Genomic DNA, 288,358 nt, shown 5'->3' with positions numbered 1-288,358 from the left:
CGTGATCACTCCGGCAGCTGCCCTGACAGTACATGCGATGCTCAGCAGCGTGCCTGGCACGTTGCAGTCGCTCAGGAAGTGAGAGGTGTGCTGTTATTGTTAAAGCGATTGTTAGGATGCTGACTTCTCCTGATGCAAAAGGAAGTCAAATCTAAAAACAATTTTTAAAAAATGAGTGCATCATGTTGAACCTAAAGTAAAGATACTCGTAAAAACTCTTAAAAAATCTTTGAAGCAGAAATTTCTATTCACCTTGTATATTTATGTTACTCTCCTAACACACACCCCCTTAGAATGGCCTAACCCGTTTTGAAAACTCTATTACTCAGTAAGCAAGAAAATGCCAGGAATCCAAAATCTATCTAGATTAAATAAATGAATTCAATGCCCTCTCAGAAATCTGTACTCTCACAAAAAGGGATGAGAAAAGACAGCAAAACTCTATCTCAAATGTATTATTCTCATTAGTCTGTCCTGATTTTTTTTCTTTACTTTTTTATTTTTGGCATAAGGACAAAGGTTTTAGTCTCTCCAGTCAAATTCGAGAACTTTAACGGTAACAAATGTGCTGACTGCAGTTACTGTGTGCCTAGCATTGTGCACAGCACTTGGGATGGTCTCTGCTTTCATGAAGCTTAAAGTCAAATGTGGTCCTTAGAAATGGGATCTAAGGCTATATTGTCAATTGTCAGTATTGTCTATGTTCATCTCTTAACATTGTATATTAAATTAAAATTGGTATTTTAATTAATTTAATTTAGTCTCTTTGCATTTGTTTTCATTTTTTTAATCGATCAAATGCCTATATTGCTAGAAAATGTGAAATTTTAGTCCAGATAGTAATTATGTTTTTCAGAGATATTTCTTTTATATAACATTAGAAAGCAGAATACTCCCATCCTTATAGCTCTTACTGAACAGTTCTGATAAGTGGTTTTTTTGGTTTTGCTGGAATCTAAATGCATTACTTTCAAATTGGGAGCCAGTGGAACATAAAAAAAGTCCTACCAAACAATTTATACTTCAGATTCATCAAGGTAAAACATTTCCACGTAGAGTTTTTTCAAGAAGAAAGCATATTTCACAATATGCGTCACTGTGTTTCTTTACTTAACTGGAATAAACTAGATATTGACCAGTTCATCTCTAAGAAATCAATTACAAATACAATTAATAAAAGTCCCCTATTTCTAATACATCTTTCATCATATTACATGTAACCCATGACAGACAAACATGTCATTAATAATCACAACTATGTAATGTTACAATCATCTAGGTGGGTACCCACTTCATTAAATTAACAAATATTTATGTAATCCTCATAATGGTCTGGTAGGATAAGCTGCATCTTCCTTCATTCTATACAATGGCAAAAAGGAGGTATTTTAAACATGGTGTGTGATATAATAATAGATAATATTTATTGATTGCTTACTTAATAAAGTCTCGCTGATTATCTCCATTGTAAAGTGGAGGAAACTGAGGCATGGAGGATTAAGTAACATACCCACAATGACACAGACACACTAGGAAGAGTCAGAGTAGGGGCTTAACTCCATCGCCTGGTTCAAGGTCCTGTTCTTGGCCCTCACACCATATTCTCATATAGCAGTCTCCTTCCCAAAACAATTTGCTGCTGTCTCTATTTGCTAAAACATAAAAGTTTTTCTTCCATTTTTTTAATCCTAAGAAAAATGTTCAAAAGTATGACCTGCTTCTGTGTCTCCTATCAAGTAATAATGGTTCTGGTGTTCTGGACATTGATTTAGGTGTTTCTTTTTATCTCTAGGTTCTTTGAAAGCACCTATCATTATAATGCCTATGCACTCAGCCAAATATATGAGACATGCTCTAAAGAAGAGAGAGAAATTTCCCCCAGTCTCTGTTACATTTTAACAGTGCGAAGAATAATGCAGTGGACAGATAATGGAGTAAGGCAAGGAATTGTGGGAGGAGGCTTCTTTAATGTTTTTTGGCTGAATCACCAGATAAAAACTTGGACCTTGGCTACCCTGGCATAGATTTCTAAATCTTGGACCAAAAAGACAGAAAAATAATATTAACACTGTGGGGCAATAGTATATTCATCTATAGTATATTGAATAGTTGTGTATCTATACATCTATATCTATATAGTTATATACTGTACACCTATAATATAGTGCATATATCGCATTATTGTAATAGTGTATATATACATCTAATCCATGAGATTTATAATGGAGGATTAGGCTAAATGTTAAAGTTTAGCTAATGTTAATTAGGTTTTTTGTACTTCCAATAATAACTATTTTTGGATAAGATGCACAGTGATTCTTCCTTATAATGACTTCCGTAGTATAGAACAATCAGAACACTGCTAGAAAAAGAATCTGTTGTTTACACATCAGTTACAACTGTGTAAATGATCAGGGAAACAAAATGCAGTGTATAAAGATACTAGAAACACATCAGGATGAAACCTAACTCTATGTTCTTATGTTTTCACTTTCTTCTAAGCATGATTAGCTTCCTTCCCTAGTTTATTTGCTTGTAAATAATTTAGTTAATTTGACAAATGTAGTTTCACTGGGTTCTGTTTCCCCTAAGTTGGGGGTGAATGGGGGCCTGTTCAGCCCCATGTTCAGGCTCTGCCATGATGGGAAATCTCTGGGATAGGAGTCATGGCCGTTTGTCACTCTCACTTATCATAGTTTGTCAGGCTTCAAGTCAGCAGCAGAGAGGTGAGAACTTGTCTCACAAGGCCCTGTCTTACAAACTCCTTCTGAAAATTTTCATGCTAGTGGCAGTATACCAAGAAGCAGCTGGTACCCTGGGGAGAGGCAAGGAGCTTGCTCCCCCAGGAGCCATTCTTCCTGCACTGCCATGAAGGGCATGGACAGAAACCAAGGAAATTGTTTAAATTCAGTCTTGGTTCCAAATGTCAGTTTTGGTGACATATTTTGAAAGAAGAAAATTAATTGTGATTTAAGTTCAGTTACCTAGAAGATAAGAAATTACAAAAGAAGTGCGATAATTTGGGGCGCCTGGGTGGCTCAGTTATTAAGTGTTTGCCTTCGGCTCAGGTCATGATCCCAGGGTCCTGGGATTGAGCTCTGCATTGGGCTCCCTGCTTGGTGGAGAGCCTGCTTCTCCCTCTCCCACTCCTCCTGCTTATGCTCTCTCTCTCACTGTGTCTCTTTCTGTCAAATAAATAAAATCTTAAAAAAAAAAAGTGCGACAATTTATATTTCTGAAATACCTTTAACATTCAGAACTTAAAGTACTTTTCCAGGGCACCCGGGTGGCTCAGTGGGTTAAAGCCTCTGCCTTCAGCTCAGGTCATGATCTCAGGGTCTTGGGATGGAGCCCCACTTCGGGCTCTCTGCTCAGCGGGGAGTCTGCTTCCTCCTCTCTCTGCCTGCCTCTCTGCCTGCCTCTCTGCCTACTTGTGATCTCTGTCTGTCAAATAAATAAATAAAATCTTTAAAAAAAAATACTTTCCCTTCCTGAAATGAATATAGTTCCTATTGCCCAGAGAGATTTGTAGCTTAGTGGTTCTGGACTTTTTAATCCTATTTATGCTAAGTAAAATCCACTGTGCCTGATACTTATTAAAAATATAAAGCATAACAACATTTATTTGTGAATATGATAATATTAACACAGAAATTTCTCACCTTATATTGCTCCAAAATATATGTAAGAAAAAGTTAACTTGAATTAACAGTGTACTTATGAAGAGACTTCCTGAAAGGTGGACCTTTCACTTCTAAATCCACTTTCACCATTCTTACAAGGTACCTTGATTATAATTGGAATATTCTATTGTTATTTAATCTTTATTTTCTTACAGCATTTGTGTTCAGCCTTTTTGAATAACATTATGTGATAATAGCACTTCATATTAATCTTCAAAGTGACTGCAAACAATCAGTAGTGATGGAGATTAGTTGGTTTTATGCTGATTTCTTTTTGTTACTGATGTTTGACTAAAAGCAAAATACAATAAAAGAAGGCTAGTAAGATACTGTTCCTGAATAATGATTTACCTTAGACATGGTTTTGTTGGACATTTGTGTCTTCTCTCTCATTTCTATATATCGAAATGTCAGTCCTCACAGTACTGACTTCACAAAAAGTCATTATTTACAACTTCTGTACAGTTACACTGTATCCAAAATTATATCATACTGTTCAGTATTATAACTACTATACTCTGATATGTTTCTATCTTCCTTAGTCTTATTTTTACCTAAGCTTTTTAGTTACTAAAAATTTAAAACTAGTATCTTTATTTCTAAAATCAAATCTGCAATCAATAATTATCCAATTTATATAGTTATTTTTGAAATCTGTAGCCATATTCATCACTAAAAAATAGTATTTTATTTTTATTTTTTAATTTTTAAAGATGTATTTATTTATTTTAGAAGAGAGAGAGGGATGAAGGTCAGAAGGAGAGGGAAAGGAGAGAATTTCAAGCAGACTGTCCACCAAGCATGAAGCTCAGGCTTGATCTCGAGATCCTGAGATCATGATCTGAGTGGAAGTCAAGAGTAGGACACTCAACCAACTGAGCCACCCAGGTGTCCCTAAAAAATAGTATTTTAAAAGATACACAGTTCACTGCTGTGTCTCAGCGTCTGATCTGATAGCCTTTGGTGTTCTTCCATAGTTTATGTGAAAACCTAGAAAGCAAGGGATGCTGCTATAAATAAAATTGAGAATCCTAAGTCAGAGAACTTGAGCTCTTATCCTAAGTTTGTCACTTAATAGCATTGTGACATTTAGAGAAATCCATTTTTCTATTTATAGAACTAGAATAATACATCCTATCTCCTTGAGTTGTTTTGAGGGCTTATGAGCTATGATTCATTAAGTGGCCAACACCATGAATGACCTCAAATAGATGGCCAATGCATGTTCCTTTTCCTTCCCTTATTTGAGTCCCAGTTTCCTCATCTGTAAATCAGCAATAGTAACACCATGATAGTTCGGTGGAGTACTAGAGCTGGCTTATACCAGCTCATGAGAGCTACTTGCTAAACTTTTAGGAACTTTGCAAGCCAGTTTTTAAACACAGCCAATAATTAAGATCAATGATATAAATTTACAATTAAGTAAACTATATTAAAACACAAAGGTAGTATATAATCAAAGTGGGTCACTTTGATTATATACTACCTTTAGATATTATAGATATTTTGCTATTGTCTATGTTCTTGAGGTTATTTAGGTATAGAGTATGTATCTATGTGGTGAAAATATTATATAAAGGACACCACGTTCAGTGAAGTCATCATGTTGGAAGCTTGGAAACCAGCTGCAATGGGAGTATTTACAAAGCAGAAATTATCAAACTCTTTAAATCTGAGATTTTTTTTTTTTCCTAAGAGAGCTGATTGCTAACATTTATCAGCACTATAGATATCTAACTGGGTTTGAAATGGAAAAGCCCTTCCTACATACAGATAATTGTAGGGGTTCCTTCTAAGTTTAAAGCCTAATATTCCCATAATGTTGAAAACATTGCATAACAAGACAAACATGCTGTTGGTGATCATGGAAATAACAGTTAATAGTAGGTTGACTGTAAAGCTTGGAAGGAAGTAGCCCTGAAGATTGGGTATGAAGATGATTGTATCCTTCGATTTAAAGAGATTTAAACATACGACCATAATCATTTGGTAGGCATGTATTTCAGGAAGTAAACTCTGCAAATAGCCCTAAATATCATTTAGTCTCTCGTTCTAATTATAATCTGTAATTTAGTAGCTCCACTTTTAGAAGAGACATAACAATACCTGCATGTTCATTCTTTACAGTGTTATGATGTACATTTATAAGATGCCTTTTTGATTTAAAAAAAAAAAAGCCAGTGAACTTTGTAAATGACTTTTTTTCCGAAATCAAAGGTGTTTGCTCCTAAAAATTTACTTTAATTATTTGAGACCATAGTATTCACCAAAAAGGGGTGGGGTAGGTCTTATTCAAAACTTCCCAGAAAAAAAAAAAAAATGAAACTTTTAAATACATGCTAGCAGTGAGGTATTTCTATATATGTATTTCATTTGTTATTTGAAGTATTTTTCTTGTTAGTGCAGTTAAAACTCTAAAATCCTATAAAACTTGGGGTGCCTGGGTGGCTCAGTGGGTTAAAGCCTCTGCCTTCAGCTCAGGTCATGATGCCAGGGTCCTGGGATCAAGCCCCATGTCGGGCTCTCTGCTCGGCGGGGAGCCTGTTTCCTCCTCTTTCTCTGCCTGCCTCTCTGCCTACTTGTGATCTCTGTCTGTCAAATAAATAAATAAAATCTTTTAAAAAAAATCCCATAAAACTCTACTTTGAAGCAGCTATTTGCACCTGAACTTTTTTTCATTTTCAGGTAACAAGTTGAGTCTGCTGAAAAAGCAATCTCAGCATGCCAACTTTGAGAGAATAAAAAATGATAAATTGTAATGTTTGGGAAAATACTATAAATTAGCCACTTGGAAAATACAATCTGGAAAATATAAAGAATTAAGAAAAAGTTAATATTTGAATAATATTTCCAGCAATGGTTTTGTTTTATTTCGCTTACGTTAAAACTCATTTTACTTATCCAGGAGACTGGCTTCTATTACAAATTACTTTATCATAAAGAAAGTTATTCTAATCTAATTATGTAATTTTATCCTGATTATGTAAAATAGTATTTTATTGATAAAATTTTCTCCTAAAATTTATATTCACTTTTAAATTATTAAATTATTTTCCTATCTACATTTTTTCTAGATTAATGCATAATGTTCTTTTTTTATTGAAGTATAGTTGACATACAACATTATATTAGTTTTGAGTACACAACCTAGTGATTCAACATTTATACATATTATGAAGTGATCACCTAAATAAATCTAGCTACTATTTGTCACCATACAAAATTGTTATGTACTATTAACTATATTACTTATGCTGTACATTGTATCCCCCATGTCATTTTTTTAATAACTAGAAGTTTGTACCTCTTAATTCCCTTCACCTATTTCACACATTTCCCTACCTTCATCCTCTCTGGCAACCATCAGATTGTTCTCTGTATCTATGAGTCTGTTTCTCTCTTGTTTTTTTTTTTTAGATTCCACATATAAGTGAAATTATACCAAATTTGCCTTTCTCTGTCTGACTTATTTAACTTAGCATAATATCCTCTAGGTCTATCCATGTTATCCCAAATGGCAAGATTTAATTCTTTTTTATAGCTGATTGGAATTCCATTGTATACAAGTACTACATCTTTTTTATCCATTCATCTATCAAAAACATAGACAGTAAACTCTTAGACATTAGTCTGAGCAATAGTTTTTGGATATATCTCCTCTGACAAGGACAACAATAGCAAAAATAAGCAAATGAAACTATATCAAACCAAAAAGCTTATGTACAGTGAAAGAAAATACTAATAAAATGAAAAGACAACTTACTGAATGAGAGAAGATATTTTGCAAATGATATCACCGATAATGGGTTAAGATCCAAAATATATTTTTAAAAACCCACACAACTCAACATCAGAAAAATAAACAATCCAATTAAAAAATGAGCAAAAGGTCCGACATTTCTCCAAAGAGGACGTAGAGATGGCCAAACAGGCATATGAAAAGATGCTCAACATCACTAATCATCAGGCAAATGCAAACCAAAACCACAAGACATGTCACACTTGTCACAATGACTATTATCAAAAGACAAGAAATAATAAGTGTTGTTAAGAATGTGTAGAAAAGGGAACCCTTGGTGGGAAAGCAAAATGGTGCAGTGACTGTGGAAAACAGGAGGGAGGGTCCTCAAAAATTAAAAATAGAACTACCATATAATCCAGCAACTCTACTTTGGGGTATTTTCTGCAAAGAAAATGAAAACACTGATTTGAAAAGATATATACATGCCTATGTTCATTGCAGCATTATTTACAATAGCCAAGATATGGGAGCAACATAGTGTTCTTCGTGACATTGTAATTATGAGATTAGGTTTGGTCTCTATTGCTTACTGATCATGAATAAATTAATATAATTCTTCTGACTAGTTTCTTGTAGTCAGAAAAACTAGGAAAACAGTACCTAAGGAGCAGTTCTAAAAACGTTTTTATCAAGCAAAAGTTGATTTATACAAATGTTCCTACTGAAGATGATCTAGGATTTCTTCTCACACTCAAGTGTATTTAGAAAATTACTATACCAATATCATACAAGAGTTCAAAATTCCATCAAGAGAGCAATCCTCACTAAGATCATTTTAAGCTTTGACTAAAACACAGACCTTAAAAATAAATGAACGTCCACAACTGAAATTGGTTGTATTACATACATGAGACTGTGTAAAGAATCTATCCAAATTGTAAGGGATGTTGAAGCTAGATTAAGGAAAATTTAGACAGACTTCAACTCTTACATTAAATGAAAAACATTTAGAAAAAGGTACAAGGTGTTTAAAATGCCTCAAATCTACCCCATTTGCCACCGACTGCAGTGTTCACCCATCAGAAAGCAAGACAAACATTATACATGTTCCTTCCACTTCAACATGTGCATACATCATATTCCAGTGAGGATAGGAGTTGATGGAGAGATGCCCTACCCTTTGTTCTTGGAAGACAATTCTGTGGTGCATTTTACACATTTCTCCAAAGGTCCTCAATGCAAGAACGCTCCAGTTGTCCACAGTTGTAATGAACTCAAAAACAACCTTTAAGACTTTCTCTTCTTTCCCTGTCTTATGTTCTTTCACTCTAGCTTCCTGGATCATGCTGCAAATTAACAACCTGTACCTGAGTCCTTAGCACAGGCTTTGTGGCTTTGTTTTCAGGGAAACCCAAACTAAGACTACTACTTCCCATTCTTTGGCTTCTTTATACTTTTATTCACCCTTTAAGACTTAGCTCAAATATTACCTTCTCAGAAAAGACGTACCTGACTGCTCCTGACTTACTCTGATTTAGATATCTCTTTTATTATAATATTATAATTTCTTTCTTCCACCATCAGATTGCAGCCCAGCCCCCAACCCGGGTATAAATTAGGACACTTTCCTTATTGCATTTGCACTCCAGTGCCTGGTACATGGTAAGCTCTCAATGTATGTGTGTTAAATGGGTTACTGAATGAATTTTAAAGAGAATAAAAGGAGAAGAAAGAGGAAGAAGAAGAAATAAAGATAGACTTCTCTTGCTAACATAAAATAGATTAAAATTTTGTGCCGGATTATCCCAAAATGCGGCTCCCCATAACTAAATTATATCTCTTATTTTTGGTTTACAAACCCAGCACATAAAATAGACCTGAAAAAAAGCTTCCATATCTTATTCCTGAAAGAAAGGTAAAGGACTTGGTAAAGTGAAGGTGTCTGAGATTTTTTTCAGCACCATCAGGAAAATAGACCTATCTTCTTAGCTAACTCCTACTAGAAATTATTGGTAATTCTCCTTGATAGATAATTCTCAGGAACAAGAAAAAAAAAGGCACAAGGTTACACTTGGAAAGTTATTTATACCTACAACAGGAGTGGTAGCAAACCCTGGAAAGGTGGAGCAAAACTGAAACCAGCAGTGAATGAATCCTATGCTGTGACAGGTGGGACGTACAAAGACAAACTAGAGTTCTGCAGTAATAGCTAAAGAAGGGGCTCACCATTGTGATGCAGAGCTGTGGCTGCCATGGTTAATAACTGATGGTGTGGTGAGACAGATGGAAACCGCTGGCACTTACAAATGACACTATCAAGAACACTAGAAAAGTTTTATCCCTTTATTTAAGGACAAAGGAAGAAAAGGAGGGAATTCAGTCTTTCCTGAAATAATCAAGTTAACTAGGTATTTAAGTGTGACAGCTGACTTTTTTTCTGATATGGAAACTTTTAAGTTAGGAAAAGAGAAGATATGCAGTATAAATGTAATCCTTCTACATCAATGTATTAGTTTTTGACCAATTAATGAGATACAGAATCAGCTTATGAATATTAACCAGTATCTTGAAAAAATAAGTTAAAATGGAATAGATTCAAGTAGAAAACATCAGAGGAGTTACATACATGATGATGTAATTGAGTTTTCATCTATCTTCCTTTAAAGAATACTGATTTTAACAATTACCCACAGACAAGATTATCATAGATGGCCATTGTGGAGGTCCAAAAGTCCAGCAGAGAAGTTCCAGCACACTGTTGAAGAAAAAAAAAAAAAAATCCAAGATTGGATGTACTGAAGAGGGTAAGAGGAGCAGGTTCACTTTACCCCTAACATTCTACAAATCTGACCCCACATACCCTGCTGCTTGGCTGGCTGCCTGAACATGCTTCAAAGGTGGTAAGTGTGAGCCTCTGCAGATGGCAAGCTTTGCAGGTGAGCACATTGCAGAAAACTAGCCTGATACTGTAGGAGAACGTGCTTGACAATTCAGCACCATCCTAGTGAAAGCATTGGAGTTTTTCTTTTTTTTTTAATTTTTTAATTTTTTTATAAACATATAATGTATTATTGTTTTACAATATTCACAAACCGGGGTACAGGTTTGTGAATCACCAGGTTTACATACTTTACAGCACTCACCATAGTACATACCCTTCCCAATGTCCATAACCCTACCACCCTCTCCCTACCCCTCTCCCCTGGACCCATCAGTTTGTTTTGTGACATTAAGAGTCTCTTATGGTTTGTCTCCCTCCTGATCCCATCTTGTTCCATTTATTCTTTTCCTACCCCTCAAAACCCACATGTTGCAACACCACTTCCTCATATCAGGGAGATCATATGATAGATGTCTTTCTCCAACTGACTTACTTTGCTAAGCATAATACCCTCTAGTTCCATCCACATTGTTGCAAATGGCAAGATTTCATTTCCTTTGATGGTTGCATAGTATTCCATTGTATATATATACCACTTCTTCTTTATCCATTCATCTGTTCATGGACATCTAGGTTCGTTTCATAGTTTGGCTATTGTGGACATTGCTGCTATACACATTCGGGTAAACGTGCCCCTTCGGCTCACTATGTTTGTATCTTTAGGGTAAATACCCAGTAGTGCAATTTCTGGGTCATAAGGTAGTCTATTTTCAACTTTTTGAGGAACCTCCATGCTGTTTTCCAGAGTGGTTGCACCAGCTTGCATTCCCACCAACAGTGTAGGAGGGTTCCCCTTTCTCCGCATCCTCGCCAGCATCTGTCATTTCCTGACTTGTTAATTTTAGCCATTCTGACAAGTGTGAGGTGGTATCTCATTGTGGTTCTGATTTGTATTTCCCTGATGCCGAGTAATGTGGAGCACTTTTTCATGTGTCTGTTGGCCATCTGGATGTCTTCTTTGCAGAAATGTCTGTTCATGTCCTCTGCCCATTTCTTGATTGGATTATTTGTTCTTTGGGTGTTGAGTTTGCTAAGCTCTTAAAAGATTTTGGATACTAGCCCTTTATCTGATACGTCATTTGCAAATATCTTCTCCCATTCTGTCAGTTGTCTTTTGGTTTTGTTAACTGTTTCGTTTGCTGTGCAAAAGCTGTTGATCTTGATGAAGTCCCAATAGTTCATTTTTGCCCTTGCTTCCCTTGCCTTTGGTGATGTTCCTAGGAAGAAGTTGCTGTGGCTGAGGTCGAAGATGTTGCTGCCTGTGTTCACCTCAAGGATTTTGATGGATTCCTTTCTCACATTGAGGTCCTTCATCCATTTTGAGTCTATTTTCATGTGTGGTGTAAGAAAATGATCCAATTTCATTTTTCTGCATGCGGCTGTCCCATTTTCCCAACACCATTTGTTGAAGAGGCTGTCTTTTTTCCATTGGACATTCTTTCCTGCTTTGTCGAGGATTAGTTGACCATAGAGTTGAGGGTCTATTTCTGGGTTCTCTATTCTGTTCCAGTGACCTATGTGTCTGTGTTTTATGCCAGTGTCATACTGTCTTGATGATGACAGCTTTGTAATAGAGCTTGAAGTCCGGAATTGTGATGCCACCAACTTTGGCTTTCTTTTTCAATATTCCTTTGGCTATTCGAGGTCTTTTCTGGTTCCATATAAATTTTAGGATTATTTGTTCCATTTCTTTGAGAAAAATGGATGGTACTTTGATAGGAATTGCATTAAATGTGTAGATTGCTTTAGGTAGCAAAGACATTTTCACAATATTTATTCTTCCAATCCAGGAGCATGGAACATTTTTCCATTTCTTTGTGTCTTCCTCAATTTCTTTCATGAGTACTTTATAGTTTTCTGAGTACAGATTCTTTGCCTCTTTGTATAGGTTTATTCCTAGCTATCTTATAGTTTTGGGTGCAATTATAAATGGGATTGACTCCTTAATTTCTCTTTCTTCTGTCTTGTTGTTGGTGTAAAGAAATGCCACTGATTTCTGTGCATTGATTTTATATCCTGACACTTGACCAAATTCCTATACAAGTTCTAGCAGATTTGGAGGGGAGTCTTTTGGGTTTTCCACATATAGTATCATATCATATCATCTGCAAAGAGTGATAGTTTGACTTCTTCTTTGCCGATTTGGATGCCTTTAATTTCTTTTTGTTGTCTGATTGCTGAGGCTAGGACTTCTAGTACTATGTTGAATAGCAGTGGTGATAATGGACATCCCTGCCGTGTTCTTGACCTTAGCGGAAAAGCTTTCAGTTTTTCTCCATTGAGAATGATATTTGCGGTGGGTTTTTCATAGATGGCTTTGATAATATTGAGGTACATGCCCTCTATCCCTACACTTTGAAGAGTTTTGATCAGGAAGGGATGCTGTACTTTGTCAAATGCTTTTTCAGCATCTATGGAGAGTATCATATGGTTCTTGTTCTTTCTTTTATTAATATGTTGTATCAGATTGATTGATTTGCAGATGTTGAACCAACCTTGCAGCCCTAAATAAATCCCACTTGGTCGTGGTGAATAATCCTTTTAATGTACTGTTGAATCCTATTGGTTAGTATTTTGGTGAGAATTTTCGCATTGTGTTCGTCAAGGATATTGGCCTGTAATTCTCTTTTTTGATGGGATCCTTGTCTGCTTTTGGGATCAAGGTGATGCTGGCCTCACAAAATGAGTTTGGAAGTTTTCCTCCCATTTCTATTCTTTTGGAACAGTTTCAGGAGAATAGGAATTAATTCTTCTTTAAATGTTTGGTAGAATTCTCCTGGGAAGCCGTCTGGCCCTGGGCTTTTGTTTGTTTGGAAATTTTTGATGACTGTTTCAATCTCCTTACTGGTTATGGGCCTGTTCATGTTTTCAATTTCTTCCTGGTTCAGTTTTGGCAGTTTGTATGTCTCTAGGAATGCATCCATTTCTTCCAGATTGTCAAATTTGTTGGCGTAGAGTTGCTTATAATATTTTCTTATAATTGTTTGTATTTCCTTGGTGTTGGTTGTGATCTCTCCTCTTTCATTCATGATTTTATTTATTTGGGTCCTTTCTCTTTTCTTTTTGATAAGTCTGGCCAGGGGTTTATCAATCTTATTAATTCTTTCAAAGAACCAGCTCCTAGTTTCGTTGATTTGTTCTGTTGTTTTTTTTGGTTTCTATTTCATTGATTTCTGCTCTGATCTTTATGATTTCTCTTCTCCTGCTGGGTTTAGGCTTTCTTTGTTGTTCTTTCTCCAGCTCCCTTAGGTGTAGGGTTAGATTGTGTACTTGAGACCTTTCTTGTTTCTTGATAAAGGCTTGTATCGCTATATATTTTCCTCTCAGAACTGCCTTTGCTGTGTCCCACAGATTTTGAACCGTTGTGTTTTCATTATCATTTGTTTCCATGAATTTTTTCGATTCTTCTTTAATTTCCTGGTTGACCCATTCATTCTTTAGAAGGATGCTGTTTAGTGTCCATGTATTTGGGTTCTTTCCAAATTTCCTCTTGTGATTGAGTTCTAGCTTCAGAGCATTGTGGTATGAAAATATGCAGGGAATGATCCCAATCTTTTGATACCGGTTGAGACCTGATTTATGACCCAGGATGTGATCTATTCTGGAGAATGTTCCATGTGCACTAGAGAAGAATGTGTATTCTGTTGCTTTGGGATGAAATGTTCTGAATATATCTGTGATGTCCATCTGGTCCAGTGTGTCATTTAAGGCCTTTCTTTCCTTGTTGATCTTTTGCTTGGATGTTCTGTCCATTTCAGTGAGGGGAATGTTAAAGTCCCCTACTATTATTGTATTATTGTCAATGTGTTTCTTTGATTTTGTTATTAATTGGTTTATATAGTTGGCTGCTCCCATGTTAGGAGTATAGATATTTAAAATTGTTAGATCTTCTTGTTGGACAGACCCTTTGAGTATGATATAGTGTCCTTCCTCATCTCTTATTATAGTCTTTGGCCTAAAATCTAATTGATCTGATATAAGGATTGCTACCCCAGCTTTCTTCTGATGTCCATTAGCATGGTAAATTGTTTTCCACCCCCTCACTTTAAATTTAGAGGTGTCTTTGGGTCTAAAATGAGTTTTTTTGTAGGCAGTATATTGATGGGTTTTGTTTTTTTATCCATTCTGATAGCCTGTGTCTTTTGATTGGGGCATTTAGCCCATTTTCATTCAGGGTAACAATTGAGAGATATGAATTTAGTGCCATTGTATTGCTTATAAAGTGACTGTTACTGTATATTGTCTCTGTTCCTTTCTGATCTACTACTTTTAGCGTGTCTCTTTGCTTAGAGGACCCCTTTCAATATTTCCTGTACAGCTGCTTTTGTGTTTGCAAATTCTTTCAGTTTTTGTTTGTCCTGGAAGCTTTTTATCTCTCCTTCTATTTTCAGTGATAGCCTAGCTGGATACAGTATTCTTCTTGGCTGCATGTTTTTCTCATTTAGTGCTCTAAATATATCATGCCAGTTTTTTCTGGCCTGCCATTCTCTGTGGATAAGTCTGCTGCCAATCTAATATTTTTATCATTGTATATTGCAGACTTCTTGTCCCGGGTTGCTTTCAGGATTTTCTCTTTGTAGCTAAGATTTGTAAATTTTACTATTAGATGACAGGGTGTGGACCTATTCTTACTGATTTTGAGGGGAGGTTCTTTGCACCTCCTGGATTTTGATGCTTGTTCCCTTTGCCATATTAGGGAAATTCTCTACAGTAATTCTCTCTAATATACCTTCTGCTCCCCTCTCTCTTTCTTCTCCTTCTGGAATCCCAATTATTCTAATGTTGTTTCATCTTATGGTATCATTTATCTCTTGAATTCTCCCCTCAGGGTCCAGTAGTTGTTTGTCTCTCTTTTGCTCAGCTTCTTTATTCTCTGTCATTTGGTCTTCTAGATCACTAATTCTTTCTTCTGCCTCATTGATCCTAGCAGTAAGAGCCTCCACTTTTTATTTTACCTCATTAATAGCTTTTTTGATTTCAACTTGGTTAGATTTTAGGTCTTGTATTTCTCCAGAAAGGGCTTTTATTTCTCTGGACAGGGTTTCTCTAATATCTTCCATAACTTTTTCGAGCCCAGCTAGAACCTTGAGAATCGTCATTCTGAACTCTAGATATGACATATTACCAATGTCCATATTGATTAGGTCCCTAGCTTTCAGTACTGCCTCTTGTTTTTTTTTTTTTGGTTTTTTTGTTTGTTTGTTTTTGTTTTTTTTTGTCGTGAGTGAAAGCATTTGGAGTTTTCCAACAACCAACCTGACTTTGCAGGATTGAGAGAAGGAATATAATCTTAAGAATTTAAGAAGGAAATACAAGTGAAGAGCAGGCATATCCATATAAAATGTCTAAGAAAGTCTCAGAATCTCTAGCAAGAATGACAGAAAGTGTTTCTCTTCTGAAGCCCATTAGTAACACTGGAGGATATGATTGCTTTTTCAAGTGTGAAGGCAACAATTCAAGAATTCAAGAAAGTTGAAACATTAAGGAAGCATGATAGTATCAAAGGAACACAATGATTTTCTAGTAACTGAACACAAAGAAATGAAGATGTGCATTTTGCCTAATAATTCAAAATTCAGAACTTTCAAAATTCAAAACAGTTGTTATAAGGAAGCTTAGCAAACTAAAAGAAAACACAGACAGACAATTCAGTGGAAACAGAAAAACAATACATTATTTTAAAAGTTTAACAGAGATATCAAAATCATAAAACAGAATTAAGCAGAACCTGGAGCTGAAGAATACAATGAATGAAGCAACAAAAAAATGCAATGGTGAGCATCATCTGTAGACTTGATCAAGCAGAAGAAAAATCTCTGGGGGCACCTGGGTGGCTAAATGGCTTAAGGCCTCTGCCTTTGGCTCAGGTCATGATCTCAGGGTCCTGGGATCGAACCCCGAATCTGACTCTCTGCTCAGCAGGGAGCCTGCTTCCCCCTCTTATTCTCTCTCTCTGCCTGCCTCTCTGCCTACTTGTGATCTCTGTCAAATAAATAAATAAAATCTTTTAAAAAATAAAATTAAAAAATAAGCTGTCTAAATAAATAAATAAATAAATATTTTTAAAAATCCTGAGACAATTTTAAAAGCAACAAGAAAAAAATATTACATATAAAAGAAACCCCATCAGGCTGTTCATAGGTCTCTCAGCAGAAATTCTGCAGGCCAGTAGAGAGTGGGTTAATATGCTCAAAATCCTGAAAGGAAGAAAATGCCAAGCAAGAATACTTTACTCAGCAAAACTGTCCTTTATAAATGGAGAGATAAAGACTTTCCTAGGCAAACTAAAGCTGCCTTACAAGATGCTAAAAGGAGTTCTTTTAGCTGAAATGAAAGGATGTTAATAGTAACATGAAAATATATTAAAATATAAAACACACTGATAAAGGTGTGATTGAGTCAAATTCTGAATACTCTAATACCATAATGTGTTATATAAAACACTTAACTCTAGTATGAAGTTTAAAAAACAAAAATATTAAAAGTAACTAGAATTAGAATAAATTTTAGTGGACATACAATAGAAAGAGATATAAATCATGACATCAAAAATATTAAATGTGGGAGAGGAGTAAAAGTGCAGAGGCTTTTTATGCAAGCAAAGTTAAGTTGTTATCAGCTTAACAGAGACTCGTTCTATATTTTATGTAAATTTCATGGTAATCACAAAGCAAACATCTCTAGTAGACACACTAAAAATACAGAGAAGGGAATCGAAGTATACCATTAAGGAAAATCCTCAATTCACAAAGGAAGACAGTAAGAGAGGAAAAAAAGAACTACAAAACAGATGGAAAACAATAAGATGGCAATAGTAAGGCCTTACCTATCAATAATTGGTTTAAATGTAAATGGATTAAATTCTCTAACCAAAAGATATAGAGGGGCTGGCTGAACGGATAAAAGAAAAAGAGAAAAAGAAGGCCCAGCTATATGCTGCCTACAGGAGGCTCACTTCAGCTTCAAGGACACACAGGTTGAAAGTGAAGGGATGGAAAAAAGGTATCCCATGCAAATGGAAACCAAAAGACAGCAGGGATAGCAACACTTATATTCAACAAAATAGATTTTTAAGTAAAAAGCTGTAACCAGAGACATTATCTAATAATAAAAGAATCAATTCAGCAAGAAGATATAATAATTGTAAATATATATATATATATATATATATATACACACATATATATATATATACATATATACACACCCAAAATCAGAACACATAAGATATTAAACAAATACTAACAAATCTGAAGGGAGAAATAGATAATAATACAACAATGGTAGGAGGCTTCTATACACCACTTTCAATAATGCATAGATCATCCAGACAGAAAACCAATATAGAAATAGTAGACTTGTACTACATTTAGAACAAATGGACCTAACAGACATATATAGAACATATCTAATGGCAGCTGAATATACATACGTTTCAAGCACACACTGAACATTCTTCAGGATATATCATATCTTAGGTCATAAAATAAGTCTTAACAAATTTAAGAAGTTTGAAATAATATGAGGTATCTTTGCAAACAACCAGTGGTATCGATTTTGAAATTGGTAATGGGAGGAAACCTGTAAAAGTTTATGAAAATGTAGAATTGAGCAACATAGTTCTGAATAACAAATGGATTAGAGGAGAAATCAAAAGGGAAAATGAAAAATACCTTGAAACAAATGAAAATAGAAATACAACATACCAAAACATGGGATGCAGCAAAAATAGTTCTGAGGAGAGTTTATAGTGATAAACACCAACATTAAGAAAAAATGTGATCTCAAATGAGCAATGTAACTTTAAACTTCAAGGAACTACAGAAAGAAGAATAAACTAAGACTAAATTTAACAGAAATAAAGAAATAACAGAGACCAAAGCAGAAATAAATGAAATACAGACCAGAAAACAATTAGAAAGGTAAATGAAGCTAAGAGTTGTTTTTGAAAACATGAAGAAAATTGACAGACCTTTAGCTAGACTAAAAAAAAAAATACAATTCGAATACATAATATGTATACAAATATATGTACACAAATCAAACACATAATATGTTTTTATCAAATACATAAAATTCTAAATGAAAGAGGAGACCTTAAAATTGATACCACTATTTGAAATAGAAAGGATCATAAGATACAACAAGAACAAGTTGGATAACCTAGAAGAAAAAGTTAAATTCCTAGAGATATACAACCTACCAAGATGAAATCATGAAAAAAATCTGAATAGATCAATAATGAGTAGGGGATTAAATCTGTATTCAGAAATCTCCTAACCAAAAAACCCTAGGGCTTGATGACTTCACTGGTGAAGTCTACCAAACATTTCAAAAATTAACACCAACTCTTCTCAAACTTTTCTTAAAAATTGAATAGAAGAGAACACTTCTAAGTCATTTTACAAGGTCAGCATTACTTTGATACTAAAGCCAGACACAGGCACTACAAGGAGAGAAAATTACAGGCCGATATTCCTCATGAATCCTCAACAAAATACCAGCTAATAGAACATAACAGCACATTAAAAGGATTGTACACTGTGATCAAGTGGGATTTATCCCTGGGATGCAAGGATGATTCAACATATGCAAGTCAATACATAAGCTATACTACATTAACGGAATGAAGAATAAAGTCTCAATAGATGCAGAAGAAGCATTTGATAAAGGTCCGTGCCTTTCACAATGAAAACTCTCAGTGAATTAGGCATAGAAGGAACTACCTCAACAAAATAAAGACCATATATAACAAACTCACAACTAACATCACACTCAATGGTGAAAACAAGAAGATCCTGCCAAGCCAGACCACTTCTATTCAACATATTACTGGAAATCCTAGCCAGAGCAGTTAAAGAAGAAACTCATGAAGTAAAAACAAACAGCTAGGACTACATCAAACTAAAGGCTTCTGCACAGCAAAAGAAACAAAAATGCAAAGGCAACCTGTGGAGTAGGAAAAATATTTGCAAAGCATATATCTGATAGGGGTTAATATAAAAAAAACACATAAGTAACTCTTAGAACTCAATAACAAAAAGACAGTTTGATTAAAAAATGGGAAATGGATCTGAATGGATATTTTTGCAAAAAAAAATATAAATGTCCAGCAGGTACATAAAAAAGATGCTCAACTTCACTAATCATCAAGGATATTTAAATCAAAACCACAATGAAATATCATCTCATATCTAGTAGGTTGTTTTCTATTAAAAAGACCAGAGATAACAAATGTTGGCAAAGATGTGGAGAAAAAGGGAACCTTGTACACTGTCGGTAGGAATGTAAACTGGTGTAACCATTATGGAAAACTATATGGAGGTTCCTTAAAAAATTAAATATATACTGTATTATACTCTAGCAATCTCATTGCTGAATATATGCCCAAAGGAAACAAAATCAGTTTCTCAAAGAGGTATCTGCACTGTCATGTTCATTGCAGTATTATTCAAAATAGCCAAGATATGGAAATATGGAAACACCTAAATGTCCATTGATGGATGGGTGGATGAAGGTATATAATGAATACACATACACACACACACACAATGAAATATTGTTCTGCCACAAGAAAAAAGGAAGTCCTACATTTACAACAACATAAATGAACCTAAAGGACATTATATTATGCTAACTGAAATAAGCCAGATAGAGAAAGACAACTATTGTATATCACTAATATCTGATTTTTTTTTTTAAGTCAAATTCCTGGAAACACAGTAGAATGGTGGTTGCCAGGGGCTGGGGTTGGGGAAATGGGAAAATCCCAAAGGGTGTAAGTGTTTTATTATAAGATGAATAAGTTCTGGGGCACTAATGTACAGTATGGTGACTATTAATAATACTGCATTGTATACTTCAAATTTGCTAAGAGAGATCTCAAGTGTTGTTGCCACAAAAAAAGGGTAACTGTGAAGTGAAGAATGCGTTCATTCATCTGATTGTCGTTATTATTTCACAATATATATATATGTATATATATATACATATATATATATTGAATCATAATGTTATACATTTTAAATATATACAACTTTATTTGTCAGTTATACCTCAGTAAGTCTTAGGAGAAAAAGAAACATTTAAAAAAATGTCAAGCAATATTTTGCCTACTGGAAATGTAGGTTTACTCCTATTTTTCAATTTTACTCCAACTGTTCTTACATGATTTATGAAATACAGTTGCTTTTGGTTATTCTTTATAAAATTACAAACTATTGATGGCATTTTGCTAAATAGTCTTGCACAAAATGGCTTTTGAACATGTGTTGAATAAAAGTACATAATAAGAAAATCAGAATGTTCACATTTTTGTGAACACATGTATGTGAGTGCTGGGTCACAATATAAATGTAGGCAAAGATGCAGAGAAAAAATAACCCTTTTACACTGTTGGTGGGAATGTAAATACTGGTGTAACCATTGTGGAAAACTATATGAAGGTTCCTCATAAAATTAAAAATAAATTACCATATAATCTGTTTGAAAGTCTTTGCTCTGGAACAGGGATTTCCCAAATGTGGTCCAGATCCCCCAAATCATGATGGTCCAGATAAAAACATGGCTTCTTGGCCTTACCCCAGAGATTCTGATTGAATGGGTCTGGAGTGGGGCTCAGAAATCTGCATTTTAAAGAAACTACACATGATCCTGACCAAAGCACTAAAGTTACAGACACAGATGATATCACCTCTAGGGCTGCAATGAATAGAGGTAAAGAATAGCTAGTCATTTTCATTTATAGCATTACAGAGGGCTTCCGCATGATTAGAACTGTGGGGAAGACCTTTATTTTTTATTTTTATTTTTTTTTCAGAAGTAGTTAAGTTACAGTGTAGTATTAGTTTTAGGTGTACAATATAATGATTCAATAATTCTATACAGTACTCAGTGCTCATCACAATAAGTGTAGTACTCTTAATATCTTTTATCCATGTCACACATCTTCTTCCCTTCCACCTCCCCTCTGGTAACCACCAGTTTGTTCTCTGTATTTAAGAGTCTGTTTCGGTTTGTTTTTTTTTTTTAATTTCTTTTCAGTGTTCCAGAGTTCATTGTTTATGCACCACACCCAGTGCTCTATGCAATACATGCCCTCATAATACCCACCACGAGGAAGAGTCTGCTTATTTGTATATGTCTCCTGTTTGTTTAGTTTGTTTCTTAGTTTCCAAAGATGAGTAAAATCATATGAGTATTTGCCTTTCTCTGTCTGACTTATTTCACTTAGCATTATACTCTCTAGGTCCATCCATGTTATTGCAAAGGGCAATATCTCATTCTTTTTTATGGCTGTGTAATATATATAATATAATATGTAATATTATATATTCATATTTTAATATATTAATATATTATTATATATAAATATATTTTATAAATATAAATATATATAATAATATATATTATATATAAGTATTTATTTTATATAAAATATATTAAGTATATATGTAAGTATATATACTTATTATATACTTACATATATACTTAATATGTATAAGTATATATTATATATAAAATATATTAAGTATATATTAAAGTATATATTAAGTATATATTTAAAATATATTAAGTATATATTATATATAAAATATATATTATATGTCATAAATAATATATTATATGCACACATACACCATACTTTATCATTTATTTATCAGTGGACACTTGGATTGTTTCCATATCTTGGCTATTGTGAATAATGCTGCAATAAACATATAGCTTTTCAGATAAGTGTCTTCACTTTCTTTGGGTAAATACCTAGCATTGGAATTATGCATCATATTTTAATTCTATTTTTAATTTGTTGAGGAACCTCCATACAGTTTTCCATAATGGTTTCACCAATATCCATTCCCACCAATAGTGCATGAGGGTTCCTTTTTCACAACATCCTTGCCAAAACTTGTTATTTCCTGTCTTTTTGATTTTAGGCATTCCGACAGGGGTGAGGTGATATCTCATTGTGGTTTTGATTTGCATTTCCTTGATGATTAGTGATGTTGAGCATCTTTTCATATGTCTGTTGGCTATTTGTATGTCTTCTTTAGAAAAATGTCTATACAAGTCTTCGGCCCATTTTTAGGGAGATTATTTGTTTTGATTTGGTTTGGATTTTTGTTGTTGTTTGTTTGTTTTTTGCTGTTAAGTTGTGTAAATTCTTTATATATTTTGGATATTAGCCCTTTATAAAATATATCACTTGCAAGTATCTTCTCCCATTCAGTAGTTTGCCTTGTTTTATTGATGGTTTCCTTCACTGTGCAAAAACTTTTTATTTTGATGTAGTCTGAATAATTTATTTTTGTTTTTGTTTCCTTTGCTGAGGAGACATATCTAGAAAAGTGTTTCTACAGCTGATATCAAAGAAATTACTGCCTATGTTTTTTTCTAGGAGTTTTATGATTTCAGGTTTCACATTTAGGAGAAAGACCTTAATTCTTGAAAAGAAGCAGTGTTGCATAGTGGTTAAGAGGATTTTTGTGAAATGAGATGGACTTGAGTTCTAATCCATTTGCCATTTGCTAGCTGTGAGATGTCAGGAATCAGATTTATTTTGTTTTTATAAGTGGTGCTAATAACTACCTACTGTGTAGTGTTAAAAGGATTAAATAGGATAAAGCAACTGGAGCATGGTAATATAAGAAATATTAGCTATTATCATCTTTAGGAATTCACCAACACTTTGAGAAAAATTCTATACAACTTAATTTTGCAGACATTAGTTGAGAGTGCAAAGAACTAGGCTAAGTATTTTTGGAAATGCAAAGATAAGAAACAGACTCTGATTTCATGCATCTTACAATCTGATATGGTCAAAGAATTTTACAGCAGAAAGCCAAATTGGCCAACCTACTTCTTATTTAACAGATGAGGAAACTGAGACTCTAGAACTTAAACAAGGGCCCAACATTGTATATCTAGTTATAGGAGGAGTCATACGTAGAACTTAGATATCTGAAGCCAGGCCAGTGTCCTTCCACCAGAGTGGACCTCAATTCCTGGCTGAAAGCTCAGTCCTAACAGTGGTGTGCTGGTAAATGTTCTTTGGATAGAAAAATATGTGTATATATTTATAAGTCATTTAATTCTACATTTACTCACATAAAGAATATGCTGGGGCACCTGGGTGGCTCAGTCAGTTTGGCATCCAACTCTTGATTTCTGCTTAGATCATGATCTCAGTGTCATGGGATCCAGCAGGGTGTCGGGGTCCACAGTGGGTGTGGAGCCTGCTTAGGATTCTCCCTCTACCTCTGTCCATCTTGCCAACTGCCCCCAGCTTGTGTGCACATTCTCTCTTTCTCTCTCTTGCAAAAAAAAAAAAAAAGAAAGAAAAGTAAGACAGTTTAAAAATGACGATAAAATATGCAATACTCGTTATTATAAATTCCATATGAGCAGCTGATTTTCACCAAATACTTTTAGCTAATTTTTTCTGAATTACATCCATAGTCAAACTATGGTTGCAATTTAGCCAGGATTTGAATAATGGGATTGTATTTCAATCCACTAACTCTTTTTTTTAAATTGTGGTAAAACACATAAAATTACCATCTTTATCATTTTTAAGTGTATAGTTCAAGAGTATTAAGCATATTCAGATTGCTGTGCAACCAATCTTAGATTTTTTTCATCTTGCACAGCTAAAACTCTACACACATTAAAAGGTAACTCTCCATTCCTCCTTCTCCCAGACTCCTGGCAACTACCATTCAACGTTCTGTTTCTATGAGTCTATCCAGATATTTCATAAAAGTGGAATCATACAGTATTTGTCTTTTGTGATTGGCTTATTTCACTTAGCATAATGTCCTCAAGATTCATCTATGCTATAGTATGTGAAAAGACTTCCTTCCTTTTTAAGGCTAAATAATATTCCATTGTAAATATATAACAATTCTATTAATCCATTCATTTGCTTATGTATTTGGGTTGCTTCTACCTCATGGCTATTGTGAATAGTGCTGCTATGAACATGGGTGTACAAATCATCTCTTTACAATCCTGCTTGTAATTCTTTTGTATATATACCCATAAATGGAGTGGCTAGATCATATGGTAGTTTGAATTTTTTTGAAGAACTGCCATACTGCTTTGTATAGTGGCTATACCATTTTACATTCCCACCACAGTGCAAGAGAGTTTCAACTTCTCCCCATCCTTGCCAAACCTATTTCCTGGTTTTTTGATAATAACCATTCTAATAGGTAAGAAGTTATCCACTGACTCTTTACCTATGAAAATTGCTGTCATTAAGTCTACTGTATGAACTATTATTAAACTACTTTTCACACCCATTCAGGTTATAGGAATTAAAATCTCTTTTAGGTTCAGCATACTTATGTTGAAATTCACTCACTTATAAACATGAGTGATTACTTTGCTGAATCAGATAATAGTTTTCCAATACTGGAAGAATATTTCTTTAGTTTTCTGAGCTGGTTACAATGGAACAGCTACCAACAGTATGCACAGTGGAGGCGCCAAGGTGTGCTCCATGGCATTTGGAGATGGTGTTCATACTGATAACAAGCAGGCAATTGATCTAGAGAAGGAGGTCATGATGGCTGTGCAGAGGGTCTAGATCCATACAATATGCTCACTCCAAAGGCAGCTTCAGGCACCAGGGAAGACCCTAATAAATTAGGGTCCCTTCTGTCACCAACAAATGAATAGTGGGCTGTATCTGTGAAGAGAACAATAGTGGTGTCATCTGTTTCTGGCTGTGAGGCCCTAGCTGTGGAACCCATTACAAGATGGTGCTCCACTAGCTGACCCACTGAGCCTTTGTACTAACTTACTCAAAATGTGCTGTGAAGTTTCTTCCTTCCAGTAAAGACTAGCCATTGCATTGGCTCCTTCTCCCATTAAAAAAAAAAAAAAAAAAAAAAAAAAAAAGTTTTTAAATTTAGCTTGCATTCAAATTTGCCTCATTACTTTCTTAAATCTAGATTTAAGAAAGGATAGACCAACTTTTTCTATAATAGGCCAGATGGTAAATATTTTTGGCTTTGTGGACCATACTGTCTCTTTCAAAACTATTCAACTCTCCCATTGCAGTTTGAAAATAGACATCAGTAATACATAAGTGAATGGGCATGGCTGTCTTCCAATAAAACTTTATTCATAAAGGTGGGATGATGGGAGAGCCCTAGTTTTCTGAACCCTGGTCTAGACAATCAACACAACAATAAATGATTAGCTCTGCTGCTTGACAATTTCCCTTATGGCAGTACTCTCACCATTGTCTACTTCAGGTTACCAACAGGAAGTTACTGAAAGTGAAGTTAGAAAGAGATGCATAGAAACATGCCATTTATATCCTTCTCACCACACAGATACAATAGACATAAATAATAAAATGTAGTAAAATAATTAGGAAGTGATAAATATTAAATATAATCACCTATGTTTTTAATATAATTTTTTATTTTTAAGTTTATATAATTTAATTTTTATTAACAGCTGTAATTAAAAACTGGCTTATGAAATTCCTAAAAATTTAACAGTTGTTCTCACAAACCAGTGTGGACCAGCTCCAGCAACCCAGTGGTTTAATTCCAGTTTCCTGCCAGTCTTCTCAGACAACTGAGAACCAATCCAACCCTGTTCTTGTTCCCTTTCAAAATTTACAAAAATGTTCTCTTCCAAAAGAGGTCAGAAACCTGATTTCTGGGTGTGTATGCTACTTGCCCATAAGATAATTTTTATTTAAAAAAAATGAACCTCACATTCCAGTAATTATTTATGCAGTCTAGCTTTAAGGTAATTAAATTTCTGACCAAACTTGGAGTATACTGGAACTTACAGACCTGAACTATCACTCAGGTGTTTGTATTCTGAGTCACCTTTGGTTTAAGAGAATGCATGTACTCTTTAGAAATTTCTGAAATTACAGCATTACCCAGTCTGGGAATTAATAATTTTTGGTGGAAAGTAAGATGGATATAAGATAATGTATGTGAGCAGAATCAAGGTGATCTGTATTTTAACTCAGCCCCAGCATACACAATATGATCTTGGACAACCATTTCACTTTTTGTTTCAACTTTCCCCTTTATACAAACTAAGAGTGTTAACAGTCCTTATACTCTTTAAGTTTGTGAGGGCTAATATTGCTAAAGTGATTTGAAAACATTGGCTAATGGGGTTTTGGAAATATAGGTCAACATTTATCATCTTGACATGAATGTGAGACATTAAAGATTATAATTCCATGAACCTGACATAAACACTTTAAGCTTTGAAAAATGTGCCTAGATTCTTAGGGCCAATTGAAACTACCAGTTGAAATTAGCTTTTTAATTTTTATCTCTGTTTTCTTTAATGTTTTTCCCTTTCTCCCTATGCCATAAGTGATTGAGAGGGGTGGGCTGAATTTATTCAGACATGGGTTTTTGTGTGTTGCCTTGGATCTGGAATAGACAGTCTGTGGTACCAATACCACTATTTCCACTTTTTCTTTCTCTGTCCTTCCTTTCTTACTCTATACTTTCCATCCTCTTTCTTTCTATCACTCTTCCTTTTTTCTTACCTGCCAAAATACAATGTATACCCAAATATTTTAGCCTGGTGTGACCTTTGAATCAGTCTGAGGCATAAAGTTACATAACAATATATAGGGTTCTCTTTTAAATAGGAAGCAACCTAGATTCTAATGATCATTGAGTCCCTATTTATCAGGCCATTGTATTACCTCATCCTTCTGTTTCTAGGTTGTTTCTAGGCGCTACCACCCACTTTGCTTATAGATACTTATACCAAAAGACAGCCCTCCTAACACTAATATATCTCTTTAATAAAAAGACATGAGGAAGGACATGGGCTGTGGGTACTGGAGTTCACTCTGATAAAGCATAGCCTCAGCATGATAACTCTTGTTCTATGTATTCTGTAAATCTCAATTCAGTTTATACTCTAGTCTCATGAGAATGTCAAACTGGCCCCTGGGTCCTTCCAGAGCCTGACCTGTTTCCCTAGTATGAAGAGTCTCTGTGACATCTGTATGCTTACGATCCCAATCTAATTATTCTTTACTAGTATTGTACATAAAGGTATGTGCTCAAAATCACATCAAGCTGGAAAATAATTTCTCATTTTTAGTGGAATACCATATTCATACTGAAAAGCTCCTGTTAATGAGTACTTTGTTGAGAAGGGTGGTTGTAAAAGGGTCATCCAACCTTGGGTTTTACTGGCCTTTTGTATGTGTATGGATTTGAAAGAGAAAACACTTGCTTTTGTATCTGCTAAGATTAACTACAAGTAATTGTGGTTAGCTTTGTTGAAATTCCTCATCCTAATGATGCAAACAAAAGTCACAAAGCACAGAGCTTTAGGTTTCAGAGGTGACTCACAAAGACTAGCAATCCGTCTTGGAAGTCTTAGCCTGCCTATTTTTGGGCTGTTCTCCACACATGGCAAGGCTGGAGAATCGCAGGTGTTCTTGCTGAGAGCAAAGTGAGAGCATGAAGATTGCCCTGAGAAGCAAGAACATACTCATTAAAGTAGGTTTCTGGTGGGAGGTGAATCTGACTGGTAGTTCTGTGTTTCTCCTTGTGGTGACCTCTTTCCTTGTTAGAGAGGGGGGTCTGAGGTCCAAATGTATCCAGGTTTAATGAGTTGCAGTTCACTAGGGACCCAGAGAGGGCAAAAGAGTACCTGCTTGGTGAAAAAAGAATAGTATATTGCTTGTTTCGTGGATTCTATACCATTTAAACAATGTAAAAGTTTTTCTTTTGTGAGATTTTTCTATCCCTTGGAAGTCTGAAATAGCATATGTAAATATAGGAAACTGAGAGCTGTGGCATAAATGGACTAATCCAGTTGGCTATATTAATGATTCCCTTATGATAAAATCACTAAACTCTTCAAAAATGATTTTGCAAGACCAGCAGACATTCATCTCTCTATTGCAAATGAAGATGAAATAAAACTAGAGAAACTCTTGTCATAGGTCTGCAGATCTAGGATGGCTAATCAGGTAAACAATCTTTGAATAATAATAAACTAGGGAATTAGGCCACAATTTTTGGATTGTTTTATTCAATCAGATACTTATTAATGTCAGGAATACTTGTCTTGCAGGGCATATTTCAATGAAATAGCAAGTAAATATGTTTTGGTTTGTTTTCTTTGATTTGTGAAATCAAAAGTGAGAAATTGTGTATAATGAAATTGTGAATAGCAAAGTAGCAATATACATATGGTCAAGGAATATAATTTTATATGAAATATAAAGGGTGTAATTGTCTGTATAAGAAAATGCATGGCAACTATAGCAGTGTCAAAGCTTTAAGAAGCACCAAATGTGTATCAGAAGCTAAGCATTAACTTGGCAGTAAGTATCATGAGAAAAGATTTTTTCCTCTGCAATGATATTTTGAAAGAATTTTCTGTCACTCAAAAAAGTAATTTTTTTTTTCCTGCCAGTACTCTAGAAGTAAATTCAAATGCAATTAAGGTCATGAAAAACTTTTCTACTATTATTAGTATAAAAATTAACTACAAAAGAAAACCAAGTTTTCCAAATCATTGTATTAAATGTCCTTTCTATAAAAAAAATTACATACAACCGCTTTATGATATAAATTTGCTTTCTCATATTTAAATGAAAGATCTAAATCTTTGGAATTTTACTATAAATACTTAACTTCCTACTATGCTATGGAGGCTATAACTCTGGTCATTTCATTTAATTTTTCTTTGTTTTGTTTTCCCAACTAGAAAATGAGGATCATGATATAGTTCTACTCCTTATCACACTAGATAGGAGTAAGTTAAACTGAGCATGAGTATACCATTTTTATATGATATGATGAATATATTACATAAAGGTATTAATGCTCTTTTAAAACTTTAAATTATTACAACTGAGAAAAATTGCACAATTTTCCAAATAGGTGAAATGTAAGTATACGATCTAAACCATAACTGAGCTTATCAGGTCAGCAGAGGAAGAAATTCATATAACAACATATATTTATTGACCACTTTATATAGTCAAGCATTTTACATGAACTATTTCACTTGACTGTCATGACACTTTGAGGGAAGTACTACTATAAAATCTACTTTATAAATGGGAAAATTGGGAGTAGCAGAAATTATGCACCTTACCTAAGTTCATCCAAATGGATAGTTAGAAAGACCAAGATTTGAACCCTCCTGTTTGATTACACAGCCCAACTTCTTAATTGCACTACTCTGTGACTGCCTCTCCAACTTCAGGTTCCCTGTTCATATAATCCAAGACTTTACAATACTGCATAATGTGTTATCTCAAAATATAAATGGAATGCTGCAGTAGTTGAAGTCAACATGCAATTTCTGAGATCTTACCCATTCCAAATTTCACACTGAAATGCATGCTCTTTTGTCATCCATTATTGTAGGAGAATCTGTTCATATGAGCTAGTAGGTGGGAGATGTGGAAATATTATGTCTCCTGCTCTGTTAATTGTCTGGGTTTTGTAAAGAAAAACTCATTTTCTTTGGAGATGATCAAATATTTCCCATTCAATTCATGAAAGCCTCACATAAAACATTTGGGCATATATCCATTTTCCCCTTCAAGGATAAAATGTACATGCATTACTTGGAAGCTTCTTTCATGTTTGGAATTATAATAGATTTTTTTTTTTACATCTTTTCCACACAGGAATATATTATGATGGTTCAGGCAAAATGACATATTAGATGCATAATTATTATGAATGATCACTGTGGATTAAGTAAAATAGATAAGCCACTCACTGATCTGATTTACTACCTGTACATCTTTCATCAAACTAAATATTTTAATTGTGGCAACTTCCATAAGTTATTTAATAAATATATAAGATTAATTTTTAGAAAAAGGGAAACACATATTCTCTAAATATAGAGAAGAATATGTTTTTTTAATATTGATTTCTTAAAAGAATGTATATTTGTGTTTATTGAGCATAGAAAAGACAATTTTTAAGTTATAAGTGATATAAATTGCTGTGGCTTTCCGCCAAATATTTCCTCCCCCCCAATATTTTACATTAAATGTTTGAGCATCCTAGAACAGGCCAGCTCAGTTTTTTTCTGGAATATGTCTATTTTTCTTAATGATAAATATTATAAGCAAGTGTCACAGTGAGCTCAACTCACTTTTAAAAGTCTTAGGAGATTACAAGATGGAGAGCTACTTAAACACCAGGGAAGAAACCTCAATTATTCAGAAACAGCCACCTTTTGTAACAGCTTCATCTAAATGAGGATTTTTGTGTAATGTAAATGAACTCCTTTTACTAAAAGTAGACATTTGCCATTGTTATTAACACTTTATCTCCAGGAGGTACAATTTTCCCCCATGCTAAGTAGTAACACAAAAATGCACAGTGATTGTTCTTCCTAGAAAAAACAAACAAACAAAAAACCTAATGTATTCAATTTGTATTTATTGTATTATTTTGCAAAAACACTAGAACAAAATAAAAAATATGCCATATAAAGTTTCACTCCACATAAAACTAGGCTTCAGAAAGAACTGTTTTCCAGGCTGCCAGATGTTTTCCCCCTTTATTATAAGTTAACTGCAGTGATATATCAAGGATAGAGAGGAATTCACAAATGTATTAAGTCTCCTGCTGCCACTTTAGTATGTGTGTATATTTTTGTTTTTGTTTTTGTTTTGTGGCAAATGAATAAAATGTGTATTTGGTATCTTCTAACTGAAAAGGTGTTCTTAAAGATACAGACATTTTTTTTTTCCATTAGGCTAATTTGTGTTATTCCATTTGTGTCAACCTGTAACTGACAGCCAAGGAAAATAAAAGGATTTGCTCTTGTTTGCTTTCATGAAAAAATACTACTTAAAATTAATTTGTTAGGGTTGAATTAGTCCTATAATATTCCAGTTCTTTTGAAGTGAATCCTAAAAAGTTATCCAAGATTAAAAAAAAAAAAAAGTCATCCAAGAGAAAGAGAAATGTTGGTAAAGTCTAGAAGCACAAGAGGGAACTATCTAGGCAAGAAATTTCACCATCCCAGTGCTGCATGGTGGTTTGGCACTGGAGAGTTAGAGATGGAAACACACACACATATGCTCACACACACATGCACGGGGCCCTTGCCTGTACATACAAACACAGTGTACATCAAGAATATCCCATCGAGCAGATTCCCCTACTGTTATTTGGAATTTCTTTAACAAATATTATGTCACACCAAAATGTGGCTAAATCACATGTGTTAGAAAAGAAGTAAAAAGAAAGGCCAGCCTCTTTCCTGGAAGGAGTCCAGTGTCTGAAGCCCGTTGCTGTTCTAGTTTCAGATCAGTGAAAGTTCTCCTGTCCTCTCTTGCCACTCTTGCCCACTATTCTTTCTCAAAATGAGGCTTATAATAACCCCTACCCTTCACTTTGGTTTAATACATCATCTATTGGGTTTCACCTGTAAATGCTTCAGAAACGCATGGAATATGGGTTGTTATTAAGTGGCATCGAAAACTCAGAAAATCACTGGACAGAGAACAGATCAGTATCATATTCAATGCAGTCTTGATATATTGATCAACATCATAAATATTGGAAGGTAAGTTGATATTAAACTAAAGTTCGGGCAAAACCTCCTATCTTCTTAACTAAAGAAGTGAAAACTTATGACAAAACATACTCACAATTTCACCATCCCTAATTTCCTTTTTTTTACTCTGGCTTACTCTAGGAGTAAGATGCTATCTTAATGATCCCTGCTGTTTTACACATTTTAATTAATGCTGTAAGTTTTGCATTTCTATCCTGAGGCAGTTTTATAAAGGAAACTATTTTCAAAAAATAAAACACATTACCCTAGGCGTTCTTCATCTTGGCCTGCTGCATGGGTGGAATTGAGCACGCATCCCTTACCCTCTGGCATGCCGAGAATCCTTGTGATGAATGAAGTGTAGCCTGGGCCAACATGCTAATGGATGTAGCTGAGGAAGGGCTCCAGCTGAGACCATCCTTTCATGTCCCTGTGGCACTGGTCACCCCAGGCCTGTCCTGGATTCCCTTGACACAAAGCCACAGAATAGAAAGGGGAAGGTGAGAGGAGGGCTATATTCTAGAGCTGAGGCCAAGACAAAAATTTCAGTGAGGTGCTTTTTGGATATACCTGGCACAGAGTGGACACTCATTAAATGTTCAACTGAAATTAAATTGGTTTGATATGGTGCAAAGGGAGGAAAAAAGGGGACAAAGCGCTGGGGTTAAAATTGCTGGGTACTCAAGTTGTATTAAATGTGCTGTTACTAATGAGTGGCCACTCATTAGTTTTTTTTCATTGTGTTTCTGATAGCAAATTATCTTAGACCACAATATCTGTGAGTTATATGGCTTAACTTCTCTCTGTTCTTTCTTTTTTGGAAAGGTCTTTTTTGAAAGTTCCTTTCTTCTTTGTTTTTTAAGATTGATTTTGAGAGAGCACGAGCACATGGGGGATGGGGCAGAGAGAGAGAGAAAGTGAGAATTTTGAGTAGACCCCTGGGGACTGCAGAGGGGGCTAGATCCCACAACTGGGAGTCATGATCCAAGCAGAAATCAAGGGTCCAGCGCACAATAAACTAACTCATCCAGGCACCCCTGTAAATTTATTTCTAATTATATTTATTTTGTAATTAGGAAATTTGTTCTACCCTAGAAACTGAGATCTGCATGCTAATGAGGGAACGGTGAAAATCTGAGAATTTCAAGTGAAACAAAAATCTCTTTAGGCTAGGAAGCAACTTCTCAGAAGTCTGGCATTCTTGTAACTTTATAATAAAAGTATTACTTCCAGTGAAGATTTGTGGTGCTTGTCCCTGACCTCAGACTTGATCTTTAAAGAACATCAAATAGGACAAATTAACTTTGACAGCAATATATTTAATGACTAGTTTGCTGACATGCACTGGTAAGACAAAGAAAATTGCCAGTTCTTCAAAACAAAACAAAACAAAACAAAACAAAAAAACTACCCCTATTTTGCATCTGGCTCTCCCTCCTGAGCAGTTGCCTGCACATTAGGGGAAGGAGTCCTTCAGGATGAGCCCTGCACCCACGCCTGGGGACCCTGGGCTATCTATCTGGAGCCAACACAATGGGGCAGAAGAGTCAGCTCCTAACTTGTTAAAATGCTCTGTTTGTATCTAGTGAGATAAATATTTACTTCCCGTAACCTTTACTTGTATATGCTGATTTTACTCGAGGGTTGGAAAAAAAAATCTGTTTTGCAGAAATAGAAGTTTTCTGTTAAATGCCCAGAGTTCAATGTTAAAAACAAATAACAACAAACCCCTCCTGCCCCACAAACTCTATGTAATGAATATCTCCTCTGTTATTACAGAAGTAGTTTGGCTTAAATTTCTCTCTTTCCTGCTTCAGGACTGTTTGTGAAAGGCCAGTAACTAGCCTGAATGTCTATAAAATGGTATCAAACATAAACCAGGATTTAAAAGACATGAGCTCGTTTGAAACACCCAACAAAGCACTCATTACTTGTTAAGAGCAATTAATGAAAATGACTCAATTTAAATATGTTCAAAGACTTGGAAAGGACTCATTCCAAGTTTCTTCCCAAACACAAACCCAAAATATGAACTTGTATTTGATGTTTTATGTCTACAGCTTAGACTCTAGTTTAAACTTGTTACGTAAGAAAGGCAGGGCTACACAGTTACTAAGCTCACATGTGAAAAATATTTTAGAAAATGTAATGAGTTAAAGTCTCCTACATTTTTATAGTTGTGAATAGTTTACTATTGGATGATTGCCTTTCTTGATCACAGCATTTCATGACCAGTTTACACGTGATTAAATTGATCTATCAGACAGTTTTCAGAATATATTTTTTGGTTTGATAACACAAGCAATTCTTTTTTTTGTCCCTCTAAAACCTTGTTATTCAAAATGTAATCAGTGGACCAGTATGGCATCTGCATTGAGACAGTTAAAAATGTAGAATCTCAGGCTCTAGCCCAGAGCTTCTGAATCAGAAATCGTTTTTTAAAAAGCACTCTATGCTATTTAGTATGTAAACCTGGCGATTCATAGACCTGTACCCCTGGGGTTAAAAATGCATTATATGTTAATAAAAAAATAAAAATTTTTTAAAAATAAAAATTAAAAAAAATAATAAAAAGCACTCTAGATAAATTATGTACATACTGCATTTTGGGAAGCACTGATCTAAAACACAGCTACACGTATTTCTTACAAAGGAAAGATGGGTTTTTTAATTCTCAGAACTAAACCAAAACTATTTTTTAAAATTCCAAATTTTAAACTTTTAATTTTTAGATCAGTCCAATATAATGGCTATAATAGACTTTTAATGCTACTCTTATTTTTTTTCCTAGAAATCCCTCCATACAGTTGGAAGTTCATCCTAATAGTCCCAAACAACATATAATAAACAAATCACAAGTTATGGAATAAAAGAAAATTTCTTCATGACAGATATAACAGCAACAGCTAGTTTTGTCTGATACAATATTTTTTAAATGGGTAAGGTTTATTATTTTGCTCTCATTTAGCAAACACTTTGTGCCTTGTATGCAGTATTTTCAGAATTCACGATAACAGAATTATGCTGTAAATCCTCCGGCAAAACTGCAAAAAGCTTTGCTCAGAACAAGAGTAACCTCTACTGGATTACAATTGTCTTTATGGTAGTCCACAACAAAATTCAGGGTTTGCTCATTTTTACAGAGAAAGAAAAACTGTTCTGTTTATTCTGACATAATCCGCCTTTAGTTTATTCTAAAATAAACTAAAACTCCTAATGAATAATATGCTTGTATCCTGAAGAACACATTATTTAAGTGGTAATTGAGAGTTGTAATATAGCGTTTTACTATCAAATTACTATCAAATTATTTGGTTATTTGGTTCACTTATATGTGCCAGTTACACATTTTTAACCTAAATTTAAATATATAATGCATCATCTTGAAGCCCTTAAAAATAAGTTTCAGGGAAAAAAAAAACTTTTTTTTTAAAGATTTTATTTATTTATTTGATAGAGAGATCACAAGTAGGCAGAGAGGCAGGCAGAGAGATAGAGGAGGAAGCAGGCTCCCTGCTGAGCAGAGAGCCCGATGTGGGGCTCCATCCCAGGACCCTGAGACCATGACCCGAGCCGAAGGCAGAGGCTTAAACCATTGAGCCACCCAGGTGCCCCTCAGGGAAAAAAACCTTAAAGAACATTAGTGGTCTGAAGATTTATTGATTTATTTCTTGTTCCCAATTTTTTGAATTTCCTGAATATTTAATGATAAAGAATTTATTATTTTGTAATTTTTTAAAAAAACTTTATTTTAAAAAGAACAGAAAATTTCCTTATCTCTGGGTAAAACTGCAAAATAATTGCATATTAGAATAGAATGTGCATTTCTGAATAGGGTTCTTCTCATCTGCAAACTGTCCATAATATCAAATCTTTTAAGTCTAGAGATGCTTAAATGAGAGTCATTTAATCAAAGGGAAACTGCCTTATGTACTTAAACCTGTGAAGCAGTTATATAAAGTTTAACCAGCAATGGTATAAAATGTGTAATAGTCTGTCCCCTCTTTCTGACTTTGTAAATTATATATTCTATTTTTTAAAAAAGATTTTATTTATTTATTTGACAGAGAGAGATCACAAGTAGGCAGAGAGGCAGGCAAAGAGAGAGGGGGAAGCACGCTCCCCGCTGAGCAGAGAGCCTGATCCGGGGCTCGATCCCAGGATGTAAATTATATATTCTTGATGACAGGATGGAGAAAATTCAAAAGAAGAGAAGTGTAACCACAAGAAAGAATGTATTTATATACTTTCAAATATATATAAGAAAGTATACATATTCTTCAAAGAAGAAAGCATAGTTTTTGTTTTGTTTTGTTTTTTAAAAGATTTTACTTATTTGCTTGTACAAGAGAGAGTGAGCAAACACGAGTCAGGGGCAGAGGAAGAGGGAGAAGTAGACTCCCCGCTGAGCAGGGAGCCCAATGTAGTGTTCGATTCCAGGACCCTGAGATCAAGACCTGAGCCAAAGGCAGACTCTTAACTGACTGAGCCACCCAAGTGCCCTGAAAGAGTCGTTTTGATTATAGTTCCCCCTGCTCAAAAAACTTCAACTGTCAATATTTCTTATTGAATAAATTCTAAACTCAAGTTCAGCTACCAAGTCTTCCATGATCTTGTCCCAAACAATCTTACCAGGTACCTCCCACCATTTGCCATTGTCTTTTCTCTTGGCTCCAAACAAACAAAACCATTTGCTAGTTCCCTATATAATCTGAGTTTTTCATTCCATACTTATATTCACAGTTTCTCTTGATTGGCATATTCTCTCTCCAACACTACTTCACCCCCAAACCCCCACTCTAACCCCAACCTACAAGGAAAATCCTATTCTGTCAGTTAGGAGACTTATAGCTTCCTGTAACAGAATACCCAACTAACTGTGCCTTAAACAATACAGACATTTATTATCTTACATAGCAACAAGTTCTGAGATAGAGCCATATACTTTTGTATCATTCTACTTCACTATCTTCATGTTGGCTGTTGTCTTCAGGCTTATTTCCTTATTGTCACAAGATAGCTGCCACTGCTCCAGGCATCACATCCTCACATATCTATGCCAAAAGGAATAGGAAGGGGAGTTCCTCTCATCTATCTTTTTTCAAGGGAAAGGAAAATCCTTTCCAGCATGCCCTTTCCAGTATGCCCATTCTCTAGTTTCAAGAAGGTGGGAAATGTTAGCATCTAGCATTTCCAAGCTCCAACGTGGGAAGAGGACGTACCATCCAGAGAGAGGAACGAGGGACAGGATGGCTATTACATAAGCAACCAGCAGTTGCTTCTAGGTCTCCAAACCCCAATGACAGTGACTCCGTTAAGCCTTCTCCAAGTCATCCAGTAAAAGTAATCTCTCCTTTGGTTTTGCAAAATACTGTATCTTTCATATTCACATTTTTCTCTGTATCATAATGATCTGTGTGCTTGTCTAATTTTAACTATGAGAACACATAGACTCTATCTTCCTCATCTTTTATTCTTCATATCCTCTAGCAGAGTCTTTGACCTTTAGGAAGTCTTATCCTGAACTGAAAACCCCAGGAATTTGAACCACAGATGATTCACTTTAGCTAATGAGGGAGAAAGAAAGAACCCCAAATTAAACTTAGGGCTATCACCATATTGGCAATTAATATAAACTCTGATTTTTGATAAGCAAACCACATGGGCAAGAGTCAGAAACAAAGTTAAAAATATAGAGGGGTTGATATTATCCTCTCTATTTACAAAAAAAAAAAAAAAAAAAAAAAGAAAACGTTCCCAGAAAATGTTCTGTTTTCTAAAAAAGACTAGTCTGCTTGCTACTGGGTGAAGTTAGGCTCCCAAGAGCTCATCCTAATGGGGTCCCAGACTCAAGCCAACTCAGACCAAATGGTTTAGGGCTGCCTACTAGGGATGGAGGACTAATGAACTAGAAGCATCCTGAGTTGCTAAGGATTTCATAGAGAAAGGCTGACATAGCACTTCTGAACTTTAAATATTTAAACTTTTAAGAGGAATAAATTTACCTCTACTGAGTTTTCTGCCACTCACAGCTGAACCTAATCCCAATTAATGCATTCATTCTCTCCTGGAGGCTCTCTTATTTGCCAGAATCTTTGGAGCTGGCTAGGGAGTTGAGAAGCCATTGCCAGTAGGAAAGTCCTCTTGAGTCCAGCCTCAGTCCATCTTGGAACTCAACTCAGCTTGAAGATTGGCCAAAACTAGTTCCATGTAGTCAAGTACCATACACTGCACTCACTTCTGTTGATGAAGAGCTGGCGGAGTGTCTAGTTACTCAAGCAAAACAAAGGATAGTAACAAATTGTCAAAGATCCTAAACATCAACATTGCTGACTGTGTTTAGTAAAATGCCATTTTTTTGTACCTCAGAACTGAAAGAATTAAGTCGGGCCTTCCCAATGCCAAAGCAACTAACCTCCAACCAAGGGGTAGATGAGATACATGGAAAAATCTAACTTAACGGTTCTTTGGTTTTATTTATATTGCTTCATCTTTTACCAGAGATCCTCAGACTAACATGGCAACCTGCACAAACAAAACAGTCAAGTGTAGGGTAAGAAAAGTCAAATCAATCTAAAAATGTATTTTGTATTTTATCCTAAGAGTCAAGTTCATTGAAAAAGTTGTTTCTTTGGACTGAGCGGTGATTTTGCTGATATGACCAGTAAAGTCAGTTAAAAAAATACGCCTGTTCTGTACATAAAGATACAAGTTATTTGAAAAATATCCTATTGCAGTCCACATCAAGGACAGTTTACAAAGGTAATAGAGGAGTCCCTAAAGTCAGGCGTCACTAAAGACACTAGGATTAACATCCTGGCAGACACACAGAAGTGCAGGAATCCTCGTTCTCAGCTTCTCCACCCAGAGGGCAATTGTCCAGCCAAGATTAAGTTGAAAAGACATGACAAAGTATTCTAAACTCTAAAAGGGAGAATTTCACAACCATCTGATTCAAATGGAGATGCAGGCCTCAGATCAGATAACTAAGGTCAAAACATTAAAAAAATTATCTGCATTGGTTTTGTTATACCAGTGTTCAAAATTGTCCAAAACTAAAGTTCACTTTGTGGAAAGCATTGCCCAAAAGTAGATGCAACCAATATTATAAAACTGTTCATTTAGTCATGAAGGAAATCTGTAAACCCATTTAGATACGGAAAGTAAAATAGGGACACTACTCTTTTTTCCAAAAGTTCTTCTTTTGTAAACTACTGTGATTATTATTTTTTATTTTAGATTTGCAAATGGAATTATCATGGTGCTCTTTTTTTTTTTTTCTTTTTATTTGACAGAGCGGGAGATCACAAGTAGGCAGAGGCAGGCAGAGAGAGAGGGGGAAGAAGGCTCCCCACTGAGTGGAGAGCCCGATATGGGGCTTGATCCCAGGACCCTGAGACCATGACCTGAGCTGAAGGCAGAGGCTTAACCCACTGAGCCACCCAGGTGCCCCCATACACAGTATCTTATTTGGGGTCTTTTATTATATTATTACCATTTCTTCACATATATTGAAATGTAATGATTTTTGTTTATAGTTTAATATCAAAAAATATAAAATTAGGGGCAACTGGGCGGCTCAGCTGGTTAAGTGTCTGCCTTTGGCTCAGGTCATGATCCCAGGGTCCTGGGATCAAGCCCCACTGTCTGTTGGGCTCCCTGCCCAGCAGGGAGTCTGTTTCTCCCTCCCTCTCTGCCTGGCCACTCCCCCTGCTTGTGCTCTCTCCATCTTGCTATCTCTCTCTGTCAACTAAATAAATAAAACCTTAAAAAATAAATAAATAAAAAACTAAAGACTTTGAAATTGAAGTTAAATTTTTTGGATCACTTACCCCATAACCCCATATACTACTTATTAAGGAGAGATATCTGTTATATTCTTAATTTCTCTCAGAATATAGAGTATTGTGATTATTGTGTACTTGTGAAAAACAATATAGCACAGTGGTTAAGATGTGGGCTCTGAGCCAGATTTTAAGATATAGGGTTCAAATCCTAGCTGTATCATTTACTAGCTGTGTGAAATTAGCAGATTTTTTTAACACCTAGTGTTGACTCACTATCTTCATCTATACCACATTGTCCCATTATGTCCTATTAAAAGGACAAGATGATTTAATATTAATATCATACTTAGAAGGGTGCCTGGGGCATATTAATTTGAAATAACAAATTATGAAATATATTACTTGTTAAATAAGAATCATTTCTCTAAGTAATACAAAATGTCTCTGTGGTATGTAGTATAAAACTAATTTAAAACTACACTACCTATATGTGACCAATTTACTCTAAAGACCATCAGAACATACAGGATGCCTGGGTGGCTCAGTCAGTTAAGCATCTGTCTTTGGCTTGGGTCCTGGGATCCAGCCTCATTTTCCGCTTTCTGCTCAGCCACGAGTCTGTTCTCCCTCTCCCTCTGCCCCTCCCCTCACCACTCGGACAAGCTCTCTCTCTCAAAAAAAAAAAAAAAAAAGTATAGCACCACCCAAAGTTTAATTTGATTAGCCACCATTAAATTATTAAGTTTGCAGATTTGTTCTAGCAATCTCTCCGGTGAATTCATTCTCATTAGAACATCTATCAAAGGGTGGAAGAGAAAAAGAAAGGTTGGAGTATGAAATACTCTGAGTGTTACTATAGCCACTCTACATTCATTCCTTCAGAGGTCAGAACAACTGGCCCTGAGAACTGACCTGTTAAATAGTGGCAGCATCTTTAGACTTGACCAGGGAAACTTTTAATATTTTTAAAATTTGAGTGAAAAAACAATATAAAGGACCCTCTTACATAACTACTGAAATTGTCACTTCTCTCCTGTCTCTCCCCTCATCACTATCAGAGATAATTCTTCCTAGAGCAAAAAGGTAGAGGGTAGTAAACAGTCTGACTCCATTTTTTAAATATTTGACCTCCGATACTTTCAAGCCTCACATCTCACTCTTCCTTTTTTGCCCCATATCTGGGTAAACCAATAGGAAGGCCCCAGCACTCCTTCCCTTGAGGAGGGAGGGAGTTCAAACCAAACAAACTTCTTTCGGGAACCTTCACCCTGGCCCCACTCCCTAACTACAATAAAAATCAGAGATAACCTCTGACTAAGCCATTCTAGATCAGTTTAGATATCTGCTCTCTCCAGAAAGCCCCATTATCTAAGTAATAAACCTTTTCATACTCCCTTGGGTGTGTATGCAGGTGTCATCAATAAAATCCAAACCAATTGAGGGTGGGGAGGTTGATCCCAGCCTCCACGGGGCAACCAAAAACAATTGGAGCAGCAAGCAGTGTTGCATAGTTGATGACCACATGACCACCTCTGAAGGGAGTCTCCCTTCTCTTGCTCTTGGCTTGCTCACTGTCTCTGAGCCAAGCAGGGGAGCACTGGGAACCACACTGTTGCCTGTTGTCAAGTTTGTGCTTTGAGTGGAGCTTTGCTGGGTCCTGGAGTTTCTGTTCACAGATTTAACCTAAATTGTATTTTCAATGATTAGAGTTTAGGTACAGGATTATGAGATTGGGGAGGGAGGTGGTGTCACAGGTCTCCTTAAAGCGGTCCTAGGTCATGTGTCTTGGCCTAGACCTATCAGTTTGTCTCCCAGCATAAGCTATGACCTACAGTAGGCTTAGAGGGACACCTTTTACCCTGTGACCATTGGTTATATAGACCCCACTCTAGAGTGTTCAGGGGAAAGACTGATACTCTGTGCAGTATATAAGCCCATCACGTGGCCACTTGTGTGAGGAAGAGTCTTTACTGTGAGGCATGCCAGACTCCATGTTCCTAAAAGCAGATGGTTCACTAGGGCCCTTTGCCCAAAATGTCTCTGGTTCTACTGCCACCCGTGATTCTGTCACCAAAAAAGATCCTGATCATTAGGGCTATAAAGAAAAATATATATGGCACTCCCATATAGCACAGAACATTATGAAAAGCAGCCTCCTAAAGGAACAGAGGATGATATTACCTTATTGGATAACTGGAAAATGGACTGACAATTGTTCTAGGTTCTATTGAGTGCAGAGATTTATCAGTATGCCAAAGAGTTTTTTTCAAAACTGACTTAAGCCCAGACTCCCTAAATGCTAGAAAGCAACAATCACCATGGGAGAGGTTCCTGATCCTGATTATACTGAGTGGGGACTCTCTAGAAAAAGAAACTTATAAATATGAGCAGAGTAAAAAGAACCCCCCCCCCCCAAAGTACATCCAGTAATCACCAAGGGGAGGTAGAGCAGACAGATACAGGGAGAGGAATCAGAAACTGAAATAGTGTTTGGCAATTTGACCCAATTATAAATCCAAACTATACTAAAATAATTTACATAACAGTACATAGACTGACTTTTGTGCCTCTACAACATAGATTCTAAGTTAATTTTAACATCAGCTAAGATGCATCAATTAGCCTTCATGACCTTGGTCAATACCGGTGGCCAACTTTCAATTACAGCTGGATCCCAATAAATTTAAACAAGGTATTCCCTGTACTCTAAGAGGAGTTACCAAGGGATGCCTCGCCTTCACCACAGAACTACTCTCTTTCCTAAATTTCCCATAGGCCTAAAACATCCCATGGTGGGCATGGATGCTTTAACCTAACAAGTAATAAACTAAGATAAATTTAAGTCCTAGGCACTTAGAATTTGTCTAACAGAATGGGATTACTGTTAGAAAAACCTTCCCCTAGAGCTAAAATAGTTAATACAGCCCAATACAGATTAAAACAAGGCCTACGGAAATTATGACCCACCAAAAAAGACCTATAAAAGGAAAGAGCCATTTTTCTTTCGCTTTCCTCTTAGTTGCCCAATTTGAACGAAGCTCAAACCTGATAAAAAATGAATGGTATCTAACAGTGGTTTATTACAACCTTGATGACATGGTACTAGCAATTAAGACCCTCGTACTTAATATTATGGAAATTTCTGATGCTGTCCAATCAACAACTGGAAAATACTTTGTTATTTTTATATTTGGCAAATATGTTTTATTAAGTTTCTATTTCAACAGCCTCTCTGCCACAATATGCTTTCACAATACACTTTGGGACATAATACACTTTAACTTGGATGTCCAGGGGGTATCTCAACAGCCTTGCTCTCCCACACAGTCCCCGCAGGCAAGATCTTCATCACATCCACCTTCCTCCAGGAATACAGGTATATTACACTGATGACATCCTCTTCTGAGATTCATTTGACACATTCATTCAAGACATACAAATACTAACAAAGGAGCTCACTGAAAGGGATGCAACATGGCACTACAAAAAGTGCCTCAGTTAAATTCCTAGGAATTAGTTGTCAGTCAAGTCTGCTTCATCCCTGATACTCAGAAAATAATCAATGACCCTCTCATTATCCATAATGTTTAAACAAACCCAACACCTTTTAGACTTTTTGGGTTCTAGAGGCAACATATTCCTCATTTACAAATTTTACTTCAGTTCATTTATGCTGTTACTTGCAAATTGGCCTGTATTGATTAGGGTCCCCTCCAACAAAAGGCTCTAGAATCTGTCCAAAGTACACTGTAATAGGCACTCCCATTAATGCTTTCCGGAGACTCCATCACTTATAGGCTTTAGCAGCCTCCTCTCATGCCTCCTAGAGTCTCTGGCCTACCTATGATGACAGTAAGTTGCCCATGAGCCTCTCCTATAAGAAGCTGCCCTCCTTATCTCCTGGCTACATGCCATTTGAATATCAACTGGTGGCTGCATGTTGGGCTTTTCTGGAAAAAAAGACCTTCAGTCCACGACTCTCCACAGTTAGCTGCCCCTTATACCTTGGATCACTGAGGCAGCACCCAGAAGACGGCACAGTCACAGAGGTCTCCTTATTAAAATGGAAATGGTACTTACAAGATAGAGCCAAACCTTAGACTTCTGTAGGAGAAATTGGCTTCTCCAGACCTTAGTCTTTTGCCAGATGTAATGGTGCTACAGAAAGCTACTCCTCTCCCAGACCCACTGGCCACCTGCAGAAAGTATGTGTGTTTGCCTGAAAGTCAGGATGAACTGTGTAGTCAAAAAAGGGAGTTAACTTTAAAAAAAAAAAAAAAAGGGAGTTCATTTACTTACCTATGGTAAGATCACCATAACATGTGATGGAGCCCTCTAGCTAGCTAATGCTATCTCCAAGCAGGACAACCTTGATTAAGGACAAAATTCACAGGTCAAAACAACTGGCCCAACTTTATGCAGTCATCTTAGCCATTGAAGATGCTTGGCCAAAAATGGTCCAATGTGCCTGTTTTTGCAGATTCTTGGGACATTACCAATTATCTGGCCACTAAGTCAGACCAATGGCAACAACTCCTTATCCAAGGTTACCTCTTTCGGGCTAAAAAAACTGTGGGAATTTTTCTTGCCTCAGATACCCATAAAAATCAAGGTCACACATGCCTGTCCATACTGAAGCCAAAATAAAAGGCATCATCTTATCCCTTCTGGAGTGCCGGACATTATTGATGTTCTTCCACCAAGGCATGTACTTCTCAAAGTACACACCAAAGACTCCTGACTGAGATATCCAATGAAACTTCAATAAACCTTAATGGCCACATGCTTTAAGCCTCATAGGGAGCATAATGGCTTACTTAAATGAGTTCAAAATCAATTAAATAAGACATAGGGCATTTCAGCCATCCATCAAACATCAGTGGTAAATTATAATGAATCAGACTCCATTTGTGAAGTCTGAATACTGACAGCTTTCAAGCCCCATACCTCCCTTCTCACTCTTTGCCCCACATCTGGGCAAGCCCATAAAAATACTCATGAGTTTCATCCCTTAGCATCTGCAGGGCAGTTAAAACCACAGAGACCCAAAACCCTCACTCTGGCTCCACCCTCTAATCACTATGAAAAGAAAGCCAAGCCTTGCTCTCCCAGAAAACCCCATTGTGGGAGTAATAACTCTCTTGATGCATGTGTGATCATCGGTCTTGATATTTAAACTAATTTGAGGAGGATGTGTTTTTTTACCATCTGGAGGAAAACCACAGTTGTGTGTATCACCCTCCTGCTCATAGACCTCCAACAGCTCCCCCACTGTCCACTGAATTAAATAGAAATTATTTATCATAGCTACAAATTGAACTTTCCAGTTTCACTTTCCGCCATACTCCTTATAAACATAATGCTTCAAATGTTATTATGGCCAGAACACAACTAGGTCGTTTATTGCCTCCATTCTCTTTGCCTATCCTGTTCCCTCTGTCTTGAGTTTTCTTTTCCACTCACCATCTTTATTTGTCCCTTCTTCAAGATCGTCTTAAAAGTGAACTCTTCCATAAACCCTTTTCTGAGTCTTCCAACCAAACTCTCTTCCTGCTTTGAATCCTGTACCACACCATTTGACTCTCTGGTAGTGCTTTATCATGTTCTACCCTATAATATAGTCATTCGCATCATATTGCTCCTAAAGCTCAAAGGTTGACACCATGGGCCCTGGAAACAGACATGAATGAGTGAATGAATGAATGAATGAATGAGTATCTCACATCTGAGTCTTGCTGCCTGGTTGTCAGTGGGCAGGTTACCTCTCCTCGCTAAGCCTCAAGTCCTTCCAAAATGAGAAGAAATAAAATCTCACATGTGAAGGGTTTTGCCTACTGTCTGATTCATACTCAACACCCAATAAAATGCTAGTTATTATCATACTTATCCTCTATTGGATCAGAAACAATTTTATGTCAGAAACTTCATTTTTCAGTCCAGTGCAACAATGGTGCCTGGTATATAGAAAGTATTTAATAAATATCTATTGAATGAACTGAATAAATGGTTCATAGGAGTTCACTGAAATTTTAAAGCAAATTAACAGTAAGATTAGAACAATTAAATCACATACATGGAATCTAAATTAATTCTAAGTATGAACACACATCATCTAAAAAGAGGAGAATTCAGGCAAAGACATACATTTGTCTTGAAAACTGCTTGCTAACTTGTAACTAGCTAAAATTAATTTCTGAGATATTTCTCCACACCCCACACCACATCTCCCAACCCTGTAACCTACACATGTGTGCACACACACACACATGCACATACTTCTAACTGGATTATGGGTTTACCTATGCCCTAATTTTGTTATTTTAACAAAAAGTAGACATTGGTGGTTTAAAAACAGTGACAAGTTAATTGGCAACTTAAGGTTTCTTTCTGTTCAAAATCCTGTTCACAGACTATTCAGCACTGCAAAAAGTTTGATGTGAGATTTAAAATATATAGTGAACTATGCTGGTCTATGTTTAATATTCCTAATTTAGACAGACATCAAAAATATTTTTAGGGGTTAGAAAAAAGATATTATACATTCTGATGCAGTAATTCTCCTTCAAGGATCTACTTGAAGGGGAAAATAAAAGATGTAGAAACACAGGGAGGTACAACAGTGCTCATTAGAACCTTAGCTGAAATTGCAAAAACGTCCTATATTTGTAAAATATGTGACTGCCGTTGTGCTTTAAAACCCAGACATAAAATTGTTTTTAATGATACTAGGGAAATGTTGACAACATTGTAAGTGAAAAGGCAAGATACAATGTGATATAAACAAATGGCAGTTTATCTCAATAGTGAAGCATTTTTTTCTATAGTGATAGGATAGCTCATGGTGTTTCCCTCCTGTGTTTTTCAAATAATCTACAAGAAACATGCATGATTTCATTTTAAAATGTCTCTTAAGTGTTTAATACCCATGTGTTTGCCATGATCTGTAAGAATAACCGTAGAAAGATAAAGTCCTCTTTGCAAACGGTTCACTAACTGTATTGTAAAGCTTAGAGAAGTTGTCTTATACGAAGAAACGTATATTTGCAAATTGACCCACCTAATGTTTCAGTCAGTCCAATTCTCCTGTGCGCAAATAGTCACCTTGAAATGTGTATCATGGTTCTCCTTGGGAGAAGACACAGATGTAGGAACAGGACTGCGGGGGTAGAGAACTGAAGTAGGGAAATTTATAAAATTCCACTTTTAAAAAAATCCTATCTTGATAACATCCTCAGGTTCTTTAAAACATATTATTAAATATTTACCCTTCACAGAAAGTATTATAGTGAGTACTATCTTAAGGTTCTACTTCCTTAGAATCCTTACATTAACCACATTAAACTGTGAACCACAAATAAATCCTATTACCATGAAATGTCTGCTAAACAGAAACTGCATTTGTTTTTTATAAACATTTACATACAAGTCTGTGATAGAGTAATCGCGATCCCGAACCTTAAGCCATATTTTCATTTTAAATAGCAAAGCAAACCTAACTAATTTCCCATGTGGTACATTAAAAGGAACTCATGATAGATAGATTTTTCTTAAAATTCACATAAATGAGAAGCTTTCTGTGGTCTGTGGCATACATACTACAGTGAGGACAATAGGGACTGTTAGTCGTTCGGCCCTGCGTAGGTAAAGACAGTAAGCTAACACATCACCAGCACGGCTGCCAGGATTTGGCCCATCAGCCCACTGGTTTTCCCGCGTGATAGGGATTTGCACTGATGTAGATTCTCCGTTTGGTCTAGGCCCTCAAAGCGTGGATGGTAGCATGCACCTGGAGCAGGCCTAGGCCGGGGGTTAGACCTGAGCATGCAAAACTGACAGTCTCCATGGCCATGAACTTGGTCTCATTTGTTTAATGTTCTCGCCAGCTGAGCTAACTCATTTTTTAAGATAGAATTACACAAGCTAGCACAGCTTCCCAGAGTTTTATTTTTCTTTTAAAAAGAAATACCACGATTAAATTTTCAAAATAGACTCAGAGGAGCTTCATGGTAATATGATTGCTATGAAAAAAAATATCTCAAACATATTGAGGGGCATATTGAGGGGTCTGAAACATAGTAATTTTTAACACAATGGAAGTGAAATTTAGATCAAACCAAAACATATTGAATGAGTGCAAAGCAAGAACAATAAAACGGATATATTCACAGCAATTGCCTTTTATATTAGAAATGGGAATTCCAAAGATCTGAAGGTAGGTAATTAGTAATGTCATCATGTGGCAAAAAGAGCATGAGAAGGGGAGTTGGGAACCCTGAAATCTAGTCCTGGTTGTCACTATATAACATAATGATATGTCACAATTACCAGTTTCTTCATCCGTAGCTTAGAAAATTGGGCTTGACACATCTAAGAGTTTTGAAATACTAAGTTTTGAAATACTAAGAGTTCTTACTCCTGTCAAAAGTATATAAATCACGTACTAAATATTTTTTTAAATCTAGATTTTTTTTTAACCATGAGTTAGAGCTGCTAAAACGTTTTACGATAAAACACAAATGAAGCCAGTTTGCATTTTTGAATAATTTATAAGGATAAGAACAGAAAAATAATTGTACAAAACATCCTCAAAGGGCTGTTTTTCTCCATCTCAAAGAAGACAGGATCACCTGAACAATACAGGTTATCTTTTAATTATTTCTAATGCATCATTGCATTATTACTGAAAGATTTTAAAAAGGACATTGTCAAGGTATGTATGTATGTATGTATGTATGTATGTATTTTCTAGAAACACGATTTCCTCCCTTCCCTCTCTTTTACCATGAAAAATCCTTGCACAAGATAAAAGTGAAACCTGAATCCATCTAATAAATGTCAGTCTTCACTTTATGGTGCTGCTCTCTGAAGGCTGGATGACTGAATGGATTTTGGAGCAGGAAGAAAGCACAGGCCAAATTGTTTTTAACCTTGCAAGTCCTCATGGTTGTCTCTTGTAGTGTAGTATTTGGAGAAAAAATTTAAATGGAAAGCAGAAATGATATGAAAGACTCCCAACCTAGAGCTGCAAAGCGTGTAATGTCCTCAAGACATTACAGGGTAAGCCCTGTAATAGAACATTAGGCCAAAGGGAGAGAGTAAAACAGAATCCCTGAGGAAATAATCACAATTTATTGGGATCTTCTTTTTTATTTTTTATTTTTTTTACATCTACTTTAAAGACAGAAAACAAAGATATGTTATTTCTAATTAAATACTGAGCATAATCCACCTTTGCTGCCAATCAAGATACTGTAAAAGAATTTACCAGTTATGATTTACTTATTTCAACCAAGCCTTTCTCCACTTCTAAAAAAAAAATCTTATTTATTACTTATAGTATATCAATCTATGTAGCTCCTTTTCCCTTAAAAAATTTTATTACTGTGCTTCAAACTCTCCCTATTTGTCAGAAAAATCCATCAGCCATAAGGTACAAATGTGCCTTACAGGTCACCACTGAATCACAGGAGGCAACAAAATTGATGAGATTATTAATGTATCAAACTGAATGGTTACATGGAAAGGGGATGGTTACAATTCAGGGTCAAATAGTGTATTATCCTAAAATCTTGCACTTTAAATAGAAATTTATTGGACATTTTAATAGCTTTTTAAATTGAGGGATTTATCAAGTGTTTAAATTTTTAAGTATTTTTTTCTTTCTTCAAATAAAACTTGTAAAGGATAAATGAAGAGTGTTTCTGCTGAAACAGCTTTGTTTCAAACAGAGGAAACGTGTTTTCCTCAAAACTTTTTTCCTCAAAAACTTATTTTGGTAGGTAATATACTTTAATTTCCTAAATAAATTTTCAAATTTATAAATTTTTAAAAATGGATCAGGATTAGTAATGCAAAATGGTACTAAAGATCAGTGTTTAAAACACTTAAAGTTATGATACTTTTATTTCATTTTTCTTATATTCCCTTATACTAATTGGATTTATATAGCACCTGTCTTCTAAGGAACTCAGACTGCCTTAGGAGTTTACAGACTTAAGAGTAGTATGACTGCACAATAGCAATTGTTTCCAAACAGTTATATTTTTTTGTCCAAGGAATGTTCTATTGCCAGAGACTAGCAAGGAGTGCTATGAGAGGAAAGAGACCAAGAGCAAATTGGGAAGTTTATATAAAGGAAGGAGCAAGGGGATGAAAAAGCAAGAAGTCATAACTTCAAAAAAGCCATTCACCTAACAGGCAAAAACACCTTCACTTTATCCCGGATCCTGCTTCAGTGAGTGAATGAGAAAAACTAGACTAAGGAAATCTACTGCTTTCCTGGATCTTAGCTAGAGCTTGGTTTTTAACTGCTAAGATTATCATAGGAAGAAGAAGAAAAAATTCTTCTAAATAGACTGTAAGCATTACAATTTGTTTTCCACAGAATCAGCAGACTTACCAAAGTCTATCAGTTTATTTCTGAGATGCTATGTGTGCCCTTATTAGATGTTTTACTATTTTTAGCAGGTTAATATCTTCATCATTCCTAAGAAATAATGACAGCCAACCAGTTTATGAATTCCTGGTGAACATGTAAAATGTTTAATGGAATATTAAGTGCCATATATTTAACTTTTCCTTGGGTAATTAATTATAGGATCTGAAATATCTCCTGTACATAATAAATACTATAATATTTCATAAAATGAGTCTTATGAAACTTAATCTAGTTAGAACTTCATATTCCAACTACAGAGTCTAAAGAAGGAACAGATTCATAGATTTTTAGCCCTATTTTCAAAACTTCTCAATTTAACTCAAAAAAGGAATAGGCAAAGATCTCTAGAACCTACCTAAAGGACTGCAATCCTATTTCATTTATAAATATATGGAAATGTAAATTTTATTTCAAATATAAAGCACTGTAGAACATAATCAATTTAAAGAGAAAAAAGGCCTTAAGACTTATTGATGCGAGTTTACCTACACTGTATGTTAGGCAATAATGGCTAATGTCACTTTATATAATAGCTTGGAGAGTAATGGAATTTACTTTTAGGCTTCCTTGGCATAAAATAAACTGAAAAAAAAAAAAAATCTTGTCCATTACTGATAGTATCAATTGATTAAGCAATTGCTGTTATTTACACCTACAGTGATTTATTCTTCACATAGGTGTATATACTAATATAAAGTAGAGGTGGGGAATATTTTGATTCCCCAATTCTTAAATATGAACTGAACACAACCTATGATTCATTGAGACACTTGTTTATGGATGTAGGCCTTTGTCTCTGGTTAGTTCCTCAAATTCATATCCTGTCATGACGGTTTTTTAAACATACAAGCAGCATCTCTGATAAACTATTGACCATGTATATTCTATTTTAAATGGTTGTGGGTTTTTGTTTTTTTTTTTAATATTCTCAAGAAAATCTAAGTTCCAATTTACATGCTCAGGAAATTTTTTAAAATTTACATTTTTAATCTTTTGTTTTAGAGTATTGTCTTTAAGATACTTCATTTTAAAACATTTGCATTATATTTCATACTCTGCTCTGAAAACCCATAGAACAATTTCATACAGAAAGTTTTATGAAGTAAATAATTTTGTTCCATTCTAACAACTTAGCCTAGAAAAAGCTCTGAATTGTGAGCTGTTTATCATACAGAACTCTCCCCTCTTACCAACTTTATAATGCTCTTACAAAATTGTTTCATGAATAGCATTAACTTTCGGACTACAATAAGTCTATTACATGTATATTCACATTCTCTATTTAAATCCTGAAAGGTTCCACCATCTCAAAACTATTTCCAAATTCTATTACTTAAGACACTACTCCACTTTCGTTTTCAGCTACAATACCTCAATTACCATCAAAACCAAGACCATTCTGACATTGCCCCAATCCTTTTTTTTTTCAAATAGCAAACCTGAACACAGCTGTAATTCTTTTAAGAATCTTTATTGAAGTTTTTCTTAACAATTTAGTCTGTTGGATCTCAATGCAGTTTATAAAAAAACTTCAGTATAGTTTCATATAAACTGCAACCAGAAAAGTAGTTTACTTTGTTAAAGAAGTTATCTGAAGTTGCAAGTTATTTTTTGTAATATGTAGAACAGTAAAATATAAGCATGCTCTCGGATGCAGGTGCTCCTGTGGGCTATGGAGTTACTCTGAAGAGCTTGCTAAAATCTGCAGGCAGTTTATGGAATGCATTTATTTTCTCCACAATTTTGGTACATGAGAATAAAACCGATATTTGTGAATAAAGTATTTTTTTCTCAAAAAGGTTGAGGCAGCTTTTGTTGAATGCTATCTGTGTGGCTACACTGGCTACACCTTGAACTCTGTACTAAGAGAAAGAGCCAGGAGTCCACGTTCATGCTAAAACTCGAAAAATCCCTCCACACGAGTCGAGTTCCAAGAAAAGGAAAAGGATAAAACACTATGCACAGTTTTTCATCGTCTTACATTAACAAGACACACCAAAAACTTCACATAACAAGGGAGCAAATTCCCTTCACTGCTTTCAGTCAAGGTCAGCAGTGTCCACAGTGGAAGGTGGAAGTGGAGCAAGCCTAGGACAGAATAAAGCTTAAGTCTACATCTCATGCATAGTTGTCCTTGTTCTGTCCTCGAATGTTTCTCAGACATCCGAATTAGAACTGAGGTTTGTTAACCTGGGGTCCGCGTTGATTTCGTATCTGTAGTGATACCCTTCCATGTGATCCCTGCAGGCATCTCTGATATTATGCATCCACTTTTTTATCCCCTTGCGGTTCAAATACAAAACCAGTAGGAAAATGGCGCCTATCAGGGCTAAAACAATACCTAGGAAGACATAAGAAGTCTGCAGGGATGGAGGGAGGATAGGGTCACAGTCCAGGTGGGAGCTGTTGAGTTCCAAGAGAGCCCGATTCCTCATTTTTTCCGGGAATGCACAGGTGAGCCTGGCTTTGCCCTGCACTACCTCTGTCTCCTTGAGCCAGGCCACCATGTCTGCCATGTGACAGTCGCAGACCCAGGGATTATTGTCCAGGAAGACCTTGACATGGGGCAGGCTTTGCAACTCGGCCAGGGTGCCATTGTGAAGGACTTTGAGGGCGTTGTCCTCCAGGTGGAGGCTTTCTAGGTGCGTCAGGTTGCGGAAGGACACGTAGGTTAAGCTCACCAGAGAGTTGTTGTGCAAATCCAGGTGCCTGAGGCCGGGTAGTTGGGCTAGAACATCCCGAGGCAAATAGAGGAAGTGGTTGCTGGCCAGTTCCAGGCGCCAGAGCCCGCGAAGCGCTTGGCCGGCTCGTAGGGCCGCTGCCACCATACCCTCGAAGCTCCGGTTCTGCCGCCTGTCGTCAGGGGGCACGATGTGGTTCAGCATCAGTTCCACCAGAGGGCTGGGGGCCGAGAAGCTGGCGTTGCTACCCGAGAAGGCGAAGGGGCTGAGGCTGACCAGCGGGTTGTGGCTGAGGTCGAGCTGGCGCAAGCTGGGCAGATGCTCGAAGGCGCCAGCGCACACCTCCTCCAGGCTGCTGCCGCTGAGGTTGAGCGCGGCCAGCTCAGCCAGCGGCGGCCGGCGGGCGAAGGCGCCGGCGGGGAGCACCGCCAGCTGATTGCCGGTAAGGAAGAGGTTGCGCACGTAGGGGGGAAGGTCCGCGGGCACCTCCGTCAGGTTGCGGTTAACGCACTTGACAGTGCGCGCAGCCTCGGAGCACTCGCAGGGCTGGGGGCATGGGCCTGGCAGCCCGGGCTGGGCGGACACCGCCGAGGCCAGGAACGACGCGGACGAGGTGGAGGGCGCGGAGGAGGTGAGAGAAGAAGAGGAGACCCAGCCCAGGAGGAACAGCGCCAGCCGCGCTAGCCAGAGCCGCCCGTACCCTGAGGCGGGGCCCCGGGAACACCCCCCAGGCATCGCGGCGCGGCTTTCCCCGGAGCTGGGCTGGGACGGCGCCCGCTCCGAAGGCTCGGGGACTGGGTCCGGAGGGTGCGGGCCGGCCGGAAGCGTCTAGAGAAAACTTTCCTCTCGTGGGAGCGGAGGAGGGACGCCGCGGCCGGAACTTGGCTAAACCCCTCGCCACCAGGCGTTCCCCGCCCGGGGTCGATTCCCCCCGCCCCTTCCCTCCAGAAAGTACGCACGGCGGGTCGGGACTCTCAGCTCCGCGCTCCTCCTCCCGCTCCTCTTCCTGACGCCGCCCCCGGGTGGCACCTCCTTGCCTCTTTTGTTGGCGCCTCACGCTTGATCCGCTCCGGGACCTGGGACAGGCGGGAGAGAAGCGTGAGGAGCGGCGGCGGCCGCAGCTCCCGGAGTGCGGGAACCCGACTCTCCAAGCCCAGTCGTCCCTACTTGGTCCCCAAGACTCCCTCGGAAAGCCCGTCCAGGTTTCGCCTCCCCAGTCCCACGCACATCCTTACCCGCGAGAGGGGCGCGTGTCCCGAGACACCCAGCATAAAGTCTTCCTTCTGCCCAGGCCCACACTATTTATACCCTTCCAGCCTCCAGCCCTCCTCCTTTCCCGATCAGATTCGTCCCCCGCCTCTAACTTCTCGCTTAATCCCCTGCGCCTCCCGGACCGAACTTCTCACTCTCCCAGCTCCTTCCCCCACCGCCTCCGCGGCGACCAGCCTTCCGGGGTCTCCGCGCCTGCCCGGACCTTTCCCGGGCCAGGTTTGGATGGGAGGGAAGTTTCAGGTTACAGGAGTCTTTTGATCTCTTTTGGTACCTTCCCGGATTAGCAGGAAGTGGAGGACCTTACAGCTGTCGCCCCTCACCCCTCGGCCCCTGGCCCGCGCCCCAGCGATCCCCTCGGATCCCAGAGGGGGTCAAGTCATCTCCAAAGAGGAGGGGAGAGGCCGCGAACAAAGCGGCTGTAGGAACCTGGAACCTACGCTACTCTCCCTCCAGAGGATGGGAAGGGGCCCGGCGCCGCCTCCGGGTTTTCGCCTTTGCCGCTTGCTCCCCACAGCTCACCTCCGCGCCCGTCACCTCCGGAGACAACTCAGTCCCACCAGAGTCTCCACGACTTCTCGGCTCCGCGCTGCGGGCGCCGACTCTCCTTGCACCCCAGCCCCTGGCCCAACCTCCGCAGCTGGGAAAAACCAACCCACCCGGGGGGCGGGGGGAGAGCCAGGCCTGCTGGAGGGATCTTTCCCTCCGCGCCGCCAACCTTGGCAGCCCTCTGTAGGGGGATTTAAGAAAGGAGACTGGGGGGATCTGGGCCGCGCGCCTCCTTCTGGTGGAAATTAACAAGGAATGTGCCCGAAAAGGTGAGGGAATCCCTTTCTCTCCCCCCTTCCCCTGTATCCTTTGGTGGTTCCTCATTTTGCCTGGTGTATTTACCTTGGACAGAAAGAAAACCGCTGGTGAGTCTCGTGGAATTCACCCTGATTTAGGCACCTAGGGCCGTAACAAAATAGATTTCGGCGTGACAGAGCAACGAGAAGCCGCAGCATCAAGAAATGAGCAGAAAATGTACAGCGGCAATAGCAAAAACGCTCAGCAAGCTGCAGGGGAGCTTCAGAAAAGTCTTCCTACCAAAGTGATACCTTAAATGCCAACTTGAGGTTTAGGTGTAATTCTGCGTCCCCACCTGTTCCTCCCCCGCACTTCTTGGGTAGTTACGGAACTTGAGAACAGAGGGAGCCAACTTTGGGGGGGGGGGGGAGGGAGCGGTTAAAAGGGATTACTGGAGAGGAGATTCATTCTTGATTCATTAGCTTTTCTCCTCCCCAAATTAAAAGCAGAGGGAAAGCACAGCAGCCAAAGCATCCTAGAAAGAAAAGGCAAATAGCAATGACTTGAGTCACCCAGAAAAGCGGATGTGGCAACGCTGTGTCTGTGCAAATTGCCTAAACAGAGCCCACGAGGTGGAGTGGGGGTTGGGAGGTGGCCGCTCTTGGAGCACAGAAGTTTGGTCCAGAAGTCTATTCTCCCAGCGGGTGCGGGGCAGGCTGGGGAGATGGAGAAGATGCCGATGGGGAAGGGATAGCTTAATTTTTTTGCCTGGAGGAGCTGTTATATTGGAGAGGTTTAGGGTCCTGAAGTTTCCACCGTTGCTCTCTCAGTAACTCTGTATCCCCAATAATTTTCCTGAAAGGGTGAGAAGGTGCTGGTGTTCCAGGCCTTCACTTGACAATTCTCTTCATTTGTGAGAGAAAATGGCAAGTAGAGGAAATAGTTGGGAAAATTAAGTTCTGGAAGGTCATATAAAAAAGGAACAAATAAGGAATGCTGAAGTCTGTGCCTGTGACTTGGGCCTTTAGCTTGAAGAAATGTCCTAACTCTCAAGCCCATGACTGATGACTTTTGTGGAAAGACAATCTGCAGAGCCCACAGCAAAAATGGCCCAGACAAGACCTAGAGGGGTGGGAGGCTGCAGAGATTTGTACAAAAAGCCAGTTTTGTTAATTTGTAGTTCATGGTTAGCTAAGTTTTTTTTTTTTTAAAAGAGTTTTGCAACAAGAATATGAAACACTTTGAAAAAAATCTCAAAAACTATAGTCGTGTTCTGTATCCGTACTGGGCTAGAGGTTACATAAATCTATATGGGCTAAAATTCACAAAATTTTATACACCAAAGAGTGGATTTTACTGGGTGATAATTTTTAAAACAAAATGAATTACTCGGGAAAAATTGTAGTACTGCTTTGGCGTGGTATTAATTCAGTTTTGTCTAAAGGGCAAGTACTCAAGGAAAATGAGAAGCACTTTAGAATTTAGAAAGATAATATACCTCTCATCTGATCCTCAAATCAGCTTGGCAATATGGATATCACTGTCTTGTTATTGATGTTACTCTGTTTTACAAATGAAAAAACTGGGGTTCTGGGCCAATAATAACTAGCTTTGACTGAGTATTCTTTCACTGGCTAAACCTTGTGCTTATCACTTTATAGAAATTATCTGCTGTACTTATCGTGGCAGTGGTCAGGTAGGCAGTGGTCAGGTGGCAGTAAACCAGACAAGAAAATTGAAGTCAAAATAAATTATGTAACTTGTTTGAATGAGTGGTGGAGTGGTGGATACAGGGACCAGGCCCAGATTTATCTGTCTCTCCTACATACACCATATTCCACCTCTGGCAAGGTTGAGTTTGTGTAGTCCTGCTGAGCTACACTTAGGCGGAACCAAAGCCTCACCCTTGGTTCTCTTTCCCCGTTTCTCCCTTTTCCTCCTGGCAGCTGGCAGTTGGTTATGGCTATTAAATCAGGACCCAGAAACTTGGGGTCATTTCTAGCTTCCTCACTAACTGTGTGACTTTTGTATACCTCTGTTTCTTATTCTGTAAAATAGGGCCAGTAATAAAACTTCAAGGCATTTCCATTAGGATTGAGATATATACATAATAGACTTCGCAAAACAGCCTGTTATTGTGCTCTCCTCAATTCCTCTCCCTCTCAGGATTTATTATGCAACCACTATATATCTTTAAGTATGCTAATGATAAGAGTACAAGGATGAAGAGTTTATGGTCCTTAAAATAGAATTGCCAGAATTAGCAAATAAAAAAAATACAGGGCATCCAGTTAAATTTGAATTTCAGATAAGGAATAGTTTTTTAGTATAATTATGTCCTGTGTGATATTTGGGATGTACTTAAAACTAAAATCATCATCATCATCATCATCATCCATTGTTTACTTGAAATTCTAATTTAATTGGGCATCCCCTTATTTGATCTGGCAGCCAAGGAACTCATAACCTGGTGGAAGAAATAGACTCAGAAACTAAAGTTTTCAGTGTACAGCATTGACTGCAATTTGATGTGTGTCTTTCTAATCTCTTCCCTCTTGTATATATTTTACTTCTGTTTCTGCTATTTTTATATGAATGGGATCATAGTATATGTATTATTCGTAATTTTTCTTATTTTAGGACAACCATATATCATTCTATGTCCATACATATAGATTTGCTTTCTTCTTTTTTAAAGATTGCAAAATATTCCATGCTTTGAATTGTTATACCACATTTTTTTTAATTGCTTATTGAAAGACATTTAGATCAGTAGCTACTTTTTGAAGAATTTTCCTCCAAGTGAGAAAAGCTTACTAGGATCCATTCTATTTTGATTGTCTTAAGCATTTAATGATCTTAAATTATCATACTTGCCTTACTCCTGACAGCTTGAAAAATTTTTGTGTGAGATGCTATTTCCATGCTCTAGAGCAGGACAGAGGATTTCAGAGCATATTTGTTTCAGAGTACATTTATTCTTTCATTCCAAAATGAAATAAAAGGAGAATCTGAATGTCCTAATGGAGAAGAACCAATTTAATGTATTTCAATAGGTACTTTGTAGCCTCTAGGAAAATGTCTCTGTACTATCATTTATTTAGATTATTTCTACAGGATCCGCTTTTATTCTAATGACCCAAAAGAAGGTCATTAGTAACTCGTTGAAATATTGCTGTTAAGTCCTAGGAAGGCAAGGAATAATGTGTATTTAAAAAAAAAAAAAAAAAGGATGATTGATTATGGCCACCCTCATGAGGCAGAGGGAAGCCAAGTAGTACAGCATGCACAACCATCAACATTTTTTAAAACTACTTCATTTTAGTCTCTGCCTTAAATTAGCAAAATAATTGATAAAGGTAAATACTCTCAAATCTGAAAAAATCTAAAACAAAATCAAGTATTGGTGACTAACATTAAGCACATATGTCACAAAACCATGAACCAACACTTAAAACCAAACAATCAACATGAGGTTATATATATCCACTCAAGGAAAAAAAATATTTTTTAAATTGTTAATGAAAAGGTGCCTCGTTAGCACAGTAGGTAGCACATTAGTCTCATAAATTGTTAATGAAAGAAAACAAAACTCTTTTCATGAGCTGATTCCAAATCACTTTAGGAAAAAAGAAACGGGCTTCTTGTCTAAGGTACATAAAGAGGGTAAATTAAGTAAAAAACTAAATAAAGCTAAATTAAATAAATTAGGTAAAGGTAAATAAATTAAGTAAAATATCAACTAGGGTTGGGCCAAAAAAGGACTTTTTTTTCATGAGTCAGTACAGTGGGGTTTGAGCTAGTAAAAGGAAAATATAGCAAGATATTTCCAAATATATTGGATTTTAAATACTAAAGAAAGAACAAGATAAAATGCTGTAATGGAGAGTTAAACTGGATGGAAATACGTGATTCTTCAAGGAAAAATATTGAAAGGTAAATAAATTACATGGTGATCTGCAGAACATAAATAGCTAACATGACAAGAACATTCAATTTTAAAAGTGTTTAACTTTTTTTTTTTTTCTTAAAGATTTTATTTATTTATTTATTTATTTGACAGAGAGAGACACAGGGGGAGCAGGAACACAAGCAGGGGGAGTGGGAGACAGAAAAGCAGGCTTCCCACCGAGCAGGGAGCCCAATGGGGGGCTCAGTGTGGGGCTCGATCCCAGGACCCTGGTATCCCAGACCCTTCATCTGAGCTGAAGGCAGACGCTTAACGACTTAGCCACCCAGGCACCCCAAAAATGTTTAAATTTTTGAGAGCTTACCATATGGCCTCCACCTAGTTGATGTTCTTGGGGTACAAAGTGGATAACAAAAATCCCTACTGTCAGATTAAACTCACTATGTGGTGGCAGAGGCAGACTATCTAAGAGTTATAAAACATGGTATGCACCAGAGTCAGGGGCACAGTGGGGAGATTGTCTGAAGAAGGCTTCACTGGAGAAGCAATGCATAAATAACACTTTGAATTATTAATAAGAGCTCATCAGACCAATGATGGGCAAGTTGGTGGAAGGACTCAGAGAACTTGTTCAGTTAAAGAGAGTGCAAGGAGAAGAGCACAGCACACATTGGAGGGAGTAGTACAGGTCAGATTTGAAATACAGTGGACTCAGATTTCTTCTCTCCATTCTAAAAAGTCCGAGTTCATCCTTTAGTGCCTGGGAGCCTCTGACCATATTCAAGGTGGGAAATGACAGATTTTAGGTGAATTTTTAGATGCACTCCTAAAATGTGTCCTAAAATGCTATCTGCTTGAAGGATGAAATATGAGCAGAAAAGACTGAGGACAGGGTGCCTGGGTGGCTCAGTGGGTTAAAGCCTCTGCCTTTGGCTCAGGTCATGATCCCAGGGTCCTGGGATGGAGCCCCACATCAGGCTCTCTGCTCAGCAGGGAGCCTGCTTACCTTCCTCTCTCTCTGTCTGCCTCTCTGCCTACTTGTGATCTCTGTCAAATAAATAAATAAAATCTTTAAAAAAAGAAAAAAGAAAAGGCTGAGGACAGGGAGAGAATTTGGGAGGTCCAAGTGCTAGTTGTTGCAAAACCCAACTAAAGTAGTGGTAGAAGATTGGCAAGGCAGGAACAGATGACATAGACCAGTAGTTCTCAGCAGAGTGACACTGCCTCTGGTGGACATTTTGGATATTTGCAGAGGCATTTTCTGGCTGTCCTGATTGACATTTAGTGTGTAGAAGCCAGAGATATTAGACATCCTGTAATTAGAGGGGTAGTAATATGCAATGAAAAGTTCTGCTTCCCACATGACATTCAAATATCCATCTAGACATTCTTATAGATGAAAAGCCAGATTTTAATCATCTCAACCTAGAAACAACTCCATTTTACATAGAAACTGTAAATACTTATAGTATGATTTTTAATACACACTGAATTTTACAGGAATGCAGCTGCCCTGTTCATTGAAGAAAGAACATATATTGCTTTGTTTGGAATGTTACAAAATTTTATTTCTGATAGCTCGGCCACTCATGCTATTTGAATCACCAATACAACCCAACTGTATCAGTTTGCATTTGTAGTTATTGCATCCACGGTGAATCTTACTTCAAAATCTCTAATATAAGGAAAAATTATTGTCACTGTTTATTTGAATATTGGTCTACTTTCTCAAATATTAGCCTATTTATAAAGAGATGGAAGTATATTACCCCCACATTAGGTGTTCTAATATAGTTATGCCCAAACATTTATAGGTTATTAATATTATTTAAATTTAAGTATTCTCCTTTTATTTCTCCTTTATATTATAGTTAATATAGTATATACTTAAAATTTATGTCTGAACATAAATTTTTTGTAAGGGGGGGTTTCATAAAATACTTGTTTTAAAAAGGAAACATTAGTTTTAAAAGGGTTGAAAACAACCTATACAGATATTTAAGAGCTAGGCTCTATAAGATGTGGTGACTTATTCAGTATGGAGGTGGGAATACAAACATTTATCATTCTAAAAATTATAACATTGTAATTTCTGTATTTTCAGTGATGTCCAGGAGAAATTCTAGTATTTCTAAAATGAAGAGTCAAATTTGGCTGTAAGAAGTTGAAAAATACCTAGAGTAAAGGATAAAATAGTGAATTCTGTTTAAAGAAAAATCTACCTTATTTTGTTGAAATTATTTTTTTCAAAGGAAATTACGATTAGATATTTAAATCAGTGATATTACCTAATACTCTTTTTTCTAATACAAGGTAATTCAACTTTGAAGGTGACATTGAAGTTTTTCCATTTCTATAGTCCTTGCCCAAACTGGGTTCTAAACCAAAACTGGAATACAGTCAAGAAATGGGAGCAGTTGCAACTGTAGCCATCATCCAAATTCAATTAATTTCAATTAAATTTAATACAGTTCAATAAATGTTTATTAATGTGACTTTTTTTTGTGGTACTTACTTTGTCTTCCAAATAGAGCCACCTCCAAAGCCAGAAATTCTCCTTTAAAAAATTTCAAATCCTGGCAAATTGACAGACAATCTATTGCATGTCCATGGCAGAGGTTCAGCAGACAGACTTGGGCCAAATCTTGGATATAAGACCAAGCTTCTCTAATGTATTTTATAAGTCTCATTCAGTGAGCTAAAGTACATAGGTTAATAAGTTGCCTACTAGAACTGCTTGAAGTATTTGAAGCCAGTAAGTGAATGTTTTTCAGATTTACTTTAGATCCCCATATAAAAGCCCAAGAAGAGAGGGCTAAATATATTGTGTATTTTGGAATAGAGATTTATCACATCACCTTGTCAGTGGGAAAAAAAAAAAAAATGGAAGTTGAGTTCAACTAGGGAGACAAAATCGAACCAGTGTCAAATCATATGGCCTGAGTGGTATGGATGATGGTAGAATAAAGGAGTTAGGTGCAGATGTCATGCCAAATGATGCCTGTACTGAACTTGAACTAAAATCTTCTGGAGGGTTGTGTAGCACCAAGAAGTACTTGAATTCAAGAATATTGATGTGATGACATTTGTGAAGGGATGATATTCAAAATAGTTTACAATCAGTATGGTGAATGCAAACATGGACTAATAAGTGTTCAATAATCAGACAGGGTGCCACATGTAAGCGACCAAGAGAACTTCATTGGTACAAGTTGCCTGAATGCAAACATATATAGGATGGATGGATGGATAGGTAGATAGAGTTTTCTTATAATCTTAGCAACTACACACCACAGTATGGGCAATCACTTTAAAATTTCCATAATTTCAAAGCTTTATCATAAAGAACTGGAAGCTTCTTTAAAATAAGAAAAGAACCAGTAGTTATGAATAAGCTGATTTAATCATGTTTTATTAGATGAATAATTTTGAAGTGTATGATGAGTACTTCTAAGCACTGTACTGAGAACTGAGAATGCAATGGTGAATAAAAGAGGCAAGGGCCCCGTTTTCCTGAAAACTTGTTTCCACTAGTTTATTCAATCAATTTGCAGAAGATGGGAAATCTAGTTTTTTTAATTGAATGTAAATAGTCATTTCCATGTAAATTCAATGTAAATATTTTGTTATTAAATATAGAAAACACATAGTATAACAAAAGCCTGCTCAGTTTTACAAATCTGAACATTTGGTTTCTTTTTCAATTTTCTTTTGCATATAATTAAAGTGTAACTTGGTAAGTGTTGACTTATGTATATAAACTTGAGTAAGGAAAATTAACATATTTATCACCCTCAAAAGTTTCCTCATGACCTTTAATAATCCCTCCATCTCATGTTACCTCCACCCAAACCCATCCCCATGTAACCATACAGTATGAGCTCTCTTTTATCTGGCTTCTTTCACTTGCATACTTAATTTAGATTTACCTATGTTGTTATGAGTATCAATAATTCATTCCCTTCTTTTTTTTTAACTGAGTAGTATTTCCTGGTATGGGAATAGGATATTTTGTTTATTCCTTTACCTGTTGATGAATATTCAGTCTATTTCCAGTTTGGGGCTATCATATATAAAGCTCTGATAAAAACTCATGTTCAAGTCTTTGTGTGGACATATGCTTTCCTTTCTCTTGGGTAAATAACAAGAGATGGAATGGTTAAGTCATATGGTAGATTCATTTTTAAGTTTTTCAGGAACTGCCAAACTGGTTTCCAAAGTCGTTATACTATTTTACATTACCATGAGCAGTGAAAATTTCCAGTTGGCCCACATATTTCTAATACTTGACATGATTAGACTTTTTAATTCTAGATATTCTGAAAGATGTGTAATAGTATCTCATTTTGCTTTTCATTGGTCAGTGATATTAAGTACCTTTTAATGTTCTTATTTGCCACCTTTGTATCTTCTTTCATGAAGCGTCTGATCAGTTCATTTGCCCATTTTCTAAATTGGGCCATTTGTTTTCATGAGATTGAGGTTTTGTTTTGTTTTTTTTAAGATTTATTTATTTGAGAAAGAGATTGAGAGAGAGATTGTGTGCAGAGAGGAACAGAGAGACAGGGAGAGAGTAGACTTCACACTCAGTGTAGAGCTGGATACAAGGCTCCATCCCATGACCCTGAGATCATAACCTGAGCTGAAATCAAGATTCCAACGCTTAACTGACTGAGCAACCCAGGCACCCTATGTGATTGAGTTTTAATTAAGAGTTCCTTACATATACCAGCTAGCAAGAAATAATAATACACTAGAGCTGTGCAGCTAGACAGATACTGCTGAAACTCCCGATTTTAGGGAACAGTAAAAAAAAAAATAATCCCGCAATCACTTACGTTAAAAAAAAAAAAATGACATTTTTAAAGGAAGAAAAATCTAATGATGTCAGAATTTTTTTCTGCTCTATTAGTTGCTAGAAGAATTTGGAGCACCAGGAATAGCCTGAGTTTTTAAAAATACTTTAATTTATTTTTTAACACTCATAATTCCTTTAAACAGTTGAAAATTAAAAAGTAACAAAAGGTATACAAGGAAAAGTCTTTTCACTCCTCCTGTCCCTCAGCTATCTGGATAACCTTTCCACAGGCAACAAAGTTTTATCAGCTTTTCTTGTGTATCCCTCTAGTCATAGGTTATGCACATGTATGCAAATTTATTTTTACAAATGATTTTGAATACTTCACATTGTTCTGGACTTAATTTAACTGAATCGTAAATGTCAGAGACTATTCCTATTACTATAATAAAGAACTCTTTTATGGGTAGATAGTATCCATTGCACAGTGTATTAGCTATCTATTGCTGTGTAATAAACCATCTCAAAACTCCGCGGCTTGAAACAATTCTTTGTATGTACAGTGTATGCACCTGCAGGATTGGATAATCTGAGTTGGACTTGGTTGGTAAACTCTGCTAATCTGGGCTTGCTTGTGCTTATAGAAGTTGACTGGTATGCTCTACTCTAGGCTGGGCCTGACTGAGACAGCTTATTTGAAGACAGTTCATCTCCAAGTGGCTATTACCTTCCTCCCAAGATGAGTGGAACAGCCTAGGCATGTTCTTCTCTTGACAAGTATAGAAGAACAAGAGAAGGCAAGCCCAATCCAGGTAAGTCCTTTTCAAAATACTGTTGGCATTACATCTGTCAGTATGCTATCAGCCAAAGCAAATCATGTGCTAAGGCCAAAGAGGTGGGGATTATATCCCATCCATGGTGGGAGAGCACTACAAAATGACGCAGTGAAGGACTCACATAGAGAAAAATCTGACGAAATGGGGCTACTGTGCAATCTACCACAAACTGATGTGACATAATTTATTTAAACAACTCCATATTAGAAGGTTTTCTGCTCTTTGTTATTACAAACAGTGCAGCAGTGACTAATGAGTGTATATGTCATCTTCACATTTGCCAGTATATCTCCAGGGTAAGTCCTTAGAAGTGGTTTAAGGATATGGGCTTTTGTGATTTTGATAGGTATTGTCAAAGCACTACTCAGAGATTATTGTAACAATTTATATTCTCACCAACAGTGTTGGGACTGTGTTATCATTTTTTCATCCTTGCCAATCTTGCACATGAAAATATAATCTTTGTATAGCTCTAATTTGTATTTTTGTCTCATTAATAGTGAGATTGATAATTTCCTTATATGTTTAAAAACCACAAATATTTCCTTTTAACTCCATATGTTCATATCTTTTGCCCATTTTGTTCCAATGGATTTTTTTTCTTTTTCTAATTGATTTGTATATATTGAAGAAATTAGCACTTCATCTTTTAAATTAAGGGCACTCAAAAACAATAGCTCCTCTTAATTAAGAATAACAAACAGAATCATAGGCCAGCTAGTTCACTATAGAGAGTCAGAGAGCTAAGAACCCCCTAAGGTCAAAACACATTTCAGAGACTGACCTCAAAAACTACCCCTGCAGCCAGGGCTCTAGACTCATTAAAGGGATATCATTAATGCCTTTTTCTATTAACTGACTTGCTAACTCCATCAGGAAGCCTACCCCCAAGCCGCTGGGAACATCTTCCCTATAGACCCCCACAACTGACCCATAGATAACCCTATCTCACCCACACCCTCTTACCATCCCAACCCCCAGGGCCAGCTATGAACACATGATTCCTCAGACAGTAAAAAAGAGCCTTTGCAAACAACTAAATGCAGAAAGCCAGCCTGACTCTGTGAGATTGGAAAAATGCTCACAAATCTGAGCATTTCCAGGTGCTACTCTAGGAAAAACATAAATAGGAGACTCTCAGCACCCAATACAGTTTTGCAGGATCAAGAGAGAACAGAGAATCTTAAAACTTCCCCCAAGAGAGAATAATATGTTAGGAGTAGACACATTCATAGAAGACATCTGAGAAAAAACCTTCAGACTTCCAAACTGGACTGTGACCAATATAGGTTATTTATGTCCTGAAGCCAGTCAGTAAAGACTAGAAGAGGTGACTCCTTCTTTAAATGAGAAGACCGCAATGCAAGACTTCAAGAATCACACAAAAAAGCAAGGAAACATTACACTACCAAAAGAACATAATTATTTTCCTGTAAATGACCACAAATAAATGGAAATCTATGAATTCTCTGGCCAAAAAAATAATTTTCAAAATAATTGTTTTAAGGAAACTCACCAAGCTATAACAGAAAACAGACTACTTACTGAAATCAGGAAAACAATACATGAACAAAATAGGAAAGCCAGCAGAAAGAAATCATAAAAAAAGAACAAAGCAAAAAGAACAAATTCTGGAGATGAAGAATATAATGAACAAAATGAAAATGCAACGGTAAGCATCAACAGGAGACTTGATTAAGCAGGAGAAAGAATCTGTGAACTCAAAGACCAGGTATTTAAAATTATGCAGTCTGCTGAGAGTAAAGAAGAAGAATGAAAAAAAGTGGTGAACACCTAAATGAATTATGGGACACCATCAGAAAAAAACAATATTCATAATACAGGAGTCCCAGAAGCAGAAGAGAGAGAAAAGGAGGCAAAAAGCTCATTTAAAGAAATAAAACTTCCCAAATCTGGGCAGAGATAAGACATCCAGGTACCTGAAGTTCATAGGTCCCCATACAGATAAAACCCAAAGAGGAATTCACTGAGACCCATGATAATAAAACTGTCAAAAAGACAAAGAGAATTTTGAAAGCTGCAAAAGTAAGGAAACTCCTCTCATACAAGGGAACACCCAGCAGACTATGATAGGATTTCTCAGCAGAAACCTTGCATGGGCACCTGGGTGGCTCAGTTGGTTAAGCTTTTAAAAAAAGAGAGAAACCTTGAAGGCCAGGGGAGAGTAGGATGATATATGCAAAGTGCCAACATGAATATTTGAATACTTTGCAAAATTGTCCTTCAGAAATGAATTTTTTTGAAGATTTTATTTATTTGAGCAAGAGAGAGAGAGCAAAAGGAGGGGGAGGGGGAGAAGCAGACTTCCCGCTGAGCAGGGAGCCCAACATGGGGCTCGATCCCAGGACCCTGGAATCATGACCTGAGCCAAAGGCAGACACTGAACTGACTGAGCCACCCAGGCACCCTTAGAAATGAAGAATTAAAGACTTTGTCAGACAAGCTAAAGCTGAGAGAGTTTATCACCACGAGCTCTGTCTTATAAGAAATGCCAAAGGGATTTCTTAAGCTGAAATAAAAGGACACTAATTAGTAACATAAAAACATGAAAATGTACAACTCATTAGTAAAAGTAAATATATAGTCAAGTTGAGAATGCTCTAATACTATATTGGTGGTATGTAAATTGCTTAACTCCAGTACAAAAGAAAACAAAGGTATTAAAAATAACTGTAAGTACAATAATTTTTAGTGGACATACAATATAAAAAGATACAAATTGTGGCATCAAAAATATAAAATGGTAGCAGTAGAAGGGTAGAGTTTTTGTATGTGATCAAAGTTGTGTTGTTAGCTGCTTAAAGTAGACTATTATAAGTTTAAGACGTTTTATGTAAGCCTCATAGTAGCCACAAAGCGAAAGCCTATAATGGATTCAGAAAAGAGAAAGGAATCAAAGTATACCAGTGCAGAGAATCATCAAATCACAAGAAAGATAGCAAAAGAGGAAGAAAAGAGCAAAGGAACCACAAAACACCCCCCACCCAAAACATTAACAAGATGGCAATAGAAAGTCCCTAGCTGTCAATAATTAACTATAAATGAATTAAATTTCCCAAAGGACAGTGTCACTGAATGGATAGAATAAAAATGAGGTCCAACTATGTGATGTCTACAAGAGACTTATTTCAGCTTTATAAACACACATAGGCTGAGGCTGGAAGGTGAAAAAAGACTTTCCATACAAATGAAAATGAAAAAATAAGATAAACTTCTATAAAAAAAAATTAGACTTTAAGTAAAAAAAACTCTAACAAGAGACAAAGAAGGTCATTATATAATAATAAAGAGGTCAGTTCATCAGTAGTATATAACATATATGCACCCTCAATGGAGCACCTTGCTAGATTAAGCAAATTTTAACAGATTTGAAGACAGAAATGGACAGTGCAATAACAGCTGAGGACTTCAATGCCCCACTTTCAACAATATATAGACCATCCAGACAGAAAATGTAATAAGGAAATATTGGACTTGGACTACACTTTTGATCCAGTGAGCCTAACAGACATATACAAAATATCCCATCCAGCAGCAACAGAATACATTTTCTTTTCAAACACACATGGAACATTCTCTGAAGCAGCTTGTATATTAGGCCACATAACTAGTCTTAACAAATTTAAGACTGAAATCATACCAGGTATATTTTCCAAACACAATGATATGAAATGAGAAATCAGTAACAGGAAGGAAGATGGAAATTTTACAAATACATGTGGAAATTAATGCACTTCTGAACAACAAATGGATCAAAGAAGAAATCAAAAGAAAAATCAAAAAATATATTCAAACAAATGAAAATGGAAACACAACATACCAAACTGCAACATAAGCAATTCTTTTTTTGGATGATACCCGGATGTTTTTACAAAATTGCCTCTGCAGGAAAACATGATTAGCAGCTACCGTCCTCTGGCTCACTGTGCTAAGCAAGCAGTTCCAGCACCAACTTCTCAGAGACCCTTATAGCTGAGGAGTATAGCAGAGGTCTTTCCTTGGTAAAGACTTGTTTAGGGAAAATTTCTTTGGTTACCTCTTCAGGGATAGTTGGAAGGACCATCACACTGTCTTCATTTCTCCAGTTAACCAGGGTGTCAACTCTCTTTTCCAATGTGAGCTTGAAAGAAATAACTACTGTGAGAATCTCATCAAAGCTCCTGGCAGCAGTAGCTAGATAGAGGATGACAGTTTCAATTTCTAATCAGGACCAAAATTAAGCATCACACAAGTTGCCACAGGCATGCCCTGTTCATTCTTCTCTGCTGGGTCCAGCATGCCCAACAGGATAGTAAACTCCTGATTCTTATCATCAGTGATCAGAAAAGGTAACATTTCTGTGGACTTCTCACCATTGTAAGCATTGATACTCTTGCTCCAGGCAAGGTGATCTTCAACATCATCTATTAAAAGAGCTATCAGCTTTAGCATTACTCTTGGTAAATTTTGATGCCAGATTTGCTGATCTGCCAAGCTTTGTAGTACACAGTGGGGTAAAGTCTCAAGCATAGGACAAAAGAATGCCCTATGTGACCTCTCAGGGAGGCATGGAAATGGATGTAGCCACAGATAATATTGGCCTCAAAGCTGGGAGACTTATCCCCAATAAGGAGTCATCCAGCCATAGCAGGAGCAGTGATGTGGGAGGATGAGGCAGTACAACAGCAGGAGCTCTTTTGATGGAAGTCAAAGCAGTTCTAAGAGGGCAATTCTAAGCAGGCAATAAATGCCTATTTAAGAAAAAAGAAATATTTCAAATTGACAACCTAAATTTATATCTCAAGGAACTAAAAAAGAACTAAGCCCAAAGCTAGCGAAAAGAAGGAAATAACAAAGATCAGAGCAAAAATAGGTAAACTAGGAACTAGCAAGCCAATAGAAAAGATCAATGAAATGAAGAGTTGTTTTTTTTTCCAAAACATAAACAAAATGGACAAGCCTTTAGCTAGACTAAGAAAACAAACAAACAAACAAACAACAACAAAAGCCATCAGAAATGAAAGAGGAGACATCCAGCAAGAGGAGATAAAAATTGTAAGTATCTATGTACCTAACATTGGAGCACCTAAATACATAAAGCAAATATTAGTAAACATAGAGAAATTGATGGAAATACAATAATAGTAAGGGAGTTTTACCCCACTTACATAAGTGAATAGATAACCCAGTTATCTATAAGAAAATCAATAAGGAAATAATGTCTTTGAATGACACATTAGACCAGCTGAACCTAACAGATATGTACAATTCCATTCAAAAAGAGCAGAATAAACACTTTTCAACTGCACATGGAACATTCTCTGGAATAGATCACATGTTAGGCCACAAAACAAGCCTCAGTAAATTTAACAAGACTGAAATTATGCCATACATCTTTTCTGACCACAACAGTATAAAATTAGAAATCAATCACAAGGGAAAAAAAAAAAAACTGGAAAAAACACAAACAAATGGAAGCTAAACAACATGGTACTAAACAACAATGGGTCAATGAAACAATCAAAGAAGATATTAAAAAATATATGGAAATAAATGATAATGAAAACACAAGAGACCAAAATTCTTTGAGATACACAAAATCAGTCTAAGAGGGAAGTACATAGTGATATAGCCTACCTCAAGAAACAAAAAAAAGCTCAGATGAAAAAACTAAACTTAAAGGAGCTACAAAAAGAACAAATAAAATTCAATGTGAATAGATACAAGGAAATAGTAAAGACCAGAGCAGAATTAAGTGACTAAAAGAAAAAAACTAAAAAAAGAAAAACAAAAGAAAAAGAAAAAAAAATCATTGAAACCAAGAGCTGGTTCTTTGAAAAGATAAACCAAATTGATAAATGTTTAGCCAGACTCATCAAGAAAAAATAACCCAAATAAATAAAGTTAGAAACAAAAGAGAAATGACAACTGACATCACAGAAATATAAAGGATTGCAAGAAAATGCCCCTAAAATATTATATATGCCAACAAATTGGACCACCTAGAAGTGGACAAATTCCTACAAACATACAATCTAACAAGTCTGAATCATGAAGAAATACAAAGTCTCATTAGATCTATAGTAAGGAGATTGAATCAATAGTCAAAAATCTCCCCAAAAAGGAACAGATGGTTTTACTGGTGAATTCTACAAAACATTTTTTTAAAGATTTTATTATTATTATTGTTTTTTTTGACAGAGACAGAGATCACAAGTAGGCAGAGAGGCAGGCAGAGAGAGAGGAGGAAGCAGGCTCCCTGCTGAGCAGAGAGCCTGATGCAGGGCTCAATCCCAGGACCCTGGGATCATGACCTGAGCCAAAGGCAGAGGCTTTAACCTGCTGAGCCACCCAGGCACCCCGTCTACAAAACATTTAAAAAATAATAGTAATACTAATCCTCCTTAAAACTCTTTAAAAACTGAAGAGGCAGTTTTTATGAGGCAGCATAGCACTGATACCAAAGCCAGAGAAAAACACTACAAAGAAAGAGAATTCCATGTTAGTATCAGTGAGGAACATAGATGAAAAAATACTAACAAACTGAATTTAACAGGACATTAAAAAATCATACATCATGATCAAGTTAGATTTATCCCTGGGATGCAAGGATGGTTCAATATACACAAATCAGTAGATTAACAAAGTGAAGGATGAAAATTGTGTGATCCTCTCAGTAGATGCAGAAAAAGCATTTGATAAAATTCAGTATCCTTTCATGATAAAAACTCTCAAAATATTAGGTAGAGAAAGGGCATACCTCAACATAATAAAAACCAGATATGACAATTCCACAGCTAACATACTCAACAGTGAAAAATCCAAAGTCTTTCCTCTAAGATCTATAACAAGACAGGGATGCTCTTCTTTATTAATCATATTCTGTTCACTGTATTACCAGAAATCCTGGCCAGAGCAACTAGGCAAGAAAAGAAAGGCATCCAAATCAGGAAGGAAGAAATAAAAATGTCCCTATGTAGATGACATGATCTTAAATGTAGAAAACCTTAAGACTCCAACAAAAAATTGTTAGAGCTACTAAATTTAGTATAGTTGCAGGATACAAAATCAACATATGAAAATCAGTTGTGTTTCTGCATACTAACAAGGAGCTGTCCAAAAAAGATGTTAAGAAAACAATCCCATTTACAGTAACATCAAAGGAAAAAAAAAAATAAAAATCTTAACCAAGTATTAACAAATTGAACCAAGTATTAACAAATGTAACCAAGGAGGTAAAAAACCTGGACAATGAAAACTATAAACATTGAAGAAAAAAATTGAGGAAGTCATAAATAAATGGATTGGAAGACTAATACTGTTAAAATGTCCATACTACCTAAAGTGATTTACTGCTTCAGTGCAATCTCTGTCAAAATTCCATTGGCATTTTTCAGAAAAATAGAATAAACAATCCTAAGATTCAAAAGAAATCATCCAAAGATCCTTTGGGAGCTATAACTGTGTTGGATGTGCCCTAATAAAATTTGAAAAATAGGCAATAAAATAGATGAATTTTTTTTAGTTCTTTCAATGTATCAAGCATTTTTAACAAGTTTTCTTTTATTATTAATTCTTCATAATCCTATCCTGAGGGATAAGGAGGCGCTATCATTATTGTTGTATTATAGGTAAGGAAAATAGGTTGCAGGAAGGTAAATTGTCTAACATCACACAGTAAACGGTGGAGTACTTATAGTCCTCCAGACTGATACAAGAAGCCATGCATTTTAATTGCTATGTAAAGAGTCATCTAATCATGGTAGACTTGAATTCATTAAAAAATAAATGGAAGACCAGAAATCTTCAAATATATGGCCATAGAACCTTTGACAAGGATATCAAGAAAACTCAATAAAGGAAAAGGTAGTCTCTTCAACAAATGATGCTGAGAAAAATGGATATCCACATGGAAATGATCCTAGATCCCTAGTTTACAACACTCACAAGAAATACTTGAAAGAGATTAAATACTTAACTGTAAGATCTAAAACTATAAAATAAATACTTAAATATAAGACCTAAAGCTATAAAATTATTAGAAGAAAAAGAGAAAAAGCTCCTTGACATTAGTCTTGGCAATGATTTTTTTTTTTTTTTTGCATATGATACCAAATGTGTAGGCAACAAAAACAAAAATAGACAAATGGGAAAAAAATCAAACTAAAAGCTTTTGCACAACAAAAGAAACCATCAACAAAATGGAAAGGCAACCTATGGAATGGGAGAAAATGTTGGCAAACTATATATGAGAAATGGGGTTAACATCCAAAATATATAAGGAACTCATACAATTCAATAGCCAAAGGAAGTGATTAAACAATTGACAAGGGATCTGAATAGACATTTCTGTAAAGAAGACATAGAAGAAGGAGAAGAAGGAGGAGGAGGAGGAGGAGTGGGAGGAGGAGGATGAGGAGTGGGAAGAGAAGAGGAGGAGGCAGAGGAGGAGGAGAAAGAGATGAGAAGGAATAATACAAATGACCAACAGATACGTGGAAGGGTTCTAAACATCACTAATCATCAGGGGCATGCAAATCAGCACCACAATGAGGTATCACCTCACACCAGTTAGAATAGCTTTTATTAAAAAAAAAAACAAGAAGTAACAAGTACTGGCAAGGATCTGTAGAAAAAGGAACCCTTGTGTACTATTGGTAGGAATGTAAATTGATGTATCCGCTATGGAAAATAATTTGGAAGTTCCTAAAAAAATTAAAAATGGAACTGCCCTCTGATCCTTCAATCCTACTTCTGGTTATATATTCAAAGGAAACACTCCCATGTTGATTTCAACATTATACATAGTAGTCAACATATGGATATAGCCTAACTGTCCATTGGTGGATAGATGGATAAAGAAAATGTGTTACATATATATATTATTCAGCCATAGAAAAGAAGGAAATCTTGCCATTTATGACAACATGGATGAACTTGGAAGGTATTATGTTAAGTGAAATAAGCCAAACAGAGGAAGACGGATAATGTATGTATCACTTATATGTGGAATAAAAAAAAAAAAGTTAAACTCTTTGACACAGAGTAAAGTCGTGGTTTTGCAGGGCAGAGGGTGGGGGAAATGGGGAGCTGTTAGTTACAGAGTACAAACTTTCTATTAGAAGATGAATAAATTATGAGGATCTAATGTACAGTATGGTGACTATAGTTCATAATATTGTATTGTCTACTTAAAATTTGCTAGGTGAGTAGATCTTACACATTCTCACCACAAAAGTAAAAAATAGTAACCAAGTGAGGCAATGGATTCATCATATCACACGTTTCCAATATATATACTTTTATTTTGCGATTACACCTCAAAAAACGGGGAACACTTATAAAATTTTGCTGAAAGATGTTAAGAAGACTTAAATACATGCATAACTATCTCTTGTTTGTGTATTACAAGACTTAATATTAAGATGGCAATATTCACAAATTGGTCTCTAGAGCCAATATAAGCCATATTAAATTCTCAGTTGAGATTTTTACAGAAATTGATAAACTGATCCTATAATTTATGAAGAAATGCCCAGGACCCAGAGTAGCCAAGATGATCTTGAAAAAGAAGAAAAAAGTTGGAGGATTCACACTTGATTACTTCAAAACATATTCCATAGCTACAGTAATCAAGAGAATGTTGTGCTGGCATAAGGATAGTCTAATAGATCAGTGGAATAAAACTGAAAGTTTGGATATAAACTCTCACCTTTGCTTTCACTCAGTTTTTGAGAAAAGTGCCAAGACCATTTAATAAAGAAAGATTACCTTCAACAAATGGTGCTCAGACAATAGGATAGCCACATGCAAAAAAATGAACTTGGGTTCCTTCCTTCTAAAAAAAACTGAACTCTAAATGGATCATAGACCTAAATGTAAGAGCTAAAACTATGAAACTTATTTTAAAAAATGAATAAATCTTCATGACTTTGGGTTAAGGAAAGGTTTTTTTTAAGATATAACTAGAACACAAACAATAACAACAGATATATTAATTAGATTTCATCAAAGCTAAAAACTTTTTTTAAAAGATTTTATTTACTTATTTGACAGAGAGAGATCACAAGTTGGCAGAGAGGCAGGCAGAGAGAGAGAGAGGAGGAGGAAGCACAAAGCTAAAAACTTTTATGCTTCAAAGGATACCATCAAGAAAATGAAAGATAACCCACAGACTGGGAAAAAAACATTTATAAATCATATATCTGATAATGGATTTGTACCTAGAAAATACAAAGAATTGTTATAACTCAGTAATAAAAAACAAGCCAATTTTTTAAGAGCACAGAGGACCTAAATTGACATTTCTGTTGGCAAGGATGTGGAGAAAGGGGAACCCTCTTGCACTGTTGGTGGGAATGAAACTGGTGCACTCACTCTGGAGAACAATATGGAGGTTCCTCAAAAAACTAAAAATAGAACTATCCTATGATCCAGTAATTTTACTCCTGGGTATTTACCTAAAGAATACAAAAATACAGATTTGAAGGGGTATATGCAACCCAGTGTTTATAGCAGCATTATCAACAATAGCTAAACTGTGGAAAGAGCCCAAATGTCCATTGACTATTGAATGGATAATGAAGACATGGTGTGTGTGTGTGTGTGTGTGTATATATATATATATATATAAACAATGGAATACTACTGAGCCATCAAAAAGAATGAAATCTTGATATTTGCAATGATGTTAATGGAGCTATAATGTATTATGCTAAGTGAGATAAATCAATCAGAGAAAGACAAATACCATATGATTTCTCTCGTATGTTGAATTTAAGAAACAAAACAGATGGACATATGGGAAAGGGAAAAAGAGAGGGAAACAAAATATAGATACTCCTAATGCTAGAGAACAAACTGAGAGTCAAGGGAGACAGATGGGTGGGTGGTGGGCCAGATGGGTGATGGGTATTAAACAGGGCACTTGTGATGAGCCCTGGGTGTTGTATGTAAGTGATGAATCACTGAATTCTAGTCCTAAAACCAATACTGCACTGTATGTTAACTAACTACAGTTTAAATAAAATTACATTGTTTGAATATCCCCCTATTGAATCTACATCATAAAAATTGTATTTTTTTTTATCTTCACCAGCCTGGTGTTATGAGAAGTTTTGAAATTTCAACAAAGCTTATCAGAGCTCCCCTAAAGAAAATATATATAAATACTAATTTGGAGGTAGTGGCTGAAGTGTTTTTAAAGAGTTATCTAAATAGCCAAAACAATGTTGAGAAAGAAAAACAAAGCTAGAGGTATCACAACGCAAGATTTCAAGATATACTACAAAGCTATAGTAATCAAAATAGTACAGTACTGGCACAAAAATAGATACATAGATCAGTGGCACAGGATGGAAATAAATCCATGTGTATATGGTCAATTAATCTACAACTGAGGAGTCAAGAGTATACAACGGGGAAAAGACAGTCCCTTCAATAAACGGTGTTGCAAAAATGGGACCACTTTCTTACACCATACACAAAAATAAACTCAAAATGGATTAAAGATCTTAAATGTGACCTCAAACCATAAAATTCCCAAGAGGAAATAGGTAGTAATGTCTTGTACATAGGCCTTAGCAACATATCTATGCATCTGTCTCCTCAGGCAAGGGATATCAACCTCTCACCAGTCAGAATGGCTAATATCAAAAAGAAATAACAAGTGTTGGTGAGGATGTGGAAAAAAGGGAAACTTCATACAGTGTTAATGGAAATGTAAATGGGTGTAACCACTGTGGAAAACAGTATGGAGGGTATTAAAAAAATTGAAAGTAGAAATACCATATGATTCAGTGATTCCACTATGGGGTATTTACTCAAAGAAAACAAAAACACAAATTCAAAAAGATATGCACCTCTGTGTTTATTGCAGCATTATTTACAACAGCCAAAATTGGGAAGCAACCCAAGTGATAATAGGTGAATGGATAAAGAAGAGGTGGGGTGTGTGTGTGTGTGTGTGTGTGTGTGTGTGTATACACACATACATACATTGGTATGTTACTCAGTCATAAAGAACAATGAGACCTTGCCATTTGCAATAACAAGGATGGATGCAGAGGGTGTTACACTAAGTGAAATAAGTTAGATGGAGAAAGACAAATACCATATGATTTCACTTACACATGAAATCTAAAAAAAAAGCAGAACAAAGGCACAAACTAAAACAGAGACAGAATAATAAATACAGAGTACAAACTGGTGGTTGCTGGAAGGCTAGGTGGATGGGTGAAATAGGTAAAGGAGATTAAGAGATACAAACTTCTAGTTATAAAATAAATAATAAGTCACGAGTATGTAAAGTACATCATAGAGAATATAGTCAATAATATTATAATAATATTTTATGGTGATGACATTTTTCCTGGTGAGCACTGAATAATGTATAGAATAGTCAAACCACTATGTTGTATACCTGAAACTAGTATAACATTGTGTTTCAGCTATATTTCAATAAGTTTAAATACTAATGATAAAAGTTGTCAAATATATGTTGAATATAGCTAATGTGACAAATACATTTTATTGTGGGCAATTCATTTTAACGTTTTTTTAGTCTTTGGACAGAATGGAAAAATGTACCTATCAGATCTCAAGTTGTACCTAATACCTAATATGACAAGTATAGAATTCCTACTTATTTGAGCATGAAATATTATTTATTATAATTTTAAATAGCTCGACTAAACTTGATTTTCTATTAAAATATCCGTTATAGGGGCGCCTGGGTGGCTCAGTGGGTTAAGCCGCTGCCTTCAGCTCAGGTCATGATCTCGAGTCCTGGGATCGAGCCCCGCATCGGGCTCTCTGCTCAGCAGGGAGCCTGCTTCCTCCTCTCTCTCTGCCTGCCTCTCTGCCTGCTTGTGATCTCTCTGTCAAATAAATAAATAAAATCTTTAAAAAAAAAATATCCGTTATAAATTCTTTCATGTGTTATAATCTCATTATAATTAATTTCTGGCTAAGAAAGGAGACACCTAACAAATTAGTTTCCATTTTATGATAAGACCTTTATTGAGAAAATATTTTCATATTTCACCCCCAAGAAAGCTGCAACAATATACTGTCAGTGCAAATATTGCATCATTTTTTCCATTGTTTCCTTTGTATTCTTAAAAGTGTGTGCCTTAAAAACGGACCACAAAACATTAGTTTTGTTTTTTTGGTTTTTTTTTTTTTAATGATAAAGAGTTAGGGAAGTATTCTACTTTGTCTCTCAAGGGCATCTTTAGAGCCCAGTATAGATATCACTGATTAAAGGCCCATCTCAGAATTCTCTGTCTTTTCTAAGACCAAGGCTGCTCACTACTAAACTTCAGCTGGTGGCTTACAAGTGACCCATATTTAAAGACATTTCTAAGGCACGGAATTTGGGCTAGGCTTAGCTCTAATCACAAGAAATAATAAATTTCTTGGTGTAGAAATAATTTTTCTATCTTAGAATATTTACATCCCTTGGTATTTTCTTATAGATCTTACCTCTTTTCACTTTGCTTTATAGTTGCTTATATGCAATGCTCATTCCCCCTACAATATTGTAAGGAACAGACTGAGTTTTACTGATCTTTTTATAACTCACGCCACTTTTTACAGGGATTTAGCATATAGGAGTTACCTAATCAATGGCATTCAGATATCAAAATTATTCAATTAATTTGTTTAACGTCATGTATAGAATTGTGATAATGCCAAAGAGAATGTTGGCTCCACCACGATTATAAACATCAATGATACAATAATTAAACTTCCTCTATAGATCAGCTTACAATCAGACAGATGTCATTTTCTTCCTCCCTGTAGTTCATTTCCTTGAATAGGCAGCCTTTATGCCTCTAATTGCCAAAATATGGAACTTAGTATATCCTGAGGAAAGAAGAGAGGTAGATACAAGTGCTATCCTTCCTTTCTTTGCTTCAATTTATCAGAGTTCACTAATCTTACACTTACTCCTGATTCTTACCATCACCAGCTGTAGCAGACATTGTAGATACCACGTGCCATTTTCCTGGAGCCTAGGTGAATTCACCTTAGGTGCAGTAAATAGCAGCAGCACGCTAAAGCCTTCCACCTCTAGCACCAGCATCTCTCGTCTCTGCCTGCTTCTCCAGCACCATGGGAGTTTGGAGTTCGCTCTGCCAGAGACAGGCGTTACCCAGAAGTAAAGGAGAGTTAAAGCCACTGGCAATGACCATCAACCAATGGTGGAATGAAAGTTGGTGGATAAATGCCTCAGTCATCCAGGAAAGGGTGATTCTGTGGTATGTCCAATATGGCTTCTGAGAGGTCACTATTGGGATTGGGTCCACAGCAGCAGCATGCTCCTTAACACACCCTGTGTATCACTCTGCCTTTTGTGCTTCTGAAAATCACCTCCCAAGACAATGGCCTGCATTTGGTCCTTTACTCAGGAGCTGCTAGTGAGGGGATCCAAAAAGTTAGGTGAGATGGACTTGAGATCTAGAGTTCTAGCCTAGAACTTGACTTCTTTGTAATTAGTTAATGGAATGAATGGTTACGTAATGGAAACATGTTTTTAAAAGATTCTTTCAAAGAAACTTCATGATAATACTGATGTGTAAGAGTGAGCTGAATAAGAAACTGACATTGCTGACACTTATCTAAATCCAAGAAAGAACTTGTCATCAGCCAAACTGCAATATAAAGTAACAAAATCTAATCAGATCTAACAAGAAGTGGGCAAAAAAAATCAAAATTGCCTAGGACTATTTTAAATAGGCACTTACATCCATGGTAATGATAAGCCTCACCTTACTTGAATACTGTGCCTTGAGATCCTAGCTAATGACTATATTATACATCACAATTGATAAGGCAATTAACTGTATTGCTTTATCTTTATCTTATATTTCTATTTCTGTGTTTCATAATATACTTTATGTATCAGTAAAGCGGTGTTTGTACAAATTAACACATTTATAAATAATTGATAAACTTGTCCATCCAGAATGCTCCTAAATGGGGGTACTTGCTCAGGTTTTTTTGCTATTAAGAGTCCACGATCACAAATCATTAAGACCATTGTGTAAATGATACTAGACGTCGTAACTATATAATTATCAGAGATTACCACATTAAAATTTGATTTTACAGGGGTGCCTGGGTTAAGTGCCAGTTGGTTAAGTGTCCCCCTCTTGATTTTGGGTCAGGTCAAGATCTCAGGATCATGAGATTAAGCCCTGCATCCAGCTCTGTGCTCAGCACAGAGTCTGCTTGAGAGCCTTTCCCTCTGTCCCTCCCACCACTCATATGTACTCCCTCTCTCAAATAAATACAATAAATATTTTAAAAATTGATTTTACAGATGAGAAAGGTAAGTTCCAGATAGTTTAAGTATTACAAGCAAGTCTGATGTTCAATTCAAAAATCTACCAGAGTGTAAGACATCTGAAGTGGGTGGGGTTATAGACATTGGGGAGGGTATGTGCTATGGTGAGTGCTGTGAAGTGTGTAAACCTGGCGATTCACAGACCTGTATCCCCGGGGCTAATAATACATTATATGTTTATAAAAAAAATTAAAAACATTTTTTAAAAAGTCATCTGAAGTGACTTTACCTTCATTTTGAAGGCATTCTTGCCTCTGGCACACATCTTTTCTGCTGCCTGCCCTCTGCCCCTCTCTCACCCATGACCCATCTTGGCTGTCAGTTTCTTTGTATTCTTGCCACCCACTCACTGTCAGATTTGCTGAGCAACATACTAACACCTTCTAAGCCCTTGTTCTCATCATATAAGTAAGACTACTACTGGTACCTACACTTCAGTGAATCCTTGGACGATATGAATGAGATAATACATCTAAGCTGCACAATGCCTGGCACACATTATTCACTCAACAAATATTAGCTATTAATAATAATAATGATATCATAATTAATGAGCAAATGGGAGGTTAGGACCTGGAGACTTCTCAAGAGGTCTGTGAGAAAGAAGAGAGACATGAAGCATTCAGTCGAGTAGTAAACTGTGTCCAAGAAGGGATTTTTAAAATTCCAGGATGGTGAAAACCTTGAGCGTGTTTTTAGGCAGAGGAGAAAGAGTCAGCAATAGAATAAAAATACTATAAGAAGTGGGGAGTTATTTAGAGAAAATTTTCTCATAAGTGGTAAATTTCATAAAGAGATAATATGACATATTTAATAAATCAATAACTGAGAACAGTATTTGAGTTGAAACATCTATGGATGAATCTAATTTATGAAATCACCACAATCTGTTGGCTGTTCTCAAGCAAAAAAGTGTTCCCTCTATGGAGCACATTCAATTTATAATTCTTTACTGCTTCTGAAATGAATACGAATTCTTAAAAGATGTGGCTAAAAGTCTGGACAGCTTTTTGAGATGAGATATGACCTCTTTCCAATATTTTTTCTAGTTAGGTGAGGTTGGAAAATGCTGGAAAGTGAGAGACCAAGCAAGCGAGTGAGCCTAACCAGGCATTCAATCCCTCAAACAGATCTCATGGGGTAGGGATTAGCTTTAGTGCATAGGACACATGAAGAATATTGACTAGTCTTTTTTAGCCATAAATATTCCACAAAGAAGTCAAAGAGTTTTTTCCAAAATAGATGATCAGTGGTCCCACAGTAGTCAGAGAAATGGGGAAAAGGGAAAAAGGAGAGGAATACAGAATAACTTCATCTTAGTAAGTAGCTTGATTCAAAAAATAAGAGTTAAACATTATGTGCTAAGGAAGTGTGAAAAACCATTTTGACTGCCAGATACCATTTTGAGCTTTTCCAGAATCATACTTATACTTGCCATACTTAAAGACTTAACAGCTACTTCTTCACAATTTTGCCTAGAGTTGACCCTGCAGGCAAGTGATGAAGATCCTTTTTCCTCAGTTCTCTAGATGGTTCCAATCCCAGTACATCCTCCGTTCAAATGAACTCTGGTCTTCCTGGTATCGAAAAGAGTGATGGGAGATAATAAGTACCTCTGCAGATTTTTCTCTCAGGGAGGCAGCAGCAGCAAACAGCTCAGTTCAGTGAAAGCTTCCTGTTGAGTTATCACTTTCTTCTTGGCCATCTATTGTTAGCAAGAAAAAAAATCTAATAGACCAATTCATGCTGAGTTGCTGATGACTGATAATGGTTTATTATGATATCCCTTCAGGCTATTTACATTTAAGCAAAAGAAAGCATTAACTCTGAAGGTAGGAATTTTAAGTACTTTGGAATGCTCTAGGGGAGATATGTGAAGACTTAGGGCTCTTCTAGCACTTCACCAATTATATCAAATAAAAAACAGCCTGCTTTTATCCCTAACTATTCTTGGCAGGCTACAAGGCTGAGGATACTAAGAATAATAACCAGCGTGACCAGGGTCACAATCCTAAACCCTGCCTAGGAAGAAAAGTCTTCATGATTTAGTTAGACAGGTGAAATTACCTCCTTCCTTTGTGTATGGATTAGCTGTAACAATTAAATGTATCTTGTATTGATTGTTTTCACTCCATTGGTTACAAAATATATCCCCAAAAGTTTTCCTAATCTGAAAAAAGAAGAAAGGGAAAGAATGCAGTTTGTAGAAACTGTTATTCTAGAAAAAGGAAATCCTCAAGCTACCTTCAGGAAGTAAAGAATTTTCATTGATGAAAAATTTAGCATGCAAAAGCACTAAACATATATTTATTAGTCAGATAGTAATATTTGTTGAAAAGACAGTATATTAACTGTTATGGGAAAATGTAAAGGAGACAGTAAGAAATTACTAAAAATCTGAAAACAAATGTGAGAAACAGATCTATAACCCAGAGCAATTGTGTGTGTGTGTGTGTGTGTGTGTGTAGAAAGCATAATAAAGTTATCAAACATTGCTTTAAGGCAAAGATTACAGCAATCCCTGTCCTTATGTAGGGCAATTACTTTCACAATTTTTTTTCATTTGATCCTTACAACCACTCTCAGAACTCAAGTATTAAGACACTAAAAACTCAGGTACAGCAGAGATCCAGAGAAAAGAAGAAAGGTTTGTTGAAAAGGTCAGCAGGTGGACAGTTAGGAGGAGGGTTGAAAAAGGAGTCGAGATAAAGTCCTGCCATTTGGCATTATTATTGGCTTGAGGATAATTTTATTTATATATATCTTCTGTTCACAGAAACTGAAGGTTACTCAAGTTATAATAATTTCTCATCTTATTTCAATTTAAGTATTCACCATGTCTGTATATTTAGCCCAAGGTGATCTGACACAGGTACAAAATGACATATATGAGGCTATTCATTTTACATTGTTTTTAATGGGAAATGTTTGAAAACAACTTAAATGTCCATTAGTAGAAGGCCAAGTAAATAAATTATGCTTCAGCCACACAATAGAATATTATGCATCTGTCAAATAGAATAAAGCAGCTGTCTATTAATATGGACAGTTCTCTGTGTTCATTTCCTAGAATTGCCCCAAAAGGTGCCATAAACTAAAAAAAAAAAGATTGTATCGCAGTTCTGGAGACCAGAAGTCCAAATTCAAGGTGTTGGTATAGTCAGGTTCCCTCTGAGACTTGTAGGGGACAGTCCTTTCCTGCCTCTTTCTAGCTTCTGGGGATTTGCCAGCAAGTCCTGGCATTCTGTGGCTTGCAGCTGCATCATGCCAATCTCTGCCTCTGTTGTCTGCTGTCACATGGCAGTCTCACAGCATATGTCTGTGTCTGCTTAAAAGGACACCAGTCACACTGGATGAAGGGCCCACCCTATTCTAGTATCACCTCATTTTAACTAATCACATCTACAATGACCTTAGTTTCAAATAATGCTACCTTCCGAGATACTAGAGGTTAGGACTTCAACATATTTTGGTGAAAGACACAATTCAATCTATAACAATCTCCCGGGTAAACTAGGTGAAAAAAAGCAAGGAGTGGAAGACGGTATATGGCATGTGTTTCCATGTAAAAGAAATGTGCACATATATATTACATAAATGTTTATGAATGCATTAGCATATCTCTTAGAAGCATTCATATAATACAAGTGGCTTTCAAACAACTACACAGCTGGTAGAAGTAGTATAGAAAAACCATACTTTTTAGCTTTTGCTTTTTTGTACTTTTTGAATTCTGTGTTAATTAATTTTTTAATCTTCTTCCACAACTATTCTTCAGTTAACTTGAATCTATTTAACATTTAGTTTCCTCAAATAGTAGAAGTTATTCAGATCTTTTGAGCTGCTCTGGCAAGATTAATCCTAGAGAGAATTCACTCCATTTAATGCCTGTCCAAAATATTCAGTAGAGGGAGACAAAGAAATCAGAAGCAGGATGAAAGACTGAGCTCAGTCTCTCAATTGTGTCTGTGTCTCTCAACACAATTAGAATCTGAAGCAAAGCAGATGCATATGGCAAGAAGTGAGCTCGGAGTCTCTAACAGGATTATCATCAATGTGAGAGCAATTTGGATGTTATGGTCAGGAGGGGCCAGGTAAGCACCATAGTGGTGCAGAGTATAGTATTTCCTAAACCTGCCTGTCCTAAGAATCATCTTTTCTTACATGCAGATTTCCAGGTCCCTCCCCTGGAGAGTCTGGTTCAGTCAGTCAGTTTGAGGCTCTGGACATAAAATATATGAAGAAAGGAAGTTTGGGAAATAGTAAAGAGCAGAGCAGAGAGAACACTTGGGTTCTCTCTTTTTCTACTTGACTCTGCTAAACACTGACCTGATCCCAAGGCATAAGCATGCTGCTCCATGCAGGAAGACTTGGATGGCCCATCTTGTGCCAGAGCATCCTGCTGTTACCCTTTATTCATTTCCCTTTTCCCCAGTAACTCAAATATAAAAAGTCCCCTGACATAGGTTTTTATTTCACCCTGAATCGTTTGGGCCCCATGGGAACAGTCGGTCTGATACTCCAGAGAGTTCCAAGATAGAGCAATCCTGAGGGATCAAGATTTAGCGTGGAACTGGATCAAGATCTAGAATGGAAACTCCTCAGGATGAAAGTGACATCTTTTACAGGTACAGAATTAAGAAATCTACTGCTGATAAAAAATGTTCCAAACCATATTTTGAAGTAACTTGCTTTGTCAGGAATAAGTAGTATGCTACCTAAAACAAGATTGGTACTAAGTTAATTTGAGAACTACTAATAATTATTCCCTTCTTAAAGATTCACAATGCATGTTATTGTAGTGAAGGTTCTAAGGAGTCCTTGATGTAAAGAAATTTTGTTTAACTTTGTTGAACTCAGAGTTTATAAAATATACTTGACTACAGATCATTTTCTTAGATTTTACTTAGTATTCTTGCAGAGCTGAGGTTCCAAAGAACACAGTTTGGGAAACATTACTATAAATGCTTTTATACCTCATTTGCCAAGAGTTTGGAGAGTACTTTGGGAAAGAAAATGTTTTCATAGAAATGATGTCAGTTGAGTGGATGAGATAGAACTAGTTATAAGAGCATTTAGTTATTTAATAAACATGTATTGAGCACCATCTAGGAGAATAAACTAGATAAAACATTTTTCCATAGTATTTTTTCCATAGGCATATAAACAAAGGGAATTTTTTCTATGAACTCCTCTATTAACATGCATTATTTTGTAATTTTGTTTTAAAAAAACTGTAGACATTTTCTGGCACATTCTCCTTCACAGAATATTCACAGCTTGATTAATAGGAGAGCACACGAGCTTGCTGGGCCAACAAGTATTGATTTATTGGCTCAAAAAAATGCCAGACTATAAGAACATTAAAGTATTTATTTTTCAAATATGGAGTACAACAAATATTTTGGTTTATAATGAAATTACTTAAATGGCAATAAAATATTAGAGTTAATGGCAGATATAAAAATATTTAATGTTACAATGAGGCTTCCAATTAAACAAAGCCAATGAACCTGCTTGCTTATTTTTATATTCTCTTTAAGCCCCATATAAATGGCAGCAAAGCCATTGTTAAAAGGGATAAACCCATTGTAGCAAAGAGAACAGGATGGGTAATGACATAATAGTAACTAAGAGATATCTTCAAGATTTTAGAAAATGGGGAGTACATAAATGAGCGGTAAAAGACTGCTCAGAAGAACAATTGAAGACTAAATACCTGTGATGAGAGATACTCCAACAACAAGTGTACCCATTGAACTATCAATGCCAGAAAGGCCCAGGATTTGAAGATACTGGTTATTCCTGAAGAACCAGGCTATAGAGTAGGATGAAAAAGAAGAGAATTAACCAAAAGACTATAAACAACAGTTAGACCTCTCAGGTGCCCTCTTCAGCCAATGAAGTCAGGTACATCATTTTAGCCCCTGGTAGGGGTCAGGGTGAAGAGCCAGATTTACCATAAAGCTAATGGAACCAAGGCCTAAGGCTCCCCATTTGCACAGGTCCCTCCCAAGACCACATATTGAAGTTTCCTTCATAATTTTATAGATTTTTTTTTTTTTTTTGGTCTGGAAGAGGGTCCCCCAAACTGTATAAGCTTTAGGTGCCACCAAACCTAGATCTACCATAGACAAGGTGGAGAGGTTGGACCAGGAAACACCATACTAAAAATAAGGGGATTGTGTAATGCTGTGTGAAAAACAGTTCTTTTAACCCTTCTAAAGCTCAGCTTCCCATGTTCTGTTGGCCAGACTTATATTCCCAGGTGAGAGATTAGAATATAATGGCCGGCTCAAAATGAGAAGTCTACAGAAACTGACATTTATGGGAGCCCATCTATCTCTTCAGGGGATCCTTACTCCAACTCAATCTCTCTTCAGCAAAACTCACCAGTGAAGAGCCTCACTTTTAAGTATAAATAGCCAAGAATCACCAGACAAAAGCCTTTAATAGAACAGAAAAAAGCAGAGGAAGGCCTGAACAACAAGAACACATCTTAAAGCAAATATCATCAGAAAGGAAAAAGAGGGTCGCCTGAGTGGCTCAGTCAGTTAAGTGTCTGACTTTGGTTCAGGTCCTGATCCCAGGGTCCTGGATTGAGCATCAGGCTTCCTGCTCAGAGGGGAGTCTCTTTCTCCCTCTCTCTGCTGCTCCCCTTGATTGTGCTCTCTTGTGTTCTCCCTCTATATATATCAAATAAATAAATAAAATCTTTAAAAAAAAAACAAAGGAAAAAGAAAATTTTGCATTCATTGAAAGTTTATATACACATATATAAATACATAAATATACATATACACACACATATACAAATTCAAAAAATAAGACAAAAATGTTGGATATTTAAAAATATGATAGCAGTTGGATTGAAATAAAACCCTGAGAGAATTGAATTAATAACAAAGTTTCCAGAAATAAAGTATAGAAATAATGAAGGAGAAGAAATTATCAAAGAAATAACAGAAGCAGATGCCCTAGCTGTGAAAATCTGAGTTTCTAAATTGAGTCAACTAATACATAATAGTAATAATAGTAATAGTCAACATTTACATAAGTCTTGCTATGTACCCAGCACTGTTCCAAGTGTTGAAGTGTTACTTCTATGCTCCCCAAGATCCTATGAGGTGGGCACTGGTATTCTCCTCACTTTTCAGCCAACAGACACGCAAAGAAGTTGAGTAAACTGCCCAAAGTTATGGAGCTAGTTAAATAAGAGACCCAGCAGTCTGGCACCAGAATCACTACACTATCTGCCTTTCCAGAAAAAAAAAAAAATCATATCTTGTGAAAATCAAATTTTTGAAATTTTAGAACCCCAAGTCTTCCAAGTGGAAAAAAATAGGTCACATACCAAGGCCTGGCAACAAGAATGGCATCAGAATTCTCAGTAGCTCTACTGAAAACTAGAGGGAATGGAGCAATGCCTCCACATTTCTGAGGAAAAATAATTTTCAACCTAGAATTCTATACCCAGGCTCTCCATCAAGAGTGAGAGTGGAATAAAAACAGTCTTGATCATTTGTGGTTGCAAAAATTTATTTCTGTGTCCTCTTCTCAAGAAGCTACTGGAGGACTAAATTAAGAAAAGAAGATGCGGTGTTCACAAAAGGACCTCCACCAAGGAGAGAGTCAGAGGGAGATCCTGGAAGATGATAAAGGGACACCAGGGTGTCAGCTGTGTCACAGGCCCAGAAAGCTACCATACAAGACTGGAGCAAGAAGTCAGAGGTCCCTGGAAGGAATGATGAATGAGGAAAAAAGAGGAGAGGAGGAAGAAAAGGATTAACTGTGGTGCTTGACAATATTGAGAGAAGTTGTATAGTCTGGCAACATATTTAGGAATGAATTTGTTCTCAGTAAATGCAAAACTAAAAATGCAAAAACAAGGCAATTGCAGATTCAGAGAAAACAAGAGGTTGTACAATAAATGAAAGGTAATCATAGTACAAGTTATACCCCAGTGTTGCGTAATACTTGTCTAGTTATGCCAATGAAAACATCAAAATTGTTGGTATAACTATATTGGGTGGATGGAGAAAGGGAGCATGTATCCTATTCTTTTGTTCTTTTTTTTTTCATATCATGGGTCACTTCTGGAATTATTCGATTATTTGGCTACTTGTCTATTATTTACCATTTTATACCCAAATGTGAGTTCATAAATATGGGGACTTTGTCTTATTTACTAGTATATTCCCTATTATTTGCAGGAAGGCAGAGGGCAATGAGTGCGTAATTGAAGTAGAAAACTCTTCAGAGTATCCCTTAGAGTAGAAAATCAGTAGGCAACATTCAATATTGAAAAATCTGGGAAGCAGAAACTGGGAGTATAAAGGGATAAAGCAGAAGAGAACAGTATCCCATTATAAGCCTTGTAGTATTTTCTAATTCTTAAATCATTTACATGTACTACTTTGATAAATAATAATTAAACTTCAAAAGGAGAATACATATAAATGGAGAGTGTAAGTTTATATATAACAAAATGAAGTTTCTCTGTATGTTTAAAATAATTAGTATTTTTGATTTACTAATTCCACAACAATATGTAGAATCAATTGAATGACGTAAGAGATTAGAAGAAAGAAAATCAGAAAGGAGACTTTGAGATGATTAAGCTGATACATGCTGAGATCCTGAACTAGATGGGTATCCCTGAAATTAGAATAGTGACATATTGGAATATATTTGGGAAGTTATAAGTATTTTAAAAGATATCCAGGAATGACTACATCTTTCGTAGCCACCATTCATAATACTTCTCAAGTAATTTTTCAGAACTTTAGAAATAATGCAATCCTATAATTTGAACACTTAAGCTAAAAGAAATCAAAGATTACCCTTATTTATAGCATTCTTCCTTTCAGGACATTTTTATAGTTCTGTCCATGATAAACAGAAGTCTTCACAATTCTTTGGCACTCAGGGTAACTCAAAGTATGAGACGGAATTGCAGAATCCATGTCACATTATTATCTACAGTTCCACAGGTTCAGAACTCACTAGCTGTTAGAAGTCAAAATCCTCTGGTTTTTAGGAATTTTCTGCCATGTTCCTGATAAAGACCTTCAGTTATTTCTCAGCCCTTTGAAATGCCCAAGCACGTTGTTTTTCCTGCCCTATAGCATTTACCTTATTTTGCCTTATATAATTCTGAGTTATCTTCAACCCTCTTATGAGTTGATAAGGCCACTTGGACCAGGCTTTGAACCGTAAAGGTGCTCAATAAAGTTTTTTTTTTTAGTTGAATTGAGTGTTCATATTTGTAAATGCTTGGAGTAATTTAATAATTTACTCCTTTCAAGAGAAGAGTTCAGTGTGCTCATTGAATAAGGAACTAAGCTAGATCAATTGTTCTTAGCCCCGACTGCACATTAGAAATGTCAGGGGCCTTTTTAAATATTCTGATGTTCGGCTCAATAAAATATCTGGGTAATTAAAAAAAATTCTCCAGCTGATTCTAATAGAGACTGAGAACTGCTGAATTAGATGATCTACAGCTTTGATTCCTAAACTTGCTTAAGTATCAGCACCAACTAAGAAGCTTCCTAAAAATGCATCCCTTCCAGCTCCAAGCTCTGTAATCATGACAAAGTGACACTCAGGCCACTGATGTTGATTTTTCTAATTTAGTGAATCTGATATGATGAGTTACAGAGGAACTAACCTACTGGAGGTGGTCCACTTAGAAACAATCTTAAATTTGCACTTGTGTACAAGGAATTGTTGAACTAGCATGGAGAGTGTAACTCATATTCCCCTTCCCTGCAGATGTCTCTCTCTTCCTTCTAATTGGCTTAATTCCTGCCTAGAATGGAATTTGGGGGTTGGAGCTAGTCAGCACCTACAAGCTAGCTCCAAGACCCTAGGGAGCCTGAATGACATTACTGAAATGCTTTATGTAATGCTATGCTTGCAAAAAAGACTGTGTTGCTCTTTTACCAGAAATAGGTATTATCTAATAATAAATATTGTCACCATTTCCTCCTAATACCACATGACGTAATATTCTTAACACCATTTTCACTCCAAATAAACATGTCAATTACTAAATTACAATATTTATTTGATCACTTCACAGGTATAAGCTCATAGAAGCCTCATGACAGTCTGTCAGATAGGTTGAGATATCCTCATTTTGCACATGAGCAAACTGAAATTAAAATTTGTTATAGCAGTCAAGCCAGGTCTCTGTCACCTGGTTCCAATTCTAGTGCTCTTTCTATTCTAGTATGTTCACTCTCTCTCTGGTGGAGAGAGTGGAAAGTTTTCTTTTTTAAAGAATGTCAGATTTCAAGTTTCAAATGTACAGTTTACTTTCTGATACATATTTTACTTTGAAGAAGAGAATGTCTGGGGTGGTGGACATTCCAAGCAATCAGACCAATAGTTTTATACAGTAATTTTATACATCGCTCGTATTTGTCATTTTTCTACCTGGAAATCACTGGCCATATTAAAAGCTATAAATTTCCTGCAAAACTGCTAGCAGTACAACTATGAAATTGATTTTAATCCTATAATTATGGAGAAGAGTTTGACATGTGAGTGTCAAAGGATTGGCTTTCTGTGTTGGTGTAGTGGGTCCTTAATACCTGGTTCTTGAAAATAATGACCCACGTGTTAGCCTTCATGATACATGCAACTTGCTCATAGTGCATGCATCTACAAAACACAATTTGACCTTGCTGTGCAGAAAAAAAGACAGAATGTATGTTGAAAAGCCAAAAGGAGACTGGAGTGTTTATATAGAGGGGTCTAATTACAAGTATTTAAAACATAAAATCATGGTTTAGAATCTCTTCACACAGAAAAGCTTTTCTCTACCAGCTGTATTTTTCCATGTTCTTTTCTGCTTTTGTGGCAATCAGCTCCTTTGTTACCCTTCCAAAATGTTTAAATAGAATGGAGCTATATTTTGAGAGACAATTAGAAATTCTAGAGCCCTATAAAAGGTTAAAAAAACAAAGGGAACTTTCCTAATTAATCCTCCTAGTTTTAACTTCATTTTAGAAGGTTAGATGGGGAATGAAAACCTGAATGGGGCACTGAGACCTTATTTCTAGCCCTGGTTCTGCTATAAACTTATTATAACCCATGGTCATATCACCTAATTACTCAGAACCTGTTTTTCCTCATCTGTGAAATGAAGGCACTAGCCTAGAATGATCTTTTTTCCCAGCCAGAACATTCCATAATGCTACATTTTTACAGTTCTTAAGTTTAATCCTCATTCTACATTGAACATATCTGAAATTTAAATTTTTAGTAGATCCTCCTTAAGAAATTATTTTGCTGTCACTAACACTATTTTTCAAATTGTGGTCTTCAAACTTCCATATAACAGAATCACCTGGACTGTTTATTTTAAATGCAGACTCTTTTGTGGTTCCATACAAAATTTTAGGATTGTTTGTTCTACTTCTGTGAAAAATGTTTTGTATTTTGAAAGAGATTACATTAAATCTATAGATTGCTTTGGATAGTATAGACATTTTAACAATATTTGTTATTCAAACCCATGAGCATGAAATATCTTTCCATTTCTTTGTGTTGTCTTGAATTTCTTTCTTTAGTGTTTCTTAGTTGTCAGAGTACAGATTTTTCACCTCTTTGGTTAATTTTATTCCTAGATATTTTATTGCTTTTGGTGTAATTGTAAGTGGGATTGCTTTCTTAATTTCACGTTCTGCTGCTTCATTATTAACAGATAGGAATGCAACAAATTTCTGTACATTGATTTTGTATCTTGTGACTTTACTGAATTCATTGATCAGTTCTAGTAGCTTTTGGTGGAGCCTATAGGGTTTTCTATATATAGTATCATGTCATCTCCAAATAGAGAGAGTTTACTTGTTCCTTACCAATTCTGTGCCTTTTCTTTCTTTCTGTTGTCTAATTGTTCTGACTAGAACATCTAATACTATGTTGAATAAAACTGGTGAGAGTGGACATCCTTCTCTTTTTTCCTGACCTTAGGGGAAAAGCACTCAGTTTCTCACCACTGGGTGTGATGTTGGCTGCAGGCTTTACATATGAGGCCTTTTATGTTGAGATTTGTTCCCTCTAGACTTAACTTTGCAAAGAGTTTTTATTATGAATGGATGCTATACTTTCTCAAATGCTTTTTCTGCATCTATTGAAATGATCATATGGTTTTTATCCTTTCTCTTATTGATGTGACATATCACATTGATTGTTTTGCAAAAATTGAGCTAAACTTGCATCCCAGGAATAGCCAAAGCAATAATGAAAAATAAAAACAAAACTGGAGGTATCACAATTTCAGATATCAAGTTATATTACAAAGCAGTAGTCATGAAAACAGTATGGTATTGGCATAAAAATAGACACACAGATCAATGGAATAGAACAGGAAACCCAGAAATAAACCTGCAATTATATGGTCAATTAATCTTCAACAAAAGAAGAAAAAATATGAAATGGGAAACAGTCTCTTTAACAAATGGGGTTGGGGAAACTGGACAGCAACATGCAAAAGAATGAAACTGTACTATTTTCTCTTACCATAGACAAAAATAAATTCAAACTGAGTTAAAGATTTAAATTTGAGACCTGAAACCATAAAGATCCTTAAAGAGAACATAAGTATTAATCTCTCTGACACTGGCCATAGCAATGTTTTTCTACGAGGCAAGGGAAATAAAAGCAGAAATAAACTATTGAGACTACATCAAAATAAAAATCTTCTGCACAGCGAAGGAAATAATCAACAAAACTAAAAGGCAACCTATTGAATGGGAGAAGATATTTGCCAATGACATATCCAATAAAGTGTTACTATCCAAAATATATAAAGAACTTATAAAACTTAACACCCAAAAAACAAATAATCTAATTCAAAAATGAGCAGAAGACATAAACAGACATTTCCCCAAAGAAGACATACAGGTGGCCAACAGACATGTGAAAAGATGATCCACATCATTCATCATTAGGGAAATGCAAGTCAAAACTACAATGAGATACTACCTCACACCTATCAGAATGGCTAAAATCAAAAACATAAGAAACAACAAGTGTTGGTGAGGATGTGGAGAAAGGGGAACCCTCCTGCACTGTTGGTGGGAGTGAAAATTGGTACAGTCACTGTGGAAAACAGTATGGAGCTTCCTCCAAGAGTTAAAAATAGAACTGTCCTGCAATCCAGTAATCACACTACTGGCTATTTACCCATAAAATACAAAAACACTATTTTTAGAGTGGCATTATTAACAATAGCCAAGATATGGATGCAGCCCAAGTGCCCATCAATTGATGAATGGGTGAAGAAGAAGTGATGTATATATAGAGTGGAATATTATTCAGCCATAAAAAGGGATGAAATCTTGGCATTGCAAAAACATGATAGAGCTAGAGAGTAGAACATTTAGTGAAATAAGTCACTTAAAGAAAAACAAATACTTTATGATCTCACTCATATGTGGCATTTAAGAAAAGAAAAAAAAAAGAAAGAAAAAAGAGATGGAGAAACCAAGAAATAGACTCGTAACTCTAGAGGACAAGCAGGTTACTGGGGGCAGGGGGGATTGGTAAAATAGGTGATGAGGATTAGAGTACACATCATGAAAACAAACAAACAAATAAATAATAAAATGCAGGCTCTTGGACCCTGATCCAAGCCTACTAAATAGAAAATTTTAGGATGGGATCTAATGTCCAACAGGGTGACTATAATTAACAATACTGTATTGTATACTTGAAACTTCTATGAAAGTAGATCCTTAAAGTTCTGAGCATACACACACACACACAAAATGGTAACGCTATGTGATGAAAGATGTATTAACTAACCTTATTGTGGCATTTTACAGTATATACACAAATTATCATGTTGTACACCTTAAACTTACATAATGTTATATGTCAATTATATCTCAGTAAAGCCGGTGGAAGCATTTAAAAAATAAAACCACATTCCTAAAAAAAAAAAAAATGTAGTATGGGAGTAGGGATTCAAGGCTATATGTGTGTCTGATAAACTCTGGGCTAATCTGTATTTCCTCTAAAGTTAGAGAACAACTGAGAACCCAGGAATAAACAGGAGAACGGAGGGAAGGGTGACAGGAATAGTGATAATTGCTACCTAACTTTGGATGAGGAAGAAACAGGTGTAGAGGAAAAGAGGGAGTGATCTGGGTGGCAGGGGTGCCCCCGGAGAGTGCATTTCTTTGTTGCTCACACTGGCTTCATGTCTGAATAGACTGAAATCAAGCACTAACTATGAGAACTGGTTGTGTAGAAAAGCCCCACAGGCAGAGCATCAACTGATACAACGGTTGTCTAACTTTTGTCTTCTGTGATATTCAAAACCAGAGAAGGAGGTCCTGGTTATGTTTTATGAAAGAGAAAATGACCTTTCTCAAGGAATAGAGAGAAAACTGAAGTAAATGATGACCATTTAGGATTTCTGAAGATTTTTTAAAGAGTGGAAATAAACCCTTTGATGAATTAGAATATATTCTTTTCATGCTTGGGGATTTTGTTCAAATTTTATTTATCTTCTTTTGGGGACCCTCTATTATTCTGGAATTTTTTTTCCTGTTTGTTTGTTTGTTTCATTTTTTTAAGTAGGTTCCACACTAGGCATGGAGCCTAATGTGAGGCTTGAACTCACAACCCTGAGATCAAGACCTGAGCTGAGATCCAAAGTTGCATGCTTAACCAACTGAGCCACCCAGGTGCCCCTGTTCTGGAGTGTTTAGGCTAGGTCATTTATGGGAATCCATGAAAAAAGACATACTTTATCAGCATGATTTCATACCATGACTGTATACTTCTATAGTGATTGCCTATGTAGGTTCTGTAACAATATTGCCTTTTTAGCACAAACACACACGTATATAAAATAGGGATAGAAGGGAAAATCTCATCCAGTGTCTTAACTTCAGACAAGTTCAAGATCAAGCCTCAGGGAATCCAACTCCTATTTGACAAGTTAGATGTCCCATGTGAAAGGACGCTGAACCGCCCAAGGCATTTGGTGAAGTTCAAATAAATCTTGACTTTAATGGAGAGATGATCAGGTGTAGGAGCTGCTCTGGTTTAGAAGGCTCTTTCAAGAACCACAGACATGTGGGTACACCCCAGGATAAGAAAGGAAGTCCCTGCAACTTTAAAAGGATTTCAGAGAGTAATAGCAATACTTCTGGTTTTGGATTACTGGAAGAGTGGATTTCTAAAATTATGGTAAGCAGGTTTCTGTGGCTTGTTTAGCTCACATTCATGCTTCATCTTAGTGAAGAGGAGAACAGAAATAAAGGGGGAAAGGTAAACACAATATTTCATTTCCCTTCTCCAAGGCTTCCTAAACAAATGAACAACTTCCTTGTGGAGGCTTTCTTTAACTATTCCTTCTTTTCCACTTTGTTTTATTTTTTCATAATATTTATGCCTTATTTTGTTTATTGCCTGTATCCACTTCACTGGAATCTATGGTCTGTGAAGGCATGGATTTCTGTCCACATTGTTCATAGCTATTGCCCCCATGCCTAGAGAGTTTCTGGCACTTAGCAGGTGCTCACTAAATACTTACTGAAAGAATGAATAAATTCTTATTAGATTATTGCCTTCCCACAGTCAATGATAATTAGTATATTTTATGCAGTTTTGGAATTATGTGCCCCCTAAATATGTTGGTAAAATATTTAGGGAGTTGGATCAAAGTGCAGTGTTTACCAGGCTGCTTATTTCTGGCTTTAAGATGAGGCAATGTAGTCACTGAGAACTGCAGCTCCGGATTTAAACTATGTAGGTTTGAATCCTGACTCTGCTGCTAACTAGTTGTGAAATCTCCATCAAGTTAATTCTTTGTCCCTCAATTTCCTCCTCTGTGAAATGAGATGATAATAAGGTAGCTCTGAGTATCAAATGTATCTAAATGGAGTCTTGCACATAGTACTGAAGAGTAACATTTATTGTGGTTGCTTTCCTGTGAGTATCCTGAGTTATATTTCTTTCATTGATGATGCTTTCCATAGACCATGAACACACACTTACATTTATGTTCATGACTTAAATCTGAATTTCTTGGAATATGTAGCTCCATGAATGTTATGAACGTCAGAAGATGCCATTTGAGTCCAGGAAAAAAGGAAGGGCACTCTTTGGACAATGAACCCTGAGTCACAACAACGACAATGACATAATAACTATTATTTATTAGTATTTTAAATCTATCTATTCACCCTTCTACCTATTTACCCATCCATCTATCTATCTATCTATCCTAGTGTAATTGTATGGCCTTATCTCTTAAGAAGTTATTTGCTTATGGATGTTTTCCCTTTGAAAGACTAAACCACCAAACACACATATAGCAATTACTTTATACCAGGTGCCATTCTAAGCACTTAGAGAAAATTTCCCATTTGCCAGTGTAAACACCCATGTATTTGCTCACTACTTTAGAAATTCTTTTTAAAAATTTCAAACTCAGGGGGCACCTGGGTGGCTCAGATGGTTAAGTGTCTGCCTTTGGCTCAGGTTGTGATCTCCAGGTCCTGGGATTGAACCCCACAACCGGCTCCCAGCTCAGTGGGGAGTCTGCTTCTTCCTCTGCCTCTCCCTCTGCCTGTCTTGTGCTCTCTCTCTTTCAAAATGAATAAATAAAATCTTAAAAAATAAATAAATAAAAATAAAAATTTCAAACTCAGAACACGCTTTCATATATAGCTAATGTTATTCTTGTTTGTTCTGATTGAGTCATATGGTTTTACATGAACATATCTCTGCCTTCTGGAGTTAATAGTGAAGGTCTATCACCTTGGTCCTCAGTATTAATTAAATAATAATAACATGTAAATACAACCCAACATCTCTGAGGATTTTTAAGGGACTTAACAATTTTCCATAAGGTTCCTAGCTGCCTACTTCTCCACACGTTCCTCCTCCTAACATCCCTCTCAGTGTGAACGAGCCCCATCCTCTCTAAAGGGCTCCATGTAGGACCTTCATCTCTCTTCTTTCATGTCCCCTGGAGCACTAATTTTACAAAGCTGTTACTTGTAACTGACTTTTACTGATTTTTTGAGGGAAGAATGCCATGGTGGAAGAAGATGGGATGAAAGGAGCAGGATAACAGTAATTTCAACACAGAACACAAAATAACCTTCAACAATTTCAGACATAACTAATCCTGGCATTTATGACCATTTCCCACCACTGACAATTTCTCACTGTCTGTTTCCTGTCATATCTTGAGGTTCCTCTCTTCCATGACCACTATTGCTTTCCTTTCTCTCTGTTTTCCAGGCCCTTTATTCATCTACTCACTCTTATCTTCAAGGTTTCCCCCAAAATATAAATAAGTTCTTACTCCCCACCTCATCCCAATGACAAAAGGGGTCTTTCTTAACCCCTCTTAATCATCTCATTATGATCTTTTCCCTAACAGAAACATGTACCCCAGGATTGAATTATGATATCCCTTATGGCAGTTCCAGAATTTCTAAGTAGAAGGGGCTTTGTTGGGAGAGTCTAATCAAAAGGGAATTAAGAAAACTTATCTTCAAATTATACTTGCATAGCAAACGAACTATTTTTAATTTAATCGTGTAGCAAAGTCCTGGCAGAGATCAAAATTCCATTTAATGGCATTTAAGTAAAGAAACTTTAATTAAAGGAGTGTCTCCAAAATGTGGACAGGTTAGAGAAACCAAAAATGAACACTGAGGCACCCAAGGACAGCAACAGTGGGAAGACATTACACCCCTAGGCCTGAAGGAGCAAGGGAAGGAAATGGTCTCTCTGAGCCTGGTGATGGCTGGAGTTGTGGAAGAGCCAGGAGGTTCCACACTAGGCATGGAGCCTAGTTATCATAAGGGTTATATCAATAGGGGTTACAGGGAGGGAGTGGGGGAGGAAATATACTGATTTCCCCTTCCTCTTGCTCTCCAGATGCTTCTCATGGGCTGAACCCAGCTAGAAGCCAGATTGCAGGGGAGCCCTGCTGAGGTCATTTGCCAGATTCTCTATCCATGGACTAGAACAAATGGGGTGAGTTTGGGTGATGAAGAAGAACCAGAACAGATTCTGTATTTATTTGGGAGTAACTTTGAAAGCAGAAACTGAGGAAGATTAAGGATGGCTAAACTGCTTCTGGGAGAAGGAAGCAAACTATGAGACTCCTAACTATAGAGAACAAACTGAGGGTTGCTGGAGGCATGGTGCCTGGGGGCTTGGGCTAAGTGGGTGATGAGCATTAAGGAGGGCACTTGTGATGAGCACTGGTGTTATATGTAAGTGAAGAACTGCTAAATTCTATACTTGAAACCAATTTTACCATATATGTTAACTAACTAGAATTTAAATTAAAACTTGAAATAATAAGTAAACAAATAAATAAAAGGCAGAAGCAAATGCAGGTAAGCTTTGTTGCACACAGAAATTTTCCCTTCCTAATACACTGGAAGGCTGTTGGGGAGATAGGTTAGGCCTCCCCTCCTTCCCTACTTTTGGGGAAGCTCTGAATTACAGGCAGAACAAGGGGCAAGGGAAGTATTCAAGCAGTGTTCTCCTTGTCTTATCACCAAGATTCCTACGTCCTTTCTACCACACGTTAGGTTGAAACACTCTGTATTGTAAGAAATAGGAAAGCAATATTTGAAGCATAAAACTAACTTGCAACAACCCATCCAGAAGTCAAGCCAAGCACCTGAAGAAGCCAACACATTTGAGGATGTACACTTTTTAAAAAAATTTAATTTAATTTTTTTCAGTGTTCCAAAATTCACTGTTTATGCAGGATGTACACTTTTGAACTCTAAATTTTTTTTTATTGCTTCTAAACTCAGGCTCTCAACCAACCATTAGAGGAGTTTGCATTAATCTTTGAAATCAGTGAGGCAAAAGCAAATTACTAAAATAGGTAGAGAATGGATATAGGATTGATTCTTTTCTCAGAGCTGAATATTAATATGAAGGATGTCTTTGTTTCTTTGCAGAGAATAGATGCTGCAGTATAAACCCCTAGGTGCTTCCAGCCAACTTGGTTGCCTGCCTGGCCCTCCTTCATCTGGTTGTGTCTGCAATCATTAATGGAGTGGTGGAAGAATTTCTGGAAGACACTTAGGTTCAACCAAACTCCTTAGATGAGTCAGTGACTACCTCAACTCCTGGGAGCAATCATAGCATGCAGATATGGCCCTAACCTGCACATATGTGGGGTGTACTATGGTGTCAAAGGGAGGGTGTTAAGAAATTTCTAACAGGAAAATACTGTCTTCTGTAAAGTTAGCCCTGACATGACTTGAGGAATGAAAGAAATATCCTTGGACATACATATTGCCTGAGCCTCTCATTCATGATTTTGGTGTCCAGGATGGGCTGTAGAAGAGGTGCTGAGCTGAGTGCTTTACTTTAATCACCTCAAAATAAATCTGGGAGGTGCATGTTAAAATATCCCTACTTTACAGAGAAAGCGTGTTTAGGGAAATCACTGGTTTGCTCAAAGACACATAACTTGCACATGGTAGAGACTATATTAAAGTCCAGTTCTGTCTGTGTTCAAAGCTTTCCTTCCAAAAACACCACCACCACAAACTCAGGGAGTTTGGAAGGAGGGTATTGGTGAGATAGTATTTCATATGGATGGTTAAAACTTTTTCCAGAATTATGGATCTATAATAATTCTACTTACAAGAAATATATATTAAATCATTCAGATGACCAAAATTTATTGGTCAGATATATTTAGTCTTCATCCACAGGTCCTGGCTCACAGATTCCAAAACTCCTGTAATTTCCTCTAAGTATCGAAAGTAATAAAGATGTCTTTTGTTATTTTAATGAGGTGACTTTTCAAAAGCATCTAAGGATGGGACTCTTACTAGGAGAACCAACCATGTGAATAGAGGTTTGGAACTTTCATTTCTACCCCCCGACCTCTGGGGACAGGAATGGGGTTGGAGGTTGGATCAATCCCAGTGGTTAACAGTATAATCGATCATGCCTATGTAATATAACCTCCATAAAAGCCAAAAGATCTGGGTTCAGAGACCATCCATTTTGGTGAACATTTGGAGGTTCGAGGAGAGGGACTGACAGAGAGAGCATGGAAGCTCCAAGCCCTTTCCCCGTATCTCAGCCTATTCATCTCTTCTGTTTCTGAGTTACATCCTTTTATACTGTAAACTAATAACCTAGTAAATAAAACATTTCTCTGAGTTCTGTGAACTGCTCTAGCAAATTAGTCAAACTTGAGGAGGTGGTCTTGGGAACCTCTGATTATATAGCCAATCAGTCAGAAGTACAAGTTACAATCTAGACTTGTGACTAGCATCTGAAGTGGGTGGAGGATTAGAGGGGAGTCTTGTAGGACTGAATCCTTAACCTGTGGAATCTGATGCTATCTTTTGGTAGATAACCATCAAATTGAGTTGAATTCTTAGACACTCTGCTGACATACAAGAATTTCTTGGTGTTGTGTGGTAAGTTCATCTCTCCCACCTAATATACATGTTGAAATTGTGTCCAGTAATCCCCAAATTATATAAGAATAAGTTTAATTACCCAGTACTCTTGGTTGTAAGTCACAGAAACTGGTTCAAACCAGCTTAAGCCAGAAAAAAAAAAAATGGCTCATTTAACCTGAAAGTCCAAGGGGTGATAACTTCCAGAATAGAACCACATACCTAAAATGAAGCTATCATTCTCTACATTATTAATTTACTAATTTTGCTTTTTTTGGTATTGGTTTTAATTTGTAGGCTGGCTGTGTCTACATAATGGAGAAGATGAGTCCTGACAGCACCAGATTTACATAGTCCTTCTAGTTCATGACTTCAAATGAGTAAATAACCCTGTCTCCTTAATCATTCATTTCAATCCTTGAAAAACTTTCTGTATTCCCTTGAATCACTTGCCCATCCTTAGACCAATCGCTGTGTTTGAGGAGGAGTACAATATTCTTGTTGGCCAGCCTGAGTCACCCGTTCACTCCTAGTAGGACTGGTGAGGCCATGAGTTCCATAGCTCTGTCTCTAAAAGAAACACTTACCCAAACTGGAGTCTGGGCAGACAGGGAAAGGTAAGAAAATAAATATGGACTCAAAAATTACTATCTTACTAAATCAACAGGGCAATCTCTAGCTGTGGGTGGCTGAATGAAAGATGTGAGCAACCAAAGCACATGAGAATACATTGCTTGCCACCTCATTGAGCAAGAGCTACAATGTGTTAAAAACAACTCCCTTGAAGAGAGTACACTGCTTGAACAAGAAGGGATGTTTTCCTTATTCTTAAAATATAAACCTATGCTACTGGAATAATGATAACTCCCATCCCTGAAACATCTTTTTTTCCTAGGAAGAAAATAAAGAAACTCCATAGACATTAACTCACTTCATTACTTTGAAAATAAAAATCAGTTTAGGAGTAAGAGCTATTATAATTATTTTATTGGTGGCGGGGGGTGGGGTGGAAGAGAAAATGTCTTCATCCAAAGTCAATGCCTGGTAGATTGAATACAGGCAACCTTTAATTTAGAAACTCTCCTGACATAATAGGATCTGGATACCTACCTCTGGATTTTCTCAAGCTCAGCAACCCCCCAGAGCTGTGCTTTTGGAAGACCAGCTTAGCATTCACCATTTGAATTATTCTCTTCAGCCTCCCCTTCTGACTGGTCAGTGCTCAAGGGATCTTGGACTAAGAAAGTGCTTGAGGTTAGTGCTACAGATGTACTAGCCCATGGAATCCTTTCCCCTCTCTATCCGGTTCCCCTGCTTCCTCCAACCACCTGAAGCACTAACTTCTAGACTCTGATCAACTAGCATCTCTTTTGTGTATTCCTGAATCACAGAACTTTTCTTATTTTGTTAACCTATTTTTTAATGTGCACCCTTCCCCATTTTCTCCCAGTCCCCAGTATTGACAAGCTGATAAAGCTCATGTTAATTCATCCTTGTTATCTACAGCAGTTTTTATACAGCCTAACATATAGTAGACTCAAAGTTATTAGTTTATTAATAGTAAAAATACTATTGAGTAAATAATATTTATTCAATGAATGTTGGTTGAGTGAGTGAGAACTTGACCATTATTTGTGAAGTAGGGATTCTTGGGTTTGTTAAGAAGTAGAATAGAATTCAGGGAATTTTTTTTTTTTTTTCAGAATTCAAGGTGTTATAGATATCCCAAACTTAATTAAATAGCTAAATGGATAATTTTTTACTAAATTGAGTTTCATACTTGATTTCATTGTGGAAAAGTAGCAACAATATCAAGGAAAGCAGTAAGATGTATAGCTTAAGATGAGCATTAGAGGCCAACAAACCTAGGTTCTGGTATTGGCTGTTCTGGTTATTGCTTCATGATGAATTACCCCAACACTAACATAACAACCTACTAGTACTCACTTGAAATCTCTGATGCATTTGCAGTCCTATATAGGGCTGCAGGCATCTGAAAGCATGCCTCTGCTAGAAATTTAAATGGCTTACTTAATGGCTGACAGTTGATGCTGAACTGATGACCAGAGTATCTATGGCTTCTCTAGCAGGGAGGTCTCAGATGGTCAGATTTCTTACCTGCCAGTTGGCTTCCACCAGAACAAGCATCACAACAGAGCTAGGTGGAAGCTGTATGACCTTTTCTGACCTATCCTCAGAAATCACACAGTGTCACTACTGGATTCTGTTGGTTGTAAGTGAGCCACTAAGGGGAAAGAGACATAGACTCTGAATGAGAGAAATGTGTAAAAGACTTTGTGGACATGTTTAAATCTACCACATTAGCTCTATTACCTAGTATTTGAGCAGTGTGGGGGGAAATTAGGCATTTTGTTTTTCTCTCTATGTAATAGGGATCCTTGCGAAGATCAGATAAGTTGAGTGTGTAAAACACTTAGCTCACAGTAAGCTCTCACATGTTCTTTTATTATTGAGAGACGATACATGGGGAAAACCATTTAAACCAAGAAAATATCTAATAATTGCATTACCCTGAAAACTGGGGAAAGACTATCAGTCTTCTGTATTTTTCTGTAAAAATCCTTGTGGGATACCAGTGTCCAATTTTAACATAATTTTAAAAGCATTAAATTCTAACAATATTTTTGTACATCTAATCTTCCAAGTTCTAATCAGCTGACCTAAAAGTGAACTTTTGAAACCCAACTCATTTGTACTTTGCAAAATGATTTCCATATGTGTGCATGTATATCCATTTATTACGCTAGTAATACATAACCTTACTATTCCACCAAAGAGATGAAAGAAAAAAGTTTACCAGAAGAAAATCTGTTAGTCTTTGACTGATACAACTTTGCATTATGCTAAAAAATACCAGAAGAGAGACAGATGGTTGATCTTCATTTAACACAAAAGCAAGAATTTTAAAGACTATCAAAGCCTTTGCTGAAATATCACATTGATTCAATAGCTAGAAACACAATTAGTGAAGAATAGAAAAATCATGGATGAAGACAATCATCCTTATAATCAATCTTTTATAAATTCCCTGTGGTAATTAATTTCATATAATACTATCCAGTGTTGTAATTTCCTCCCTGTTATTTCACTTTCCCAAGCCCAGAAATACTTGAAATTCAGGACAAGAATTCTTGCCGCAGAATTATATTAAAAAATTTAATTAACAGGATATTCTGCATAGCATATCTATCAACCACAAGGGAATTATTCTCTATAGAGATCCCATGGATTCCAGAGGAACCTCTGCTTGTAGAGCCCACTTGCCTCAATGACAATCTCTGACACATTGTTTGTCATCCAGAAAAGCTGTGGCAAGACATTGGTTTGCAATTACTTTCATATTCAACTTCCCAGGGCTTTCTGGAATTTTTCATGTAATGAATCTTGAAAGTGACCAAGAATTTCCTCTTGGCTCTTGGCCTGTGGAATCATCACCTCTCCTCTCTAGAAGCCCTCATTCCATTTTTCTGGCTGTTTTCTATTCACGCAACACCTTCTGGGTATTTGCTGCCTCTGGTCTCGAGGATTTTGTCTCATATTTAGGTTTTATCCACTTTGAATTTATTTTTGTGAATGGTGTAAGAAGGTGGTTCAGTTTCATTCTTCTGCTTTCCATTTATTACAACACCATTTGTTGAAGAGACTCTGTTTTTTCCATTATATATTCCTTCCTGCTTTGTTGAAGATTAATTAGCCATACAGTTGTGGATCCATTTCTGGGTCCTCTATTCTGTTCCATTGATCTATGTATCTGTTTTTGTGCTAGTACCATACTGTCTTAATGATTACAACTTTGTAATACAGCTTGAAGTCTGGAATTGTGATGCCTCCAGCTTTGGTTTCCTTTTTCAACATTACTTTAGCTATTTGGGCTCTTTTCTGGTTCCATTCAAGTTTTAGAATTAGTTGTTCTAGCTCTGTGAAAACTACTGGTGGTTTTCTGATAGGGATTGCATTGAATGTGTAGAAGGCTTTGGGTAGTATAGACATTTTAACAATATTTGTTCTTCCAATCCACAACCATGGAATGTTTTTCCTTTCTTTGTATCTAATTCAATTGCTTTCCTAAGTATTCTATAGTTTTCAGAGTATAGATTTTTTACTTCTTTGGTTAGGTTTATTATAATCTTAACTGGTTTTGGTGCAATTGTAAATGAGATTGATTCCTTGATTTCTCTTTCTGTTGCTTCATTATTGCTATATAGAAATGCAACAGATTTCTGTATGTTGATTTTGTATCCTATGACTTTGCTGAATTCATGTATCAGTTCTAGCAATTTTTTGGTGGAACCTTTGGGTTTTCTACACAGAAATGTCATCTCTGAAGGGTGAAGGTTTCACTTCTTCTTTGTCAATTTGTATGCCTTTTGTTGTTGTCTGATTGCTGAGGCTAGGACTTTCAGTACTATGCTGAACAACAGTAGTGAGAGTGAACCTCCCTGTCGTGTTCCTGACCTTAGGGGAAAAGCTCTCCGTTTTTCTCCATTAAGGATATTAGCTGCGGGTCTCTTATATATGACCTTTATGATACTGAGGTACATTTCCTCTATCCCTACTTTCTTAAGGGTTTTTTATGAAGAAAGGATGCTGTATTTTGTGAAATGTTTTTTCTGCATCTATTGAGAGGATCATATGGTTCTAATCCTTTCTTTTATTAATGTGATGTATCACATTGATTGATTTGAAGATATTGAACCTCCTGCAGCTTAGAAATCGGTCCCACTTGATCCTGGTGAATAATACTTTTAATGTACTGTTGAATTTGATTAGCTAGCATCTTTTTGACATTTTTGCATCCATCTTCATCAGGGATATTGGTCTGTAATTTTCCTTTTTAGTGAAGTTTTGATTGGTTTTGGAATCAAGGTAATAAATGTTTTAACGTTTTTTAAAATATTTTATTAATTTATTTGACTGAGAGAGATCACAAGTAGGCAAAGAGGCAGGCAGAGAGGGAGGGGAAGCAGGCTCCATGCTGAGCAGAGAGCCCAACACGGGGCTTGATCCCAGGACTCTGAGACCATGACCCAAGCTGAAGGCAGAGGCTTAACCCACTGAGCTCCCCAGGTGCCCCTAATGTTTTAATGCTTTAAACTCATAGAATGAGTTTAAAAGTTTTCCTTCCATTTCTTTTTCATGGAACAGCTTCCGAAAAATAGGTGTTAATTCTTTAAAAGTCTGGTAGAGGGGTGCCTGGGTGGCTCAGTGGGTTAAGCCTCTGCCTTTGGCTCAGGTCATGGTCTTTGGGTCCTGGGATCAAGCCCTGCATTGGGCTCCCTGCTCAGCGGGGGGCCTGCTTCCCCCTCTCTCTATGCCTGCTTCTCTGCCTACTTGTGATCTCTCTCTCTCTCTCTCTTTCAAATAAATAAATAAATAAATAAATAAATAAAATCTTTAAATAAAATAAAAGTTTGGTAGAATTCCTCTGGGAAGCTATCTAGCCCTGGACTCTTATTTGTTGGGAGATTTTTGATTATTGATTCAATTTCTTTGCTGGTTATGGGTATGTTAAAATTTTCTGTTTCTTCTTGTTTCAGTTTTGGTACTTTATACATTTCTAGGAATTTGTCCATTTCTTCCAGATTGCCCAATTTATTGGCATATAATTGCTCATAATATTCTCTTATAATTGTTTATATTTCTTCAGTGTTGGGTTTGATCTCTACTCTTTCATTCATGATTTCATTTATTTGGGTCCTCTTTCTTTTCTTTTTGATAAGTATTGCCAGGGGTTTATCAGTGTTGCTAATTCATTCAAAGAACAAGTTCCTAGTTCTGTTCTTCTTCTTTTTTTTAAATATATGATTTATTTCTGTTCTAATCCAAACCATTGCTCTTCTTCTGCTGGTTTTAGGCTTTATTTGCTGTTCCTTTTCCAGCTCCTTTAGGTGTAAGGTTAAGTTGTGTATTTGAGACTTTTCTTGCTTCTTGAGGAAGACCTGTATTCCTATATACTTCCCTCTTATGGCCACCTTTATAGCATCCCAAAGGTTTTGGACTGTTATGTTTTCATTTTCATTTGCTTTCATGTATCTTTTAATTTCTTCTTTAATTTCTTGTTCTTTTTTTTTTTTTAAGATTTTACTTATTTATTTGACAGAGAGACGGGGAGTATAAGCAGGAGGAGCAACAGAGGGAGAGAGAGAGAAGCAGGCTCCCCACTGAGTAGGGAGCCCAAAGTAGGCCTTGATCCCAGGACTTTGGGATCATGACCTGAGTGGAAAGGAGATGCTTAACCAACTGAACCATCCAGGTGCCCCTCTTCTTTAATTTCCTGATTAACCCATTCATTTTTTAGTCAGAAGTTCTTTAGCCTTCATGTATTTGTGGACTTCCCAAATGTTGTGGTTCACTTCAGGTTTCATAGCATCGTGGGCTGAAAATATTCATAGCATATCAACTTCTTGTGCTAGTTGAGGCCTGATTTGTGACCCAGTGTGTGATCTATTTTGGAGAGTGTTCCATGTGTACTTGAAAAGAATGTGTATTTTGCTGCTTTAGGATGAAAAGCTCTGAATGTATCTGTTAAGTCCATCTGGTCCAGTGTGTCATTCAAAGACATTGTTTCCTTGTTGATCTTCTACTTAGATAATCTGTCCAGTGCTGTGAGTGAGGTGTTAAAGTCCCCTACTAATACCGTACTATTATCAATGAGTTTCTTTCTTTAGGTTTGTTATTAATTGATTTATATATTTATCTGCTCCCAAGTTGAGGGCATAAATATTTATAATTGTTAGATCAACTTGTTGGATAGACTTCTTTATTATGACATGGTGCCCTTCTTCATCTCATCACATTCTTTGGTTTAAAATTTAGTTTGTCTGATATGACTCTGGCTATCCCAGCTTTCTTTTGATGTCCACTAGCATAATAGATGGCTCTTCACCCCCTCACTTTCAATCTGGAAGTGCTTGGGGGTCTAAAATGAGTCTTTTGTAACCAACATATCAATGGGTCTTTTTTTTTCTTTTTTAATCCATTCTGATACCCCCATGTCTTTTGATTGGAGCATTGAGTCCATTTACACTCAGAGTAATTATTGAAAGATATGAATTTAGGGGCACCTGGGTGGCCCAGTCAGTTAGCATCTGACTTCAGCTAAGTCATGATCCTGGGGTCTGGGATCTAGCTGCACATCAGGCTCCTTGCTCAGTGGGGAGGCTGCTTCTCCCTCTCCCTACCCCCTTTTGTGTTCTCTCTCAGTATCTCTCCCTTTCTCAAATAAATAAATAAAATCTTAAAAAATAAAAAAGAAAGGTATGAATTTAATGCCATTGTATTACCTGTAAAGTCATTATTCCTGTAGGTTGTCTCTGTTCCTTTCTAGTGTTTGTTGCTTTTGGTCTCTTTCCCACTCAAAGGGTCCCCTTTAATATTTCTTGCAGAGCTGGTTTACTGTTCATGAACTCCTTTAATTTTTGCTTGTTTTGAAAACTCTTTGTCTCTCTCCTCCTATTCTGAATGACAGCCTTGTTCTTGGCTGCATATTTTTCCCATTTAGCACATTAAATATATCATACCACTTTTTTTCTGGTTTGCCAAGTTTCTGTGGATAGGTCTGCTGCTAACCTTATGTGCCTACCCTTGTAGGTTAAGGACCTTTCATCCCTAGCTGCTTTCTGAATTCTCTCTTTGTATTTTGCATGTTTGGCTATAACATGTCTTGGTGTCAACCTGTTTTTATTAATTTTGGGGGGAATGTTCTGTGCCTCTTAGTTTTGAATGCCTGTTTCCTTCCCCAGACTAGGGAAGTTCTCAGATATAATTTGTTCAAATAGACCTTCAACCCCCTCTTCCCACTCTTCTTCTGGGACTCCTATGATACAGATTTTAATTTACTTTGTGGAATCACTGGGTTCCCTAAGTCCATATTTGTGACCTAGTAGTTTTCATCCCATCTTCTTTCCAGTTTCATTATTTTCCATAATTTTATCTTCTTTATCATCTCGTTGTTCCTCTGCTTCTTCCATCCTCATTGTGATTACATCCAGTCAGTTTTGCATCTGTTATAGCATTTTTTTATTTCAGCCTGATTAGTTTTTAGGTCTTTTGTCTCTACATTAAGGGTTTCTCTGATGTCTTGTCTGCTTCCTTCAAGCTCAGTTAGTATTCTCATGACTGTTGTCATAAATTCTGGTTCAGATACATTGCTTATATCTCTTTTGAACAAATCCCTGGCTGTGATTTCTTTTTGATCTTTCTTTTGGAGAGAATTCCTCTGTCTTATCATTATATCTAGATTTCTGTCTTTTGTGTATTATAAAAGCTTGTTATATTTCCTGCTCCTGAGAGTAATACTATAGTAAGAAGGGGTCATACATTGTCCAGAGCCTGGCACTTCAGGAAGTGTTTCTGGTGTATGCTGGCAGTTACACCATCTTAAAATATCACTAACAGTGCACAATGTTCCAATCTCCTTATCCTCACCAACACTGTTTGTTTTCTGTTTTTCAGTAGTTGGCATCTGAATAGGTCTGAGATGATACCTCATTGGGGTTTTGATTTGCATTTCTCTAATGATTAGTCATGTTGAACATCTTTTCATATGCTGTTCACCATTTTTATGTTATCTTTGTAGAAAGGCCCATTCAGCTCTTTGGCTGTTTTTAAATTGAGGTTGTTGTTTGTTGTTGTTGTTCTTTATAGTTGTAGGAGTTCTCTATATATTCTAGTTATTATTCTCTTATCAGATATCTGATTTGCAAAGATTTTCTCCCATTCTATAGCTTGCCTTTTCACTTTGCTGTTTTTGTCCTTTAATACACAGATTTAAAGTCCCATTTGCTTATTTTTGCTTTTGCTCCCTATGCTTTTGGTATATCTAAGAAATTATTGCCAAATTCATTGTTGTGAAGCTTTTCTCTTATATTTTCTTCTAAGAGTGTTATGGTTTTAGGTCTTACATTTAGATCTTTAATCCATTTTGAGAATTTTTTGTATATGATATATAAGGATCCAGTTTCATTCTTTTTCATATGGATATCCAGTTTTCTCATCACCATTTGTTGAAGAGACTGTTTCCCATTAAGTGTCCTTGACAGTTTTGTCAAAGATCATTTGACTCTGTGTGAGAGTTTATTTATGTACTCTAGTTTATTTCTGAATGAACTCAAGTCTACCACAGTTAGGTAATTCGTTGTATATAGATAAAATGCACAGCTTCTTGTATCAGTCTGGATGATTATAAGTACCCAGCATTTACTAATTGTGTGATGTTAGATAATTTACCTTTCTGTGCCTCACTTTATTTATTTGTAAAACAGGAATAATGATACTACCTCCTACAGAATGAGACTGTGAAGATTGAATACATAAAACTTGTTAGAAAATCTTAGCTGTTTTTATTGCCTAATTTGCCTTTCTTATAATTTACTAGGGCACATCCAATACAATTATAGCTTCCTAAAGATCTTCAGATCATAGAAATTCCCTCAATTCTAGATATCAACACATTCATGCCTACTGTCCATTCTCCCCTGGTATTCCAAAACCAGGGTTTTTTGTTTTTAATTTTATCTTAACCTCATAAAATCACTTTGCTTGTGCCCTTCTATGCATCCCACATTTTCCCTGAATATAGGAAATAAAGGAAAATCAATATTGGGGAAATATAAAAGAAGGTAAAGGTCTCTGTAGTTTCTCAAAGTTGGTATTCAGTATATATTGATCCATGAACCTGAAATAGGTCTAAGAAAGATCAAAGACTTCCTGCACTTTTTTGTAGTCTATTGTGAAGTGACTAAGGTCAAATGGAAAACGTGGGGGAGGGGTGGCTAGAGGAAAACTAAAGTTTTGTAGGACAATGTAATTTAAAATTGACAGGTGGCTACCATGAAAATGTTCCTGATTTTTAGAAAGCTGCTCTGCCTAATTCCTTACCTGACTGATACTACTGCTTGAATAAGGCTAGATCAAGCTTACACTAAATTAAAAGAAATATATCCAACAACTATCTTGCACACCTAAAACTGATGTAACGTCATGGGTCAACTATGCTAAAAAACACTCAAAATATGAGTGTATGAACTATACTAGCAGCAGAACAATCAGAGCAAGTAAAATCATAGTAAATTTCAGGAAAATTGTATAAATCTAAGCAAAAGTAAGCATTAACATTTTTGCTGTTCAATGTGGCTTGGTACAGCTGGGGTTAGCCATATCTCTATACTTACAGTCCTTTTCAGATGAATTCTTTCTGTTAGAACTTATGTTCTTTTCATTACCTTTTGATCTCGTTCCCTTTCCATAATAAAAGACCTCTGGAAAATCAAAAGTATAAATGTTGTTTATAAAGGTTTTTCTTGTCCCAATATTAATGCAAATTAACTGTGCCTGAGATATCAATGTCCAATTGATCTCAATATAAAAAAAACTCAACCATATTACAGTTTTAATTAAATTGATAGCTATCATTAGTTCACATTATTTTATCCCAGAAAAGACAAAAATGTTTAAAGTGGATATTAAATATTAAGAAAGCTTTTATTCCTAATATACTTAATATAGTATTTATCAGCATGTAATTATGAAACATGGAAGGTTAATAATTTTTTAAAACCTTGGAACATAATGACTTCATTGTCAGGGAAAACTTTCATGGAAATTTTTAAAAGCAAAGACTCTAAATATAATTGAATATTGTTTTTGAAATGAGAAAAACTTCCAAATTTATTCAAGAGACTAGCAAGATATTTCCTTCATCTTTCAAAAGTTTCTCTTACAGAAATAAAGAGCATGTATTCTGTGGTTTTACTCAAAACCTGTAGACTCATTTATAGGCTTCTATTGTTTCTCTAACAAAAACTCAAAAGTAGGAGAATTGCATGTTATTTCAAATCAAATGCTGTATGTATATCTGCATGCATGTGTGGAATCATAACTCACTTTTGGCACCCCCCTCTTTTCCAAATCTAATCCTTATTTATATAGCCAGCCAGATGCATGGCAAGCACATCTAAAGGACACGTTAAATATTTAAATAAGTGAATTGTTTTCTTTCCATTTGTTTTCCAAAAGAAAAAAAAATGGTTTTCTACTTTTTTCTACTTGGATTTTGATGGGATCGAGAAGAGATGTCATATAGTCATTGATCCAAGGTTGTCAATTTTAAAGTTTTATTTATATATGTAAAAAGAATGATAGTGTGGTGCTCTTTGGTCCTCAATAATTCTTGTTTCCAAATTATGACAGGGCTCCACATTAAAGTTATATGTACTTGGCAGACTCAAACCAAGTGTTCCAAGGGGTGGAGAGAACAATTCACCTGCATTTCAGGCTGTGCCGCTGGGCTCAGTGCTGTGGGAAAAAAATATGATATAGAGATCTCTTCCAGGGAGGAAATAAAAGGCAAAAATTCTCTCCCCTTCCAGAGGAAGATAGAGCTTGGAAATTCAACTCCTGGAGTGGAGCTTTGAGGGAAGAAGCAGGTGGGAATAGTGAGGGTGGCACCATGGGCACAGTTACACTTCACTACATGTGAGTCAGAGACCACTTCAGACTAGCCACTGGGGATGAAGACCAACAGACAATAATTAATAAATGCCAAGCAGCCACATTGCTAAGAGTACTTCCCCCTATGGTTGTTATCTTGAGTTTTTCTACTCAAGGAACATCCCTAGTAGGGAGCTGATCTTTGAACAAAATATTTACCTGAACACAACTATTTCATCTGGAAATTCTTTTAATTGGCAAGTTTAAGCATCCCTTGTTCTGCCACTCTACACCTAAAAATGGTTATGTGTGTTTTACCACAATTTAAAAAAATTAAACGTTAAATGTTTTTATTATTTTTTTTTTTAGAATTTTATTTATTTGACAGAGAGAATGAGAGAGAGACAGCACAAGAGGTGGGAGGGAGGGAGAAGTAGACTCCCTGCTGAGCAGGCAGCCCTATGCAGGACTTCATCCTGGGACTCCAGGATCATAACCTGAGCTGAAGGCAGTCGCTTAACCAACTGAGCCACTCAATTGCCCAAAAGTTAAATTTTTTGAAGTGTCTATTGTTCTTTCACCTACTTCCCACCCTAGTCATAGGAAGTAAAGGAGTTATCCTTCTTTGCATTTCTAATAAAACAACTATAACCTTGAACCTCCACTAACACACGCACACACACACAGATATACACACATACTTTCTATTAAAATTCATTAAGCTTTTCACCCTAGGACCCTTTTCAAACCATCCTTTCTTTTAAGGGTTTTTGTAAGTAAAATTCCTCCAAAGTTTGGGGTCACACCTGAAATGTGATCTGGCCCTGGATTTGTTTCTTCTGAGTCCCTCATGGTCATATAATTATATTCACTCACATCTGACTAATAAATTTAAAAGCAGAATTGGGCCCAGGCCTGTGCTCAGTCTTGTCCTCCCCACAAATCCCCGAATCTAGAGTCTCTGAGGAAGTGAGAGCTTTGAGAAAGTCATGTGTACATATCACATTCCAAAGGGAACTTTGCAGGTGGTTGGTTCCACAAACTGTTTTAATAATAATGTAAACTTTTCTCAGTATTTCTCCATCCCTAATAAAATCTGGTAGCCATTTCCCTAAACTCCTGCTTTTTTCGCATGTAGAACTGTTACCATCCATGTCAAAAACCTCTATCTCTTGGGGCACCTGAAAGGCTTGGTAGGTTAAACATCTACCTTCTGTCAGATCCTGATTTCAGGGTCTTGGGATCGAGCCCCAGGTCTGCTTTTCCCTCTGCCCTTCCCTCAGTTCATTCTCAATCTCTCTCTCTCTCTCTCTCTCTCTCAAATAAATAAATAAATAAATAAATAAAATCTTAAAGAAAAAAAAAAAACAAAACAAAAACCATCCTATCCCTAAATAGAAGTAAATAAAATGAACTGAATGTGAAGTCAGGTTGGACTGTACCATTCATGAACTATGAGACTGGACAATTAATTATCTCTTTGACTTTTAATTTTCTCCTTCATAAAATGGGGATAATTCAAACTTCTTGAGGTTTGTTGTGAGGATGAAATAAAATAATGAATGTGGAGTGTTTAATCAATCTGTATTGCTATTATGAGTATCTCCTTAGTGCCTCTCACTTCTATTTCTGAATTATGAAACAATTGTAAATAAATTCCCCTGTACTTTCAATATTTTCTTTTAGTCCTTTTCAGAGCACCTACTATAGACCAGATATAATGCTAACTTCTGGTGATCCAAAAATACTGTAAGATACTGACAGCTCAAGATGTCCTTGGAGTAGCTGAGAAAACAAACAAATACTCCAGAAGCCCAGAATGGGGAACAATTGAGTCTGCCCAGCGTGAGAGGAGGGTGAAGGAAGACTTCTTATGAGAAAATGCTTGAGTTGCACCAAAGGGGAGAGTGCAGGCAGCTCATGGTGTGCTCCTTGGGCCTCTTCCTTACGAAGGGGGTGTCAGAGGTATCCATGAATCCCTGGGCAGCTGGTGAAACCCTGTTTTCTTCAGATGGACAGAAACCCCTCTGCCATAGGACTGAAACATAGAAAGGATGTTTCTCCTCCTCATGGGGAAATAAAATCATTGTTGTTCCCTTATTCATGCATGTTTCTCCATTCTTTTCTTTACTCACCAAACCTTATAGAGTATCAGTTAAATACTGAACACTGTGATAGATGCTAGGAATAGAAAGAGACAAGAAACTCAGTGTAGTAAAAGAGACAAAAAAAGAAAATCAAAGATTATAATACACTGATGAGAGCTCTAAGAGAAATACGCTCAGGGAGACTGGGGGAGCAGTGTTAGGGTGAACAGCTATTCCAGTTCACCTTCTCTGTCCCCATTTCAACAATGAAAGGAAAACCCCTCAGTCCTGTACAAACTGGGATAGTTGTTATCCCTAGTTCCAGGCCAGAGTGGGCTCCCCTCAGGCAGCCTGGGTAGGGAGTATAGTCATATTAGAATTGATGTCCAACATAAATTTAATAAAACACCAGATGAATGAGGACGTTGAAACCATTTGTTATGTGAACTAATTTAGCACATGGGAACTACATTACATTGAATGCTTAGGAAAATCCCGGTGCCCACACTATCTAGCGCTGTATGAAGATTAGGTGATTGAATACTTTTGAGCACCTGTTATCTGAAAAGATCATTCTGATAAAGTCATTGCCTACAAGAAGCTTACAGTTCAATAAAAGATAAAGTTGTATATAAAAATCATGATAGTGTAAGGCAGAGAAAAACCTGAAACCTTACTTGGATTTCAGATAAGGAGTATCTTTGGAGGGCTCTGGGATGACTGCCTGGAATGAGTGTAGGAGAGCAGGGGAGAAGAGCAGAGAGGATGAGAAAGAAGGCTCGGGTGGAGAAGCAAGACCTCCCCCACAGAAACACAGCGGAAAAACTCACCTGACACCTTGGACCCCAGCACAAAAATGGAAGTGTGAGACTGAGAAACTCTGTCTATCCTCTCCTACATGCTTAACTTTGTCTCCCTCAAAATCTTTCACTCCTGCAAAAGATTTCCCAGTAACTCTGAAAATGTGATCATTTGGAGTTAGTTAGTAACTATGGTTATACTTTTTTTGGTAAGAAACAAAAAAAGGAGTCAGTATACTAGGGTGTTTGTTACCTGAGAGCTTTCTTTACAGTGTTAACGAGTTTAGTTGAACAGGCTGTGGACGCTCTAGTAACTATCCCCAGTGTGTCTATTAACCAGCTAATTTTCCAAGCTGATTCTGAATGATAAGTGGTAGCAAAATCCAAGTTTCCCAATTTCTTTTTCCCAGTTGCTAGTTCTCTGAACTTCCATAAATTCAACGGCACCATTCACTGTTGCTTCTCTCTTGGCTTCCCTCCTCCAACTCTTCCTCCTACAAAACATAGTGTTCATGTCTCATTTCTCAGCAAAATTATGTGTGGAGTGAATTCACATTAATAATATTTTAGCTAACAACACTTTGAAGAGTCTACAGATCATTTACCAAGGAAACTAAATTATTTCAAATACTTGTGTTAAAGTAAATGAACCAAGGCTTTTCTGATGTAATAGCCCAACATTTTATTGTGGGTATAACCACAACTCCCTGATTTCCAAAATTCAGCAATACTTATTAGGTTCCTTCTTCATTAATGAGAGTAAAAAAATGTTCCCCTATAGATTTTTCCATAACCGTTAGTAATGGAATAGGGCATTTTTTCCCCTAAAGTAATTCAAACTGATATGAAATCCTTTTCTAATACAAAATTTTCTTTAGGGCAGCTTAGAATTATTGTAAACGATAAGTAGAATTTATTAAAGTTATGAATCAAAGAGAAATGTGTGCTCTTGTTGTCATTAAAAAAAAAAAAAAATTAGAGGCTAATCCTTTCCCCATGTTTTGGCTTAGCAATGACTCTAGCTTTTTTTTTTTTTCCTCTCCTAATAGGTTCTCTTTGGTTCCAAGGTTTTCCCAGCTGCTGAAAGTCACAAATTCTGTCTGAATAGGAGGGTGACCTTTTCAGACAGGAGCCAATGTTTGTAAGCTAAAATACACAGGAAGGGAAAAATAATTTGTTGAATGACTGTGTGCTGAAGGAAGAACGGTCATTCCAAGCAGCTCCCCTCCAGCCCTATTCTTACAGGGACCCAAGTGTCCCAACTCCATCTCTCCATTTCTCCCTGACCTGACTGGCTCTGTAGAACAGTCAACTACAGACAGGATCGTCTGCTCAGGCTCTTTGATGTCTAAAATTCTGCCTCAGTGTCTGCTTGTCTCTTGCAGGGAGGAAGCGGCATCTGGCACCTCAGCTCTGTGAAACATCACTGACTGCTCCTGGGAAGGGGAGTCAAGAAGCAGCCGACCTGCCTCAGAAGGCAAGTGACCTGGGTTACTCCTACCTACTGCCAGTCACACAGATTACACTTTTCTGGATATGACCAGATGTCCTCAATTCCCCCAGGCCTGAATACACTTAACCTTCCTTCTCCAAATGGCTTTATATTCCTTACCCACCCCCTTCTTCCCTCCATTCTTAGCTCTTTAAAAAAATACCACAGACTGTGCAGTTGTCAGGCATCCTCTGACTTTTCATCATAGCTTTTCATACCCCTTTCAAATATTCGTTTCCTTTCTCTCTCTCCCTCTCTCTTTTTTTTTTTTTAACTTCACAATTTTGCTTTCTGGCAACTAACCGAAGATTTCTCTGTATGACTTAAAAGAAATATTATAAGACAAAGCCTCTCCTGGTACAGAGCTACAAAATTATTTGCATATGTAATCTTTTCCTGTGCCTCCTGCTAGCCTGGGACTCCTCGCCTCCAATCCTCGTGGTGTAACAAAAGAATAAATTATGGTCCCACTGATAGAACATTAAACTGACAATCTTTTGAGGCACCAGCAGTTTTCATGGAAACCAAAGAAAATTCAAGATTATACATTTTCTTGTAAATGTACTTCTTTTTCCTATCTGCCCTTTCACAAAGTACCAGTTTCCTTGCCTTATTATTCAATTTCCTCTCTGAAATAGGAAACAACACATCTAAAGCTGACTGTGAGCCAATCTCTCATCAACTGAGCTATACGTGCTGATAGGGAATTAAGGTATGGCAAATTGGTTACAAGGTATTTAGGCTTATAATTTAAAGATTTAGTTAAAATTAATAAACTGTAGCAATTTTTAAAAGATTAAACAGATTACCTTACCTAATGTTTTTGCCTCCTTCCTGGCTACTTTGGGAAGATGGGAAAAATGAAAATAAAGGTGTTTATATAGTGCCATCTAGTGGCAGGTAATTTTTTTTAAAAAGCAGCTCTGGATTGTTTAAAGGAACCCAGAAAACATTTGCTACTTTAGGGTCTGGTCCAGGTTTAATTCTAGTTTTGCTTTACCTCCTCTGAGGAAAATGCAATCCTGGGGGCTCTTTTTGGTGTCTGAGAGTGTTAAGTTTTAATCTGGTTTGTGGAAAGCCAAAAAAGATGAAAAAACTGAAAATCCATAGCAATTACTACCTTAGTATTTTAACCAAGTTTTTCCTTGCCGTCCCGCCTCTGCCTGTCTTGCTGAAACAAAACACTGATTCTGCTAAGAACAGGAAATGTTAACAATCTAAGAAAACTGCAGTGATCACAATACTTAAAATAGAACTCAGCTCCCTTCTTCTCTCCTACATCTGTAGTTATAAAATTTTAAATATTATGAATATGAAGAAGCAAAGTTTCCTTCAATTACATTTACTAAAGAAATGCACATCTATAAGGACAATTAACAGAGTGTTCAAAGTCGATCCACCATTAGCAAAGTTCAAAATCAATGAGCAACCCTCCCCCTCCACTTGAAGAAGGAAAACAAAACTTAGAAAAACAATAGCCCAATCAGAAACTACCTTCTAATTAATTTGTGTTTCCCAGAATCTGTCTTGTCCTTTTAAAGACCTCTCACTTGTAGTTCCCCTGACTATGACATACGTCCAGGACCAACTCTCTCTCCTGTTCCAAACTTACCAGCTGCTGTTTCCAATGCTCTTCCGGCTTCCTTAGCAGGGCTCTCCTCAGCCCTCCTGTGGCAATCATCACCTGCTTCCCAAGTGGCGGCAGAGGTGGATTCTTAGCAGGTTGACCTCAGGGGCTTGGAGTTTCTGGGGATCTCTTCCTGTTGTGAATTCTTTCATTCTGTCATGAGCATGGGGATAAACTAATAGTCGTGAATTTGAATTGAAATATAAAACATGCTGAGCAAATCTAAAATGCTCTGAATAGTAGGAGGTAGTTAAATGGATGACGCTCAGACATCATATGATGTTGGCTGAGATATTGTTGTATCTGCTGAGTCAAGGGGCTAAATCTGTAATTTCCCAATACGACCCATCATCTGGAAATTTCTCTGTGAATAAATTTGATCTTCCTCTCACGGTTCCCTGACACTTATGAAAAGGTTTCTTCGGCCTTAATTTTTTCTTCATTAAGATACTCATAACTGGGAAAATGAACATAATTTTTCAGGATGGCAGATTAAGCTTGCTATACTACTGCTTTGTTAATTACAAGGAGAGCAATTGAATGAGGTACATCTGTTGAAAGCAGTTTCAATTCAAAAAGACTCAAAACCTCAGTTCTTAATTTCAGCTAAACTATCACAGAATTTTCCTTTCAGAAATAGGATCGTGACCTCTTGATCTCTCTGGTTTCAGTATCCCCAAAGCCCTTGATTCGAAGCCCCCTGCTTTAGTGAGGGCATTAGCAGTGATTGTATAATTGGTACTTAGAACTGACATGCAGTGAAATTTAAATGGTTGTTGAGGTCTTTGTTGATTAAAGATTTTTAAATTAAATACCAGCTTAGTATCTGGTGTTATTTGAAAGGGCCAATCTTCCACAGCAGGAATTTTAGTGGAAGAATGCCAAGCAATGCTCACTTTACGTCTCACTTCCAACCCTCTCTGGTGGTGCCAAGTTTATTATAGGTTAGAAGCTGAGCAGGATCTAGCAACCCACTTCTAGAATGCAATCATTTAATTTTCATATAATTTCACGAAGGCAGTTTAATTATTTTATAATTGCATAACCAGAACATGATGTGATGCAAGGTCGTGATGAATGTACTATCTTAAAACCTTAAATATGACAAAAATTAAATCATATACAAAGATTCAATTAAAGTAATACATAGTCTGTGTTGGCATCTCCTTCTCTCCTTTTGAGGTGATATAGTAAGAGAAATCTTCCTTCTATGTTATTCTGCTTTCTCTTAGTCTTGAACTTTCTAATTACCAATATGACATTACTTTGTGCTGCCATTAAAAGGAGAATAATGAAACCCAATAGTAGGATAGAATAACAACTGGAGATGAGAAGACCCTCTTCAAACCTGTCTGCTCATCTCCGCTCCACTCTTGCTAATGACATGCATCTACAACAGGCACAGATGCTGGGCAGTGGGCTTTGTGCCCTTACTCCTTTTCAAAATAAATGAAAATAAAAATAAAAGCATGTCTGTACTGGCCAAACAATATTTCTAGAATGTATAGATTTCCATTAAAATTTCATGGATTTTTATGGACATAATGCAAAATGCAAAAGAACATTTCACCTTATGAAACATTTAAAATGCAAAAGAACATTTCACCTTATGAAACAACCTCAGAGGACTCAAAGTTGCCCATGATCCCTTATATTACAGTTCTCCTTATTTTTAGGGGATTTAATTCTTCAGGTATAAAGAGAAAGTGACATAGGGGTAAATATAAGCAGATATTTGTCTCTTTGCAGTCTAAAATCCACAGTCTATAGTTACGTTGCTGAAAGAGGCAATATAACTTTGTTTTAAAAAAGGACACGGTATTCTTGTGTCTTAGGGACAGAAGTGAGAGGAAGGTACATGGGCAGGAACTGGGAAGGGCAGATATTATGGGTTTCACTGGGAAAGAGATCAGAACCTGCCTGGACATTGTGTTCTGCATGGAGAAACTTCAGTGGGAGAGGCAGTGGACGTGTTGCTGACAATCTGGATGCCAGAGCGGTGGCAACAGGATTCTACATGAGGTGTGTGGGCTGAACATAGGTAAGGTACGGGTATTGGGAGGGACTACCAGCCAGAAGATAGATTAGATTTGCATGTCTACAAACAGGAGTCATCCACATTGCCTTTGGTTATCTGCAAAGTATAGGATGGAAAAATAGCCCAAGGACAATGAAAGTCTCAATGACCCTAAAGAATCAGCTGATTCACCTAGTTTTCCATTGAAGTCACCCAGTGATCTTTTTTGGTCCATTTCAAAGACTTCCATAATTTTTCCTTGCATTGGCAATCATAAAAACAAGATATTGCTTTCAGATGCTCCACAAAATCCTATTCATCCCTAAATTTCTTCATAGATAACTCTAGAAGTTTTTTTTCTGATCCCCTTGAATGATTGTGATCTTCCCTTTGTACCTTCACAATGCCATTATCTCTCCTTCATGGCAGTATTTCATTTTACCATCAGTGATAATATGTATCTATCTAATTCCCTTTAGTGGTTTCACTGAATTTAATGTGATTCTTATATCCATTCAGCTAGTCCTGATTGGCTCTCTTCAAGGTAAAGATGGTAGCTTCCTACAAAGTAAGAGCTTTATATGGAATCATCTTCCACAGCATTAATATAAATTGAATAACTCCAGACCATGCTTGCTTTAGATCCAGTCTATTCCTAAATCTCTCTCACAAACTAAGAGTGCATAAAAACACTCCCACCATTGGATTTACTGGTGAGTTTGGTGAATTAAGACATCATCTCAAAAAGGCTATCTCAGTACTGAAAACCCCACTGGCCATTAGCTCCCACTAATCGATGAGCATAGAATAGTTTATTAATCTGATAGGCCTCAAAAGAATAGTAAAGAAAAGTAAGGTGTTTTCCCCCATTTCTTTTAAACAGTGAATGAAGAAATAGAGAACACTTGTGGTTGGGGATACATTGTGTCTGCAATGACTGAAGATGAACAGAAGTCCTTCACAGTCATCCTTATGAGAACTTGCTATTCTTTTCTATGATGAAATTAAAAGTTTAGAAAAAATATTTCCATGAAAAGTGTGAATGAAAAATTTTAAAAACATTTTTTAGGGTGCCTCTTATTTTTTGAAGAACAGGTTAGCTCATGATCATCAGCTAATATGTATAGGTTGGTATTATATTGAAATCTTTTTTATGACATTGGATATGTGAACAGATTGAGGGAATTTAAAATACTGCCTTCAAAACTAGAAATGAATGCATTGGGACCCAGAAACAGTTGGCATCCTTGCATAAAAGATACTTGGTACCAATTATTTATGCACTAAATGGGTCTTGAGTTCCAGATTAAATTATCCACAGTTTTGATTCAATTAGGTTTTGATTCAGTGCCTATGTCTTTAATGACAAAGTTATTCCAGGAAAAGTTGAGCCCTGGAAAAGTTTTACCTAGCTAAGATTCCCCCGAAGGGAGGATGTGAGTCACACAGTACTTACATTGGCAAATAAAACCACAGTGCATGTCTGCTCCCTGTGGATTTTAATTTGCAGCAACAATAAACTGCAAGTAATGGGCCTTGGGTTAAATAGTTAAATATAAAGTTCAAATCAGAATTAAGAGATCTTTTCTTGGAAAGGTGAGATAAATGTCATAGGCCAAATGATCTAAGAAGCCTTACAGAAATGCCTTCCCTCTCACATCTAAATAGTCTGATTTTATCTCCCACTTCACATATCTTCATATGAGCCTGTTCACTTTAATTCTTTCAACCCAGGTAGTACTTTGAACTCTTGGCCACAGGGAAAAGGGACGGTAATTATGACCAGGAGAAATTTTTAAGTTATCAAAGTGTGAATTTCCCAGTTAATACCTCCCCTGAGGGTACGCTTACAGTGTTCAAGCTGCTTTTCTCCCTCTTTTATTTGTTCATTAATTTATTCTTTTATTTTTACATCGTTCATGTTTATTCATTCCTTCAGTAAACAAATACTGAGAATCTATGGTGTTTCTTAATATGGATATGATATAGATATTTGGGTCAAAATAGTCCTTTGGAATAATTTTTTGTATGGGATTGTCCAATATATTGCAAAACATTTGTTGTCTCTGGGACATACCCACAAAGCAGGTCTCAATCATAAGCAACCGAACCCTACTTGCCTCTTCCATTTCCAGACATCACAGGAAAAGAACACTGGGTATGACCCACTACCAGAGGATATCAGGATGAATAAAATAAGACTGTGGACCTTAAGAAGTTGGTTGCCTTGTGGTGAAAACAAGTAAGCACATACAGTACAGTGTGATACATGTTATGAAAGGAAAAAAATGCACAATAATGACATTCAGGGATATTCAAAAGGTTTCTCAGAGAAGAAAATGCTTAAGCCAAGTCTTCAAGAACAAGTAAAGATTAACTAGATGAAATAGGCTTCTAGGCATCCAAAGACCATGCCAGTGTTCAGAAAAATGCTTTAGGAGAACTACAAGCAAATTTACCAAGAATATTGCATGGAACTGGAGTTGGTAAGGTAATGACTAATTGCACAGGAGGGTAATTGTAAGGAGGATGTCACAGGCCAGGCTAAAATATTTAGACTTTATTCTTAGGAATATGGGGAAATGGAAGTGACATGATCCTATTTCAGTTTCAGAAAGATCACCATGGAAAGGATGCTAGAATGTTGATTAGAAGAAATAAGATGGGGAACAGAGGAAACCATTTTGAGGATGTTGAAGTAATTCAGAAGAGAAATGAAGGATGTTTCAATGGATTCTAATGGCTACAGTAAGGGCTGCCAACTCCCTCTAGTCAAAGACCACCAGAAACACACCTGTAGTTGACCAACTTGATTTTATTACTTAGCGCAAAATGGAGGAAGCTAAAAGGTATTTCAGTATGAGGGTGTTAGAACACTATTTATCAGATCTGAGCTTTAGTTGGGTAATTTTGAGGAGAGCCTAAGAAAATGGGGATACTCACTATCAAAAAGGACAATTCTATGATGAGGTATATCAATAAATCTCACCTATAGGGATGGCAAGCTAGAGGGAGGATTGGTTAAAAAAAAAAAAAAGTAGCACTCACATTAGCTGGGAGAGGAGGTGTTTGATATTTTGTGGGTTTCAGTGGCCTTGTTTTTGTCTCTTTTTTTATGTTTTATATTGTGTGTAGACCTCATATAGTTGGTTGTGAGGGGAGAGAATCAAGGTAGTTAAATCTCTAGTTTGAGTTTTACTCTTTTTTTGTGAAGAGAGATACTTGATCAAGTTAAACTGAGGAAAAACACTTAATAAAGTAACATGAGGGTGGGAATAATTAATGTAATAATCCTGCAGATGTTGGAGAGCACAATTTTCATGTGTGCATTGCATGTGTTTGTTTGGTCTCTTCTATTAACACCTATCAGCCAAGATAAAGGAAAGTGCAGAACATGTTAGCTCTATAGTATCTATTTTTCTCTTTCCAGTAGCTACCAATTCCCACCGGGAACCCATATGATCCCAGGAAAATTGATTCCATTTCTAGCTCTAATATGAAACATAGAACTGAGTTTAAACTTTTAGGTCCATTCAATTTACCTGGCTAGAGTGATTGGTTCAAAGGTGGTACCTAATCTAGCACTTTATTGTGAATACTGGGACACATATTTGCTTTTCCTTGCTGGATATGAGTGAAGGAGGATTATTCTGAAATTTTAGAACCCTAAGTCTTCCAATGGGGGGAAAAAAATAGGTCACATACCAAGAACTGGGAACAAGAATGACATCATAATTCTCGATAGCACTACTGAAAACCAGAAGGCAGTGGAGCAATGCGTGGCCTAAGGATAAAGCCAGCTCTGAGAAATACAGAGTGAAAAGACAAAAAGAAAGTCAGCCTTACTCACATCATTTGAGCTGCAAGATCAAGCCTCATTTGAAGGCTGATTGACCTTGGACTTTTCCAAGTACCTGTATTTTCCAAATACCCTTTATTACTTAGGGAAATATATGTTAATCATTCTATTCCTTGTAACCTTGTCTCTAGCCTCACCAAAATAAAGAGTGAAGAATGTCTATTTGTAGGTTGACCCAGGGTTATGACTGAGGTGAGATGTGCAACTAGGTCAGGGGAATTAAATGTCTTGGCAAAAGAACGATCAGACTGATCTTTCAGTTATTGACTCCATAGCCACGAATGTACCTTGTTGACCTCCACTAAAATTGTCCTTTTCTCTATCTTAGTTTCCTAGGGCAAAGTCTATTTTTCCATGCTATTCTCTAATCTAATTAAACTCAAATAAAAAAAATCATTTATAAGCATTGCATGATGCTCAATTTTGTAAGAATACAAAAGTCTAGGTTCTTGTTTCTAACATTTGTACTATATAATTAATATTTGTACTATATAATATTTGTACTGTATAATTTAGCACAAATATTATATTCGTACTAAATATAAAGTACTCTGTAAGACACGCACACACACACACACACACACACTATTCATCCATACATTTATTCAACTCTTAAAAGCAAGACAAAGCGAAACATGAAGAAGAGCTCAAATGAATTTTACAGATGGCAAGTGCAATAGGATTTGAGAGGAAGTAGAAGGCAATCTGTGCTTTTCAGCTAATGTGGGGTGATTAGCGGAAATTCCCCAGGGCTCTCTCATCTCTATTTTAATCCTTAGCATTAGAAAGGGCAGCAGGCTTACTGTTTCCGATGTGAGTGATGAGGGATCTTTTTATGAGCTCTGTGACCTTGAGAAAGTCACTTAACCCCTCTGAGCATCATCTTTTTTATTTTAAACCTGTTGATAATAGTTTAAGTCCCTACTTCTTTCTCAGGATTGTTTTAGAGAAGCAAAGTCATAATGGGAAACAAAGGATGTCAAAATACCTTATAAACTGGGAAGAACCAAAGAAATATAGGCAATAATAATGATTAATGGTGGAATGGTGGCCCTAGGCAGACTCAGAGCTACCAACTTTCCAGTTCTTTGGTTTTTTGTTTTGTTTTGTTTTTGTTAAAAACTTAAATAATGAATGGTAGAAATTTTAGAAGATGTAAAAGAACAGTGACAAAGCTGTAAAGAGGAAACTGTTATGCACATCATAGCATGTATACCTCTGAAGATCCTATTGTCTCCATTTGAAGGAGTCCCATTGGGCAATTATGTTTAATTTTAGGAAGTGCTTATTTGGCTACATTTTACCTACAAATGTAAAACTGAGATCAAAAGACAGATGTAAAATAAAACTGGCTGTTACTATTTGGGACCTGATAAAAATCCCATTCCAGTGAAGTTTTCTGTGTGGTTCTGCTCTTGTAAACTTTACAAATAAACTTCTTCACATCATATACTAAGTAAATGAGGTACAAAGTCCCAACACAAGCAAAGATCCTAACCTATAAACACACTTGATACAAAGCAATAAAAAGGGGAAATTGTAACCATGAGATCCTTAAAGATCCTGCCCCAGCTCTCTTCCTCATTCTCCTTTCACTTAAACCAGGATCATTTCTGTCAGTCTTTTTCCTTTTTTTCAGAACTCCATTTCTCATTCTTTTCTCTTGCTCTCTTCTTTGGTCCTTTGTCCTCTTGTCCATTCCTGACCCGCTTACAGTAGAGGGCAACTGTAAAGCCCTCAACATCCCCTTTGCAGAGCTCTCATTTATGGTGTGCTTAAAGCAGGAGGGTTTTCTAGGCAGAATTCCTTCCATCTAAGAACCAGTATGGGCCACTCTTACGGGGTTTATAGGGCTAGTGCTGTGTATCATAAGTGAGGTATAGAAGAAAAATCCATGTTCTGGACACAGAAGTACACACAAGAGTTCTGGTTTTTTAGGGATTTCAGAACAACAACAACAACAAAAACTCAGAAAGAGAGGGTCATTAATAATTGCAAGGCAACATAAGCTCCAGTTCTCTTTACTTCTAGAGGTAACCAAGCATCTATAATCAGGGTCATAACAAAGAAATTCCTGGGGCGAATTGTATATCCATTTATTCATATTAGCCTGGTAGAGATTTCTCAGTGGGCTCAGTGCGTAGAGATACATTTTAGCTTTATTTATCACTCCTTAAAATGTCTTAGAAAATTTAGATGCAGTTAAAGTAATTAGAGTAAAAATCAGCCAGTGCTCAAAGCTATAGAAAGCAAAGCCCATATTGTCTAGTTTAAGTGGGAGAGGAATGTATTAAGATGTTGGATATCTTATCAGTCTGAAAGAGGGCCTTCTCATCAGGCTTACAGGTTACATGGCCTGCAATAATTAGGCTACTGTGCTTTCCAGTGAAGGCTCTACACCTCCTGCTTTCTGGTTGAAGAAAGGAATCTTGGACTTTTTGCATTGTCAACTGGTTATGGGACTCAACTGCTAGTGCTTTCATCCTAGCTGCCTTTGAAACCTGGATGCAAGGGGTGCCTGGCTGACTCAGTTGGTAGAGCATCTGACCCTTAATCTGGAGGTTGTGAGTTTGAGCCTCACGCTGGATGTAGACATTACCTTAAAAAAAAAAAAAATCCACATGACTTTTTCTAAAACTTTATTTTCATTTCTTTACTTTTTAGAAAAAGTTTATAATTTGTGATAGAGATTCCCAGAAAGTTGCAAAAATAGCTCAGAAAGGTCCCTTGTACCTTTCACCCAGTTTCCCATAATAGTTACATTTTATGTAATAGCACAAATTCAAAATAAGGAAATCGATATTGGTACAATCCATAGAACTTATCTAGATTTTTCCAGTTTTACATGAACTTAATTGTGTATATGTGCCTGCATGTCAGTGTGTACAGGTCTATGCAAATATATGGGTTCAAGTAACTACCACCACCATCCAGATATGAAATTGGTCCATTGTCTCCTTTCTGCTACCCTTTTATAGTTAATACCTACTTCCTCCTGTCCCTGACCACTGACAATCTTTAATCTATCTCCGTCTCTATACTTTAGTCATTTCAACAATGTTACATAAATGGAGTCATATCTGATCTTCTGAGATTTGCATTTTTCACTTACCATATTGCCTTTCAGATCCATTCAGGTTATTAAGTGTTATCAATAGTTAGTTCCTTTTCATTGTCAAATAGTATTCCCTCAAGGTACAGATAAGACATAGCTTATTTAACTTATTTAACTGTTAACTGTTAACTTATTTAACTTATAACTTATTTAACTTATAACTTATTTAACTGTTCACCTATTGAAAAACATTCTGGTTGCTTTAGTTTGAGGATATTATAAATAAGGTGGGTATGAATATTCTAATACAGATTCTCTGACCAACTTTTAAACTGATATCTTCCTCAGGTGAGTTGGCTTGGTAAGCCCAGGCCAGAGTTTGTGCTCCAGCTTCTCCATAGATCATTTTTTATCATCAGTAGCCCCTACAGGTCATTTTCAGTACAATTTCTAAAATTTGCAAAGTAGACAGTAGTATATAATAAACATAGATGTCCATCACTAAGCTTCAGTGGTTATCAGGAGGCTATCATTATTTCCATCCCTACCTATGTCTGCTCTTCCTACCAACACTTGATTATTTTGAAACAAATCCCAGATAATGTCATTTTATCTGTGAATAGTCTTTTATTGTGTTATGTTAGTCATCATACAATACATCATTCATTTTTGATGTCATGTTCCATGATTCATTATTTGCATATAACACCCAGTGTTCCATGCAATCGGTGCCCTCCTTAATGCACATCACCAAGCTCACCTATTCCCCCATCTCCTCCCCTCTAAAACTCTCTGTTTGTTTCCTGGAATCCATAGTCTCTCATGGCTCATCTCCTACTTTGATTTCTCCCCCTTCATTTTTCCCTTCTCCAAATGTCCTCCATGCTATTCCTTATGTTCCACAAATACGTGAAACCATATGATAATTGACTTTCTCTGACTTATTTCATTTAGCATAATCTCCGCTAGTCCCATCCAAGTTTATGTAAAGGTTGAGTATTCATCATTTTTGATGGCTAAGTAATATTCCATTATGTATATGGACCACATCTTCTTTATCCACTCATCAGTTGAAGAGAATCTTGGCTCTTTCCACATTTTGGCTATTGTGGACATTGCTGCTATGAACATTGGGATGCATATAGCCCTTCTTTTCACTACATCTGTATCTTTGGGGTAAATCCCCAGTGGTGTAATTGCTGGGTCATAGGTAGCTCTACTTTTAATGTCTTAAGGAACCTCAACACTCTTTTCCAAAGTAGCTGCACCAATTTGCATTCCCACAGTGTAAAAGGGTTCCCCTTTCTCCACAACTTCTCTAACATTTGTGGTTTCTTGTCTTGTTGATTTTTGCCACTCTAACTGGTGTAAGGTGGTATCTCAGTGTGGTTTTGATTTGAATTTCCCTGATGACTAATGATGATGAATATTTTTTCAAGTGTCTGCTAGCCTTTTGTATGTCTTCTTTGGAAAAGTGTCTCTTCATGTCTTCTGTGCATTTTTTGACTTGATTATCTGTTTTTTTTGGATGTTGAGTTTGAGAAGTTCTTTATAGATCTTGGATACCAGCCAAATGAAATTCTATAGTGTCATTTGCAAATATCTTCTCTAATTCTGTGGGTTGTCTCCTTGTTTTGTTGACTGTTTACTTTGCTGTGCAGAAGCTTTTGATCTTGATGAAGTCTCAAAAGTTCATTTTCACTTTTGTTTCCCTTGCCTTTGGAGACGTGTCTTGAAAGAAGTTGTTGTGGCTGATATCAAAGAGGTTACTGCCTATGCTCTCCTTTAGGATTTTGATGGGTTCCTGTCTCACATTGAGGTCATTCATCCATTTCGAGTTTATCTTTGTGTGTGGTGTAAGAGAATGGTCCAGTTTCATTCTTCTGTTTATAGCTGTCAAATTTCCCCAGCACCATTTATTGAAGAGACTGTCTTTTTTCCATTGGATATTTTTTCTTGCTTTGTCAAAGATTATTTGACCATAAAGTTGAGAGTCCATATCTAGGCTCTCTACTGTGTTCCATTGGCTTATGTGTCTGTTTGTGTGCCAGTACCATGCTGACTTGGTGATCACAGCTTTGTAGTAAAGCTTGAAATCAGGCAACAAGATGCCCCCAGCTTTGTTTTTTTCTTTTTCAACATTTCCTTGGCAATTCAGGGTGTTTTCTTGTTCCATACAAATTTTAGTATTCTTTATTCCAGCACTTGGAAAAATGCCTGTAGAATCTTGATTGGGATGGAATTGAAAGTATAGATTGCTCTGGACAGTATAGACATTTTTAACATTTATTCTTCAATCCATGAGCATGGAATGCTTTTCCGTATTTTTGTGTCTTCTTCCATTTCTTTCATGAGTATTTTGTAGTTCTTACAGTATAGATTCTTTAACTCTGGTTAGGTTTATTCCAAGGTATCTTATGGGTTTTGGTGCTATTGTAAATGGAATTGATTCTGTAATTTCTTTTTCTACAGTTTCATTGTTAGTGTATAAGAAAGCAACTGATTTCTGTGCATCGATTCTTTCTCCTGCCACATTACTGAATTGCTGTACAAGTTCTAGTAATTTGGGGGTGGAGAGTTTTGCATTTTCCACTTAGAGTATCAGGTCATCTGTGAAGAGAGAGAGTTTGACTTTTTTTTTTTTTTTTGCCAATTTGAATACCTTTTATTTCTTTTTGTTGTCTGATTACTGTTGCTAGGACTTCTAGTACTATATTGAATAAGAGTGGTGAGAGTGGGCATCCTTGTCATGTTCCTGATCTCAATGGGGAGACTTTCAGCTTTTCCCCATTGAGAATGATATTCACTGTCGGTTCTTCATAGATGGATTTTATGAAGTTGAGGAATGTTCTCTCTATCCCTAAACGCTGAAGAGTTTTAATCAGGAAAGGATGCTGTATTTTGTCAAATCCTTTTTCTGCATCAATTGAGAAGACCATAACATTCTTATCTCTTCTCTTATCTATGTGGTCTATCACATCAGTTGATTTGTGAATGTTGAACCACCCTTGCATCCCAGGGATAAATCCCACCTGGTCATGATGGATAATCCTTTTAATGTATCTGTGAATATTTTAATACATACTTCCAAAAATCAAAAGAAAATAACAGAAATGCCATTATCCCAATGTCTTACTGTGGGTTCCTCCAAAAGCTGATACTGAAACAAAGGCTTGGAGGGAAACAGTCTATTTCAGAGGGAAGACAGCAATAGGAAAGTGAGAGAGAGAAGGGAAGTTTGTAAGTTAGATGTGGGCAGAAGGCTGCTCTGGAAAGCATGAACTCCTGAGCATTTGCAGGCAGCCACATGAGCCACATTTAGCAGACAGAGAACGTACTCAGGCAAAGACATGTAGGTGCTGCTGGCTGAATTCTGTGTAGCATACACTGAGGTTGTAGGGGTGAGGGACTATGGAGCCTGAGAACTAACCGCATATCCTAAAAACAATGAACAAGTAACGAGTCAGTGCCCACATTTTCCCTAGTGTCTCATAATATTTTACAGTTTATGTGTCCAAATCATGATCCAAATAAAGTCTGAAGAGCGAAATTCTTTTGTATGTGTTTAAGTCTCTTTCCTCCAACTTTTAATTTGAAATCATTAAATGTGTAACAAATTTGGAAGAATTTTACTGTGAACAACTATATATCCATCAAGATTATAGCATCCACATTTTTAATATACTTTCTTTATCACTTATCTACCATCTATTCACCTTTTTCCCCAAATAATATTTCTTGACGTATTTTGTAGTAAATTGTAGGTATCAATTAACATTTAAACACTTCAGCATAAACATTATTGCTTAATTTCATACTGTTTATTGGGATCTGAGTAAATTTTACAAATGCACAAGTGTTGTTTACAATGTTCTCTTGCTTCTAACGTCTGTAGGATCTATAGTGATAATTACTTAAAACATTCTTTTAAGTTTTAATTTTAATTACAGGTACTTAACATGCAATGTTATATCAGTTTCAGGTATACAATAGAGTAATTCCACACTTCCGTACATCACCCAGTGCTCATCATAAGCTCTCCTTAATCCCCATCACCTATTACATCCTCTCCCATTTCTCTTCCCTCTGGTAACCATCAGTTTGTTTTCTATAGTTAAAAGTATCTTTCTTGATTTGTCTCTCTTGTTCTTTTTTCCTTTTCCTTGTTAGTTTAGTTTCTTAAATTCCATGTATGAATGGAATCATATGGTATTTATCTTTCTCTGACTGATACATTTCACTTAGCATTGTACTCTCTAGCTCCGACCATGTCATTGTAAATTGTAAGATTTTATTCTTTTTTTATGAGTGAATAATAGTCCATTATAATATATTTACCACTTCTTCTTTATCTATTCATCAATTGTGGACATTTGGGCTCCTGCCATATCTTGGGTATTGTAAATAATGCTGCTATAAACATAGGGGTGCATGTATCCCTTTGAATTAAGGTTCTTGTGTTCTTTAGGTAAATACCTGCTAGAGCAATTTCTGGATCATAAAGTAGTTGTATTTTTAACTTGTTGAGGAACCTCCATACTGTTTTCCACAATGGCTGTACCAGTCCGCATTTCCACCAACAGTGCAAGAGGGTTCACTTTTTCACATTCTCACCAATATTTGTTGTTTCCTATGTTAACTTCAGCCATTCTGACAGGTATGAGGGGATACCTCATTAGAGTTTTGATTTGAATTTCTGATGATAAGTGATGATAAGCACCTTTTCATGTGTCTGTTGTCCATCTGTCTGCCTTTTTTGGAGAAATGTCTGTTTTAGGATTCTGCCTTTTTTTTTTTTTGGCCTATATATATATATATATTTAATTTAATTTATTTTCAGTGTAACAGATTTCATTGTTTATGCACCACACCCAGTACTCCATGCAATATGTGCCCTCCATAATACCCACTCCCAGGCTCCCCCAACCTCCCACCCCCCTCCCCTTCAAAACCCTCAGATTGTTTTTCAGAGCCTATAGTCTCTCATGGTTCATCTCCCCCTCCAATTTCCCTCAACTCCCTTCTCCTCTCCCTCTCCCCATGTCCTCCATGTTATTTCTTATGCTCCACAAATAAGTGAAACCATATGATAAATGACTCTCTCTGCTTGACTTATTTCACTCAGGATAATCTCTTCCAGTCCCATCCATGTTGATACAAAAGTTGAGTATTCATCCTTTTTTGATGGAGGCATAATACTCCATAGTGTATATGGACCACATCTTCCTTATCCATTCGTCCCTTGAAGGGTATCTTGGTTCTTTCCACAGTTTGGTGACCGTGGCTATTGCTGCTATGAACATTGGGGTACAGATGGCCCTTCTTTTCACTACATCTGTATCTTTGGGGTAAATACCCAGTAGTGCAATTGTAGGGTCATAGGGAAGCTTTATTTTTAATTTCTTAAGGAATCTACACACCATTCTCCAAATTGGCTGCACCAACTTGCATTCCCACCAACAGCGTAAGAGGGTTCCCTTTTCTCCACATCCTCTCCAACACACATTGTTTCCTGTCTTGCTAATTTTGGCCATTCTAACTGGTGTAAGGTGGTATCTCAATGTGGTTTTAATTTGAATCTCCCTGATGGCTAGTGAGAGCTCACAGCCTTCCCGCTGAGATCAGGAACACGACAAGGATGCCCACTCTCACCACTCTTTTTCAACATAGTATTAGAAGTCCTAGCAACAGCAATCAGAAAACAAAGAGAAATAAAAGGTATCCAAATTGGCAATGAAGAAGTCAGACTCTCTCTCTTTGCAGATGACACAATACTTTATATGGAAAACCCAAAAGACTCCACCCCCAAAGTATTAGAACTCATACAGCAATTCAGTAATGTATCAGGATTCAAAATCAGTGCACAGAAATCAGTTGCTTTTTTATACACTAACAATGAAAATACAGAAAGGGAAATTAGAGAATCAATTCCATTTATTATAGCACCAAGAACCATAAGATACCTGGGAATAAACCTAACCAAAGAAGTAAAGGATCTATACTAGAGGAACTACAGAACACTCATGAAAGAAACTGAAGAAGACACAAAAAGATGGAAGACCATTCCATGCTCTTGGATCGGAAGAATAAACATTGTTAAAATACTGCCTAGAGCAATCTATACTTTTAATGCCATTCCGATCAAAATTCCACCGGTATTTTTCAAAGAGCTGGAGCAAATAATCCTAAAATTTGTATGGAATCAAAAGAGACCCTGAATTGCTAAGGAAATGTTGAAAAAGAAAAACAAAACTGGGGGCATCACGTTACCTGATTTCAAGCTTTACTACAAAGCTGTGATCACCAAGACAGCATGGTACTGGCAAGAAAACTGACACATAGACCAGTGGAACAGAGTAGAGAGCCCAGATATGAACTCTTAACTCTATAGTCAAATAATCTTTGACAAAGCAGGAAAAAATATACAGTGGAAAAAAGTCTCTTCAATAAACGGTGCTGGGAAAATTAGACAGCTATATGTAGAAGAATGAAACTCGACCATTCTCTTACACTGTACACAAAGATAAACTTGAAATGGATAAAAGACCTCAACGTGAGACAGGAATCCATAAGAATCATAGAGGAGAACAGAGTCAGTAACCTCTTCAATATCAGCCACAGCAACTTCTTTCAAAATATGTCTCCAAAGGCAAAGGAAACAAAAGTGAAAATGAACTTTTGGGACTTCATCAAGATCAAAAGCTTCTGCACAGCAAAGGAAGCAGTCAACAAAACAAAGAGGCAACCCACGGAATGGGAGAAGATAGTTGCAAATGATAAAAGGCTCATATCCAGGATCTATAAAGAACTTCTCAAACTCAACACACACAAAACAGATAATCATGTCAAAAAATGGGCAGAAGACATGAACAGACAGTTCTCCAATGAAGACATACAAATGGCCATCAGACACATGAAAAAATGTTCATCATCACTGCCTATTTTTTTTAAATTGGATTATTTGTTCTTTAGGTTTTGAGTTGCACCAGCTCTTTATATATTTTGCATATCAACCCTTTATCAGATATATCCTTTATGGGACATCTTTTCCCATTCAATAGGTTGCCTTTTAGTTTTGTTGTTTATTTTCGCTGTGCAGAAGCGTGTTATTTTGATGTAGTGGCAATAGTATATTTTTGCTTTTATTTCCCGTGCCTCAGGAGACATATCTAAAAGAAGCTGCTACAGCCGATGTCAAAAAAATTACTGTCTGTGTCCTCTTCTAAGATTTTTATGGTTTCAGGTCTCACATTTTGTTCTTTAATCCACTTTGAGTTTATTTTTGTGTATGGTAAGAGAAGATAGTCCAGTTTCATTCTTTTGTGTGTTGCTGTCCAGTTTGCCAACAACATTCGTTGAAGAGACTTTTTCCCATTTTATATTCATTTCTCTTTTGCCGAAGATTAATTAACCATATAATTGTGGGTTTATTTGTGGATTTTCTATTCTGTTCCATTGATCTATGTGTCTATTTTTGTGCCAATACCATACTGTTTTGCCATATACCATATGCCAAATGCCATATATTTGCCATATACCATTACTATAGCTTTGTAATATAACTTGAATTCTGGAGTTGTGATGCCTCCAGCTTTGCTTTTCTTTTTCAATGTGATCACTGTTTTTTTTTTTTTAAATTCCTGATACTAGTTATTGAAGTTCTTTTTGAGAGACAACTACCTATGGGTCTCTTCACATTTCTGCACATTTTGTGAGCTCAATCACTGACAACTTTGTCATCAACTGTCTCCTCAAGGACATTGTTCCAGCAGAGAGCCTTGGTATATCGTGATAGTGCCTTCCTTCTGAGCAGAGGATAGGTTTGTTTATTGTACAGTGTAATAAAGATAATTTTTACCTCAGGGGTAAAAGACAGGCAGGATTGTTTGCAGTCTATTTTAAAATGTTAAGTTTCCATGTTTGGAGTTCCTTTGTTGGTGTGCCAACTCACTACATTTGCAACATCTACTCAGGCCACTGTGTGTCATTCTTGAGGGCCTTCGGGGCCGAAAGAAAGTGATGCAAATATAAGCTTATGCTGCTTGTTCCACCATGAGTAATAAAGTCCTATCTCTGACTCAGGAATCTCTGTTGGTTGACCAGCATCCATGAAACTGGCAGGCTAACTTGTTAGCTTTGCAAATAGGGTACAATCTCAAACCCTCAAAATTCTTGACAGTTCCCAATTTTCATTTTTTTCTTGACAACTAACTCTAGCAAGGAGTTTATGAATCTTGTTGATCTTTCCAAAGAACAACTTTCAGCTTTGTTGATCTTTCCAAAGAACAACTTCAGCTTTCTTTCCAAAGAACAACTTTCAGCTTTGTTGATCTTTCCAAAGAACAACTTCAGCTTTCTTTCCAAAGAACTTAGCTTAGTTAGCTGATTTTCTCTATTATTTTTTTATATTCAATTGATTGATTTTTGCATTTTATTTTTTTCCTCCTACTGCCCACTTTGAATTTACTTTGCTCTTTTTCTAGATGCTTAGTGTGGAAGCTTAGGTCATTGAGTTTTTTTTCTCTCTACTTCTTTACTAATATAAGTATTTAAAGCCATAAATTTCTGTATATAAGTGCTGCTTTAGCTTCATCATAAAAATGTTGATATGTTAAATTTTTATTTTCATTCAGCATGAAATGCTATCTAACTCCCTTTGTGATTCCAGTCCTTTTAAATTTATCAAGGCTTGTTTTAAGATCTACTATGTAGTCTATCTTGTTGAATGGACCACGTACACTTGGAAAGAATGTGTGTTCTCCAGTCATTGGATATAGGGACCTATAAACATCAGTGAAGTATTTGTCAGGTTCTGTAGGGAAACGGAGCCAATAGGACAGAAATATATCTATCTATCTATACACACACACACACACACACGTATATGTATTTATATATAATACACACATATATGTATATGTATATACAATATAAATTATATATACACATATATAATTTATATATATAATTTATATTATATTTTATTTTTATTATATATGTAAATATATATTATATTATATACACAATACAATATATATTATTTATGTATTATTATTGTATATATGTACTTATTATTATAAGAAATTGGCCAGCATGATTACTGAGGATGATAACTCCCAACATCTGCAACTGGCAAGATAGAGACCCAGGAAAGTGAATGGTGATCAATACAAACCTTGTTTTATGTGTGTTTCTGTTTGAAGACACTTTCTTTAAGTATATTGTTGATTCATTAACATTGAACTTGTGGCTAATAACACAACTCATGCTTGAACAAAGCTTATTTAACAGATGCATTGTCTCCATAAAGTATATTACAGCATTGGACTTAGGAATACTAGACTAAGTTTGAGGGCCATTTCCAAGAGTGAAATCATCAAGAAAACCATACAAATGCAAAAAAACATGGCACTAAATAGACCAGGAAAAGGTACCTTTTTGCATGACAGCTGAAACAAGGAGGCAGAGCATTGTCTTGTATGAACTCAGCTGGAAACATACTGGGAGTGTGTGCAACTAGGCAACTTAAGTTTTTTATTGTTCTGCATATGTTCCTGAATGACTGTGAAAGCACTATGATAATTGACTTTGGAGTTACAAATGAATTTTAGGAAGGGGGAAAATTCACAAATATGGAATCTGTGAATATATGTGTGTATTATTTTATTGGATTTTTATTGCATTTTGCAGACACTGTTTTTTACAAACTGAAGGTTTGTGGCAACCATGCTGGTCTATCAGCACCATTTTTTTTCCCCCAACAGCATTTGCTCATTTTGTGTCTCAGTGTCACATTTTGGTAGTTCTTGCAATATTGCAAACTTTATTATTATTGTTACTATTATGCTTGTTATGGTGATATGTAATCAGTGATATTTAATGTCTTATTATTTAAGAAATACATGGTTTCACTTATTTGTGGAGCATAACAAATAACATGGAGGACATGGGGAGATGGAGAGGAGAAGGGAGTTGAGGGAAATTTGAAGGGGAGGTGAACCATGAGAGACTATGGACTCTGAAAAACAACCTGAGGGTTTTGAAGGGGTAGGGGGTGGGAGGTTGGGGGAGCCAGGTGGTGGGTATTAAGGAAGGCACGTATTATATGGAGCACTGGGTGTGGTGCAAAAACAATGAATACTATTATGCTGAAAAGAAATTTTAAAAAAATGGAATAAAAGAAATACATATCAAATGGCTATAGCTGCCATAGATAGTGATTCCACCTGTGGATCTGGGCAAAATAAATTAAAAATTTTCTGGAGAAGATTCACCATTTCAGATGCCATGAACATTTATGATTCATGGAAAGAGGTTAAAATAGCAACATTAACAGGAATTTAGAAGTTAATCCTATCCCTCATGGATGACTATGAGGGGTTCAAGAGTTCATTGGGGAAAGTACATGCAGATGTGGTGGAAATAGCATGTCAACTAGAATTAGAAGTGGAGCCTGAAGATGGGACTGATTTGCTACCATCTCATGGTCAAACTTGATGGGCTGAGGAGCTGCTTTTCATGGATGAGCAAAGAGTTGTGTCTTGAGATGGAATATACTCCTGGTGAAGATGCTATGGAGACTGTTCAAATGACAACAGAAGATTTAGAATATTTTATAAATTTAGTTGATAAAGCAGTGGCAGGGTTTGAGAGGATTGACTTCAGTTTCTAAAGAGGTTCTACTGTGGGTAAAATGCTTTCAAATAGCACTGCCTGCTACAAAGAAATCATTCAAGAAAGGATGAGTAAATAGAATTGGCAAACTTCACTGTTGACTTGTTTTAAGAAATTGCCATAGATAGGGGCACCTGGGTGGCTCAGTGGGCTAAGGCCTCTGTGTTTGGCTCAGGTCATGATCCCAGGGTCATGGGATCGAGTCCCGCATCAGGCTCTCTCCTCAGCAGAGAGCCTGCTTCCCCCTCTCTCTCTCTGCCTGCCTCACTGCCTACTTGTGATCTCTTTGTGTCAAATAAATAAAATCTTAAAAAAAAAAAAAAAAGAAAAATTGCCATAGATATCCTCACTTTCAGTAACCACCACCCTGATCAGTCAGCAGCCATCAAGACTGAGGAAAGACCATTAACCAGCAAAAAGATTGTGATTTGTTGAAAGATCAGATGAAGCTTAGTATTTTTTAGCAATAACATATTTGAATTTTCTATTTCATTTGATTTTTTAATTTTTATTTTTTAAAGAGCTATTTATTTATTTATTTGACAGAGAGAGCGAGCACAAGCAGGCAGAGTAGCAGCAGAAGGAGAGGGAGAAGCAGATTCCCGGCTGAGCAAGGAGCCAGATGTGAGGCTTGATCCCAGGACTCTGGGATCATGACCTGAGCTGAAGGCAGTCACCCAACCTACTGAGCCAACCAGGCATCTTTTTTTTTTTTTTTTTTAAATTTTTAAAGGAAATTCTATGCCCAACAAGGGGCTCGAACTCATGACCTTGAGATCAAGAATTGTATGCTTTTGGCGCCTGGGTGGCTCAGTGGGTTAAAGCCTCTGCCTTTGGCTCAGGACATATCTCAGGGTTCTGGGATCGAGCCCCACATTGGGCTCTCTACTTAGCCGGGAGTCTGCTTCCCCCACTCTCTCTGCCTGCCTCTCTGCCTACTTGTGATATCTCTCTCTGTCAAATAAATAAATAAAAATCTAAAAAAAAAAAAAAAGAATTGTATGCTTTACCACCTGAGCTACTCAGGCACTCCAATAAAGTATTTTTTAAATTAAGGTATGTACATAGTTTCGCTTTTTTGGACATAATTTCATACTTAATAGACTGCCATATAGTGTAAAAATAACTTTTATATGGTCTTGGAAACCAAAAGAAATTTTCGACTCACTTTATTGTGATATTTGCTTTATTACAATAGTCTAGAAGTGCAGTATCTCTGAGGTATGCATGTAATGGAGATTGACTTTATTTCATCAAGTGATGTCCATTTCTCATGTTCTTCCTTCTGCCTTGAAATTGTGAGTTTCTGTCTGCAACATGCCCCTCAGGCTAAAGAACTTTCTTTAGAATTTCTGATTGGGGCAATTCTCATGGCTACTATTTCTTTTAATATTTGTTTCTCTGAAAATATCTTCATTTGCCTTCAATATTGTGGAAGATTTTCTGGGTTGACAGTTTATTTCTTTTGCTCTTTAAAGGTATTGATCTATGGTCATCTTCACAATTCCTGTGTGAACTCCATAATGTTTTAAATCATTCTTGTTTTATGTAGTATTCCATTTTTCTCTAAATACTTTCAGATTTCTCTTTATCTTTGGTTTTCAACAATTTGATTATGATGTTTCTAGGCAGTTATTTTTGTATTTATTCTTCCGGGGGTTTGCTGAGCTTCTTGGATTTGTAAATTCATGTCTCTCAGGATGTTGGCCTTCCTCAAATGTTTGTTGATTCTTGCTTTTGTGCTCATCTGTGTATTTGAGATTCTTTTCTTTTTTTTCTTCTTTCTTTCTTTCCTTTGTCCTTTTTTCTTCTTCTTCTTTTTGGGAGGAGGCTTGTTGCACACAATTTCTGGGGGAAGGATTAAGACACATGACTACTACCTGAATACCTGTCTTTTCTTTAGATGTATGAGGAAGGAGTGGGGCATGCAGCTGAACGGGAAGTGCTAGAAGCTGGTGTTGTGGGTTTAAGAGCTTCCTGATTTCTTCCAGGTTTCACCAGCTACCAAGACTCTGGCCTATCTATTAAACTGAAGGTCCTGTATATTCTACTTATGGATAGATACCCCTGTTGCCATCATGGGATGGGGCCTGGGGAACTTCATTGGCTCACCTGCTTCTGCTGTGAGACTCTAATTATTTTGTGGTTTAGTGTGGACTCCTTCCGCTTCCTATGGTTACCTCTAGATGTGCAACACTTTTGGTACTGCTATTACCTTTTGTAACATTTCTCTCTTGTTTTGGGGGCTATTACTCCTTTGTTCAGTCCAATCCAGCTTCCTATCCATTTTTCAGTGAATTCTCATAAGTTGTCCCATCGACAGTTAAACTTTTTGTTTTGCAATGCATTTATGAATTTGATTTTTAAAAATATGTGTTTTTTGCCAGGTCGAGGGGTTTGTGGCATCAAGAGAAGGTTGTATTATGCACACACTCTGCCATTTTAAATCAAACTTGCTTTTCTTCTCCATTTTAAAAAAGGAAACAGTAGTGTTAACAGCTTGATTTAATTTTATAGTTAGGTAAAGAAGGAACACAAGCAATTCCAAGAAAGGAACACTACAAATTCTTAGTCATTGTAGAGGGGAGAGAGAGTTTAGGGAGTTCACATTGTCCTGGTTATGAAATGATGCTAAGCTTGCCAAATTCATAGGTTTACTTTCTCATGGATTTGCTTGTTACATGTAGGTTTTGAATTTGCCTTGAATTGCCTTAAAGTTTTAGTTTCTTCGGTGGATTCTTTCAAGCCTATACAGTTCTAAAGTTATATTCAAACGCTGCCATCTTGTGGGTCATTCCTTTTGTCTCCCCATCCCACACCTCAAATGCTCCCTCACACAAATACAACCAGAATGGTTGAGGTATGTTAACTTTTGTTAGTGCTACGAGCTCTCCTGAGAGCTTGAGAGCTATCTCATTTAAACTTCATAAGAACTTTATGCATCAACTATTAATAATTACATGGCAGAGATGAGGAAAACTGAGGCCTATGTGGGTTATGTAACTTGCCTAAGGTCTCACATAAGAAGAGGAGTAAAATTTTATATTCAGGTGGTATGCCTCTGCAGTCCCTGCTTTTACTGCGTCCACATGTAAAATAATAAATTTAAGAATAATACAGTGTGACATAATAATATTAGTAAGTTACAGAAGTTAAAGATGAGGGGATAACTGTTAGGAAGGGAAGTCAGGGAAGTCTTCACAGATTTTTAAGGAAGTAGCTTCTTCTACATGAGGAGTTGAAGGATAATCACTGCACAGGAAGAATGTAGCTAGGACCGTATCCCCTGGATCTAATAGTAGAGAAATACCCAATTATCTGTTATTTTGCCTGCCTTGTACCCTGCCTTCTTGGGGGAGCTACTTATTACTCTGCTTCAAGCATGACTCTCCTAGAAGCTGTCAAACATTATACCCTTGACTCCCCACCTAATCTGAGCCAATATGAACCCATCAGGGGCTCTGGAATTTTTGTGCTTAAGGCAAAGGGCACAGTGCTGTGTTTCCTAATGGAAAAGCTGTGGTGTGTGTCAGAAAGCTGCAGCCTGCCAAGTGTCCTCACACGGAAAATGGTCTGGAGCAGGAGAGAATAGGGCCAAACCATGAGGTTCTAGTCATCTCTAGGCCAGCTGCACTGCTGACCTTCTTATAGTAAAAACCATTCTTGCAGAACGTCATCAGGCTTGTGTTTTGATCCATTGCAACCATACAAGTTCTAACATTCTTATTTTAGCAGCTGAAGTAGGGACAGCACTGTCTATATACAACTTGAATGACAGCACAATATATCTTGATTATGAAGGATAGCACTGTTAATTTATTTCAGTAAAATGGCATGTAGGGAATATTACAAATGCTGCATTGCTTTAAAATATTTCTGCAGTTCTGTATTCTGGCTTCATCTCAAACTCCATTCCTGATGCCTGGACTATTCTCCTACTTCTCCACATTTCCAGCACTGCAGTCTTCTAAAGCCATCTCTGGATCTATTTCTTGCTTTAAGACTACGTCAGGAATTCTAGTCAATTTGGGGGGTAAATTTTGATTTTTTAAATCAACATTTAATTATTGCAAAGAAAAATAAATCATAAAATCCAAAGAGATCGAAATTTAGAAACACCCCTAATTCTACCACACCAAGATAATCATTGGTACATGGCTATCTCTTCTTCTATGTGTAAACACAAAAATGTTTAAAAAGTCTCACAAAATGGTTAATTTTGGACTCCTCCCTTAATAACACCTGCAATGCATTTTTCATTTAATTATATTTCATTTGCATTAATTATTAATCATTTCAATAATTTTTACAAATAACCGATATATTTGCAGGCATTCTGTTTTCTAGGGAAATGAGGGGCAATTCCATATCACTTGACTGGAATGTTCTTTCTTCTGTGCTTCATCTAGTTATTGCCTACTCATTCCTAGGATCATACTTCAAGTGTCACTTTGGGAAGTCAGATTACATTGATATTCTTTGTAGTACTTGTAAAGGTTGCAATTTATTCTTATGTTTGGGATTATCTGGGCTTGGCAATTGTTAAAATGAATGAATGACTGCTTGGAATAATTCCGCTGCTATGGAAATACTTTTTTTTTTCTTTTAAGATTTATTTTTAACTAATCTCCATGCCCAGCATGGGGATTGAACTCCTAACCCCTGGATCAAGAGTCACACACTTTTCTGACTCTGCCAGCCAGGTGCCCCTGGAAATACCTTTTGATTTATAAAAGTAAGATTTATTATTCATGAAATGCTAGGCACTCTATGAGCTGTATATCTGTATCTACGTGATTACGTTTTTCACAAATATAAATGCATTTTCGCTTCTAAAATACATTATTGTTCCTATTTTACAAACAAGGAAAGTAAGTTTTCAGAAAAGCTACTTAACTTGCCAAATGAAAGCGATCAATAAAAGATTTGAACTTAGGCTCATGCATTTATTTACATTATTTTCTTTACTTGCCATTACTGGTTTCTTTATTCCTTATTATAAGTCATCATATATAGTTTATTTTCAAAATCACTTAATTTTTACAGTACAAACTGGTTTTTGTTACATCAAAGTAGGAAATAGGGCACCTTGAATAAGGGGCAAAGAAACAGACCATTGTATTGGGAAAGGCAGCAGAGGGGGTATTCTCACCTTTCCCTTTCACCAACCAGCTGTCTGGTTTTGCGCTTCCACAAGGAAGGCTGCAAAAAGACGGTAAAGCTGAACTGGTGGACCTCAAGAAGACACGTATTCCAACGCCTTCGTGCTATACATGAGAGAGACTAAGAGGCTGGAGCTGTACTGTCAACTCCTAACTGCTAGTGTTGTTTGTTGTGAATCAAACTATCCCTCCTTGAACAAACATTTACTGAATGCCTACGGTATGAGGAATTTTATTGCAGTGTTTCCCATTCGGTAAACTAGTACTAATTTCCTCTTCCTCCTCTTAATACTGCTACTTTCTTTCCTAGCCGTCCCCACCCCCACCCCGCTTTTATTATTATTTTTTTCTTCACTCCAGCACTTTTAAAACCGGCCTTGGATGTGGAGTTAAATGGGGAAAAGCGGTAGTGCAAGCCTGGTGTCAGGCACTGACTGACGTGACCCTGGTGTGCAGCAGGTCCCAGTAACAATCTAGGAAGGCAGTGACGCCTTCGGACCAAGGGAGTGACTCTCAGGCAATCTGGGTGCTTGAGCGGGAAGGCAAGTGTGATGCTGCGTATCTGCGCTTTGGCTTTCCAGTGACTCCGCTGGTAGGGCAACGCGAGAACTCTTCTGAGCAAGATGCCTACGCATTTGGCTTCTACTGCATGGTGACTGGATGCACAAGGCATTTGGCCAGGTCTCCAGGACACTCTCTCCACCCGGGTTTATCCGGAACTCCAAGTCCGCACCTGACATTTCAACCCAGGCCGCGGCTGACTCCAAAAGGCACATTTCCACCACCGCTGTTGGCTGAGAATCCTCAGCTGCCGCGTTTCCCTGCCCCTGGCTTGCGCCCGTAGTCCGAAGGCCGGCAGGGTCAAGTTCTCTCAGGGCTCCTGGGAAAGGCCACAGCTTAGGTGCTGCCACGCGAGGCCTTCTGGGCAGACACCAGCCAATCCTCATGAGGCATACACGAGCCTCGGCCAATCAACGCCTGTTTTATTCCTGGGTTCCGCCCGCACCGGCCTTTTCTCCCAGCCCCCTTCCCAGTGCCTGTAGTCGCGGCTGAAGCTGCAGCCACCTCCACAGCTACCGGGCCTGGGGACCAGCCTCCCCCTGGCACTGTTCGGTTTCTCCAGTTGTCTTCACTGAGGATGAGTCCCCGCGCAGCTGTGTGCCCGTCTCGCGGAGTACACCGGCGCACTTTCATCTAGCGACTGGTGAGGGAGTGCTATGCGCGGCCTCACTGTGCGGAGTAGGCTGAGGCGACAGTGTCTCTTAAGCCGGTGGCGGGGGGGGGGTGCGGGGGCGGGCAGTGGGACAGTATTCAGTTTCCGGAGGGTGCGGGTGACCGGGGACGCCGGTGGCACGGATGCCTCGCGGGGAGAGAGCCCAGTGGCTCCGAGGCTGCCGCGCTTCGAGCGAGACTGCGGGGAGCGGGCCCAGTGACTGGGTCCCGGCGTCCGCCTTCCTGCAACCTCGCTCAGCTTATGAATGGGCCGTTCTGCGACGCGCTACGTTTTTGTCCTGCCGGACACGCCCTCCAGCGTTGTTGCTTTGCTAGTTTCAGTAGTTGTGTCACTTCCCTTTGAGCCTTAAATTTGAAGCCGTTTCCCTTCGTGGGGTCATATAGTTTTACTCCACTATGGGGATACTGACTCTGGAATTCTGTGCGAATTGACCATTGTGTGAAAAGGGATCAGTTCTTGGGATTGAGGAAGACAGGATAGAGGCTTTTTATTGTAACACGTTGTGTGGTTTTAAAAAGTTTTAGGTCAGTAGCGAAATTGGTAAGCCCGGACATCCTTGACTACTGTTCTCCAACATAGTTAATAAAACTTAAAGATATTTTTTTCGGGAGGCAGAAATTGATGTAGCACTCCCCCTGCTCCCCTTCCCTCCATGCTTCGAAATAGGGCATTTGAAATTCGAAATCTATCAGAATTTCTGAAAGACTGGGACTTTTATGAGTGATAGTGTTTCTCCACCCATAATGTACCAATTCACATCCTTGCGTAGCTACTTCTTGATCTTTTTTTTGTTTTGAATTCCTTGATTTTTATTGGTTTTAGAAACAGACATAGATGAGGGCAAAAAGGTGTTTTCTAAAAAGAATTTGTTACAGGTATTTGCAGAAGCTTTAGTTAGAGCAGAGTTTATCTCAAGAATTTTTTAAAAATGGATGTTTCATTATTTAAATAAAAAAAAAGAACTTGTATTGAGGGTTTTTAGGATGCTAAATTCTGTGAAGGAACTTACTACATTCTTTTACTCTCATTATATTTTAGGACCGTATGTAGTTCAATAGACCATAAATGAATTCACCTATTACATAAAGGAGCTCATTATTACTCGGTTTATTATTATAAATGATATCAAAATCAGTTTACCGTTATTAATAGATCAGTAATTTTTTGCTACATGTAGAGATGTGTTTGAGCCCTAAGATTTGGGGAATTTTTCTATTGTGAAACTGGATATTGCACCGGTAAGGTGTTGAAGTCTCTATCTTTAGTACCAAGAGAGTATTTGAGATAACGTTTACTAAAATACAATATTGATGAAGGGAAATTACTAATCTCTTAAGAAAGCAAGTGCTTGTGTTTTAAAATTGTTATGTGAACTATTTTCAGGGCTTACAGAAGGAATTAAAAATTTTTTAAATTCAATTTTGAGTTATAATTTGTAGCTTTGTAACAATTTAATATAGATGCAAGTTTAAAAGGAAGATATTTTGGTATTAGTGCTTTATAAATAAATCTGTTTATTGAATATATATATATATATATATATATATATTTTGTGAGAAATATGAAGAAATAATGACAACCCTGTCCCCAATTCCCCCTTCCCCGAGAACTTAAAATCTTTGTGTAGTCAAGGTCCCTCCTAACAGGACAAGTTATTATCACCAACTTTGCAGATGGTGAAATAGGATTAGGGAGATTTAAGTTATTTGGCCTAGGTTTTAGGTAGTAGGAGTCCAATTCTTCTGACTACAAATAAGGGTAATTTTTTTGTAGTACACTGTTCTACTTCTCATTAAAAAAGATTTCCTAACTGCATTTTGAGAGAGTAATTTGGGTAGAGTAGAATAGGTAGAATCTAGAGTATGCTTTTCTATATTTGTAATTTAAACTTTTTTATATTTGTAATTTAAACTTTCATGTAAATTTCCTCATTGTAAAATGAAGGTGCTCATATATAAAAAGGCAATATGAGGTTGAAATTTATGTAGGTTGTCCATATCAAAATTTAAAAGATGATAGATGCTCTGTAACTAACTCATGGACACATTGGCAGTCTTGTAAGGGTTTGGGTGAAAAGCATTCCAAGCAGAAAGGACTCTAATAAAGTTATGCCATTTTCTGCCCTGTATATCAATATACCCCCCCTCTTTTTTTAAAAAACATTTGTTGGGTGCTTACATATGAATTAACTGTTCATTTGTTTTTCAGAACAACTCAAGTCATAAATATTTGTTGCCATTTTTTCTAAGTGAGAGAATTGAAACTTAGGAAATTGTGATGTGCCTAGGATCATTTAGTTAGTGGTCTACCTGGGTTCCTACCTCTGGTGTTCTGAATTTAGAGTCTGAATTTTATGGGCTTGTGTGGTCTCCAGGCTTAATTGATGTCCTCTTCCTGACGTCCCAAGGCTAACCGTAACACATGGAATGTAGATATTAGGCTTGGACTTGTCAGAATTTGTGTTTGATCATATTTGTGTTTTAGGAAGATACCTAAATTCCTAATCAAGGATAAATGGAACAATTATGAGTCACTGTTGAGGGCTCAACCTCTACTGGCTAACGCCTTTGTGGTGGGCCAGTTCCCAAGGTTGAACAATTGCCTGTAGCTAGCTGTACTGTTATAACTCAGTTTCCCATCAACGTTTTGTATTCGTCACATATAAACAAGTTTTCCTCTTTAATTTTTATTTGTTGCATTTTCAAAAGTTTTTTCTTTTTCTAACTTCCAAGTATTTACCCCCTACTCTACTTCTTGGCTGCCATTATGTATAATCTGGCTAGAAATTTGGGAGTTATCACCACATCTTATATATTCAAGATCTTAAATATCTAAATGTGTCTCTGAATTGCTCGCTTTCTTTATCCCTAAAGAAAGGCACAGAAAGCTGTCCATAATGTCCCACCTTGGTGTATATATTAGGCCTCACTGTTTTCTGTCTTCTGAATTACTTGGAATTTTCAGAATAGACTAAAATGATTCCAATGCTTTTATTTATATTTGTTCTCCCTGCCTTGAATGCCACTCACCCTGAATTTATCAGGCAAACGTGTACTCATTCTAATGTGGGAAATCTTCCCTGTCTCTCTCTTCTCAACTCCCTATTCCTATGAGTCACTTGTTTTATCTTTACCATAGGTTTATAATCATATGTTTTTATTATTTGCCTAAATGCAATCAGTCTTCTCTATCAAACTGTGACCCTTTGATGGTAGAGACAGTAATAGATAATAAATTTTGTTCATTGGATACAGATGTTAAATGAGCTATACTTTCACTTAAGTATTATCCATGAACCTATATTTTTATTATGTTATCTAAAATATTTATACCATATTTATTTTGTATTCCCAGTACCTGTGAACTACTGTGGATGCACTGGAGAGGCAGTGTAGTATAGAAGAAATAGCTTGTACTTTGCTGTTAAACAGATCTGTGCTTGAATTCTAACTTCTCTTTTATTAGTGCTATGATTTGGGTGGCTTACTTAACCTCTCTGTGATGTAAAATATCCAATATGTAGTAGGTGCTTAGTAAATGTTTATTTCCTTTGCTTTCTTTGCCTTCAGTAAGCATTTGTTGAATGCATAAATAACATTTACACTGGTAATTGGAAATATGGGCCTGGAATTTAGAAAGATGTGAGGGTAGAAGACATATTTGGGGGTTATGAGCATATAGGTTACAGTTAAAAGGTAGAAAGAGATTGAAATTATTCAGGGAGAATATTAAGTAGAGAGGAAGAGAAGGCTGACGATGGAACAGTGAGAGAACTCCAAAATTTGAAGGTAAGGGGAAGAAATAATGTCTTTGGAAGAAGGGTGAGAGAGAGCCCATGCTTAAATGCTTCAGTAGTTCCTTATGCTTTCAGTATCCCTTCCTAGATACTTAGGAGAATGTGGTGTTAATGACTAAAAGCAGGGAAGTAAATTAAGATAAGAACTGAAAGTATCTAAAAGTATTTGTAGGTTTGGGGGTCATTTTGGTAGCCTTAGTGTATATGTTTTAATTGGAGAAATATGCATGGAAACCAGGTAGCAGAGGCAATGAAACTCAAACATGAATTTTGAGATTAAATTTGTTACCCTTTTGTTACTGAAGAAATAATAGTAGTAAAAGCTACTGTTTGTTGCATGCCTATTTTGTGCAGGTATCAGGCTAAGCAATTTCATTTGTCATTACAGTAATGCTGTGAGGTTGGTGACATTGTTTCCATTTTCAGATTAAGAAATAAGAGATTTATGTAATTTTTAGAGTTACATAACTAGTAACAGCTGGCATTGCTGTATTTGAATCCAAATATGTAAGGCTCTAAGAAACACTAGCTCTTAGTCACTTCCATATTTATGTTCATAGTATTCTGTATGTTTATCTATATATTATAGTATACTACCATTTTTACATTTAATATTCCCCTTTTTGTTCATTGTAATTGCTTATGTATAGTAACAATTAGAGAATTTTCTTTGGTTGTACTTTGATTCTTTCATGTAGTGTTTGAGTTATTTGCCAGGAAGTAGTTTTTTTCAGGTATTATGAATACACTGAAAATACAAAGGTGAAAATATTTTAGAGCCTCAAAAGAATGAAATTAACTATAATTGACTATTTTGCTATGTATATTTTTTTCCAGTTTTCACCTTTTAAACTACTTAAGGCTTTGTTACTTTTTTCTTCATGTCAACTAAGAAGCACTTTGTTTTTTATACCAATCAACAGTTTAAGTTGGGGATAATGTTATAAGCCTTATATCAAATTATAAAACATACAGACTTGTAGAAACAACTGGAGCTAGAAGAGATTGGGAATCCTAATTCTATGCTGTCACCTCTGGATGGGGAAGTCAGAATAGCGAAGAACTAGTTAGATTTAGGACTTCTGACTCTTAGTGTGGTTTGAAATGGGAGTTGAAAGTGCACATTTGCAATGTTACTTATCTATCTATGATGCACAAAAGTTTCCCCTACACTTATAGTAAACTCATATATGTCCTTCCAAATATCCACCTCATACCTGTTTTTTCTTTTGTCATTCAAAATATATATTTAAAAACTAAAATGAGAAAAGTGTTTTGGGGAATTTAATTTAATAAAAGTTTTAAATATTTTTTTAAAATTTATTCAGTTTATTTAGAACAAAAACAAACCAGTTCATCCAGTTCTGCCCTCCCACCCCCAATCTGATATAAGAGAGTCATATGCTGTTTGCTTCCCTCTTACTCATTTCTCTTAGCATAATGCCATTGAAGTCCATCCATGTTGTTGCAGATGGCAAGAGCTCATCCTTTTTAATGGCTCGGTAATATTCCATTGTATGTTTATAACTTTTTTAAAAAAATTATTTTTATTAACATATAGTGTATTATTTGCCCCAGGGGTACAGGTCTGTGAATTGTCAGGCTTACACTCTTCACAGCACTCACCATATCACATACCCTCCCCAGTGTCCATCCCCCCACTCTCCCCAGCAACCCTCAGTTTGTTTTGTGAGATTAAGAGTCTCTTATGGTTTGTTTCCCTCCCGATCCCATCTTGTTTTATTTTTTCCTTCCCTACCCCTCCAAACCCCACTCTGCCTCTCAAATTCCTTATATCAGGAGCTCATAGGATAATTGTCTTTCTCTGATTCACTTATTTCGCTCAGTGTAATACCCTCTAGTTCCATCCACATCATTGCAAATGGCAAGATTTCAGTTCTTTTGATGGTTGCATAGTATTCCATTGTATATAGCTATGACATCTTTATCCATTCATCTGTTGATGGACATCTAGGTTCTTTCCATAGCTTGGCTATTGTGGACATTATGCTATAAACATTCGGGTGCATTTGCCCCTTCGGGTCACTACGCTTGTATCTTCAGGGTAAAAACCAGTAGTGTGATTGCTTGGTCGTAGGGTAGCTCTATTTTCAACTTTTTGAGGAACCTCCATACTGTTTTTCAGGGTGGCTGCACCAGCTTGCATTCCCACCAACAGTGTAGGAGGGTTCCCCTTTCTCCACATCCCCTCCAACATCTGTCATTCCCTGACTTGTTAATTTTAGCCATTCTGACTGGTGTGAGGTGGTATCTAATTGTGGTTTTGATTTGTATTTCCCTGATGCCAAGTGATATGGAGTACTTTTTCATGTGTCTGTTGGCCATCTGGATGTCTTCTTTGCAGAAATGTCTGTTCATGTCCTCTGCCCATTTCTTGATTGGATTATTTGTTCTTTGGGTGTTGAGTTTTATATTCTTTATAGATTTTGGATAATAGCCCTTAATCTGATATTTGCAAATATCTTCTCTCATTCTGTTAGTTGTCTTTTGGTTTTGTAGACTTTCTTCTGCTGTGCAAAAACTTTTGATCTTGACGAAGTTCCGAGAGTTCATTTTTGCCCTTGCTTCCCTTGCCTTTGGCGATGTTTCTAGGAAGAAGTTGCTGCAGCTGAGGTTGAAGAGGTTGCTGCATGTGTTCTCCTCAAGGATTTTGATGGATTCCTGTCTCACATTGAGGTTTTTCATCCATTTTGAGTCTATTTTTGTGTGTGGTGTAAGGAAATGGTCTAGTTTTATTCTTCTGCGTGTGGCTGTCCAATTTTCCCAACACCATTTGTTGAAGAGACTGTCTTTTTTCCATTGGACATTCTTTCCTGCTTTGTCAAAGGTTAGTTGACCATAGAGTTGAGGGTCCATTTCTGAGTTCTCTCTTCTGTTCCACTGATCTATGTGTCTGTTTTTGTGCCAGTATCATACTGTCTTGATGATGACAGCTTTGTAATAGAGCTTGAAGTCTGGAATTGTGATGCCACCAACTTTGATTTCTTTTTAACATTCCTCTGGCTATTCGGGGTCTTTTCTGGTTCCATGTATATTTTATGATTATTTGTTCCATTTCTTTGAAAAAAAGTTGATGGTATTTTGATAGGGATTGCATAGAATGTGTAGATTGCTTTAGGTAACATAGACATTTTCACAGTATTTGTTCTTCCAATCCATGAGAGTGGAATTTCTTTATGTCTTCCTCAATTTCTTTTACGAGTACTTTATAGTTTTCTGAGTACAGATTCTTTGCCTCTTTGGTTAGGCTTTTTCCTAGGTATCTTATAATTTTGGGTGCAATTGTAAATGGGATGGACTCCTTAATTTCTCTTTCTTCTGTCTTGCTGTTGGTGTATAGAAATGCAACTGATTTCTGTGCATTGATTTTATATCTTGACACTTTACTGAATTCCTGCATGAGTTCTAGCAGTTTTGAAGTGGAGACTTTTGGGTTTTCCACATAAAGTATCATATCACCTGTGAAAAGTGAGAGTTTGACTTCTTTGCTGATTTGGATGCCTTTTGTTTCTTTGTGTTGTCTGATTGCTGAGGCTAGGACTTCTAGTAGGATGTTGAATGGCAGTGGTGATAGGGGACATCCCTGCCGTGTTTCTGACCTTAGCGGAAGAGCTCTCAGTTTTTCCCCATTGAGAATGATATTTGCTGTGGGTTTTTCATAGATGGCTTTGATGATATTGAGGTATGTGCCCTCTATCCCTATACTTTGAAGAGTTTTGATCAGGAAGGGATGCTCTACTTTGTCAAATGCTTTTTCAGCATCTATTGAGAGTATCATATGGTTCTTGTTCTTTCTTTTATTAGTGTATTGCATCACATTATTGATTTGCGGATGTTGAACCAACCTTGCATCCCAGGAATAAATCCCACTTGGTCATGGTGAATAATCCTTTTAATGTACTGTTGGATCCTGTTGGCTAGTATTTTGGTGAGAATTTTTGCATCTGTGTTCATCAAGGATATTGGTCTGTAATTCTCCTTTTTGGTGGGGTCTTTCTCTGGTTTTGGGATCAAGGTAATAAAATGAGTCTGGAAGTTTTCCTTCCATTTCTGTTTTTGGAACAATTTCAGGAGAATAGGTATTCTTCTTTAACTGTTTGGTAGAATTTCCCTGGGAAACCCTCTGGCCCTGGGCTCTTGTTTGTTGGGGTGATTTTTGATGACTGCTACAATCTCTTTACTGGCCATGGGTCTGTTCAGGTTTTCTGTTTCTTCCTGGTTCAGTTTTGGTAGTTTATAAATCTCTAGGAATGCATCCATTTCTTCCAGATTGTCAGATTTGCTGGCATATAGTTGCTCATAGTATGTTCTTATAATTGTTTGTATTTCTTTGGTGTTGGTTGTGATCTATCCTCTTTTATCCATGGTTTTATTAATTTGGGTCCTTTCTCTTTTCTTTTGGATAAGTCTGGCCAGGGGTTTATCAATATTACTAATTTTTTTCATAGAACCAGCTCCTAGTTTCGTTGATTTTTTTCTTCTGTTCTTTTAGTTTCAATTTCATTGATTTCTGCTCTGATCTTTATAATTTCTGTTCTTCTGATGGGTTTAGGCTTTCTTTGCTGTTTTTTCTCCAGCTCCTTTAGGTGTAGGGTTGGGTTGTGTACTTGAGACCTTTCTTGTTTTTTGAGAAAGGCTTGTATCGCTATATACTTTCTTCTCAGGACCGCATTTGCTATGTCCCACTGATTTTGAATGGTTGTGTTTTCATTTTCATTTGTTTCCATGAATTTTTTCAATTCTTTAGTTTCCTGGTTGACCCATTCATTCTTTTGTAGGATGCTCTTTAGCCTCCATGTATTTGAGTTCTTTCCAACTTTCCTCTTGTGATTGAGTTCTAGCTTCAAAGCATTTTGGTCTGAAATTATGCAGAGAATGATCCCGGTCTTTTGGTACCCATTGAGACCTGATTTGTGACCCAGGATTTGATCTATTCTGGAGAATGTTCCATGTGCACTAGAGAAGAATGTGTATTCTGTTGTTTTGGGATGTAATGTTGTAAATATATTTGTGATGTCCATCTGGTCCAGTGTGTCATTTAAGGCCTTTATTTCCTTGTTGATCTTTTGCTTGGATGATCTGTCCATTTCAGTGAGAGGGGTGTTAAAGTCCTCTACTATTATTGTATTATTGTCAGTGTGTTTCTTTGCTATTGTTATTAATTGGTTTATATTGTTTGCTGCTCCCATGTTAAAGGCATAGATATTTAAAATTGTTATATCTTCTTGTTGGACAGACCCTTTGAGTATGATATAGTGTCTTTCCTCATGTCTTATTATAGTCTTTGGCCTAAAATCTAATTTATCTGATAAAAGGATTGCCACCCCAGCTTTCTTTTGATGTCCATTAGCATGGTAAATTGTCCCCCCCCCCACTTTAAATCTGCAAGTTTCTTTGGGTCTAAAATGAGTTTCTTGTAGACAGCATATTGATGTTTGGTTTTTTTTTTTTTTTTTTTTTTTAATCCATTCTGATACCCTGTGTCTTTTGATTGGGGCATTTAGCCCATTTACATTCAGGGTAACTTTTTTTTTTTTTTTAAGATTTTATTTATTTATTTGACACACAGAGAGAGATCACAAGTAGGCAGAGAGGCAGGCAGAGAGAGAGGGGGAAGCAGGCTCCCTGCTGAGCAGAGAGCCCAATGTGGGGCTCAATCCCAGGATCCTGAGATCATGACCTGAGCTGAAGGCAGAGGGTTAACCCACTGAGACACCCAGGTGTTGCATATATTCAGGGTAACTATTGAGACATGTGAATTTAGTGCCATTGTATTGCCAGTAAGGTGACTGTTACTGTATATTGTCTCTGTTCCTTTCTGGTCTACTACTTTTAGGCTCTCTCTTTGCTTAGAGGACCCCTTTCAATATTTCCTGTAGGACTGGCTTGGTGTTTGCAAATTCTTTTAATTTTTGTTTGTCCTGGAAGCTTTTTATCTCTCCTATTTTCAATGATAGCGTAGCTTGGTATAGTATTCTTAGCTGCTTATTTTTTTCATTTAGTGCTCTGAATATATCATGCCAGTTCTTTCTGGCCTGCCAGGTCTCTGTGGATAAGTCTGCTGCCAGTCTAATATTTCTACCATTGTATGTTACAGACTTCTTGTCTTGAGCTGCTTTCAGGATTTTTCTCTTTGTCACTGAGACTTGTAAGTTTTACTTTTAGATGACGGGGCATGGACCTGTTTTTATTCATTCTGAGGGGGTTCTCTGTGCTTCCTGGATTTTGATGCTTGCCCTTTGCCATATTATGGAAATTCTCTAGTATAATTTGCTCTGATATACCTTCTGCCACTTTCTCTCTTTCTTCTTCTTCTGGAATCCCAATTATTCTAATATTATTTCATCTTATGGTGTCACTTATCAAATTCTCCCCTTGTGGTCCACTAGTTCTTTGTCTCTCTTTTGCTCAGCTTCTTTATTCTCCATCATTTGGTCTTCTCTATCACTGATTTCTCTTCTGCTTCATTTATCCTAGCAGTAAGAGCCTCCATTTTTTTATTGCACCTCATTATAGCTTTTTTTATTCCAAGTTGATTAGATTTTAGTTCTCTTATTTCTCCAGAAAGTGATTTTATTCCTCCAGGAAGGGTTTCTCTAATATCTTCCATGCCTTTTTCAAACCCAGCTAGCGCCTTGATAATCGTCATTCTGAACTGTAGTTTTGACATATTACCAATGTCTGTATTGGTGAGGTGTCTAGCCATTGGTACTGCCTCTTGTTTTTTTTTGTGGTGAGTTTTTCTGCCTTGTCATTTTATCCAGATAAGAATATGTGAACGAGAGAATAAAATGCTAAAAGGGTGGCAAAGAGCCCAGAAAAATGTTGTTTTGGGATGGAATGGAATGGAATCAGAAGAGACCCAAAACTGGGGGGAGAAGCAAGGGGGAAAAAATGTACATATATATATATTAGAATGGTGGATAGAACAGAGCCACCCATTTGATTTTGGGTGTATTTTGGTCTCTTAGAAGAAACTACCTCCCAAAATTTTAAAGAAAGAAGAACATATATATGTACAAAAATGAAGATAAATACAATGAAGGGATGGACTATGACCCTAAAGATGAAAATTTTAAAAAAATTCTAAAAAAGGAATTGTTAAGATAAGCTGAACTCCTGGGACCTGATGTCATATCAATCTGCTACTCCTCCACTGTCTTGCCTCTTTCTCCTTGTATATAATTTTTTTATCCATTTATCCATTGATATCCATTTATCCATATCTTGGCTATTGAAAATAATGTAAATAATGCTGCAGTGAACATGGAGTTAGTGTTTTGTTTTCTTTGGATAAATACCTAGAAGTGGACTTGCTGGATAATAGGTTAGTTCTATTTTTAATTTTTGGGAAAGCTCCACACTACTTTCCATAGTGGTTATATCAATTTGCATTCCCACCAGTAGTGTATAGGGTTCCTTTTCCTTTATGTCCTTGGCAACACTAATTATTTCTTATTTTTTTGATAATAGGCATTCTAAAGGAGAAAGGTGATATCTCCTTTTGGTTTTAATTTACATTTCCCTGATTATTAGTGATGTTCAGCATTTTTTATGTACCTGTTGGGTATCTCTATGTCTTCTTTGGAAAATCTATGTAAATCTTTTCGCCATTTTTAAAATTAGATGGTTTAGTTTTTTGCTCTTGAATTGTGTGGATTCTTTGGATACTTTATATAGATTAGCCCTTTATCACAGGTATGATTTGCAAAAATTTTTCTCCTATTCAGTAGGTTACTTTTTCATTTTGTTGATGGTTTCCTTTGCTGTGCAAAAACTTTTTAATTTGGTGTGGTGCTACTTGTTTATTTTTGCTTTTGTTGCTTTTGCTGTTGCTATCAGATTAAAAAAATCATCTTCAAGACCTATGTCAGGGAGATTACTGCATGTGTTTTCTTCTAGGAGTTTTATGGTTTCAGGTCTTAAATTTAAGTCTTTAAACCATTTGAGTTAATTTTTGGGTATGGTGTAAGATAGGGGTCCAGTTTCATGCTTTTGCATGTGGCTGTCCAATTTTCCCAACACCTTTTATTGAGGAGATTGTCCCCTTGCTATTGTATATTCTTGGTTCCTTTGTTGTAAATCATATATACATGGGTTTATGTCTGGGCTCTCTATTCTGTTCCGTTGAGCTATGTGTTTCTTTGTATGCCAATATCATACTTTTTAATTACTACAGTTTTGTAACATAGTTTGAAATTGGGGTGTGATGCTTTACCTTCTACTTTCTCAAGATAGCTTTGGCTGTTTGGGTTTTTTTGTGGTTTTAGGATGGTTTGTTCTGTTAAGTATTTATGAACAATACCTTGGAGAAGAGAATTAACGTGGAATTTCTATTGTATCTAACCATTATGAAATGGATTCACTAATTTAAAATCCAGAGGACTAAAATAAAATAGAATGAACTTGAGAGTACAAAAATATTGAAAGAAAAATAATTAGGAGATAATAAATAAAAAGATGAAGAAATGTTGAATGTAAAGTCATCCACTCTAGTTACAAAATTTCTGGTGTATGGGTGGTCGGTTTTCTTTCTGGTAGTTAAAAACCTGAGGGATAGTAGTTTATCAAATAGTTGACAAATTGTATTTCATTTCTCCAGATCCAAACAGGGCAAAGCAGACAGGGTAGCATATTGGAAAAATACTAGAGGCTCTTATTTGGTGGTTGAGTTTTCTGTATTTTCCTGCAGCCTCCCTAATCAATATATTAGCATTTCTTTTTATTTTTTAGGTATTTATTTCTGAATAGGTAATCATGCTTATGGTGAAGCATTCAGAAGTGGTTTGTAGTAAAATACAAGTAAGATTGCCTTCCATTTCTGTCTCCAGCTATTGGTGCTCTTCTCCAGAGGAACCATTCTTAACTATTTTGTTGTGTCTTCTTCTAGACATCTTTCATACATGTTCAAGCATAAACATGTAAATGCATATACAATTTTTCCATAAATGGTATTGATACACATCTCATTTTCAAGGACATTGTATAATGTATCTTGCAGATTATTTCATATCTGAAAATATATAGTGGCTTCATTTGATACATGAGTAATATTCTGTTTTATGGACATAATTACTTCTAACTATTTAGGTTTTTTCCATGCTTTACTATTTCAAACAATGACTCAGTGGATATTCTTATACTAATACCATTTCACACATAGATACAGTTTTCCAAGATAAATTCCTAGAAGTAAAATTGCTTGGGTCAGAAAAAAGGTATATTTTACATTTTCATAACTATATTAAATTGCCCTCCAGACTGTATGAGTTTATATGCTTACTGACAATGGAGTAGAGTACATATTTTCTTACAGTCTTGTCAGTACATAGTAATATCAAACTTTTTGATCTTTCCTATTTTGATGGATAAAAAATAGTATCTCATTATAGTTTTTTAAAAGTCTTTATTTTAATTCCAATTAGTTAACATACAGCATTATATTAATTTCACATGTACAGTGTAGTGATTCAGTAATTTCATGAATCACCCTTTGTTCATCACTGACAAGTATACTCCTTAATCCCTATTTTACCCATTCCTCCCACCTCCTCTCTGGTAACTGTCAAGTTTTTTCTCTATAATTAAGAGTCTCTTTCTTGATTTGTCTCTCTCTTCTTTCCCTTTGCTCATTTGTTTTTTTCTTAAATTCCACATAGGAGTGAAATCATGTAGTATGTCTTTCTCTGACTGACTGGCTTCACTTAGCATTATACTCTCTTGCTCCATTCATGTTGTAGCATGGTATCTCATTATAGTTTTAATTTATATTTCTTTTGAGTGAGGTGAGTCTCTTTTTAAAAATCTGTTTAAATTTCCTCTTTTTTTTTTGAGAAATGTCTTATTCTTTGACTTTTATTTATTTGGTCTCTTTATTTGTAGAGCTTATATATTTAAGAAGCTTTTTCTCCTTTTTTGTCTTAAAATTTTTTAATGTAGGCTTTAAACTGATTAAATGTATTAATCTTTTATTCATAACTCTTGAATTTCAGATCATACTTATTAGAAAGGCCTTTTGTACTTTGAAATTTTAAAAAAGAGTCTTCCATGCTCTCTTCTGGTGCTTTTATGGTATTATTTTTATGTTTGTCATTGATCTATCTGGAATTTATATTGGTGTAAGGTATAAAGTAAGTATCTAAAGTTCTTTTTTTTTTTCAGGTTGATACCTAGTTGTTTTGCTACCTGATATTTAATTATCATCTCCTCCTATGGTCCTATGGTAAAGGACTTTCCAGGCACAGAGAACATTATCACAGCACCTGGCCCTTAGTAAAAAGTGAATGATGAGAGCGTTGGTTATTGTGATGGTGATGGGTGGTGGGTGCAGTGAGACAATTTTAGGGGGTAAATTACAGTTTGAGATGCGATTGTTATAAAGATGGTGGATTTAAGTGTGCTTATATCTTGGGACATAGCTAGTAGAGTGTAAAAATACAAAGGAGAAGAAATGAAGCTTTTGGAAAGAAAGAGGTGAACTCCAGAGATACAGAGGTTAACCTTAAGCAGAATAGAAAAAAAGGAGGTGAAGATGATTAATGTAGTTCTAGAATACTGTGGATGTGAAGCTGAAAAGTTGGTACACTTTTATTTTTTTGAAATAGGAATTAGGAACACTTATTTATTTATTTTTAGGGGCACTTATATATAGAGGTGGTTGTAAAGTATTTGAGAGCAAGAGGCTGATTTTGTACTTTTTTTTTTTACTTTCTCTCTCTTTCCTTTTATAGGTCACTCTTGCAATTATGGATATTTAAAAGGATCAGACTGTGTGGAGGGGGAGTTCCCCTCCTCACTCCCCCTTGGTGCTTGACTCCAGGAATAATTTATAAACTGTGGAAAGTTTTTTTTTTTTTAATAAAGGACTTGTATTTGATATAAACTTTATAGAACTATTTATAATTTTTTGATTTAAGTGCCAAAGTAAATTGTACAAAGATATGTAGTTTTATACTGTTGCCATTGAGGATTTAAATTATAATCCTAAACAGGTCATTTATTCTCTATAAATCTTTCTGAATAGTACCTTTTTGTCCTGGCTTTTTAATTTTTAAAAATTAGTCTTAACTGACTACTTTAAAGAACTAAACTAAGGAGTATAAAAACAATTAGGATGAATTCTTCCATCCCTGACTGCACGTCAAAGTGTCGATCCCTGAAACATGCTTTGGATGTCCTTTCTGTGGTAACAAAGGGGAATGAAAATCAGATTAAGGCCTTCCTCTCCAGTTATTGTTACAATGCTGCAACTATCAAAGATGCTTTTGGCAGAAATGCCCTCCACCTTGTTTCCTCTTGTGGAAAGAAAGGAGTGTTAGATTGGCTTATTGAGAAAGGAGTGGATCTTTCGGTGAAAGACAAGGAATCAGGATGGACAGCTTTGCACAGAAGCATTTTTTATGGACATATTGATTGTGTTTGGTCTCTATTGAAGGTAAGTGTCATTTGTTTATTTAAAACTATTTGGTCTGGCATATATTTTTCTTAGTGTTTTTCAAACACCTCATTTATTTTCCAGAGATTTGAGTTTGTTCTTTTTAGTCGTTTGATGTCTTTTACTGTTGTAACTGACTAATCTTTAGAATTCAAATCCCATATATATTTTTATTTAGATTTTTTATGATGTAGAATTTTAAACATATACCAAAGTTCATAATACATAATGCACTGTTGGTTAATTGTGTCTTATATATGTCTCTACCACCTTTGTTTATCTCACATTATTTTGAAGAGAATCCCATACCTTTTATCATTTAACCCATATTATGTATCTTTTAGTACTCTTAAGAAAAATGGTTAATTTTTCTGTAACTTTTATTAGCTACTTTAAAAGGGCACTAGTTATTGAACTACAACATTTGGGACTGTTTTTTCGGATAATATGTTTATTTCTTGTTTGGCTAGGATAAAGTGTTTGTTTATAGTTTTAAAAAACCAATAATTAGAATCAGCTTTATTTATTTGAAATTTCCCATCAAGTAGATTCAATCTAGGTTTGTTGTACTGTATAGTCAAATAATGAAGTGTTTTGAGATGCACTCCAAAGTCATTTCACTAATGAGTGCACATTAAAAACTCAGAAGTCATGAGTTTTAAATTGAAATTTTTTTTTTTTTTTTTTTGGGTACAGGCATTTTATCATGCTTGTAGAGGACACAGAGAAGAACAAAACACTTCCTGTCCTCAAGGAACTTATGGTCACATTAGGGAGCTTATCTTCAGTGTCTTCATCTATTTTTGATTTTAAAAAAGTTTACCAGTAGTTATGTTAATTTATTCCTCTTACATCTAAAACATTTGATTTAGATGGTTTAATTCTCTTACTTTAATCTATTTTATATAGAAAGCTAGGTTGGTAAGAGTTAAAACATCTTAACAGCTCTACTCTTACTGTTTCCCACTTCTACAGACTCAGCTTTTTTTCCTGTTTCTGCTAGAAATTTGGACGATTGCCAGTCCTGTCAAGCTTGAGAGCATCCTTGAATTTTCTGTTGTCATAGGTGTTGCCAATTCAGGTGTCAGGATTTGGGGCTTCAGTTTGAAACAGGGTCTGGTCTGAATTTTGGATCTTCCTTCTCTTTGGGGTTTCATATCCCTTTAGAAATCCTCAATCATTCTTTCCTCCTTGGCTAAGAGAAGCCAGGAAATTTTTGCCTTCAGCCTCCTTGTGCTTATCTTGACTGTCTTTTATTATCATCATAGGCCTACTGCTCAGTTATAGATACCTAATAGTGGATACATTGCACTGATAAAATTTTCCCACACAGAAACCTTTTCCTAATCCATTTAGTAGTCAAGTCTCAACATAGCATATCCTTTTTCCCTTTGACCTTTCAACATCATTAAATTGGAAGAGCTGCAGCGATTGGAGTGTGCATGTCAGTTCCACTTCTGGACACCTGTAGCATATAAGGTATTATGACAACTATAGCCCTTAAGGTATTACGGTTGGCAGAGAGAGACCATACACAAATACATTTTAAATATATTGAATTTGATAACAACGTTATAGCTGTAAGACTTTTTAATTGCCAAAACAAATTGTACAATAAATAATACTCCCACACTGACAGTTCCTGATTGCCAAAGTTAAAAAAAACCAAAAACCTCAGCAGAAACTATTTGTCTACCAAAAGCTGGAGGAAAGACAGCCTATCTTATGCATATCTTCTTTGACTCTGATTCCATGACAAGATGAGAGGCTAGCAAAGAGTGTTTATGCTTGTAGAGTCCTGCTGTATCTGTTTTGCTATACTATTGTTTTTTCATACTGGTGGTTTACTTACTGTTCTGGGAAAACTTGCTTTAAGTTTCTTCATTTGGAAATAGAACCATCTTATTCATAAGGTTGTGTGGATTAAATGCTATACTATTTGTACAGTGTTTGGAACAAATGTTTTTTTGAGTATGTGATGTGTGCCAGGCACTAATCTAGGTTCTAGGGATATGTAATGAACATGATAGACAGAATTCTTTTTTTTGTTGTTTGAGCAGAAGGAGATAGACCAAAACCAAGTAATTAAATAAATAAATAGAGTTCTTATTTTATAGAAACAGAAGCTAAGGTTTCCTAAGCAAAAGCTATTTTATTAGAGGGATATCAGACACCTCACAAAATAGAACAGGTCATGAGCCAGAGCAATACAGTTAATTGTCAAATTATAAACAAGATAAATCTCCTCAAACTAAAATAGAATAGTTATAAACTAAGTAGAACTGATCTGAAGGGCCCTCCCAACTCCCTGCCCTAGGATAATTAGACAACAAGGGCCAGTTTATTAAAACTATTCCTAGTTTATGGTTTTAAAACTGTCATTTGAATATAAGAGAATGCTTATTTTTCTGTTTTCTTTAGTATGAGGGTATCTAGCCAGTGTATCCAAAAGTACTATCAAAGCTTTAAAGAATAGGCTGGAAAGAAGGAGAGTAGAATACATCCCAACTTTCCCCACTGGAAATTATAGTCTCAAGGTAGTCTTTTGATTCTAACTTTTTTGGCAGTATATGGGCAACAGTAGTGAGAGAGCCATATTAAACTCATTCAGTTTAGCTCATAACCAATTCAGGAAAATTAGTGTGTATCAAGTACTTCTCCTGAACACTTCATCTAATTTTGGCTTCATCTCTTACTCTAGCCAGTTGTGCACAGGCATCTAGCATTTTGTACAGGTATAAATCTGTACCTTGTTTCTAGCATCACTGCTTGCCTCTTATTTTATGTGCCAGAGCTTGGCATTCATGCATGACCAACCAAAAGTACAGGAGAGTTAAATCCCTTTTAGAGCAACTCTTTGCTAATGAAGAATGGGAACTGGAGGTAAATCCTTACCCCTTTTATTCCTTGACTGGAGAATTATTCTGTGATATATTGTATAAGTTTCCCATAATTTCCTGGCAGGATCATGCACAAACAAGCCTTAGCAGTGGCCTACTTGATAACTCATCCTTGTATTGGTTTTTCCACCTTTTATTTACTCTTCTGGTCCTCATTTTCTAGGATCTCTTCCCAAGAAAATTACCTGCATGCCGTCTTTATCTTATGCTTTGCTTTTGAGGAAGACAGTCAAAGTAAACAAAAACAGTTCTCTGTATTTGCAGAGAGACCTATCCAGTAATGTTACTCGTGGTTCTGGTTCGTAGTGGAATAGCTGTGTCTAAAGTGCATCTGCTCTTTGTAGAGCGTTCCCATGAAATGCTCAGGCTTATAAGCCTGGTATATACTTAGATGCTATTTAACAAGGTAATGAATTTACTTACAGTTTTGGGGATATGTAAAGAGTTGATCTTTAAATAAATAGGATAGACTACACACTAGTCCTTCAACCTTTAAAGTTCAAGATGAGCGTATTAGAAAATGTCAAAATCTACCATATCTAAGGAGCTCTAATGGCCAAACAAATGTAGTCTTAAGCAGTTGGGGCCCCTTAGGATGATGCAAATATATGTAGTCTTACTAGTGTCCAGTTGATTGTATGAAGTTTAGGAAAATTTATAAAACTGGCAAAATAAACTCTCTAGGGATCTAAGTTTCTGGGATCCCATTTGTCACCTTCATAGCTTGGAGCACTTTGTCTTGGAATCTACCTTCTTTTCTCTTAAAAGATTAAAGAAACTCATGGCTTCTCACATGATTTATTATATCTAATTTTTTTTTAAATAGTAGGTAACATATGATTTTAAATTCATTAAAATCTTAGATCACTTCTTTTTTTGTTTTTTTACTGGTTAGCTCATTTTAGTATTTTTTGCTCGTTGACAATCCTTGTGACATCAAGTATTATAACCGTCTAGAACATAATGAATTTTGAATTGGTTATAGTTTATTAGGAATCCGTTGTTATAAGAGGAGATTCTTCTTTCCTAAGTAACCTAAAACAGAGGATTCCAACGTGTCACAGAGTTTAATAACTTTATAGTTCTCTGTCTGTAACTACCCAAATGAACTGTGTACAGACAGGCAGTGATGCCTTGCACAGGTTAAAATAGAAGTCTAATTATTGGATGTCTTATTAAACTATCAGCAAATACCAAAAGTTATTCTTGAAAAGAATATTTTATATTTAAAAACTAGTCAGATAACAACAATAGGAATTGAACATTGCTCTCTGTCCCTCCTGCCTCCCCCCCCCATTATATTTTAAAAGATAGAAAAGTATGGTTGATAGGGATAGGGTGTGCCAACTGCCTTAAATAAGTGAGATAGAAAATGTTCTATTTTATGTTTGATTCTGAACTGTGAAGATACAAAGATTACTTTAAATTCATCCTTAAAACACATATACACATACAGTCTCAGATTTTTTAAGGATACTGTTATATATTTATAAGAAGTCACAATTGAACAATGCTATAAAAAATTTAAATACAAAGATGAAAATCTGTATCACACAAATAGAAATAAAGTAATATAATTGTCTTAAATGTAAATACTGGATATAACAAAGTTTAAGCAAGAAGAGAGGTGGCCTGTGTAATCACATTATATTTATAAACAGTAAATTCTAATATTAGTGTTGTTGTGTTTACCTTGATGTCTTTATAGCCCTTAACTGAACTAGACATGGAGCATGGCTCTTTAAATACATAAAATGTAGTATATGCACAGGCACAGAGAAACCCAGAGCTAAGGCCTTCTAGGCAGCCAGACTTGCCTCATCATAGAAAATTTTCATATCTAGTTCATTTTGATTTTAAATGTTACTTATTTTATTTCTTCAGGTTTTCTGGTTCTTGAGAATTAGATATTTGATTTTTCTTAATTCTCTTCTGTGTGTGAAAAAATGTGGGCGAGCATTGGAAGTAACATATATTTTTTTCCCTCTTTTTTTTTTTTTTTTTAAATTTTAGCATGGTGTTAGTCTGTATATTCAAGACAAAGAAGGCTTATCAGCTTTGGATCTTGTAATGAAGGATAGACCAACACATGTAGTATTCAAACCTACTGGTAAGAAAATTCTACAGATATATTCCATTACGGTACAACTTAGAAAATTTTAATGAAACTTTGTTTTTATTAAAATACCTGAGAAAATTTATTTGTGTGTGAATATCTGCAAAGAACTTTTACCTTGGTGTATGTTAGCTGATAATTTTGGGCTTTTATTCAGAACACTGATTTATTTTGCATTTTCAGTTTCAATCTATATAATGTCAGTTTCAACCTATATTATGTCTGTAAGAGTAAAAACACACCCTAAGTGGGAAGACAGAATTGTAACTACTGTTACATCCGGAAAGTGCATCCATCCAGAAAGTAACATCAGTACTTGCGGTAGAGGGAAAAAGAAGTGATTCTTCTGCCCTCACATCCTTCTGATTTTACTTATTTCTCTAATTTGTTCGCCTTTGAATTTTGGAAATGGAAATTGGTGGAAAAGGAGAAGAGTTTTAAATGGACCACTCTATACAATTTGCATTTAAGTAGTGAGCAAGCTAAGTAAGGACACATTTTTCATTTTTATTTCTACCTTGAGTACTGTATTGCAAGTTACAGTTATAATTCTATTCAAGAAATTTATATGCCTTCCAAAGTAAAAATGAAAATTTAGATCATAAACTTAGCTGTGATTACGTTTTTCCCACTTCAAAATAGTCATTACTCTGATTACAAGTGTGATTTTTGCATCTATCAAGAGCATACTATTAAAGTTAATGTTTCTGTAGGAACAGTAACTGATACCACATTTGCTTCATCTAGAACCCTTACATGTATGTATATAATATATAAATAATATTACTGTATATTATGTATCTGTTGGTAACATTCTGTATTTAAATAACTATAATTATTATTTTCATAGAAACTAAGTGGCTACAGCAGGTGGTATTTTACTCCTTTGGCAGTTAAATTAGCTGCTAATGAAACAAGGAACAAATGTTAGATTCCTAACATTGAGATAGCCCTGTGCTGATTTGGATTTTCTCGTTTCTATTCCTAGAATTAGATAATATGTTAATAGTATCATAATGTAAAAAATAATGTTGGCAGTGTTTTTCTAAATATGCTGGTTGAATTAGTTCCTATGAAGAGTCTCTGTTTGAGGTAAACTTATTAGTAGAGTGTATATATAATTGGACTCAACTGATACTTGTTTTAAAATATAAAAGTAAAAATTAATTTACATTTTAGATCCTACAGATGTCTACACTTGGGGAGATAATACAAATTTCACCCTGGGGCATGGAAGCCAGAATAGCAAACATCATCCAGAGTTGGTGGATCTGTTCTCCAGGAGTGGGGTTTATATCAAGCAGGTATTTTGAAGTACGGTCTGAGTACTTTCAGAGGTTAAAGAGAACTTTTGTGTTTGTTAGTTTATCTTTTCATTTGGATTATGTTAACTTGGTTGAAGGGATAATAACATTTTAATGAAGAAATCCAACAGAACTTCACGAATTCTATTTTAGATTTTGTGTTAGCTTTAATCATATTTAGATTGTGTTAAATACCATAAAACTATGAGATGTTTGTGCAAGCAGTGTTGGAAATTAGAAGGCACTATAGAGATACTACTTTTAAAGGTTGAGCTTCTACTGATTCTCTAGCATTTGTTTTCATTTCATAAAAATAGAGTTCTTCATATTGTTTCTCAAGTGGATTTGTTGTTGAAACTCAGTGTTACTAGTTTTAGGTGAACGAACTTGAGTTCTTAAATATAAGTAATTATAAAATTTGAGTTGACATATTGGAAAGTTTTGGTCTTTGGTCTTAGTTCATTTTGCTGGATGATGTCTTCCACTTCCATGGATTTTGCTACTATTGACATACTCCTCTTTTTCCATAATGCAGCATCTGTGTGTGTATGTGTGTTCATCTGAGCTTAACTAGGTCCTCAGAATCCTTAAAATACTCTTCTACCCGTTAGCAGCCACTAACAATTGATCACAGTTGGGGCACTTAAAAAATTTTCCTGTTTTCCTTTTCTGACTTAATACATGATCTAGTCACGTTTCATGAGCTGAGCTTTTTCAGGAGCAAGGATTTTTAAATAAGAGTGAAGGAATAAATGATAGCATTAGGAAACCAGAAACATTATATCTTCTGGTCCTAGGATATATGTGCTATGGAGGAAATGAGCATATTCAGGAGAAAGCTACACTTACGGCAAGAAAGCGAGAGTATTTTGTGAAGAGATTAAGAATATAAGGAATTTTATATCCTTATTTGAGGATTGAATGAGGGTTGAAGCAAGCACTATGGATAGGGTAGGAAGGAAAACAGTATAAATAACAAAAGAGAAGGCAAGTTTTATGGAAATATTTATTGAGCACCAGTTATGTAGAGAGCCCCCATTAGTCACTGAAATGAGCTAATGCTATAATACCATGGAGTAGAGATTATTAATCTCAGCATAATATATTCCAGAGTATTAAGCTAATCACGTATCTCCTTAAAAAATTCAGAGGTTTTAAGGTTGGAACACTTAAACTCTGGTATTGGTTGCTGAATATAAGTCAGAAATTATAAATGGCATTCTAATATTAACTATAAAATTGAACAAAATATTATTTCTGGCTTCAAAAAATGATTTTTCTTTTACACATTCTAAGTTTGTACTATAAATATGAATATAATTTTGGGTTTTATTTTAAAAGTATTTGTGTTATAGTTAAATGAGATAATGACTTTTTACATTACTTATGATAAGTATATGTATTCACAGAAATTACCAAGTAGTTAAAGGATACGTGTAAGTAGAGCTTGTAATTCAGCTTCTAATTTTCTTGTTTTCTATAACTTGACTTTCTGGAAAATAATTTTAAGATTTATTTCATAATCACTTTTTGTGTCCAAAGTTAGAAAAATATTTATAGATGACATAAGAAATGTATATATACATACTTTTTAAAAGTAAGAAAAAAGGATTTTTAAATAATATTAAAGTGAAATTTAATATACTCAATATTAGATGCTTTGAAAAATAGCAGTGTGGTATAGAGGTTATGTGTGTATGTACATGCAAACAGGCATACTTTATTGTACTTCACTTTATTGGACTTTAAAGACACCAGATTTTTTACAAATTGAAGGTCTGTGTGAGTCCTACATTGAGTCTTTCATTGCCATTTTTCTAATAGCACTTTCTTACTTCGTATCTCTATAATTCTCTCAATTTTTCAAACTTTTTCATTAGTATTATACAGTTGACCCTTGAAGAAATTGGGGGTTGGGGCACTTGACCTCCCCATGCAGTCAAAAATCCATGCATGACTTCTTACTCTCCAAAAACTTAACTTTTCTGACTGGAAGTCTTACTGAGGACATAGTCCGTTAGCACATACTTCTATGCATTATATACTGTATTCTTAGAATAAGGTAAGCTGGAGAAAAGAAAATGTTATTAAAGTCATAGGGAGAAGAGAATACATTTAATTAAGTACTGTACTGTATTTACTGGAAAAAAATCTGCATCTAAGTGGATGCATACTAAAGTTCAAACACATGTTGTTTAGGAGTTAACTATATTTCTTCTGGTGATCTGTTATCAGTGATCTTTGGTATTACTATTGTAATTGTTTTGGGGTACCACAAACTGCATCCATATAAGATGGTGAACTTAACTGATGATTGTATGTGTTCTCTCTGCTCCACTGGCCATTGTTTCCCTCTCTCTCTACCTCTTCTTGGGCTTCCTTAATTCCCTGAGATACAAATTATTGAAATTAAGCCTGTTAAGAACTTGGCAATGGCCTCTAAGTGGTTAAGTGAAAGGAAGAGGTAAATGTCTTCTCACCTTAAATCAAAAGCTAAAAATGATTAAGCTTAGTGAGGAAAGTGTCAAAAGCTGATAGGCTGAAAGGTGGGCCTTTTGAACCAACAAGTTGGCCAAGTTGTGAATTCAAAGGAAAATTTCTTGAAGGAAGTGAAAAGTGCTTACTCCAGGGAATACCCAAGTGGTAAGAAGGTGAAACAGCCTTATTACTGGTATGGAGAAAGTTTTTAGTGGTCTGGATAGAAGATCAAACCAGCCATAACATTCCTTACAGTCAAAACCTAATCCAGAGCAAGGCCCTAACTCTCTTCAATTCCATGAAGGCTGAGAGAGGTGAGGAAGTTGAGAAGAAAAGTTTGAAACTAGCAGAGGCTGGTTGGTTCATGAAGTTTGAGGGAAGATGCTTTCTCTGTAACATCAGCGTGCAAGGTGAAGTAACAGGTGCTGATGTAGAAGCTGCAGCAAGTTATCCCAAAGATCTAGGTAAGATCATTAATGCAAACGGCTACACTAAACAAGATTTGCAAAGCAGGCAATGAGCTTTCTTTTGGGAGAAGTCAAGTGAGTGGCTTCAAAGTTTCAAAGGACAGGCTGACTGTCTTGTTAGGGCCTAATGCAGTTGGTGACTTGAAGCTGAAACCAGGGTTCATTCTCTTAAGCATACTGAAAATCCTTGGGTTCTTAAGAATAATGCTAAATCTCTGCTTGTGCTCTAAAACTGGAACAAAACCTAGAAGACAGCACATCTGTTTACTGCATCGTTTACTGAATATATGTTTTAAGCCCACTGTTGAGACCTAGTGCTCAGAAAAATAGATTCTTTCAAAATATTACTGCTTATTGATAATGCACCTGGTCAGCCAAGAGCTTTGATGGACACGTACAATGAGATTCATGTTTTCATGCCTGCTAAGACAGCATTCATTTTGTGGCCCATGGATCAAGGAGTCCTTTTGACTTTCAAGTTTTATTATTTAAGAAATACATATCAAATGGCTATAGCTGCCATAGATAGTGATTCCACCTGTGGATCTGTGCAAAATAAATTGAAAATCTTCTGGAAAGGATTCACTGTAATGATATTAAAGATGTATTCGACAAAATCAGAAATATTAAAAAGATATACTATCTAACTACCAATACCTGTATAGGTGATGTTGGTTTTTAAAAAATGTGCTTAAGCCATTGCCATTATTTTCTTTAATAACATATATCCATATTTTGTGCTTCCTGTTGCACTGCCCAGTTCTCATTGTTTGGGATTCCATAAAGTTGGGAAACAGCTGGCTACTGCTTTTTGTAGTTGAGCATTTGAGATTTGCATTTCCTTTGTTTAGTCGTCTCTTTTGTGGGTAACATATGCTAATTTCTTTTTTGTTCTTTTTCACATTTGTCAGTGTTTGTAGACATGGTTTTAAAATAGAGTGTGTACATTTTTAATTTTTATTACAGAGCATATTCAAAGTAGAGAGAACATATAATCCCCATCTCCCCATCATTCTGCTTCAACAGTTTGCCGTATTCTGTAATTTATTTTTTTATAAAATAAAGGATATTTTATTCAGAGAAATTTAATAATAATCTTTTCTTTTCTCTTAGGTGGTGCTTTGTAAATTTCACTCAGTGTTTCTGTCTCAGAAAGGGCAGGTTTATACCTGTGGTCATGGTCCTGGAGGACGTTTAGGCCATGGAGATGAACAGACATGCTTGGTAATTGAAATGTCATTACACATTTTAGGTAACTTCAGTAAAATTTCCATAAAATGGAGACTTCAGTTAAGTTAAAAAAATTTCTAATCTACTATAAGCAGAGAGTAATATAGCAACTGATAGTAGAATTTTAAAAAATCAGTTATTTGGGTCACTTTGGTGGCACAGTCAGTTAAGCCTCTCTTTCTCAAGTCCTGTTCTCCAGGTCAGGGAACAGACCCCTGATAAGGGCTCACTGCTCAGCAGAGAGTCTACTTCTCCTTGCCTTCCCGCCCCCCCACCCTCAACTTATGCACTCTCTCTCTCTCCGAAATAAATAAAATCTTTTAAAAAAATCAATTAGTTTCTTGTTCTATCATGTTCAAATTAAAGGATTTAGATATGCCGAATTCTAAAGCATTAAAGGAAAATTATATTTTGCATTTGGCAAATACTGGGACAGGAGAGCATATAAATAAGCTTTAAAATGTTTCCATAGTTGAAATTTTAAAAGTCAGATTAATTTTTTTTAAAGATTTATTTATGGGGCACCTGGGTGGCTCATTGGGTTAAGCCTCTGCCTTTGGCTCAGTTCATGATCTCAGGGTCCTGGGATCGAGCCCCACATCGGGCTCTCTGCTCAACAGGGAGCCTGCTTCCCCCTCTCTCTGCCTGCCTCTCTGCCTACTTGTGATCTCTCTCTCTCAAATAAATAAATAAAATAAAATAAAAATAAAAAGATTTGTCTGACAGAGAATGTGAAAGAACACGCGCATGTGCATGAGCAAGGGGAGTGGCAGAGGGAGAGGCAGATTCCCTATGTAGGGACCTCAGTACAGCTCTATCCCAGGACCCCCAAGATCATGACCTGAGCTGAAGGCAGACAGATAACTGACAGCCACCCAGGTGCCCCATAAGTCAGACCAATTGCAAAACCTTGGTGTTTTAATTTTTTTTAACTTCTCATCAAAGTATTGTGGTCTAGAAGTTGAGTTGGGGGTGCCTGGATGGCTCAGTCGGTTAAGCCTCTGAATCTTGGTTTCAGCCCAGGTCATGATCTCATGGATTGTGAGATTTATCCCTGCCTAAGGCTCTGCACTCAGGGGAGAGTCTACTTGAAGATTCTTTCCCTCTGCCCCCCCCACAACTTGCATGTATACACATGCATGTTCTCTAAATAAATAAATCTTAAAAATGTAAAAGTCGAGCCCATATTTTCTTTGTATAATCACAAAATTGAGTCTTATGGTACAGAAACTTAGTGTTAATTGGAAACCTAATAATTATTGCATTCAATAATGTTGCCTCAGTATGTTATTTTTTTTTTTAGATTTTATTTATTTATTTGACAGACAGAGATCACAAATAGGCAGAGGAGCAGGCAGAGAGAGAGGGGGAGGCAGGCTCCCTGCTGAGCAGAAAACCCGATGCCGGGCTTGATCCCAGGATCCTGGGATCATGACCTGAGCCAAAGGCAGAGGCTTTAACCCACTGAGCCACCCAGGTGCCCCTCAGTAGGTTATTTTTAAGGTAAATTTTTTTGACGGGATTACTGGTGTATTTATCTATTAAAGGGTACTTTAAAAAGAGAGAGCTATGACAACAGCTTTCATTTTTCATGGGTTTATTATGTTCTAGATATCAGTGATGCTTTTCATGCAGTATCATTACCTTGACTTAAGCCTCACAGCAACACTGTGAGATTACAGGCATTATTATCTTCATTTTGTGCAGTGTCAGAGACTGTTGTTTTTTATACTTACCAGCTCATTTACTCCTCACACCTGTATTTTCCCATTTATTTATTTATTTTTTTCAATACATCAGTGAATACTTTGGCTGAAGAGCTCTTTATTTATACTAACCAAATTTGCACTTGGTGTATGATAAGGGCTAAAAAATCATTTGTTGGATTGAATTATTTTACTGAAATGTCATACTGGGGTTTTGTATTTTACTCATAAATCAATGTCCATATCCTGTTAAACTCACCTTTCTTTGCTAAACTGTAGAGTTTACTTATGATAGATCAGCCATTTATTAGTCATATCATTTTGGATATAGAATCACCAGATTCTCTTTGTATTTTTGTATAAATGGTTAATATATTATACTAAAGTTAATTTTATTTTGTAGATCCCTAGGCTTGTGGAAGGACTGAGTGGTCATAATTGTTCCCAAGTGGCAGCTGCTAAGGATCATACTGTGGTACTGACTGAAGATGGTTGTGTTTATACATTTGGTCTGAATATTTTTCATCAGTTAGGAATTATTCCTCCACCCTCTAGTTGTAATGTACCGAGACAGGTAAGCTTCCTTTTTCAAAACAAGGTGACTTTTTGCTATAAAACCTGTATGACAACAAAAGGTGGAAGGTATTGATAGGCAATTTATTTTACTTATATTTGTGGTATATACTTTATTTTTCATAGGAGACATTAAGCATAATACAAATTAGCATTTGTTTGGAGTAAGGGAGAAGGCAATTGGGAAATTAGGCCCCAAAGTGCTTTAGTTTTAGCTTTTAAAGTATTTATAAGCAGAGAGGGATCCACATTTTTGGGGTTTGAAACAAATAATTTTGAGGCCCTCCTTAAGAAAAAAATATGAAGTTTTAAAATGCAAAATGGCCATGTAAGTGAGTTACCCAGAAGACTAAGCTTATTGGCCTCATGGAAAATGTGCCTTCGCACTGAAAACATACATGGCAAGTTTATGTGAGGTGTGGACATGTGTCCAAAGCCACTCTTCTTTGTTCTGATTTCCCCCTCCCAATTGCACAGCCACTACCAGAAGGTACCCTTTACTCAGCTTCACAGACCTAGTTGAAAAAACTAGGACTGGTACTCTAATATGTTGCTAGAATCATCACTCAATAACAAGTGAGATTTCAGATCATAAAATTTTGTATTTTCAGAGATGAAGTTTCTTTATTGATTTAATCCTCTGGATTTAAGGTTATTATTAGGTATATATTTTTAATTAATAAGCTTTTAAATCTAAGCTTTTCCATTCTGGATGACTAATGAATCAATAGGAATTACCGAGAAGTTGTTAGAGGTATTCTCCAATCTGTGGTACTTTTTGGTTGGAAAATCCATTTTCTGTAGTCATGGACTTCATGGATATTTAATCATTTTGTAGATTTCTTGATAAATGGTAGATTTCTTTCCTGTTTTTATTCTTATTGTGTGGCTGTCTTGGAGCTTTAGGTTGATACGGACATATTCAGTATTCTCAGTTACTTTTGCATCCCCAGGAGCCATCTGACCACGCGCAGAGACCTTTTTAGTTGTAACAGCTGGAGTGGGGGTGGTACTGACATCTAGTGGGTAGAGTCCAGGGATGCTGCTAAACCTACAGTTTAAAAGGTAGTCCCTTACAACAAAGATCCTCTGGCTGAATATTAGTAGCGCCACTGTTGGGAGACTCTGAATATGTCCAGTATTTTCTCTCTCTCTCTTTTTTTTTTTTTTCATTTTCTTTTTTATTTCCCCGACATAGTAAGTGTACTCTTTTAATCCCCACTTACTTGTTTCATTCATTCCCCAATCTACCTCCCATGTGGTGACCATTAGTTTGTCTCTGTAGTTAAGGGTCTCTTTCTTGATTTGTATTTGTCTCTCTCTTTTTTTCCTTTGCTCATTTTTTTCCTTAAATTCCACATATGAGTGAGATCATATGGTATTTGTCTTTCTCTAACTGACTTCTTTATTTGCCTCAGCATTGTATTCTCTAGCTGTATCCATGTTGTTGCAAAAAACAAGATTTAATTCTTTTTTATGACTGAAGAATATTCCTGTGTGTGTGTGCGTGCGTGTGTGTGTGTGTGTGTGTGTACCTCTTTATCCATTCATTTTTTGATGAGTACTTGGCTGTTTGGTTATTGTAAATAATACTGCAGTAAACATAGGGGTGCATGTATCTCTTTAGTGTTTTTGTATTATCTCTGTAAATACCCAGTAGTACAATCCCTAGATCGTAGGGTAGTTCTGTTTTTAATTTTTCGAGGGACCTCCATACAGTTTTCCACAATGGCTGCAGTAGTTTGCATTCCCACCAACAGTGCAAGAGAACTTCCCTTTCTCCACATCTTTGTTACCACTTATTATTTGTGTTTTTTATTTTACCCATTCTGACAGGTGTGAGGTGGTATCTTACTGTAGTTTTGAATTCTGTTTCCCTGATGTTGAGCATCTTTTTATGGATCTTTTGGCCGTCTATATGTCTTCTTTGGAGAAATGTCTGTTCATGTCGTATGCCTATTTTTTAATTGGATTATTTGTTTTTTGGGTATTGAGTTGTATGAATTCTTTATATAGTTTGGATACTACACCTCTATTGGATATGCCATTTGCAGATATCTTCTCCCATTCCATAAGTTGTCTTTTAGTTTTGTTGGTTGTTTCCTTTGCTGTGTAGAAACTTTTTGTTTTGATGTGGTCTCAGTAGTTTATTTCTGCTTTTGTTTCCCTTGCCTCAGGAGACATGCCTAGAAAAATGTTTCTATGGTCAGTGTCAGAGACCTTACTGCCTGTGTTCTCTTCAAGGATCTTTGTGGTTTCAGGTCTCACATTTAGATCTTTCATCCATTTTGAGTTTATTTTTGTGTATGGTGAGAGAAAGTGGTCCAGTTTATTTTTTGCATGTTGCTGTTCAGTTTTCCCAATACCAAGAGACTGTCTTTTTCCCATTGTGTTTACAATGTCATTCCTCTGTTGTAGATTAATTGACCATATAATTGGTTTATTTCTGTGTTTTCAGTTCTATTCCATTGATCTATGTATCTTTTTTTTGTGCTAATACCATACTGTTCTCATTACTGCTGTTTTGTAATGTAACTTGGAATCTGGAATTATGATACCTCCAATTTTGTTTTTTTCTTTTGAGATTGCTTTGGCTATTCTTGGGATGCAAGGGTGGTTTAATATTCATACAAGAATCAGTGAATACATTACATCAATAAGAGTCATCTGGCTGAAAATGTCATTAGTGCCACTGTTGAGAGACCCTGACTATGTCAAATTTAAAAGTACTTTATTTTCTGATAGAATGCCTGTTTTGCATATTGCTTGGTGACAGGTTGGATGATTTGGCTTTTCTACCGTGTTAATTTTTTATATGTTAGAACTGCTGACTTGAAGTGGCTACATCAGAATATCTTGTGTTCTGAGAAGAGTTGGAGTCTTAGTGTTAGTGCTAAGATCTGTTAATGAATTCTGCCATTAGAACTTAAGGGGGCACTGGTAGTTAGTGTGCCATATATTTGCTACTCTGGTTTACTGGATCTTTGAAATATTATATTTGTTCTTAATAATATAATAAACTGTTGTCTTAATTGTCCTTTTGAATAGATGCAGGCAAAATATCTAAAAGGAAGGACGATCATTGGAGTAGCAGCAGGCAGGTTTCATACAGTGCTGTGGACTAGAGAAGCTGTTTACACTATGGGGCTAAATGGTGGACAACTGGGTAAGAAATCTGGATGACATTATCTGAAAAATAAATTGAATTTTTGGATATTTTGTGATTTATTTGTGTAATTTTTTAGGTTATTTGCCAGATCCCAATGGAGAAAAGTATGTAACTGCTCCTCGTCAAGTCTCTGCCCTTCATCATAAGGATATCACTTTGTCTTTGGTTGCTGCAAGTGATGGGGCCACAGTCTGTGTTACCACAAGAGGAGATATTTACTTACTTGCAGACTATCAGTGCAAGAAGATGGCGTCTAAGTATGTGTATTTTTGTAAAGAAATATAACTTTAATAATAATTCAGTTCTTCCAGCAAAACTCTGAGGATTCACTTTATGCTATGCTCTGGAGTGTCAGATGAAGAAAACTGGACAAAGACAATTTAAAGCTGAAAGGAAAAGTTAAGAGTTTTTGCCTTTGATAAGCTTAGTCTTTGACATGCACCCAGGAAATATACGTAGAAGTTCTCTGCAAATCATAAAAAAGTATTTCAGAATTATATTTACCATGTGGTTAAATGTGACCTATAAATTTTCCTTCCTTTTTTTATGCTTCAGGTACACAGATCTAGATTAATCATGGTTCTTGGTTTGTGATGCAATCATCATTGGTTCATATGTAGCCTTTTTTTGTTATGTACCTATTTATTTTGAAAAAAAAAAAAGTTACATATCATGGATTCTCAGTCCCTGTGTTTGTAACTGACTGGTATATTTTTTATCTTTAAATTTGTGTAGCCTTTTGTTACCTGAAAGTAGGTTATAGTAGCATGCAGTAGATTAGCAGTTGATTGGCTCGTTGAAAAGATCAGGTAATGCAGGGAACCATAAAACCTAAGTTTAAGTTTGGATGGGTCTGCCAGTTGGAGTTCCCTAGCTTTTGTGCATAAACCATACCTGTAATGTGTCATCTGTGATTTCATTTGAACAGTTTAAGGAGCAAGCTCTTAAAATCAATTGTGAGGTAAATTAATATGTTAAGAGTCCTTTACTTCTCATATATTTCAGTCTTATATAGTTGATTAATTTATTTCTGATTTGACAGCAGTTTTTTGCTGTGCATTTTTTTAACAGATTTTATTTATTTATTAGAGAGAGAGCACAAGTAGGCAGAGAGGCAGGCACAGAGGGAGGGGGAAACAGAGTCCCCACTGAGCAGAGGGCCCAAGGTGGGGCTCCTTCCCAGTACCCTGAGATCATGACCTGAGCAGAAGGCAGAGACTTAACCCAATGAGCCACCCAGGTGCCCCTTGCTGTGCATTTTTATTGTGTCATTCCAAAGTATTCAACTTCTTTAAAAAAAAAAAAAGTCCTTTAAGACTAATATTTTATTACTTTATTTAATATTTCATTCTGTGATTACAGTAATAAATACAAGTAGAGAAATAGATCTTGGAACAAATAAGATGAAATTCAAATACCTGGAAGAGTATAGCTCAATTAGTGGAAGCAGTAGTGTGCAGGAATTCTAGAGATTTCTCATGTGAATTTTTAAATAAGCAGTCAGGTTTTTAAATTGATACTGAAATGCAACAGAATCTGCTTTTGCTATTGTAAATGAGATAGTACTTCATAGACATATAACATCCATGAAATAAGCTCATGAACAGAGAATGTCAGCCATCAGTTTGTCACAATTCAGCTTCTATGTGTAACAATTGGAAGGGTATCAGTTGTAGGTCATATTTTAGTTTTAGAAACATGAAAATGTGAACATAAGTGTTTCTTAGAACTGACTGACTAGGTTTTTCTTTTGAGCATGAGGTGATTTGTGGGATGTTAGGTTTTGTTACTGATTAACATTTATAAAACTTGCCCTGATAACATTAAATTACATAAACATAAGTTATATCCAGGTTTTATTTTTTTTAATTTTAATTTTATTTTTTTTTAAGATTTTATTTATTTATTTGGTAGAGATTACAAGTAGTCAGAGAGGCAGGCAGAGAGAGAGAGAGAGGAAGCAGGCTCCCCGCTGAGCAGAGAGCCTGATGCGGGGCTCGATCCCAGGACCCTGAGATCATGACCTGAGCTGAAGGCAGAGGCCTCAACCCACTGAGCCACCCAGGCGCCCCTATATCCAGGTTTTAAATAAGAAAATTTTTTGTTGTAGATTGTTATTTTGGAAAGTAAAAATCTTTTAATGTAGGCAAAATATCTGAAAGGAGGACAATGATTAGAGTAGTAATAGGCAAGTTTCACACAGTGTTATAGGACTATCCCACGTATAGGTATAATGAAATGGCTAGTAGACGAGTTACTAAATTAGCAACATTGCTGATGATTTTCCTGGTATCTATAGCTATTTAGGCTTGTCCATATTTGAAATTAAGGATTTCTATTTCATTTTCAGGTTTAAAGTTTTTTAGTCTTAGCAGTTGTATCCAGTAGAGTAAACGTGTGCGTTCTAAAGTGGGGCTTTAGGTGTCAGAAGTGTGTATATGTATGGGTAGAGGCATTTGGGAGGGAAGTACTTGCAATGAAAAGAAAAGGCCATTATATAGGGGACACATACAGAAAGGAGAGACTAAGGTTACCAAAGGCCAAATCATCTTACTTCACCTTTCACAGTAATCACCCTAGATTATTGTTTGATTAGTAATTTCTTTAAAATTGAGTGTGTCTATTTTAAAGAACATATTAATGAAGAATTTTCTTTTTCACTTAGACAACTAAACTTGAAAAAAGTTCTTGTTTCTGGGGGGCGTATGGAATACAAGGTTGATCCTGAAAATTTGAAAGAAAATGGAGGTCAAAAAATTTGCATTCTTGCAATGGATGGAGCTGGAAGGGTGAGTGTATATTTATGCAAAAGTGTTTTAAAGTAATTTTATTCTGAGTTGATAGCTATAAGGGACCTGATAATGTGAACATGTATTACTAGATAATGATGATTCCTGTTGACTTTGTTTCTCTACGCATTTTTGATGTCCAGCACTAATTAGTATGGACCTGATATTTCAAAGAAAATTTGACGACATTTAACTAATGTTGCATAGTATAGCTTTGTTAAACTGTAGCTTAAAATTTCATTTACTGTGCTTGAAATGGAAATCAATAGGGGATTTTGATGGATTATTTGATATGCATATTGAGTACTGATGGAGATAGCAAATTACATAGATAGGAGATATTTTATGTAACTGCTTCTTAAATTAAAAGCTAAACGGGTGATATTAAAAATTTGTTTCATAATTAGAAAATTTTTCCCAGATTTAGTTTTCTTTTTTTTTTTTAAGATTTAAAAAAATTTTTTTTGATTTATTTGACAGAGAGCGAGAGATCACAAGTAGGCATAGCAGGCAGAGAGAGAGGAGAAGCAGGCTCCCCACTGAGTGGAGAGCCTGATGCGGGGCTCAATCCCAGGGCTCGATCCCAGGACCCTGAGATCATGACCTGAGCTGAAGGCAGAGGCTTAACCCACTGAGACACCCAGGTGCCCCCCAGACTTAGTTTTAAGTAAATGTACACATAATGTATATTTTTAGAGATTATAGCTGTCATATTTAAGATAATGCCTTCATGGATCACTATAGAAAGAATCGCTAATCTCTTTCTGTTTAAATAGAGTTCAATTAGTTCCCTCTGCAAATATATCAGTACATTTCTCTAATGAAATTGTTAAATTAAAATTATATTATATATAGTAACAAAGAGTTGTACACTATAGCTAGAAAAACACAGATTGCCTTCTGCTTTTTGCTTATCAAATAGAAAAAACAATGTTTTCTGAGGTTTATAAAGTGCTATAAAATACATTTTGGAAATTGAAGAATTAATCATAAAGCTCCATCTACTGGTATAAATCTGTGGTCTATCATTTTAATATAGGGAACTATATTAGAATTAGAACTCTAATTTTATACAGGAGGAAGCAGTGGCATGGGATTATATAAAATAGTGAGTGTAAAAAACATTTGACTCTAGCATGTGTTTCATTTATATTAATAGGGATCTAGTCTATACCTTTCATTGTTACTTTCTGGAAAATTAGGATCTTACTATGAAAACCAATCTCTGAAGGAATCAATCAGTATAGTCTTTTTTTTTTTTTTTTTTTTTTTTTTAATTTTTAACTTAACTTTTGAGTGACCTTGGCAGGTACCATTTTGTGTTTTACTTTTCTTAAATATGAGGAGAATTGAACTTTTAAAAATCAGCAGTATTAATTTTTCAAATAAAATCTTTCTTGGAATGCAAATATATGAAGCAGATAAGAGTTACTGTTCTGGATAAAGCTGAATTGGGAAACTCAAGACCATACCTCTCTTTATTCTCTCCATCCCTGTGCAGCGGGTTCTAAGTCATTTTTCAGGAATACTAAGGTTTGTAGAACCATTTGGAAGCCATTGAACTCTGTTTTAATTTTTCTATCTGTAAAATTTTGTTTTAGTTATAAAATAGGGTTATTCATACCACTGTTTTTTTTCTTGAGAGTTAAAGTTTGGATTTTCAGTAGGCTGATTTTCATTCTTCTTGCAAACAGATGGTATTATAACAAGTGTGATATCTAAATTTTAGCTTTCATACTTTTGTTTTCCTTTATCATTGTAGTAGATTGATTTGTGAAAAGCAAGTAATACTGAATGATACTTCTTAAGAGGAGTGTCTTTTAAATATTTTAATGTTTCATAGTTGCTTAATGTATTTTTTTTGAAAGATACAGTTCTTTAAAAATAAATTGATTTTTATAGTATCTTTTTCTGTGAAAGAATGAACATGAAACATTAATCAGGGCTTTTGTTTTAGGTATATTATTTCTTGATTTCAGTTTTTGATTGTTCAGATGATGATGGGAATATATATTCCAATGTAATTTGGTTTTATTTTAGGTATTTTGCTGGAGATCAGTCAGCAGTTCTCTGAAGCAGTGTCGATGGGCCTATCCACGCCAGGTCTTCATTTCTGACATTGCTTTAAATAGAAAAGACATTTTATTTGTCACACAGGATGGAGAAGGATTTAGAGGGAAATGGTTTGAAGAAAAAAAAAAGAATTCTGAAAAGAAAGGTCAGTTCATATATGTGAATAATGTGTAAATTATCTTTCAGTTAACCTTTAATTTCACAAGTGTTTATTACTAGATTTGACAAGTGTTACTAGGTTTTACCTTTAAGTCTCCTCTTCGGATTTTTGGGGTGTGTGTGTGTGTGTGTGTGTGTGTGCGCGCAGATAAGCTGAATTCAGTTCACTTAAATCTGGTTTTCAACTGTTTATCTGTCTCAGTATATCCTGAGGTCTTGGCTATAGGACCAGGGAAGTGTAAATTTTAAAGAAAAAACTTCCCAGACCCAGATGCTTTTAAATCATCTTCCAAGCTCCATTTTTTCTCTTCTTTAAATTGGGAATTGAGTGGCTTATACGTGTGTGTGTGTGTGTGTGTGTGTGTGTGTAAATGTATATATATATAATTTACCTACTTGTATATATAAAATTAAAGTTTTTAAAATGTGCATTTCATAGCTTAAAGGGAAATTATGGGAAGAACAAAGTCTATATTAATGAGAATTAAATAAAAGTAGTATTAAACAGTTGCTGAATAGAGAATAGTTTTATTTCATTACTTGGTGAATATAAAGGATAGCTTTAATTAAGATGCCATGACTGAAAATAGAAGTTATTCATTATGTAGTTCATTTTTAAAAAAAAAATTTTTTTTTTAAAGATTCTATTCATTCATGAGAAAGAGAGAGAGAGCACAAGCAGGGAGAGAGGCAGAGGGAGAAGCAGGCTCCCCAAGGAGCAGGCAGCCCAATGTGGGACTCGATCCCAGGACCCTGGGATCATGACCTGAGCTGAAGGCAGACACTTAACCTTCTGAGCCACTCAGGCGCCCTATATACTTCATTCTTAATTTTATCTGATTATGAATTTATAAATTTTTGGATTACTTGCATTGTTCTTTTAACTTAGGTTACCAACTTTTTTCTTTCATCCATAATTATTAATCTGTTGATTTTTTTCCTGCTGGAAAAACTAGAATTCGTTTACCACTTCACAGTTCGTTGGTCCCACTCTGTCCCTACTCACATGGACTACTGTACAAAATAGGTTTTCCTTAATCATACTCTTATTTCTTTTTATTTATTCTTAATTGATAATCAGAATGATCTTTTAAGATCTGATTCTAATATTCCTGTGTTCAGAACTCATTAATGGTTTCTCCACTTCCTAAACATTATCCTGAAAGCTCCTGCTCTGACCCTTGTTTGTGTCTCTGAACTCCCTTTCATTTACCACTCTCCAGTCAGATTGACCTTCAGGTTTTCAATTTTTTTTCAGTAGTACCAGGGCTTTTTCTAATTTTTCACATCTCAGCTTTATTTATACTTCATCAGAGATATTTTCACAGATCTCTTAATCTAAATTGAAGTACCCTGTGCCACTTTTCATATTCCCTTGGTATTTTCAGGATACAGGTCATTTTTACTTGTTATTTATTTATCTTTGTGATTAATTTTTCTAATGCTTACCTCCTATCAGACTGTAAGATGGCAAGGACCGTGACTATTTCACTGTATCCTTAGCATTCAGCATATTTCCTGACACATAGTAGTCCCTTATTAAATCATCTATTAAATGAATAAATTTGTTATTGTATGGCAAAACATATATAAGGAACATTTAAAATTATTCAGAAAATTATAAACCTATTCTTCAAAATCGTAAAGCCACAGTGAAGTGATTACTGATTTGTTGCATTTCTTTTTTTTCTTATAGATTATATAAGTGTATAAACTTTAAAGTAGATTTACTATGTGTCAGATATAGGGCTATGCTTTATTGATAACAAAATATATGTAAGATAGGCTCGTTTTCAGACATTTCAGACATTCATAAGTTTGTAGTGACAATAGACATATACATAACTATTTACAGTTTACAAATACTAATATGTATATGTTAGGTTTGAGAGTATAGAAATTGCAATAACTGAGTGTTTGGGAAAGATTAGTGAAGCCCCATAAAACTGAAAGAGAGTAAATTTTGACAGAGTAACCAAAATGTTGAAACTTGTAAATGTTGAAGGTCTTCGAATTGTATCTTAGATTTAGTGTAGGTCTAGAACTGAATTCATGATCTCATGCTCCCACATTTGCTTTTCAACGTTTTCTAAGTAAATGGTTATCTTTGACACCTCACATCCCCCCACTCCAGTATCTGATCAGTCATCCGGTTTTTGTCACTTCTGTCTCAAATGTTTCTGAAATCTTTCCACTTTTCTCCTCTTGTATTGCTGCAACTTCAGTGTGTTATTTATTCTTTTTTGGACTCTTATAGTTTCCTAAGTGATCTTGTTGTCTTTATTTTTAATTTCTTTCAGCATTCTTCCTATTGCAGCCAGAATCATTTTTTGCATGCAAGTTTCATACTTCTTTTCATAGCCTTAATCTGACTTGTAATGAAACAATCATTTGTTTAAATGTCTGTCTTCTCTGCTGGATTGTGTATTCTGAGATGGTAGGGATGCCTGTCTTGTTCACTACTGTATCATTAGGGACAGACTGATGATTGCTGTATCACAGTAGCACAGTATGGTCACTCAGATATTTGGAAACAAATAAACACGCAAACAAATTATAAAAAGGCTAAGTTTACATATTTTTAATGCAAACTGAGGAATTTTAGAAGCCAGTATAGTACTAGATTTGCTTTTTAGAAAGATAACTTTGGTTGCAGTGTGGAAGATGTTTTTGTTGAAAGAGATAAAGTCATGGATAATTGAGAATTGACTAACCAAAATTTCCTCTATAATACCTGTACATAGGGCACAAATTGTGTTTAAGAGAGAGAGGATATACTTCTTCAAAAAGACATATATGAAAAAGATTTCTATATTTTAATTGTTTTTCTATTTTCTTTACTCCTAAACCATTTTAGGATTTTCAGTAAAGCCTCCATTAATGGAAGTTTGTTTATTTTTCTTTTTAGCAGAGATTTTATCAAATCTCCATAATTCCTCATCAGATGTGTCTTGCGTCTCTGATATAAATAGTGTATATGAAAGAATTCGGCTTGAGAAACTTACTTTTGCCCATAGAGCTGTTAGTGTCAGCACAGACCCAAGTGGATGCAACTTTGCAATCTTGCAGTCAGATCCTAAAACAAGGTACACTCGTATATATTAAATTTCATTTTTAAAAGGAATAATCACTGGGTTTTCTTTTGTTTTTAGTAGCTCCTGGAACAAATTTAATTGAAATGCTTTTGCTAAGACTTGTAGAGGCTTTAGACATAAAATCATGTTACCTGGATATCTCAAAGGTAGAATTTGTTACAGTGGGAATGATAAGTGTTTCTCTTAGTTTGTAAACTGTTGTTTATTGAAAGTATTAAAGATATATATGTATATGCACAAAGTTTATATCTTAGTACTTTATGATATACTCTAGGTTCTCAGATTCTGAGACATATATAATAAGCATTAAATTGTTTGCAAAAATTTCTAACACTTGAATATGATAATTAACAAAAGAAGAGGTAGTATAGAGTGGTTTGTAGGGGAGTTTGAATCTCAGTGCAAATCTTCTCTAAGTCACATTAGTAGGGAGATGACAGGTTAAGATAAATATCAGGGGTACTCTTGGAAAGAAGTCCTAGAAGTAGGGTGACCATCCATACTGGTTTGCCCAGGTCTGTCCCATATTTAGCACCAAAACTCTCATCTTCTGAGAAAGCTCTCAATCCAGGGCAAACCTGAAGGTTTGTTTCCCCTACCTAGAAAGGTGAACAGTGGATTGGGAAGGTGTGATAATCATCTTACTATACTGAAAGAACATACTGTATGTCTGTATGTGTATTTATCTTTATATTTAGTTTCTGAGTTTCTATCCTATTCTGGGATTTGGTTGAAGTATTTGTTCAGTTCTTTGTAGATTTAGTTTTCTTCACTTAAAAGGATAAAGGATAAAATAAGAGGATATAAAAGGTTAAGGACTGTATTCTTTTTTGGATATTTTTAGTTTTAAAGTCATTTGTGTTTAGTTACAATCATTTAAAAAATTTCTGTGAAATGGTTATTTGAATTTATATCCTGGTATTTCCTTGTAGAAATAGAAAACACTGCTTTAGAAGGAAAACTTAAATCTTGTCATTTTAGTGTAGCAGAAAAATATAAAAAGGAATAAAAACATTTTAATGTGTGATATGGTATATAAGACTTTGCAATATTCTTATATTTTAAGAAATGCCAGATTTAAAATCTTGTAAGTTTAATAAGGAAAAAAGAAATTGTACTTTAAAAGGAGAATTGATTAGGGATGCTTTTTTTTTTCATTTCTTGAAAGTAAAAATGATTTTCGTTTCATTTCTAGCCTTTATGAAATTCCAGCGGTATCCTCATCATCCTTTTTTGAAGAGTTTGGCAAACTCTTAAGGGAAACTGATGAAACGGACAACATACATGATGTGACATTTCAAGTTGGCAATAGAATCTTCTCTGCACATAAATATATTTTGGCAGCACATTCTGACTTTTTTCAGAAATTGTTTCATTCAGATGGGACCTCTTTAGACTTTACAGATGTTTATCGGAAAGATGAAGATTCTGCAGGATGCCATCTCTTTGTGGTAGAGAAGGTTCATCCTGACTTGTTTGAGTACCTTTTACAATTTATATACACAGATACTTGTGACTTTTTAATTCATGGCTTCACACCAAGAATAAACTTAAACAAAAAACCAGAAGAATATCAGGGCACTATGTATTCTCATTCAAATAAAATGAATTGCCATGAAGATAATCAGAAGTCAGCATTTGAAGTTTACAGAAGTAATCAAGCTCATATGGTTAATGAAAAGCAGAAAAGCAAACCAAAATCTTCCAATAAAGGGAAAAGTGTTGGGGAAGATGATCCTGTAAGAATGTTGCAAAATGTTGCAAGGAAATTTGGTTTCAGTAATTTGAGTAGTAGGTATGGCTTGTCCTTAATATCTATTCTTGAACCTCTTTATGTCCTTTTAAAAATTCTTCTCTTTTTCTTTACTACCCCTCTTCCCTCCCTCAACTCCTTCTGTTTTGGATGTGTTTTTTCTCCCATTTTTTGCTAAAACTATCTCTGTAGGACTCTCTGGATTAAAACTATGGAGGCTGTTAGTGGGTTTGAACTCTCCATGGTGTTTGTGTAACAGGAATCTGGAATGGTAGGCAGTGTGGTATACTGGAAAAAGTACTGTCTTAGGAGTTAGACCTATATATGTCTCTTAGCTCTTCTATGGCTATGGCAGATTTCTTAGTTTCTTTGAACTTCAGTTTCTCATTATATAAAAGGGAGGATAATAGTGATCTCAAATTGTTGATGTAGTTCTGTCATGTAGCAAGTGTAAAGTGCCTAAGACAGATTTGTCATTTAAGCCAGATTCTTTGGAATTCTCTTTTTTTAAGGTATGTATGTTGCTTGTGGCAGTGTAACTTCTAATGTGTGGGGTAGAGGAGAGAATCATATATCAGGTTTTCTGTTTAAAAACACTGAAGGACTTTGTGCTATGGCTTTGATATGTTTTATTGTCAGTAACTGTATTTAATGTGCATTTGACCCTTGAAAATCATGGGTTTGAACTGTGCAGATCCACTTGTATTAAGATTTTTTATGATAAATTCAGTATGGTACTATAAATTTATACTCTATGATTTTCTTAACATTTTCTTAAGCTTTTATTGTAAAAACAATACGTAATGCATGTAACATACAAAGTATAAACATACCAATCTGTTTATGTTATTGGGAAGTCTTCCAGTCAACAGTGGGGTATTAGTATTTAAGTTATGGGGGAGTCAAAATTTTATGCAGATTTCAACTCTATAAGAGGGGGGGTACATAGTGGTGACTAACTGCTGCGTTGTTCAACAATCAACTGTACTTTGAAGTAAAATTGAAGAATATATGGTACTCTTTTATCACAGAGTAGAGTTTGTTGAGATCCTTTTCTGGGTGATATAAATTATATGATTATATAGGGTAATTTGTTGGATTTCTGTTGTTTGTTTTGGTCCACCAACTGTTAATTTTTTATCTTTTCTTGATAGGTTAGATGGAGTCAAATTTGAAAATGGAAAAATTAATGTTATTGAGAAGAAACCTGGTAATAAATCGAAGCTAAATCAGAAAAAGTGGTAAGTTAGGAAATGGAGATAAACTTTTCATCCTTAGATTTTGAAACCTAAGTGTGAAAACAGAGCTCTTCTAACTGACATATGAAGCAAAATATATGAGTAGATACCATTTAATCTTTACTAGTCTTCATTTCTAGGAATGTTGGAGAGATGTTGAGGTAAATGGATAAAATATTAACACCTGGTCTGTAATGCAAAAGGAAAATTAGAAGGAATTAGAAGGAAGAACTTTTTTTTGAATATTTATCTGTATTCAGTTCCCTTTAAATATTATCTTTATTGTAAGGCCCTTATTATCTTTCCTCAAATGGAAGGAGATGAAGTACTTTATCTGTACGCATATCCTCAGGTTGTTTGTTCTCTGCTGTCTTTAATTAAAAGAAAATAAACTTAAGCCAAATCCTATAATAAATTTCCTATTTGCTAAATATGTAAAGAAATCATTCTCATTTCAATTTAAAAAATTTATTTTTCAGTTCATTTCTATGTGATGTGACCATGAAATCAGTGGATGGAAAGGAATTTACTTGCCATAAGTGTGTTCTTTGTGCTAGACTTGGTAGGTATACTTCTTAATTAATTGCTGACTTACTAGTATTATTTAACTGTTCTAATGAATTATACCTTTTCTTTCCCAGAATATTTTCATAGTATGCTGAGTAGCTCATGGATTGAGGTAAGTTTTAAGTTGAAGCCACATGGCTGGTAATCACACTTCTTTTCGTTTTTGGGAAATTATGTACTAAAGAAGTGCAGAATGGGAACTGCATATTTTAAGTCAGTTTCACTTTTGTTTTAAACTTCATTTATGCTCTGGCCTGCTGGAAAATAGAAACATTTGGAATTAAAAATTGTTACAGAAAAACTTCTTAGGTCAGAATTTCCCCTTTATTATTTGGACATGTGTTTGGAATACCAGTGTGATTGGTTTTTGTTTCAATTTTTCTTGATTCCCCATGTTACAAGCCATTTTAAAATTAAATGTATGTCATTTTAGATTTTGTTTTATAAATGTTCTTTTGCATTTGATGTTATTCCTATTCAGATTTTCTGTTCCAGTCAGAATGAGGTAGTTTTTTTAGTTTAAAATTAATTATTTTACTTTATTTTATTTAGGCTTCCACTTGTACAGCTTTGGAAATGCCAATACATTCTGACATACTAAAAGTTATTTTGGACTACCTCTATACTGATGAAGCTGTGGTGATAAAAGGTATTAATAAGAGGATGTTTTAGATATTTAAGATATAATTGAGTAATGGCAGAATCAACATGAATCTTAATTTCTACTCTAATTGAAATAAGCCATCAAAGAGGCTAAATTTAGAATCATCAATAGGGATACTTACTAATATTAAACGAGTGGAAAAAGAAAATTTTCAGTACTTACGTGAAAATGAACTCTATAAGGATTATGTATAATGGTTGAGATTAGATTTAACAGTTTCATACCCAGCTGCTTTTGTGATTGAGATCAGGAACAGACAATAGGGAATAGTTTTTGACAAATACTTTGCAAGTCTTTTCTTGTTTGTTTTCCTCCTTGTGATAATATCTCTGAAGTAAAAGAAACAGACTAAGAATTGAAGCAAAATTTATGGAGAGATTGCGTTTATATACTTTTTCAAGTAACACACCAATCTTTTAGTTACAGAGGGTTTTCAGTCACCCTTGGTGTACTACTGTGTTTAATTATATGTGTATACCACATTTTTTTAATCCTTTCTTCCTTCAGTGGACATTTAGGCTGTTCTATATCCTCACTGTTGTTAATTGTGCTTAGTGAACATGGGAGTGCAGATATATCTTCAAGATCCTGATTTCAATTCCTTTGGCTAAAAATCTCAAAGTGGGATTGCTATATCATATGGTAGCTCTATTTTAATTCTTGGAGGATCCTCCATGCTGTTTTCCATAATGGCTGTATCATTTTACACTCCCACCAGCAGTGCACACAAGTGTTCCCTTTTCTGCACATCCTTGCCAACACTTGTTATCTTCTGTTTTATTAATAGCCATTGTGACAGGTGTAAGGTGACATCTCTTGTGGTATTGATTTGCATTTCCCAGATAATTAGTGACATCGAACACCCTTTTCATGTACCTGTTGGCCAATTGTATGTTTTTCTGGAGAAATGTCTATTTAGCTCTTTTCCCATTTTTTTATTTGTCCCAATTTATTATTGAGTTGTATGAATTCCTTATATATTTTGGATATTAATCCCTTATCAAATGTAGTTTGCAAATATTTTCTTCCATTCCAAAGGTTGCCCTTTTTTTTAATTTAATTTTTTTATTTTATTAATTCTCTTTGCTTTGCAGAAACTTTGTAGTTTCATGTAATTCCACTTATTGTTGGTTTTGTTGCATGTGATTTTTGATGTCATATTCAAAAGATCACTGGCAAGACTAGAATCTTTTACCCTGTTTTCTTCTAAGGGTTTTATAGTTTCAGGTCTTTTGTTTAATTCTTTAATCCATTCTGAATTGACTATAGTGTATAGTGTAGGTCCAGTTTCATTTTCTTGCGTGTGAATGTTCAGTTTTCCTAGCACTCTTTATTGCAAAGGTCATTCTTTCCCTACTTTGTATTCTTTATACCCTTATTGAAGATTAATTGACTGTAAAATGAGGGTTTATTTCTGGCTCTCTCTTCTGTTCCATTGGTATATATGTCTGCTTTTTATGGCAATATCTTAAGATTTGATTACTGCAGCTTTGTTACATATTTTGAAGTCAGGAAGTGTGATGTTTCTAGCCTTGTTCTTCTTTCTCAAGATTACTGAGGCTATTCAGGGTTTTTGTAGTTCCGTATAAATTTTAGGATTACTTTTTCTGTTTCTGTGTAAAATGCCATTGGAATTTTGATAGGATTTTATTGAATCTATAGATTGTTTTGGGTAGAGTGGATGTTTTAACAGTATTCCTTCAGTCCCTGTACATGGAATATCTTTCTGTTTATTTTTGTCTTCAATTTCTTTCATCAGTGTTTTATAGTTTTTAGAGTACAGATCTTTATCTCTTTGGTTAAATTTATTCCTAAGTGTTTTATTCTTGATATAATTGTGAAAGAAATTGTTTTCTTAATTACTTTTTTGGATAGTTCATTGTGCATAGAAAAGCAACTGATTTTTTTGTTGATTTTGTATCCTGCAATTTTACTGTATTTGTTTATTACTTCTGATAGATTTTTGATGGTGCATTTAGGGTTTTCTAGATACATGATCTTGTCACCTGCAGAGACTGTTTTACTTTTTCCTTTTCTGTTTGGATGATGTTTATTTTATTTATTTATTTATTTATTTTCCTCATTACTCTTGCTAGGACTTCCAGTACTATATTGAATAGGAATGGCATGAGTGAGCATCCTTATGTTGTTCCTGGTCTTAGACAAATAGCTTTTAGGTATTTACTGTTGAATATGGTGTTAGTTTTGGAGTTGTTGTAGATGGCCTTCAGTATGTTGAGGAACATTCCTTCTCTACCTAATTTGTTGAAAGTTTTTATCATGAATGGATGTTGAGTTTTGTCTTAATGCATTTTCTGCCTGTACTGAAATGATCATGTGATATTTGTTCTTTATTTTGTTAAGATAGCATCAACATTCGTTGATTTGTATGTACTGAACCATCCTTGCATCCAAGCATAAATCCCACTTGATCATAGTGTATGATCTTTTTAACATGCTATTGAATTTGGTTTCTTACTATTTTATTAAGGATTTTTACAGGTATATTCATCAGGGATATGGTACTGTGGTTTTCATTTTGGGTAGTGTCCTTGACTCCTTTTGGTAACAGGATGATCTGGCCTCATAAAAGAAATTTGGAAGTTCTCCCTCTTCCTCAGTTTTTGTTTTTTGGGGTGTTTTGTTTTGTTTTGGACAAATTAGAGAAGGATTGGTTTTAATTCTTATTTAAATGTTTGGTAGAATTCATCCATGAAGCCATCTGGTCTAGGGTTTTTCTTTTTTGGGAGATTTTTGATTAATAGATTCAGTCTCCTTACTCTCTTATTGGTCTATTCAGATTTGCTGTTTCCTCATTCAGTCTTGGTAGATCATGTTTTTAGGAATTCATCTGTTTCATCTAGGTTATCCTATTTGTCTGCCTACGATTGTTGAGAGTAGTCTTTCAAAATTTACATTTCTATGATATCACTTGTAATGTCTTCTCTTTCATTTAGAATTTTATTTTTGAGGGGAATCTTTTTTTATAAGGGTTTGTTAATTATATCTTTTCAAACAACCAACTCTTAGTTTTGTTGATCTTTTTTGTTCTTGTAATGTCTAGCTTATATATTTCTGCTCAGTTTTTTTTTTTTTAAGATTTTATTTGAGAGAAAGCATGAGTGGGGAGAGGAGGAGCAGAGGGAGAGGGACAAGCAGACTCCTTGCTGAGCACAGAGCCCAGTGTGGACTTTAGTCCCAGGACCCTGAGATCATTACCTGAGCCTATGTCAGATGCTTAACCTACTGAGCCACACAGGTACCCCTCTGCTCAATCTTTATTATTTTCTTCCTCCTGCTGACTTTCGGCTTTGTTTTTTCTTTTTGTAGTTCCTTTGTTGTATAAAAATCCTCAGTTGTTCTTTCTTTCTTTCTTTCTTTTTTAAAGATTTTTTATTTATTCATTTATTTGAGAGGGAGAGATCACAAGCAGGCAGAGAGGCAGGCAGAGAGAGAGGGGCAAAGCAGGCTCCCCGCTGAGCAGAGAGCCCGATGCGGGGCTCGATCCCAGGACCCTGAGATCATGACCTGAGCCGAAGGCAGAGGTTTAACCCACTGAGCCACCCAGGCGCCCCTCTTTTTTTTTTAAAGATTTTATTTATTTATTTGATAGAGACACAGCGAAAAGAGGAAACACAAGCAAGGGGAGTGGAAGAGGGAGAAGCAGGCTTCCCACTGAGCAGGGAGCCAGATGCAGAGCTCGATCCCAGGACCAGGGATCATGACCTGAGCCGAAGGCAGATGCTTAACGACTGAGCCACCCAGGCACCCCTCATTTCTTTCAAGATCTTCCTTTTTTGTTATGGCATTTATCAGTATTAACTTCCTTATTAGAAGTTCTTTTGCTGTATCCCGTAAGTTTTGGTCTGTTTTATTTCCATTTGCATTTGTCTCAAGGTATTTTTTGCTTTCTCTTTGATTTCTTCTTTGAATTACCGTGTTAATTTCCACATATTTACTCATTTCCCTATTTTCATCCTGTTATTCTAGTTTTATGCCACTGTGGTTGGAGAATATACTTGGTATCATTCAGTCTTAAATTGTTAAGACTTGTTCTGTGGCTTCATATATGATCTCTCCTGAAGAATGTCTTATGTGCTCTGAGAATATGTATTTTGCTGTTGTGAATGGAATGTTCTGTATATATGTGTTAGGTTCTTTTGGTCTCTAGTGTTGTTCAAGTCAGATGTTTCCTGGTCTGTCCATATTTGAACATGAATATTGATATTCAAGCTCTCTTATTACTGTACTGATGACTCTTTTGCCTTCAGCTTATATATTTTATGTATTTAGGTGCTTCACTGTTAATAATGTTTGTTGCATGTTTCTGTACAGCTGTTAATATCCTATTGATGAATTGACCCCTTTATTATAATGACCTCTTTGTCTTTTCTATTTCTTACTTGAAGCCTATTTGTCTCATAGAAGTATAGCCACTCCAGCTCTCCTTCAGTTACCATTTGCATGGAATATTTTTTTCTATCCTTTCACTTTCAGCCTATGTGTATTCTTAAAGGTAAAATGAGTCCTTGTAGGCAGTATACAGTTGAATCTTGTTTTTTAGTCCATTCAGCCACTTTGTCTTCTGATTAGTGAATTTAATCCTTTTAAAGTAATTCTTGAAAGGGATTTAATGCCATTTTGTCAGTTTTCTGACTTTTACAGTTCCCTCTTTATTATATCCTTTGTGATTGAATGATGTTTTGGTAGTGATATACTTTGATTCCTTTTCTCTGTATCTTTTGTGTATCTACTGTAGGTTTTTCCTTTGTGGTTACCATTAGGCTTACATATAACAGTATATTTTAAACGAATCATGACTGAATTTCCATTGAATACAAAACCTCTACATTGTACTTCTCCCCACTCTGCCTTTATTTCTTAAAATATTCTTTATGCCTTTTTTTTCTTTTCTCCTGCAACTCTCATATGTATCTTGATATGCTAGATAGTGTTCCATAGGTCTCTAATGCCATGTTAATTTGTATTCATTGTTTTTTCTTTCTGTTCTCTTCTTCAGATTGGATAGTTTCAGTTGACCTATAATTTCTGCCTCTTCATTGATGTTCTTAATTTGAGGAGACATTACTCTCATACTTTCTTTTAATTTTTTAGACATGATTTCCTTTAATTCTTTAATTCCTTTATTAAAAGAATTAAAATAGCTGATTTTAAAATTTTATTTATTTATTTTTTTAAGATTTTATTTATTTATTTGACAGAGATCACAAGTAGGCAGAAAGGCAGGCAGAAAGAGAGGAAGGGAAGCAGGCTCCCTGCTGAGCAGAGAGCCTGATGCAGGATGATGCAGGATGCCGGGCTTGATCCCAGGACCCTGGGATCATAACTTGAGCCGAAGGCATAGGCTTTAACCCACTGAGCCACCCAGGTGCCCCTAAAATAGCTGATTTAAACCCTAATAGTTTAGCATCTTAGCTTCCTCAGGGACAGTTTCTCTTTGTTACTTTTTTCCTATATATGAGCCATACTTACATGTTTTTGGCATCTTTCATAATTTTTAATGTATTTTAAATAATATAATGTGGTAACTCTTGAAATCAGATTCTCCTCCCTCCCCAAGCTGTGTTCTTTGTGCTCTTTGTTTATTTTTCTGAACTGATTAATTCTGTAAAATCTCTATTCTTTGTCTTGTGTGACCACTGAAATTTCTGCTGGGTTAGCTTAGTGGTCAGCTAATAATTAGAAATTTCCTTAAATGCCTAAAACAAATAAATTCCCAGTCTTTACCATGGATTCTTCGTGTGTTTTGGGGCATGCTTTCATTTCTCAGGCAGGCAATTTATGACTCTACTTTAGCTCTTACTTCCTGCTTTAGCAGAGCCTCATGTCCAGCCAAAGGTAAAACTTTAGGGCCTAAGTTTTTCCTTGGCCTGTATATAGTTGTCTGTATGTGTGTGTGTGGCCTTCTAGATTCACAGCATTGTGTTGGAACTTTTCAAAACCCCCTAGGGACATCTGCATTAGTCAGCTGGAACTGCTATAACAAAATACCATAGGTTATATTAGGTGGCTTAAAGAATAGAAATTAATTTTTTCATAATTCTGGAGGTTAGAAGTCCAAGATTAGGGTTTGGCAAGGTTGGTTTCTGGTGAGGACTTTCTTCTTGGCTTGTACACGGATCCCCATATGGCCTTTCCTCTGTGTGTGTACGTGTGTGTGTGTGTGTGTGTGTGTGTGTGTGTGTTTGGGAGTGGGGGCAGGAGAGAGGGAAATAGACACCTCTTTGATACCTCTTCTCTTAGAAGGACCCTAATCCTATTGGACCAGAGCTCTACCCTCACAACTTCATTTTTCCTTAATTACTTCCTGAGAGGCTCCATCTCCAAATACAGCCACATTGGAAATTAGGGAATTTTCAGGGAATACAAACATCCAGTCATAACAACTTCTCTTTCCCTACCTTTTTTTAATTTTTATTTTTTATTTTTTAAGATTTTATTTATTTGAGAGAGAACAAGAGCACATGCAGGGGGAGGGAGAGAGAGAGAGAGAAGCAGGCAGGCACCCTGCTGAGCAGGGAGCCTGATGGGGGCTTGATCTCAGGACCCCCAGGATCATGATCTGAGCCAGAGGCAGAGGCTTAACTGACTGAGCCATCCTCCCTTTTTTCAAAAAAAAAAAAAAAAAAAAAAAACCAAAAACAAACCTTTTTTGATCTGCTTCTTGTTTCTACCATCTGTTATCATTGTCTCAGTCAGCTTCAGTGTTAAACAATTGCTACTGATTGTTTTTTGATAAATGCCGTGAAGGAAATACCTCTTAACACCAGTAAAGCTTTGAGTCAGGTCAAAATAAAGACAAACCCTGCTAGTAGGATTTCCAGAAAACTGCCAGGCATGTCAAATAATGACAGTTCTTTGATAATGTAGCTTCGTAACTCTTCTGCCTCCTTTAATGGCTGTAGTTGTTTGTTTCCACTGTGATTGCAAGGTTATTGGTTTTTAAGACAACTATGGAGGAGGGGAAAAGAGGATTTAAATAGAAAAAGCTACAGCATCCCATCACTCTCTTTTCCTACCAAGATTCAGCCATTTTTTTTTGAGTCAGCACTCCCCAGATTATTGTAAGCCTTTGACTAATTTCTTGAATTTTGAAAAAGTTGATTTTGACAGTTTTCATAGTATCTTCATTGCTTTTGTGGAGGAGTTCTAGTAGTCCTTAGTTTGCTATTCAGTGACTTCCCCTCTTCCTTCTTTGTTAAAAATGGTTTTTCTATGTTTTTTTTTTCTTTGTAATCTTTTTTTCCCCTTTCCTATTGTGGTTTTGTTTTGTTTTGTTTTTGTATTTATGTTTTTATTCTGGCAGTGTGTCAGGGTAATTGCTCAAGGCCATTAGTAGTACTCAGGACTGAGGTTATTTTAAATTAAGGAACTCCTGTAGTTTAAAAAGAAAATATACTCTTAGGCTTCTTTATTTAAAACAAAAATGGTTATCTAAGAGCATTATTCACCTCTCTCTCCATATATATGTATATATTTGTTCTTAACAAATGTAAATGTATTTAACATGTACCTATATAATTTTGATACTGAGATTTTGATTTTCCTTTATTAGATTGAGAAATGTTTAACAACATGGGAGATTTTAAATAGGTCATGCATTCTTGTAGCCTTCTAGACTTAAAGATCAATTCAAGTTGCCCATTTTATGTCCTAGTGTGAACCAGGGCATTTTGGTGTGTTTCTTTCCAGCTTTCTACTTAAAAGGTAGAAAATTCTCACATTATTACTATTTATCAGAGTTGCCATTCCAACATTTAGAAAACAGTCATAATCCTCTTTCTTTGTGTCTTAATTACTTGGAGAGCTTTTTTTTTGGTGTAACGTTTACAAAGTAATAGTTTTGCTTGTTTTCTTTTTTTTTTTTAGAATCTCAAAATGTGGATTTTGTTTGTAGTGTTCTTGTGGTGGCTGATCAGTTTCTTATAACTCGATTGAAAGGGATGTGTGAAGTAGCATTAACTGAGAAACGTGAGTACTTTTGAATTTGAGTATCACTACGTTTTCAGGTTGGTATAGGATTATTCATTGACTTTATGATTCCATTTGTGGTAAAATGCACCATTATTTTTTTGAATCATGGAAAATATTAAAACATTTAAGCTATTTTGTGTCATTGTAAGCACATTCTTATTTCAGATGTGTTAATAGGTGAAAATACGTATATCTTATAATTGAAATATGTTAAGTTTTTTGAAATGTTGTAAAACCTTGAATTATGAAGATGTTAGGAAATTTATTTTGAAATTTCAAAGATGAGTGCTTGAAAGAAATTTTTTCCTTTTGCCCTGGTCTTGGCTGTAAGTCTGTGTTTAGCTACCTGTTACTATTTGCTGGAATTTTTATATAATTGTTTCATTGATGTATTTGATCAAAACACCTCTCTTTTCTATTAAGCTCTTATTTCTTTCTCTGTTCATTATTTCATTTAATGAATACTTCATTTTTAAAAAAATCCAATAACTTACTTGTCAGAGAGAGAGTGTGTGCACGCACAAGTAGGGGGAGCAACAGGCAGAGGGAGAACCAGGCTCCCTGCTGAGCAAGGAGCCTGATGCAGGACTTGATCCCAGGACCCTGGGATCATGACCTGGGCGGAAGGCAGATGCTTAATCAACTGAGCCACCCAGGTGTCCCTGAATACTTCATTATTTCAGTTAATTGTATTGCTATCTTTTTAAACATTCAGCTTTTGAAACCCAAAGCTGTTTTTTATGTTATTTTGTTCTTTGCATCCAAATTCTTTCAGTTGCTAGAACTGATGCGTCTTTAACTATATTTATTGACCACTTTCCCCCCACCTTTTTATTCTGTCACTCTGCTAGTTGATAATCTGTCCCTTCTGTGTAGTGTCACGGTAATCTTTTAAGTCCTCTCTCTACTTCTCTTTTTATTCAGTCTTTCTGTTGGAAGTATTATATGTCTTTCTCTCTTTAGGTATTTTTAAGTGCTTACTCTAGGATAAAGGTTAGGTTTTCTTAGTCTGATATAAAAGCTTTTATTTTATCTTTGTTCATCTTCATTGTCTCATTTCCACTTTGGGAAATATGAAGTGATTTCCTGTCAGAATTTCTAATTTGTACTTGCTGATAATTTGTCTTAGCTCTAGTGTCTTAATTACTTTTCTTGAGCTTTATGGAATATCTTCTTCTTGGTTATCAAAAAGAAATGTTTCTTGCATTCTTTATTTTAATATAACAGGAATAAAGTATCCATACTGGAGATATTTTCAGCTGTTCAATTGACTTTCCTGGCACTGCTTGGATATTTTTTTTTTGGCCTATGCTGCACAACTATCCTATAAATGAATAGCTTAATCATCCTAGAACTTAGCAAGAGAAGGGTTCAACAGAAGTCTGGTCTCTTAGTATAGGGCAGTCCTTGTTACCAATTCTAAAATTTTTGTATGATCCATTTTCATGAAACGGGAGACTTTGGGTTCATAATTAGTCGAAACTTTAGGTTTGGTTAGGAGTGGGACAAAGACCATAATTGACTGCAGTTGTACCTTTTGATGGAGTTATAAGGAAGAAAGAAAAACAAATGTGGAATATGCCAAGTATAGAAAATAGTTGTGTTCCTCTGTTGGTTAGAACTCACAGTAAATAAAGAATGGAGGGGTTTGGGAAGCCAAAGTTACATGCTAGGTAGGTAGAATATTCTGAGATGGTCTCTAGCAAATTAGGATACTTCATATGTAAAGTTACTGGGATTGTAATAAAATCCAGAATCTTTTGTACAGTATGCCAGATTCTGCACTGGCATAAATAATAATACAGTGATATTTAAATGCAGTTGTTTTCCAAATATATAGAGTATGAATTTGTATAAATACACCCACATAAATTCCGATGGATTACTCAATATAAATATGTTTTATAGACTGATTTCATTAGTTTCTCTTAGTCTTTTTTTAAAATTACCCTTAACATTTCCTTGACTTTTAAAAATTTATTTATTTATTTATTTATTAAAGATTTTATTTATTTATTTGACAGAGAGAGATCACAAGTAGGCAGAGAGGCAGGCAGAGAGAGGGGGAAGCAGGTTCCCTGCCAAGCAGAGAGCCCGATGCGGGGCTCAGTCCCAGGACCCTGAGATCATGACCTGAGCCGATGGCAGAGGCTTAACCCACTGAGCCACCCAGGCGCCCTTAAATTTATTCTTTTAAGCATATTCTATTTTTTAATTTTTGAAAGTCATCTCTGTGCCCAACATAGGCTCAAACCCATCCAAAGATAATAGTTGCAGGCTCTACTGACTGAGCCAGCCAGGTGCCTCTAGTTTATCTTAAGATCTTTTTAGTTTTATAGGAGAGAGAATGACAATTCTGTGTTATATAAATGAAAAGGAAAGTTATGTATTGATGGAAGTTGAAACTGTTCTAAAAACGTTAGGTGGAAGTTTGTCAGTTATTACATGTTTGCTTTCAGATGACACTGTAACACGTCATCTGGATTTTCTTTTGGTGTGCTTATTTCTCCTCATAACCAGTCATTTAAAATTACTTTGGCACACTGGGATGGAAAGTAGCTTCTAAATTTGCCTTAGTATAAGTTATTTTGGCAAGAAACTACTTTCAGTTTTTCTTGTTCTTAATGTTCAAAGCTGACAACTTTAAAAATAAGTATATTGTATTTGCTGTAGTAACATGGCTTTCATCTCATTTTGAGTATCTTTTCTTTATAGTTACCCTAAAGAATGCTGCTATGATACTGGAATTTGCAGCAATGTATAATGCTGAACAACTGAAACTGTCTTGTTTACAGTTTATAGGACTGAATATGGCTGCTTTACTTGAAGCAAGGTAGGTTGGGTGCATACATTATATGACTGTTGTAAAAGCAATTATTTATACAGGATAGCAGATATATTAGTAATTTAAAAAGGCATATGATAAATTACATCTTTGTAGAAAATAAAATGTAAGGGATTTCAGTCATTCCATCAATATTTGAGTGCCTAATATATACCAGCCACTGCTAAGATACATCAGTGAGCAAAATAGACAAAATCCTTGTCCTCAATGGAGAGCTTCCATTCTTATTGGAAATTTGTAGGAAAATATTATTACAGGTATATTCTTTATATGTATGCATATCTCTTTGCTTGTCTAGGCTGATTTACAACTATGTAATTGTTACCTAGGCTTTTGGAAACTACATATAATACTAATTAAGACAGCACATAATTATTTCACATGTAAACGTGAAAAATTTGTTACTGGTTGATTTCCTTTTCTTTTTGCATTTTTCTCTTTGGATATTTCTTATATTACATATTGCTTCTTTAGTCAAACTTAGGCTGCAGTAGATGGCCTGAAAAATTTAGTTGGTTTAGTTTGTTGGAAGTTGGTATGAATATTTAAATCTTTATGTTGAAATTAATGAGTAATGAAATGATTCTTTGAGAAATGACACATTTTATATAAAACAATTGGCTGAATATATACACCCTATTTTATAAGCTAGTATTTCATATTACTGATGTTTACTTGGATTGAAAAGATTTGTTAATGCTAATAATTTAGGAGTCATAAGTATTTTAGAATTAGACGGATCTTAGAAACTTCATCCCATTGTTTTTCATTATCTTTAGTGGAGTTGTTTAATGAAATAAATTTACAGATTCCGTTTTTAATATAAGGTCAAATTTTTATTACTATAAAGTCAGTGGTGAGAAAAATGAGTGTTCTGGGGAAGTTTTAGATGAGAGTTCTTCATGCACTTAGCATTTTTCAAGCTCCAGTATCATTTATTTGTGTATTTTATTTTAGCCATAAAATGATAACTAATACTATGTGCCAGGAAGCATCCTAAAAGTGCTGTGCAGATGTCAGTTGATTTTCATGGAAACTGATGAAGTAGATTCTGTTTATATCCTCATATTACAGATGAGAAAACCCAGGAACCCTTTTTTTGCAAGGAATCAAAATCTTGATCTATATAATTTATTATAAATGAAAACAGGTTTTTAAAAAAAGAATTTATTTATTTAACAGAAAGACACAGTGAGAGAGGGAACATAAGCTAGGGGGAGTGGGAGAGGGAGAAGTAGGCTTCCTGCCGAGCAGAGAGCCTGATGCACAGGGAGCCCAGTGTGGGACTGGATTCCAGGACGCTGGGATCATGACCTGAGCCAAAGGCAGACGTTTAATGACTGAGCCACCCAGGTGCCCCTGGAAACAGATTTTTGATATCCCACCTTTCACAGTCAGGATAATCTTAATGAAACTGATTCTAAAATATGATTGAAATAAGAGTGTTCTGATTTTTAGAGGTGAATCACTAATAGGTTCTTAATAATTGCTATATAGGGTTAAATTCAGAGGAAAGTGTTTTGGCAATGTAATGCTTTGTTATTTTGTGAAAATGCTTTTCAAATGTAAATTAATGTTATGGGATGTTAGGCAATAGGATTTTATTTTATTTCAGTTTTTAAAAGATTTTATTTATTAGAGAGTGAGTGAAAGAGCACATACAAGTGCGGGGAGGAGCAGAGGGAGAGGGAGAAGCAGACTACCCGCTGATCAGGGAGCCTAACATGGATCTTGGTAGGAGGACCCTAAGATCCTGACCTGAGCCAGAAGCAGATGCTTAACCAACTGAGCCACCCAGATGCCCCTTCGCAATGTGATTTAAAATGCCTCTGGTGTTTTAGTATCAGAACCTGGCTAGGTTTCAGAATAAATTTCTTTGCTGACATTATATTAATAATTGTAATCAGAGCAGTTTTTTTTTTTTTTTAACTTTGCCTTGCCAAATTAAGCTCATGCAGTTTCAGACAAGAAATCAATCAAAATACAAAACAAGCACCAAATCTATCTAAGATATGATATTGGAAAATGATGTGTCTCAGTACCATTGTTCGGTTGTTATGTTGTGACAAGTGTGTCAGGCGAACCATTAAGAATGGCACTTAGTAGATATCACTTGTATAATTTTACATGAGTAGGTGTGCATAACTTGCCATAAAACAAAGATTTGTACAAATTTAACCATTCCTTATCAAATATGTGTTTCCTAGGGGTGTAAATAAATATTTACAGAGACGTTAAAAAGGAGAACTGCACCAAAACAGGTTAATTATCATCAAAATGTTAAGAACAGTTATGGTACAGATTTGAATAGGCAAGTTGTTTTGCATTTGTAAAGATAGGTTAAAATATATTTTAAAATGTAAGTTTTGATTTAAGTTTTCACTGATGCTTTAGAAGTATCTCTTTGGAACTTGGGAGTTCCTTGAATTTTACTTCAAATACAGCTGATCTAGTCCAAACATTATTTTATGCAGCATGAACATACTAAAGCCTAAACAGATAAATTGAGTTGCTCAAAGTCATGCAGTGATAGTTCTAGATAGAATTAAGGTATCATGTTAGGCCATTGTTCTGTCAGTATAGTGTACCTACTGTAGCCAAAGATTGGAAAGTTGGAGAATGAATACACATGGTCCCTGATTTACCATGGTTTGACTTAGGATTTTTCAGCTTTATGGTGGTGTGGAAGTGAAACATGTTTAGTAGAAGCTGTCCTTCGAATTTTGAATTTTGATCTTTTCCTCATGCTAGTGATAAGTAGTACAATACTCTCTGGTGATCCTGGGCAGTGGCAGTGAGCCACGGTTGCCAGTGACATACAGGAACACAAGGGTGTAAACAACTGACATGCTTGTTTTTTACTTTCAATACAGTAATGAATAAATTCATAGGATATTCAACACTTTATTATAAAAAAGGCTCTGTAGGCTAATGTATGTGTTATGAGCATGTGTAAGGTAGTTTAGGCTAAGCTTTGATGTTCAGTAAGTGGGTATATTAAGTGTATTTTTGACTTAAGAGATTTTTAACTTTTGATGGATTTATTGGGATGTCAAGGAAGAACTGTAGTTGCTATTTTGCTACAATATAAATGATAGAAAAATCTTTTCGAAGAGTTGAGTTTTATTGAAGATGCTTGAAGATTGCTGTTTATTTGAAATGTATAACTATACATACTTCCAAAAAGAATTTATAGCATCTGGCATATTAATGATTTAAAAAATAACTGTTGCTTATTTAGAAATGTAAAATGTCTACATATTTGAAAAATCTTGATAAATATTAGGTTACTTAAGTCTTAAAATAGAATTTTGTATCTTGTTTTTTAGGTCTCTTGATGTTTTAAGTGAAGCTGTTTTAAAGGATCTTTCTGTCTTTTATAGAAAAATGGTAAGGTTTATGTTTTTTTCAATAATATGATCAAACTAAAGTAGTATTATTAGGTCAGACTTCTCAGTGGAGTAATTTCCTAATGAATTCTAACATATTAGGATCTTTTAAAAATGAGGATGTAAATTTTTTTACAGATCCCACAGATTAGTAAGATAATTTTATCCTTAAATACTTTCAATTTTGATTATTTTAATTGCTTTATAAATGAAAGTTCTTGAAAGCTTTTCTTTAGTTATTGATTTACCAAATGTCAGGGCAGTAAAAATACGTGGATTCACACGATTCCTAAGAAATAGATTAATTTGTATTTGATAAAAAGTAGAGCTTTTTTGAAAAGGTGAGTTTTTTAGAGTAAAAATGAATGAACCTAACCAGCTTTTTCTCATTATCGTGAACGTAGGAAGTCATTAAGCATTCTAGACTTTTCCTTGTTAATGTTACCACATTATCAGTATGAACAAGTGGGATATACCTATTTTTTTTAAAGTCTTTATACATTTTGTATTTAACAAGGGACACCTTTTTTTTTTTTTTAATAGATTCCAGCAATGGATAGAAGAGTCATTACACCATATCAAGATGGACCAGATATTAGCTATTTGGAAGTAGAAGATGGAGATATCTTTTTGAAAGAAGAAATAAATTTAGAACAGAATTATTCGTAAGCTCTGTTGCTCTTTTTTTTCTTTTCCTTCTTTTCTTCTCTCCTCCTCCTTTGTCCACCCCCAATCTTTTACACTAGTAACACTTCCATGCTTAAAAAGAAAAATTGGAGAATCCTGACGTAAGTATGTATTTATGTTTATTCTTAGCCTTATTATAAGAGAATAAGTGCATAATTGTTTGCAGATGTAACAGAATTAACTGTAAATATAAAAGGAATACAACCTTCAAGTTAACAATCTGGTTGAATAAGTGCATTTATCTTAGCTACCTTCCCAAATCCTGCTGAAATTATAATAAATAAGAAAGGCATATTGGACTAGAGAGAACAGGAAAGGAGAAAATAGAAGATTTATGGTTTTTGAAGTTGGAAAGGGGTTGCTGAGAGTAATGACTTAGAACAGAAAAAAGACTAAAACAGAATTCCAGAAAGGCTTAAGAATTAGAGGTAGCAGATTTATGAAGATTAGGGTGAGTCGTTAGATTCGGAAAAGAACATTTTTAGAAATTCTTATATAGAGCATTGACCTCTTTCTGAATCCCATTTACCCCAGTGATTGCCTCTCCCATCCATCTTGACAGAAAGATTTGCCCTCTAGAGAGTTTGAATCTAAGAGGAGTGCACTATGGATTTTTTTCTCTGAGAACTTGACTGGTTCAAGAGATAGGGCCTATAGTGACTGACATTTGGGAATTCTCCAACAAAATATCCCAGGTTCTACATTATCTCCCTGTAGTGTGGCCAGCCATTTAACAAGCCCTGTTTAGAATTTCCAATCTTCGTCTTAGACTCAATTATCAACTGGTTACAGAATTACTTTCCTTCTACTTGATAAATGACTTTTTAAAATCTTTGGGCATTCAAGTCATTTACTATATATATACTATGTATACTAACTATGCAGCTTACTGAGAAACTGGTCTTGGGTTCCAGAGGTTTTTTTTTTTTAACCCCTTTAGCATCTGGGTTACTTGCAGTTTCTGATACCTGATTATTTTACTTTTCAAAGTATTTTCCTATATACTATCTTCTTTTTTTTTTTTTGAAGATTTTATTTATTTATTTTGAGAGAGAGCGAGCAAGAGCATAAGCAGGCCGAGAGGCAGGCAGAGGAAGAGGGGGAAGTAGGCTCCCCAGTGAGCAGGCAACCTGGTGTGAGACTTGATCCTAGGACCCTGGGATCATGACTTGAGCCACTCAGGTGCCCTATACCATCTTATTTCTAACTTTCACAGAAATAGTAGAGCCAGAACAAGTAAGATTATCACACTGAATTTCACTAAAACATGTAATTTGCTCTGGGCCACATAGATAAATGCAACTGGAGCATGTATATTTTTTGCGTTCTTTGACTAAAATGCTGTATGTATTCATTTGCTCAAAATACATAGTTCTGTTAATCTGTAACTTAACTTCTAAAAAATGAATTTCATATTTGCTTTTTTCCTAGGGAAAGTTTGTTCAAGAAGGCAAAAACAAAAGCAAAAAAGAAGCCACGTAAGCGTTCAGATAGTTCTGGAGGTTATAACCTTTCAGATGTTATTCAGAGTCCACCATCCACAGGTTAGTGAAAATATCTTAGGATATATTTCCTGATCTAATCTTTCATGTCTGTTCTCTAATTCACTTAACATGTATTAAATACTATTTATGCCACTTGCCAGGGTTAGGGTTAGCCTATTGTAATAGAAAATAGTCTTTGTCTTAGGGAGGCTACAGAAAATGATAGTATATTGTAATAAATATTCTGATTGAAGTTTGCTTTGGGAGCACAAAAGAAGAGCCCATATTAATCTGAAGAAATCGGGGAAGACCTCTTAGAGGAAAATAATACATGAGTTGCATATTCAAGAATGAGGAGTGGGCCAAGAAAAGGAGGCAGGCTAATAGACATACTAAGCAAAGGCGGCAATATGCTCCCAAGACTAGAGGCACTAGAGAGAACTGAACATTTCTTATGCTTGTGGTTCAGCTGAGTCAGCCATGTAGGGTATGTGCATATGGGTGGTAGTTGAAAACTGGTCAGATTTTAGAGGCATTTTATGCTAACCTAAGGAATTCTAATTTTATTCTGAAGGCTGTGGGTAGTTAGTTGATGGAGGTCTATCTATCTATCTATCTATTTATATATATATTTTTGGGGGGTGGGGAGATGGAGAGATGGGGGAGGGGCAGCAGGAGAGGGAAAGAGAGAATACCAGGCAGACTCCATGCCCAGTGAGAACCCCGACACTGTTTGCTGTCACACCCTAACATCATGGCCTGAGCTGAAATCAAGAGTCAGACACTCCACCAGTTGAGCCTCCCAGGTACCCCTAGTTGATGGATTTTTAAGGCATCTGATGTGAATGGATAAAGTTTATGTTTTTAGAAAGACCACTCTGTCTAGTGGCATAGAGGGTTAGAGATATACAAAATATGGCACAGATACTATTATCACATGGATTAATTTCATTTATATCAGTAATGTCATGTGCATTAGGTTATAATCTAGTAATATAACACATTTCATATCTATGCATTATGTGAGCTGTTTGAAAGTAAAGGTTATGTAGTTTTTCTAAAATTTTTGTTTATTTTGGAAATCTTATACTAAAAAGATGAAGAAAAATGGAAATCTGTATACCCTTCATTCAGATGTATCATTAACCTCTTACCACGTTTACTTTTTCTTACAGACTTTCTATTGCTCTTTTCCCTCATCCTCCAAACCTTCTATACATTTTTTATAGATCCACTTGGAAGTTGTAGGCATGATATTTTAATGTGAATTAATATTAATATGACTCTCCTAAGAGTAAGGATATTATTCTACATAACCACAGTATCACTATCACATCTACAATATCATCAACTGGCATTAATTCACTAATATGTAGTATTATAATCTCTGTCCAGATTTCTCTAATTGTTCAAGAATGTTTTTATAGCTTTTTATGTTTTGACCTTAAAAAAGGTCTAGTATTCTATGGAGATAGACATTGTCTTTGCTTATAAATGTCTCTTTAGTCTCTTTTAACTAGAGCCGCAGTTCTTACATCTTTTTGTTTTCAAAAGTTCAGGCCAGTGGTATACTAGATTCATTTGATTAGATCCAGATTAAACTATCTAAATTTTAGTAGTTTCTTTAGATAAAAATATGGAAGTATGACCATAAAATACTGAGACTGCAGTATGGCTTTAAGAAATGATATGTGTGTCTATAGAAGTAAGACATAAACAGGTACAATTTCTATAAGCAGTATTTTCATAGTCAATCAGCCCGATAAGGTAAGTTTGAAAAATTCAAGTGCACAGTTTTTGTCCCTGTTGGGGGAGAGGAGGAGTTGTCATTCAGAGTAAAGAAAGAATGTCTTTTTATGTTTAACATGATGTACAAATGAGGTACTTGATGTTTCGGTAATGCTCAAAGGATAAATCATGTCAAGAATAGTTGTTTTAGATAACACAAAAAGATATACAAAGGATAATATACCTAAATATAAAAAAGATCATATACCTAAATTGACTGATGAAGCACTGAAGATAGGTCTTTCACATTTACTACATCTCCTGATTCCTATTTTAGGACCTTTCAAAATGTAAAATTATGTGATTTTGTGTTCTCTGTGTTACATGAGTTACCTCTAGTCCTTAGAAGGACACATGGGTGGATTGATGGAAAGATGGAATAAATGGAGAGACAGTCATGAAACTAGTGATTTTTCAAGTCACCTAAAAGACTTAGGGAAAAAGCAGATATTTGATTTTATTTATTTATTCATTTATTTGTGAGACCATGAGTGGCGGGTGAGGGGAGGATGGAGCAGAGGGAAAGGGAGAAGAACAAATAGACTCTATGCTGACCATGGAGCCCACTATGGGGTTGGATATCAGAACTCTGAGATCCTGACCTCGCTGAAACCGAGAGTCTTACAGCTTGACTGACTGAGCCACCCAGGCACCCCATTTGGTTTGCTTTAAGTTGTGTTATTATTAGCACATGTGTTAGAATCTTAGCATTTCATAACTGGAAGAGACATTAATAATGACCTAGTTTATGTCCCTTCCTTTAAACCTGAGGAAACAAACTCAGAAAACTTCAGTGATTTGAGGCAGTGACAGGCAGAAATAGAATTTATTTTTTTAATTCCAACTCTGTGTTCTTTGTGCTGTACTATTTTTGTGGCCAAAGCAGATGATGATTTAGAGGTCAAATTTATTTAATTGTTTAAGCTTTTATTTATTTGAGAGAGAGAAAGAGTGAGAGAGAGAGCACATGCCAAGGAGAAAGGCAGAGGGAGAAGCAGGCTCCTCACTGAGCAGGGAGCCCCATGTGGGACTCAATCCCAGAGCCCTGGAATCATGACTTGAGCAGAAGGCAGATACTCAACCGACTGAGCCACCCAGGTGCCCCTTAAAGGTAAAATTTAAACTGAGGACCAAAAAGACTTTTGGAAGTAAATTTATTTTTATTGATCCTTAACATTAGACAAAAGACATTCTGTGAAAATGTTTTATACTAAAATTAGTTGTTGGCCACTTTAAACCTCATCTTTATTCACTAGATTTATTTCTGACTGACCTTTGGGAGCATTCTGGCATTAAATATACTACCTTTAGAGAAAAATTTTCTGCTGGGGTGCCTGGGTGGCAGAGTTGGTTAAACAACTGTTCTTGGTTTCAGCTCTGGTTATTGATCTTGGGGTCATGCGATCTAGCCTTGTGTCCTGCTCCATGCTCAGTGTGGAGTCTGCTTGGGATTCTCCCTCCCTCTACCCTCCCTGCTCATGTTCTTGCTCTCACTGAAATTAAAAATAAGTCTTTAAAAAAAATTTGGTGCTCTTAAAAACATTTAAAAGATTGCGGGGGTGCTGAATGTTGATTCCAAACTATTTTAGCAGTGACAGCAATAAAAGAGGCATTGTCAAAGTGACTTTAAAGAAAACACACTTACTTGAATATGTGAGAGATATATTTTATTTTGAAGTCATTTGTATTTTGAAGTCATTTAGTTACTTGTGGTTATAGCTCATATATGTGTTAATGTTTTTTTGCTACCTCATATAGATTCTACTAAAATTGAAATATGTGAAAAAAACACATGAGCTTAAACAAAAGTTTATTGTTTCCCCTTTTTACATCTGAAATGACTCTGATGTATGAATGAATACGGATACCAGATATGTCAGGGAGACAGGTATTTAGGTTGCTTAGGAGAATTAATGGTATGTACATTTATTTCATAACAACCCTTTTGCTTTAGGTGATAAACTGATTAAAATAGCTTTCAATCCACAGATTTTTTTTTTTTCCCCCAGAAGTAAAAATTCTCCAATAGGCCCCAGTTTGCTTCAGCATAGACTCTGCTACTGGGCTAATCTGTTAACTAGAATAGAAAGGCTACAATGTTCCTCCCACACAGAATGGGGCCAGTACCTCTCTGCTTGGGTACAGAGAACTTGGTACAGAGAGATGAGAAAGGGGAAGGTCTGAAGTTTATTAATTCTTTATTTTTAAGGAGAAGTTCTGAATCGCTTCTTAAAGAAGTGCCTTCCTTCGGTTCATTGCATAATTGCTGTGTAATTGAAATGGCTGAAACTGTTGTTTGAAGTCTTCTCCATTTCAGTTTTTTACTTTAACTGATTTTTTTCATCAGTTAGTTTGAATTGTCAAGATTTGATACAGTGAATATAATATAAATGTTATTAAATCTCTGGATAAATGGAAGTTTTTAGCTCTATTTAGTTCACTGAATGTAATATACATGTTTAATGTATATGTGTTTAAATATTTTTTAAAAATTTTACCTTTCAGGATTATTAAAGTCTGGTAAGACCAATTCTGCAGAATCTCTTCCAGAACTGTTGACATCAGACTCTGAAGGAAGCTATGCTGGAGTGGGTAGTCCTAGAGATTTACAGTCCCCTGATTTCACAGCAGGATTTCAGTCAGAAAAACTCGAGGTTTGCTTTTATTTATTAATGTACTGTTTTCTTCAAATTTTAGATCTACAGATAATTTATCTTTAGTTTTTTATAATTTTTTGCTCTAACTTCAAAATACTCTCCTGGCTGGTTTATAAAAAAAATATATATATAATATGTGTAGTAGTAGTTTTCTCAAATTTGCATTATGTTTCTAGTTTTAAAGATTCTAATGGCAGTTTAAGCCTTTTATGACATATTTCTAATCCTCTTTCTGCAATTAAAGTATAATGTTGATGTAAAATATAGCAACACTGTATAGACCTATGGAAAAATATATTTATAGCTAAATTACTTGTCAAAAAAACTGTCAAGGGGCACCTGGGTGGCTCAGTTGGTTAAGCTGCTGCCTTCGGCTCAGGTCATGATTCCAGAGTCCTGGGATTCGAGTCCCGCATTGGGCTCCTTGCTCGGCAGGGAGCCTGCTTCTCTCTCCGCCTCTGCCTACCATTCTGCCTGCTTGTGTGCTCTCTCTCTCTGACAAATAAATAAATAAAATCTTAAAAAGAAAAAACAAACTGTTAAAACAATTTTGAAAGTAAGCCTAACTTCAAATTCCACATAGTCTCTTTCCTCTATCATGTTGTTAGGAGCAATACAATCTGGAATGGAGTTCTCCTATTCTAGCACAACTGACATTATGCTGCAGAATTTTAGTTTGGTTAAACTCTGGGGAGGCCATTTTTTAGATATATCTTAACCTTTTATTCCATAATCGTTAATCTACAGGAAAGCAAAGTGTCTAACTTACTGGATACAGTCATTTTTTTCTAACCCCTAGATCTCCACAGAACTATTAGGACTTTGAGAAATTTATGAGACAATGGAAAATTTACCCATTCTTCTTGGTATTCTAGGCCTCAAGGATTGATTTTTTTTTTTTTAACGTGGTTTTTTAAAAAATTTTATTTTTTTTTTTTTTGTGTGTGTAGTATAGAAGTTTGGGGGCAATTCATATTAACCTCAAGGTGGTGTAGAAGACAGTTGAGGTTTAAAAGGAAGATTAAAGGCATGCTGTCAGTGTCTGGCAATAATCTTCTATCCTGGCAATGGAAATAGCCATTTTAATAACTTCTTTGACCTACTGTAATGGCAATTCTTTCAGGGTTTCTTTTGAGCTGTCAATATTATTTAACTTTAATTTTAATCAGAGTGAATTATATGACATTAATATGAAACAAAACGAAAGTTTAGCATAAAAGTCATGGACATTAATTTTAAAGTTATTGATTTATAACTTATTTGAACAACTTCATTAACATTTTTCTTTAATACTAATGTTAATAGGGATTTAATGTGCAAACTTACTCCCCAAAGATTATTCCCAAAGCTCATGATAATTGGGTTATAGTCACTGATAAGTTTTGAGAATTGCTTAAGGTACTAAGCTAGAAGAATGCTGGATGACTACTGTTATATTATGCTTTAATATAATTTAACCAATATTTATTAAGTACCAACTATATGTTAGCTACTATACTAGGTGCCTGCTCTTACTCATTTTTTAAATTTTTCATTTTTTTATCTCCAGGGGAAAATTAAACCATATGTTAATGGTATACCTCCTACATATTCTAGAGAAGATTTAAAACCATGGGAAAAATCACCAGTTCTTAATGTATCTGCTCCACAGACCATTCCAAGTAACAGAATTGATACTACAAGCTCTTTAAGTTGGGTTGCTGGGTCTTTCAGGTAGGATTTTCGTTTTGTTGTGTGCCTATTTGAGAAATATTCATTTTAGTCCAGTGGAAATTTTAATGAAGCACATTTTACAAGTATTAATGTAAATTTCTAATACACAGAAAATTACCTATATGCATACAAATTAGTAGCCAGCTAAAATAAGCACTTTTTTCCCCAGAATTTAGTTCCCTTTGTACTGTCATTTGTGGAAACTGGCAAATACTACATGACACAGAGATATCTATATCTAGATGTATTGATTTAATAGCTGTTTTTTTGATAGTCTTCCTGAATGGGAGTTTTAACTAATATATACTATTTTGTCATTTGTAGTCTTACTTTATCTTTTTTTTTTTTTTTAGCACATTAAAGGGTATTTAAGTTCTCACAAAATGTATTATTTTTCAGAGGACATTCATTTAATATTTTTCAGAGGACATTCATTTAATATTACACTGTGCTTTGATTTGCCTCTATTAAATCCATGTTTTTCTTTTGTTTGGAAAAGTCAATTTTTTAAATTGGAGTAGATATAATTAGAATGCAGTATTCTTTTGAAGTGTTTATTGAGTTGTGCTTCATCCTTATATTACCCACTATGGTTTATCATAGGCTAAAACTGTTAATTGACTCACAATTCTAGATTATATAATTATATATATATGACTCACAATTATTTATATTTATGTAATTATTTTGAAATGTACTGTATTTTACAAAGTTGGAAGACCAGAACTAGACTGTTTTATTAAATATGTTTTAAGACTAATTCGCTTGGGGTAATGTCAGCAAAATAGATTGGCTATTTCTAAAGGTTGTAGAATTTTTTTTTCTCATTATAGTATTAACTCCCTCAGCTGGGTTTCTAATATTATTGAGCACTCCCAAGCTTCACTGTTAAATTTTTTGCTGTTAACATTAGACAGTAGTAAGACTTTTGTTAAAAATAGAATATAATTTGCAAAAAAAAAATATAATTTACAAGTTCTGTTCATCTTAAAGGATAAGAATTTATGCATAACTTTGATTATTTCTGTGTGAGTTGGATAAGAATCAATCTATCACTCTATTGCTTGGCTTTTTTTTTTTTTTTTAAGAGTTTCAGTTAGATTTCAGATGCATTTTAGTTGTTTTATGTATACATAAAAGTAGCTTTCATTCAGAGTATCCTTTTTGAATTTGGCCATAGCTGACAAACCTAATCGTCTTATTATCAATCTTATTTATAGTTTACAGTTTCAGTGAAGTTTGGGGGTTGGACTTTATGGATCAAGAACTGTGTTGTAAAGTACTTTTTATATGTATTTTAGTCCTATCAGCCCTCCTGTCATGGATCTCAGAACCATCATGCAGATTGAAGAAAGTAGACAAAAATGTGGAGCTACACCAAAGACAAATTTGGGGTTGGTTAAAAAAAATCATAAAAAAGGAAAGACTGTGTTGTTTCATAGTTCTGTTCTAAAGAATTGGAAAGGCCTACTGGACTTTTTTTGTTTTTCTATATTTGATATTTAACTCACATTATAAGCTCTTTCCTAGGCATTCTTAACATTTCTTAAATATATGCTAAAGATTGAGTTGGATTGATAGTCCAGTTCTTGTGGAATATGGTGTTGATTGTCAAAAATAGGCCTCTAAAATGATCATTGTAGATATTTTTGATGCAAGTGTAATATATTAGTAGGAAGGCTCATTTGTAGCTATTATTTGATTATTGATAGTGTAAATTGTTAATGTCTCTGTTGAATCTTGTGGCCATTTTGATCCAGTAATAGTAAAATCATATCAGATAAACAGAAAGCAATATAATTACCTATAACCTTCATTAAGTAGAAGTTAATGCTAATTCATTTAATTTCTAGCAAAGTGATTTCTCATGGAGTTAAACTTTCTCAGAAGCAACGAAAAATGATTGCAATGACTACCAAAGAAAACAGTTCAGGAATGAATAGCATGGAAACAGCTTCACCTGCTCCTTCAAAAACTCCAAAACCAGCAAATGCATGGTATGCTTTAAATTCTATTAAAATAAACAGAGATCTGTGCATTAGCTTGCAAGGTAGTTCTTGGCTTCTCGGTCTCCCTCCCATCTTTTCAAATATGTCATTCCTTTCTTTGCTTTTAAGTTAAAAATTAGACCTTGTAATTTTTTGTTTTGATATTTACATCATGGTTTCCAAAATTTTTTGTACATAGATACAATTTCTTCTTAGTATTCTTTCTTTATTTTTTGTATTTGAGATAGAGCAAGAGAGAGAGCAGGAGCTAGGGGGAGGAGCACAGGGAGAGGGATAAGCAGGCTCTCCACTGAACAGGGAGCCTGATGTGAGGCTCATTCATACCAGAGCCAAAGGTAGATACTTAACCTACTGAACCACCCAGGCGCCCAACTTCTTAGTATTCTAATTAGTGTGTATAGCTAAAGTAATTTAAGGAAGCAGTCTTATTTTTTTCGTTTAAGAAACAATATATATCATAGAAAAATTAGATAAACACAATTTTTTTTTTACCACCTTAATTTCTTTGTCCTTCTGGATACATCATGAATATCTTTATGTTGTTATAATTACGGCTTTCATCATCACTTTTAAGCAGGGGTATTTACTTGCTCTAAGTTTACTCCATTAGAGTTTACCTGAAATGGCAGGATTAATAGGAATAATCTCCAAAAAGGTCAGCTAGCAATTTGAGGTATATAAAATAGGTTGTACCTCCTGCTTCCCTTCCAGCCTCCCTTTTCTTTGTAGTTTATATCATTAAAAACTAAAAAGGAATTCTAGAGGAAAAGTATATGGATAGTGTGAAGGGCAAGAGATTCATTGAACTCCCATTTCCTCATAAGGACTGAACAGGGTCTTGGAGTCTACCCTTTGTTGGAGGGAATCCTTTCTTTGCTTCTTTTATTTATTATTTATTATTATTACTATTATCTTTTTTTTTTTTTTTTTTTATTGAGAGAGAGAGAAAGTGAATGGGGTGGGGAAGTGGGGAAGGGCAGAAGAAGAAAGAGAATCTTAAGCTACAGGCTCAGTGCAGAGCTGTACACGGGGCTCAGTCTCATGACCCTGAAATCATGACCTAAGCTGAAGTCAAAAGTTGGGTGGGTAACCCACTGAGCCACCCAGGTGCCCCGCCTTCATTGCTTCTAATGCCACATTTTCCTACTTGTAAGATAATAGTTTTCCTAATTAAAATGTAAGTTACTTTGAAAAGCGTGGCAGCTCATTTTGAGTGCTACCAAATGGACTAAATCAATGTCTGTCAGAGCTACTTGTAGATCTAAAGCATGATCACAGAAAAGAAGGTAAAGTAAGAGGTGGGAAAACCCAAGTAAAAAGGAGAAAAATTTGAGAGAATTAGTTTAGTAGAATGTTTTAATTCATCAGTATTTGTTGCATACTTCTATATATGAGACAATATATGGTAGACTGATTTGGTCATTGCCTCTGTAGAGTTTGTGGGAACACTGAATTGTGTTTTCCCTAAAGTATGGAAGAGTCCCCAAAAGTTCTTGGATCAGTTCTCAGGACACTAACTATACTGCAGTCTGAGAGAATGAACTACGCACATGAGGAAGCTTTGGGCTTAGTAATATAGTTTTAACCATGCTATTAATCAGTTTCATTTTTTAAAAACAAAAAGTAGAAGAAGATCCTAGGGAAGATGGTTGATTAGGAGGACTAGAAGAAAAACTAGCTGGTAAGCTCTTGGATATCAGTCTGAGCAATATTTTTTGAAGATTTATTTGAGAAAGAATGTGTGTGCACAAGTCAGGGGAGGTACAAAGGGACAGGGAGAGAATCTTAAGCAGACTCTGCTATGCTGAGCAGAGAGCCTGACATGGGGATCAATCTTATGACCCTGAGATCATGACCTGAGCTGAAACCAAGAGTCAATGCTCAACCAACTGAGCCACCCAGGCACCCCTAAGTAACATATTTTTTTGAATTGTCTCCTCTGACAAGGGCATCAAAAGCAAAACTAAACAAATGAGACTACATTAAACCAATAAGCCTTTGCGGAGTAAAGAAAACAAAACGAAAAGGCAACCTACTAACTGGGAAAAGATATTTGCAAATGACGTGATTGATAAGGATTTAATATCCAAATTATATAAAGAACTCCTATAACTCAATATCAAAACAAAAAAAACCCAACCAAATTTTAAAAAATGGTCTGAGGACCTGAATATACATTTTCCAAAGACGACCTAGAGATAGCCAACAGATACTTGAAGAGATGTTCAACTAGTCATCTAAGAAATGCAAATCAAAACCACAATGAGCTATCACCATACACCTGTCAGAGTAGCTGTTGTCAAAAAGACAATAATAACAAGTGCTGGTGAGGCTATAGAGGAAAAGGAACTTGTTGCTGGAATGAAAATGGTGCAGCCATTATGAAAAACGGTATGGAGGCTTCTCACAAAATTAGAAATAGAGCTACCATATGATCCTGCAATTCCACTTCTGGTATTTATATGAAGAAAATGAAACACTAATTTGAAAAGATAAACATAGAATCCTGTGTTCATTGCAGCGTTATTTATAATAGCCAGGTTATGGATACAACTAAGTACCGTTGATGGATGAAAGGATAAAGATGTGGTATATATACATAAAGTGGAGTAGGAGCCATTAAAAAGAATGAGTTCTTAAAAAAAAAAAAAGTAAAAGAATGAAAATTTGCCGTTTGCGTAAGATTAATGGATCTAGAAGGTATTATGCCAGGTGAAATAAGGAAGAGAAAGACAGATACTATATTATTTCCCTTATATGTAGAATCTAAAAAACAAATGAACAAAACAGAAACAGACTCATACATACAAAGAACAATCTGGTGGTTACCAGCTGGGAGAAGGGGAAGAGGATTAAACAGTCAAAATAACACACTTCTGGTCATAAAATAAGTAAGACACGTAGACACAATGTGTAGCATAGGGAATATAGTTAATAATGCGTAACTACTTTGGTGAGAGATGGTGGATTTATGTTGGGTGATCACAATGTGTATAAATGTTGAAACACTGTGTTGACTACCTGAAACTAGTTAATGTATGTCAGCTATACTTTAATAAAATTAAAAAATATAAACCAATCAATAGCAGCTTTATGGATCTTAGGATACCAAATAAACTTAATTATAATTTTATTCTGAATTATCAAAGTGAGTTATAAAATTAATCATTTATGTCCTTATGACTTCTTAAGACTATTTTTGGTATCTGAAGTATCTTTTAAAGTTCATTTCTGCTAAATTCTTCTGAATATATAAACTTCTTTCATTTGTACTCATTAAACAGTGGGCTGAGGTAACTTGATAAAATATATGTGTGTAAGTTATATGTGCCAGTATGTACATAAAAATAATTATATATGGGTGTCTGGGTGGCTTAGTCAGTTGAGTGTCTGCCCAGGTCATGATCTTGGAGTCCTGAGATCTGAGCCCTGCGTTGGGTTCCCTGCTCAGTGGAGAGCCTGCTTTTCCTTCTGCCTGCTGCTCCCCCAGCTTGTGCTCTCTGTCTCTCATGTTCCATCTCAAATAAATAAAACTTTAAAAAAAAATTGTATATATATAAAATAAGGATATAAAATATATATATATATGTATATATATATTTTGGTTATGGACATTTTATAAGTTAATGGCACAAATCAAGGTATTTTTTCGTAATCTTAAAAATGTTTAAAATGGTTGATGTTTAGAATTCATGAATTTTGATCCATATTTAGTCTGAATGGAAAAAATCATTTGATTATTGAATACTTTTTACACATAGGGCATAAATACATGTAATATATGCTTGAAGAAATTAAAAAATAGAATAGGTTTGCTTTCCTGCAAATATCCCATGTAAATGTTAGTCTAAAGAAAGTTGGTAGAATTTAAACTTTACTATACTGTGAATAAATTATAAAATTAAAATTAGCATTTTAATGTGATTTACAAGTAGTGTATATATAGAGTATATTCAATACTGCAGTGATAAAAGTTTTTAAAGATATTTCTCAAAGGTGCATTTTCATCATTGTGAAGAATCCTCTAACAAAATTTTATTTTTGTAGAACATGTTTTTATGCTGTATTTATCTTAATATTAAGGTTAAGATACAGTTCATTAGCAAATCACAAATTAGTCCTGTAAATCTGCTTCTGATTGTGGGAGGGATTTTCACTAGTTTGTTCACAGATTCACTCACCTAGTTTATATGTCTCATAATATATAGTTGTACTCCTGCTGTCTACAGTTAGGTGTGGTAATATGTATTAAAGATAACTGGTTCTTGCACTAGAATGAAGTTCTGATCAGCTGAACTTAAATCTAAGGTGAAAACACCAAGTTTATATATAAGAGTTGGCCACTTTTCTTTATCACCTGTTTTACTTAGAGAAATAATACATTTCTTGCCAGTTATCCTGAGTGAACAAATGCATAATCTTTGTGGCCTGGCTTGATGTATGAATATAAATTCTTCCAAATTCCATGTAGAGGTAACCCATAAATTATAAACTAATTCAATTATTTAACTTTTAGAGCTAAAAATTTTATTTATTAAAGCTAAAATTTCAGGGCTGCTTTAGCTGAGAAATAAAATCTCAATTTTTTATGTGGTTACAAATGTCTACAAATGCTTCTTCATAAAGCTACTGTGGTTGCTAAGATGAAAAATAGCCAGAGCCTGAGTTAAGAAAACAAAATCTTGGGAAATCAGACACTATTTCAAATTATGGCATGATCAGTAAAAAGAATAATAGAACTCATTTCTAGAAATCTGATAAGTCATTCTATAGATAATGATTGCATGATTAATGAACATTTGAGTTTAAGGTATTTTATAAGGACTGTTACTTACATGTATTCCTGAGGAGATACTACCAGTAGCTTTTTAAAAAAAGTTTTGAAAGTTTTTTTAAAAAGTATGTATCATTTACCACGTATAGGAGTCTCTAAATTACCCCTAGGATGAATCTGACAACTTGTGCTTTATAGATCATTGTGAAATTTCTGTATTTAGAAACATGAATACTTAGAGACATTGAATGGATTCTCAGTCAAGAACATTGGCCAGCAGTGTTCCCAAATTGCTAATGTTATACTGTACACCATAGTTACCTTGTTTGCTAATAGAAACCTTTAGGTATGTGTGCTTTGGGAGGAAGAAGCAGTTGTTAAGGAAATGGGGAATGATTCTTTTGTATATGTGTTCAACTTTTTATGTTTTATCTATGTATGTGTTTATGGAAAAATTTCATGGTCAAGTCAGGTAAGTTCCTTTTGAAGAAATATTTTTAGCATGAATACCTAGGTAGGTCATGTTTCTCTGATGTGATTTAAGGTTTTACTTAGAGCAAATGACTTTTATATGTGGACACAGTATATACTGTGATTAACCAAGGGTTCTGGAGCGAGCCTTGTTTGAGTTTAAATATGGATCTGTTATTTGGTAGCAAAATAAACTTAGATCAGTTACTTAATCTTTCTTTGTCTTACTTACCTTATACTTAAATAGAGCTAAAAACAGTACTGATTTCACAGGGGTATTAAGAAGCTGAAACTGAGTTAAAGCAGGAAACATTTAGCATAGCACCTTCAACATTGTCTAATCAAATATATAAATGTTAGCCATTTATACTTTAATAAATTGTAACTTGATTTGTCATGTGGCCACACGATTAACTGATTTCCTTAACATGTATTAAGTTTTTGGCGATCTTTTCTTTTTTCTTAGAAAAATCTTACGTGAGATGTTTTGTAATGATCTAATCTTTACTGAGCAATTTGGTAAAAGTTTACTGAGAAATTTGGTAAAAAGTTACTGTTTTGGGGGCACCTAGGTGGCTCAGTGGGTTAAAGCCTCTGTTTTCAGCTCAGGTTATGGTCCCAGGGTCTTGGGATCAAGCCCCACATCAGGCTCTCTGCTTAGAAGGGAGCCTGCTTCCCTCTCTCTATGCCTGCCTCTCTGCCTGCTTGTGATCTCTGTCAAATAAATAAAATTTAAAAGAAAAAAAAAGGTTACTGTTTTGTTACACAGGATGCTTAGCTCATACGATAACAAAACAAAGTGTGAATCATCAGTATCTTCTTACTATTTGTGTTATCTTTGGTACTTCATAAGAAGTGTTGCCTTGATTTATTACTGAAGGCAGTGGTAGACTAGATAAAGGAGGAGTTCTCTGATCATTAAGAACTGGATTTGGATCCCAATTCTGCCTTCTCTCTGGTGATCCCTGAACTTTAGTTTCACTCCTCTTTGAAATATAGGATATGATAAAAATACTTGTCTTTTAGTATTGTTACTGGAAGAATTAAATGACATGATGCATGTTAAAAGTGTTCTGCCAATATGGTTTGGTAATTAGATCCGAGTTAGGTACAAATGAGCTATTCAGATAAAATACAGGACTTTAGAAGGCCTTGGTCTTTTATGGGCTATCTCAAATAGTTTATGAACTTAATCTAGGTATGGGACTTTATAATTTCTTGCCAGTATGAATTTAACTTTTTTGGGAATTAATCCAGTGATCATTTGTGTCCACTTAGTAACATGACCACTTTGTTCTCTGAGTAAAGAAAATAGAAAAAAAAATTTAAAGTTAGGCATGGAAATTATTTACGTTATTATTGCTTATAATTTTGACTCTAATGTTAAGGATTCTGAAAATGATGCTAAGGATATGATGTAGTTCTAGTGTATTAAATAGTAGCTAAGGGTTATCTTTTAAAAGTTATTTTTCTGAGACTTTAGAAGGAAAGAGATACTAAGCCTGTTATAACTGATTATATGTCTTCATGTCAGAACTTCTTTGTTCTTATTGTCTCCTTTTTTTTTTAGATCACAGTTTTGTTAAATGCTCTGAAAATCATTGATAGTAAGACTTAACATTGCATTTCTTTGTATCAGCTACTGATTTAAGTATTTTTTATAAATTAACAATTTGATCCTCATAACAGCCATTATGATGATGGAGATGGTATTAGTAACCTCATGTTATTGATGAGGAAACACAAAAGTTAACTTCCCAAGGTCAGAGCTAAAATTTGAACCCAGTCAGCCTAGCAACAGAGCTTATATGCCTAACTCTATTATCCTGCAAATTGTTTTTGCATTGATTGTAAAATACAACACTGATTGTTGAATTAAGAGATTGATATTATAAAAATCTGAGTAGCAAATCTTTGAAAGCTGAATTAGTCTGTATAGATTTTTAAATTTTTGCCTGTTTTTTGGTATTATTCTAAAATATATTTCACTTTCAACTAATTATCAAAGTATTACATCTGTGTGGGTGTGATTCATTTTGTGTATTTAGATCAACCTAATTTTTATATCCTCTATTTTTTCAATGTAAAATTAGGTTTGCATTTTTTTTTAAAGATTTTATTTATTTATTTGACAGAGATCACAAGTAGGCAGAGAGGCAGGCAGAGAAAGAGGGGGGGAAGCAGGCTCTCTGCTGAGCAGAGAGCCCGACACAGGGTAGATCCCAGGACCCTGAGATCATGACCCAAGCCGAGGCCAGAGACTTAACCCACTGAGCCATCCAGGTGCCCCTAGGTTTGCATTTTAAGTAACTTTTTATTAAAACAATATATCCTTAGAAGTACAGTTATAATAAGTGTATAGGTTGAATTTTCACAAACTGAACACATCCTGTGCAACCAGCACTCAAACCAAGAAGTAACATTACCAGCATCTTCTGAGTCCCCTCCTGCCACCTTTCTATGTCTCCTCCCCCTGCACCAATCTACTATCTTTTTTATCATCCACTATCCTGACTTCTCTTTCCATAGATTTTTCTTTTAATGCATACCAATAGAATTATGTCTGGCTTCCTTTTGTTCAGCATATTTATGAAACTCATTCATATTTTGATGAGTACTAATTTCTACTGTGTAAATATACTGCAACTTACTCATTCAGCTTTTGTTTGCATTTGAATATCTTTGTTATTTTACTATTAGATTAGTGTTGCTATAGATGTTCTAGTTCATGTCTTTGTTGAAGTACTTTTGTATTTCTGTTGGGTATATAACTAGGAATAACTGGATCATAAGATATGCATATATTCATTTTTAGTGGCTGTCACAGAACAGTCTCATCAATGGTATATGAGCTGTGCTTTCTCCACCTCTTTACCAAAACTTGGCATTTTTTAGCTTTATTTTAGTCATTTGGGAAGGAGTTCAGAATTATTTTTCTATTCATTTTTTTTTAAAGTAACTTTATCAAGGAATAATTTATGTATGGTAAATGCATTAATTTTGTGTATAGGAGTTTTGACAAATGTATGATCTTTGTATTTACCACCCCAATGAAAATAAAAAGAAATATTTCCATCATTCTAGTACCTTTTCTCAGTCTCCACCTATGCCATCATTGATGAAATTTGTCACTATAACTTAGCTTTTGCCTGCTCTCAAACTTTACATAAATGGCATATAAGTACAGTTATGTTCTGTATTATGTCTGGCTTTCTGTCATTCAGTTTAAAGTTTTGGAGCTTCATCCATATTGTTGCATTTATCTGTAATTTCTTCCTCTTTTGTTGAGAAATACTGGGTTTCCAGTATATTTTTATGAAAAAAAGTTATTATTTATGTATAACTCATAATAGACACTCTTGGGTAAATACTTAGGAGTGGAATTGCTGGATCGTATGTTAAGTGAATGTTAGACTTTATAAGAAAAGCACTAAACAGTGTTCCCAAATGGTCATGTTTTATATTTCTGCCAGCAGTGAGTGATAATTCTTGTTGTTACATATCCTTTCCAATACTTGGTACCCTTAATCTTTTTCATTTTAGCTACTAATAAGTGTGGTTTATTTCACATTTCTCGAGGGCTTATTGGCTGTTTTCATATCTTTGGGATACATATTCAGATCTTTGCCTTTTGTTGGTCATATTTTGGATCATAGGCCTTTTCTATAAGATTTTTCTACTTTTTGCTGTTAATGTATGTTTTATATTGATTTTTTTTTAACTGTTACACCTACCTTGCATTCCTTGAAAAAAACCTCACTTAGTCATTTTTTATTATCTTTTTGATAAATTGCTGAGCATTACCCTTATCCCAGGATGTTTTCTTCAGAAAGTTCTCTTTTATCCTGGCTGCCTCCTCCATTCCAGTGTCAACCACTCTCGTGATTTTTCTTCTTTGACCACAGATTAGTTTCAAATCTTATAGAACTTTATATAATGAGAGTGAAACATAATGTAATTTTTTCTGTCTGGCTTCTTTGATTCAGCATGTTTTTCAGTTTCATCTGGCTTGTGTATACCAAAGATTTATTCCTTTTTATTATTCAGTATCTTCCAAGGTATGAGTATACAATTTGTGTTTATTCCTGTTGAATAGTTTTTAGCAGTTATGAATAAAGCTGCTGTTAACATTCTTCTTTGGGCCTTTTTACAGGCATATATTTTAATTTCTCTGGCTGAATAGTAGAGACAATTGTTGGATTATACAGAAGATGTATGTTTACTTATTAAGAAACTGCCAGACCTTTTCCCATAGGATTAGTACCATTTTATCTTCCCACCAGCAAGAGCATTGGTTATTTTATATTCTTACCAACATGTGGTATTGTCAGTTAATTTTACCCATTCTGGTGGGTGTGCAGCAGGCTCTCATTGTGGTTTTGTGTTTCCCTGATGAATAATGAGGACTGTTTGATGTGCTTATTGGTCATTAGCATATCCTTATTTGTGAAGTGCCTAGTCGAATTGTTTTTGCTTGCTTTTTGAAATTGCCTTGTCTTTTACTACTTGTTTTTTAGTTTTGAGTTCTAGGAGTACTTAAAAAAGATTTATGTATTTGAGAGAGAGAGAGAGAGAATAAGCAGTGCGGAGAGGGATAAGCAGGCTCCCCACTGAGCGGGGAGTCCCATGCAAGGCTCAATCCCAGGACCCTGGGACCATGACCTGACCCAAAGACAGATGCTTAACTGACTGAGCCACCCAGGCACCCCTCTAGGAGTTCTTTCTTTTTACAGTATGGATACAAGCCATTTGTCAACTATGTGTTTTGCAGATTTTTTTTTCTTTTTTCTTTCCCTTTTAAAAAAAAATATTTTATTTTCTATTTTCTTAATGTCTTGTCATCAGAAATTTTAATTTTGGTTAAGTCTGATTCACCATTTCTTTATTTGGTGTTTATTCCTGTATAAGTCCTAGAAACCTTTGCTTACCACCAAGTTATGAAGATAGTGTTTTGTTTTCTTCTAGGATATTTAGTTTTTACATTAGGTCTGTGATCCACCTTGAATTAATTTTGGGATATGGTGTGAGATAAAAGTAAAGGTTTTTTTCTTCTATCAATAATTTATTATAGATAAAACACTTTTACCACTGAATTGTTTTGGGAATCTAATTAAGAAATTGAAATGACTGTGTATATGAGGATCTATATTTGAGCTCACTATTCTTTTCCACTGATCTGTTTGTTAATCCTTATGTCTGTACCCCTCTGTCTTGATTACTCTGACTTGTTCTGTCTTCTTCCAACTTTGTATTTCTTTAAGAATACTTTGGCTAATTTAGGTTTTTTATATTCCCATATAAATTTTAGAATCAACTTGTTAATTTCTACAATTAAAAAAACTGGTGGGATTAATTCAGTTTTTAAAATAGAGATAGGTCTATATATATTTTTATTTCATATTTTTGTTACCTTTGGTAAATATTTTTTTAAAAGATTTATTTATTTCAGAGAGAAAGTGCCTGAGCGGGAGGGGCAGAGAAAGAGGGGAAGCAGACTATACTAAGCACAGAGTTTGACCCCATAACTACAGAGATCATGCCCTGAGCTGAAATCGGATGCTTGACCAACTGAGCCACCCAGGCACCCCAATAAATTGTTTTTTATTAAATGTATTTACATAAAGTAAATATAAATACTTATAATCTTTATTTAATTCCAGTGGTATCTTATATTAGTTAGATAACCCTAACTAATGTATTATTTAGATAATCCTTAGATTATCCCTAAACAATGGCTTAAAACAATCAGTTTATTGTCTTATAGTTCCTTTAGGTCAGTCTTCACTGAGTAATTGCTTATGGGTGTCCCTGGCTCAAGTATCCCACACTGCTGTAATCAAGGTTTAGCCAGGTCTATCGTCATTTCTGATCCTGACTTGGAGAGGATCCTTATCCAGGTTCACTCAGATGGATATAGAATACTGGATTGATAGCATTTTTTCCTAGCTTTCATCAAATTAAAGATGTTGTTCCATTGTCTTTTGGCTTTCCTTGTTTCTAATAAGCTAAGAGTTTCATACTGTGTTCTATTTCTTTCAAGATTTTCTTTTGATCTTTGGTTTTTAGCAGCTTGCTTATTACATATCTAAGTATGGGTTTCTTTAGATTGATCTTCTTTGGAATTTGCTAAAATTCTTGAATCTTTGTATCTTCCACCAGATTTGGGAAATCCTTGGCTATTGTTTCATTAAATATTTTTGTCTGCCATATTTCTAACCTCTCTCTCTAGTGCTCCCAGTTACGCTTATGGTAGACCTATTATCTGATAAGTACCCATGGCATAATTTTTCTTCAGTCTTTTCTTCCCTTTGTTTAGTTTTAAAAATTTCTGTTGATTTATCTTCAATTTTACTGACTCTTTTCGAATTGGCTATTACATCCATCCAGTAAATTTTGTTTTTTAAATACTGTATTAAAAGTTCTTGAATTTCTATTTTGTTCTTTTTCATAGTTTCTTTTCCCTGAGCTTATTCTTCAGTTTATTCTGAGCATTTTTTACTGCTGCCTGGGGCATAGTTATAACACTTGTTTTTAATATCATTGCTAATTTCATCATCTAGGTTATCTTCAGTGTTGGTCTACATTGTTTTTTATCACATCATTTTGATTAGTTCACAACTGACAGCAAGAATCTAACATCACATTAAAAACTAATTTATATATCATCACTGTGAAATTTTTATATACATTCTCTCCCCTTTCTCCTGGTAATTCCTAACAATGACCTTTTAAAATGGATGTTTTAACTGATTTTTGTTCTTTTTTGCAGGGCATCTTCTCTGCATTCAGTTTCATCCAAGTCATTCCGGGATTTCTTAGAAGAAAAAAAATCTATTACTGGCCATAGTTCAGGAAATCATGTCAAAAAAGTTTGTTTTAAAGGAATAGAAAATTCCCAGGCTCCACAAGTTGAAAGGTAATAAGTTAAAAATTTTTTACCTTAAAAAATTCTGTGGTGTTTTTACATTCTGAAATAATCTTTAAAAATTTATCAGGCAGAGTTTTACACATTCTTTTACATTCAAAATTAGCATATCTACTTTTTTGAAGCTTTATTTTGGTATAATTTTCTTACAGTAAACTGTATATACCTTAAGTGTACAATTTGATGTTTTGCCATATGTATGCATTTGTGAAACCATTACCAGCTATATTCAAGACAATGACAATATAACCATCATTCTCAGAACTTTCCTCATGGCCCTTGGTGATCTCTTTCTCCCTTCCTCATTTTGCTCTCTATGCAGCAGCTAATCCTCTTGTGTCAATAGAGACTATGTTGTATATTCTAGTTTTATACCTGTAGGATCATGTAATCTGTACTTTTAAAAATTCTCTTTTACTCAGTATATAGTTTTTGATTCATCCAAGTTGCTATGTGTATCATTAGTTCATTCCATTTTACTACTGGGTAGTATTTCATTGTCATAAAGCAACCTACATATATCTGCATCTGTTGATGGACGTTTGGGGGTTTCCAGTTCTTTCTCTAGTTATTTTTGATACTAGTTTTTAAAGTTCAGTGTATTTTTTTTTTAATTTTATTTATTTGATAGAGACACAGCGAGAGAGGGAACAGAAGCAGGGGGAGTGGGAGAGGGAGAAGCAGGCTTCCCGCTGAGCGGAGAGCCCGATGCGGGGCTCGATCCCAGCTCCTTGGGATCATGACCCGAGCCGAAGGCAGACGCTTAACAACTGAGCCACCCAGGCGCCCCAGTTCAGTGTATCTTAAAAGATGTTTCATATTTAATTTATTTATTCTTTTATTTATTTATTTTAAATTTTTTAAAGGTTTTATTTATTTATTTGACAGACGGAGATCACAAGTAGGCAGAGAGGCAGGCAGGGAGAGAGAGAGAGGAGGAAGCAGGCTCTCCGCAGAGCAGAGAGCCTGATGTGGGGCTCGATCCCAGGACCCTGGGATCATGACCCAAGCCGAAAGCAGAGGCTTTAACCTACTGAGCCACCCAGGCGCCCCTATTTATTCTTTTAAAAAATATTTTATTTATTTACTTGGCAGAGAGAGATTACAAGTAGGCAGAGAGGCAGGCAGAGAGAGAGGGGGAAGCAGCCTCCCTGCTGAGCAGAGAGTCCAATGTGGGCCTCCATCCCAGTATCCTGAGATCATGACCTGAGCTGAAGGTAGAGGCTTAACCCACTGAGCCACCCAGGCGCCCCTAAAAGATGTTTCATATTTTAAATGACTACATGGAACATGAAAATCTAATCATAATTTAAAAAGCAATTTTCTAATAAAAATAGCTTTTCTGCCATGGTATGTAAATTCTCTTAATCATTGTTCAAAAAAGAACATTCTTGGAGCATTAGATAGTCCAGTGTTGGAAGAAAAAACCGTGTTTCAAGTTGGTTGACTAAATGGAATTTTTTTTTTCTTCTTTCTGCTAATATGACGTCTCCCAAAGATATTATTCCTTAAAGTATTTTAGACAAAACAAAAATGTAATTAAGAACGTCATACTGTGACCAGATTAATATTTTACATAATGATAAAGCTTTTTAAACACTCTTTGTCAGGCCTTTTTCCTCTAAGCCATTTTTAATGTGAAATCTAATTCCAGTATTATCAAATAGGTTAATATAAATTTCTCTGATTGAATTAAGAAGAGGGGTCTGGGAACAATACTATAGTTCAACCTTACCATATCTGCCTTGTAAGCAACTCCGGAGGAACTATCAAAGTCTTCTAACAACATTAGAAATTACTGGTTTAGATGAACTCTTTAAACATTTTCGTTGTTGATATTGTGACCACATGCCTTATTATAATGTACATTTGGGACCAAAGATCTTGAGCCATTTACTTAAATGATACGGAAAATCAGAGATCAGAAAGTATCTGAAGAAATCATTTTGTCTATCTCCCTATGTTTTTGAAAACTTTTATTAGTGGAACACTACAAAAATCTTAAATGTAATTCTAACATATAAAATAAACTTTTTATATGTTTATTTATGAAAAAGTGAGAATATTAAGGCTGGTTTGTTAGGGTCATAAATACAGAATTGGTTGTGATTTAAGACATTTATAGTTTTAAAATTGACAAGTATTTAGAGTTACAGTGATAAAATTAATTTAGCCCCTGCCTGTAGAGAACACAGTCCAAAAGAGAAACCTCACACTTGTAATTAAGTGTATAAAATATAATGAAAAATTGTATCAACCTCAACTTTTATTTCAGCACTTGTCTGATATTAAGAAAATTCTGACTGAAATATATAAATGGTGTAAGATTCTCTAAGAGCATACTTCATTTAAGCAGAGATGGCAGAAGAAATTTTCTTCTTGAATTGGTATAGAAATGAATTAACCTGGCAACAGAAGTTAACATGTCAGTGATCTTTAATGTATTAAAAGTATTTGGAAAAAATAAGTATTTGAGTGCATATTTTTTTATTAGTATCAAAATGTATTTCAGAAAAATACTAACAAAGTTTGGTGAACATTTTATGATACACTGAAAATGACTGAACTAAACAATGTAGAGCTATTCAGTATTTTGTAAGTTGTATTCTTAAAAGATGTTGAGTGAGGGGCATTTTATTCCATTCCTAAATGATAGGTAGGCTTTTAAGTGTTATTAAATTCTCAGAGTAAAAATGTTTATTTTCAACTACATTTGAGTGCCACTGTACCCATACACTTGGATTTATGTTTATATATTTATTTCATAAATGTGTCTATTAGGTACATAATTCTAAACAAATGTTTTAAAAAGTCATTATCTGTATATCTCATTACATATTTTGATTCCAAAATTTTTTAGAAATTAAAAAAAAATTGGTTGTCACACTCTGTAACGATCCTGCATCTATCACAATATTTTTAAAAATTGAATACAGTATAGTCTTTTTATTGATATTAGAGAAACATAAGATTACTACTGGTTTTTGTAAGTTGTGTGATGAGTGGTGTAGACCAGGCATTTAAATAGAAGACATGTAACTTCCCTATTTTCTTACTGTGAAACACATTAAGTCTGCCTCTATTTTTATTCATTTTTTTCCTTTCTTATTTTGCACTCAGAGTTATTTTTCCTATGTATGGTTAATATTTATACCTGTGCTGGTATCTTCACTCCTTTCCACTTTAAAAGCCTTAAGCTGTTAATTATCCCTCTCTTTTCTTGTGGATATTCAGCTTTGTCCTTTTAGGTAGATACCTCCCATCTGGTTGTATACATGCTTATTAGATCTCTCTCATGTGGGCTGGATGAGGTAATAAATCCCTCAGTCATCCCCCACACTTTCTTCTAACAGTTGTCCTATCATTACCAATCCCCTAATCCCTTCACAGACAGATTTCTCAAAAGAGCTGTCAGCTCCCAATCACTTCTTAATCCAGTCTGGCTTCCAGTCTCCCATTACTAAACTGAAGCATTTCAGATTAAGTTCAGCAGTGACCTCCATATTGCCAAAAACATGAACTTTTTATATGACTCATTCTACTTAAAGTTCAATTACAGGTCATATTCTCATTTCATTCTCATTCTTTCTCCACCATTTCATGAGCTTCTATTTTCAGTTATCAGCTATACACTAAAGATTCAAAAATCATATTGCCTGCTCACAACTGTCATCTGAGCTTCAGACTTATTCAGCTTTCTTCTTCATAACTCCATCCTACTTGGATGTTCAGAAATATTTTAACTTTGTCTAAAACCAAACAGTGTTTTCCTCAAACCCCTTTCATAAAATCAAAATTACAAAGCAGCCCATTCTTCCTGATTTTTCTTCCAAAATTCTTCCTGATTTACCCAAAGAAAACAAAAACATGAATTCAAAAAGTTACATGTACCCCTGTATTTATTGCATTTTTTTTTACAATAGCCAAGATATGGAAGCAACCCAAGTGTCCATCAATTGATAAATGGATAGAGAAGATTGTGTGTGTGTGTGTGTGTGTGTGTGTGATGGACTATTACTTAGTCATAAAGAAGAATTAGATCTTGTCATTTGTGAGAGCGTGGATGGACCTAGAGGGTACTATGCTAAGTGAAATAAGTCAGACAGAGAAAGACAAATACTATATAATTTTACTTCTAAGTGGAGTCTAACAAAACAAAAGAAATAAGCAAAACATTCATGTCTATACATGGGTTTGTTGGCGCCAGAAGGGAGGGGGTTGGGAGCATGGGCAAAATAGATGAAGGGGATTAAGAGATATAAACTTCCAGTTATAAGTAAGTCATGGGGATGAAAAGTACACCATAGGGAATATAGTCAATAATAAGTAATAATGTTGTATGGCAATAGATGGTGACTACACTTGTGGTTAAGCATAGCATAATATATAGAATTGTTAATCACTCTTGTTCACCTAAAACAAATATGACATTATGTTAATTCTACTTCAATTTAAAAAATGCATATATGAAGTCCAGTTCTTCATGAGAGGAATGGAATATTTTATGGTTAGCTGGAAACAAAAAAGTGTATCGTAATGCTTAGTTTAAAATAAAGATAAAAGTTCTCTTTAAAAAAATCCATTCTTCCTGAATTTTCTTCCTTGTTAAATGTCAAGTCTTTACTATTCCATCTTCCTTCCTTCCAATGTTCAGTCTATCATCAGGACACTCCAGTTTTAACTCTTAAATATTCCTTAAATCATATATTAAATTGTATCTCCACTGTTTTTACCTTCATTCAGATTACTATGATCTTTCACCTGGGCCACCTTGAGTAGCCTCCTAACTGGTCTTGCCATAACCTATCTTCCTCTCCTCCAGTATATTGAAGCAGTTATATTCTTTTTTGAAATGGCAGATCTTATTGCTCTTAGGGTAAGAGCTAGAATTCTTATCTGGGCTTTAAGGCCTTCATAGTCTATTTTCTTCCAACCTCTTATCTTTCTCTTTTAACATCTCTGGATTTTCTCTATCTTGTTCTTCTCTCAGTTTCTCAAATACCATTTACTTCTTGCCACTACCCTTTAACTAGTTGACTCTGATTCTTTCAGTCTCTATTCAGTTATATTCTTTGGAGAAGTCAGACTTCCCTTACTGGGTCAGTATTTTATGATATGTTCCCATAGCACTTCTCACTCATCACACTTTTCACAGTTATTAGTGTGATTCTTTGTTTAATGTTTTCAACTATAAGTATTTTAGTGTTTGTATATCTAACTATATGGTCAATGAAAGCATAGGAGAGTCATCTCAATGAGAGATTGATCTCTGCTCCTCACTGAATTACCAATGCTTAGAATATTTTCTAACATGTAATAGAGCTCAGTGAGAACAAGATGAATAAGTTGAGGTAAAATTGTAGCTGTTACAGGTAAGATTTGTTTCTAACGAGTAAGTTATACTATATGCCTTTGGTGTGTAAATTGTAAGTTATGAGCATTAAGTTCATTTTAATATTTTTACATTTTAAAGATTAACACTATAGATTGAAATTTCTTATTTTCTTTGGATAAATCTGTCTTAAAATATTGAAGATCTGTGGTTTCATAGTTGATCACTAGAGTGTGCTATAACGTCAAGGCTCTTAATTGTGAAAAGTGGATTCTGCTATTATATGGGTTTGGAAATTTAAAGGAGTGTATAATAGTATACAGTATTCTACAGGAGTATTATAACAGTATATACTATAATACAAGAGTATTATATAGGAGTGTATAATGGTGTCATGCCATCCATAGCTTGTCTGTTTGGTAAGTGGAAGTTAATGTTTTAAATAGCTGTATATTATCACTGATCACTGTATAATATCATATGATCACTGAGAAGGGAAATTGCTTGACTTTCATTTTTTAATTTCATTATAGGAAATGTGAAATCATAAGTGAGCTTTTTAAAAAAGAAATAATGAAACAAAGTAAAATATTAATTCACCAAATTATATATGAACAACATTCTGCTTGCCTCTATTAGGTGTATACATAGCAAGTGTTAAATATAGGCCTAGTCTCTTAAATGTTTGAAATATCTAGTTGGTAAGTCTAAATGTGCACACATGAAAGGTAAATGAAAGGTCAAGAATGAAATTGGAATACAATATAACAGTATTAAGTCACAAGCAGTATATGGTTTAAGTGCCAAGTGAGTGGTGAGAGGGGAAAAAATGACTGGGTTAGAATTATCAAGAAAAACCCAACTGAAGAAGGGCTTGAGTAATAGTTCATAAACACTTTTCTTATTCAGTGCCAAATATTTGATCATTATATATATGGCCATAATTAATAATGTCAAAAACATATTGATCTATTGCCACAAGCTTTTGAACACAGAATGGGATTTTTAAGAGAGCAGAAGTGTAATAGAGATGGTGTAAATAGAGGTAATAGTGAGAATTATAGCTGGAAGACAAATGGTATGTTCCTTTAGGGAATTTGTGTGGCAAGTGTAATGGAGTTCGTCTTAGGAAATTCCTCAAATCATGTATTCTTGTTTTAAATGTAGAAAATACGATTCCCTTCACCCCCCCCTCCCCCCACCCCCGCCAAGGCTAGGGAAATCCAGGAATGGCAATGTTATTTGGGGATGTTAAAATGAAGAGAAGAGGGATTTGTGGAATTTATGTGTTTATTGTTACTTATATGTTCTTTTTCATTTTCATGTGTTTTATTTCATTTTCCTTCCATTTAAGCATCCCTTTATGTAATTCTGGGCATAAAGTGATCTTGTGTTTCTTATTGGTAAGGAAAGCTACTTGCGAGGCAAAAGTTATTCTGTCAGCTCTAAACATAAAAATCTTTGTAATTAAGCTAATACAGAATTCCTTAAAAAAATTATAAGTCAGTGGTATGAGTAAGAAGTAATTTAGTTATTCTCAAAGTCTAAATTTGGTAAGATTAATGTTCAGTTTGAACAAAAATCCCTGAAAGTAGATTTTATTTTAGCCAGCCTTTTAATGTTGCTTTTATTTTCAGAAGGCAAAATTTTATAGATTGTCTATTGAGATGTCTGTTTCTGTGTTGCAAATACCTACAGCTTAACAATGCTGTATTTATTATCTGAAAGCTTATCATGTTTTTGATATTTGTTTAATCAAAGCTCTAATAGTTTTGCTTCATTCTAAGATGAAATTTTCATGAACTTTCAGTTGTTTGGGTAAATTTATAGCTAATGAGATTATCCACTGAAAAAATCAGTAATAGAAAGAATTCTGGGATTACAATGTTAGAAAACAGATTTGAGTTTCAGTCTAACACAGTAGCCCTCTGTGAACCTTTCTGAACAAGATTAAGCACATCTAAAATAAGAATAATATCATACAGGTTTATTATAAGGCTTAATATCTGTTAATGCATATGGAAGCACTTTATAAATTATAAAATGTTATACAGGTCAGTTGTTATACTTAAGCTCTGATTGCTTAAGTTTGATTTAACAAGACCTAAATAAGATATTTTAGTCCTGATACTCAATTTGTTTTAGCCAGTACCATACCATTTTTCACAGACAGCTTGTAACTGCTCTTCTTAATTAAATAATAATGGATTCTACAATATTTTTACATTTCATTGAAAGTGTCAAACACTTTTAGCCAATCATAGACACTGGAGGGATTTTTGAATAGCACTCAAGTCATTATCTGTTTATTCCATGTTATGCTTTAGTGCCCCAGAAGACCTCTAATCTCGGACTGACTTTAGGACCTTTCTTTTCTTTCTTTTTTCCTTTCTTTCCTTCTTTCTCTCTCTCCTTCTTTCCTTCCTTCAAGGACTTTTCAAGGAACTTAACCGTGGAATTTGCATTTAGTCACTAAAGTAGCACTCTATTCCATCAGAATGTAGAATTTTTTTCATTCATTCTGTAGCTATTCTAGTCTAGATACTCATCATCTTGTAACATTTATTCCAGTAGCTTTCTAATTCATTTTCTTAGCTTCATTTTTCTCCTGGTTAGACGTTTTTTACTTCATCTTGGAGATTTCTCTTATTTTGATTATCATAGGTCAAGCATCCTATAGATTTCAAGTCCTAGAGCTTAAAACTAAGAACCTATAACTATACCTATTTTCAGTTCACTCAGTACCTACCATCTAGAAGAAAAGAGTTATCTATAATTCAAAGGAATTAGGAACTTAAAAAAAAAAACAAAACCTGTTTTCATTTCATACTTAAAGTTCTCTGGCTTTCTTATTCTGTTATTTATTCTTTAATTCTGTTTTTACAAACAACTGTGTTCCAGGTATTCTGTTTGACGCACTAGTGAGGCACAGTTCTGTACCTTGAGAGACTAGTCTAGCAGTTAAGACAGATGTGAAAACAATAGCAACACAGTGTGGGAGGCTCTGTAATAGTAGTTGAAAGTTCTGTAGGAGTAGAGAGAAGGTGGTATTTGAGCCAATCCTTAAAGAATAAGAAGACATTTGTAGTGGAATGGATTCTAAACTAAGGGAAATTACAGAAATAAAGGCAGGTTTATGATAATGGAAAAACATACTGTACTCTGAGTGAAAAAGATCTGCTTCATGTTCTGTTTCTGTTACTTCCCAACCTGTGAATCAGAAAATTATATATAATATTCTTTGAGTTTGAATTCCCTAATCACTGTAATGGAAATAATACATGTTTTCTTTATAGAGTATTGCAAAGATTAAGTGAGATAAAATATTTGAAAATACTCTCAGTGAATTTATTTGCCCATACATCAGGTCTAAATGTTTTAGCTTTCAGTGCATTTTGTACTCTGGCACTCATGGTTCATTTTAACTTTAGTTCTCTTTTAATCTCTTCCAAACTCTAATCCTGTCATGCTATTAATATCTTTACTTAAGTTACCAAAGTCTTTTACCATTCCATATATTTTATAGCCAAAAACCCTATTTCAGTGCCACTGTCCTCAGCTCATGTCAGTTTCTCCTATGAATCCATACTATGTGCAAATTGGTACAAGTATCAGTTGTTTTATTTCATATTGTTTTATCATTGTTTATAGATTTTTTAAAAGATTTTATTTATTTATTTGACAGATCGTAAGTAGGCAGAGAGGCAGGCAGAGAGAGAGAGAGAGGGAAGCAGGCTCCCCACCCAGCAGAGAGCCCAATGCTGGACTTGATCCCAGGACCCTGAGATCATGACCTGAGCCGAAGGAAGAGGCTTTAACCCACTGAGCCACCCAGGCACCCCTACAAATAGATTTTTAAATCTTTCCTCTCAGAGTTTTTAGAGGGAAAGGGACTGAGGTTTTTGTTTTTGTTTGTATCTTCAGTTAGCCACTAGATAGTATTAGTTTTTGACATAGTGTTCATTGATTCATTGCTTGCATATAACACCCAGTGCTCATCACAACATGTGCCCACCTCAGTACCCAGCATATGCCCTCCTCAATACCCATCATCTGGTTACCCCATCCCTCCCACCCCCCTCCTCTCTGAGACCCTCAGTTTGTTTCCTGGAGTCCATAATAGTCTCTCATGGTTCATCTCTCTCTCTGATTTCTCCCCCTTCAGTTTTCCCTCCTGAAGGGACCGAGTTTTTATCAGCCTGATTTTCAGCACCATAGTGCTACACATACCTAACAACTGTACAAAATGATCCATAAATAAATCAGGAAGTCAATATTTTAGACCCTGTTTGTTCATTCTCTGACTTTGTATTAAACCTGCCTAGGCCTAAATTTGCTCATTCCTGAAAGAGGGCATTTGATTAATCCTGATAAACTCTAGGTACCTTTCTAGCTATAAAATTCCATAATTAGGCCAGTCTCTGTAGTAGTACCTTTGTTAATTTTTTTTCCCTTACAGGAAAACTTCTACTGCCTCATCCTATACTTCTTTTATTGTCTTTTCCATGAGGCCCTCTCAAATACCAAATCTTTTTTTTATTTTCATAATCCTTGTTAGATAGAGTCTAAATTATTTTCTGCTATATATCATTTTATATATTGTTTACTCATTTTGTGAGTTTGTAGAACATAGAAATCATATATGTTTCCATCCTATAATGCCTGGCTTATTAAAGTATTTACTCTATTAGTTGTTCATACAGTTTGGCTAATTATCTGGTGTCTGGTATCTGTATTTTGAAACTTAGTGCTAATTTTTCATTTTTATTCATAAACTATTATTAATGTAAAACTTTATTTACAAAGTTTTCCATATTTCCTAATGTATGTTTGATAATAGTAAATGGTTGTATGAATATTATTAGAAAAAATAGACCATTTCTTGCAACATCTTCCTCTCTGATATTTTATACACAGGATTTTATAACTACCTGTAGATTCTTTTTTTTAATGGTTTTTATTTATTTGAGAGAGGGAGCCTGGATGCTGGGCTTGGTCCCAGAACACTTAGATCATGACCCGAGCTGAAGGCAAACGGTTAATTGACTGAGCCACCCAGGCACCCCTATAGATTTTTTTTTTTTTTTTTTTTTTTACTTATAATTTTAAAGGTAAGTCTGACTTCCACTCATTAACTTGAATCCTGAGTCAGGACTTGTAATTCTTCCTCTGTATTTCTATTAGTAAACAATTTTACTAATATTAGTAGAAGTTTTAACCTCCAGTTTTGGCATTTCGTTTTGCAGATGCTCCACTCATGGTACCTCAGGACCAGAAGGCAACCATATTTCAGATTTACCACTTCTAGACAGTCACAAGTAAGGCCAATTGATTAGCTTTGGAGCCTCCAAAGCTAAGCTATTGTTTAGTAGTGAAAGATAATACTAAAAATTGGGAGTAGTATACTGAATAGGATGAGTTTTCTGACTACTGTCTACTCCATAGTTTGAGTTACCTTTGTGTTTGGTTATATCATTTCTGTTCCATCCAGCCTTTTGCTGTTTTCTAAAGTTTTCTCTACAGCACTGATCCAAATAAAATATTAATTCTCCTTGCTTCTCTTTCTCACCTCACCATTCTGTAAATAGAATGCAAAAGCTTCCAAGTCCCTTCATATTGTAGGTCACTGGGGAAAAAATGTAACACTGTTTAATATTTCAGAGGAGAATTTATATGCAAAAATTTGTGATGATGAATGAGAACTCATTGTTACTATTCTTTTAGTCCCTGGCTGTCTTCTTCATTGACTGCTCCTTCCATGGTAGCCCCAGTCACTTTTGCATCTATTGTAGAAGAAGAACTACAGCAGGAAGCAGCTCTTATCAGAAGTCGAGAAAAACCCTTGGCTTTGATTCAGGTAGGTAGTGTGCCTTTATGGATTTAATTTAGAGAAGGGCTACATTACATTTCATCTTGAGAAAATTATGTTTGTTTTCATCACAAACGTACATTTATTTATCATGTTAAAATGTAATATAAAACTAAGGGACTCAATAGTATTAATTGAAGGAATTAGGATAATTAATTTAGAACAAAGAAATTGTCACAAGGGTAACTTTTTTTTTTTTTTTTTTTTTTTTTAGCACTAGTGATGCTTTGGACTGTTTTAGTTTTTTTAAAAGTGATCAGTAGGGCACCTGGGTGGCTCAGTCTGTTAAGCATGTGACTCTTGGTTTCGGCTCAAGTCATAATCTCAGGGTCATGAAATCAAACCCCTTTTCTGGCTCCACACTGGGCAGTGGAGCTTGCTTAAGATTCTCTCTCTCCCTCTCCCCCTCCTGCCACACTCATGCATGCTCTCTAAAAAAAATAATAATAAAAAATTAATAAAATTATATATACTATATATGTATAGTATATATATTTTATTTTATAAATATATTTCATATATATATATATATATATATATGAAAGTGATCAGTAATGAACTTGGCATTATCTAGTACTTATGGATCAGTAAGTGTTCTTAGGTTGTAAGCCACAGATACCAATTTTGGCTAACTTATGGAAAAGAGAAATTATTAGAGGGATATTAAAATTCCACAGATTTAGTTGAAAGACCAGGGAGCCAGGGTTGGAAACAGATAAGACCCATAGTTGTCCTGAAGAGTTAGGAGACTTGGAAGCAGAAAGTATCTCACTGAAATTATTGGAATGAATGGATTCCAACAACTATTTTCAGGGTTTTTTTTTTCTTTCTGCTTGAGATTAAAATTCAAGGGCGGGTGGGTATCTGATTATTCTTTTTTAGGCTTTAAGCCTTCTACTTGCAAGGGGAATAGCAGGATACCTAATTTAGTTCTGCTGCATTGTATTCATAGAAAGTGGTACTTCCACAAAAGGAAATTTAAAAGCTAATATAATCCTGCTGAAAGATTAAAGCAAGTTTTTTTTTTCACCCTTTTTTCAGATTGAAGAGCATGCGATACAAGATTTATTGGTTTTTTATGAGGCATTTGGCAACCCTGATGAGTTTGTCATTGTTGAAAGGACACCACAGGGACCACTAGCAGTACCTACGTGGAATAAGCATGGATGCTAATTTGCTCTGGAGATGAAATGCATTTTTCATCAGTCATGATTGTTATAAAGAAGAGCTATGGAAAAAGAGTTCTTACAAATTTGGTAACATCATTCTAGATAGAATGAGAAAGGATCTAATTTCTTTAGTGCAGCTTAGGTATGTAATGTTTGTTTGATAAAAACAAATGCCACAGAATTGTGATTTAATAACTTTTTATGTAAAAATGTGAGGGGAAAAACTTCACTAGGTTAAAAGTTTAAGTAGAATTATTTCTTCTGAACAGTCTGAAAAGGAAAACATGAGTGATTGAAGTATAAAATTTAAGAGTGAGGAATGAAAAATGACTTTCCATTTGAGAATTTGGGATAAATAATTTAGAAGATATTGCCAAATACCTGTTGTCACTCTTTTTTTTTTTTTAATATATTCATGAGCTTAAAATAGGAGTATCAGCCATTACTTCTGATCCATTAATAGCCAAATTTTGTGTTTCCAGTTGTAGTTTGTTTTCATTCTTGTCTTTTGATCAGGCCGTCAATGTTTCAGGTCTGTTTTAAATGTGACTGCTCAAATGCTGCATTATTTCAATTTGTACAGCACATTTTGCATTAAATTATGAAATACAGTGAAAAGAGAATGTGAATACTATTCTGAAGCTTAGTCCAAGATAATGGTTCCTTTATTAAATTTGGAGTCATTGTGTGTTGTTTTTTGGTGGGGAGGGGAGACCGTATAAAAACCTGATTATACATCAATTTCTCGAAATATTAAAGTTTTCCAAAATAGATGGTTAATTATACATACAAGAACTAATAGTTTTGAAGACTCATTACAATATTATGTAATCAGAAGTTCTCTGAGCCTAAGTTATATGAATAGACATATGCATTGTTTTCTTTACAGTATGATGTTTGGTTTTGAGTGGTTAAATTTGTTAAAAACAAATGTTAAATCTGTACTCCAGTAAACTAGACAAATTGAGAAGGTTAATGTTCTCATTTCTGAAACATAGTCCTAGGGGAACATACAGGCAATTCACTGCTGTAATTCAGGTGATGGAAATATGTCTGAAACTAACTTAATACTTGAGGTTTAGCTCTATCTAAAACAGCAAATTTGTAAGCATATGTGCAATAAAAAATAATCTTGATCCATTTTAGTGTTAACATGTCTTTGGTACTATATTGACATCTACCATAGGAGGAATTACTAGCCGGTGTTGTTTGCATTGATGCTGTGTGTTCATTCCTTTAGTGCTTGAAAAAGGGTTTTCCTAAGATGCATCTATGATAAGTTTTATATTAAGTTTAACTAAATTGAAAAGAAATGGATTTTGTAATGTTTTATTGAAGTTGCAGTAAAGAGGCCTTCTGAAGTAATTGCTTTATTTCATATGAGGCTTTGATTCTTAATGCATATTGGGATCGTTAACATTTAAAGATGCTATAAAGTGGTGGTTTTCACAGTGCACTCCATGTTGCCTGGAAAGCACCCTAAAAAGCCTTTGTTGGATGAGATTTGAAGGAGGGACAGGGCTGAGTCTGTGGGTCTGTAGGCATTTACAAAGCTCCACTGGATTGTTGCACTTTCTGGCCCATTTTATATAGTGAGGTGTTACATAAAATTTCATTGGGGGGAAAAAAGGAATTCTTTTGCTAGTGAAATGAAAGATAAGCATGCTATACACTGTAACTTCCATAAACAGTTCCATGAAGATAGTAACCTACTACTTTACCACCAAAAAGCCCAGGAAAGGGATGGTCCCCCTCCCGCCCCCAACAACAATATTATTCTGCCTGTAGTATTTAATTCATCTTTAATCTCCTTGATTTCAAGACTTAACAGAATTGAAGAAAATCTGGATATTGTCAATTTAAAGGATCAGAGAGTGAAGAGGTTTTTAAGATTGACCAAAACAATCGTAGAACTCTTCAGCCTGGAAAGGTGATGGTTAATGGAGGTAGAGTGGTAAAATAAGAATATTTTGAAAACTTGCAAAATTGCCAAGTCCACCAGTCAATAAATTTTTTGACAAAATACTAGGATTTCGGACCTCTCTTAAAGTTCAAAAGAGGTAACTTTTAAAACAAAGTTAAGAGATTCCTACTTTATATTATATAGGAATGACCGAGACAGTTGAGAAATACTGCTAGTCAATATCTAGGTTTGTTCTATAGCTCTTGGAGATTGGGTGTATGTGTTTGTGCATGATAAGGGTGTTAATAGCTATTTCATAAAATTTTAGATCTGAAGAAGTCTAATACATTAACCTTGCATATTGTCTTCATTTTATTAAAAAAAAAAAAAAGAAAAAGTGAACTCCAGAGAAAGTGACTAAGAATGAAGCCTATCTTTTCAGTCTGATTCCCCTAGAGCTGTGCCTCCTAGAAATTAGCAATTTAACCAAGACTGAGAACAAATTTAAAAAGCACTTAGAAAAGATAAATGTAACCAGAACCTTTGAGAATTGTCTGTTTAAGAGAGCTTTTCAGATGAAACTAAAACAACCTTCTACCAAAGAATTGAGAACAAGTGATCCAGGTACTGCTTATGTGTATCTTTTTTGCTTGAAGTGATGCTCAGTTATGTTCAGATACCAGAAAAACCTGGTCTTTCCTACACACATAACCATCAAATTGTATCTTAGTCTTTATGGATTTTATTTTTTTAATGTCTCTCTACTTGGCTGTCTTTACTTGTCTCTCTGCTTGGCTGCCATTTCATCTGTGTCAAAACTGAATTCTTGATACCCCAAACTTCCTGATCTTTATTTCCATATCTCTTATTTTGTCATTCTTACAAGTCATTTGGGCTGAACTTTTGGATTCTACTTTATCTCTTTCCCCATTTGCCCCCCCCCCACATTTATTGGTTGTCCAACTCCTATCATTTATTTTTTTCCATTTCATTATTCATTTCACTCATTTCCATTACTACTACTGTGTTTTATGTTCTTTTTTACTTTCCAAAAATTCTTAGACCTTTTGGTCTCAGTACAAAAGGCTTATACTGATAAAATATTACTGAAAACTCTAGAGAGCTTTTGTTTATATGTGTTACATCTATTTGTATTTAATGTATTCAAAATTAGAAAGGTAAAAATTCAATTCTTTTAAAAATCATAACCATATGTTAAATAACATTTTTTAATAAAAATGTAACTATTTTACAAAACAAAATTAAGATTGGGATCATTTTATATTTTTATATATAAAAATACAAATACAAAATAAATATAAAAATAAATATAAATATAAAAACATATGACTCAGTATTTCAGGTTTAGGTCTTGGCTGTCTGGGTTATAGAGGACTCCTGGATTCTCCTAACTGCTTCTACATTCAGTCTGTTGCAGTGTCATTTGTCATACAGTATCTGGAAACTTGAGAGGCTGAGATAAGACAAGTTATGAAAATGGTTTGGATCTGACTCCTGAAAGTTTGAGAACATGGTTAAGAACCACTTCTTTAGTCCCTTAGCTGCTAACCCTTTTTCCATCTGCCTGGTGCAGTTCATTAAACTTGTTAATCCCCAAGGAATATGTCTTGTCTGTGCTTTGAAAGCTTAAAACTTAAGTTACTCCCTCTACACTTTGAGTTAAGTTCATATTTCCTCAGTTTGGCCTTCAAGTGATTCCCCCCCGCCCCATCTCTACATGTGGTGGTAGAGCCAAACCTGACCTGATATTTATCCCAAATAGATTTTGCTTTGTTCATACAGATGTCTGCCTAAATTTTTCTTTCTCTTGTCCTACTGAAATTCTCTTCATCCATGATTAAGGCAACCCAGATTTTCTTCCTTCATAAACTTTTTCCTGTTTTTTTCTCCCTGTAGCTTCTCAAAAGAAAAAAACAGTATACATGGATTGACTGTGTTCCCATTTCCTTTTAGCACTTTATGTCTTTACAGGGTACTTGTCATATTCTTTCATTAGTTTTGTTTTCCTATTAGTCTTTATCTTTCACTAAATTACTTGTACTTTGAAGGCACAGACTAAGCATTCCTTTCTTTATGTGTTTTATTTAAAATCTTGAACCATAACACAGTTAAGTGCAAAAGACAAAAATATTCAGCTAAGTGACTTAACAGTAAATCAAGAAATGGATCATTAATAGCACCTCAAAAGAGGTACTGGATTTGATTTGCTAATACTTAATTGACAACTTTTACTTCTGTAACTCATGAGAGATAATGGTCTGTGGTTTTCTCTTCTGTTTTTTTTCTGGCTTTAGAATCAGTGTAATAATGGCCTCATAGAATGAGTTCAGAAGTATTCCTCCTCTTTTCTGGAACTGTTTATAAATAATTGGTATTATTTCTTATTTAAATGTTTGCCAGCATTAACAACTGAAGCCATCTGAGCTTTTTTTGGATGAAAAAAATCTTTATTAATTCAGTTTCTATTTCTCTGTAGGCTGTAGGCATACTGAGATTTTTAAAAATTATCTTCTTGAGTCAGTTACAATAATTTATGTCTAGGACTTTATCTGAATAGTTTGTTGGCAAAAAGTTTTTCACAGTATTTCTAATCCTTTTAATCTCTGTAAGATTGGTGAGGTTTCCACTTTCATTCCTTATTTTGAGTCTGTGTTTTCTCTTTTTTCCTTGATCATATTACTTTTATCTGTCTATTCAAATAAATTTTGAGGTTCATTGATTTTTTTCCCCTTATTTTTTTCCCATTGGTTTTAACCCTGATCTTCATTACTTCTTTTTTTCTGCTTGCTTTAGCTTTTACTGTTCTTTTTCCAGATGTTTAAACCTAGATTATTAAGAGCTTTTTTCTAAATATAGGCATTTAAAGCTATAAATTTACCAGTTAGCACTGCTTTACCTGTATTCCATAAATTTTTGTTTTGTTTCTATTTTCATTCAGCTTAAAAATTTTAAATTTCCTTTTGATTGCTTTTTTGAGCCATGGATTATTTAGAAGTATATTTAATTTTAAAATAGTTGGGAATTTCTCTATCCTTTTATTTTTGTTTTAATTTTGTTAAGATTGGAGAATCTATTTTGTATTGTTTCAGTCCTTTTAAATTTATTGAGACATATTTTATCATCTAACATACCTAGAATGTTAGAGATTATTCCATGTGTTCATAAGATTATTCCATGTGTTCATGAGTTGACATCATTTTATGAAATGGCACCTTATAGAATTTTGTTTTCTGTGTTGAGAGCGGAAATTGTTACCTAAATAAAGGACAGAAATAGAGGCTGAAGATCAAAAGGTATGGACTGTGCTGGATATCAATCTATTTGCACCTCAGATCCATTCTCTTTTCTTCTCTCCACTGTCCTGTCTTGTGAGGCTGAACTCTAGAACTTTACCAACTAGCTCATTTTCCTTCTGGCTTTGGGTTACTTTAGCCAGTTTGGAGCAACTAGTATACTGTTGGCATATTGACAGGAGGAAAGAGACTGAACTTTTTTCTTTTTTGTCTTTTGTCTGGAGAGCTTTTTATTAATCAATAGCAAAAGGGGACTATTTATAAATTGCTTATAACTCCCTTTACATCTCAAATTTTAGTGTGATTTTTAAAAGATTTTGAATTTCCTTAGGTGCCCTAAAATCCACTAGTCCTAATTCTAACTTGATATAAAGAAAATAATAGTTTTTCCAAAGATCATCCAGAGAGGAAATCAACAACGAAATAATGCACCTAAATGACATGTTAAACTAGAGGGACTTAACAGTTATATACTGAACATTCCATCCAGAAACAACAGAATACACATTCTTCTCAAGTGCACATGGAACATTCTCCAGGATAGATCATAAGTTAGGCCACTAAACAAGGCTTAATAAATTTGAGAAGACAAAAGTGATACCAAGCATCATTTCTGACCACAATGGTATAAACAAGAACCAATCACAGGAAGAAAACTGGAAAATTCAGAAATAATGTGGGGATTAAACAACATGCTACTGAGCAACCAATGGGCCAAAGAACAAATAAAAAGAAATAAAAAAATACCTTGGGAAAAATAATAGAAATACAACATAATAAAAGAGGATGCAGCAAAGGTGTTTATAAAAGGGCAATTCATAGCAGTAAATGCCTACATCAAGAGATAACAACAAAAAATCTCAACTTTATATCAAAAAAAAAAAGAACAAATGAAGTTCAAAATTAGTAATAGGAAGGAAATAACAAAGATCACAATGTAAAGAAATGAAATAGAAACTAGAAAGACATGTGTATCAATGAAACTGTTAAGAGCTGTTTTTTTTTTTTTTTTTAAAAAGGTAAATAAAAAGACCCCAAATAGCTAAGGAAAGGTTGAAAAAGAAAAAGCAGGGGGCATCCCTTGCCTGATTTAAAGCTTCACTACAAAGTTGTGGTCACCAAGACAGCATGGTACTGGCACAGAAACAGACACATAGACCAGTGAAACAGAGTTCAAAGCCCAGATATGGACCCTCAACTCTACGGTCAAATAATCTTTGACAAAGCAGGAAAAAATATACAGTGGAAAAAAGTCTCTTCAATAAATGGTGCTGGGAAAATTGGACAGCTATGTATAGAAGAATGAAACTCAACCATTCTCTTACACCATACACAAGGGTAAAGTCCAAATGGATGAAAGACCTCAACATGAGGCAGGAATCTATCAAAATCCTAGAGGAGAACATAGGCAGTAACCTCTTCGACATCGGCCACAGCAACTTCTTTCAACACATGTCTCCAAAGGCAAAGGAAACAAAAGTGAAAATGAACTTTTGGGACTTCATCAAAATCAAAAGCTTCTGCACAGCAAAGGAAATAGTCAACAAAACAAAGGCAACCCACAGAATGGTAGAAGATATTCGCAAATGACACTATGGACAAAGGGCTGATATCCAAGATCTATAAAGAACTTCTCAAACTCAACACCCAAAAAAACAGTCATGTCAGAAATTGGGCAGAACACCTGAACATGTCTTCTCCAAAGAAGACATACAAATGGCTAACAGATACATGAAAAAGTGTTCATCATCTTTAGCCATCAAGAAAATCCAAACCAAAACTATATTGAGATATCACCTTACACCAGTTAGAATGGCCAAAATTAACTGGACAGGAAACAACAAGTGTTGGAGAGAATATGGAAAGGGGAACCCTCTTTCACAATGCAAGGGAATGCAAGTTGGTGCAGCCACTTTGGAAAACAGTGTGGAGGTTCCTCAAAAAATTAGGACTAGAGCTATATGACCCATCAATTACACTACGAGGTATTTATCCAAAAGACACAGATGTAGTGAAAAGAAGGGCCATCTGTACCCCAATGTTCATAGCAGCAATGGCCACAATTGCCAAACTGTGGAAAGAGCCAGGATGCCCTTCAACAGATGAATGGATAAAGAAGATATGGTCCATATCTACAATGGAGTATTATGCCTCCATCAGAAAGGATGTTGATACTTTTGTATCAACATGGACAGGACTGAAGGAGATTATGCTAAGTGAAATAAGTCAAGCAGAGAAAATCAATTATATGGTTTCACTTACTTGTGGAGCATAAAGAATAACATGGAGGACATTAGAAGAAGGAAAAGTGTATTAGGGTAAATTGGAGGGGGAGATGAAGCATGAGAAACTGAACTCTGAGAAATAGGTTGGAGGGTGGGGGGTTGGGTGAGCCTGGTGGTGGGTATTAAGGAGGGCACGTATTGCATGGAGTGCTGGGTGTGGTGCATAAACAATCTTGGAACACTGAAAAAATAAAATTTAAAAATAAAAATAAAAAATAAATTTAAAAAAATGATCATTAGCAAGACCCCCCCCCCAAAGGGGAAAAAAAGAGAGGACACAAAATTAGAATGAGAGAGATGTTACAACTAAGACCACAGAAATAAAAAGGATCCATAAGTTACTATGAACAATTATATACCAGTAAATTTGAAAACCTATAAAAATGGATAAATTCCTAGAAACACACAACCTACAAAGACTGAATCATAAATAGAAAACCTGAACAGACTAATAATTCCTATTCAGGACGTTGAATTGGCAATCAAAAACCTCCCAACAAATAAAAGTGCAGGACCAGACAGCTTTAGCGATGAATTCTACCAAATATTTAAAGGAGAATTAAGAACAATCCTTATCCAAGTCTTCCAAAAAATAGAAGAGGGAACACTTCCAAACTCATTTTACAAGACCAGGATCACCCTAATACCAAAGTCAGAAAAGGACACACACAAAAAAACTAAAATTACAATCCTATATCCCTAACGAACATTGATGCAAATTCTTCAACAAAATATTAGCAAATCACAATAATACATTAAAAGGATCATATGTTATGATCAAGTGGCATTTATTTCAGGGATGGTTCGATATCTGTAAAACAGTGTGATACACCACATTAACAAAATGAAGGACCATCTTTAATAGATGCAGAAAGAGCATTTGACAACATGCAGCACCAATTAATGATTAAAACTCAACAAAGTGGATATGGAGGAGATGTACCTCAATATAATGAAGGCCATACACAATAAGCCCACAGCTAACATCATATTCAGCAGTGAAAAGCTGAAAGATAAGAAGACAAGGATGCTCACTCTTGCCACTTTTATTTAACATAATATTGGAAGTCCTAGCCAGAGCATTTTGGTAGGAAAAGAAGTAAAAGGCATCAAAATCAGAAAGAAATAAGTAAAACCATCACTACTTGCAGATAATATGATACTTTATTTACCACTATAAACCCTGAAGACTTCACCCAAAAACTGTTAGAATAAATGAATTCAGTAAAAGTTTCAGGAATCAAAATAAACACACAAAAATCTTTTGTTTTTATATACTAATAATGAACTATCAGAGAATTTAAAATGATCCCATATACAGTTGCAGCAAAAAGAATAAAATCCCTAGGAATAAATTCAACCAAGGAGGTGAAAGATCTCTAACACTGAGAACTATAAAGTATTGATGAAAGAAGCTGAAGAAGACATAAATAGATGTTCTGTACTCATGGACTGGAAGAATTAATGTTAAAATGACCATACTACCCAAAGGAATCCCTATCAAAACTCCAATGTCATTTTTTTTCTCAGAAATAGGACAGTTCCAACTGTATGAATAGCAAAGCAGTTTTGAGGGGAAAACAAAAAAGCTGGAGGCATCACATTTCCTGATTTCAAACTGTAGTACAAAGCTATAGTAATCAAAACAGCATGGTATTGCCATTAAAAAAAGACACATAGATCAATGGAACATAATAGCCCAGAAATAAACCCATACATTTATGGTCAGTTAATTTACAACAAAGGCATCAAGAACATACAATGGGGAAAGGAGAGTCTCTTCAACAAATGCTGTTGGAAAAACTATCATACATCATGTATAAAATTTAATTCAAACTGGATTAAAGACAATAAAGACCTGAAACCATAAAATTACTAAAAGAAAAATAGGTGATAAACTCTCTGACATCAGTCTTGGCAAGGATTTTTTGAATTTGACAACAAAAGCAAAGGCAACAAAAGAAACAAATGGGACTACTTCAAACCTAATAAGCTTCTTCTGCATAGTAAAGGAAGTCAATAAAATGAAAAGGCAACCTACCAAATGGGGGAAAATATTTGCAAGTGAGGGGCTAATATTCAAAATATATAAAGAACTCCTAAAACTCAACAAACATATGAAAAGATGCCCAAATTACTAATCACCAGGGAAATGTAAACCAAAATCACAATGAAACATCATGGCGAACCTGTCAGAATGGCTAAAATAAACAATACAAGAAATAACAAATGTTGGCGAGGAAGTGGAGAAAAAAGAATCATTGTACACTGTTGGTGGAATGCAAGCTGGTACAGCCACTGTGGAAAATAGTATGGATGTTCTTCAAAAAATGAAAAATAGAATTACCATTATGATCCAGTAATTCTACTATGGGGTATTTACCCAAAGAAAATGAAAACATTCAAAAAGACGTGCATATTTTCCCTTTTAGCTGGTTCTGGTTTGACCTCTTAAGGTCCAATTCATATATCCTGAGTTGCTCAGAATTTTTTTATTTCTGAGTAGATGTGATTATCCACTTTGATGAGTTTAACTGATGACTTCAGTTTTCAGTAGACTTCAGCATGGTGCTTTGCTCTTACAGCCCAAGCCAATTCAATACCAGCAGGCTGACCTCACATCAGCATCTCAACAGCTCATCAGTTCCCCTAGTCATCTCCACATTGTAGCCTAAAAAGCATGGCCTCACTTTCCCTGTGGTGATTTTGCGTGGTTGTGCTCCTTCACTAGTTGGCTCCAAATGGCCAGAACACTGTGTATAAATAAGTTCTGGAGATCTACCACACTTCATACCACCTATAACTAACACTGCTGATTTTATACTTAAAATCTGCCAGGACAAATCCTGTGTTCTTTCTCTCTCTTTCACACACACACACACACACACACACATTACTACTACTAATAAAGGGGGAAAGAGGAAACTTTGTGAGGTGATGGATATGTCTATGACCTTGATGGTGGTGAAGGTGGTAATGGCTTCAGGGAAGTACACTTATTACCAAACTCATCAAGCTGTATACATTAAATATGGACAGCTTTTTACCTATCAGTCATACCTCAGTTAAGTGGTTTTAAGAAGTAGATTGAAAAAAAGAAAAAACGGGTGAAAGAGCTGAACAGGGATTGCGTTTGAGCTGGGTCAGGGAGCAGCTATTTTGGCACAAGTCTTTTTTTAGAAGGGCTTGAATTCTAAGCTCTGTAAATATATAATACTTTAAAAATTGAGAAATTAACTATAAACTCAAAAATCTGTTAGATAAATGGCTTTATAGAAAAGAAAACCAGACATATTTCTTGTTCAGTATAAATATTGATTTACCTGGTGTTTAATCTTAAAATTTGAGACTGTAAAGCTAGTACCCTGAACTTGGTTAACATGAAAGCTCCAATTATTCAGCTAAGTTTCCTTCATAAAATAAGCCCCAGTGTCAGAAAATGAACACTGTAAAGATCTATCTTCATTTGCTATAGCTATCAAATAATTTAAGGCAAAAACTATGGTGGAAGCATTTAGATTATTTCCATCTATTAGATCTTGTTTCAGAGTATTTTTTTTAAACTTGTTAAAGCAAAAGTCTTTTGAATCCTATTGTGATGTAAAAACAATACAAAGAGAAAAGTAAATTGTGTAATCTGATAAATTACCAAAACATATCATAGAGCATAAGGAATAACACGGAAGACATGGGGAGATGGAGAGGAGAAGGGAATTGGGGGAAATTAGAGGAGGAGATGAACCATGAGAGACTGTGGACTCTGAGAAACAAACAGGGTTTTGGAAGGAAGGGGGTGGTGGTGGTTGGGTGAGCCTGGTGGTGGGTATTATGGAGGGCGCATATTGCATGGAGCACTGGGTAAGGTGCATAAACAATTCTGGAACACTAAAAAGAAAAAATAAAAATTAAAAAAAAAAATGAACCAAAAGGCTGCAAAAAAATTAATAAATCCACCTAGTAATGGGGAAATATATATATATATACCATAGAGATAGAGCAGTAGATAAGCATATTTAAATAAACCCTTTTCTGGGGTACATGGGTGGCTCAGCGGGTTGAGCCTCTGCCTTCAGCTCAGGTCATGATGTAAGGGTCCTGGGATCGAGCCCCACATTGGGCTTTCTGCTCAGCAGGGAGCCCGCTTCCTCCTCTCTACCTGCCTCTCTGCCTACTTGTGATCTCTCTCTCTCTCTGCCAATAAACAAACAAACCTTTTTCTAATAAACATATTAATTGTTGGGTCTTCCTATATGGACTATGAGTCAGTAAAGAAAGTAACTCCAAAGCAGAAAGTTAACAAAATCAGTTAATTTATCAATATTTGGGTTTGGTTTTTATTCAAGCTAAGCATTTTTAAAATTGGTCTTAATTTTGTGTTCCATTTCAGTCTTAGATTCTTCTTTGGAATCCTCTGAGGTTTAAGAACATGTGAATCTTAATAGTATTCCAAAATTAGAAATTAGAGCTGTTTTACAGGTAACTATAAGTTCAAAATTCCAAATTTTTATGTTTAATGTAATAAAAGTCTCCAAATGAGGCACTATCTTTCAGATTCATAGAAACAGATGGCATATTAATTTAGAACTTTTAGTAGTGAATTACATCAAAATCATAAGCTTAAGAATTGGAAGTGTGAGAGTTTTCTGTGTTCTGTATAAACTCACAGTTGCTACATGGATAATATTTAAAGATGGATAAATGTTTAAATAGAATTACACAAAGTACATTCATCAATTTATTTTTCTGTCTTCATTTCATTGTGAGCCAAATAAGTGAGCTTAAAGGACAGAAGGTAAAATAAAATAATAAAAAAAAAATCAAGTAGTAAACATCAAATCAAGCAAATTTTGCTCCATTACAGTTTATAGCTTACTTTAATGAATGAGTCTTAAAATTGTGTGGAACAATATATTCTGGAATTTTACAAAAGCATATTTTGTATACTTTAGGACGAAGAGGAAATAGTAATGTACACCCTCACTGAAAAGAAGTATTTAATAAGATAGAAAATAAAAGCATCATAATTAAGTTCAAATCATAACAACTTATGCCTGACACTATTAAATGGCTTAGTTTAGACTTCTGAAGTATTCTCTTGATAGAAATTATAGATGATTCTATTAAAAATATTTAAAGCATTGTGTTGTTGTAACTCAGTTCTTCACTTCTTATGTAATATTTAGAAGAAATAAAATTTATTGTCATTTTAAATTAATTTTTAGAGAAAATGAATTTATAACTATTTTATCTCTAGAGTTCTAGTCGTTACATTTGTCACTGGTTTCAATTAAGTCATTTAAAGTTTCTAAAAAAATTTAAAGTTTCTGAAAAAATTACTAATTGCACTTACCAATAAAAAGTGAAATGGAAATAACAATAGGCTGAAATGAAAAGATGAATTTTCTATTACCTTTCAAGAATAAGATAAGAGTCACCAGTCTAATAGGTAATAAAATAGTGTATTTGACTCATTTGGCACATGAGACATGGAAAACTTTTAGGAAAAAGAGGGATTTAGTATGATTTTATATTAGATGCATGTCTATAACCACATATCTAAAACCATCACCATCAACATCATACTCATTACCAAGAAGCCTCGGAACATTTAATTTGTCATTATGCAATGAAGACTCTCAAGAAGGGACTTTTTCAACATGCTTTATTTTAAAATTTACACTAAATTCATTTAACCAATTATTTATTTATTTATTTATTTAAGCAGTATCCCTGAGGAATTGGAGTTCCATGGAAAATATTCTGGATCCCAGGAGTTCAGCTAAATAGTTACCAAACCATTCCAAACACCTACAAACTCAACAGGAGATAGAAGAGATGAAGAGCAGCAATTCTAGGAACAGAAAATCAGCCACTTTCTAGAAGGTAGGACGTGTGGAAAAGTGAATCCAAAGCGACTGGAAGAGAGACCACGGTGGGGAGGGGGCAGCTCCCAGCAAGCGGTGGAGCAGTGCAGAAAAATTGGAACTTTTAGAAATCTGCTTCACTGAGGGATGTTGCTCCACAGGCTAAGTTGGGGTGGAGCCCTTGTGGGGAAATGTGGTCTCAGGACCCGTGGGTTCACAGAAAGACCGGGGGTGTCTGAGTATGGCAGAGGTCCCAGGTATCAGAGCGGGGAAGCCAGCTACAGAGACAGAGCCAAGGATTGAGCTCTCAGCTTGGAGTTACCTTAAACCATGATCCAAGGCACAGAAGGACCACTGCTTTTTGAGCAGGGACCTCACAACTGTCAGATCTGGAGAGACGCCCTCTTTCCTCCTCCAGGAGGAGTGGCATGGGAGCACACAGCAAGAATCTGCTGGGTTTGGAGACTCCAAACAGGGCTATATGCCAGAGATAGAATCGCTCATCACATGCTGGGTGAGTACGGAGCGTGCCCGGAGATGAGGGAGATGGAGGGATAGACTACTTTTCACTGACAGTGCACTGAGGAATGGGGGACCCAAGCTATCGGCTCCTACGGGCCAGAGATTGGGAGGCCATCATCTTCATTCTAGTCTTCCAAAGCTATATGGAAAGTATTCAGGGAACAAAAGCTCCCAAGAGCAAAACTGAGCAGATTACTTAGCCTGGCCCTTGGCAATGGCAGTGCAATTCTGCCTCAGGCAAAGACATTTGAGAATCACTGCAACAGGCCCTTCACCCAGAAGATTAGCAAAAACATCCAGCCAAGACTGAGTTCAGCGATCAATGAGAACTGCAGAACTCCAGAGCTAGGGGAAAGCAACACATAGAAGTCAGGGCTTTTTTTCCCATGATCCTTTACATTTCTTAATTTTATTTTTATCTTATTCTATTTTTAAACCTTTCCTCTTTCCTCTTTTAATGTTTTTAGACTATTTTATCTTAACAATACCTTTTTAAAAAGTCTTTTTAAATTTTCATTGTTATATTCATATTTTATCCCTTCATTATAGTTAAGGTTATTTTTTATATACATAGAGGGTTTTTTTCTTTAAGATTCTGGGATACAATTTCTTCTAATACATCAAAATATACCCTAAATCTAATGCATGGCTTTGTTCTAGTCTCCAGCCTGATCACATTCTCTCTCTCTCTTTTTTTTTCTTTTTCCAACCAACTTATTAATTACTTTTTTAGAATCCTTTTAAATTTTCATTTTTATATTCATCTTCCATTCCTTTATTGTGTTTACCTTTTTAAAAATTGTTTTTTATTAACATATAATGTATTATTAGCCCCAGGGGTACAGGACTGTGAAAGACCAGGTTTATACACTTCACAGCATTCACCATAGCACATACCCTCCCCAATGTCCATATGCCCTTATTTTTGTGTGTATATATATATATATATATATATATATGTTTTTTTTTTTTCTTTAAAATTTTGGGAGTTAGTTTCCTCTAAGAGACCAGAATAAACCCAAAATCAAGTGGGTGGTTCTGTTCTATTCAACAGTCTAATATATATATATTTTTTTAATTTTTATTTTTTTCACCCTCCAGTTTCAGGTCTCTTCTGATTTGGTTAGTGTATATTTTTCTGGGGTCTTTGCCACCCTTTTAGTATTTTATTCTCTCGTTCATATATTCTTATCTGGATAAAATGACAAGATGGAAAAACTCACCACAGAAAAAAGAACAAGAGGCAGTACTGATGCCTAAGGACCTAATCAATATGGACATTAGTAATATGTCAGAACTTGAGTTCAGAATCACGATTACCAAGGTGCTAGTTGGGCTCGAAGAAGGTATGGAACATATTAGAGAATCTCTTTCTGGAGAAATAAAATCCCTTTTTGGAGAAATAAAAGAACTAAAATCTAACCAAGTTGAAATTAAAAAAAAACTATTAATGAGGTGCAATAAAAAAATGGAAGCTCTTACTGCTAGGATAAATGAGGTAGAAGAAAGAATTAGTGATAGAGAAGACCAAATGATAGAGAATAAAGAAGCTGAGCCAAAGTCAACCAACTACTGGATCATGAGGGGAGAATGCGAGAGATAAGTGATACCATAAGATGAAACAATATTAAAATAATTGGGATCCCAGAAGATGAAGAGAGAGGGGAGCAGAAGACATATTGGAGCAAATTATTGCAGAGAATTTCCCTAATATGGCAAAGAGAACAAGCATCAAAATCCAGGAGGCACAGAGAACCCCCCATCAAAATCAATAAGAATAGGTCCACATCTAAGTGTAAAACTTACAAGTCTTAGTGACAAAGAGAAAATCATGAAAGCAGTTCAGGACAAGAGGTCTGTAACATACAATGGTAGAAATATTAGACTGGCAGCAGACTTACCCACAAAGACCTGGCAGACCAGAAAGAACTGGCATGATATATTCAGAGCACTAAGTAAGAAAAATATGCAGCCAAGAATACTATATCCAGCTAGCCTATCATAGAAAATAGAAGGAGAGATAAAAAGCTTCCAGGACAAACAAAAAAGAATTTGCAAACACCAAACCAGTCCTATGGGAAATATTGAAAGGGGTCCTCTAAGCAAAGCCAGAGCCTAAAAGTAATAGACCAGAAAGGAACAGAGACAAGATACAGTAACAGTCAGTCACCTTACAGGCAATACAATGGCACTAATTCATATCTTTCAATAGTTATCCTAAGTGTAAATGGGCTAAATGCCCCAATCAAAAGATACAGGGTATCAGAATGGATTAAAAAAAAAAAAAAGACCCAGCAACATGCTATCTACAGGAAAGTCATTACAGGAAAGTCATTTTAGACCCAAAGACACCTCCAGATTTAAAGTGAGGGGATGGAAAACAATTTACCATGCTAATGGAAATCAAAAGAAAGCTGAGGTAGCAATCCTTTTATCAGATAAATTAGATTTTAGGCCAAAGACTATAATAAGACATGAGGAAGGACAGTATATCATACAGAGCCTGTCCAACAAGAAGATATAACAATTTTAAATATCTATGCCCCTAACATGAAGCAGCCAACTATATAAACCAATTAATAACAAAATCAAAGAAACACATTAGCAATAATACAACAATAGTAGGGGACTTTAACACCTCCTCACTGAAATGGACAGATCATCCAAGCAAAAGATCAACAAGGAAATAAAGGCCTTAAATGACACACTGGACCAGATGGACATCACAGATATATTTAGAACATTCCACCCCAAAGCAACAGAATACACATTTTTCTCTAGTGCACATGAAACATTCTCCAGAATAGATCACATCCTGGGTCACAAATCAGATCTCAATCAGTACCAAAAGATTGGGATCATTCCCTGCATATTTTCAGACCACAAGGCTCTGAAACTAGAACTCAATTACAAGAGAAAAGTTGGAAAGAACCCAAATACATGGAGACTAAAGAGCATCATACCAAAAAATGAACGGGTCAACCAGGAAATTAAAGAATTAAAAAAATTTATGGAAACAAATGAAGATGAAAACACAACTGTTCAAAAATCTTTGGGACACAGCAAAGGCAGTCCTGAGAAGAAAGTATATACTGATACAAGCCTTTCTCAAGAAACAAGAAAGATCTTAAGTACACAACTTAAGACTAATGAACTAATACACAATACCTAAAGGAGCTGGAGAAGGAACAGCGAAGAAAGCTAAACCCAGCAGGAGAAGAGAAATAATCCAGATCAGAGGAGAAATCAATGAAATAGAAACCCAAAGTACAGTAGAACAAGTCAATGAAACTAGGAGCTTGTTCTTTGAAAGAATTAATAAGATTGATAAACCCCTGGCCAGACTTATCCAAAAGAAAAGAGAAAGGACCCAAATTAATAAAACCATGAATGAAAGAGGAGCGATCACAACCAACACCAAAAAATACAAACAATTATAAGACTATATTATGAGCAAGTATACACCAGCAAATTTGACAATCTGGAAGAAATGGATACATTCCTGGAGACATATAAACTACCAAAAGTGAACCAGGAAGAAATAGAAAACCTGAACAGACCCATAACCAGCAAGGAAATTGAAGCAGTTATCAAAAATCTCCCAACAAACAAGAGCCCAGGGCTAGATGGCTTCCCAGGGGAATTCTACCAAACATTTAAAGAATAATTAATACCTGTTCTCCTGAAACTCTTCCAAAAAATAGAAATGGAAGGAAAACTTCCAAACTCATTTTATGAGGCCAGAATTACCTGATCCCAAAACCAGACAAAGACCCCATCAAAAAGGAGAGTAACAGACCAATATCCTAGATGAATACAGATTCAAAAATTCTCACCAATATACTAGCCAACAGGATCCAACAGTATATTAAAAGGATTATTCACCATGACTAAGTGGGATTTACTCCTAGGCTGCAAGTTTGGTTCAGCATCCACAAATCAATCAATGTGATACAATAGATTAATAAGAGAAAGAACAAGTACCATATGATACTCTCAATAGATGCTGAAAAAGCATTTGACAAAGTACAGCATCCTTTCTTGATCAAAACTCTGTAGGGACAGAGCATACATACTTCAATATCATTAAAGCCATCTCTGAAAAACCCATAGCAAATATCATTCTCAATGCGGGAAAACAGAACTTTTCCCCTGAGGTCAGGAACATGGCAAGGATGTCCACTATCACCACTGCTATTCAACATAACAATCAGACAACAAAAAGAAATAAAAGACATCCAGATTGGCAAAGAAGTCAAACTCTCACTCTTTGCAGATTATAGGATACTTTATGTGGAAAACCCCAAAGATTCCACTCCAAAACTGCTAGAACTCCTATAGGAATTCAATAAAGTATCAGGATGTAAAGTCAATGCACAGAAATCAGTTGCATTTCTATACACCAGCAACAAGACAGAAAAAAGAGAAATTAAGGAGTCGATCCCATTTACAATTGCACCCAAAACTGTAAGATACCTAGGAATAAATCTAACCAAAGAGGCAAGGAATCTGTACTCAGAAAACTATGAAGTACTCATGAAAGAAATTGAGGAAGACACAACGAAATAGACGTTCCATGCTCATAGATTGGAAGAACAAATATTGTGAAAATGTCTATGCTAACTAGAGCAATCTACACATTTAATGCAATCCCTATTAAAATACCATCAATTTTTTTCAAAGAAATTGAACAAGTAATCCTAAATGTATATGGAACCAGAGAAGACCTCAAAGAGCCAGACGAATGTTGAAAAGGAAAGCCAATGTTGGTGGCATCACAATTCCAGACTTCAAGCTCTATTACAAAGCTATAATCTTCAAGACAGTATGGTACTGGCACAAAAATAGACACATGGATCAATGGAACAGAATAGAGAGCTCAGAAATAGACTGTCAACTCTATGGTCAACTAATCTTTGACAAAGCAGGAAAGATTGTCCAATGGAAAAAAGACAGCCTCTTCAATAAATGGTGCTGGGAAAATTGGACAGCCACGTACAGAAGAATGAAACTGGACCATTTCCTTACACCACACACAAAAATAGGCTCAAAATGGATGAAAGACCTCAATGTGAGACAGGAATCCATCAAAATCCTTGAGAACACAGGCAGCAATCTCTTCAACCTCAGCTGCAGCAACTTCTTCCTAGAAATATTGCCAAAGGCAAGGGAAGCAAGGGCAAAAATGAACTATTGGGACTTCATCAAGATCAAAAGCTTTTGCACAGCAAAGGAAACAGTCAACAAAACCAAAAGACAACTGACAGAATGAGAGAAGATATTAGCAAATGACATATCAGATAAAGGGCTATTATTCAAGATCTATAATGAACTTATCAAACTCAACACCCAAAGAACAAATAATCCAATCAAGAAATGGGCAAAGGACATGAACAGACATTTCTGCAAAGAAAACATCCAGACGGCCAACAGACACATGAAAAAGTGCTCCACATCACTTGGCATCAGGGAAATACAAATCAGAACCACAATGAGATACCACCTCACACCAGTCAGAATGGCTAAAATCAGCAAGTCAGGAAACAACAGATGTTGGAGGGGAGGCGGAGAAAGATGAACCCTCCTACACTGTTGGTGGGAATGCAAGCAGGTACAGCCACTCTGGAAAACAGCATGGAAGTTCCTCAAAAAGTTGAAAAATAGAGCTTCTCTATCACACAGAAATTGCACTACTGGGTATTTTCCCTAAAGATACAAATGTAGTGTTCTAAAGGGGCACAAGCACCTGAATGTTTATAGTAGCAATATCCACTATAGCCAAACTATGGAGAGAACCTAGATGTCCATCAACAGATGAATGGGTAAAGAAGATGTGGTGTAAAAGAAGATGTGGCAATGATGTGGATGGATCTAGAGGGCATTATGCTGAACAAAATAAGTAAATCAGATAAAGACAATTATCATATGATCTCTCTGATATGAGGAATTTGAGAGGTAGGGCCAGGGGTTGTGGGGGTTAGGGAAGGAACAAATGAGACAAGATGGGATTGGGAGGGAAACAAACCATAAGACACTCTTAATCTCACAAAACAAACTGAAGGTTGCTGGGGGGTGGGAGGGTAGTTATAAGGTGGTTGGGTTATGGATATTGGGGAGGGTTTGTGCTATGATAAGTACTGTGAAATGTGTAAGCCTGATGATTCATAGACCTGTATCCCTGGGGCAAATAATACAGTATATGTTAATAAAAATAATTAAAGAAATAATAAAAATAATTAAAAATATAATTTTAAAAAGTAAAAAATATATACAAAGCCTAGAAAAACTAAGCAGTATGTCACCAAAGACATCCATGAAACAACAGGAAAAAAACTGAACTATTTTGTATTAAATATACATTTTACTTTGGTTTATGATTCATAATTTAATCTCATAACTAATGGAGATTAAATTATTAAGCTATTTTCACACAATCTTATTTAATCTTCATGAAAATGACTAATACTATGTTTATTTTTACATTTAATTTTACAGATGAGAAAACTAAAGTAAAAGGTAACTTTCCAAACTCTAACAGCTAATCTGTGGAGCCTGTATTGAAACTGATCTGATTCCAAATCTCATGCTCCATTTTAAAAATTAATATCCTCATATAGTTAAAAACTTTAACATAAAAAGATGAAAAGTCACATCTCCTATCCATGCCTATGTCCGCCAGTACCCACTTTCAGACGCCCCATACTTTCATAAGATTAGGTGTTTTTCCAGTTCCTTTATGCAGATTCAAGCACATACAAATATATATTCTTGGTTTCTCCAAAAATATGTAGAGTTCTTAAGATATCAAAATCATGATTAGTCAAATCAACATATTTTAAAATGTTTATGTTGTGAAAGACCCTGTTAAAAGGATGAAAGACAAAGTATAGAATAAGGAATGACATCTGAAAAATGAATTACAAAATATGCACAAGAAATAAACAGATTTTTCACCATAGAGAAGATTCGGATGGCAAATAAGCACATGAAACCACATTCAATATCAAACATTAGAAAAATGCCAATTACAGAGACAGTGAGGGGTCATCGTACACCTACTACAGTCGCTAAAATGAAAACTAGTGATAATGCCAATTGCCAGTGAGGGAAGATGTGTAGAAATTGGGTTTCATTAGCTGGTGAACATGTAAAATGGTATAGCCATTATGGAAGATAGTTTGGCAGTTGCTCAGAAAACTAAACCTGTAGTTAGCACATGATCTACCAGTTGCCCTCTTGGGCATTTATCCTAGAGAAATGAAAACTTAAGTTCACACAAAACCCGTATGCAAATATTCATAGTAACTTTAATTATAGCAGCAAAATACTGGAAGCAACTTAAATCTTCAACCCAAATCCACATTGTGGGTGAAGAGGTTTCAGTATTTGTGCAAGTATTTTACTCAGTTATCTGTCAAACTGTGTAACTTGTCTCCAAGATGGCAACAATAATCCTTCCTTATCCTGCATTCAACTAAACAAACTGGTATATATCCATACAGTGCAATAGTATAAGAAGAAGGAATGAGCGATGCAAGCAACAGCCCAGATAGACCTTAAAGGTCTTAGGCTTAGCACAAAAATCAGTCTTGAAAGATTACATGCTGTAAGATTTCATTTATGGAATAGCCTCCAAATAAGAAAATTATATAGATGGAGAACAAATTAGTGGCTGGCAGGGAACAGAGAGTAGATGTGAGGAGGGTGTGGCTGGGAGATGGTGGGCATGGATGCAATGAGACAGCATGAAGGAGTTCTTTTGTGGTGATGGAATAATTCTGTATCTTGACTGTGGTGGTTGTTACACAAATCTACACACAGTATAAAATTGCATAGAACTATAAGCACACAAATAAAGGTTTAAAAATGATGGGAATTTCTTTCGTTAGCAATAATATACTAATGTCAGTCTCCTGGTTTTGATGGTGTACCATATATTGTCCAATAATCATGATATCATACCATAGTTATACTTCTGATACCAGTGTTTTATGAAGTTGGTTGAAGGGTATCTGGGACTCATTGTACCATTTTTGCAACTTCCTGTGAGTCTACCATTATTTCCAAAATGCAAGTTTAAAAAAAAAAAAATGTGCCTGTGCAAGGGGAGGGATCATTGCCCCGATCTTGGAGACAAGGTACACCGTCCTCCAGGTAAGTACATAGTGACACAGAAACTGAGAACTTGGGCTCTAGGAGCCAGCAAACAAAAGTCAGATTTTGGATGATCTGTCCCTATTTGACTGAAAGGACAGGAAGCAGGAGCCACGGTTGATGAGAACCACCAGGGCTCAGTCTCCATTAATTTGGGTTCAGGATATAGCACCTGTCTTTGAGGGTAAAAAGTCCACCATACAGAGCAACTAACTGGCAACAATGAAAGAGAAACCTAGGCAGAGACCCAGTTCTGAAAAGGAGGCCAAACTGGAGAAAGGAACGGGCAACGGGGATTAGGCAGACTTGCAGAGTTTTGGCAAGAGGGGGCATCTGTGCCAGTGGGTCTTGTGCTGGCAATGTGACTCATCACCAAATCCCAAAGCACTGGGTTCAGAGGCAGGTGAAGTGCACAGACTGTTGAAAGACTTCTGGAACTGGGACAGGCCCATCTCACACAGGACATTATGGTGAAGAACTGAGAATGTGGACAGTGGAAATCAAGCAAAAGTCAAAGCATAAAGAGAAAATAGTCACTTTCCTTTTCTAAGGAATGCTATATTTTACCTCCTTTCCTTCGCTATTGCATTTCTTGCATGTGTTTTTAATTAGGAAATGACTGCAAAGTACGATACTTCTTTTTATAGAGCTAAAATACTGATTAGCAAGGATTGTTAAGGTTATACTTAGACAAAATCAAACCACATATGGTGACGGGTCATTCTCTTTCTTTGTTGGGGGTGGTAGGGTCGTGGTGGTAGTTCTGAATGGCAGTGTGCTTTCTGGACACTGTCCTTGTTTTTTTCTTTTTCTTTTTCTTTGAATAGAAGGAAGAGCTTTTAAGATAATCTCAGTGTAATACGCCTGTCCCCAAAGCTATATCAATACATTAAAGTATTTGGGCTTAAAATTTTCCCTGACCAAATAGGTCGCCTGTTCTCTTTGCAAGATAGACAAAAAGGCAAGTTACTTTCTCTTTTTTTCGATCCCTGCACCCAGTATAATGGGAGTAGAGCGTTACGTTGAGTTCTCTTTCCCATTGTGAATGGTCATGTGAGTAAATGGTGACTGTCTTATTCGGAGTCTCTCTGCCTTCCCACCCCATCCTTGAGAAGAAGAACCAACTCCATACATGCTATTTATGCCCATACACAGCTGTGACTCTATCCCCTAAATGAATGTTAGAACTATTGAGTACTGGGTATATACTTCAAGTGCTTTCTTAGAACCTAATTTGATTTCTAAAGATATTCACAATGCCTAGGATTTACAGAATACATTTTAAAAAATCAATTTGACAGTCAATTATTTTACATTGGCTACTGAATAAACAATGCTTCAAAATCTTGATTAGTGCAGGATATGATGCGTGTTCAATTAAACAAAACATACAGAATAAAAAAAAGTCTAAAGCAATTGTGAATAATAGTTTGGGTGATAAAAATCACTTGCTTAATTGCCCTTATGACTTAAATTTGGCATTTATTTCATGCATATTTTTCTATCAGAATATAATTCCACGTGGTACCAAACATCACAGTGGCTATATTTTAACAAAGACAGTAGTGGCTCTATGGCCAGGACATCAACTACCAGAACTTTCAAACGCTAATGAGAAGATGACTCTGAATTTAGTTTCACATATTGAATAAATGTGTTTCATGAAAGCATGAAGTGACACTTCAGCAGGAAGCCAAGTGCAAAAATGTTTAATCCCAATGTTTGATTGTACTACAGCTGGCTTACTGGCATACCATGCCCTTCCCTGCTCACAACTGCAATCTCCCAATAAGAATCTGGTTAACAGCTGTGTCTTATCTCAATGGGTTGACATCAAAGTTAATTTTCTAAAAAACACAAAGCTCTTTGAGCTTCTCTAACACAAGTGGGAATTATCTCTCATTTTCTGTTTATAAAATAGGTTATTCTTAGGAAAGTACAACATGGAATTCTGGGTCCAGGCCCTAGGGAATGGCTCACAGTCCCCCTTACACATTGTCAGTGACCATTAGGTTACCCTGATTACTCTGTAGTAAGCACAGTCCAGCCTTGACCAGGAACACTGGACACCCTGAAGGGACAACCAGTATTAGACACTGCTATTAGAAGAACCAAAACTATTTCCTATGTCAATAGAGAGATCTGCAAATATTTTTAAGTAGAAAAGGAATATGCTTAAGAGCTGAATCTAGTTTTATATTTGACTCTGAGTCTTGGTAAGTCTTGCCTCTGAAGCATCTTGTGATGCTTCAGACTGAGTATGTATTGACTGACTGACTATGTATTACCAAGCTCTGCTAATCAGTGCATGTTTTAATCAAAGGGGAAATATGGATTCTGTGTGCATTCTAAAAGTCAATAGGGATTGGTCAAACTTTGTTCTGAGAACTGAGTAAACATTTAAGTAAGAAGCAGGAGTGAGGGGTGCCTAGGTCTCAGTGGGTTAAAGCCTCTGCCTTCGGCTCAGGTCATGATCCCAGGGTCCTGGGATTTAGCCCCGAATCAGGGTCTCTGCTTGGTGGGGAACCTACTTCCCCCTCTCTTTCTGCCTGCCTCTTTGCCTACTTGTGATCTCCATCTGTCAAATAAATAAATAAAATCTTAAAAAAAAAAAAGAAGGAGTCAACTGGACTTCGTTAACCTACCTTCATTGAGGTAGTTTTCCTTTGGGCTGACTCCACTCAGAAGTATTATAACCAGCAGTCCAATCTGTAGGACAAAGCCAGTTTAGGACGCTTTGGCTTGATAATATAGCAACATCATCTTGTCACCACAGAGGTGGTTACATTCTGTAGATGACTGCAATTGATCTTGTGAGTTCACAGATCTTTCATCACATAGTAATATGGTGACACAAAACAGTTATTTGCTTTCAACAGTATGTATTGACATCCACTAGGCTATCAATAATGGATTGACTTTTTATACTCTTGATGGCAAGCCCCACATCAAGAAATGTGTGAGGGGCTGGGTTTTTCAACAATACTTACTATGGATGAAAAACATGGTAGGACCCCAGGAAGGCTAAAGTTCTTAGCTGTGGTAGTGACTACTGCAAGTGGTTTTCCTTGGGTTAATTAAGGCTGGAAGCACCGATGATATGACTTAAGAAAAGGACATTCTCACACTTGAAGTGATATATGACATTGGACTTAAGCACTTCCTATGAAGAACCACTTTTTCCCCAGTGGATTTATGCACATTCCTTGAAATGTCAAGTGGAGGCTTTCAGCCACATTAACTATTTGAGCAATGTAATGTCACAATGCATGATGGCCACAAGATTTTTGGTCAAATGCCTTGACAGGAAGCCCTGGAAACAAGAGACCCAGCAACGCAGGTAGTTTGGACTAAGGAAGCATTCAGAGGATCTACTGCCTTGGGCATCCTACAGTCAAAGACTTTTCCCAGTCCTTACTGAACCATTGTTGGTTCAGGGTGGCTGGTATCCTGCCTGTCTGCTTAGCATGAGAGAGGGCCACAGAAACCTCCTCTTTCTGAGCCACACTGAGGGGAGGGAGAAGGTTATTGAGACAAAATAAGGCTTGCCAACCCTTTCTTACACTTAAAGACATTTATGAGCACTGCTACACATTGGGCAGGCTCCTAGGCGTCTTTACTGGCTCCCTTGGCATAGCGTCCAATTCCTCAACTAACTCGTTCCAGATGAGATGAAGAACTATGGTAAGCAGTAGCAGCATCATCATGCAAAACCAAGACATGTGGGAAAAGTTAAAGATGTGGTGTTCCTGTGACTGTGTATTACAATCACCAGTGATGTGAGCAAGTCTCCTCTTTACCAACAGCAAAGAACATTTGTGTTTGGGCTTCAAAGTGGAACTTTTCCTGAGTTCTTCTTAAAATGGGTTCTTAATTTCTTTCTTTCTTTCTTTTTTTTATTTTTTAAAGATTTTATTTATCCGTTTGAGAGAGAGTGAGAGAGAGCCTGAGAGCGGAGGTCAGAGGGAGAAGCAAACTGCCCGTGGAGCTGGGAGCCTGATGTGGGCACCCCATCCTGGGACTCCTGGATCATGACCTGTGCCCAAGGCAATCGCCCAACCAACTGAGCTACCGAGGCGCCTGGGTTCTTAATTTCTTGAAAAAGTTTTGGAATCTATGGTTGAGAGAAGGATAGTAACATTCATATATTGATTTTGCCTTTAAATTGCATCAAGAAATATTGGAAGGTTTAAAAACGTGCTTCAGTATTCAAGCATGGAATAGGATAGACTCAGACGCTGTAAGGTTTCCCATTAGATACTAAATCACGTGTGTGTGCTGCGTGTCTTCTGTAGGGTTTCTAGGGCAGGGTCCATCAGCTTATTTGCACTAGAGCATAGCGAGCAGCAGGGTAAGCTTGTGGTTGCCTTGGATTCAGTAAAGCTGTGATTCTGTGGGAACATTTATGATACCACGTTTTTGGTCTCTCTTCTAAAGGGCCACTGAGGGAACCGAGGATCCCTCTGAGGCTCTTGGTTGAGTCATACGATGCCGCTGTGAGTTATCGGCAAGCACCAGCCAACTCCTCCTACTCCTTCTGCCATCCTGGGAAGCTCATCTTTATCACTTCAATGCATTCCTTCTTCTGTTCTGAAATTCTTGAGAGAGAGAAAGAGAGAGAGAGAGGGAGGTAGGGTTGTGCACGAATATGTGCGTGTGGGGGGTGGGGGGGAGGGAGCGCACGCATGCGCGAGAGGAAGGTAGAAGAACAGCTGATTTAGAAGTTTCAAATTCTCTTCCATTTTATGGGGGTGAGGGTTGCATGCTATTTCCAAGACAGACATCCTAGAGAAACAGATTAGGGAGTCTGAAATGACAGGAATGGTTTAAATTTAGCATTGGGGCGGGAATGCTGAGTCTAGGTAATGTACATTTAAATGATTCCAGTGTTTTATCTGATGCCAGCTGTGCAGCCTTCTGGATAAATCATTTCACATCATATACTTCACAGCCCTTAGTGCAGATGTATCGCTTAGCCACGAAGATGCTTAAATGAAGCTAGCAGCCACTAACAGGGCTCACTGCCTCAAAAGGAGCTCCCCGCCACCCATCCCATTCTCAGCACCAGCACCTCGTCCCACCAGTTTTGGTGACGGGGCTCAGTATGAGGCAGACCAATAAATTCTGCCCAAGGAGACTGAGTTTCCCTGGGCACACTAGCCATTCACTCCGATTTATTTTCCTTGGGACCCGGTGAATCATCTTTTGTACCATCTCTTACGTTGTGTGACTCATTTTAAGCTATTTTCTGCTCCGCCTGGGCCGAGAGGCTCATTTCTGGAGAGGGCCCTAACTCATCTGCTAAATGTCATGAATCATAACACTGCCCTTCATGGAAACGTCCATGCTTGCTTTACCCGGGAATAAATAAAAAGAGCCATCTAGTGAAGAAGTCGCCTTCATGTGAGAGAAGCCCAGGCCTCTCCCAGGCTTATTTTAAGACCATAATTTGCATATTGCTTTTCAGCAATGATAATGTTGGCCTTTGTAATTTTGTTGCCTTTGCTTTTATCAGGAGGCATGTATGTATCAAATGCACGGTTGCAACTAACATCTGCTATGTTTTCAGAACAAAAGTGGCTGGGGCTCATTCCCACTTCCTAGTGGCCTCCTTCCCGGTTGCCTCTTCGTTTTCCTTTTCTCCTTGTACATTTTGGAGGAAAAAAAAAATTAAATTTCTCCTTCCATGCCCTCTCTAGTTGATGACAAAACAGTTTTTCCAGAGGAAGCATTACTAGTTTAATCAGAAAAATAAGAATCTGTCCAGTATATCTATAATTGATGAAATTTATGTTCTATGGAGATTTGAAAACCTTCCGGCGTATCTCTTAATATTACAGAAGCTAAAAAAAAAAAAATCAGTTTCCACCGAAGCACCAGGGAGAAGGTGCAGAATGTCTGGTGTCTGGTTCAGGTGCTTGGGGCAGGCTTGGCTGCCTTCACTCTGCTGAAATTCCTGAGAGCAGGCTGTGGCCCTGGGCAAATGTTGAATTTTCTCCGCAGAACAAAGGAAATCTTTTCCCTATTGTTTTATTTAATTGCTTTCATTTTTTAGGGCAAATTTTCGGTTTATACAAGGGTAAGACTCAGCTTTTCCAGGATTAGGAAACAGATTGTAAAATATTTTGCTGGGTCAGTACACAAAGTACTTGACTCTGAGATGAGCTCGAACTCAGGGGTCTTGCCTGAGGCTCAAATGCCTCGAAAGTTTAGGTTCTGAAGAAAATGTTACAGGAAATGATTGCATTTCCTAGTGAGCAAAGAGTTTCTGTGTAATCTATGCAAGGTCATGATGAATGGAGAGTGCCACTGCTGACAAGGGGTCCCCACCAACCCAGCACCTCCCCTCCGGCTGAGAGGCATGCAGCCACTCCCACAGCTGCAGCCCAGAGAGCACAAGGCACGGCATGCTTTTGCTATGTGTTTTAAATTAGCTTAGTCAAGCTATAAATATTTTTGGTAATTTCTAAAAAAACTAAATGTTTCTGTCTAAGGCAGAAGACTGGGTTGTGCAATTCAAATTAACTTCTTATGGAGGTGGGGTCTGGAAAACAGAAGGGAAGTGTGCTTCTTACCGTGGCTGTTCCACTGGGGTTGTAGATAATTGGTCAAATTTGCTCTGAGGATTTCTTAGTTACCTTAGGCATGAAATTCAAATTCCTGCCCATGGCCTCTGCTAACATTCATTACATGCCAACACCGGCCTCCTGTATGTGTCCCCGTCTCTTGAGGCATACCTCCTCATGAACTGCTCTAAATGGACTAGTTTTCCTTGACTTTCCCTAATTAGAATAATTTCCATCTTCCTATCTGTGGGGGAATCTCTGTTTCCCCTGTCAATACCCTCTTATCCCAAGAACTTTGAAGAAATTTAAACAGTTTTTAATCACTTAGGATCACCTCTTTTTTCTTGATTCTGTAAGCAACACTGGTTATATATAAGCAGACTCTGTGTTCACTGGACATTCTGATGGTCCTTGGAACAGGAAAATGATCCGAATAGCATACTGTATTAAAATGATGATAATGGGGCGCCTGGGTGGCTCAGTGGGTTAAGCCGCTGCCTTCGGCTGGGGTCATGATCTCAGGGCCCTGGGATCAAGTCCCGTGTCAGGCTCTCTGTTCAGCAGGGAGCCTGCTCCCTCCTTTCTCTCCGCCTGCCTCTCTGTCTACTTGTGCTCTCTCTGTCAAATAAATAAATAAAATCTTAAAAAAAAAATGATGATAATGTTTGAGAGGGTGGAAATGAGATGACATATACACAGATTTTTCTTCTCCTCCTCTATTTCTTCCTCTTTCCCTCTCCTTCTTCTACTGCTTCATAGCTTGAAAGAAACAAGGAAATGCTAGGTAAAGCTGGAGTTCTTAAGATGGATAAATTTGGGCTGGAAACTCTGGGTTGAATAGGGTGATGCTAAGATTTTTTCAGACTTTGGAACTGTCTGGATATCTTAAGTGGAGCTCTGGTCAACCAGACTGCTGCGGGAGTGCTCCAGAAAATAGTGCTGGCACTAGGGTGTGTGGAAGGGATACAAAAAGGAAAGACTTAAAAGAAACATAAAATGCACCATACTCCAGATCATCAAATCTTTATTGTCACTTGGGTTGTGCCTTGTGCAGTGAGGGTTACCATCCAGCAATAGTTTCACACAATATTCTTTCAGTCCTAATGATTGGAGAGACACAGAGTAGCCAGAATTGGATCATAGAGATGGCACTGGGTATGAAAGTCAGATATAATAAGATGGTTAAATGGAGACAGCTTGAGCTGATGGCTGGTGGGGAAGGGGAAGGCCTGGTCTAGGGTGACATTCAGGCTTTGCCTCTGAAAGACATACATGGTGGATGGGGGCATCGTTCCAGTGAATGAGGCATGTTGGTCTAAGTGCAGCAACAAAACTTCTGAGGTTTGCAATTCACTTGGACCACTGAAGATATTGTAGAGTTAACATGGCCAAATTACAACTCTTAATTTCCAATCCTCATCCCCAACCCTATCTCTTAAGCATCTTTCTGTTGAAGTCATTGGCAGCCATCATCTACTCAGTTACTCAGAAGAAAAACCTCAGGGAAATTTTTGTGTTTTTTTGATATCACACCAACAGTTAATCTACTTCCAAAATGTATCCCAAAGGCCTTCCTTTCTTTGTACTACTTGACTACACAACATAGAAGGTTGACTCCATGAGTGTTTGAATGGCATAATCACAATTCCTTTCTCCTTTTGAAATGAAAATAGAAACTAACATCAAAGTGTGGGATTACAAGGCCTTGGGGCTCCCAGAGCATCACGATGTCTGGTACCTTCTTCTTTTCCAATTCACACCCTTGTTCAGTCACTAGTGGCCTGTCTTATGTATGTGAGATCTCTCCTTGACAGGGAGAAAGAAGACACAATGATATTGTGTAACTTTGGGCTAGGTGCCATTTTTTCCTGTCTATTATGATAAGGTGTAAGGTTTTATGTCTGTATTTTATGAGCTTCTAGAGGAGTCTCTCCTGCCGTCTTTTCCTCTCTCTACTCCTGTCTCCACTGGACCCAAATTCTTCCCTTTGAGCCTTCTTGAGCCATCAATAAGGAGACCCTCCACGCACAAATCCTGCGGTACTTCTATTTGCCATGGGAGGGTATGCATCTGGGGATAGTTCTGCCAGAAAGACAAGATTGACTAACTCTCCCATCTTAGGGGAATTCAGCATAGAGACAAACACAAAGAGCCAGAGCTATATTTTTATCTTATTCCCTTCTTGAGTATAGTAAAATTTTGTTAAGATTTTTTTTTATTTCCAAGTATCTATAATTTTAAAAACTGTTTTGATAAGAACTCAACACATTTTGTCTATTTAATTATAATTCCAATTCTAATGAACATGAGGACTGTTTTTGAAGATGACCGTACCTCAGGTAAAGGAAGCCAAAATGATTTCTAGTTAGTTGTGCTATTAGCTTTTCACAAAGTAGGTTAGCAACCAAGAATTTTTAAATAATCTGACTGTAAACTACTCCATTTCTGAACGATCCAAGAGCTTTCAAATGACTGTGAAAAAATACACATTTTTAAAGAGGCATATTTCATGAAGTATTGAAAAAATAATGTAGCTTTACAGAATTAACCTAGCTTCTGTGTAAATGCCCAGGATTCAACTTCTGCTTGTTTATTCACTCCATTAATACATTCACACTTCCATTCTTTCTGAGCTCAAGATAATGTGAAGACACTCATTCTGTATTTATTTAAGGCTAAACTTAGTAACTATAATCTTTGATGTGTACTTTTTGAGAAAAATTATATTAAAAATCTATTCATCTCTTTATAGGCAGTGTTGTCTTTGAGTTGCTATTAATGTGTATACACAAAAAGGACTCTAATTTTAGTTATAAAACTTGTTCAGCCTGAAATTCTTTGTAGGACACAAAGAAACAAAGGAATATATGTATGATAGAAGCACAAAGTTGCCTAAACCCAGTCATTCAAATCCTTTACTATAGCTAGTAACAAAAACTGGTAAAGTTAAGATCCAGAGCTATATGGATCAAAGGCCGTCTGGACCAATCTTACCCTTGCATCTCAAACAAAACGCAACCAAACAGAATTAATCATATTTCTTTCCAAACCTCCCCAATTGATATATTGTTATAAAAACAATGATAAAGAATCAGCAGTCCCTTCAGGATAGTTAAAAAATGTAGAATATGAATATTTTGTATAAGAAAATTGCAGGGCTATATAAAGGATTAAGGATAAGGTCCCAAATATCTTGTATCTTAGTGTAATTGGCTTAAGTTCAACATAGATGGAAAGGAAAGGATTATTTAGCCTATAGAAATCTTTTGCATACCTCTCCTGCATTGTTATTGATTTAGGAAACTTAGATTTAAGGCACCCTGTACATGGCATTTACCCTATCCAAAGGAATCAGATCAGAAGGTCTGTGAAAAATCTAGGCAAATGGCACATGCAGGATAACATGTTTCCTATTTTTCTGAGACCCCTGAGAAAGCTACTATAAACAATCCTGTTCCTCATTTCAGATGACATGATTTGTGGATGTAAAGTCTGGAACCACTGCAGCCATTTTGTCAATATGAGGGAGATATTGGCTTGAGGATAAAGCTAACATGGAGGGCAGGACAGAGAATTGGAAAGAGACTGGTTCCCTGGTGACATCATTAAGCCCTGAAGAACACTTGCCTCTGGACTTTTCATTCATGTGAGCCACCCCCTACCCCCACACTTTTATTACTTTTAGGACAAGTTTGATTTTTGGTTATTTAAGGTATGAATCCTAACTGATGACCCCTGAGTCATTAGCACATAACTAGTATGCAAGACCAGGGAGAACATGTAGAGAAGAAAGACCGAATCCTGGGACATTATAACTTTGGAGGTTTGGTCAAGAAGAGGAACATAAAAGAGAAGAAACTGGCAGAAGGTAAAAGAGAATGAGGAATGTGTGGGGGTCACTGAGAAAAGAAAAAGAAAAAAAAGAAAAGTGCTTGATGGATGAGGAAGTGGTCACTTCTTTGAGAGTTCCTGGGAATCTGGGTAACACAAGGGCAGATATGTGACTCTTAGAAATGGCCTCACACAGCTTGTCAGCCGCCCCATGAAGATGAGTCAGTGGAGGGTAGAGCGACACCCTCAGAGGGAAAAGGGCTGAAGGCATGAAGACGGTGAATGGATTCATGTTTCATGAGGTTTTGCTATGAAGAGGAGCACAGCAGGGTATATCAGAACAGAGGGTTCTCTGGGATTAGGACAGTTTGTCTTAGCTGCTATTGTAATTTGTTTTTTTTGAGAATATTAAACACCAGCTTGTCCATGTGCCAATGGATGCACCCAGAGGAGAAGAATAAAAGAGGCTGTGGGAAATAAGAGACTGGCAGAAGTGTTTCCTTATAAAGGGGAAGGGGCTGGGGGCCAGGAGGAAGGGGAGATGCTTCATAGGGGTGGCAACACCTGTTTCCTTGTCAAAAGGAGGGTGCACAAGACCTAAGTATGGGTAAAAGTGGATGTGTGGATTTGTGGTCAGAAGATGGAGAAGCCCCTATTGGATTTTCCGAGTCAAGTATGAGTGAGCAATCAGCTGTCAGGACATAGGGAAACAGAGTTCTTTGTTAGACTCTTGGAAAGTGAGCTTTTATATTCCTAAAGTTGCAAAACCCTTTCTAGTTAATTTCTTATCTATCATCTTAAAAGGATGCTTTATAATTGTCTTGAAAGCTCGCTGTGCATAGTGGGATCAGAGGGGATGATGGAGGGAGGCGTTTCTTTTACTCTCATTTTAAGGTTTAGGCAACTAGATTCAAATTCTCTTAAAGCTGCTTTTTATAAAAAGGAAATTTAAAATATTTACAAGGCAGTGACATATATATTATTTCCTTTCCAACATGGAGGACTCATTTGCTATAGTCAAGTTAGCTCACATCTGTGGTCTTTGTTGACATAGCCCTAGCCTTTTCTTTTTTCTTTAAATTTCCTCTAGTTTTCTGGTATTGTGAAAATTTGGGAATATAATTTGTAACACTTGTCCAAAGCTATAACTAAAATGTATACCCTTAAGAGCCTAGATGAAGAAAAAAATATCATATTCCATTTCTCTAGGCAGTTTTATAATAAGATCAAGTTGAGAAACTGATGTTTCAGGATGATTACCTATGACTTCTAGTTATAAGTTAGTGAGAGGTTCTTATTACATCTTAATTATAAGTTTAAGCTAACAAAATAATTTAAGCTAATTAGACTATTATAAAGACCATGTGGAGGAGGAAAGAGTGTCTGTTATTGTTTTGTGAACACTTTGCTAGTCTTGTCCTATTTCAGGCAGTGTAAAAGGACTTGTTTTGCATAAAACCTCTTAGGGACTTGAAATCCAGCACCTTCTGTGTGGAGTCTCCCTACTATGTATTTCCCAAGAGCCAGCACACCCATCACATCCACCTGTGGATTTCTACTTCTGATGACACGTGGCTAAGAACAAGCACGAGTTTCCTTCAGGCAGCGTCAAATACAGATCAATCTCACTGCCTATGATTCAAAGACCTTTGGGGTCAGAGTTAAAAATACAAGGCTTAGTAGCTAAGTTGTTCAAAACACGTGGCCCAGGAGAGAACAAATCCACACAGTTCACAAAACACAGTCACTGGGCCAGTTCTAGGCTTGGTGAAAGGGCATCAGTTAAAACTAGTATACAGTTAAAATCAGTATAATTATTTGAATTTGAAACTATAGAAATGAGTTAAATATATGATTTTTAACTTAGGTATATAAGAGCATGTATTGTGTATGTCTGTGTGTGTGTGTGTATTAGAAGTTCTTTAGATGAAGGTACTTTAGTGACTGGTAGTGGCTGTGACAGGTGAGGTCCAATAGCTGTGATCACATTTTTAAAGAGGATTCTGGGTGCTTCTCTTATTGCACTGAATGGGTCAGCAGCCGCAGGTCATGAGTATAAAGGTGTTTCTGAGAGAAGTCGAGTTCACAGAGTCATCCTTCTTCCTTATATGTCAGCTACGGATTGTTGGTATGCAACTGTTATTGGGGTGATTAGTAAAAAATTTAATGTGCTGTTTGTCTGCAGCCAGAATGAAGTTTTGGATCAGTAGTTAGCCAATCGGTAAGTGGTATCCCTATTGTTTTACATTTTTCTCAACTGGGGCAAGTTGTCTCTGTCCCTTGCCCAGCTCTGAAGTAAAGGACAGAAGGGTGGGAAGTAAAGAAGAAAATAAAGTGTCATTCCTTCACCTTGGCTTTGTGCCTTTTCTCTCGAATCTTCTTTTCTCGGTGAAAGAATGACACGCTCTGTCAGTGGGGGTCCAGAGTCTTTCACCAGCTTCATTATCGGTACAGATCTAGCAGAGTCAGGTCGTTATTTGTAGAAATCTGTTTGTTTGTCATTCCCTCACCCGGACTGATCTGCACCCAGCCCCTGTCCGAAAAGGAGGGCCCAGGGCTCTGAAGTGAGCAGGACAGCGGGCGTGTGTTACCAAACAACGCTTGGAGCGCTGTCCCACTAAGAACTTATGGAAGGAAACCAAGCACTCTTCCCCTCCCAGAGAAGCCAACAGGCTTCCATTTTCTCTTGGACATATCCAAAAATCAGAATTTTTAGGCAGAAGATAATGGAAGACAATGTTTTTCTTCTTTTGAAAATATTTAAACCTATTAAACTAAAGGAGTGAAATTTTGGGTCATTATTTCATTCTCTTTTGTTCACAGTTTTCCTCAAATTGAAAGAAAAGCATAAACTACAAGTGCAACTGATTTGGAATCAAATCCAAGATTTGCCCGTGAATTCTGCACTGCCGTGTGGTTCCAGTTTCTTCCTCTGTCATATGTAATACAGGCTGCCCCAAGCCCAGGGGGATTTTCAAGCGCTGTGTTCCTATGGTGGGGTTTTCAATGCGGGTTCCACACGGAATCAGTGTCACTAAATGTTTCCTCTGCGGGTGGATCTTCTCTCTGTTTACATCAGGCTTGGCTACGTGATCTGCTTCAGCCAATGGAGCAGCGCACGACTGCCACGTGCCACCGACAGTAAAAGCCTCAAGACCTTAGCAAGGTTCGAGCGTCTTCTTTCCCAGCAGTGGCCCAGTGGGAGCTGCCCTTTCAGCCTTGATCCAAGTGAAGAGCATGGTGAGAAGAGCCCCCTAGCAGCTATCATGGAAAGCGAACAAGAAACAACGCAGCGCTGGGTAAGCCGCTGAGATTTTGTTACTGCAGCTTCCGAGCCCAGACTTCCTGATGCGTTACCCGCACAAAATGCGATTCTTTGTGTCAAGGACATTTTGAAAATGCTACATATGCTATCCCCACTCAAAATAATACACACTGGCATTTTAAGGATGTTTAAAAATAAGAAATCCTTCCAGAAAGAAATCAGTTTACCACTGTGATATAGCATTTTCCCAGTTATCTTGATTAAAGAATTTTTTTTTTTTTTTTACATACAATACTTAATAACCTTTCTCCAAACGTACTTTTTAAAAGAGCTGCCCTGGTGCCTTTTTTCTGTTACCTGAAAGAGAGATTTATTCAAGAAGCTGGTGGCCCTTGTGAACTTTTGCCAACTATTCATTAGTAGCTTCATCTTTGGTCATTCATTCATGAAACAATGAAAAAATATATCAGGAAATAAATCAAGGAAATTGTTCCTATGCTGTTAGTGGGGGAGACACCAAGGTGTCCAACTTCTATCTTTTGGCTCTGCAAGAAATATCACTGTCATTAAGTTATATAACTCCATTTAAATTCTGACCACATGTCTAAGCCTTAACATGTACCTAGTTTTGAGAGTATGATTACTACTGGTCACTTCTCAGGCATCCATTGCCCAGTTCCACACAGTGGCTTCAGGACTGGGGAGCTGAGGTTTTCATACTACTTTCATACTTCATGGCCAAGCCTGGGTAGAACAAAGGTGAGAACCTTTGCAGGATTTCCTCTGATCCTATGTTCTTGGCCACCTCATCCAGCCATTCCCTTCATGGCCTTAATGGTGCTGCTGAGAAGCAAGGTTCAGTTATTTGCTCTGGGACGACAGGAGGCAGAATTCTATGATGGCCTCCAGGATTCCTGGTCCCAGGGGTACACATACCTCTTCTTAATTACTCAGAAAACCATCATCTAGGTATTGGAGTGAAAGGCTTTTGCAGATGTAGCTCAAGTCCCAAATCAGTTGACCTTAAATTAGGGAGAATATTCAGGGGGGCCTGATGTAACGACATAGGTCCTTAAGAGCAGAGTTTTTTTTCCTGCTGGTTGCAGAAGAGGAAATGTAGGATTCAAAGCATGAGAAGGATTCACACACTGTCTCAGGCATGAGAGTAAAATGGAGAGCTGCCCTGACTGCCAGCCAGTGGCAAACATGGGCCTCCACCCAAAGACCACAAGAAACAGAGTTCTGCCAACCTGAGTGGGCTGGAAGTACTTTCTCCCAGAGTCTCCACACAAGACTCCTCCCCACTGTCACCTCAGCTTCAGCCTGTGATATTCTGAGGGCACCCTGCACCGGACCTACCCATCTGTGAGCAGTAGGACACGGTACCCGCTGTCCCCATGGCACTGTGAGCTAATGAATGGTGTTTCATGCTGCTAGGTTGGTAATAATTTATGATGCAATAGGAAATGAATATAGGCCCCCAAGGCCTTGCTCATGCTCCTCTTCTTACCCTGGGGGGGTCTGTTTCCAGTTCGGAAGAAAGTCAGAAGGCCAGAGGAAAGCTTGCACAGCCCTTCTTTCTTTAAGACATTGTCTTTATAACCCCTTTCTTTCATTTCTTTCAAACCCTGCATGTGTTTTCTTAAAGTTCAGATGTTGAGAAAGTGAAATCCAGAGACTTGCAGCCCTCCCCTCTCCGTCCTTCCAACACTCAGAGCCACAACTGGTTACCCAACAAGATCAACAAAATCAGAACCTACAAGATCAGCAGGATCAGAACCTACTGCCTGGCTCTAAGTGGAGAAAGGGAAGAGAATAATCCAGGGAGGGAGAAACACGCTGCCCACTGGGATCTTAGCATATTGTTCCATCCCAGCAGCTTCTCCCACAGCCACGTGAATTTAGACAGGGTGGAGGAGAAGCTCCTGGCAGGGCCATCAGATGCAGCATCCCACCAAGTCCCAAAGTCCCTGAAGTGACTGTGTGGCCTGGTCCCTGCCTTTTCTCCCTAAGTGGGGCAGCAGGGCACAGATCAGCCTGTGGGAAACAGAAAGAAAATTGTTCCTCAGGCCCTGGCCAGTGGGCATGGCACCCCCAGGGAGCACCACCCCAAGGGCGCCCACCTGTGCCAGCCAAGGGTGTCTAGATGGTGGACCTCTGGGAGGCTCTCTGGCAAAGGGAGAAACCATCTGGTGATGCCTCCTGTTATCAAGGGCTGGACAATGGGGACCAAGTCCTCATCTGTCATTGAATAAACACATGCCTCTCTCAGGTCCAAAGAGGGGGAAATGGCATGTCCTGGGACATGGGCTGTGAGGTACAGAGCTTCCAAGAATCACAGGCGGAGCAGCCTTCTTCTTTCTTTCCCCACTGCAGACTCTAGGGAGGAGGGGCAAAGAGAACTGGCAATTTCCATGTATTCTGTGGATGCTTTCTGCCAGGCAGTGTACCCCATTTTCCACGCATTATACAGTTTAGCCCTTATGATGAATCTGCAAGGTTGGAAAAACCCCCATTTTAAAGATGAGAAAGTCAAGCCACAAAGAGGTTAAAATCCACCACCCAGCTCGGGGGATGGAGTTGTCAGGGCTCAGTCCAGCAGACCTTGGCTTTTTTACTTTCTAACCAAATGGCCTGTGACATGGAGGGAGATTCTCTAAAACAAGATCATGTGTGGGATGAAGGCGAGAAGGAAAACCACATGGCTTGGGGACTGTATGAACAGGCATCTGGGTGAATTTGTTTAAATTAGTTGGCAAAGAATCCAAAGTTGAAGGAGACTGTGATTATTCTAATCTTGGTGGCTGCACATAGACACACTCCCTGGGTACCTCCAAATGTGATTATATTTGTGCTGAGTATGGCTGCCTGAGAGGCTTCAAATCTAGCTCACCGCGGTTTTAGGTCTCTACCAGGTCGATGTGGAAAATGACTCTCTTCCGCTGGTCCAACAGCATTTGATTCCAATGGCTTCTATAGTATTTGCCTCATTGTATTAAAGTGTGTTGTCACCAAACAATCCACCCGGCCACCATTAGTATTTATTTTTGTTTCCTCAAGACCAAAGCAAGTCCAGCACGTAGTGGGTCTTCAGTATTCGAGAGAAAAAAAAAAAAAGAAAACAACAGAAACCTAGCCACAGAGACATAATGATTTGTTTCCAGGATATGCTCGTACAAATTGGCCAAGATCTAGTCAGCTCCAAAATAAGGAGCATCTCTGCCCTGCCCCTCTGGTGCTTGAACAGAAAGATAATTGCTGACATTGTATAGGATAGGAAGTCCCGGTCAAGGCGGAGAAGGTGAAGGCTATGGTTATCAGAGCCGGGTCTGAAGCAATACCGGGGGCCTGGCGGGTTGTGGAGCTGAACTGCAGATAAGTAAGGTTCATTTCAAGGGGCCTCCACCAGTAAAGACAACAGAAAATTTCAGTTGCTGCCATTCTCCTCAGTTCCCACAGGAGTCCCTGCTGAAGCCATTACCCAAGAAAGTGACTGTCCTTAAACCTCTGTTCCACTAGCTGGCACTGCTTCCCTTCCGCATCTGGTTCTTTCCACCACTCCCTGCCGGAGCCTTCCTCCTGCCTCTACCAGACCCAGTGGGGGCTGTTCCGGTGGAATTCCACTGGAAGCTCTCCCTGGGGGGGGGCTTAGCCCTGTAATGCTCCATCTGCCGGAAGCTTCTCCTCAGCCAAGCCCCAGCCTGTAGATATGCCAGGGCTGAGTCCATCCCCCCCCCCCAGCCCCCAGCTTTATTGAGCCTGCCTTGCTGCACGCTGGAAGGAGCCCCCTTGTGGCTCAGCAGGATGGGAACTGAGGAGAGGGAGAGGGCTGTGGTTCTGGTAATGCTGTTTGAAACTTGTGCTGTGTTTTCTCAGAAGCAGTGATGATTAGGTTCTAGAATGTTGTTGGTGTCACACTATCTTGGCTCTGTGATGAGGGTCGCCAGCTATAGTGGGCTGGTCTACTGTAACTCTACAGAGAAACATATTCTGAGTTCCCAAGGATGTCTTAGAGATGAACTTGGATTCTACAATTGGTTAGGAGCTGCCTGTTCTCAAATTTATCCCAAGGAGCTTACAATTTTTCTAGGGCATGATTTTGATGTAGCTCTGGTTTCATGATCAGTATGAATCACAGTCAAATCTCAGGCTCTTGGAAGTGAGGATGCTGAGAAGAGAGAAAGTTTTCCTGAAAACATATTTCCCAGAAAGCGACGCAGGAGCTGGACTCCTCATTTTGAACAAAACTCTGAACATTCTGCCCTTGGATTTCTTTCCTGTTTTGAATATTACAGGGGAAGGAAGGAACAGAGTGAGTTAAGGGGTGCCCACCTGCGATGGCTGGGTACCCAGATCCCAGGTTCCTGGGAAGCTACTTCTTCCTCAGACAGCTGCCCTTTCTCTTTATGTTCTTTTCAGGATATTATTAGAATACATGTCTACTATGGTCTTAGGACAAAGATTCTGGAAATATCTGCTGATTGAAATTTTGGTCTTTAATTCTTCCTGCTTGGATATAAGTTATACTTGCTTTTCTTTTCTTTCTTTCTTTTTTAAAAAGACTTTATTTGTCAGAGAGAGCAAGAGTGTAAAAGTAAGCAGAGTGGCAGGCAGAGGGAGAAGCAGACTCCCCACTGAGAAAGGAGCCCTATGCAGGACTTGATCCTAGGACCCTGGGATCATGACCCAAGCTGAAGGCCACCGCTTAACCAACCGAGCCACCCAGGCGTCCCTATACATTCTTTTCTAAATGAAAGAGACGAAATCATCAGTTTTCCTTAAACTCCATCAACCCTAGCAAATCTGGCTGAAGAGGTCAGGCAAGTTCTTTCTCATTTTTTCTTACAAGTTGCTCCCCACTCTTGTCCACATCATCCCCTTGAAATGTTATTAAATGAGTGGCAAATATAATCACGGTCTTTCTTCTCTGGTTTGTCCGTTTCCTCCAGTTTGCTGGCATCACAAGCAGCCTGAGCAATTGCACGCTGTTTGCAGCATAGAAGGCAACAGGCCACATGCTTAGCGCTCTGAACTTTCAGAAGTATAGGGTTTCTGAAATGCAAAGGAGCCGGAGCAGGACTGCACTGATGTTTTATTATCAAGGCAGCCCTGTTTCTCTTGTATCTTTGAAATGAAAGGTGAGCTTTTCATCATCCAAGGAAATTCACAGGCAGAGAATATCCTTCCCTCTCATTTCACATGGTTCCTACCTGTCTTGGAATAATGAACCTATGACATAGGGGAAATAAAACCCAAATGCAAACCCAAAAGTCAAGAAGCACTGAGAGGTTATCTGGATTTTCTGAAAGTTCTGCCCCCTGCATACCCTCCTACTGGCGGGGCTGGGGTGGGAAAACTGTCCAGTGACACTCAGAAGTTGATGCTTGAGGTTTGTACTAAGCGGCATGGTTCGTCTCTGCCATCTTTGTTTCCCTTGAGACCTTTCACAGCCTCTCGCATTGCAAAAGCAGCTCTGAATAAGAACCAGTAATTAGTGCAATGGGTAGTTAATATTTATTATGTTAAGCTCTTAATAACTTGTAATAGTCATTAATCATGTAAGCTTACAAAAAATCCTAGGAAATTCGTGAGGAACCATTTTCTAGGTTGATATATAAAACCACAGAAACTATCAAATCTCAACAAATCATCCTTGAAGTGAATTTTGAAGTGAATGAAAAGCAAAACAAATTTGGTGTCTGATTGGGACTTCTGTGAAATGATAATGCAAGTTCTTTGATACTATTTTGTAAATCATGGGAAAAAACAACTTTAGGTTTTTATTACTAACAAACAGAGTAACTTTATGTGCTTTTAAAGCAAATTTTCATGATTCTGAAAGCTTTGCCAAGGTTCAGGGGATCTATGCTCTGTGATACTGAAGTTACAAGAACATTGTTGGTGGGTACGAATTTTGGTTTGTTTGTTGCTGTCTGCTGACAGAATTAGGACAGTGATGAGTTCACAAGAGGTAGGGTAAATGCAAGCCCAAACACAAGATTTGTTGATCATACATTAGGAAATCTGAATTCACACTTTTTCTAATTTATACACTGTTAACAAAGAAAACCCCTACCATTCTCTTTTTCACTTTCGAACGATGGCCCCTATTTTTTTGTGCCCCATTCCAGGACGTTCAACTGGAGGAAGGCTCTATAATGGACACTATATATATTTTTTCTTTTCTTCTTGAGAGAAAAGTTCCTTCACATTTTGAATTCCTGGGTTTAAATCAAGTATTAGCTCTCCAGTTAGTCCATGGGTGATGATCCTGAGTCCTCATACCTAGCTCGCTCTTCTGCCCACTATCTAGGAAAGAAACACAGATTCTGTTTCCTGAAATGGCTATATTTTATTTGGATACCAAGTAAGTAAATATTAGCCTCACTTGATCCAGAGGTGTTTTTTTATCAGATTTTTTTTTAGTTCTGATTATAAAAATTATGTTAAAAATATGGAAATTTCAGAGAAGTTTAATGAAAATTTTTGAAATGAGCAGAAATTCCATCATTTGGAGAGAATTACTGCTAACATTAGTTATTTACATTAGTTATTTTACTTTTAACTATACATTCGTTATTTTTCTTTTAACTATTTATTATCACAGTAATACATGGAGGGTTGCTAGATAAAATAGAAGGCATCCAGTTAAACAAATAATGATGTGCTTTTTAATTAAGTATGCTTTTTAATTAAGTATATCTTTGGGATATATTTACACTGAAAAAGAAAATCACTCATTGTTTATCTGAAATTCAAATTTAACCAGAAAACCTCTATTTTTATTTGTTAAATCTGGCAACCCTACATGCATGCTCACTGCATAAATGCAAATAGAATGAAACATAAATCACTAGGATTTGCACATTTTCATCACCCTTGATTCTTTCCCTAATCTCTTAATATCATTGGAAGTAATTTGGGTGTTTTCATTTAACCCATCTAATTGTATATTAAAATGGTTGAAGAATGATGTTTTTTCAAAAAATAATGTCATCATCTTTAACCTCCTTTGGTTTTTCCCTTCTTTTTCTGGAGTGCTCATTTTAAGGAAAATGAATATGGATGAAGCCCAGAGTAAAGAAAGCCAGAAATACCAACAGAAGTATAGATTTTCAGGATAAGAATCTGCTAAAAGATTGAAAGGAGACCTAGTGATAAATAACATTGCTCTCATCTTTGACAGTCAGGAGAATGGCAGGAGAAGCAGCTGCTTGAGGGGGGCACATGCATGATGGTGTGCACCTCTGTCCTTCCATCTGCCTGAAATGTGATTGAGAGCAGAAAACGAAAAGCACACTGCAGCTCAAACTGTTAAGCAAATTTCCCTCACTTCCTGTATTGTGGCAGACCTAAGCAGATTATCTATCCACTCTGCTAAGGGAAAATGGGAGAATGGGCATTGACTTTCCAAGGGATTTTTATGCTGTTTCAGATACCAGGATACTCATGAGTGGTGGACTGGTTGACTGTGGGCATGGGAGTGGGCACATGGGTACATGTGTAGGACGACACATGAAAGGGGACAGGGAACCACTTACATGGCAAAGATGGCTCCTTAGATGACAAGATCTAATGTGGAGGGAGCACATCTTCTGGGCTTACTCTATGGTGCCTAACTATGTCAGGATATCAAGACTAATCTATTCACTATTATAATGAAGAGTTCAGTTGTTTTTGAAGGGAGTAGTGGTCAAATAGTTTTCTATGATTTGTAAAGTAAAGAAATTTCTAGATAAGTGTTCAAAGCTTCTTTTCTCTTCCTCTGCCACTCCCCCAGAGTTGGGTCCAGGGCAAGCTCATGATGCTGGGAGGAAGTTCTCTCTTTCTGATAAGCTGAGAAACTAAGAGATGTGCCCAGGTGGGAGTGGCTCTCTTTGGTCCTGTGACTCCTGTGGACTCTTCATTCCTATTTGAAGTGCCAGGTGTGCTCTGGACTTTGGGAATACTCCCCACTGATCTTTCCTCTGGCCTCTAGCCTTCTCTCCTCTGGCCTGCTGTGGCTGCTCTGAAGAATAACCAGATGGTTGTAAATCTTCCTTTAAAATCCTTTGGCAAAAGACAGGGCCTATGATTAAACAATTGAACTATTTTTTTCCCCATCTGCTGGACAACCTCAAGGTCATGTCTAATTAAAGAGAACTTTCTCCTGTCTAGGCAGGGATTTGGAAGAAGGTTCCTTTTGGGTGAATCTACTCAGTTCTTCACACTTGGCCAGAATGAGGAGTGTGCCAGGCATGGAGCAAGTTGTTAGATAGAAAACACTAAAAGTCTCAGTACTTGCCCTCAACAAGCTCATCTGGTACAGAAAATAGAGAAAAAACAATTACAGTATAAGAAGTGTTGTGGAAAATGTTGGCTATAGAGATGGAAGGCTGGGTGTGTGTGTATACATGTGTGTGTGCACATGTGTTAGGAGTAGTGCAAGGCAGAAATTATTAAAAGTCTGTTGGAAGAAGTTCTATTTATCTTATTAAGACTTATTTGATAGAGAGAGTGTGTGCACACGTGTTGGCAGAGGCAGAGGAAGACTATTGAGCTGACTCTCCGCTAAGTGTGGAACCTAACACAGAGCTCCATCTCACAACCCTGAGATCATGACCTGAACTGAAATCAAGAATCAGATGCTTAATTGACTGAGCCACCCAGGCACCCCCAAGAAGTGGTATTTAAAATGAGCCTTGAAAAACTGTACAAGATACAATAAGTAGGAAAATCATTCCACAAACAGCTTTAACAATACACAGAAATGAAAGGCATGACTGGATTCTGGAGCAGGAGGAGAAAGATGTGAACAGGACTTGGGATGAGGTGGGGCCAATCATGAAGGGCCTAATGAGCTTTGCTAAAAGGCTTGGGTCTTGTTTCATGACAATGAAAAATTTTAAAAGACTGTTATAATGGAAATTAACCTTTAGAAAGATGTTTGCAATAGCATGGGTAGGAGACTAGAGGAGATTGGCTGGATTTATAGTTATGGTGATCATCAGTATTTAAATACCATATCGACTCTAGGACCTATCTGTGGTGTTCAGGATTCCTTACAACAGGTAGCAACCTGTTTCAGTACATGACTGGAATATTATTTTATGCAGTGCTCTATAGATAGTTAGAGACTTTTTATGAAGTTGTTTATTTTCAACATTCATAGTTGTCACAATTTTGAAAGATGAGAAAAGAACCATTCATCTCATTTTATAGAAGGGGAAACTGAGGCTCAGATTATGACTTGCCTCAGATCATACAGCTAGTAAAGTTGCACTGGTCATCGGTCTTCAAATCCAAAACTCTCCTGCACACCAAGGGACCTCTTCCATTACAGTGAACAACTGTACAGCTAACCACATCCTCCTTTCTGTAGCAGGCAAATGTGGATCCCTTAAGAGTTTTAAAAAGCAAAGTTACAATACCCACACAGAAATTATACCACAGCATTCTTGGCACGCAGCACCATCCTAGAAGTCCTCATTTTGTTGCTAAATGTATTCACTGTACGTGCTTATTGTCTGGAATGCAGTATAAAAAAAGTATGATCACATAAGGGACTCCAGTTTATCTGGGTCCTTGCTAATATATTTCCTTCACTGTCATGAAAAGTAGAGTCTCTGTGGTTGGTACAATGTTGAGATAAAGCTATGCTGTCTCCAGAAGAATGCCTCTTCCACACTCCGCGGATATATTTGTTCCCAGTAGAATGGACTTTACAGGGGAAATATGGGAAAAGTATGTGAGTCAGTTCCCTGTCTTATTTCCTAGGTTGAGAAACTGTGACCATTCATACTGGTTCTGAGGCTTTCACTCTGTCCTCCTCATCCATGAATGAGGACACCCTCTACAAAAAGTCTTGAGGGACTCTCTTCAAGGTCCACCTCCCACTCACCCTCTGAACTCAGTTGATCTGACATCCTAAAGCCCCCCCCCCCTTTCTTTGTGCAGCTGAACTACTGGACCAATCTGATTAAAAGTATTATTCTATCGGAATGGGATTTAAAAAAATGCCTTCTTGGGGTAGGTCATTTAAGCTCTTAACCTCTGCCTAGGGCTTTGTAAATTCCTGAAAAGATTTTGAAATAAGAAACCTGACTTTGGTCTTCTATGAGGATGAATGCAGTTCATGGAATCATCTATGAACCAGAGACTGACTATAATCTCATTTATTTGGGACTGCACAAATCCAGTTAAAAATGAAATGTACTCCTGGAGTCTTTCATGGATGAGGAGGAGCATAACTGTTAGCTCCTAGCCTCAAAATGTCCAGGTTCACTTCATACTTTCCATGTTCTATGGCTCAGTTTATCATACTCAATGGGGAAAATCTGAAAGCTTTTTCTCTAAGATCAGGAACAAGACAAGGATGTCCACTCTCACCAGTTTTATTTTTTTTTAAGCATAGTACCAGAGATCCTAGCTGCAACAATCCAACAAGAAATAGAAATAAAAGACACCTAAATTGGTAAGGAAGTAAAGCTGTCACTATTTACAGACAACATGATACTATATATAGAAACCCCTAAAGACTCCATCAAATAACTATTAGAATAAATGAACTCAATAAGGGTGAAGGATACTGAATTAATATACAAAATCTGTTGCATTTATATACACCAATAATGAGCTATTAGAAAGAGAAATTAAGAAAAACTTCCCATTTACAATTGCATCAAAAGAATTAAATATCTGGGAATAAATTTAGCTAAGTTGGTGAAAGATTTATACTCTGAAAACTATAAGACAGTTATGGAAGAAACTGAAGACAACACCAATAAATGGAAAGATATACAATGCACATGGATTGAGAGAATTCATATTATTAAAATGTCCTTGCTACCTAAAGCAATCTATAGCTTCAATGCAATCCCTGTCAAAATTCCAGTGGCATTTTTCACAGAACTAGAACAAACAACCCTAAAACTTGTATGGAAACATGAAAGACCCTGAATGGCCAAAGCAATCTTGACAAAGAAGAACAAAGGACACAATCTGGGATCTCAAACTATAGTACAAAGCTATAGTAATCAAAACAGTCTGAGAGTGGCACAAAAATAGACACATCGATCAACAGAACAAAATAGGGAATCCAGAAATAAATCCATGGTTAGATGGCTAATTTGTATACAACAAAGAAGGCAAGAATATTCAATGGGGAAAAGTGGTCTTTTCAATAAAGTGTTGGGAAAGCTGGACAGCTACATGCAGAAGAACAAAACTGTACCAAGTTCTTAAACCACACACAAACATAAATTCAAAATGGGTTAAAGACCTTCATGTAAGACCTGAAACCATAAAATTCTTGAACGAAATCATAGGCAATAATCTCTTGGATGTTGGACTTAGCAGTTTTTCTGGATCTCTCTCCTTAGGCAAGGGAAACAAAAGCAGAAATAAACAAGTGTGACTACATCAAACTAAAAAGCTTTCGCACAGTTAAGAAAACCATCAACAAAACAAAAAGTCAACCTACTGAATGGGAGAAGATATCCGTGAATGATCTAAAACGTAAAATATATAAAAGATTCATACAACTCAAGACCAAAAAAAACCAAAAACCAAAAGCCAAAAAACAACATAACCAAACCAAACACAAACCAAACCAAACAAAAAAACAAAGAACAAACCCAACCCAAACAAAACTAAAAACCAAAATAAAATAATCTGATTAAAAATGGGCAGAGGACCCAAATAGGCATTTTTCCAAAGAAGATATTCAGATGGCCAAGAGACACACAAAAAGTTGCTCAATATTTCTAATCAGGAAAATGCAAATCAAAACCACAATGAGATAATGTTTCATACCACTCAGAATGGCTGGTATGGGAAAGACGTAACAAATATTGGGAAGGATGTGGAGAAAAGGGAATCCTGGCACATTATGGGTGGGAATTAAAATTGGTGCAGTCACTATTTAAAACAGTATGGAGGAAAACAGTATGGAGATTCCTCAAAAAATTAAAAATAGAAAGACCATATGATCTAGTAATTCCACGTCTGGGTATTTACTCCCTAAAAAACAAAAACACTAATTTGAAAAGATATATGCACCCCTATGTTTAGTGCAGCATTATTCACAATAGCCAAGATATGGAAACAACGTAAGTGTTCATCTAGATGACTGGATGAAGAAGATGTGGTATGTGCGCGCGCTCACACACACACACACACAATGGAAATATTAGTCAACCTTTAAAAAGGATGAAATCTTGCCTTTTACAAAAACATGGATGGATCTAGAGGTTAAGTGAAATAAGTCAGACAAAGAAAGACTACTACTATAAGATTTCACTTATATGTGGAATCTAAAAAACAACAAACAAAAAGGAAAACAGACTCATAAATACAGAGCATAAGAGGAGAGGTTGGTGGGGGATGGGTGAAACAGGTGAGACAAATTAAAGGGAACAAACTTCCACTTAATAAATTATACACAGCAGGGATGAAAAGTACAGCATAGAGAATATAGTCAATAATATTTAATAATGTTGTGTGGTGACAAATGGTGACTACACTTAGAGTGGTGACCATTTCATAATGTATGTGATGGTCAAGTAAAAAAACATTACACAACAAACTGACGTAATATTCTATGTCAACTGTACTTCAATTACAATTTTTTTTTTTCATCAAATACTGCCCATCACGTAGTTTGGTTCTCAACTTTTGGTGTCCATTTAGTATCTCCAGTAGAGCCCGGGATCCATCTGCACTGAACAAAATTCCCAGGCTTCAGAACACAGTGCTTCAGAACAATCTAATATGCGACTGATAGTCAATAAATCAAACGACTCTTGCCAAACCATTGGCTTCTGTTTATTTGCAGCAAGCACAATGTAACACATCACATTTTTGTTTTTGTTTCATGCTTTTGCCGCCCTCAAGTTCAGAGGTCAGTTATGCATTCAGTTGCCGTGGGTCTCCTGAGGTTTGGTTGTCTGGTATCAGTATCTCCTACAGAGTCATTATTCAGCACTTTTTCAAACTCACTGTTGTTTGTGGTCTTATTGCATCTCCATTTTTCACTGTACACTACCTCTGAAATAATTTTGGGTGTAAGAAATTTTTTTAAAAGATTTTATTTGATAGAGACACAGCGAGAGAGGGAACACAAGCAGGGGGACTGGGAGAGGGAGAAGCCGGTTCCCCTGAGCCGGGAGCCCAATGTGGGGCTCGATCCCAGGCTCATGACCTGAGCCAAAGGCAGACGCTGAACGACTGAGCCACCCAGGTACCCCAGCAGAAGTAATTTTTAAAAAGCCAATACAGCTACATTTATAGAGCCTAACTTTTATCTGCGATAATGCAAAACAGGCATGTGGAACATTTGTCGTAATAAAGAATCTTAAAATGTGTAGCAATGCAGCCACGCATCTGACTGCAACTCACTTCAGAGTGATAGGCCTGAAGATGTGTGAAGGTTTCACGGTTAATCCCTTGGTCCTCTTGATACCTTCCTTGGAAACAGGCATCACACAGAGAGGAGTGCCGTCTTGATCTGTCAGTGTTCACTACCACTTCTTCTTCTGAATAGTAAATCATGCTGGAGAAGAGTCCTGTGGAAGACTGTTAAGGCATACTCTGGGATGACAACTGATTGTCAGCCCATCTACAGAAGCCATTATTAGAGGAAATGGATGATTGAGGAGAAGCAGCACTAACCCCGAGTTAGAAAAATGTTTTTAAAAAGTTGGGCCAAGGGCGCCCGGCAGCTCAGTCGGTTGTGGGTCTGACTCTTGGTTTCAGCTCAGGTCACAATCTCAGGGTCCTGGGATTGAGCCCCGTGTTGGGCTCCGAGCGCAGTGGGGAATCTGCTTGTCTCTTTCGCTCTGCTGCTCCTACTACTTGTGCCTGCGTGCTGTCTCTCTCAAATAAATAAATAAATCTTAAAAAACAGTTGTGTCAAACCCCAGGCAACCCTATTCAGTACTCACAGGGCCTCTGTGTTTGTTTGCTGCAACCGTTTGCAAAAAAGTCATGGTATTTGATAGCAGCCATAAGATTTTTCTTTTTTTTTTTTAAACATAGCAGCACAGCTGATAAGGGAACTTGTAATTAATATCTTTAAAAAAAGTATTAATAGCTGAGTTTCAACTGTCACTACTTCCTCTCAGTTAATTGTCTTGAAATGATGTATGATCACCTAAAGCACTTCATGCTATTCTTGAAATATTACACCGTTCTAAAACCCTCACATCAAAGATCCATTTCCAGGATATGTTGACTCACAGAGTAGTAAAAATACAAGCTGTACAGAGTTCAACTGATATAAAATCATGAACCAAATTAACCATGTCCACCTATGATGACTGGTGAAAATAAGAAAGAACAATGAGGTGTTAAATGGGTATTTACCTCATGTTCAAGGCTGTGTAGGAACTTAATATGTAAATATCCTAATATTAGGATAGAGTGAAATCTACAAATGTGTAAGACAGTATAGGGCAGAGAAACTTCGTGGTTCACTGATATTCCTTTGCAACTAAGAGAGAAAATAGGGAAATGTAATCCCACCATAGCTAGTAGTGGCTGATATTGCCTATTTTTGTATGTAATTTTCTTTGTTTTGGAGTGGCATTGAGCTTTTGATATCATACTAAAAGTAGACTTTCCCCTTGATGGGAAAAATCTTTCAAAATAAATAAAATGTTACCTTATTAAAAAGAAAAAAAATGCTTAAAAAAGTAAATATAGCCTTCACATACTCTCTGCTCTTGCCAAACTGAAGTTGATCCTCCCCACGCTTTTGCTCAAAGGGCTCATTTTGCTTGAAATGACTTTCTTTCCATGACCTCAGTCAGTGAAATCCCTGACATCCTGCCTGGCCCAGGTCCAGTGCCCTCTTCTTTACAAAACTTGCCCTGAACTTCCTTTGGTTTTCCAAAGGACAATGGCAAAAAACCTGTGAACACATTTCTGGCATGAGAAAGTTAGACAGAAGAGAAGTCTGTTATTTAACATTGTAAAGGGAATTATTTTTAGGAACATGAGCCATAGCTAAATACTGTAGGTACCAGGACTCCCTGGAGGAAGCAGAGGCAAAGAGCAAAGACAAAGATGTAGACAGAGAGGGGTTTCCTGGGAAACAGATGTGGATTTGAAACATGGCAGTGCTATGTATCAGGCAGGTTACTTTGTTTAGTGAAGGGGGCCTTGGGCTCCTTAACTGCCAAGACGAGTCAGGGATTGTCTTTGGCTCAAATGATCAAAACACCAATCGCTGAAATATATAGGGCTTTATTTTTTTCTCATGAACAAAGACAACCAGAGAAAGCAGTCCAGGGCTGGTATAGCTCTTTCTGCCCTGTCCCATTATCTTGGCATCTCTTCCTTATGATTATGACTTGGTTCTTCTACTTCCAAACATAGTGCCTTTAAGAAAGAAGGAGAAAGGTGAAGGGAAAGAGGCATGGAATATAGAGTTGAAGCAGAATTTCCCAGGAACATACTGTCACTTACATCTCCTTGGAGAGAACCATGTCACATGGACATCTGGAGCTACAGGGAAGTTGAAAAATATTGTGTGTATGTATGTGTGTGTCTTTAGCTTGGACACAATATTTCCCCTAAACAAAATTAGTTTCTGTTAGTAACAAAAAAGAGATGGGTACCCTGTAGTAGAGTTTTGCCATAGTGAGAGTAATGTGCTCCCTTCAGGATATGAACAAGATAGCATTGAGCCCAGAAGCCTCTAACTTTTGGCCTTCAACCTTATGGGTTATTCTATGACCCAGTTTTCTCCTGTATTTCACCATTTCTTTTATATCTTGGCTTTATAACCCGAATGACCAAGCAACATCACTATTTCAAATCATGCCCCTTTTCCCTTAAAGCATGGTTACTCAATTCATGTTTGAAGTTTTGAAACTGTGATAAAGCAGCATCGAGTGTCATTAGGTAGCTTTATTATTTTACAAAGATTTGTTTTTCTCTTCAATAAAATAAGTTGGTGTTAACTGATGAAAAAGCAGTTGATTTTTACGAAACACTGCTTGGTTGTAACGTTTAAGTGCCAGGGCAAGCTGGACTGAATTAGTTCAAAAATAGACAAATCCCACTATTTCTTAGATAGATGGTTATGGGCCATGGTGAAGAAAAAAAAAAGTTTAGGCACCATTATTAAGAGAAAGTTCTATCTGATGTTCAACTCTTACTCCTTCGTCCTGGTTCCTCTTTCTGCCCTGATGTTCTATCCCTCAGTCTCAAATGAAGAAGTTGCCTGATCAGGTTTACCAGAAAAAAAGCAAGTCTGAGGGAGCTTTAAGGGGTTGGGAAGTCCAATAAAGGAAAAGAATTACATTGAGGATCTATATTGGAAACCACAATGGTTGACTTCATAGTGACCTCTGC

The 288,358-nt window shown here is 36.2% G+C and overlaps 2 protein-coding genes and 1 pseudogene across 6 annotated transcripts; 1 reads left to right on the top strand and 2 right to left on the bottom strand.

Annotated features, from left to right (window-relative positions):
- Positions 1 to 51,604: 51,604 nt before the first annotated feature.
- On the bottom strand, positions 51,605 to 55,055 carry TPBG (trophoblast glycoprotein). 3 transcript variants are annotated; one of them, XM_032858001.1, is made up of 2 exons: positions 54,994 to 55,055; positions 51,605 to 53,909 (listed from the first exon to the last, which is right to left on the bottom strand). In XM_032858001.1, exon 2 carries the CDS (start codon positions 53,566 to 53,568, stop codon positions 52,309 to 52,311), a length of 1,260 nt encoding a protein of 419 aa, XP_032713892.1. In that variant the 5' UTR covers positions 53,569 to 53,909; positions 54,994 to 55,055; the 3' UTR covers positions 51,605 to 52,308. The 3 variants fall into 3 exon arrangements, with proteins under 3 accessions (XP_032713892.1, XP_032713890.1, XP_032713891.1); XM_032857999.1 differs by lacking the exon at positions 54,994 to 55,055 and adding an exon at positions 54,625 to 54,705; XM_032858000.1 differs by lacking the exon at positions 54,994 to 55,055 and adding an exon at positions 54,069 to 54,173.
- Positions 55,056 to 68,381: 13,326 nt separating this feature from the next.
- Positions 68,382 to 69,078, bottom strand: LOC116868020 (annotated as a pseudogene).
- Positions 69,079 to 143,520: 74,442 nt separating this feature from the next.
- On the top strand, positions 143,521 to 237,785 carry IBTK (inhibitor of Bruton tyrosine kinase). Of its 3 annotated transcripts, none has more exons than XM_032857997.1 (29): positions 143,521 to 143,647; positions 158,225 to 158,928; positions 163,842 to 163,938; positions 165,124 to 165,248; positions 169,307 to 169,417; positions 171,533 to 171,703; positions 174,751 to 174,868; positions 174,948 to 175,128; positions 177,537 to 177,660; positions 179,701 to 179,878; positions 182,804 to 182,978; positions 184,183 to 184,782; positions 185,895 to 185,981; positions 186,458 to 186,540; positions 186,620 to 186,657; positions 187,098 to 187,194; positions 195,100 to 195,201; positions 197,920 to 198,037; positions 201,379 to 201,439; positions 201,982 to 202,103; positions 203,557 to 203,669; positions 207,903 to 208,051; positions 209,604 to 209,767; positions 211,069 to 211,161; positions 211,621 to 211,764; positions 223,791 to 223,937; positions 234,525 to 234,596; positions 235,003 to 235,135; positions 236,189 to 237,785. In XM_032857997.1, exons 2-29 carry the CDS (start codon positions 158,608 to 158,610, stop codon positions 236,318 to 236,320), a joined length of 4,056 nt encoding a protein of 1,351 aa, XP_032713888.1. In that variant the 5' UTR covers positions 143,521 to 143,647; positions 158,225 to 158,607; the 3' UTR covers positions 236,321 to 237,785. The 3 variants fall into 3 exon arrangements, with proteins under 3 accessions (XP_032713888.1, XP_032713889.1, XP_032713887.1); XM_032857998.1 differs by having other exon boundaries at positions 182,801 to 182,978; positions 235,071 to 235,135; positions 236,189 to 236,295; XM_032857996.1 differs by having other exon boundaries at positions 143,522 to 143,647; positions 182,801 to 182,978.
- The last annotated feature ends 50,573 nt before the right edge of the window (positions 237,786 to 288,358 follow it).

Source organism: Lontra canadensis, unplaced genomic scaffold (assembly GCF_010015895.1).
Source record: "Lontra canadensis isolate GAN:19392208 unplaced genomic scaffold, GSC_riverotter_1.0 scaffold14, whole genome shotgun sequence".
NCBI classification, from domain to species: domain Eukaryota; kingdom Metazoa; phylum Chordata; class Mammalia; order Carnivora; family Mustelidae; genus Lontra; species Lontra canadensis.
This window is presented reverse-complemented; position numbering and strand designations above follow the sequence as displayed.

Coding starts and splice junctions, on each gene's coding strand:
- TPBG (XM_032858001.1), bottom strand. CDS start 53,568: ATGCCTGGGGGGTGTTCCCGGGGCCCCGCCTCAGGGTACGGGCGGCTC.
- IBTK (XM_032857996.1), top strand. CDS start 158,608: ATGAATTCTTCCATCCCTGACTGCACGTCAAAGTGTCGATCCCTGAAA. Junction 165,249..169,306: donor GTGGGGTTTATATCAAGCAG/GTATTTTGAAGT, acceptor CTTTTCTCTTAG/GTGGTGCTTTGTAAATTTCA. Junction 177,661..179,700: donor CAATGGATGGAGCTGGAAGG/GTGAGTGTATAT, acceptor GTTTTATTTTAG/GTATTTTGCTGGAGATCAGT.